General features: G+C 35.7%; 4 protein-coding genes and 1 long non-coding RNA gene across 9 annotated transcripts in view; 2 read left to right on the forward strand and 3 right to left on the reverse strand.

Annotated features, from left to right (window-relative positions):
- Nucleotides 1–36,532, forward strand: part of LOC136026361 (protein Asterix-like) — a 63,408-nt gene extending 26,876 nt beyond the window's left edge. The window contains exons 1-5 of one of the 2 annotated variants that reach the window (XM_065702894.1): nucleotides 746–943; nucleotides 15,268–15,332; nucleotides 16,214–16,322; nucleotides 24,230–24,327; nucleotides 36,303–36,532. In XM_065702894.1, the coding sequence (XP_065558966.1) occupies nucleotides 15,301–15,332; nucleotides 16,214–16,322; nucleotides 24,230–24,327; nucleotides 36,303–36,381 (318 nt within the window). In that variant the 5' untranslated portion in view covers nucleotides 746–943; nucleotides 15,268–15,300 and the 3' untranslated portion in view covers nucleotides 36,382–36,532. Of the gene's footprint in view, nucleotides 1–745; nucleotides 944–15,267; nucleotides 15,333–16,213; nucleotides 16,323–24,229; nucleotides 24,328–36,302 lie in introns of those variants that run through there. The other variant, XM_065702893.1, reaches the window with a different exon arrangement.
- On the reverse strand, nucleotides 35,341–47,605 carry LOC136026362 (uncharacterized). Its single transcript, XR_010617277.1, has 2 exons — nucleotides 47,459–47,605; nucleotides 35,341–36,874 (listed from the first exon to the last, which is right to left on the reverse strand). It is a non-coding gene; the product is annotated as an uncharacterized LOC136026362 (long non-coding RNA).
- A 10,714-nt stretch (nucleotides 47,606–58,319) lies between these two features.
- On the forward strand, nucleotides 58,320–120,499 carry LOC136026364 (WD repeat-containing protein 36-like). The gene is made up of 16 exons (XM_065702896.1): nucleotides 58,320–58,454; nucleotides 70,073–70,297; nucleotides 71,894–72,022; nucleotides 74,787–74,904; nucleotides 75,830–76,014; nucleotides 77,823–78,131; nucleotides 81,071–81,341; nucleotides 84,779–84,936; nucleotides 89,092–89,215; nucleotides 90,453–90,618; nucleotides 95,018–95,203; nucleotides 97,483–97,694; nucleotides 107,194–107,345; nucleotides 110,911–111,109; nucleotides 112,084–112,271; nucleotides 120,323–120,499. The coding sequence occupies exons 2-16, from the start codon at nucleotides 70,091–70,093 to the stop codon at nucleotides 120,470–120,472; spliced, it is 2,754 nt and encodes a 917-aa protein (XP_065558968.1). The 5' UTR covers nucleotides 58,320–58,454; nucleotides 70,073–70,090; the 3' UTR covers nucleotides 120,473–120,499.
- LOC136026366 (zinc finger protein 711-like) lies at nucleotides 120,423–204,601 on the reverse strand. 4 transcript variants are annotated; one of them, XM_065702897.1, is made up of 9 exons: nucleotides 204,498–204,601; nucleotides 188,731–188,915; nucleotides 187,259–187,409; nucleotides 183,415–184,512; nucleotides 181,645–181,791; nucleotides 178,703–178,864; nucleotides 166,291–166,477; nucleotides 139,508–139,792; nucleotides 120,423–123,159 (listed from the first exon to the last, which is right to left on the reverse strand). In XM_065702897.1, the coding sequence occupies exons 2-8, from the start codon at nucleotides 188,885–188,887 to the stop codon at nucleotides 139,559–139,561; spliced, it is 2,136 nt and encodes a 711-aa protein (XP_065558969.1). In that variant the 5' UTR covers nucleotides 188,888–188,915; nucleotides 204,498–204,601; the 3' UTR covers nucleotides 120,423–123,159; nucleotides 139,508–139,558. The 4 variants fall into 4 exon arrangements, with proteins under 4 accessions (XP_065558969.1, XP_065558971.1, XP_065558970.1 ...); XM_065702899.1 differs by having other exon boundaries at nucleotides 204,479–204,591; XM_065702898.1 differs by having other exon boundaries at nucleotides 123,005–123,144; nucleotides 204,498–204,591.
- On the reverse strand, nucleotides 149,556–153,932 carry LOC136026363 (uridine phosphorylase 2-like). Its single transcript, XM_065702895.1, has one exon. It carries the CDS (start codon nucleotides 152,517–152,519, stop codon nucleotides 151,545–151,547), a length of 975 nt encoding a protein of 324 aa, XP_065558967.1. The 5' UTR covers nucleotides 152,520–153,932; the 3' UTR covers nucleotides 149,556–151,544.
- Nucleotides 204,602–209,064: the final 4,463 nt, after the last annotated feature.

A 209,064-nucleotide genomic window follows, 5' to 3' on the forward strand; every position in this document is an offset into this window, starting at 1 on the left:
AATATGGCGCGTAACGACTTAAGCGCGCGGGGGGGCGCGAAGCGCCCCCACCAACTAGGTGTTGGGGTGGCGCGAAGCGTCACCCCAACAGCTAGTATAAATATATATTTTTAACTACGTAAAACATGCGAATATACAACATTCTTCGCTGTCCCATTGTCTGTGCATATAAATAGCATTTATATTTCCTGTGTCCCGGTCGTCATTTGTGTCCTAGTGTCCCAGTTTGTATTTTCTCTTTGAGTGTCCCGGTCGTCATTTATATTCCCTGTGTCCCAGTGTCCCGGTTGTCATTTGTGCCCCGGTCTGTAATTTCTATTCAAACAATCCCTGTGTCTCAGTCGTCAATTATATATCCCGCCTGTGCCCCCGGCGTCCCCGTTGTAGTTGTTTCCCTGCGTCCCGGTCGTGATTTGTGTCCGGGTGTCCCAGTCTGTAATTTTTCTTTGAGGTTCCTAGTCGTCATTTATATTCCCTCTGTGTCGGTCGTCATTTGTGTCCCGGTCTGTAATTTATCTTTGAGTGTTTTTTCTTTTTAGTTTTTTTAGTTTTTTACATTTTTTCAGTTTTTTTTTCTTCTTTATTTTTCAGCGTCACTATGAAGTACATATCGCCGAACCTTTGTTTCTTAACTTAAATCTGGTAGGCATTGATGACCTTATCCAAGTCAAAATCCCAAACCCAATCATCATCGCTATCATTTTCAGTTTTGATATGTTTTGACTCTCGCTTTCCAGGTGGATTTTCATCTAACTGCGTGGTGGTGCAGCCAATAGAGGAAGTTTAACTTTTCCTGAGGCGCAACACATTCCCATTGTTTCACCATTGAATTTCAAGGCCTTGCAATAGGGACAAATTTTAGACATTGTCCCGATTTGAACACATCTACTCAAGCTATAATCATCGACTGGGTTGTACCTGAATGCCAGGCGATAACTTTCAGGTTGCTCTGATTCCTCGGCACGCTTTCTTTTCTTACTTTCTCTATCAGCAGCAAGCCTGATTTCTTGCTGTTCTTGTGATTCCTCGGCACGCTTTCTTTTCTTACTTTCTCTATCAGCAGCAAGCCTGATTTCTTGCTGTTCTTGTAATTCCTCGGCACGCCTTCTTTTTTCACATTCTCTTTTAGCAGCAAGTCTGCTTCCGCGTTGCTCTGGTAGTTCCTCGGCATGCTTTCTGTTCTTTCTTTCTCTATCAGCCTCAAGCCTGTTTCCTTGCTGTTTTTTTTTATTCCTCGGCACGCCTTCTTTTTTCACTTTCTCTTTTAGCAGCAAGTCTGCTTTCGCGTTGCTCTGGTAGTTCCTCGGCACGCTTTCTTTTCTTACTTTCTCTATCAGCAGCAAGTTTTTTGGCATAGACTCTTTGAGCATCTTCATCAGTCATTGTAAACTTAAACATTAATAGATTTCTACGTGAACATATGTCATATAACTTGAATGACGTCACTGTCAAAGCAAAAATGACGACAACTAATTTCATGACGTCAGCCGACACATAACCATGACGTCACCTGACAACTAATTTCATGACGTCAGCCGACACAGAAACATGACGTCACCTGATCCACAGATCCACAGACAGACAACTTATTTTTATATATATGGCGCTCCGCGCCACCCCAACACCTAGTTGGTGGAGCGCTTCGCGCCCCCCCAAGCCCCCGCGTTCGCGTAAGTCGTTACGCGCCATTGTAGTTGTGTCCCTGTGTCCCACATGTGAATAGAGATAGATATAAATATATGTTTTTAACTACGTAAAACATGCGAATATACAACATTCTTCGCTGTCCCATTGTCTGTGTATATAAATAGATTGTCAGGTTTACTGACTCTTGAACATGCAACATATAATTGTCCATGGGAAAAACAATCCGTATTCAGATCTACACCTCATTATTCTAATGATGTGTCCCTGTGTCCCGGTCGTCATTTATATTCCCTGTGTCCCGGTCGTCATTTGTGTCCCGCTGTCCCAGTTTGTAATTTCTCCTTGAGGTTCCCGGTTGTCACTTATATTCCCTCTGTCTCGGTCGTCATTTGTGTCCCGGTCTGTAATTTCTCTTTGAGTGTTTTTTCTTTTTAGTTTTTTTTTAGTTTTTTACCTTTTTTCTTTTTTCAGTTTTCTTTTTCTTCTTTATTTTTCAGCGTCACTATGAAGTACATATCGACGAACCTTTGTTTTTTTTAACTTAAATCTGGTAGGCATTGATGACCTTATCCAAGTCAAAATCCCAAACCCAATCATCATCGCTATCATTTTCAGTTTTGATATGTTTTGACTCTCGCTGTCCAGGTGGATTTTCATTTAACTGAGCGGTTTTGCGTTCTTTAGCCGCAAGCCTGTTTTCTTGCTGTTCTTGTGATTCCCCGGCACGCTTTCTTTTCTTACTTTCTCTATCAGCTGCAAGCCTGTTTTCTTGCTGTTCTTGTGATTCCTCGGAACGCTTTCTTTTCTTACTTTCTCTATCAGCAGCAAGTTTTTTGGCATAAACTCTTTGAGCAGCTTCCTTGGCTGTTGCCATTGTATGTTCTTCAGTCATTTTACAATTAAACATTTTTCCATGAACAAATGTCTTAAATACCGTTAATGACGTCACCGTCATAGCAAAAATGACGACAACTAACTTGATGACGTCAGTCGACACAGAAACATGACGTCACCTGACAGACAGACACACAGACAGACGACTTATTTTTATATATACGCCCCCCCAAGCCCCCCCGCGCGCGTAAGTCGTTACGCGCCATATTAGTTACGCGCCATTGTAGTTGTGTCCCTGTGTCCCACCTGTGAATATAGATAGATTTATATATATGTTTCAAACTACGTAAAAATTGCGAATATACAACATTTTTGGCTTTCCCACTACTGGAAGCTTTCCGTTTCCAATTGCCAGCAATTGATCTGAAAATGTTTGACCAGAATCATCGTTTTGCAATCGGACACGCATATTTGTAGTTAATTTTAATATTTTTACGTGTGCCCATAAATTAGAATTTTTCAGGCAAGCATTCATTTCGTCTGCAGGAGTTAAACTACGTAAAAATTGCGAATATACAACATTCTTGGCTTTCCCATTGTCTGTGCATATACAAAGCCGTATGCACTAATAATGACGTCATATGCAAACGCTCTTTTTACAAACAAACAAACATGCATACACACAACTCGTTTTTATATAGATAGATAGATAGATGGATACAATACAAATTAACTGCGTAAAACTTGCGAATATACAACATTCTTCGCTGTCCAATTGTCGCTGCATATAAATAGATTGTCAGGTTTACCGACCCTCGAACATGCAACTTACAATTGTCCATGGGAAAAACAATCAGTATTAAGATCTATACCACATTTTTCTAATGATTGACCTTGAGCTTTGTTAATGGTGATTGCAAATGCTAATCGAATTGGGAATTGCAATCTTTTAAATTGAAAAGGCAGATCCGTTGGAATCATGGGAATGCGAGGAATAAGAACAGCCTTACCCTCAAAATGCCCTGTCAAGATTGTCGCCTTTATTAGGCTTTCCATTGTTTTTTTTACGGCAAGTCGCGTGCCATTGCAAAGCTTTGGTGGGTCGCCTATTTTTAGTTGTAGCACGTGTGGTGGAAACCCTGAAAGATATATGGAATTTAAAAATTCAGATGGATAATTAACCGCTTCATTTGGTTCCAAAACTGTGTCGACTGACTTGCAAAGGACTGCCTGGTCTCGAATCTTGGTCAAAACAATATTGTTGATTTCGTGGACGTCTATATTTTTGGGTGCGAGAATCGCTCTTTCACTTAGCCATTTATTATTTTTATAATTTTTTAGAATATTCGGAAATACTTTTTCAATCAATTCATTTTTGGACGTCACTAAACTACAGAAATCAGCAGGTAGTTGTATACGTCCTGAAATTGAGTCTATCGTATCATAAATGTCTTTTTGTTCCGACGTTAACTTGTAAATGTTATTTTGTACATACGACAATAGATCACTCGTACTGTAACTTTGTTCACGATCCAATTCTACACATGTCGAAACAGCAGCGATAGGGTTAGGTGAAGGCATTCCCAAATCCTGAAGAGGTTTGTTTGCCATACGTACGCACAAATCTTCTATAATAACTAAAAGCCATTTATTATTTTTATAATTTTTTAGAATATTCGGAAATACTTTTTCAATCAATTCATTTTTGGACGTCACTAAACTACAGAAATCAGCAGGTAGTTGTATACGTCCTGAAATTGAGTCTATCGTATCATAAATGTCTTTTTGTTCCGACGTTAACTTGTAAATGTTATTTTGTACATACGACAATAGATCACTCGTACTGTAACTTTGTTCACAATCCAATTCTACACATGTCGAAACAGCAGCGATACGGTTAGGTGAAGGCATTCCCAAATCCTGAAGAGGTTTGTTTGCCATACGTACGCACAAATCTTCTATAATAACTAAAGTGTCGTTATAAATTTCTGATGTAAAATCTAAAGTCATTTCTGACGTCTCTAACTGTTTTCGATGGAGTATATCTTCGGACATTTTTGACTTATATTTTTCCCATAACTCTGTAGGAGCTGATGGAGAGCAAGTGTACGAATTTGACTTGGGGTTGACGTTTCGCACGCGTCATTGATGCAGTTATCCCAGTGTTGGTCATTCTCCAATAAATTCAGAGCTTGGCATGCACTACGGTAAGTGTCATGTATAGTACCGTTTACAGTTCTCAAATACTCAAAGGATGTCGGACCGGGTACATTCACCAAAAGCAGGCGTAGAAAGAAGCATTCATGTTGATTGGGGTGAACGGTGTAGAGTCTTCCTATCGTGGTATCTTTGAAGATGGTAGGTTGGCCGTAAACCCACTGGTTATCTACTTCGATGGTGGTACCGTTGCCATTGTAGGTTTTTCAGTCATTTTACAATTAGAAATTTCTCTTTCAACGGTCTTCTTACAATTAAAAATTTGTCTTTGAACGATATTCTTAAATACCTGTGTCCTGGTCGTCATTTATATTCCCTGTGTCCCGGTCGTCATTTGTGTCCCGGTATCCCAGTCTGTAATTTCTCTTTTTTCTTTTTTCAGTTTTCTTTTTCTTCTTTATTTTTCAGCTTCACTATGAAATACATATCGCCGAACCTTTGTTTTTTTAACTAAAATCTGGTAGTCATTGATGACCTTATCCAAGTCAAAATCCCAAACCCAATCATCATCGCTATCATTTTCAGTTTTAATATGTTTTGACTCTCGCTGTCCTGGTGGATCTTCATCTAACTGCGCGGTTTTGCGTTCTTTAGCCTCAAGCCTGTTTCCTTGCTGTTCTTTTGATTCCTCGGCACGCTTTCTTTTCTGACTTTCTCTATCAGCAGCAAGTTTTTTGGCATAGACTCTTTGAGCATCTTCATCAGTCATTGTAAACTTAAACATTAATAGAATTCTACGCGAACATATGTCTTATATAACTTGAATGACGTCACCTTCAAAGCAAAAATGATGGCAACTAATTTCATGACGTCAGCTGAAACATGACGTCACCTGATCCACGATCCACAGATCCACAGACAACTTATTTTTATATATATAGATATATATATAGATAAGTTGTCTGTCTGTCTGTGGATCAGGTAACGTCATGTTTCTGTGTCGGCTGACGTCATAAAATTAGTTGTCGTCATTTTTGCTTTGACGGTGACGTCATTCAAGATATTTAAGACATATGTTCACGTAGAAATCTATTAATGTTTAAGTTTACAATGACTGATGAACTTACCATGGCAAAAGCCGATGAAGATGCTCAAAGAGTCTATGCCAAAAAACTTGCTGCTGATAGAGAAAGTCAGAAAAGAAAGCGTGCCGAGGAACTACCAGAGCAACGCGAAAGCAGACTTGCTGCTAAAAGAGAAAGTGAAAAAAGAAGGCGTGCCGAGGAATCAAAAGAACAGCAAGGAAACAGGCTTGAGGCTGATAGAGAAAGAAAGAACAGAAAGCGTGCCGAGGAAACAAAAGAATCGACGGCCAACCTACCATCTTCAAAGATACCACGATAGGAAGACTTTACACCGTTCACCCCAATCAACATGAATGCTTCTTTCTACGCCTGCTTTTGGTGATTGTACCCGGTCCGACATCCTTTGAGTATTTGAGGACTGTAAATGGTACTATACATGACACTTAACGTAGTGCATGCCAAGCTCTGAATTTATTGGAGAATGACCAACACTGGGATAACTGCATCAATGACGCGTGCGAAACGTCAACCCCAAGTCAAATTCCTGCATTGTTTGGCATCATTTTAACAACTTGCTCTCTATCAGCTCCTACAGAGTTATGGGAAAAATATAAGTCAAAAATGTCCGAAGATATACTCCATCGAAAACAGTTAGAGACGTCAGATATGACTTTTGATTTTACATCAGAAATTTATAACTACACTTTAGTTGTTATAGAAGATTTGTGCGTACGTATGGCAAACAAACCTCTTCAGGATTTGGGAATGCCTTCACCTAACCGTATCGCTGCTGTTTCGACATGTGTAGAATTGGATCGTGAACAAAGTTACAGTACGAGTGATCTATTGTCGTATGTACAAAATAACATTTCCAAGTTAACGTCGGAACAAAAAGACATTTATGATACGATAATGCATTGTGTCGATAACAACGTTGGAGAAATTTTCTTTTTGGATGCGCCAGGAGGTACTGGTAAAACGTTTGTGATAAAACTGATTCTGGCATCCATTCGATCAAAAAATGATATAGCGTTGGCAATTGCGTCGTCCGGAATAGCCGCAACATTGCTGCCTGGTGGAAGAACTGCTCATTCCGCTTTGAAATTGCCTCTGAACTTGCATTCTACAGAAACTCCCACGTGCAGTATTTCCAAATCATCTGGGATGGGTAAAGTATTGCAGCAATGCAAACTTATTATTTGGGATGAGTGCACAATGGCACACAAAAAATCGCTCGAGGCTCTGGATCAATGCTTGAAAGATTTGCGAGGGAAGTCAAAACCCTTTGGCAGCACATTAATATTGCTTGCGGGAGATTTCAGGCAAACATTACCTATAATACCTAGATCAACTCCTGCAGACGAAATGAATGCGTGCCTGAAAAATTCTAATTTATGGGTACACGTAAAAACGTGTACGTCGAGGGTCGGTAAACCTGACAATCTATTTATATGCAGCGACAATTGGACAGCGAAGAATGTTGTATATTCGCAAGTTTTACGCAGTTAATTTGTATTGTATCCATCTATCTATCTATCTATATAAAAACGAGTTGTGTGTATGCATGTTTGTTTGTTTGTAAAAAGAGCGTTTGCATATGACGTCATTATTAGTGCATACGGCTTTGTATATGCACAGACAATGGGAAAGCCAAGAATGTTGTATATTCGCAATTTTTACGTAGTTTAACTCCTGCAGACGAAATGAATGCTTGCCTGAAAAATTCTAATTTATGGGCACACGTAAAAATATTAAAATTAACTACAAATATGCGTGTCCGATTGCAAAACGATGACTCTGGTCAAACATTTTCAGATCAATTGCTGGCAATGGGAAACGGAAAGCTCCCAGTAGACTCAATTTCAGGACGTATACAACTACCTGCTGATTTCTGTAAATTAGTGACGTCCAAAAATGAATTGATTGAAAAAGTATTTCCGAATATTCTAAAAAATTATAAAAATAATAAATGGCTAAGTGAAAGAGCGATTCTCGCACCCAAAAATATAGACGTCCACGAAATCAACAATTTTGTTTTGACCAAGATTCGAGACCAGGCAGTCCTTTACAAGTCAGTCGACACAGTTTTGGAACCAAATGAAGCGGTTAATTATCCATCTGAATTTTTAAATTCCATAGATCCTTCAGGGTTTCCACCACACGTGCTACAACTAAAAATAGGCGTATCAATAATACTTTTAAGAAATATCAACCCACCAAAGCTTTGCAATGGCACGCGACTTGCCGTAAAAAAAACAATGGAAAACCTAATAGAGGCCACAATCTTGACAGGGCCTTATGAGGGTGAGGCTGTTCTTATTCCTCGCATTCCCATGATTCCAACGGATCTGCTTTTTCAATTTAAAAGATTGCAATTCCCAATTCGATTAGCATTTGCAACCACCATCAACAAAGCTCAAGAAAAATCACTAGAAAAATGCGGTATAGATCTTAATACAGATTGCTTTACCAATGTACAATTGTATGTTGCATCTTTGAGGGTCGGTAAACCTGACAATCTATTTATACGCACAGACAATGGGACAGCGAAGACTGTTGTATATTCACAAGTTTTACGTAGTTAATTTGTATTGTATCTATCTATCTATCTATCTATATAAAAACGAGTTGTGTGTATGCATGTTTGTTTGTTTGTAAAAAGAGCGTTTGCATATGACGTCATTATTAGTACATACGGCTTTGTATATGGACAGACAATGGGAAAGCCAAGAATGTTGTATATTCGCAATTTTTACGTAGTTTGAAACACATATATAAATCTATCTATATTCACAGGTGGGACACAGGGACACAACTACAATGGCGCGTAACTAATATGGCGCGTAACGACTTACGCGCGCGGGGGGGGGCTTTGGGGGGCGCGAAGCGCCCCACCAACTAGGTGTTGGGGTGGCGCGAAGCGCCACCCCAACAGCTAGTATATATATATATATATATATATATATATATATATATATATATATATATATATATATATATATATATAAATATATATATATATATATATATATATATATATATATATATATAAATATATATATATATATATATATATATATATATATATAAATATATATATATATATATATATATATATATATATATATATATATATATATATATATATATATATATATATATATATATATATATATATATATATATATATATATATATATATATATATATATATATATATATATATATATATATATATATATATATATATATATATATATGGAATAAATTCATATACAGAATAATTTCTGTTTGTTTTAAGTTTTAATCTTGCTCCTTACTTTCAGTAGAAAAAACTTGTTTCTTAAATTTAATTTCTGATTGTTTTTTAAATAATGCCAGGAAATCTGACCCCACCTCCATGGAGAAATCTCCTCACTATAGAAATGTCGTCTAGACAATTCAATCCCAGTGAAAATTTACCCTGGACAATTAGTCTTTACCAATTTCCATGTAAGATTTAGACAGAAAAGAGAAAGCAAGGCATAAAAGAATTTTGGCAAATTCCTGCTGTGTATAATTCCCGTGACAAGTTCACTTTCTAGAAATTTCCATCCCCATAAGAAATTCCCCTGTTGAAAAACCCCCAGCAGAAAATTTGTCCTTCCCCAGCCAAAAATGTATGCACACATTCCAATAACAAATACTATGAGTAAACAATGGGCAAATTTTTTAACTTAAAGACCTTTCTCCTGGGGCTGTGGTGGGGGGCCATATTATACCCAAAAGCATAGTTATTGTGTCTTTCAACTATGAATAGCAAAATGGCTATCTCAAAATTTTGATTGGATGATTTTGGAAAAAAGTGGCAAGGGAGGTGGCCTAGTTGCTCTCCAATTTTTTTAGTCACTTAGAAAGGGCACTAGAACTTTCAATTTCTGTTCAAATGAGCCCTCTTTTCATATCCTAGGACCAATGGGTTGATATGATTACCCCTGGGGAAAACAAAGAAACAACAAAAAAACAAAAAAAAAACAAATAAACATGCATCTGTGATTTTTCTTCTGGCAAAAAATACAAATTTCACATTTTTGCAGATAGGAGCTTAAAACCTAGATAGTTGGGTTTTCTTATATGCTGAATCTGGTGGTGTGATTTTCATTAACAGTACTTGACTTTTAAGCGGTGTTTCTCCTTTTTTTTGAAAACCAGGAAAACATTTTTAGGCTTGTAATCTTTGATGGGTAAGATTAAACCTAATGAAATTTATATATTTAAAATCAGCATAAAAAGCCAATTTTTTTAATATATCTATTGGTATCAAAATCTTTTTAATTTTTTTTTTTGAGTTTTGGTTACTATTGAGGTGGGTCAATTCTTACTTGCAGTTCATTACCATAGACTGTTTGAGCCGCAATTTTCTCAGATTTTTCTTTTTGTTGTTATTATGTATATGAGGGAGTTGCCCCCTCCTCAGTACCTTGCTCTTTATGCTAAAATGTTTATGAATTTGTAAAAAGCATTCTGAATAAATGGTCCTTGTGTGTCAGGAGTCATTCTTGAATAATTAGAAAATTAATTAATAAAAACCAGACAGTCAAACAGTCATCCCATCAAGCCTATGCCCACTGCTTAAAGTATGGATACTGAAAGCTGTTGAATGGTTAGACTCTTACTTTGGCGGTAATCAATTGCTAAGCATATACCAGTAATAGAGTCCTATTTCATTCCCATGTTTACTGCTTCAGGCACGGATGCCTTCAAGCCAAGGCTAGTTAGACCATTGCTCTAGCGGTAACCCATTGCTTTAAGCACATACTAACATTATATTCCTCTTTCATATAGGATTCCATTGAGACCATGTTTGCCGCTTAAAGCACGAATCCTTAAAGCCGTCAATGGTTAGACCATTGCTCAAGTGGTATATAACCATCCACTACACACATACCAACACTATAGCCATTTTTACATGGGGTTCCCATCAAGCCTATATCCACTGTATAGCATTCAAGCTTCTCTTGCTCTCTCTCAAACAATAGTATAAAGAGTGAGGTACTGAGAAGAGGGCAACCCCCTCATATATGCAAAAATTTCTGTTCATTTTAAGTTTTAATGTTATTCTTTACTTTCAGTTGGAAAACAACCTTTTTTATTTTTATTTAATAATAACCATAAGCCAAAAACTTAGAATATCTTTGGTTTATTATCACATAAAAATCATAGTTAAGAAGCTTCCTAAGGTAATATGAAATCCTAAGATGGGCCAAAAAATAATACAAACAAATTATTGTTATATTGGTCGTTATTTAAAAAAATTCTAACTTTAGCATAAAGAACAGTGTACAGTATACGAGGGGAAGAAACTCCCTCATAGATGTAATATCAGAGGGTTTGCCACCCGGTCAATACCTCATTCTTTTTGCTAAGGTTCAAATTTTGTTCCAATTTGTTAAGAATCCTGAATCCCAAAAGCCATTTAGTTATAATAAATAGCTCTTTTGAAATTGCTAAAAATACTTTAGCATAAAGAGCAAGATATTGACAAGGGGGCAAACCCCCTCATGTATGCAATAATGGGCAAAGTTCATAACTTGCAGCCCTTTCCCATGGACTACAGGGGATTAATTGTCCTCAAAGACATAATTATTAGATTTTTTGACTATGTTGAACAAAACAGATATCTCAAAATTTTCATGCTGTGACTTTGGAGAAAAAATTAGCATGAGAGGGAGCTTAGTTGCCCTCCAATCTTCTGGTCACTGAAAAAGGGCATTATAACTTGTAATTTCCACTCTAATGAGCCCTCTTGCAACATTCGAGGACCACTGGGTAATACACCCCTGAAAAAGCAAATAAAAACATATCCATAATCTTTCTTCTGGCAAAAAACACAAAATTCCAAAATTTTGTTTAAAGTGGGGCTCTCTGTCATGCTGAATCTGATGGTGCGATATTCATTAAGATTCTATGACTTTTAGGGGATGTTACCCCCTTTCTTGGAAAATAAGGCAAATTTTCTCAGGCTTTTAACTTTTGATGGTTAGGACTAAACTTGATGAAATGTATACATTTAAATTCATCATAAAAATGGGATTCTTTTGACATATCTATTTGCATCAAAATTACGTTTTGGAGAGTTTTGGTTGCTATTGAGCTTGTTTGCTCCTTACTTACAGTTTGTTACCACAAGCTGTTTGATAAAGTAGGAATGTCATGTTTTGGTGTTTTCTTTTAATTTATATTTCCTAGGACTATATCTAGGACCACCAAGTGGGATAAGTAGGCTGCAGTGTTAGACAATTGAGCATAATATTTAGAAAAAGCATAAAATAAGGCATATCTAATTGTACTGTTTTTAAGGCACTTGGTATTTACTAAGTGGCATATAAGCAATGACGAATTTGGTTTGGTTGGTCTGTTGGTCCTGGTTTTGCTAGTTAATTTAACAGTTAATTTGGAAAAATTAGAAAAAATGAGGTATTTTTAACTTATGAACAGGTGATCAGACCTTAATGAAATTTGATATATATAAGGATATTGTTTCTCATAGCTCTTATTTTAAATCCCAACAGGATCTGGTGACATTGGAAGAGTTGGAGAGGAAAACCTGGAATCTTGGAAAACACTTAGAGTGGAGAGATTGGGATGAAACTTGGTGGTAAAACTAAACACAAGTCCTAGATACGTGATTGACATAACTGGAACGGATCCGCTGTCTTTGGGGAAGTTGGGGCGGGGTAATTTGGAAAAATTAGAAAAATTGAGGTATTTTTAACTTACAAGCAAATCATCAGATCTTAATGAAATTTTGTATTTAGAAGGACCTCGTAACTCAGACCTCTTATTTTAAATCCCGACCGGATCCAGTGTCATTGGGGGGAGTAGGGGGGGGGGGGGTAGAAATCTCGGAAAACGCTTAGAGTGGAGAGATTGGAATGAAACTTGGTGGGAAGAATGAGCACAAGTCCTAGGTACATGATTGACACAACCATCCAGATCTGCTCTCTTTGGGGGGATTGGGGGGGGGGGGCAATTTGGTAATTTGGAAAAATTAGAAAAAATGAGGTATTTTTAACTTATGAATGGGTGATTGGATCCTAATAAAGTTTGATATATAGAAAGACCTTGCGTCTCAGAGCTCTTATTTTAAATCCTGACAGGATCCGGAGACATTGGGAGGAGTTGGAGGAAGAAACCAGAAATCTTGGAAAATGCTTAGAGTGGAGAGATTGTGATGATACTTTGTTGAAAGAATAAGCCCAAGTCCTAGATACATTATTGACATAACCAGACCGGATTGGATCTCTTTGGGGGAGTTGGGGGGAGGTTAATTTGGAAAAATGAGGTATTTTTAACTTACAAACAGGTTATCAGATCTTAATTAAATTCGATAGTTAGAAGGACCTTGTGTCTCAAAGCTCTTACTTTAAATACCGACCGGATCCGTTAGCGTTGGGGGGAGTTGGAGGGGGAAACTGGGAATCTTGGAAAAGAGTGTAGAGATTGGGATGAAACTTGGTGGGAAGAATAAGCACATGTCCCAGATACGTTGTTGACATAAGCAGAATAGATCTGCTCTCTTTGGGGAGTTAGGAGGATTTGCTAGTTTGGGCACTTCCAGATATGCTAGGACAATGAAAGTTGGCAGGCATATCAAGGACCATACTAGATTAAGTTAGAAATAGTCTCTTCCCTGATTCAGCCATCTGGGGGGGGGGGCAAGCAAACAAGATAGTTAAGAAGAATTTTATCCGTCAGTAAAAGAAATGATTGTTCTTTGTAAGTATGGCTTGTGGTCTAGGGGTATGATTCTTGCTTAGGGTGCAAGAGGTCACAGGTTGGAATCTTGGACCACCCCAATTTTTACATGAAGAAGATCCAAAACTAGATACATGATCAATATAGTGATTACTGGAATTTGACAGGCATATCAGGGACCAAACCAGTTTAAATTAAAAATAGTCGCTTCCCTGATTTGACCACCTGGGAGGGGGTGGAAAGTTGGTTAATTTGGAAAAATTAGAAAAGATGAGGTACTTTTAACTTACAAAAGGGCTATTGGATCTTAATGAAATGTTATATTTAGTAGGACCTTGTGTCTCAGAGCTCTTATTTTAAATCCTGATCGGATCCAGTGACACTGGGGGGAGTTGGAGGGGGAAACTGGAAATCTTGGAAAACGCTTAGAGTGGAGAGATCATAATGAAACTTGGTGGGAAGAAGCTCTTGGCTCTTGTCTCTTCTAACCTTGTCACAAGTGCCATATGAGCTCTTGGCTCTTGTTAATTTATCAGTATGTTTTCTTCAGACAAGCAAGCCAACTACCTGTTGGCTGTTCATTCCTTTGGATCTTGAAATATCTTCCAAGACTAAAACCTCTTCTTGGCTGCTGTCATTTTCAATAAAGAGTGATATCTTATGATTTTGGACTCTAAATGAGGGTTTGCGAGAGCCTCTCTCTTTCTTGGCTATTTGAAGCATAGCCTGCTTTTCAATCTTCTTTTTTCTCTTGAGTATCCATCTGTATTTTGTAGGTTCCATTTGGTCAACCTCTTGATGTGACCTTTCTAACACAAGCTTTTGTATATGGCCTTGTCATGACAGGTGAAACTGTCTGGATTTAATTGCAGGTGACTTGTGTGTATAGAGGCCACATCACCCTCTTCTGCTGAGTTTTTGAAAGTCATGTCTTCATCTCTTGGCTCAGGTGCAGGTTCACCTAATGGTCAGTCAGTTACAGCTGATGGCAAAAAGTTGTCATGGACAAAAATGTTGTCATTAAATATCATTATCTGTTGCTTGAATAACTGCAGTCATGTTTCAGAGGATGAATGAAAGGGCATAAACAATGCCAAGAAACTCAGGGATTTCATAGAGAGAAATTAGAATTAGCTTTTTTATAATGTCACTTGGCTGTACAGTGGAGACAAAGTGACAAAGAAATTCAATGAATACTGAAGCTGTAGTCCAACCACTATCTTTAATGCAAGCATCAGTGCCATGTGGAGCCCCTAGAATCATCTTTGCTGTTGTCTTTTTTCTTGGGAAGACCAGTATTGGTGAAGTTTCCAGATGCTGAAACAGAGGCTGTTTGATTGTGCATTTTATGTTTGATTGTATCCATAAAAGGGGTAAACCTCCCAAATTTTGTCGAAATGCCTCTTAATGGACGCAAAAAAAATTGCTGGTGTTGATTTTATTTAGAATGACCCAAGGTAAAGTGCTGGTCAGTTCCTTTCTTTTTTGGTTGTACCTTGTATGTTATTTTACTACTACTACTAACAACTCACTGCATCACTAAAGTGTCTGAGACCAACGCAGCTATATATGTGGCTCCTGCATCCCAATCTATTTAAAGCCTCTCTCTTAACACCCTACCAAGGGCTTCTAATTTTCCTTAAATCCTTTGTTAAAACCTCCTCTCACCCATTTTTGGGGTTTTACTGGTATTTGTATTCATTGCAATATTGGTTTGGAACATTCTTTTAAGTTATTTGTAGATTTTACTTGAAGCACTAATTACGTGTGCATTGTATGAGCTCTATATATTTATCTTATATTCTAGGTGTAGTATTCTTCATCAAATAAGGCAGCTAAGATGGACCCAAGAAGGAAAGAAAAAATACACAGGTAAAATTGTTGATAAACCTGTATTTTAGTCTACTATGACATAATCAAGGTCAGGCTAAGATCTTAAAGGCCCATACGATTAGAGTACTGCCAGTGAATTATCTCGGGGTGGGCAGGTACTAACGTGAGTTCAGCTTTTACTTTAATTTTAGTTTGAGGGTTTTTTATGCATTTTTTAGATTTTTTTTTCTGAAAAAACGGGTGGGTCATTCCCCTCCCCCCCCCCCTGATGGTACCCATGACCTACTGTAATGTCATTTTGGGACCTCAGATTTTTCTGAAATATTACAGTAGGTTTATACTAACCCTTATTTTGCATGTGGAAGTTCCAATAAAGGCCCATTGTTTCTAATGTGTGTACCAAAAAAGAGGCTGACATTGGAGCCATAATGGAATCATTGTGATTTTATGTAACTAAATCTCGTTAATTAAAGTAAAAGCCTTATTTTAAGCTAAAAGAATTATTCAGAGGTACAAGATTCTGGAGTGTTTTACTTATTTTCCTAACTGTTAACAAAACCATCAAACTTAGATTGTATTTGACCATCATTAACTAATCTGCTTTGGTGTACAGCCTGGGATAGGATGATGTTTCTTAATTGATAATAATAATTAAAATGTTTCCTTTACTTACAACGGTTAATTTAAATGACACAATGAGCTTACAAACCGACAATGTTGTACCTAATAGCCATAACTTTATAATTCGGAATTTCTTACAAGTTTCTTTTGAATCGGAAGTTGCTAAAGTAGACAAAGTTTACCCTCAGAATATGGGAAAAAAATTTTCAGAATAAACTAAAATAGTCTGAACAACCTGCTAAAGACATTCATGTGTGTTAATTTTTCAAAGATAACCCTTCAATATGTTGTTCTTTCAGGTATAAACCATTATCCCCTGCTGGTCAACCAGCTCCCAGTGAAGATTTAACTACAGATTATATGAATGTTATTGGAATGATCTTTAGTATGTGTGGACTGATGATGAGAGTAAGTTTTAGGATTCAGATTTGCTCATTCCTGTAATTTTTCTTGTTAGTTTGTAATTTTTAGTCCTTCAAAAACAAAACAATTCCTGTAAAGTTTTGGTTTTTGAAAGTAGTAATTATTTTATATACAACCTACGTTTTTTTAAAAGCTTGGTATTAGGTGGGGAATGTAAATCTGTTTCAAGTTTTAACTAAGACTCCTGTTGCCAAGGCATATAAAAATATTAATTTGACTACAACAGGAAAGGGGTCACAGCTGCAGGGTTGCACATGCAACTATGTTTTGAGATTTTAATGTTCGCTTTGGAATTAGAAAAATCTGGAAATAAGCTTTATGTTTGCACAGCAACAATGGTTGATGTCCTGTGATTATCGACAATTTTTTAACTTAATGGTTGAAATATTTCAAGACACCCTTAATACAAAAAAAATAAGACAACCCCTAAAATCTATATGACTTGCTTCTAGCATCAAGTACTCTAAATGCTTTGTGATTTGCCTCCGTTAATAATCCAGTGTCGTCTGTGTTGGAATTTTGAGATGTGGATTTGTGCTCCTTCTTTTTTTGTTTATGATGGATTTTCAATTCATAAATAAACTAATCAGTTACCCTAAATTCAGCTGGTGCCCTGGTTTGGATAGTGGCTCTTACTTTTTCCCAAATGTCAGGATAGTTACAAACATTGTTGTCCTCTTCTGGTAGATGTGCTGATGACAAAATTTGGGAACCCTGCTATTGACCATAGATGTTGAATCAGTCCTTGACTAAAAAATGTAACTTATTAATTATACTAATTGCTAATTAGTTACTTCAAAAAGGCAATAACTGCTACTTCTGACTAAGTTTGATTGATATCTGGCACTATCAGACTGTTAGGCAGTATCAGACTGATATCAGACTGTCTAGCAAGTTTTGTGGAAATCCAGCAGTCTCTTTTGATTGACAACTTCATTTTTACAGTTTAAGCCCCCTTGCCCATTCTCCAGTGAACTAGGATCATGCCCAGGTCCCAAAATGTCTGAAATTTGTCACTGGCTTTTACTTCACACAAGCTTCAGTTCAGACTGGACAATTTATTATTTAAGATATCATGATGACAAGAATTTGGCAATTCTCTCATTCCATAGAATTACTTAACTTAGACTTAGGTCCTCCCATGCTTGAGGGCGCATAAGGCAGCAACAGTGGTTCGCCACGACGACCTGTCCTGAGCCTTCGACCAAAGCTCCTCCATCGAAGACCTCACCAGCTTCGCCTCCTTCTCTAACATCCTGCCAACTGTCATTTTGGGTCTCCCTAAATTGCGGAGGCCGGGGGGTATCCAACACCATATGTCATGAGGTAGCCTTCCATCACCCATTCGCACCATGTGCCCCCAATACATCCATCGTCGCTTTCTAATGGTATCAAGGATGGGGGTATGATTTGTTATGGTATAAATCTCATCATTTCTTATTCTCTCAGTCCAATGTATATTCAAAATATATCTTAGGCAGTTATTATCGAATGCCCATAGTCGTTTTCCTAGTTGCGCAGTGATACTCCAAGTTTTACAACCATATGTAAGGACGGAGAGGACATTGCTATTATAAATTCTGAGTTTTAGCTTCTGGGAATATTTACTATTTCTCCAAACATTTCTGAGACAATTGAAGGCAGAGCCAGTCAATGCTATTCGGCACAAAATTTCTCTTTCAGGATTGGCATCTTGCGTAAGAATGCTGCCTAGATATTTGAACTCACTCACTACTTCAATTTCCTCATTGTTGACCAAAAGTCCCTCAGCTAAGTCAGGAATGACTGCATTTGACATTGATTTAGTCTTGTTAGCGTTTATGGAGAGTCCAACAGCATTTGCCACACGCTCAAGTTCATTTATATTGTGTTGTATATCTTCTGATTCGTGAGCGAAGAGTGCAATATCGTCCGCAAAAACACCATCATGGAGGGTTCTTAGTGGGTTTAATTGTAACCCCCACTGAAGGTACATCCACGAAGCACAAAATCTATGAATATGGCAAATAACAGTGGCGATAGAATGCAGCCCTGCCTTACACCCGACTGAACGGTAAACCAGTCCGTTAGGCCACCCTCGGTTTGTACTGCACACTTAATATCGAGGTAAAGCGCTTTAATTATATTTACAATTTTAATCGGGATCCCGTAATGTATTAAGATTTTCCAAATGGTCTCGCGGTGTATCGAGTCGAAGGCCTTGAGAAAGTCAATAAATACTACGAGTAATTGAACCTGCCATTCGTTAGATTCTTCGAGCAGGATTCTCAGGCTAAATATTAGGTCACAACACGATCTGTTTTGGCGGAATCCATGTTGTTCATCTCTCAGAACTTTCTCCACTTTACTTTGAATTCTACTGAGAATAATTTGGCACAAAACCTTGCTGCCTACTGATTGTAAAGCGATGCCTCTCCAATTATCACATTTAGTCTTTTGTCTTTTGACCCTCGGACCATATACTTGACAAAAGTTCAAACATGGCCACTGCTAGGGCGCTTCTACCACATTTCAACAGTTCAGGGGATACGCCATCGTTACCGGCTGCCTTTCCGTTTTTCAAAGTAATTAGAGCATCTTTTACTTCACTCAGCAAGAGAGGTCCGGAATATATTCCAAGATCAAACAGTGTTTCTTCAGGGATATTTAAAAAAAAGTCGTGGGAGGCACCTGGTTTAGTACCTCGGTGAAATGTTCCATCTAACGTCGGTTTATGTCATCCGTCTGGGTTAATAAGATGCCTTCTTTGTTTTCAACTTGGGTTGAAGAAGCCTTCGAAATACCCGCAAGCTCCTTCGTTATAGCGTACACAGTACGACTATCTCCTCGCCTGGCGGCTACTTCAGCCTGATCAGCCATAGTTTCGAGGAACACCCTCTTATCATTCCTTGTCCGTGTTTTGACTTGTTTATTGAGACGCTTATACTGCGCTTTTAAATCATCAAGATATTCTCTAGTGCATGTCCTATTATGCTCATGTCTATCTACGAGAATTTTGGCTTCTGCCCTTTGATCAATGATATCCCAGGTACTTTCAGATATCCACAGCTCTTTCTTCTTCCTACTATATCCCACAACTTCTTGTGCCACTTCTTTCAGGGACTCGACGATCTTTTCCCATTGATTATCAATTGACAACTCGTCCCTTAGCATGGAAAATTTATTTGACAAAGTAGATGTATACTTTTGTAATACATAAGGGTCCTGCAGCTTTCTTACATTAAACCTTTTTACTGACCGCTGGGGCTTTATGACAGTTTTCAGTTTCAGCTTAAACTTAGCAACAACAAGTTGATGGTCGGAATAGCAGTCGGCACCTCGAAAGGTCCTAACATCCTCTAAACAACGTCGCCTATGCTTGGCAATTAAAATATGGTCTATTTCATTTCTTGTTACACCATCAGGCGGGTTCCAAGTATATTTATGTATTTGTTTATGAGGGAACCATGATGCGCCGACGATGAGTTCATGAGTCGCACAAAAGTCAATTAAACGTACGCCATTATCATTGATTTCCCCCAGTCCATGCCTACCAAGGATAGCTGGGGCATAGGAGGCATCACTTCCAACTTTAGCGTTAAAGTCCCCACACAAAGTCACAATATCATGCCGATGCGCTTCAGCAACAACATTTGACAACACCCATAGAATTAGGTATAGAGGTCCCAAAGATATAACTAGGATACTTACTGTTACTTAGACTCCAGGCAAATTCTTGGTTTCCATGATACGTGTTCCAAATTTGTGTTTTAGATTTGACCCCCATTGTTGTTTCGTAAGTGGCTACTGTTTTAAAGTTGTTTTATGAATATATGACACTTGACCAATCCGTTGAAAGTCATGTAACTCAGTTCTGAAAAGTGGCAAATCCTTTAGCAACAATGTAAATTAACAACCTATTACTGTATCTTGTCTTTTTAGTGAATGTTTGAGCTTGTTTGTTTGCCACTTAGTGTAAGACACTGGGATTCTAATTCTTTTCAGTTTGGTTTTCTTAAAAGTTCTGTTTGCGTAATCTGTTTCATTTTATGCTAAGCAATTAATTGAAGTATGATTTAGAAAATCGTCAATTCCTGTTTATTTTAATAATTGATGTGATAACCAATTAAAAAAGAAAATTTCATTCCCACTGACTTGTGTATATATATATCAAGTGGAAGAATATGGTTTTTGAGAGTCAAGTATTTGAATGACAGTCGCTGCATATACATGTAAATGTCTTTGGCAACTTGCCTGTAAATTTTTAAGACTTCTTGTTTTTATGCTGATGGAGGTAGCAGCCATATTACTTATGCTGACGTCGCCCTCTTAATTAGTTGTTCACGATAGATCCTCAGTACCATCTTTGGTGTGGCAATAAGTTGTTCCAAATACGATATTATTATTGTTATTACACCATTGATACTGCCAAGCCATGTCAAAAAATAAATCGTTAACCGTTAAAAATTTGTATTTGTGACCATATATCTTGTTATTATTATTAATTGAAAAAAAACTTTTTACACAAAATATGTTTTTAAAAAAAAAGTAGAGCTCTACTAAGCCAAAATTGAGCGGAAATAAAGTCAAATAATCTTCCGAGCGTAAAACAACCACAAATCACTATCAATAAATAAATGAAACTCAAAACGGACAGAAATTACAATAAATAGCCGAGTCATACTCTTCACAAGCAGAAATTCAAATGAGTAGGGCTCATAACTCCCATGCCTTCTCAAGACCAGAACGTAATTTGCGCTTTAGTGGTAAAAACAAAATAAAAAAACAAATGACCATGGATTTTCGATTGTCGACTATGGATTGGGCAGCGCAATAGTGCTGCCTAAGTAAAGAGTGATGTGGGCACAATGTATTATTTAGCTCACCAAAAGGCAATATGTGAACACTACTTCTAATACTACTGGTACTGCTACGTTTACTACTACTACTTCTATTGTAAATACTTGTAAGGTTAAGAGCATTGAGCTGAAATTTCAAGAAGTATATGAGCAAACAGGTTATCAAACGGACATATCAGCAATGTCATAGCAATGGCTAATTGTATTAAGTTGAAACTTGTATGACTTGTTGAGAGGTATGTTTTACTGACCAAAAGGCAATATGGTAATACCGCTACTGCTAGTAGTACTACCACTATTCAATATTATTACTAGTAATATCAATACTACTACTGTGACTACTATTACAACTTTGCCTAAGGGTATGAAGGCGAAATTTTCAAAGACTTTTGAGGGGGAGGGTGAACTGAATCACAGCAGGCCGTCCGTATACTGGTTGTCAAAAGGGTGTAACAGCAATATCTTAGGAACAGTTCGGTGTGTGAAGCAGAAACTATCAGAGCTTGTTGTGAGGAATGTTGAACTAACCAAAAGAAAATATTTGCATCCCAATGCTACTGCTTCTACTCATACTACTAGTACTGTTACTATTATTAATAACTACTTCTATTACTACTGCTGCACTAAAGCTTGGACTACTACAATTAACTCTATTACTACTACTACTACTGCTACTGAAACTAAAGATATTAAAGCGACAAATTTGGGATATATAGAAACTGTATGGACTTAATTCAGAACACACTATGCCCACGCTGGTTGTCAAGCGGACGCATCAGAAACGCTTCAGTAACGATTGATGGTATTAAGTTGAAACTTTCAGCGTGTGCTGAAGAGGATGTTGAAGAAACCAAAGATGCTATCCGCATACTGCTACTAATGCTGCTACATCTATTGCTACTGCGCAAGCGAAAGGTATTAAGGTGATTTTTTAAAGGAATATTTAGGCGAATGTTGAACTAAATCAAAACAAGTCATGTGGACTTTCAAAAAGGTGTAATACTACTGTAATATTACGGCCAAGACCTCCGCTACAAATTCAAGTGAACAGTAATAAGGCAACTGAAAACGGATTTTTGTTTTTTATGAGGTTTCTATTTTATTTCGTTGGTTTCAATCTACGTTTTCATTAAATTTTCTGAAGTAATCCTGATTTTTTAGATTTTGCTAAACTAATTAGAATCACTTCCTTCCAACAGAATCTGCATCCAAGTAAATCTCTTGCTTAGTTGTTTGTAGAAAAATAAAGACCACAATCTTTTATTTTAGAGAAATATGCATTTTGTTACTTGCTGCTGAGCTAGCAATGGACATCCTGAATTCTAATTTAGGTTGACTTGGAGCTTTAGGAGCTTAGTAATCACTGCTGGAAATCTATTGCAGAACATTCTCTTTATTGTACGAAAAGTTTGGTTGTCTTTGGCTACAACAGACTGCATGTGTAAATTGAATTTGAACTTGTGATCAACCAAGACTCCCAGATCTTTTTTTGCTGTGACTGATTGTGAGTGGCTGTTTGGAAACATCATTGGAGTCCATAAAGTATTGGCTCTGAGGGCTATTAGCTCCAAAGTTTATGATTTTATATTTTTGGATATCAAATTCTATTTGCCAGGTTCTTGCCCACATTGCGAGTGCATTAAGATTGGCTTGGAAGTCTTTGGCACTTTGCGGGTGATAAATTGGAACAGTTATTTTGGCATCATCCACATGTAACCCAATATTATTCTTTTATGATTCAAGATGCATCATTTGTATAATGTCTTCATTTTCTCAATGTCTTCATTTTTTCCTTTTCTCCTTTTTTTCTTTTGCTATCCGAGTTTACTGTTTGCTTTTTTGCCTTTTCGTCTTTCTTTGTGGAACTATTTCAATGAAAAAAAAAAATTCCTATAAAATAGATAGCAACATTAATGTTTGATAATTAGTTGGGACGGCTAAATTGTAATTATAAGAAAATGTATTTGCTATTTGCCAGCTTTAAGGGGCCTCTTCCAAGCCACTCAGCGTGTCCCCAGGTGGCGATAGGGGAACGCCCTACAGATATGTAGGGTACCTCCATAAGAGACATGGACCAAAGGGGGAACTTTGTCACTAGGGGTCCATAATAGAACTAAGGCACCCTCGCCCAGGTCATAAATACAGCTGGAGGAGGAAGAAGGCCCCTCAAATGTACACTCAACAAGGCTCACCGGCTTTTCTATATGTCCCGTGAATTTCAAACCTTCTCCCAGTAATGGTTTAAATTATATTGTGACGCAGAACACCATTGCGGGAAGATCCTCTATAGGAGGACAACTGCGGCAGGGCGTAAGATCCAGATCTATGGATAATGGCCTCTGCAAAGGGCCGCCTCGACCGTTTCGGGGTATCCGCTAGACTGGGGACCTCGCGACCAACTGTGTTCCCATTTAAGGAGTGGCGAATTACACTCTTCACGAGGAAATTACAGCCTAGTAAACGACACAGCATTCGCACGGGATTTTGATTGATGGATAAATTTTCTGGGCTTGGTCTGTTTTGACGGGCATTTTTGGGCTGAAAAACCTCTTCCTAGCTCATTTATTTACTATGGGCTGCCATCCCCGTAGCAGCATAGTATTTGAAGGCATACCAATATATAATGAGTTAGAGGTAATAGGCTTGAGACTCTGTCAGGATTTCGACTTATGTTGATAGAAGAACATCGCCAAGTGCTGAAAACCATGTTTTGACCAAGATGGGCCAAGGATTGCACAAAGCCTCCATTCACACTGGAGGTCCCAGACACTTCTTGCTGTCCCGTTCTAAGACGTTATACAGAAATTGTACAAGACAATTTACAAGATTTATACACAAGACAATTTCCGTTTGTTTGGATTGTAATGTTGCTCTTTGCTTTTACTTGAAATATTGCTTTAAAAAAAAAAATCCAATTTCTGGTTATTTTTAAACTCAGAGGGTTTGTCTCCAGAACCGTTTATTCTTTGTTTACATCGTTCTTTATCGTTAGAATAATTACCTAATTTTGGGCACAAGACAAAATTAAAGACGAATATAGTTCTTTTTTTATAGCTAAAATGGTGTGCTTGGCTAGCTGTTTATTTTTCCTGTATCAGTTTTGCAAGCTCAAAGATAAATGATGACACAAAACAGATAATGAGTAGCTTCATGTAAGTATAAGATTAGTTAAATCTTCCTCTTTAATGTTATACGCCAGGCTATGGAATTGATAAATTGCTAATGTCGCTTTCGACTTGTGTAAGACTTTACTCCTTCTCCTTGAACTTTATAAGGTATGACTCAAACTCCTAACTTTTAGTTGGTAAAATTTAGCCATTGCTTTATAATACTATTTTATATGTACTACCGACCCTGACACCAAAGGCTTAATTCTAGTTGTTCCAATTACCAATGTTTAGTATAATTCAGCGGTTATAAAAGAAAATATTTAAGAAATAAATAAAGAAAATTACTAATAGGGCTTAAAAAGCAGGTTCAGTCGTTACCCGTGACTCTCTCAGTCTATTAGTAAAAAGTTTTAGATGTAGCGTTGACCGCCATTTTCTACAAGTGCATGAATTCAGCTCCTTCTTTAGAGTCTTCTCGTATTATGGCCCCTATTTTTCACCCGATGAGGTAGACAACCTGATCCAATTACCTCAACGTTGACTTGCGAAGTACTGAGTTTGATAGTGAGCTTTTTTTATGGTGCGTTTCAGTTGGGAACGATTTTCGTGGGAATATTTTTGCCTAAAAGTTTTTCTGTTGACTCTCCCAAAAGATGATTCGAAAGACATTTGAAAGCTTGTGATTGGACGAGGTAAAAGAATAGCGGCATATCAGATGTTTAAAAGTAACTTGTACCGCGAATTTAGGAGAAAGATAACTAAAGAGAAGAAGTAATATAATTAATAACGAATTCAAGGTATACTATAACTGCACTCGTTATCTTGACGCTAACCTCCTCCTCTCCTCTGCATGAAAAAAAATTATTGATTTAGATGGTTCTATTATAGTTCTTTTTGTATTAATCTAAAAAAAACTCTCCCGTAAAAGAAGATTTTCAAAGAAAAGTAAACAGCTACATTAACCTAAGACGACCAAAAATAATTTCAAACAGTACTTTAAGCGTAAAACGAAAATAAATCACCATCAATTAATAAATGAAACACAAAATGAATAGAAATTATTATAAATATTCAAGTAAACACTTAAAACGAACAGAAACTACCACAAAAAAGTACGGCCAACATAAAACACTTTCATAGAATAGGCTACATCAAATACTTTCTAAAGCTTTGTAATGAAAATACCGAGTAAAATAAGGGACAAATAATTTACTATATCTCTTGGTACTAAAAGTTGGGGTAAATCATTAATCGTTGACAATTCTTTTTTATTTCTCGAAGTATTGTTTTAGGTTCTCCAGTAGAGGGAGGGGGCCTCAAGGTAGGGTAATAAACCACGATAAGCTGGACAATTTAGTCCAAATCGATATGTCAAATCATGTCTACGGCTATCAAGAAATTTCAAGTTAAGTTGTTTCAATGCATCTTCGCATGTTGAGTAGTTGTGTCCAAGTCTAATTTTTATAGCTATTTACTATCTCAAGTCTGTCTTATTAATCTATCTTTAGCCCTGGATACCACACTGGACATGCTTGTTCAAGAGAAGGTCTAACATAACTGCAATATACAGACTTTAAAACCTCAGATGGCGTACCAAGTCTCTTCAGGTTGGAAAAAGAATGTGAAAGTGGGGCAACCTTTTTATTCAGATACTCAACTGTGAATTTCACCTTAAATCTTCTACCAAAAGTATTCCAAGTATTTTAACTGTCTTTTCGTCAATACTAAGGAATTGTAGAAAATGTGGCTGTCAACATGCAGGAAGGAAAAAGTCATATAAGAGCTATTAGTCTCACTGACCGTCAGTTTTACTTGTCTTACTTCAGCTTTTAGTTTCTTAAAGATTATCCTTAAGTCAATCTATTCTGTAGTCAGAGGGCTTAGTTTCAGTGCTAAGGTAGTGAAGTCGTCCGCAAATTTAGAATGTTCACGGGTTGTTGTAAACATACGATTAAAAACAGCAACAAATGAAATTGGGCCTAATTTAGTCACTTGTGGCGAACCACAAAAAAACATCTAAAAATTAGATGGCTCGTGATCAGGGAGTTGACATATAATGCCTCAATATATGCTCCATCTTTTTTTTTCTGATTTTGTAAGTATGATGTCCAATTTGCAACCCAATAATGAACAGTACTATGCCTAGGTCTAAATTTAAGTTGTTGGAAATCCATCTTTATGTTTTTAGCACCAAATTAACACTCGAAAATAAAACTTTCAAGCACTTTCGAAAAACCCGGAGTTTTCGAAATCAGTCTCAAAACATTAATATCTTTGGGGGCCTTACGCTTGGAAATTGAGGTGACATACAATTGTTTAAAAGTACTAGGGGCAGCATCGTCAATAAAACTTCGGTTAAAAAACTTCTGTTGAAGAAGTAGATGAAAGATAAGTACTCTTAATAATTAATTTAATCGACACCTCATTTGGGTAACTAGATTTACGGGAACCAAGTGTATTCAACTTATTAGCAACTAAACTGGTCTCTAGGATTGGGATGTCTGAAATTGAATCATTAAATGATAAAACCGTGCAAGTGGTAATTCTGCAAATGGATTAACATCACCAGTTGACAGCGGTTTACGATAAACATCTCTCACTTCAACTTTAGTCACTCCTTTACCAGTAATGTTCTGAACCGTCTCATGAAACTTCCACAAATTGGATTTGTATAGCTTACTTATTATTTTAATTCCGCATTATATACGCGAATATCTTGTTTTATGTACAATTGTGTTTCTTAATATTTTGAATTCTTCCTTAGGTCCAATCAAATGCAGTTCATTTTTCAATTTGATCAGAACCTGAAAATATCGGGTAATCCGGGGTTTCTCATTAGATTCCATGGATGCTTCTTTTGTGGGAGAACTCCATACTATTGTTCAATTAGTTGCTTACAGAATGAACTGGCCATTTTGTTGTCATTAGGCAATGGCAGGATATCCCGCCAGTGACGCACTAAGAGCCATTCCTTGTAGATATTTCTAAACTCTGGTGTGTAGATCCTGTAAATCACACTTCTGTTTATTGCTAGTTTAGAGTAAACTGGTCTGGTACCCAAATACCACCCAGATGGCCACTTGTACCAACTGGAACTACTATAACTGGGGTATTATAATATCCTGGACATTTGCTAAATATGGGATTCAACATGCGGTTACCTCTTGTTAGCATATTGAGGATCCACATCGTTAAAGTCACCGCACGTTTTAATACCGGCGTTAGGACACAAGCATTATTAGGATACATTGTCAATGCATTGCTGTAAGTAAGTTACAATGGCTCGACGAAGTGCCACTGGGTGGATAACTAACAGCCCATATTACCACTACAAAACTGTGTTTATTTAGTATATCATTAAAACTGAGGATTTACTTTTTATTAATTATCAGCGAATAATACCAGTACAACCACCATGTATTACTGTACTGCCATCAAGTATGATTCTTGGTTTGAAATAGGCATCATATCCATCAAATGCAACTAACTCCTCAGGTTCACGGACCACTTACATTTCCAAGCAGTGTCAACAATTTCATTCTGCAAAGAACAATTCTATCTCTCTTATTTTTTTTTCATAGGTGAGCGGGTATTCGAGTGTATTATTTTCGGAAATGAATAAGAACAAACGAAATACTTATACTGTTGTCTTGAATTCGCTAGCCAGAGCACTGAATCGGTTGCAAGTTGGGAAACGTGGAAAATATGGTTTGAGAGGTGGTCGAATCTTGGATCTCTCAAAAACCCAAACCTGCCTGTTGTTTGGACCTGGCGTATCTTATGGACACTAGTTAATTCATCTCAGTTTCTCCAGGGATTCAAGAGGATAGACTGGTAGGATGGGGGAGGAAGAGGCGACAACTACTTCGTTAAAATTCAGGCTCATCAGCAGGACTGGAGATAGTGGCCTAGCACCAACAGAGGTGCATATTTTCGCTTCCCGATTTTTGGACCTAGCAATACTGTCTTGGAACGGAGCTTTTTTCTTCTTCGGAAATTCAGGTTCATATTAGGGCAATAGTTTATGAAACTCAGGCCATTAAAAAACTTTTTACAGAAAGACCGGTGCAGTTGAGTACAACATTCCTCACGACATCTGCCATTAAAAAAATCCACGCAAACATAGCAAAACGTGCAGTTTTTCGTCTTTCTGCAACCACCACTTACGTGAAACCTGCAAACAAGCAGCTCAGGCTTAATCTCACGCGCAGATCACAGGTAAACTGACCTGAAGACTTCCGCATAGCAAGTACTATGTCAGTGTCAAGTCTGGCGCAGGCCGCATGCAGGCAGTATGTGCGAGTATGCCAGTCTTGTCGGCTCATCCCATGTAAGGCATCTCAGGTCAGGTAGGCTTGAGTCAGGACCTGACCAGTCGTTTCTTTCTAGCGGCATATAGTCTATGGCAGCCAAAACCCCTGATGCTGTGTCAGGAACGACTAATTTTGCCTTAAAGTCTTCACTAGAGAGGCTAGCGTTTGTTTTAACTTAATCATGTGTCTTCTCGTTGTTACTTCACTGTTTTGGATAGTTATTCTTCGACTTGAACAGAATGCAGGTTTTTGGATAATCTTTTTTTTGCACTAAATACATACACAAAGGATTTCTTTAATTCACTTAAATACTTAGCTTTCCCATAGCCAAAATAAGACCATTTACTGCATTTAATGTATTGCATGTCACCGGTTTTGCTAGTTATTTTCTTCAAGCAGATGCTGCAGTGTTCTAAATTCATAATAGATAGCTCTACTTTGCACAAAAAAGGCAATCATTTAAAAGACTTTTTATGGCAATCTTTGACAGAGTTTGAGAAATAAGGACTCAATAAATCACTTGCTTATATTTTCTCGCCTCAATTCCACCTTCATTCAACAAAGTACATATTTTTATCACAGGTAAAATCGAACGGTTTTCTGATAGTTCTGACTGCTAGGTAGTAGTTTTGAAGGTGCTCCTAACTAGGTGCCTTATGCCTTCTAACGACAAGAAAGTCATTTGCGCTTTACTGGAAAAAAATTTCAAGCTGTGTGTTTTTATTTTCCGTAAAATCAAAAAAAAAAAAAAGCAAAGCACCATAATTAACAAATATTAACATTAATATATATTGATATTCATTTCTGGAAATCTCAGTATTTTAACATATTTTGTTGTCAGTAAAGCGCAAATAACATTCAGGTCTTTAGAAGGTATAGAGGAGTTTAGTTCTTCTTCTGTTAGTGGTAGTTTCTGTTCATTTTAAGTTTAACTTGATTATTTAATGGTTTCTGATCCTTTGAGATTTCGTTTATTTATTGGCAGTGACTATTTGACTTTATTCCTGCTCGTCTAAGATTTAGTTTAGGACTTATCTTTTCTTTGAAAAAACTTCTTCAATGGAATCTTTTTTGTCAATTCCCTTTGGTTTTGGATTAACAGTTTTTTTTTTTTTATATTGGTTGATTAAAAGAATATTTGAAAAGTATTTTTCGGTTTTTTCCTTAAGAATCAAGTTTTTTGCTTGATATGTAGGCTACTTTATTTACAAAATTTTGCGACAAATTGTAATAATAGTTATACTATAGAACTTTAAATGGAAAGGTACGTGAAATATTATTCAAATAAATTGATTGCAAATCTGCATAATCTTAAAGTTTCTATAGGGCTGAGGCTATTCTGACTACCATCGTGTTACAGCCTTGAATATAGACGCGTATTAATCAACCATCCCCTTAAATACACCCTGAAAGTTCCAACAAAATTATTTTGGCCATTCCCGAGACATTGCATATTCACTTTTTTGACAACCTTGAATGTACTTAACGTCCTTTGATTTAGTTCAACATCCCCTTTAAGTACCGAAGGCGGCAAAAATGAAATTTAGTTTTCTAAATTGCTTAAGTGAAAACTTCATATCCATACATGTCTTGAAAAATTAGCAAAGCGTTAAGCGTAGGAACCCAGTCAACCCAAAAGACGTTTGATGCAGGTATGCAGTTTAAACATTAGCGGGTGCCAAGTTTTAAATATAAAGAACCTATGACCAGCCAGCAAAAATTGAGCGAAAAAAATATCATCATGGAGCTGAAGAAAGTTTAGCGTTCCCGATTGCTGTAGCAAAATGCAAACACTCTCATTAATTGGCAGTAAACTGGTTAAAAACTTGTAATTGAATGAGTAAAATTATGTATGAATGGAGCCTGAACACCTTGTTAGTAGACGGGAATTGAGAAGAATTGAATTATTATTGAATACCTAAGAATCTAAACTATGTATTAATATAGTTGTTGCTAAAGGTATTCAAATTTAGAAACTTCAAATTACTACTTAATTGACATACCTAAAACCTACTAGAATGTCTTAGAAAGAAAAATTTTCCTATTTTGTTGTGCTTACCAACTTATTCATATATCAGTAGAATCTTTATTTTCGTCTGATTCTGAATATATCATTTTTATTACTTAACTTTGTTGAAAGCACAAATATTATAAATTGGATAAACGGTACAAATTTCATGGAAAAATTTTTTGACATGAATCATATTCAGTGTCATAAAAGCAAATATCAAGAGACAAGAGATTACCTTGAGGATATTCACCCAGTTTGCGCCAATTGTGTAAACAGGAATCGATCGTGTGATTAATATCCTGGGTATCAAAGACTGTTGAATTTTTACAAGCAAAAAGCGTTGTCGAATTTACGAAACTAGTATCAGTTTGTTTCATAGTTCAACATGGCAACACTGTCCGCAAAAAGCTTGCGCAAAGGTTTTTACTTAGGTATTCTTGTAACAACCAAAAGAAAAATCACAGAAAATCCCAGTTTTCAGATATGAATAGTTCTACGATAGAACTTAGAGACAAACAATAGTTTTCTTGTCCTTTTGATTTCCTCATTTCGATGTCCTTGGTAGTTCGATTTATCCTGGAATATTTAACTGAATACCCTTAGCCATTTCTGAAGAATTGGAGATACGTTCTCGTGACCATGTGGATGCACTTAGCGTCTTTTGATTCAGTTCGAAATCCCCCTCAACGTGCCCTGGAAGTTTTAACTGAATAAACTTAGCTGTTCCTTAGATTTTGCGTATACACCTCTTTGACAACCTTGGATGTACATAGTGGGTTTTAATCTAGTTCAATAACGATATGCCCTGGAATTTCCAGCATAATACCTTTAGCTGTTTCTGGAATATTACACAGACGCCCTTTGGACAATCTGGATTGTCATAGTGTCTTGATTTAGTTTTACATACCCTTCAACTTTCCCGTAAAGTTCCAACTTAACACACTGTTCTGTTCCTGAGATATTACTTTTACGCTATACTGACCACCTGGATGCAATTCAGCTTTTTGGTTTACTTTAATAGGTGTACTAGCAGTCACAGTCGCAGTCACGAGTAGTCATGGTCAGAAGTCCCCAGTAGTTCAAATAGCCAGTAGTTGCGTGGCCCAGTCGAATGGCCACCAGTAATTGCAGTTGCAATTAGCTGCAGCCATGGTTGTAGTCCTAAGTAACCACAGTCGCAGCCGCAGTAGTAGTAATAGTGCTATACACAAAGTGTCTTTTGGTCCCATTCAACTTAGCCGTGATAGTTTCATATTAATATCCTAAGCTGTTCCTGAGACATTACTGATATGCCTTCTTTGCCATTGGATTTGTATAGTATGTTTTGGTTTAGCTCAACATTCCCCTCAACTGTCGTGAAAGTTTTACCTTGACACCCTTAGTTTTTTTGGAGGCCGATACCCCTTTAGGAAGGTATTAGGATGCCCCTCTTTTCTAACATCAAACCACATATAGAAGTAACTAGTTCCTTACCATAAACTATTGGATATCAATTCTTTACTGGAAAATATTCATTAGAGAACCATTGACACAGCTCTTGCTTATATTTTAGTCATATGACTAAAAGCGCTATCTCTGAAACAGTTGTTGCTGCACCAGAGGAATCAATTCCAACAAAACAAAGTACCAACATTGACCCTGATATCAAAGAAAAAAAAGAATCCAATAGAATCCAGGCCAAGATAAAAAATCTAAAGAAGCGACTTAGAATTGCTTTGAAAGAGCGCAATCACTGCAGAGAAGAATTAAGTAAGGCCATCGAGTTTGACCATTACGTGGCAGAGTGGTTTTGCCGCGCATGTGTCAAGCGCTTAATGATTGAGGAAAAGATAATGATTCAACACGGAAAAATGACTGAAGAAGATTCTCTGATTCCTCAGTTTCAACATATTCTCGAGGGAAAATCTTATCCAGCTTTCACAAAGAAAATCCAAAGGATTGGCGAATAACTGTAAAGGAGGATCATTGGATACGTTATCCTTGGGAAAAATAAGCACAAGTCGCACAACTTATAACGCTTGCTCCAAGGGCTATGGCGAGTCATGTAATCCCCAAAGACATATTTGGTGGGTCTTTCAACTATTTTGAACTGAATGGTTATCTCAAAATTTTGATCAGATGCGTTCCGATTTTAACCATCGAATAAGTTCTGTCCAAGCCTCATGTGAATCTATTTAAAAACCCACTCCACTACATGTTAGTTGAAGGCGAAAATTAATGAACGTTTTAGCACTAACTGTAGGGTTACTGGCTGCCAAAATAGCAAGGAATTCAAAGAAGTACTGTAAATTCTTGGACCTTTTTAATGCTGAGTTCTTCGTTAGACTAATGAGTGTGTTATATCTGCTTTCTACGAATCCGTGTGAGAATGTGTAACTAATTTGAAATAATTAGAACCAAATTAAATACTACTACTTACATAACTTATACAAAATGCTTTACATTACAAATTGAAACGATTTCATTACAAATTTACAAATTGAAACGATTGAAAGAGCCATTTCCGATTCTCCCTTTTGCTTTTTTTTCTATCCTGCTGCAGACAAATTGAGATTTTAGATTTTTTTTTTTTTTCTCTAGATTTTTATCAATTTTGTTTCACAAAAGTAATCTTAATTTAACTCATTACCTCAAAACACACCAAAGCTACACTTCAGTTTTAATTATTGAATAATTGTACCAACGCCCATGGGAGTATAAAGAAATAGCCACTCCACCAGCCGTTGAATGCTGATGGAAGTTAATAAACGTTTTGGCACTAATTTGAGGTTACTGGCAGTTAAAATAACAGAGTTAATAGCGCCACTGAGAAGAGAGAACAAACTTGCGTGACTAAAAATACATCCACGAACAATCTGTCCTTAGACTAAAAATCGAGCTCCTGAGCCTCGTAGTGCTAACTTGAGACCATCCCATTACACCTCTGTCTACTTCCTCTTATTGTTTGGATTGCTAAGGATATGTCTTTGCATAATCTCATCAGCGGAATCAAATTTCAGGCCCTGTAGCAGACTCCTGCGGCTAAGTTCAAACTCTGGGTCCCGTATTACCAAGCAGGGATCAATCCTACTGCAGCACTACAGAACTTTTACTACTGTCATGCGGGTTACAAAAAATATTCTTTGTTCAAAAAGCTGCTTGTTCTAACTGACCCTCCCAAATAAGAAAGTTTATTAGGGTTAATTCAATGGAATGACTTGTTGTTACAAGATTTTTTTTTTTTTGCTTCCAAGTTTGTTTGAGCTTTTGTCGATTTTAAATCAGAATTAGAGTTTGAATTCAGCCAAAATAGTCTCTAATGATTTGAATTATAGGTGGTAGAATCAAACATGAAAGTTATGTCTATGCCAAGGAATATGTTTTGTTATTGATTATATTTTGATAGACCCAGATAATTTTGTTTTGTTAGCTTATACTTTAGGTTTTTTAATATCCTTATTGTGTAGCGTTTCCTTTTTTTAAACATTTACAGTGAGCTTTGGACTTAAGTAAGCTATTCTATTTTACCAAAAAATCTTGTTATATATCCTTGAAAACTCAAAGATTAGCAGTAGTAAGTGAAAGCATGTTTATAATATAACAAAATTAAAAAGATGTTCCAGTGAAATCTTAAGTTGAAAAGGATAATCTACATGGAGTGTTAGCATGCATCCTAAGAACACGAGGGTTGGTTGGTGTAGTTATAGAAGAGATCCATGTAACAGTACCTGATATGGTGCATATATAAAATTATACTTTGTTGAAGATGTTGTCAATACGCCATGCAGGCTAGCATTATAACATTCAAAGGGATGTGGATATGGAAAACGATTCAACATTTTCTCTGTTCAAAAGATTTTGGTTTCAGAATTAACGATTGCTGAGCTCGTGAACTTGTTCCATTCTAGCAGCAGTCTTTCTATAATTTTCATTTATCTGGATAATTACTAGAAATCAGCAAAACATGCTCTCTATCTTGATCATATACTTTTCATATGTCATAGCATATTTTTTACTGTACCTTAGGTGAAATGCTAATTTGACTGGGTCATCCATTATAAGTTGGAGATAACAGTCTTGCTTTTTATCATTGAGTAGCTTCTGTTATTTTCAGTTCAATGTATAAAGAAAAGAGAAAAGGACGAAGGCAATAAAGAATCAATTAATGTGTTAGCAGAAGATTGCAGAAAATAAATTTAAATAACACTTGAACGAGTTTGGCTATGATTCTAAAATAACTTAGTAAGCAAGGTTTGTCCAGTGGTAAATGTGTGTGTTTTGCTGTGTCTCTTAATCTCATTTAGAAAAAAAAAATGTGTGGTTAATCCACTGTGACTTGATAAAGCAGGAGGGGTAGTAAATAAAGTTCAGCCAATAACAAGATTAAGAAGTAAATATTTGTACAATACATAAATGTCACGTAAAAACTGGTTTGCTCAATACATTTTTATAAAGGAGGCCTGTTGTGAAGTCAACATGTTCATATACCTTCGAGAATGTTCTTTTTTTATGCTGAATTTGTTGACCATGATCTTCACTGCACATTTTGATTTATGATTGGGAATTAATGGCCCTAATGATGGGGCGTAAATAAATATTAAGCCATGTTGCTTAAATGATATAAACACTACTTTGTTTAAGGCTAGGACAGTAAAATTGACTACCAAGCTGATTTATTGACAAATAATTTTGATTGTTTAGCGGTCACTGTAGAACAAGTCCATAAAGCAAAAAAGTAATTTAAACAGGGTGTACATTGGGAATAAATTTTAATTGTGAAAGAAATACTAATATACAAAATAAATTACAGTCTAGTAAGTATATGTCTCTGATAAACTTCAAAATTGTTTTTGTGTGCTCTCCCCAATAACGTTTGTTTAATTGAACATGTACAGGGTGGTGCTAAAAAATGTAAGCAGGCTGAAAGGATATGAATAACTCACTATATTTTGAAAGACTTAGGAGCATTGAGAAAGACTTAGGAGCACTAAAGTTTTCTCAAGGATTGACTAGTGAGTTGATTAGTTCTTTGGGCTCCTGGAGATGTAAAGATATTATATATCTTCTTTTTTTGTATCACTGTGTTTTGAAACAAGCTTAGTACCACTTTTTGGTATTTTAATGAATAAGACAAGATCAACTAAATGTACATAAAGGAAAGAAAATAGCTTCATCAGAGTTAACTGTAGTAATAACAAGGGTTTTAAAAGAACCAGTGATGGGAAAATGGAAGAATAATGGATTTTAAGCTAACTTTTTTAAAGATTCTATCCTTTTATTGTGGGGAATTTTTTCCTATGAGAGGGTCTTAGCTACAGGTAGGGGGACTCATTTCTTAGTTATAGTGTCTGAATCAATCAACTTAATAATTGTCAAATAATTGTGTCAACAGTTGGCTAAGTGATTGAATTTTTCAATATTACATTATGTTTTTTCAATTTGTATGGAAACTGTGTTGATAAATTTGACTCTTCCTCTGCAATAATTTCGTCTTCATTTATTGTCATTAGCTGACACAAACACACTGCTTTACTTTAAAAATTGTGCTTGTAACAGAAAGGAGCTTATATGACTTAATTCACACCATCCCAGTCCCTAGGGTTTAACCGAACACATTATTAGAAGTATAGAAGCGACTTTTACACAAATTCCAGACTTAGTTCTTGTGATCTTTATTTTTTCATTACAACTAAAATATGTTGATTTATTTTTAGGTTGTCTATATCTGCTGTAGTCATGTCTTATCTTCAAAACCCACAGCCAATGACCCCTCCTTGGGCGTCTACACAGTAGCAACAGAATAATAGTGCATGCATCCTTCGGGTTTTCAGTCCAGATTTCCATTTCTGTTTCACTGTTTTGTGCAGGTGTTTTGAACAAATTCCATTTATGTCTGAATAATAATACTTTGTCTGAATAAATCCATAAAGATTTTTATACTGAATCCGCCTAAGAGAATTAGTATTGGCGAGATAGCTGTTGTAAGACCAAACGCATCAGGGGACACATCTAATTTGATAATAAGCATGACATGAGATAATATCATCAGTACTAGAGTGACAGCTTTTGTTACTGTTCTTTGAATTCCTTGCAAATTTCTATCACACAGTCTTAAGCATGATATAATCACTTGGACTAGTAGATACATTTCAAACAATATAAAAGGAGAAAATACTGTAACCCATGAGACTTCCATCATTCTTTCCAATCGTATTGGCAAAAGAATTAGGAATAGCTGGATAATAAACCAGGTGAATATAGCTTTGTGGAGCAAGTTCATTTCAATCTGAAAAATGAAGAATATCAATATATATAAACAGAAAAATAACGCGCTAGTAGAAAGAAGACTTCTTTACTACAAAAAAAGTACTAAAGGCATCTGTTTTTAACAGTTTTCTTTTCTGCCCTACTAACTAGAAAATCTGGAGTAGAAATTTTCAAATTTGACTGCTGACAGAACAAGAATAAATTACATTAGGATCTGGCCACTACTTTTTACAGCTTAACTCTGTATTTAGATCTTGACAGCATGGGTAAGTGTAATTTGTGGGCAAATAGGTCTTGTATTTGACTTTGGGGAGGGGTGAAGGGAAATATATATATATATATATAATAAATATTTGGGTCCCCTGTCTATTCATTTTTTTAGCACTATAGGCCCTTGTTGAACTAGAGTCTATTCCTGGTGAAGCAGTGATGGAGACCAAAAAAGAACTATAGAGCCATGTTATCGCAATAGCATATCTTTGTTATCTCAGGTTAGCTTTTGGGTTCCAGGAGAAATTTTCAATGGGTGTGGGGGGCCAGGTGGACAATAAATTTTGACCTGAGGAGGGACAGAAGTAAATAAAAAGAAATCATGTATCAATTTATCAAAATGGTAAATCTGCTACATCTTGGGAGGAACTCAGGGCAATTGAGCAAAAACTGTTGGATTTTTGGCATTAGGAAAAAGAGCTTCACTCTTTGTGTTTAAAGGGAGGGTATGTAAGGGCCAACAAATGTGCATATGTGTGTTTGATCCACCTAAAGTATTGGCACTATTAGCCCCAGCGGAACTTTGAAAATTTTCACTGTGGAGCCAGAAGGTAAATCAATAGACTGTACATTCACCCAGGGTATCAAAATAACAAGTCTGTAATATCTTAGGAATGACTGGAAGGACTGACTTAAAAATTTCACGGAGTCTTTTTTGCAGGACGGGAGGAGATTTCGAACATTTTGCTCAGAGAAAAGGATAAGGGTGCCAGATAAGTTCGTCTTTTAAATATTCGTTATTTTCGAAAAAGAGGCCCTACGATTTTTCTTATTACCTTGAAACTTGAATCTATATGCTGTGTGGTAACGGAGAGGGAGGAGGGTGCTTTTGAACAGAAAAAAGTACTGGAAATAAGCCAAGGAATGTTTTCCTAATTAGCAAGGAGCTGTGATACTTCTGTTCATTCCAGCTACTTAACTTTGAATATTTAAAATTTTTGTGTTTATTATTTGATTAATGCCATTTAAAATACAAAAACTAAAATTATGAAACCAGTAAGTGGCTTTTGGGGCTGAAATTTTCTGCTAAATCTTCTATTTCTGGTTTTTACTTAGTATCAAATGAAAAATAAACAAAAATGATGAAAAACTAAATTTACATCTAAAATAAAGTAAATTCTGTATCAACCAATAAGTTATTCATTACTTTTCAACAAGAGACAAACTGTATATTGCCATTGCTGACTTAGCTTCAAGGCATTTCCAAGCAGGAATACCCACTTTGCGCTCCAAGAACTACCTTCCAAAAACTAATTAAAACCCTATTTAATCTTTGAATATGTATGTCATCAAAAATGATCTCACGAGTCAGCACTGATACGCGTGCCATAAGTTTGCTGTCACTGTTCTAGACCAAGCTCTAAACGATTTGGAATGCAAAAAAAGCCACAAATTGTGTTTTGACATTTGCTAAGAAATAACTTATGTAAGTTTCTTGTTCTGGTGGATCCCTATTCAGCAAACAAACTGGAAACTAATTATGGGTGCATTGCTTTGTAATGCAAAAAAATGAGCCCGAAATCAATTTTGTCTGATAAGCTTAGAAATAACAGGATATGTAGACAGGCCAGTTAAACCCAAAAATATCATCCAAGAAGTTAATGCGTTGATCTCCCTCCTTAAGCTTCTAAGTAAATTTGTATTTCCTTTGTCTGCCATCATCTCGAATATGCTTATCCAATTTGGCACCCTGGCATTTTCAGGGAAGAGCCAGGTAAAACTGAATCTATCCAAAAGGAAGTCCTCTGAATAATTTTCAAAGAATGTAAAGTCTCATACTCTATCCTTCCAAAAGAAGGAGGTCAGAAATGCTCGAGTACAGAAGAGTTATGTTGTGCCTCGTAAAAAAAGCAACAACAAACCCTCACATGAAACACATCTTTTTGAAAAGACACTCCCCACCACGATTATACCCTCCTTGGGCCGTTTCCTAGCCTGTTTCTACCTTGCCATCCATTCACAGGTATAACTCCAGATTTGAAAATATCTTTGCTCCTTAAATTATGGAGAAAATAAACAAAACATCCCGCTAGACTTGCTCTTTTTATTAATTTGTACAGTCTCTGCCCTTATTTTGTATATGCTCGCTATTTTCCTTCCTTTTTCAATGATTCGTTTAAATTTGTTCATATTTGTACATTTTGCCAAAAATAAAACAAATTAGAAAATTAAAAAAAAAAACAAAGGTTTGACTGTTCCATGTGTATGGGCTCACAGAGCTAGGAAGTAATTAGATGTAAGTAACAAATAATGACAGTGGTGTGCCAGGGTGACAAAACCCTAGAAAAGACAATTCAGAAATTCCTAGAAATGGAATTTTTGCATTCCTAGAAATACCCTTGTTTGCGTTCTAATTGCTTAGAAAAAGCAACTAAGTAATTGTGCAATACAAGAGTATTTGTTGTTAGTAATTTAACAACTCGTTTTACAGTAATTTTGTAATAAACAATTATTATTTACTTGGTAAAGATGCAGATTAGTTCCCCCTGTAGTAAGGGGTACACTGGGCTGGAGAGAATAAAGTTTTGCTTTTTATATCATTTAACTAGGAAGAAAGTAAATACATTAATCGATGCCTTTTATTATGCTCTTTCCAAATATAATAATTGTTTCTGAGGCAAATTTTATTTTGAGCCCTTAATAGGGCCCCAAAAGGTAGCTATAAACTAGGTGATTTTCCTTGTTATTGAAGCTGGGGTTATAAGTTTCCTGTTTAGGGTTTTCACCAACGTAATTGCAATAATGTACTTTTTGTTTAGTTGTGATAAGTTTTCAAAGAGTTTCATGCTTTTTGTTTTAATTCCTTCAAATTTGTTTTCAAAATAACATTTTACTATTTTAATTGACTGATGTAATTCCTGAATCAGGTACAAATTAAATTGAAAAAATACAATTTTTTCAACTGAAAGCAATGAGCAATATTAAAACTTAAAGCAAATAGAACTTATCAAGTATACAAGGGGGTTACCCACTCCTCAGTACCTTGCTGTTTGTGCTATTGTCACTTTTTGTTCCAATTATTTAAGAATGACTCCTGATACACAGGGAGCATCTAAATAGAATAGTAAGCATTTTACAAACTCAGAAGCAGTTGAGCATAAAGAGCAAGGTACTGAGGAGGGGCAACCCCTCCATATACATAATAATTTCTGTTTGTTTTAAGTTTTAATGTTGCTCCTTACTTACTTTTTTGTAAAACTTAATTTCTGATAGTTTTTTAATTAATGCTGGGAAACCCGGCTTCCCCTTCTCTGGAAAATTGGATCCTCCCATGTAAGCACCCCCACCAGAAAATCTTCCTCCCCCTCCCCCCTCCAAAATCTTCATACTTCACAATAGCCAATACCTGGCTATTGTTCCCCAGCTGCGTGTGTTCCCCAGCGAGAACCTCCAACAGGTACGACTCTAGTTTGGCATTTGTGAAGGGACACACATGCACGGAAAGGTGTAGCATAAATGGCAGACAGTAACAACGGCAATCAAAGGGATAAAATTAACCCTTGACTGGGCTGCCCACTTAATTTGGTCATGGCCAATTGTAGAAAAAAGCCAAGACAGATTGTTGAATTAAGTGGGCAGCCCAGTCAAGGGTTAATTTTATCCCTTTGATTGCCGTTGTTACTGTCTGCCATTTATGCTACACCTTTCCGTGCATGTGTGTCCCTTCACAAATGCCAAACTAGAGTCGTACCTGTTGGAGGTTCACTTGGCAAAGTTCAAAACTTGCAGCCCTTCCCTTGTGGGCTATGGGGGGTCAATTCATCCTCAAAGTCATAGTTATTAGATCTTTCAACCATGTTGAAGAAAATGGCTATCTCAAAATTTTGATCAGACAATTTTGGGTTAAAAGGGGGTGGGAGGGGGGTTAAATGCCCTCCAATATTTTTTGTCACTCAAAAACACTAAAACTTTTTTATTTCTGATCAAATGAGCCCTCTCCCAATCTTCTAGGATCGCTGGTTTGATCCCCTGGAGAAAACGAACAAATAAACATGCACCTCTGATCTTTGCTTCTGGCAAAAATCTTTAAATTCCACATTTTTGTATATAGAAGCTTGAAACCTATACAGTAGGGTTCACTGATATTCTGAATCGCATGGTGTGATTTTCATTAAGATCTCTTGATTTTTTAGGGATGTTAACCCCTCTTTCAAAAATCAGGCATTTTTTCTCAGGCTTGTAACTTTTGATGGGTATCATTAAACTTCATAAATTTTATTTATTTTGAACAAGCATCAAAATTCAATTTTCTTGGTGTATCTGTTATTATCAAGTTCTGTTTCTTACAGTTTCTGTTGCCATTGAGTTGCACAACTCCTTATTTACAGTTTGTTACCACAAACTGTTTGACAGCAATTTTTTCTCACTGGACAGTTTATTTAGAAATACATTTTAAAATTATTGATTACTAGCAGCTGTTTTGAACCCCTTTAAGGGCTGAAACAAGAATTTGCCTCAGTTTTATTACATTCAGAAAGAGCATAAAAGGGCATCAAGTGATGTATTTAATTTCTTCCTAGCTAAATTATATAAAAATCGAAAATTTTACCCAATAGAGTTCCAAAGAAACTGCCTGGTAGAACCAGGATGTAAGCAACTCACTTCTTACTGTTTATCCTGCCTATTGGTACAGAACCTCTGTCCCCTATACTTCAGGGGTAGCTAATCAGCATCTTTGCTGGGATTTGTTTCATAAATTTTCTGATTAACTCACTAATGAGATAGGCAAGAAATAGGGCAAATTTGTAGTTTACAACATAATTTAGCTAGGACAAAAGCAAATACATCACTTAATGCTTTTCTTATGTTCTTTCCAAATATTAAAATACCAAGACAAATTCTTTTTTGAGCCTTTAAAAGGGAAAAAGTGCCATTTGTAGTTGATTTACTAATGGTAATTATTATTTTCATTAGTCATTGAAATGCCATTATGAAAACAAATTTGCAGAATTCTTTAAATAGAGCAAGAACCCCTCAAAAATGACATCAGTTTCACCATCATGTCATTTGTGAGGGGTTTCAGGCTCATTTTAAAAATCCTTGCTAATTTGTTTTCATAATAACATTCTATTATTAAGACTAACAAAATTGATTATGGAAATTTTGTAATTTTCAACATATTTAGCTAGAATGAAAAGGAATACATCACTTAATTCATTTTTTATGCTCTTGTGTACTCAAATAATTGCTTCTGGGGGAAATTATATTTTGATTCCTTAAAGAGCTCAAAAAAGCATATAGTAACTAAAAGTTTAAAAGGTGTTTCTAAAAGTTACTGGTTTACAAAAAAATAACCATTTGTAGCTGATTTGAAAATGGTACTAATTATTTTCATTAGTTTTAATGCTAATATGTTATAGAAACAAATTTACAGAAATTTTTAAAGAGCCAGAAACTTCTGAAAATTATGCTAGTTTCATTGTGAAGTCATTTTGAGGGGAGTTTCAGGCTCTTTTTTACTTCCTGCAGATAGCTCTAATTTCCAAAGACTAGCAAACATAAAAATATAAGCAGATAAAAATGTTCCAAATAATTAAATCATTCCTAGTCATGTATAGATGTGAAACATAGATACTGAAAACCAAAGACAAAAAAGAACTTCTAGCTTTCAAGACGAGATGTCTCTGTTGCATTTCTAGAATCAAATACATTGATTGCATCACAAATATGGAAACACGCCAAAGGCTCTAACTGACTGAAAACATTCTCAGTATCATCAAGAAATAAACACTGCACTGATTTGGCCACATCAAGTGAATGGAAACAAGCTGCTTCTCAAAAAATGCACTTGAAGGATCTCTGCATGGCCTTCATCTACAAGAAAGACCACAAAAGCAATGGATAGATAGCTTGATTTTGACTAAGTCAAGTTAGCCCAATAATCACAAACCGCACCTGAAGAAAAAATGTACCAGGCCCTTATGCATGAGCTAGCAGGAGAAGCAGCCATAAAACATCCAGTGAAAATGGTTGGGACCTAAGTAAGTAAGTAATTGTAAATCAGCTACAAATGGCAACTTTTTCTCATTTGACAGTTTTTTTTAGAAACATGTTTTTAAACCTTTGGCTACTATGGATTAAAGCTGTGAAACTGAAAATACTTCTGTTTGCATTTCATTTAAACAGAAAATATATTTTGCAATTTTTCACTTTTATAATACAAAGAATTTTAAAGGTTATCAAAGGTCAGAGTTATCTAGAGGGAGGACAGGTAGGTACTTCAAAACACCTTCCTAAGACATACTTTGGTCTGTAAATCCACCCCTGAGATTTCTATTTTACTAACCTAGCCCCTTTCCAAGATGGCAAAAAGTAGCTTGTCTAAAATTTTACCCAAATGAATGCTCGACTGTAGGCTATTTGGATTCAGAATAAAAATCTGATTCTAAAGGTATGTCTATTTCTTAGCTATCTCATTAGTGAGTCAATTGGAAAATTTACCTTTTTTTAAGCTATTTTCTGCTTCCACTGGACAGTATCTTTACAACTCTTGACTGAATAGTATGAAGTAAGAAACAACTTATTTTGGTAAAGGTCTAGATTAGGAGCTATTGAGAAGAAACCATATTAATAAAACAATTCTTGCTACTAATGCAGAACATGTCTAGATGTAGCTAAAACATTTTGACTGCATCCTTGATATACTTACTAACACCCCCACCCTAATGTACAAATACATACAGTAGCCCAAATTGTATATTTTTCATGCATTCCACCAACTGTTACTCTATGGCTGAAAACAGAGAGATAGCCTACATTAAAAGAATACTACTACTACTACTAATAACTCACTGCAGCACCAAGCCATCTGAAGCCAACACAGCTACGCACGCTCCTCCTCCAACCTAATCTATTAAGGCCTCCCTCTTTACACCCTCCTGGGAAGTTCCCATTTCCTTTAAATCTTTGTTTATGACATCCTCCCAAACCAGACAAGGATGACCTGCTTTCTGTGTAGCCCCAGACAGTTGGCCAAAAAGAAAAATCTTTGGCAATCTGTCATCCTTCATCTGCAGAACTTGGCCTAGCCATCTCAACCTTTCTTTCATTATAGCCCTAGAAAGCGGAATTGAACCACATTTTTTGTACAACCTACTGTTTGAAATACGGTCAGTCAGCCAGGTACCCAGAACAATCCATAGGTAATTTCTCTGGAAAATATCTAGTAAATTTTCATCTGCTTTTTGGAGCACCCATGTTTCAGAGCCATATTTGACCACTGTCATCACTGTAGCTTCCAATATTCTAATCTTGATTTGCAGACTTATCTTTCTATTCTTCCAAACTTTTTTTAACTGTGAAAAAACACCCTGAGCCTTAGCTATTCTACTTTTAACATCTTCACTGCTCCCACCATCTTTGCTAATAATACTAACAACATAAGTGAAGCTGCCAACCTAATCAATCTTTTTGTTACCCAACGTCACCTTTTCATCTTCACTTATTCCTAGCCTTAGTGACTTAGTAATTTTCAAGCCTATTCTAGCACCCTGAACTCAGAATATCTCTAAAAATTCATTCATTTTGCTCACACTTTCATCTAATATGCTTAAATCATCAGCATAATCTAAGTCCAGGAGCATTTTTCCTCCCCATTTGATTCCATGGTCTCCAATTGCCTTTCCTGTGCTCCTTAAGACAAAGTCCATCAAAATGATCCATAGAAAGGGGGATAAAACACAACCCTGCTTAACTCCTGATTTAATACAAAACCAGTTGCTAACCTCATTTCCTACCTTACTGCAGCAGTATTATTCTTGTACATAGCACAAATCACTATAATGTATTTTTCTGGTATACCATATAAGGATAAAACCTTTGCTAATGCTCTTCTATCAACAGAATCAAAAGCTTACTCATAATCGATAAGACTGCGGACCAAAGGTGTTTGACAACAAGGAACTTCTCAATTATTAACTTAAGAGTGAAAACTTGGTTGACACATCCTCTACCTTTTTGAAACTGTACTGTTCTTCCCTTAAAACTTTGTCTACAGCATTTCTCTGTCTAAAAAGTATCATATTACTCAGTAATTTGCTACCTACAGAGACCAGATTAATGCCTTGATAATTACAACACTCACTCTTGTCACCCTTCTTATACAGTGGTTTAATTAAGGTTTTCCTAAAATCACTAGGTACTTCCCCTTTTCAAAAGTCATGTTCATAATCTTCAGTAGCTTATTCCTAACCTCAGAGCCACCATATTTAAGAAACTCATTTATCACACTAGCAGCACCTGAAGCCTTGTTATTTTTTAATCCTTTTAGTACTGTTGCTAACTCTTCCTCACTAAACAAATCTTCCTTCACAACCAAGGTATCACAAACTTTTTCATTTTCATCTATATCTTTTCCCACAACTGTATCTTGGTTTAGCACATTCTCAAAATGTTCCACCCATCTTTCTTTAACTTTTTCCTTATCACTAATTGTGGCCCCATTTCTATCTTTAACTGGAACTAGTCCAGACTAACTACTCTCTTTTAATTTATTAACATGCCAGTATAATATTTTACTATTAAGCTGTTCAAGTTCTTTATTATTCTTTAACTATACATATTCAAACTATTCACATAACATCCCTGGCAGGGAGACTGGCTCAAAAGCCAGCATCTTCCAGATCCTCAGCAATTTTATCCATGGCCTCCATTTCACATCACTTTAGTTCATATTTAAATGCTTTCTCCACTCTCTTTACATTCCTTTTGTTTTCATACAACCTATCAGTCAGATAATTCTTGTACAACCCCCTTCTACTCTCTATTAAACCTAAAGCTTTTCACTAATATTCCTAGTTGCAGTCTCAGCACTCTTCCCTAAGACACCATCAGCAACTTCACAAATTATTTTTCTAAAATTATTCCATCCATCTTCCACATTGTCAAATTTTAAACTCTCAAGTTTAGTATTCAACTGTTCCTGGAAATTTTTTCTCAAATTTTCATCCTGGAGTCTACCAACATTATAACTTTCCAGGAGGTAGTTACCATTTCAAAATTTCAGCTTTAAATTAACCTTAGACACTACTAGAAGGTGATCTTTACTTTTAACATCAATAACAGCACTCCTCTACACCCTAGTATCTTGTATTGATCCTGCTAGTCTTTGGTTTACAATAACATAATCAATAAGGTTTGCTGTCTTACCATCACAGGAATACCATGTCAACTTAGGGGCCATTTTGTGACCAAACACTGTATTGGTTATAACTAGGTTGTTATACCTATAAAATTGCAAAAGTCTATAGCCACTACTGTTTTCTTTTCCTATACCAAATTTACCTAGGCTAGGATACCACCTATCCCTATTTCTACCAACCTGGGCATAAAATCTCCTAGCAAAAACACCATATTTCTACCTGGTACCCTGTTATTCACTCCTGTAACTGTAAGTAAAATTCATCTGAGTCACTAGTATCTCTATCAGTTGGTTGAACAGGGGTATATACAGCTTTAACTGATACCCTGAACTTTTTAATCATAAAATGTGCAATTAGTATTCTATTATTAATACCTTCCCAGCCTAAACAAGACTTAGCAGCTTCCTTATTCATCATGAGCCCTACCCCCTGTCTATGTACCCCATCCTTCCTGCCCAAGTAAACAAATTCTATGTCACCTAATTTCATGCTTCCTACCTCTGGGATATGAGTTTCAGAAACTCCTAATAAATCCAGTTCAGACTATATGAATTTGTCAGTCAAAATGTCAATGCAATAGTCATTTTTTAATGTTGCAACATTCCAAGTTCCAATTTTCATGTCCTTTAAATCTTTGAAATTATTTTGGCCTTAGGAAAAGCAATGATCCTAGATATCAGTGCAAGATGGGGACCAACATATCTTCTCAATTCTACACTGAAGTACTTAAGCAGGCTTAGAACCAGACAGCAAGAAGTCCCTGGGATCTCTAGTAATTTGGAGGCTTTGTGCCATCCTGGGCCCATCTTGGTCACAACATGGTTTTCAGCACTTAGCAATGCTCTTCTATCAACAAGATCTAGGAATAGGTTTTTCAGCCCAAAAACGCCTAACAGAACAAACCAAGCCCAGAAAAATATCCAATAATCAGAATCCTGTGCAAGTGCTGTGTTTTTTACTAGGCTATAATTTCATCTAGGAGCGCCACTACTCAAGTGAGAAAAGTTGACCGCAAGTTTCCCAGTCTTGCAGGTACCGCAAAAGGGGTTAGACTAGAATGAAGTAAGAATCGTCTTCTTCTCAGTAGGCTAGCTCTTGCTCTAAACCTTTACTGTTATTCTTATGAGGGGAAAACTACCTATATATTTGCTTTTCCTTGAGATTTTAATGATTTACAATAAAAATTACCTCACTTTGAAATTATTAATTCTAAAAGGTAACACTTCTCAATTTTCCAGTCCACTACGAAAAAATTTGAAATCTCTGCTAAAATAAAAGCGAAAAATCCGTTCCCAAAGAGTGTGGGTAACTAAAATGTTATTAAGGGTATTATTTGCCTATACTATGTCCATATCCGATAATGTAGGCAATGACAAACAATAATTTTGTTTTCTATAGTCCTTGCAAATTCTCGATTTCGAGCTATGGTAATTCTTCTAACAAAATTATTGAAAATTACTGCTTTCGACGAGATTACTCAATAAGTAATCTGATTCCATTCCGACCCTTCTGAAGATTTTTGGGAGTTTTATACCTTTTTTTTTGTTATGAGAGTGATTTGGAATAATTAAACTGGAAAGATGTAAAATTAGTCTCTAAATAGTTCTAAACAAATAGGCTATCAAACAATTGATGGTTGATATTATTTCTGCCCTGTTTAGGCCAACACTATTGTTTTGTCAGAAAACTAAATGTATCAGTGCTTTCCTATAGAGTTATCTCTTATGTGCACTTGAATTTCTAAAAAAAATTCGAAGCGTCCTTTTAGTTTAATCTTAATTTGGAAGTGAATTTTGCATACTAAATTTCATTGTAAATTATCATCAAGACTACATCCATTTTTGGGTATTTTTCTCCTCCTCTTGTTTTCCAAATTTATGTCAGCTATCCTGTGCTAATAACCTTTTTGTGATAATAATGAGATGAATAATAAACTTTCACGCTTAGAATCAGCATAAAAAGTAAATTTACTGCCTTGACTTAAGTCCCATCCGGCTTTGGTGGTCGTCTCGGGGCCTCTCTCCTCACGAGCGAATGTATGTGTCGCCTATACTGCTCTCTGCTTTGTGCCATTCTGAGAGGACCAGGGAGGCTGTAGTCGGAGAAGTTCTCCTTCCAACGCTTCGGAGGACGACCACAAGGGTGAGAACCGTGGATGCGACCTTCGAAGGCAATTTTCGGTAGTTGGTCGTTGGACATACGCTGGAAGTGGCCAAGCCATATGAATTGTTGGACACGAACCCTGTCCAGGATGGTAGTGTTGTACTGCTTTTCGAGTAGGTCAGCATGTGAGACTTGATCTACGTTTGAGAAGTAAATTAATACATTAACAAAAAGTAAGTCAGTTAATGAATATTGTTATCATGATCCATCGTGTAGCCTTTGCTTCTCATGACAGAGATTGTTTTTTACCTATTCCACATACAGAAAAAGCCTTTAGCTTTTTATTAGTTGGAATGCAGTATTGAAGAAAACCCACAAAGATTCAGACAGAAGGCTCACCCGAGCACTGTAAAATAGCACTAAAACTATTTTTTCCGTTTGTTATATCATCTTTTGTCAAAAGATACGATATCATTTTATATATGAAAATGCGGTTTTGTAGATGTTTGTAAATGCAGGTGTAGATGTAGCAGCTATCTGTCAAGTGGGTCCTTAAAAATCTCTGTCCCACTAGCAGTGAAGGAGGAAAAGAAGAAAAAATAGAAAACATCAGAACTACCCGTACAAAAAGGGATTTTCCTCGTTGTTTGAGCCAAGAGGTTGTTCATTTATAAGGTTTTTAGCAATAACAATTCCAATGTCGTACTTTTTGTTTCGATTCGAAGCCGTTTTCGGGGCTGGAGGCTATTTTTTGTAATTCCCGTAAAACTATATTCGCAGCAAATTTGTATGCCGGATGTGCATTGGTTTTTCGTTCCATTTACATTGGCATGGGAAACCCGCTTAATTTACTTTACACGAATTATACTTTTACTTAGCTCACGTAACGTTGGTATTATCAGCAACTGTAAATTCAGCAACGTTTCATTTTTAAATAGAAGAAAAGAACATTGTACCACATTAATTAATAATTCAACACAATATTAAAGAAGTCAAGACAGTTAATAAACCCTCTAAGTCAATGGACCGGAAACTTGCTGTAACCCCAAAGTTATTATTTTTTTCAGTGTAAATATATTTTGTTTTAATGTTAATTCTTTAGTTACTCTATTGATAATGATGACTGACTATGTGATTGAAATATTTAGAGCTTTTGTATATATTTGTTTCACTGTTTAGTAAAAGAACTTATCCCTATTTGGAACTCTATTTGTTTAATTCACGTAACTTAGGCTGCTTAGGAAGTTAAGTATTTTTTAACTTAGTGATAATCACTTGATAAATTTATAGTAGTCTAGGCATGAAAATGGTATCAATTTAGAGCACTATCATTTATTTTATTAGAAATAGGCAATATATATTCATTCCAAAAAAGGAAAATAACAAGAACACTTTCCAAGTTAGACAAATTATCTAGAATTTTGCCGTAGCTATACTATATGATTCTACGATTGCGGCCATTTAATTTATCAATTTTTTCGTTTAATTACTACAACCTTAGGAATGGGTCTGTAGAATTGTTAAATTTCAAAAATATGTATATAAGTCCAAAATTTGAGCTGATCGGTTTAATAAGTAAGATAAAACACCTGTTACCGGCTGGCCTCCTTTTCTCTGGCACCTCATTGTATTTTTTTTAAACTATTATTAGTGGAAAACTATAGCAAGGTGTTAAAAATCTTTTCAGTAGTTCCTGGATTTCTAAAAGGATTTTCAGTGGTCACTGATAGGTGCTATAAAGAAACTATTGAGGCCTCATTCTATAACATATTGGGGTAAGGTTTTGCCAGTTCTTAGGACTTTTCAAGTTTTAGGATAGAAAAAATAACAAAACTTTCTATATGTCTCCTTGAGTTTTAATAGACTGTAGGTAAAACGAGTCTGTCTTTATTTAATGACAATACTGTATTTTTAGTTGTCAGTGATCGATATATTATTAAATTGTACTATTAACTAGTTGTTAGTATTTTTTTCAATTGTAAAAGGTGAAAGTTGTGACATTTCAGTTCAGTTTCACAGACTATTTTTGCAAAGAGGGGAATCAATTGACATAAATGTAGGGGTAGTAAGCAACATCGATTTTTCAAAATCTAGCAGTGAGACATTTCTTTCTTTCATTGACTTGCTTAAATAAAAACTAGATCTACGTTGGATGGGCAACGTGAGGTGTTGCGGCAACCTTCGTGCGGCGTCGCCGAGTAAAGGTTGAGAGAGCAACACTTTGGTTTTGTTTCCTTGCTTCGATTAAACGCTGAAGTTGTTAATCTGTAAGGATCTTAAAATAAATACTAGGTACACCAACTCGCAAAAGTTACAAACCCCTCATTGCAACTAGCAAAAGTTACAAACCCCTCATCACCGAAGATGATTGTAGCCTAACAGCCAATTATTACTTATAAGTCTCCAACATGTCTTACCACTAGAACCAAATTGGTCTTCCCATCAAATACACCGGAAACAAATATTAGGTACACTAACTAGCAAAAGTTACGAACCCCTCATTGCCAAAGATGATTATAAGCTAACAGCCGACTGTTGCTTAAAACTTCCCTGCTTGTCTCACAATTGGCATTTTCCTATATTTGGTTTCAGTGTGTGCCTTACTATCAATCAACCCCTTTAAACTTTCAAACTGATATATCTCATGATGGAATTTTTCTACAATAAAATGAATGGAATATTATTTGATCAGCTCATCAAGAGCTATCGACTGCCGTCGAAAAAAAAATTTATCTGTATTAGTTCAAAAGTTGACTTTTTCGCCGAGGCCATGTTTCTAACACCATCATTTAGAAAGGAGCAAAAGTTAAACTCTAATTTCTTTAGTAATAAGAGAACTTTTTAAAGTTTTAAGAGGCACATCTAATAGCATTTCTGTATCGGCCTATTTTTGGTTTCAGCGTGTACCTTACTACTGAAGTTGTCAACCCCTTTAAACTTTCAAACTGGTATATCTCATGAAGGAACTTTTCTATCAAAAAATAGATGACATATGCTTTGATAAGCTCATCAAGAGCTGTCGACTGCCGTCGAAAAAAAAAATCTATCTATCTTAGTTCAAAAGTTGACTTTTTTGCCGTAGGCCAAGTTTTTAACGTCATTACTTAAAAAGGAGCAAAGGATAAACTCTAATTTCTTCAGCATTGAGAGAACTTTTGAAGTTTAAGAGGCATACCTGATACCATTTCTCTACTTCAATCAAAAGTGCGAAAAACCGAATGATAAACTCAGCTGAAATCACGAACAGAAATGGGTAGAAACACAAGCAAAAAACATCCTTTTTGGCCCCAGGCAAGAGTTCTACAAAGCTCTCCAAAATGCAAATTCATATTCATTAATCCGGCCTAAGGTCCACACTTTCTGTAAATACTGCAGAGGTTAGGCCCTTACCACTTTCTAGGAATAAGCTTAAATCGGGGTGCTAGGAACAAAAAAAACAAAAAAAAAAAAACCGCGAAACCAAGTGTTGCTCTCGCAACACAATACAAAATCGTTTCTTAATCCTAAAAACTATTTTTGGAATCATAAGAATAGTGCTTGTGCTTTAATGTAAATAAAACTAAGTGAAATGCCATAATCTATGCTACCTAACCTACACTACCTAAGGCAATGTGCATCCGGTATTACTGTTAAGGCCAGTCGAGATAATTAGTCACCATTCTTAAATCAGTCGCAAATGGCTTTTTTCTCACTACATTATTTTTATCAAAAGGCATTTTTACAAAATTCACATACTGAACTAAGTGTAAAGATTAGCTTTCGTTATCTATAAGTAAATCTGTGTCTGTTTTCAGTTTTAATTATCATTGTCTAGAGAAAAACCTATTTTTGTCTGTTTTGATATCATATTGAGATTTATCCTAATTAAAAATAGAGTTTTCATCCACTGAAGCCTCTGGGATTCACGAAAGAGTTTCATCTTTCCATAATAATTACAAAAAAGAAACATTCCCTCTGAAAAATGTACATTTTGAGATTTCTTCGGGAAGAGAGGTCTCATGAACTGAAAAGGATTTTTCAGGTGACAGTGCCTAATTTTTTTAACGGAGGGGGGATTTACTGAACAAATTCAGCTTCTGGGGAATGACCTTACTCATTACGTATTTGGGTAGATAATTATATGAATTTTGATATTTAATCTCTTGCTAATTTTTTTATAATAAGAAAAGAATAAATTATATCTTTAGTATTAATTTTGCATAATTGTGCCCATTAAATTATTCCAGGTGGAGTATGTATTGTGGGATTCGAACACTCCGTCTTCCAAAAAAAGAAGCACTGACATACCCTCCCCGATAGTTGCTCTAGAACTATTCAAACCTGAATGACCGTCACATTGCACCATTTACTGTTTAAATAATAGCCACTAATTTATTTAACAGTTCATAGTAGCGAACTATATATACGGAGTGAATCGTACTAATAGTAACCAAACCTCTAAAAAGAGTTCTGGTAATATTACATTCAGCAAAGAAACTGGCTTTTTTATGGTGATTATAAGTACCTAAAATTCAAGAACTTTAAAGTTCTTGAATTGGTCACCAGCGGTGACCAGCCAGAGCTGCTATTTTCAAAATGTGAAATTTTGCATTTTCTTCAGAGCGGATAATAACGAATGTATGTTTTTTTTCAGATTATAATTGCACAATTAAACTTTTTATATATAATTATTCACAATTATATTTACTTCTTCATCTTTTCCTGTAATGGATGAAGACTAAATGTCTTGAAAATTCAATAGGGATGGAGGCAAGAGGGTATTTTTGGAGACTCTACACAAAGTCTATGGTTTTTTGCAATGAAAATCAGACCTTCTATTATTTTCATCTGACTAAACCTTGAGTCGTAGGAATTTTGACCATATAATCTTGTCTATCATTCATAGTAAGGAGATGGTTAGTGGAGTATTTCGGATAGCAAGAGAATTGATGAAAAATTTGATTTTCGTTTCGGATACAATTATCTTAACAATTTTAAATGATAATTCTTATCTTATCATGATAATTCTGCATTATAAATAATAATAACGAAAAGATAATCAGTAAAACTTTTTTTCACCAAAGAATTGAAATTTCTGAAGTTGAGTTATAAACATTTTGGGTTAAAATTCAGTTTGAACAATCAGAGTAGTGTGGCAATGTAGAAACACCGTGTTCAAGCTTTAAGATAAGCCATGGCTATTTGTGACAAAAACTATGACGAAAAATTGTCGTAACAAAGTGGAAAAAGAACCCAAGCCCTGTCCTGGACTTTCGTCGCAACTACCTTAGCAGCAGAAAGAATGGGCAAAAATCTGCCAGTAAATTTCATCCAATACGACCAAAATTTTATCAACCTGTCTCCTTTACTAGCGACTTTAAACGAATGTTTCATTCCTTTCTTTATCTACCATGCATTCATCTCCACGAAAACTTATTTTTTCAGTTGCGTTTTTCTCGAAAGTTTAAAAACTGTGGATACAAATTGCTTTCATGAGGTCAATGAATTTCAATTATACCCAGGGATGACACTGCTATGGTAATATCTATAAAAAAACATCCATGAAAATTTGGATTGTTAAGCCATGCCATGGATTTTGTCAATACTACAGATTTTCATGTATCTTTAACCCTTTGCTATGTTTTTTTTTTTCAAGAAAATATGGATTCTTGTCAGAAAGTAAAAAGTTAGCTCGGCCGAAAACAATTTTTGTTCTTTATTGTCACATTTTAGAATCCACAAGCGAATATGTCCATTAATCCTGGGCTAAAAAGCTTACTTTTTGTAATTTTTTTGGTAAAATTCTAGTTTAGTGACTTCTTGCTATCTCGGAAAGGGGCTAGGTTAGGAAATTGAAACTTTTGGGGATGGGTGTACAGGCTAAAGTATGTCCCGCGAAGGTATTTTAATGTACCCACCTCCACTCCTTCTCCCTCTAGAGGGTCCTGAAATTCGCCTACATGACAGGTCTGTACCTATTGAAATTTTGACAAAACATCATTTTACCTTAATTTTCAGTTACCAGTTGCTTTTAATCTGGCTTTAGTTCTGAAAATGCAATTCCTGTTGTTTGACTAGACTTCTGAGTCATATCAATGTTTTTTTTCAAAATTTAGGAAATGTATTTGCATATATTTGAAACCTCATAAATTGGGATTGAGCAAATTTGTGAAGCTGAAAACAATTTTGTTGTACTTCATTCAAGCAGAAGATGTATTTTGCAAGGTTTTACTTTTATAACACACATATTTTTAAAGTTCATCAAAGTTCAGGACCCTCTAGAGGGAGAGAGAGTAGAGGTAGGTACCATACCTTTCCAGGATATACTTTAGCCTGTAGACCCATTCCTGAAAGTTTCATTTTCCTAACCTAACCCCTTTCCGAGATAACACTAAATTAGAATTTTACTATTTTTTTTCATTATATCTGAGCTAAAAGAAACATGCAGCTCAAACCTGAACGAGCCAAAAAATCGAGTTTGAACTTCACGTCCTGCAAATTTAGGATTCTCAGTTTTCTGGATAGTTAAGTCATCCAAAAAAACAGATGACGGATACTTTTTTCTCAACCACTTTTCAGAGCTTCTGATTTCTAGAAGTACGTTCGCACCCTGAACTATGGCGTGGGCTCAATAGAGCGACCCGGCTCAATAGTAACCAAAACTCTAAAAAATGGAATTTTGATATCAATACCTACATCAAAAGAATTGCATTTTAATGCTGATTTTGAATATATAAGTTTCATCAAGTTTAGTCTTACCCATCAAAAGTTACGAGCCTGAGAAAATTTGTGTTATTTTAGAAAATAGGGGGAAACGCCCCCTAGAAGTCATAAAATCTTGACGAAAATCACACCATCAGATTCAGAGTATCAGAGAACCCTACTGTAGAAGTTTCAAGCTCCTATCTACAAAAATGTGGAATTTTGTATTTTTTGCCAGAAGGCAGATCACGGATGCGTGTTTATTTGTTTTTTGTTTTCTTGTTTTTTTGTTTGTTTTTTTTTCCCAGGGGTGATCGTATCGACCCAGTTGTCCTAGGATGTTGCAAGAGGGCTCATTCTAACGGAAATGAAAAGTTCTAGTGCCCTTTTTAAGTGACCAAAAACATTGGAGGGCACCTAGGCCCCCTCCCACGCTAATTATTTTCCCAAAGTCAACGGATCAAAATTCTGAGATAGCCATTTTATTCAGCGTAGTCGAAGAACCTTATAACTATGTCTTCGGGGACGACTTACTCCCCCACAGTCCCCGTGGGAGGGGCAACAAGTTAAAAACTTTGACCAGTGCTTACATATAGCAATGGTTATTGGGAAGTGTACATGCGTTTTCAGGAGGATTTTTTTGGTTGGGGGAGGGGTTGAGAAGAGGGGGATATGCTGGGGGAACTTTCCATCGATAATTTGTCATGGGGGAAGAAAATCTCCATGAAGGGAGCGCAGGATTTACTAGCATTATTTAAAAAAAAAATGAAAAAATAAATATGAAAAAGTTCTTTCAGCTGGAAGTAAGGAGCAGCATTAAAACTTAAAACGAACAGAAATTATTACCCATTTGAGGGGCTCACCTCCTCCTAATACCTCGCTCTTTACGCTAAAGTATTTTTAGTAATTTCAACTATTTATTCTACGGCTTTTGTGATTCTGGGGTCATTCTTAATGAATTGGGACAAAATTTAAGCTTTAGTGTAAAGAGCGAGGATCTGACAAGGGGGCGAGCCCCCTCATATATGTAATAAAAATATGAGAATACAAAAGTTCTTTACGTAAGCTAATTTATAAGTTACGCAAATCTTTTACTAATAAAAATATTCGTAAAAAATTAAAAATTCTAGTTGCCTTTTTAATTAACCAAAAAATCGGAGGGCAACTAGGCTTCCTCCCCAGCTCTTTTTTTCTCAAAATCATTTGATCAAAATTATGAGAAAGCCATTTAGCCAAAAAAAAAATGCAAATTTTATTTTAATTATTCCTCTGCGGAGAGCCAAAATCAAAACATGCATTGATTCAAAAACGTTCAGAAATTAAATAAAAAAAACAAGTTTTTTTAACTGAAAGTAAGGAGCGACATTAAAACTTAAAACGACCAGAAAGTACTTCGTATATGAAAGAGGCTGCTTCCTCATCAACGCCCCGCTCTTTACGCTAAAGTTTTTTACTGTTTTAAAAAGAAGAATTGAGAGAAAGAGTCAAACTTAAGCGTAAAGAGCGGGGCGTTGATGAGGAAGCAGCCTCTTTCATATACGAAGTAATTTCTGGTCGTTTTAAGTTTTAATGTCGCTCCTTACTTTCAGTTAAAAAAACTTTTTTTTTTATTTAATTGTATAGAGAAATGGACGAGGACCATGAATCAAATAAAGAGGTCTTAAAAACAAGTGATTAATGTCTGGAAAAAGGTAGCACACAAAGGTTTTCTGATGAATCTATTTCAGTAATCAGTTTCTTAATTTGCTGGAGTGCATTAACCTGATTCTTGCAGAGAATAGCAGCATTAAAAGTTTTGTCTCTTTTTTTACGCAACTCTTACCTTTGATACATAGATGGAGAATGATAGAAGTTCCAATTTTGTGTGCCTAGTTAATAGGCTCAGATCGGAAAGTTGATGGACGCTATCTGGTATTTAGATATTTTCCTACATTTCTGCAGACACGGATGCCTCTTCCAAATTATTCCAGTGCTGCTAAAATGGCAATTCCATTTGTTATAAGTAATAAAAATTCTCGAAATAAGTTATATTTGTAAACAGTTATAATAATGATAAGTGCACATCAGTCCGTACCATTGTCAACAAATTGGGCTGCGCCGGTTAATCGAGGACGAACGACTGCAGAAGAATAACAATTATTTTATTTCTCATTCATTATAAGCATACCACTAATAGTAAAATTTTGCGGTATGCCAAAGTAGTTGAATGCAAAAGCTACAAGAAGTTTTCATGGTTGCGATATTAATTACCTTTTTCTACCATTTTTCAATTATTTTATTTATTGATGGGTGTCAGGGAGTCTCTTGATAATTGAAATGTTGAAATTTCCGTGTTCGGAAATTCAAGCCCCAACTAGACTTTATATAGGTGGAGAATCTTTGTGTAAGGTATTTTTCAATTTTAATACGATTTCAATAGTTAAGTTCTGGATGATTTAATATCATAATAGAGTAAATTTTACTGTCCAAGGATCTTCAATAACCAAGCTGTTTTTGTTAAATTGTTTCTGAATTGCTTAAATGGTGTCAATTAATCCAGCAGAAGTTTTCGTAAAATATCATCAAAATGAATCTTAACCTTCCGAATTCTCTGGAATCTGGGCTTCCAGATTATGGATTATATAACTTATTACAGTTACTTACTTTTCTAGTGAGCCTTTCACTTCTTGATTTTCCATAACGTGGGCCTGTAGATTTTGAGAAGCTTAAAATTGGGAGGCAATTTTAAAATAAAGTCATTCACATTTGGCTTGGTCATAGTCAAATCAAGACTCTGAGTATCTATGCTCATGAGAAATGTTGTTTCTTGGAAACACTTTTACTGAAAACTTCTCCATTCGCACAAAATGTTCTTTCTAGAAGCAAGATTCAAATTCTACAAGATCAAGATTCTCCATCAGTCAATGTTTGTTCATTTTGAATCGGGGTATAAATCAATAAAACTTGGATTTTGACTAAGTGCTGTCGAATTATATTAAGTTCCAGAGCTTGATAGCCGATTGTAGGCACACTATAAAAAACTGCAATTATTACAAATCATCAGTCGAGAATAAATCCTTGCTGGTCGCTTTAGTTCAGTTTTCTATTTTAGAAAAGAAAAAGCTAACATATTGCTTTAATTCTTGTCTCAAGTAAATTGAAAGATACAATTTATAAGGTTATAGTTCAAATTAGTCCTACCAAGGACAGCCTCGAGCGGTAAGAAGAATAGCAAGATAATTTTTTTAATGGTGGTGAACTTGAACCTATCAACAGATTTTTTCTAAATATGGGCAACTCTGCCTGTGTATTAGCGCAGCCTTTAAAATCTTAAGTAGCCCACATCGTTTTTGACAAGATAAGCTCATTTGAAACTCTGCGAGTCTGCGGCGTTACTTATTGCAAGATTCGAGAAAAGATTAAATGGTAGGATTAAATATCTTTTTCTTAAAGTTTGAGTTCTTTTCTGTGTATGTAAGGAATTAGCAAAGTGTTTGTTCAGTAAATGTGAATTTGTTGTCACAAATCAAAATACTTAAACTGGGAGTTTCCAGCCCTAAGTAAATGCTAGTGAAGGTGTTAAGTGAAATGATGGGCTCAGAACCTCATGATAGAAATATTTTAACAAATGCAAACCTTGTTGTTTATGGTTTTCTTCAATATAGGCAGCCTGTGTATATTACTGCTCCATTATCAAAGACTAGAACCCAGAATCAGCCATCTCCAAGCAATTATCCACCATTCAATCCATTGCCTAACGTGTCCCCAATTAGTATGAATAACATATTACCAGAATCTTGGGCAAACAACCCAGAACTCTCCCCTCTACCACAAATGGAAGATTTGAGGGTAAAATTCTAGTTAATTGACTTCTTGCTATCTCAGAAAGGGTTCAGTTAGGAAAATGAAACTTTCAGGGATAGGTCTACAGGCTAAAGTATGTCCCGGGAAGGTATTTTAAAGTACCCACCTCCACTCCTCTCTCTAGAGGTCCCTGAAATTTGCCTACATGCCAGGTCTATACCTATTGAAATTTTGACAAAACAACATTTTACCTTAATTTTCAGTTACTAGTTGCTTTTTCTCTTACTTTAGTTGTGAAAATACAATTCCTGTTATTTGAGTAGAATTTGAGCCATATCAATGTTAATTTTTCAAAATTTAGGAAATGTATTTGTATATCTTTAGATTCTTTTCTTTGTCTTGTCTCATGCTAAGCTGGAAGAAACTAACAAAAAAACTGGTTCTACAATTCATTAATGAATGAACAACTTGAGGAAGCCAACCATGGGCCAACATACAAATTTTTCCACGATTTTTCCTACTCTGCTCTCTCTCCTTTGGTTTCCACAAAATTACTTTAGTCTCAAATTTCCAGGGGGGGGGGGGGCACCCCCTCTGCAGGTGCCCATGCATTAAGGGCTCAAAATGGAATTTCCACCAGATACAATAGCAAATATCTTGATGAATAGATTATTTAGATAGCTAATAAGCAAACTCACCTTTGCAATCAGAATATCCAAATATGACATTTTGTTTCTGTTGTGAATACAACTTTAACTTAACCTATCCTTTCTAAACTTATCCAAACATATTGCCCATATAATATATTTCCTATGCATTTTTTATTCATGATTTTGTCACCCTAAATTCAATTTATGGGTGAGCTGGTTTTAACAGGATTAATGCTAACACAGGCAAGCCATATCTAAAATAAGACAAAAAGGTATCATCTTTGAGGATCTGTAAAGGGCTTAATATTGAATTTGCAAGGGAAACAAAGTCATATTTTGATTCACGGTGAAATTCTGATTGAGGAGGTAAGTTTATCTCTTATGCTATCTGAATAATCTGATAATCAAGCTATTTACCAAAACAATTATTGAACTAGCCTATGAAAGAGCATGTAAGAAAAGACATCAAATGATACATTCATTTTCATCCTAACTCAATTATGTTGTAAATTTACCTATATATTTGCACATAAGCGTGATTGGAGGGGGGGAGGGGTAAAGTAAAGACAAATGCTTTTATGAATGATTAACTACAGCTAACCTGACCTAAGAAAGAAGGCTATTTTAGAATTTTTGAAAGTAGTATCCATGGTTTTAAAGTATTCCCTTCTGGAGAGTAGGAACACTAAACTAATACCAATTAAAGTATTCTTTAGAGCCCTTATTTGGCCTATAGATCCATTTCTGAAAGTTAAATGCACCTTGCCCAATACTTTTCCAAGATAGCAAAAGGAAACTAAACTATAAATATAGCACATTTACAAATTTAACTGACACAAATATAATAAGAATTGAATTTTGAACAGCCAATACCTAGGATTTCAAGCAATATTGTAAATTCAGTTCTACTTTAAAAACCACTTCCAGTTGTTGCTAAAAACAATGATAATGATGATAATGAAATTTAATCATCTTTCTCACTGGCATGACTTGAGAATCATGCAATTTATATGAACACTACTGAAATAAAAAGGTTAATTATAGGGGCTTGTCCCTCGAGATATTCTGTAAAATTTTATTGTTGCTGAAATCACAGTCATATTCTCATCAGTTGTTGATGAGCTGCCAGGAAGATCATGATAGTCTTTATGCTTATTTACATGCGAAAGATGACAAAGTTTCTTTCTATTAGGTAAAGAAACCAAAGGAGAGAGAGCAGAGTAGGAAAAATTTGTATGTTGGCCCATGGTTGGCTTTCTCAAGTTGTTCATTCATTAATGAATTGTAGAACCAGTTTTTTTGTTAGTTTCTTCCAGCTTAGCATGAGACAAGACAAAGAAAAGTGACCAAATATATGGAAAATATATAATTTGGGCTATGTATTTGCAAAATAGGAGGATGGGGCGTGAGTAAAGTATTTGGACTGTGTGAAGTTAGAAAACAATTCCTACTACATTAATATGCAGAATAATTGTACCTAACATATTAGGTATGCAGACCCGCTGTACTTTTGGATACTTATGGATTTTCTCCCAGAATGTACGTTATGTTTTTTTATGTTTCGTTATTACTTTTTTTTTTACCAGGAGTGACTGTATTGACCCAATTAATTCAATTAAATTAATAATCAATCTTACTCAGTAACGTTCAACAATTACAGTCGTTTTTGATAACACCTAACACTAGAAATTCCAATTTTATTTCTCAGTTTTCAATGCTTTACTTTGAAAATACTTTACTTTTATAATTACAGAGTCTGAAAGCATTAAATATATCAGTGTTTGATTAGCAATATTGTTAAAAAAATAGTCCATCCCACAATTTGGTGCACAATAGAACGGAACATTAGGAGTTTCTAGCTTATATTTCATAAGTAGGCTATGGTTTTTTATTATTTTTTTCATTACTTTACTTTTTCCACATATATGTACTTTTACTTTACTTGACATACTTTTTTCATGACCTTCCACAAAATATTTTTCTCTAAGCCTTTCAACCCATCAAAAACCAGACAGAGAACATTTAAATATTGACTTTTTTCCTTGAGGTGCAATGTGGTTAAACAAATAAAAAAAAAAACCATTTCAACTAAGAGTTGGGAGCCACTTATACTAGAATGATTCTCTATGTAAGGGGAACTGCCCCCCTCAACTCCTTGCTCATTAATATAAAGTTTTTTAATACTTTGAAAAACCTTCTCTTTCCAATTCAATGGCTCTTGTATTTCAGTAAATGTTCTCAAAAAATTTCGACAAGAAGTGCAACTTCAGAGCAAAGAGCACGGCGTTAAGAAGGAGACACCCCCCTTCATATGAAGAATGATTTCTGTTTCTTTTGGGTTTCAAAGCTGCTCCTTACTTTCAGTTGAAAAACTAGCTATTTATAATTTAATTTCTGATTATTTTCCAAATCATGCCCAAGTCTAACCAATATATAATGGGGGATGTTGGCCTCTTAAATGCTTGTTTTATTGCTTTTAAAATGGATACGGCAATAATTGTAAATTTGTGTTGGACAGAATTAGTAATTGTTGCGAAAAGATCACCTTGAGATTTTTTCCAATCCCTTGTAAAATTGGGCCTGAGGCTGATGTGGTTGTGGGGCGGGAGTAGAATGAGCAGAAGGACAAGAAATAGATGCAGATATTGGAAGGTGGTCTGATAGTTGGAAGTCAGTAATGACGTGAACAGGTGACACTTGAAGGTTTGCAGAAAAAACTGCATGGTCAAGGTTCGACATGTGACTTGAATGGTGTCTGTAAGTGTAACATGCAGAAGTAAATAAAGATTCTGATAGGTCATTGCAGTAATCTCTTGGGAGATAGACGTTCACAGTAACATACTCTTCTGCATGGACAGCAAGAAAAAATAATCACAGTAATCCAAAATACTTGACCGGCACAAGGTTCTAACAAGTCAGAAGGCCTTAATTATGACACGTCAAAAAAATATTCTTGCAAGCACAATACGTCACATTTCGAAAGGAAACCTTTTATGACAGGAAGTTTGACTAAAAGTCCACCATTAATATTCCACGAAAGTACAGCTTGCGCAGTAGTAGACTGATCCATATCATACCGTGGGCTTTGCTAGTTGACTGTTGTTATTGGGACACTTACACTGTAACAAGTATGGTAGGCAATTTCACATTCTAGACAGAACATTTGTTCCGAACACGGAGAGGCACTATTAGAGGCGTGATCGCATTGTAGCACTGGGAGGCCAGATGCCCAGTTTTATGACACAAGAAAAAATGCTTTGGGAGATATACAGATGCTTGTGCAGAAAGCTTTTTGTAGCCAACTTTCACAGACACTTTCAAGAAAGGATCCGGGTTTTGTTTCGACTCAGAGTAGACCTTGAACACTCGGGACTTTCTGCACTGTGAAACTTTCACGGGGTTTGGTACAAAATATTTGACTTAATTATCACAGTATTTGGCTGGTACGCCTTTCAGGACCTCTATAAACAGTGAGGGATTTCACACTCACCAAGATACCTGAGGTACTGTTCTTAGCATTCTCGGCAATTTTGTTCGCTGCACGCTTTGACTTAACAGCAAGTTTCCATTCTGAAGCCAATTTTTTAAGTTCAGTTATTTCACCTGAGGCCTCAGGGCAAAGTTTAACGACAAAGTCCTTACGAGGACTAGGTAAGGCCAGGTTTGAAGGACAGTTCTGTAGTACAACGGCAAACGCAGGAGATGGGGCACGGTTAGTTTTTACGTTGGTATCAATTTTAGATGGCCATACAGGGCCCAAATGTGTCGCATTCTCTAAAAGCCGTCAATTTTTCAAGAGAGTTCATTAACATTCGGGACTAAAGTAGCCGAAACCGCCTGCCCAATTGTTGGGGTTTGCGAAGGCGAGAAGATCACAGAAGTGGGAATAGGCAGATTATCCTTTGACGCCTGATTTAACTGTTTACATACGTCAAATATATTATCTTCATCCTTCGCATGTTCCACACATCGGCATTGAATATTCAGCTCCTTATACAAAAACTCTTTAGCACTGATAATAGTGCCATGATAAAAAAAAAAAAAAAAAAAAAAAAAACTCACAGCTTTCCCGATAATCAGATCAATTTTCGGACCATCAAGCATGGTTCTGGTGACAAGGTTCAGCAACGGATTTAAAATAATCTTCCTATTTTGATCAGTCATTGCGCAATCCAAATTTCATAGCCAGGGACTGTGCAGTATTCCAATCAAAATATATGTGTAGTAGGTCAATCTAATATGTAGGTCAAATAATATATTCCAAGTGCAAGATGAACTATTTTCAAGTTTAAGTCCGATTATGAAATTATTTCAATAAAAGACCACATGGAAGTACAATACTGTATTAACATTCTTACTGTATGAATGAGATTATATCCAAAAAGAGGTGTTTGCAGTATGAACTCTCAGTCAAGACTTATTATTTATTAAATAAAAATGAGCTTATTCCAAAGAAAATATATCCTTAAATATATTCCCATGCCCCCACCCACCACTGCTATTCTGGTGTCTGCCCCCTCCCCCTGAAAAAATTTCTGCAGGCGCTCTTGCCTTAATGGACCTCAAAAGGTAAAACAGTCCATAGTTGCAAGAAGCTTAAAAACATGTTGTAGGAATGGCAATTATTATTTTCCTTACTCTTAATAGCAAAATGTTACTAAGGAAAGAAATCTGTGAATTTTTGTAAGGAGAGCCTGGTACACCTCAAAATTGCATCACAGCAAAACTGACATCGTTTTGATGGGTTTCTACCTGTGTAAAATTTCTGCAAGTTTGTTTTAAAATGACATTTGATTATTATGACTAAGGAAAATAATAATTACTATTCCTGAATCAGCTACAAATGACTATTTTTTCTTTTAGTCAGTTTTTTCTAGAAATATATTTTTAAAATTTTGGGAACTGTGGGCTGTTTTGAGCCCTCTTAGCTACTGAAAAAAAAATGAATTTGGATTGACAGTATAATGTATAATTTACTCTTGAAAGTCGGAATAATTTTGGATTTATTAAAAAATATGAACATTTAACATGCATTTTATTTTGAGTACAATGTGAAGTATGTGCTGGTTTTTAGAAAGTATGGGCGTGTCAGCCCTGTTTATCTTAGTTTCTGCGAATTCTGATTTTGACTTGGTTATTTATTGTAATACCTGATGGTGATTTGTGGTAGTTTTATGCGTAGAAAATTATTTGACTGTACATTTCTCTGAAAAACTTCTTTTTTGGATTTTTCGTTTATTCATTTTTTTTGATGACTTGGTCTTTTTCACGTGAAGAAAATGATGTTTCAAATCCTTTTGTTTCCCCCTTAATAATACATATTTGTGCTTACTATTTATATATCGGACAAAATTTTTCAACAATTTTCAATAATATACACCCTTTTGAAAATCTGGACAAACGTAGCATCCTTTCATTTACTTCAAAACCTCCTAAGGTTTCCTTGAAAACTAAACTAATACTATACTAAATTCCCTTCCTAAAACATCGAATCTATGCTATTTTGACAACCTGGATGTACTTACACTCTTTATCTTTAGCTCTTTCTGGGATATTGCTAATATACCCCTGTAAAAACCCGTAAGTACATATTGTGTTTTGGTGACCGGCGTTTACCCCCCGGAAAATACTCCCCCCATGGAAAGTAAGGTTTTCCAAATTTGGGGATTTTTATTTGAGTTTTTTTCCATAAGGGAAAGGAATTTTGGGACTTGTGTATTTTACGCCGTGCACTCAAGTTTACTCTGTTTTAAAATCGAGAACAAACCGGTTTCTTTGTTAGTTTCTTTCAGCTTAGACTGAGACAAGACAAAGATTAGTGACCGAATGGATGTGAAGTATACAATTTGGGCTATATATTTGCACATGAGGGGGGGGGGAGTAAAGTATTTGGACAGTTTGAAGTTAGAAAACAATTCTTACTTCATAATATGCAGAGTAATTGTATGTAACGCATTTTGCATGCAGGGCCAGTATACTTTACGCCCCTCCCCCTTCCAATCCCGTAATGTGCAAATATATAGCCCAAATTTGTTTCTAAAGTAACGAAGAAATTGGTCTTTTCTCGATTTCTACACAGTGTAAATTTGAGTGAGTGGCGCATAATACACAAGTACCGGAATTTTTCATGGAGAGAGCCGGATTTTCCAGTATTGGTTAAAACCTATCAGAAATTAAATTAAAAAAAGCAAGTTTTTTCAACTGAAAATAGCCTAAGGAGCAACATCAAAACTTAAAACGAACAGAAATTATTACGTATATGAAAGGAGCTGCACATCCACAGGACCTTACTCTTTACGCTAAAGTTTTGACTTTTTGTCATAATTCTTTAAGAACGACTCCTGAAGTACAATGGCCGTTTAATTGAAATAATAAGCTTTGTATTAAAATTCTAAAAAAAAAATAGAGTAAAGAGTGAAGTCTTGAGGAGGAGGCAACCCCTTTCATATACGTAATAATTCCTGTTTGTTTTGAGTTTTGATTTTGCTTCTTACTTTCAGTTGAAAAACTTGTTTTTTTATTTAATTACTTACAGATAGTATTTATTAATGAGAAAATATGGAACGAGTTTTTTAAAGAAAGGTGAAGAGACGCACTAAACCAAATATGGGCAGAAATAAAGTCAAATAATCTTCAATATAAAACTATGGAGTCTAATAGAAAAAAAAGACATTACTATGTTTTTTCCTATGAAAAAGACTATTTCAGTAAAAAACGAACAGAAATTAATTAAAAAAAAACTTTTTCCACAAAACAAGTTTGTCAAAAAATAGTAGGGCTTCATTAAGTCAAAAATGAGTAGAAATAAATTCAAATAATTTTTCAAGCGAAAAACTACCACAAATCACGATTAATAAATGAATGAAACCCAGAACGAACAGAAATTACAATAAATACCACAAATCACGATTAATAAATACATGAAACCCAAAACGAACAGAGATTACAATAGATAACTTAGTCAAACTCAAAACGAGCAAAAAGTAAAAGAAGTAATGCTTATAATTCCATGCCTTCTCAAGACCAGAACAAAATTTGCACTTTACTAAAAAAAAAAAAAACGACTATCACAAATCACAATTAATAAATAAATGAAACCCAAAGCGAACAGAAATTACAATAGACAACCTAGTCAAACTCAAAACGAGCAAAAAGTAAAAAAATGTAGTGCTTATAACCCCGTGTCTTCTCAAGACCAGAACATAATTTGCACTTTACTAAAAAAAAACAAAAAAAAACAACTACCACAAATCACATTTATGATAAATAAATGAAACCCAAAACAAACAGAAATTGCAATAGATAACCTAGTCAAATACAAAACGAGCAAAAATTAAAAGGATTAGGGCTGATAACCCCCATGTCTTCTCAAGACCAGAACATAATTTGCACTTTACTAAAAAAAAAGACTATCACAAATCACCATTCATAAATAAATGAAACCCAAAGCGAACAGAAATTATAATAGATAACCTAGCCAAACTCAAAACGAGCAAAAAGTAAAAGAAGTAGTGCTTATAACGCCGTGTCTTCTCAAGACCAGAACGTAATTTGTACTTTACTAAAAAAAACAAAAAAAAACACTACCACAAATCAAATTCATGATAAATAAATGAAACCCAAGACAAACAGAAGTTGCAATAGATAACCTAGGTCAAACACAAAACGAGCAAAAATTAAAAGGATTAGGGCTGATAACCCCCATGTCTTCTCAAGACCAGAACATAATTTGCACTTTACTAAAAAAACAACTACCACAAATCACGATTATTAAATAAATGAAACCCAAAAACGAACAGAATTTACAATAGATAACCTAGTCAAACTCAAACGAGCAAAAATTAAAAGGAGTAGGGCTGATAACCGTCATGTCTTCTCAAGACCAGAACATAATTTGCACTTTACTAAAAAAAAAACGACTATCACAAATCACCATTAATAAATAAATGAAACCCAAAGCGAACAGAAATTACAATAGATAGCCTAGTCAAACTCAAAACGAGCAAAAAGTAAAAGAAGTAGTGCTTATAACTCCGTGTCTTCTCAAGACCAGAAAAAAATTTGCACTTTACTAAAAAAAAAAAAAAAAAAAAAGAAAATCACAAATCACCATTAATAAATAAATGGAACCCAAAGCGAACAGAAATTACAATAGATAACTTAGTCAAACTCAAAATGAGCAAAAAGTAAAAGAAGTAGTACTTATAACCCCGTGTCTTCTCGAGACCAGAACATAATTTGCACTTCACTAAAAAAAAAAAAAAAAACAAAAAACTACCACAAATCATATTTATGATAAATAAATGAAACCCAAAACAAACAGAAATTGCAATAGATAACCTAGTCAAACACAAAACGAACAAAATTAAAAGGATTATGGCTAATAACCCCCATGTCTTCTCAAGACCAGAACATAATTTGCACTTTACTAAAAAAGAAAAAAAAGGTATCACAAATCACCATTAATAAATAAATGAAACCCAAAGCGAACAGAAATTACAATAGATAACCTAGTCAAACTCAAAACGAGCAAAAAGTAAAAGAAGCAGTGTCTTCTCAAGACCAGAACATAATTTGCACTTTACTAAAAAAAAAAAAATAACTACCACAAATCACATTTATGATAAATAAATGAAACCCAAAACAAAAAGAAATTGCAATAGATAACCTAGGTCAAACACAAGACGAGCAAAAATTAAAAGGATTAGGGCTGATAACCCCCATGTCTTCTCAAGTCCAGAACATAATTTGCACTTTACTAAAAAAAACAACTACCACAAACCACGATTAATAAATAAATGAAACCCAAAACGAACAGAATTTACAATAGATAACCTAGTCAAACTCAAAACGAGCAAAAATTAAAAGGAGTAGGGCTGATACCCCCATATCTTCTCAATACCAGAATATAATTTGCACTTAACTAAAAAAAGTGAAAAATAAAAATAATACAACAAAATAAAATTAATTACGATTAATACATAAATGAAACTCAAAACGAACAGAAATTACAATAGATAACCTAGTCAAACTCAAAACGAGCCAAAATTAAAAGGAGTAGGGAGTTCTGGTCTTAAAAAAGCGTGGGGGTTGTCAGCCATGCTCATATTAATTTTTGCTCGTTTTGAGGTTGACTCGGTTATTTATTGTAATTTCTGTTCGTTTTGGATTTAATTTATTTATTGACGGGGATTTGTTATAGTTTAACGCTTTGAAAATTATTTTAATTTATCTCTATTCGTTTTGGCTTAATTGATCTCTTTGCCTTTCTCTGAGGGGATATTTTCCGCCGTGGGGGGGGGGGGGTTCTGGCGGGGTAAACGCCATCCACTGAACGAAATAGCTATCTCAAAATTTTGATTGAGGTAAACGACATCCACCGAACAAAATAGCTGTTTCAAAATTTTGGTTGGACGTTTCAGTCTAATCAAAAGTGATTAATGGGTGTTCGGCTGGATCATTGGGCCAAACCAATGGTCCTCATGTTTGACCATGCATGTTCGATCCACGGATTTGGCTTGTTTAGTCCCAGGGTAGATACATTTTATTTCGGTAGAAACCATAATACTTCTGTTTTAAATAATTCAATATTTGATATTAAAATATTTTCTACCCACTGAATATCTGTAAGCAAAAAAAAAAAAAATACAAAACTTAAAAAGGCACTTAAACTTCTACAATAAGGCTCTCTGATTGTTTTGTGGCTAGGGAGGGAGAGAGATGCTTCAAAGGGTGGATTTCAATGCCAAAACATCAAAGCTCTCACTGAGTTCAGATTAATTCATAGCTAGTTCTGAGGGAGAGTGGAGGTAGAAATTGATGCGTAATCCCCTGGGCCGTAATCTGGATTTTATTTGGTTGGATATTTTTTTTTGGGGGGGGGGCAACAAAAATGTGAAATTGATGTTTAACCCCTCTTGATTTCTGGGATATTTCTTGTCTACGCTACTATCATGAAACTTGGAGGGTGCTCATTGTATCAGAAATTGATATATTTTTTTTATTTTTATTTTTTTACAAGTCAAAAGTGATTGGAGATCAACAAGCCGTGGGGAGGGGCAGTAAAAAGCCGGCTCCACAGGTGATGAATCATCAAAATAAGCAGACAAATTTATTGTTTAGAGCAGCGCAGGGACTTGAGGGGTCAGCGGCCCCTTTATAAAAAGGATAATTTCTGATTGTTTTAATCTCGTTGATGCATTTGAAAAAAGGAATACATGCCAATTAATGTAGTGGAAAAAGGAAATAGAGAGGGATAAAAACCTTTTCAGACCATGATAACAGCAACTTAAAACATAGATATCAATTACTTCCACATTCTACCTCTTCAATCCTGTAATTGAGAAATCCCCCTACCACATCCTTCATTCCCCCTCCCCCGAAAAAAAACAACGACAAAAAACGGAATGATTTTTTATGGCACGCCTGTGAGTGACTCAATGTAAGTTTTTTTTTTAAGTTGTAATAGATAGTCTGTATAGATTTTTTGCATTTTGCATTCAATTTTAGGCTATTGCTATATGGAAGCTTGTTAAATTGGATTTTATGAAGTTCTAAACTTAACTTGTCGATCTCTGTTTCATATTGCAGGTATAAATCCATTCTAAAATGCCTGATGTTTTTGAGATTGAAGTTGAGCAAGAAGTTGAGAAAGGAGCTGAGCCCGATTCTAGTTTAGAAGCATCAAAAATATTTCATGGATATCGTTCTCTAGGTTTTGTCTGCAACCAAATACCTCTAGTTTCAAGGTATATGGAAAGAAGAAAGGAATGTTTTTTAACAACTGCTATAGGAGCTACAACCCACACATATGCTGTAGGTTCACCTTTGTTTGCTTTTTTTTACTATTTTATGACTTAGTAACTGAGGATTAGATTTTTCTGAAAACGTAATTGATTGCCAATTATAAAAAGAAAATGAGTTTTCGTGGGCAGTTAGCCCTGATTATTGGTTACTATCCATATAATACTAAAAATGTATCTTTTTTTTTCTTTTAGTTTTTAAGCATAAAACAAACTCATACAAAACATACCTAACTATCTCCAAGATTTATTTTTTAACTTTCAAAACGTATTGAAAATAGTAATGCAAAACAAACGAAAATATAGTTATGGAGAAATCTGAGGAAGGTAAACAGGAAGGGTATGGGAAAGCACAGGATGGTTGGCCCCCAACCCCTCATCGCACTTCCTGGCTGAAGGGCCAAAAAACGGAGATCAGCACCGCCAGTAGGGACTGTTAAGTCCAATGCCGTAGTTTTTACTTTTTTCTTACCTTATGTTCAAACTAATAAACGTTCAAATGGGGACAAGTCCATTTATTTAGATAGTGAAAACAGGTAGGCCTACACAAGTCTAAATATTTCGATCACTTATATTAAACTTTTTTAATTCTAATCTAATATTTCAATTTCTTTTAATTCTAATCTAATCTGCATTATATGTGATCGAAATATCTATTCTTTTGTATTTGTTTTCACTGTCTAAATAAACTTATCTTCATTGTAGCGTTTATTTGTTCATCATAGAAAGGCAGTGTGGTCTGGGAAAAGGATACCTAGTTTAAGGTATTGCGTCGAAAATGGTCTGTGTTCAGCACCAAGAGTAGAAAAAAAAGAACGGAAAACTTGTGACGCCCAGAAAAATGGAACAGAAAAAATGAACAGGGACGTAGAAAAGGTCTTCTGACATCCGGGAGAGACCTTCAACTTGTCATTTCCTCTTTTTTGGACACTTTCCCCCTAATTCTTAAACATACAATTAACAAACTTCGTTTTAAGGATGTATTTTATAGAAACAAAGGAGTGAAAGGAAAAGTATGGATAATCCTTATATCGCTCCAAGCTGCGATTTAAGGTAATTTAAGGTAAGTAACTCGTGTGTTTTATAAATTTGTCTATAAACATTTTATTGTAAACAACTGAATAGGTAATAAAGCATAATTAAAATACAATATTTTGAAAATTATTATAACACTACTATTATAACATCAGTGTCATAATCATTGTGATAATTATACGTGGTAAAGTGATCGATTAGTTAATAAAGGGTGTGTGTTAAAAAGATATAGTGACCTGTAAATACCTGTAGAAATAGACATATATGCTGTATGTTGTGCTTAAAAAGTGAAGTGACGAACAAGTGCTGTTCCAACGACCCAATGATTAAGCACAGAAAAAAGAAGGGAACTACATTGTGAAAACTAATTATCCCATAGCGCCTAAGAATATCTGTGAATGTACAGACGAGTGGAATTGCTGTATGTTTTTACCAAAATAATCATTGTCAAAATTTATTGTTTATGGATATGCAAATTTTGTGCTATATCAGGCAGCAGGTAGTGTAGATATATCACATTATAATGTATCAATGGTTTGCTCCAATTGTTTTCCTCTCTATTCCTACTTTTTAGAGTTCAAGGCTGCAACTTGTAAACGTTGGTGTCCCACATGATAGAGATATACAAGCACTAGCAGCTGACAAATTTCACACATACACGGCTGTTGGAAATCTAATTTATGCTTGGAAAAGAGGATCTGAGGTATTCTATTCTAAAAGATTAGAAACAGTCTCTAAAATTATCTTCATATTTCATTCTTATCGCAGTTTTTTTATTCTCTCTTCTTGGTTCTTTCTTTTTTTTTTTTTTATCTTAACTCTTTTAGTGCGTTCAAGCATTCCAAGATTACTTATCCGACAAGGCCGGTTACTTATCCTTAGTGTTTCAGAAGGTGTAAATGACGCCAGAGGCTTGTATGATTGCCACTTGAAACGGATCGGATTAGTTGTCGGATTACACTTGCTAACCCTGGTAAATGCTGGATTACTGATGATAAGTGGATGATAATGTTTACAAAATGGAAAAAATTTGTGAAACTATATGCGGAGAAAAAAAGGGACAGTAATTGTTAAATGGGGCATGCCTTCAGGTGTGTGTAGATAAGCTATGTTTGCAGTGGAGTACACATGACTGGTGTTGTTTTTCGCCTATTTACTTATACGTTTCAGTTAACAAGTTGCCGGATATTTGTTGTTTTGTTTTACGGATTACAACCTGGGAAGTTAATGTTAAGACGATAAGTCAGACAAGGGGTGCTCTGGTTTCAACTACTTCGCCATTTTACTTTACCACTCAGTCTTCTGGACAACAGAGAATTAAGATCCAAACAGAATATAAGGAACAGTGAAGATCCTATGTAACTTTCTGAATTTTTCGATCATAAGGAAAAAGAATAAAAACTTAATTCAGAATATTCAAGGGTATTCATCGTTAGTTTAATGTTACTATGAGTTAGCTTCCTAGATTCTTAGAAAATCCCTAGATCCTTAGAGGTAGCTTCCCTTAGATCCTTAAAAATCTTTTATTGGGGCTCATCTCTTCTACAATTAAATTTTAATGAAATAGTTTAAACACTAACATCGATATGCATCACTCCGTATGTTTGTAAAAATTAATTCTAAAAAAGGAATTGTACCAAAAATGAAATAAGCACTTGTCAAGTAACGTTTTCTTAACGTTTTTTGGAGTTTTCCAATTTTTTCTGTTTGAATTGACCGAGAACTGTTTGATATTTGGTTGTGCAAACGCATGCAACTATATATTTTTCGTTTATGTGAAAATCAAAGAGCGTAGAAAATTGTAGGTTCCAACTCGAATTGTAGGTTTACTCGATCTTTATACGTCTTTTCTTAGTAGATGGCAAAAACCTTATTGCACCTGTTATAGACTGAGAAAATTTTCATCTCGTCAAGCCATAGAGTCAGGTATTCCCTATTAACATGATTGCAAAGGAAGTTCGCGATTTTCTTGTTTATGGTATCTAGCACGAGTGTTTATTCGTTTTCCAAAAATCTTCTGACTTTCTTGTTCTTTGTTTTTGTAGAGGACCGTATGTTTTCCATAAACGATAAATCTAACTCTTCTCAGATTTCTTAACATGGATGTTGGAGGTAGTTTTTGAGGTATGGGGGATTCAAGAAGCCTCAAACGTACATTTTTGTGCTTTTTAAATCAATATTGAGTGGAAAATTTACCTGCTAACCTCCCTTAATTTTGAGAAATATATTTGGACCAGATTATGGTAATTTTGTCATCTTTAAGATAATGTACATAAATAAGCCCTTCTATTCTTGAAGTATTGTATTACAGACGATGAAATCAAATATAAAGGGCTGCAGCTCCCCTCAATTTCAAGATAACCCTGAATATGGTATTTGGAACAAGCAGAAATTAAATAGAAAATAATTTTTCTTTTTTCTAACGCATCAAAGAGATTAAATCAACCAGAAATTTATAAAGGGGCCGCTACTCCACAATCTCCTGCTCTGCTCTCAATGATAAATTTTCTCTTTTAATCTTAATGGTTCTCACCTGTGATCATGCATCTCAGGAGAAATTCGCCATTTCGTACTTTGTAGATAAAGTCTTTAAATCTTTTTTCTAGAGTTCTTATAAATGGTGAATATGACCGTCATTAATATTGTCTTTGCTTTTAAGGGTTATTACCCCTCCCCCGTATGAAATTACCCGTATTGTATAAAAAATATATTTGTTAATAAAGAAACTGGCAAATTTTATATATTTAAAATCAACATAAAGGTGATTGTGTTTGATGTATACGTTTGTATATAAATTTCGTTTTTAGAGTTTCGATTTCGATACATAAGGGTTGCTTTTTTTCTGCTCATTGTCAAAAACGATGAGATAAGATTGGGTGTACCTGACATATGCTTGTGGGGATAAATATTTTCCAAGGGAACTGAATAGCTGAACTCATGCAATTAGGCTTCTTGAAAAAAAAACAATCCCCCCCCCCCTATGTGTACTGGCAAGGTGGATGAGAACCATACTAACATTGTCTTATGCATGGCTCAAATTTTTAAACACAATATTTCTCATTGACTTTTCTATTTATTTCTAATGTTTGTCCTTAGTTAAACTAATCCAGGGAGGATATATGGGAGGAGTATGGGAAGATAGAAAGGGGTATTCTTTAGTACGTTGCCATTATGCAATTTATTTCTTCCAGCTGATTGTAGTGGCAGCCTTGACAGTGTCTTATATTTGTATTTTTCCTATTATTCTATTATTTCTATTTTCTATTTATTTCTAATGTTTGTCCTTAGTTAAACTAATCCAAAGGCTTTAAGTATGGGAGGATAGAAAGAGGTATTCTTTAGTACGTTGCCATCATGCAGTTTATTTATTCCAGCTGATTGTAGTGGCAGCCCTGACACTGTCTTATATTGTTTATTTACCCATTTACGTTGTATTGTTTCTTTTAAAGTCTCTTTTCTTTTTTCAGCTTCAGAAGACATATTCGGGTGAAGGTTCTGATATCAGATTGCTTTTACCATTTGGCTACCATTTGATATCTGTTGATGCTGACAATGCATTGAAAGTTTGGGACATAGATTCAACGAGTAAGAACCTTGCATCTTTGTATTAAATATCTTTTTCTTTAGGTGCGATTGAAATATGAATTTCAATCCTAACTTTGGTCCCTTGACAAATTTTGAGTTTTGTATCTCATACCATGAAAATCAGTCTCAGTAATAATTTTAAGGAATTTGGTTTTTAATGTCAAACTGTTGATGACTTGATTGTCCCCATTAGATTTTCATCCCTCCCCCTGCCTTAGTTTTGAAAAGTAGTTTTTTGGAATAGTTTTTTTATAAGGAAATACTCTGTTTTTGGTACTTTCAATGTAAAAAAGAAATTCCCCCCCCTACATATTGGAAAATATATCCCCCCTAAATTTTTTGAATATATGGTGAATATACGTGATAATGTATAACACGATAATTGTTTGATATGCTAACTTGTTGTATGTTGAAGTTTGTTTTCCTGAAAACACATGAAACTATAAATGAACTTTAAGAAACCTGACCTATGGGTAAAGAAAAAAAATGCATCTTGGCTAGCTAATTTCGAGTCTATCTGAGTTTGTCTCTCATTCCAAAATTTTAAGCTGATGAGTTTTAGTGGGAGAACTAGGCAGGTTAAAACTTATAGAGTCTTCATAAATTTCTAGATTAAGAGGATACCAAATGCTTGCCGAACTTAAATTAAACCAAGGGTTTAAATCAAAACCGTTAAACCAAGGGCATTTTCGTTAAAAGGGTGAAATGACTGAAGACTGTTAGTAGTTGGCGAAACCCACAAGGTATTGTGGAGGGTGTTAAGTCCCTAGCCCTTTTTTCTGTAAGGGGGTGGGTACCTGGCATCTTTGGGCGTATATGACTATTTTAAGTTACAGTATTGTCGTTGCAAAATTTTTATTATATTTTGTGTCAGTATTTCTCGATCAAAACGTGACTAACAACTAGTATAATTGTCTATTTCCAGAATTATTCCTAGAATTGTCATTTGGCTCCACTTTTAGAATAAGTGTTTTGTTACACCCTAAAACTTATGTAAATAAAGCTTTGCTTGGAAGTGAGAATGGTGCATTTCAACTCTGGAATCTTCGGACGGCTAAACAGATTCATACCTTCAATGGATGGGGAGAACCAGTTACAGTCTTAACTCAGGTAAGGTTTTTTTTTTAGGCATTCTAGGACTATGAAGGTTATATACGACTTTTCAGGTCATATGCATTCTCAAAGTATTTATTTAGACTTGTGATTTAGTCTTTTATGATCTTTGTTGAAAGATAATGTGTGATATATATTAATTACAGTTTCAATGATTAGTCTAAAAAGTAAAATTTGTACGGTGGAACGATGTTTAGTCAAGGGACGTTTGTACTAGTAGTATTTCCTTTTTCATTCCTTCATTTTACACTGATAGATTTATTTTATTAAAGAGAGCGTGCAAAATACAAGGTTAAAAATAAAAATTCACATAGAGAAGCTTAGAAAAAAGTTTTGGGGTGGTTTCACTTTCTAAGAATGAGGGTGGAGAGATATTTTGGAAGCTTGTAATTTGCTTAGTTACGAGGAGAGGGTGTCATAGATCAACCGAATTTAACAGCAGCAAAAGCTTTTCAATGAATTCCCAACTCGGTAGACTAGGTAGAAGGGAGGCTCTAAACTCTCTTTATCGAGGTACCAAGAGGAAGTGATAGTCGGAGTTTGATCCAGCGTGATATCAAGCTTGATAGATGCCTTTGTGGGGGGGGGGGTGAGAACCCGGCTTCTCTGGGGAATAATAAGGTGGAGGAGTCCCTGAACTCGTTTTAGAAGGAATGCTGACTGAAGAGAATGTGTGATCTCATGTAAACTTCCATAGTCAAGGTTCGATGTGATCTCTTTGGGGCAGGAGGAATAAGGTCGTTATTTCTTGTCATAAGCTTATACGCACCAAAAGGGGATGTAAGGGCTCATTAGACTAGTCCTAAAGAGAGGGGAATCTTACCACCACGGGGTCCCTAAAAGTGCCATTTTATGGAGTAATTGACAATATGATCTGCCCTTATAATGCACGTGTTCATGATTAACATTCCTAGAAAACTATTAATTTTGAAGCCATTACGACTAAATCTGCTTTGAAATTCGTTTAACCCCGTTTTCCTTATTCAAGACATAGCTAGTTCTAATCGATCAATCGCAACATTTACACAAATCAAACTCAACCAAAACTCTTGAATTTCCCTTACCTTTTACTTTAAAATATAAATAACCAGTTGATTTTCTTTTATATTTTCATGGTTTATTGCATAGTGACAAAATCAGTTACTCTATGAACAGTTGCGACATTTGATAGCTGTCTTCACCTAGAAGAGACTGCTGGAAAAGCTAAGCAAAACCATGAATACAAACTTAAACCAAAACGACAAAGTGAAACCAAAAACAACCGATTTCCCATGTAAATTAAACGTGATTTGTAGAACTATGTAATATAATAAAATCTTTTAATACAATGATCTTTGAATAGCTAAAATTAGATAATTTATAATATTTACAAAATTTAATGTATTTTTTTAATGATCCCAATCCCAATTAAAAAAAAATCGATGACTAATTAAGCCAGCATAAATCAAGCTGGTAACAAATATATTCAAAACAATGTCATAAATCTTTGCTGTGAAAAAATACTTCTTGTTCTGTAAAAATTAATCTGATATTAATATTGATTTGTCTACAAATTCTTGACTATTTTAAAATAATAGCAACATTCAAAAAAGGTGCTAGTATTGATGAATTGAATTGGGCCTAAAAGTATTAAATTATGTCGTTTAATTTTAAGATTGTTCTGAAAAGAAGGTGATTTAAGTATCCCATCAAATTTTGCATTGTACATTTTTGTAATCCCTACAGTGTTGTCTTCTTTATGAAACAACCTTCAAAATAAGTGTTTGTAGAATATGTTGTCGAAACATTTGTTTTTCCTCTTTTAGAGCCCGGCTGTTGATGTGGTTGGCATAGGGCTTGCTAACGGAGACATCTATATTCATAACATCAAATTTGATGAAACGATCATGAAATTCAGTCAAGATTGGGGCTATATCACGAGTCTCGCGTTCCGAACTGATGGCTCGTCAATAATGATCAGTGGTAGCACGGAAGGACATATGGCGATTTGGGATCTGGAAGAGAGAAAAATTGTTACTCAAGTGAGAGATGGACATCGAGGCCCTGTTACTGGTATGCAGTGCCTTCCTAACGAACCAATCATGGTTACATCATCGCCTGACAATGCTTTGAAGGTATGTTTTCATTTTTTTTCCAATAGAAAATTTAAATGAATTTAAAGTAGACATGGAAGTCATATGTATGGTTTCATTTAAGGTTTAAAAAACGCTTCAAAAATTTAAAACAAAAAATTAAACATAAGGGCTTTAGTGGGGTGTGGGGTAGGTGTAAGACTTAAAACTCTTCAATACCTGATGTTACTGAACCGACAATAACTCTGTGAATTCCCCCTCACTTTTTTAAAGTAAAATCAAATACACTCTAAATGTATTGTGGGTGTGTTGTTCCGTCTTACTATTTAAATATAGGTTCTTCTATTTTGAAGGAATAATGTGTATAACGCCTAAAAAATTAGTTTGAGTCTGTCACAGTTGCAGATCCAGGGAGGTGCCCCCCTGACGTAGTGGTGGATTCGTGGTTGGGACCGCTTGCTCTGGTGTGGGTTGGGATGAAAGTTTTTTTTTGTAATTGGTTTTTAATAGTTTAGTTTTTAATAAGCTATTGATTATTAAGACTGTTTCTTTTTGCAAACAAGTTTGAAACAAGATTTCAGTTACTTTGTGTGGTCTCTGTGAGATTTCACTAATGACGCATACTGCCAAAAAGTATTTAATTAAATTCAGGTTTATCAAGGAATCTGTTCGTATTACCACAAAAGCCAAGTGGAAGGCGAAAATCTTCATTTCGTAATATTAAGGACAGGAAATTCAAAATCCTGACTTGTTTAGGCTGTCGAAATGATATTTCAGGATTGGGCTGTCACAATGGGACTGAAAAGCAAAATATTTACTTTTTTTTACTGTCAAAAATTATTTTTCGAGTCTTGCTTTGGCACTGAGGTGAATAAATTGATATCATTACTTTTTTTGGCTCTCTGTTTTGATGTTTTGGGCTTGCTTTGTTTGCGAATCGGGGTGTTTTTTTTACAACATTGTGGTTTTGCAGGGGATTTGTATAGTAGAATTTGGCGAGGGGATTATAAGGGGATTTGTATAATAAGAAGAATTTAAGAATTAAATGGAATTTAAGTTTTGGATTTTGGTGAGCAAATGGTGGCCACTTTACTGCCTATCTTCGTCTAATTAAAGCTTTGCATTATATGACATATCACCTCCTCTGTTCATCCTAAAACATTAAAGTAAAGGCCAAACTCTTTAGAACTTCAATAAAGGCTCATATAAAAATATACTTGAAACTATGTATACGAGTCGAAGTATTTCTTCAAAGGTCGGAGTAATCATTTAAGAAGAATAGATTTTCGAAAAATTGTTTATAAGAGAAGACAAATAATTATGTGTTTTTTTTATCTAGCTTGTATAGATCGGTCTCTGAATTCTCAGTTTGAATCAGTGGAATGGCATCTAATTTTTTTTTCAAACACTTACCAATAAAATATTGATAAAATGTGGAAATTCACATAACTTCAGTTAACCACGGAAATGTAATGTAACTACAATCGTACTTCAGAATTTCTCACCTTCTCAATATCAACCAGTCATAAAATATTGTTGTGTGTTTTGTATAGGGATTGCATATATTTGTCCTTAAAATTTTCTAAACTGCTATATATTCTGCTGAGGATTTTTATACTTATTTTGATACATGCCATCCAATTATATTTCCGCGATTAGTTGTTTATATATCAAAGTTTTACAGGATAATTCTGTTACTTAATGCTAAATCTGAGTCAAGTTTCAAATTTTTGTGCTCAACAGAAATACCGAGATTTAAACTTTGAATTGTATATCTGAAAATCTCGATATAAAAAAAAATAATTAGAAATCTACCACAGCTTGAAACTCTGAAGCTTTAAATCGCCAATCTATATCTATCAAATACAAAATAACAAAAACATAATTATTTGTTTTTTAAAGAGTATTTCGGCTCATATACTTAGTTTGAAGCACATAACTGCATGCATCTTTATTGGAGTTAATATTTTTCTGACGATTTTGGTCTTTATTTAAATATTTTAAGATGAATAGAAGAGAAAACACTAACGAAAAGCTCTAAACTGACAGGACTCTAGACTGACAGAACTAGCCATTATAAACGTTCACCGAAATATTGAGGTAGACATCGACCGTGTAATAAACAGATATGGCAGAAGTGGAAATCACAGAAATAGACTTTTTCTTATAAAATTGTGAATTCTGTAATTTAAGCAAAGTCAATTTTTGAGATTTCTGTCAAAGTTGACTCTGTGTATTAAAACATTATTTTAAAAAAGAAACAGTGACTAGTTAATGCTTTATTGCCTTTGCTTATTACCCTCATTTTAAATGTCTTTTATCCATTTCTATCTCTTCGTTCTGTTTTTCTTGTTACACCCCTAAACAAATATACAAGTTGTATCTTTATCTAATCTCCTACTCTTCATTACTATCATAGTTACTAAGCGAAGCCACAAAGCTAGGCGACATGCTAAATGATTTGACCTCTACAAATTTTCACAACGAGTGCATGAACCCAAAATATGGTTCAAGACCATTTTTTTGTTTTTTATAATAAAAAGCTTAACTCGCTTCCTATAGTGGTCAGAAGTGCAAAGGCAAAAAATTATACAAAAACTTTATAGATGGCGAACATACCATTTTAATTTCAACAGACTTATTAGAACTTTAAACCTCACCAGATTTTAGATTAAATTTACGACCATTTCCACTAACTACCTACAACACATAATTGTTGAGATTCCCTTTAAATTGTAGGTATTTCTTTGTTCGCAAATTTATCGAAGCAACGTTTTATCCCTCTCCCCTATAGGAAATTCGGGATCCGCCACTAGTCTATCATTAAATAAAAGGGATCTTTCTAGTAAACTCTGGTTACATAGGGTAGATAAAGCTCAGATAATGACATTTAATTATTACTTATGAAACCAAAATTGGAGGCTTTAAGTATAATGAGAGACTGTCTGAGGTTTTTGATAGTGACGACTTTATTTTTTTAGATGTGGATTTTTGACGAAGCCGACGGAGGAGCGCGTCAGTTGAAGCTTCGAGAGGGCCACAGTAAACCTCCTACTTATATCAGATTCCACAAAACCTCTAATGAGATGATTTTGAGTGCTGGTCAAGATTCTACTTTACGGGCATTTTCAACTGTAGCAGATGTTCTAAATAGGAATCTGGGACAAGCATCTTGGAACAGAAAGAAGGCGAAAAGGGTGGGGATAAAACATGATCCCGGAAAGCTCCCTCCTATCACGAAGTTTGATTCGGGTTTGTATCCCTCCCATCTCTCTCTCTTCCTCTCCCTCTCTCTCTTTCTATTTATACTCTCTGTCAAATTTTTTCTACCTAATGTCATGTTTCCGATTCCTGGAATATTAGTTTCTGAAACTCCTTTTCAAAACATTTCAATTTTTCTGTCAAAATGTGAGTACAGTAGTTTTTTTTTTAACGTTGTAACTTTCCAAGTAGCAATTTTCATATTATCTAATTTTAAATCATTGAAATTTTTATGGCCTAAGGAAATGCACTGGTCCCAGAACTAGTGGAGGACGGGGACTAAAACATCTTCTCATGTCTACTAAATGCGCTTAAGCCGGCTTAGAACCGAATAGTATGGAGTCCCTGGGACTTCCAGAAGTGATAAAAGCTTTGTGCCATCCTGGGCCCTGCCTTAGTCACAGCATGGTTTTCCACACTTGGTGATACTTTTCTATCAACAAAAGTAGAAATCCTGCACTGGCAATCACAAGCCTGTTACCTCTGACTGATTATATATTCATGCGTACGAATATTATGCTGCTACAGGGAGATAGTCCTTTATAGATTACTCAGCTTGGAAGAGGTTTTTCGTAGCGAAGCAGCCCACCGAAATATATAAAACCTTGAAGAGTACTTAGAGGAACCTAATGGGTTTAGAAAGTACTTTACCAGACAGCGTTTACGGAAGGTAAGTTTGAACCGTAGACAGATTTAGAGACCTTCTTACATCACTGGGGAAAAATTTCTTTAACTTTCTTATAATTCCAGCATTCTGTCAAACTTTACTGCCTAACAGCTCTATTTAGGGTTTTTATTTCAAACATTCGTCTATTAAGACGCCAAGGAATTCCACAAACTTTAGTCGATCAATTGAAGTATCACCGAGTCTTAGTTCATTAACCCATGGAAAGTAATTGGGAATTCTTCCACAAACTAAAAATTGTAATTTGGTGTTATTTAGTATCATGTATTGGCCCTTGTCCATTTCTCAATTTGGCTCATACCCATAATGATCTTCTCTATGAGTTGTTGTCCATCTTTGCTGCCACTTTAAAATGCACATGATGTGCTGATAGTACTATAATTAATATGTAAAATTCTCTGACAGGAAAAGTCAGGTAAAACGACAAACCCCCAATTGCTTCCTACGGGACCGTTAATAAATACTAGAAGCAGCATTCGCCTGGGCACAGATTTGTATGAAAGACCATGTTACGCCTTCTTTGCACCCGATATGGCACTAACAACGGTCACAAATAAAGAGCGACTATAAGGGGAAAACCTTAGAAGGTCCAAATGGGTCCCTCGAAATGTTTTTTGTCAGGTTTTGTAAGCAAAATAACATAATCGGTCGAATCAAAGCCTTTCATAACACCAAAGAAAATTGAAGCCACTCTCCCACTGGCATCCAGAGCATCGTTTATGACCGTCAATGAAGATAACACAGTGTGGTCTGTACACATTCTTTTTTCGTGAATCTAAAATGAGGTGAATTTGGAAGTTACAATCGCCCCAGAAACTCAACCATTCTAGCATTGATCATCTTCTCAAGAACTAGGTAACATTGGAAGAAGAGAAATAAGTCTAAAATTATGTAGGGAATTCTTATTGCAACTTTCAAATAATGGTAGAAATTTAACAGACTTGAAGCAATCTTGATACCACATTTTATGTACTTTTAAAATAGGTACACCAGATGATCTGATGGAAAATATATGCTTTAAAAATTTCAGTGAAAAGTAATCACTATCTGTGGTATCATACCTGTCTTCCGGAGCTCCTGAATATTTACTAGATGCAAACAGGAAGACGCAGAAGTAAAGCCAGAGGCAAAACGGAACAAACGGCCCTTCGTCACAGCAAGGGGCTTCCGAACCGGTAGGATGTTTCTCATAGTTGCGAAAATAACAAAACATTATGTTGAGTGGATTGCCGAGTTGATTATTTCGCAAGTCTTTGAAGGATTTCTGTTTCTGCTTCTGGAAGTAATTTGTCAATTTGTTTATATTTTCTGTACCTCCCTTCAGTATATGTTCTCTAAGCTCCCTTCACTATCAGAAAAAACTGAACAATGGACTCTTCTTATACAACAAAGGGCTCCTAAACTGATAAAACTTTTGCAATAGTTGCGAAAGTAACAGAATATTGTGTTGAGTGGATTGCCGAGTTGATTAGTTTGCAAGTCTTCGAAAGATTTTTATTTCTGCTTCTGTAAGTAATATATCAATTTGTTCATATTTTCTGTACCTCCCTTCAGTATATGTTCTCTAAGCTCCCTTCACTATCAGATAAAACTGAACAATGGGCTCTTCTTATACAACAAAGGGCTCCTAAACTGATAATTTTTTTGCAATAGTTGCGAAAGTAACAGAATATTGTATTGAGTGGATTGCCGAGTTGATTATTTTGCAAGTCTTAGAAAGATTTTTATTTTTGCTTCTGTAAGTAATATATCAATTTGTTCATATTTTCTGTACCTCCCTTCAGTATATTCTCTAACCTCCCTTCAGTATCAGAAAAACAAACTGAACAAAGGGCTCTTCTTACACAGCAAAGGGCCCCTAAACTGATTAAATTTTTGCTATACTTGTGAAAGTAGTAGAATGTTGTGTCGAGTGGATTACCGAGTTGACTATATTGCATGTCTTCGTTGGGTTTCTATTTCAGCTTCTCGAGACAATTTGTGAATTTGCTTATATTTTCCGTACATCCCTTCGATATTCGTTCGTTATTATCATAGTCAGTGATCTTTCAGAATTATAAGCTTTAACGGATATGTTGATTTAATCTGACCGCTTTGATGTTTTAGAACTGCTCACACCAAGCTCACTATCTTCAAGAAATTTAGTCGATCCATTCATGTCATACTTACGGACCGATCATATTAATAGTACAAAATATATTATCAATAAACGATAACATAAAGGATGGTACAATAAAGGATGGTTTTGCCCTCCTACCCTCTCCAAATAAGTTATGTCACCTTGCCCCCTGCCCTCTAACAAAAAAGTCTTTAGAATTTTCAAATTGATCCTCTGGCGTGAGACAAAACAGGTTAAACTTACTAATTTGGAAATACCCATTTACAGGAGAGAAAAGATCCCCCTCCCTGTCCTGTAATTGAACTCTTTACTCGTCTGCTGTACGTAAAATAATCTTATGTTATTTTTTTGTTTCTCCACAAATGCAAATTTTACTCAAAAAGGAATTTATTTTATGTGTTTCATTTTTTATTGACGAGAAAAACCTATCTTCGAGCTCAAACCCATTACCCGGTGATTGAGAGTCTCATACTCTGCCATCTCCTTGCATTTTAGTTAGTTTTACATCTCTTGATGTATTAATGCATAGAAATGAAAAGGTTTTGTATAATCGTGTTTAGTCTGGAGTTACGGATTACATACACTTACCAACTGTACGATGTAAGATGAGATTTGATTTTACAGAGCCGACACGGCAAAAGGAATGGGACAGTATTGCTGCCTGTCATTCAGGGTTAAGTACAGTGAGTACTTGGCACTATGATTGCTCACGCATGGGAGACCACAAACTGAGACACCAGCGATTTAAACAAGATGCTACCCTGAAACATGCAATATCTACTGTAAGTTGGAGTTTTATTAGTCTTATTTTTTTTTTTACAAGGAATTATGTAACGAATCTGTATGCAATGTTTCCCCGGCTGTCAGGGGTAGCTTGTGGTCACTGACTATATTAGGATCTGAATATGCTTATTTCGGGTACGCCTCTCCTCCTACCAGTTCTGTTTAAACAAAAGATGCTTTATCTTCTTTCAATCGGCACTTGATTGGTCTCTAGTTTAGTAAGAAAATATGATTGAACCTGCATTTGATATCCCTTGAAATTAAAGCACACATTTTAATTGGATGTTTTTATCAAGCTTCACTCATCAGAATCAAAAACGTAATTTCTGCAGAAAATGAAGAATCATCTAACCTTTTCTAATCTAATCTAATCTAAGCTTTGGCCTCTAGCTGTATAAGAAAATCTATATAGGGTGTTTTCAAAACTCTGAGACTATAAAATGGTGTGAAATTGTGTTTTTGTTCTTGATTTTCAGTTTAAGCTCTAATTTGTTTTTTAGTGAAGGAAACTTTGATATGAATCACAAAAAGAGCTGAAAAGAGAACAATTATATGCAATATTTACAAAATAGGAGTACCCAAGATCCAAAGCAGTATGTTTGTCTTGTGTCCTTAGCGCATTGTTTCTCAACTGTAATCAGATGAAAAACAAGCAAAATATTTTTCCAACAGAAAGGAAGGAGCAGCATTAAACTTAAAAACGAACAAAAATTATTCTGTATATGAAAGTGGCTGCCCCTTCCTCAATCCCTCGATCTTTACACTAAACTTTGCCTTTCTGTCCCAACGCTTTAGGAAGGACTCCTTAAACAAAAGGGCCGTTTTAATAAAGGCATTTTTAAAGGAATAAAAAACTATAGTGAAACTAGCGAGGGATTAAGGCGGAGGCAGTCCCCCTCATATACGGAATAATATCTATTCGTTTTAATTTCTAAAGCTGTTCCTTTCAGTTTTGAAAAAATTAATTTCTCACGGATTTTTTCAAATCAGGCCAGGGAATCCCCCCCATATAAAACTTTGTCCTGAAAATTCCACCCAAATAATTTCCTCCTTATGGAAAATCCCCAACCCCGCGGAAAATTGCCCCCTCCCTCTCTCCCGAAGAATTTACGTATGTTTCCCAGTAACGGATGCTATATGTAAATTATGGGCAAATTGCATACATATATCTCTTACTCCAGGGGACCTGTGGGTCATGTCATCCGCAGAGGCATAGTTATTGGACCTTTCAACTATCCTGAACTAAATGATTATCTCAGAATTTTGATGAGATGTCATTGGGGGATGCTTGGGAGGTGGACTAATAGCTATCGAACGGTTTTGGTAACTTGAAAAGGGCGCTAGAACTTTTAATTTCCATTCGAGTGAACCCTTTCCCGGTCATCTAAGACTATTGGTTCAATGCGATCACCCCTGGAAAAAAAAATTAAACACGGATATGTGGTCTTTCTTCTGTAAAAAAAAAAAACAATAAAATCCACATTTTTGTACATAGGAGTTTGAAACGTCAACAGTTGTGCTCTATAATATGCAGAATTTCACGGTGTGATTTTCCTTAAGATTTCTTGATTGGGGGTTTGTTTCCCTCTTTTTCGAGAACCAGGGAAACTTTTGCAGGTTCGTACCTTTGATGGGTAACACTAAACTTACATAATTTTATATATTTGGAATTACCATAAAAAGTCAATTCTTTTTATGTAATAATTGTTATGAAGGCTCTTTTTTAAGAGTTTCCTTTTTAGAGTGAAGAAATGTGCAAGAATAATCGCGGTTCTGTGAATCCAGTAAAAGATGAACTAATTTCCTTAAGTTTCTGACCCCTCATCCTAAAAATTGAATGATTTCGAACACCTTTGGTCTTCCTTTGGACCAACTTTCTATGTTGCTAACAAAAAGGAGCAATGATCAGACATGGATTTACTTAGATGTAAGAAAACTATTAAACTTTAGGTAACATGTTTCAAGTCATTCTTCTGTGTCAGTCTCAGATGCAGGAAATGAAAATACCTGTTTAACCGAAATAACGAAAAGCTGCATTTTCAGAACCATGGGAGAATGGTTCTTTTGTAATCTGAGTTTTTCTATGTATTATTCTAAGAAAAAGTATTGCAATTGGGAGAGGAAATAGTCACACGTCATAAGCTGGAGCCTACTGGAGAACAGAGCTTCCTACTTTGAAACAATAATATGGATTGAAGAAAAACCGCTTGATGGAATAATTTTAGATACACGTAGTCCTACATAGACGATAAAACTCGATTTCAGCTCGCACTCTAGGCTCTGGCTCAAACACAAGCTAAAACAATCCTTTTAGGCACCTTGCAAGAACTATAAATGCCTTTCAAAAATTGAATAAAACATTCATCAATCCGCATGAAATACATACTTCTGTTAAAAACCGTGAAGGTTTATGAAATGGTTAAAAGGTGAAAACGGAAGTTTTGTTTCTATAACACAGCAATAGACCCTCTATAGTCTCTTGAATAGGGGTATGTAAAGATTTCAAATATAGTTTTTGTAGTGAAACTTGCAAGCAGGTTCTCTGAAATTAGCTAAGCTGTGTTAGGTCCCCTGTTTTACGTAAATCCAGCACACACTTTCCATTATGAGTCAAACCAAAAATCTTCGTCATCCCCTTTGTAATTCCAGTGGGCTTTCCCAGCAGGCAAAGCCTATATAATATAAACAATCCCAGCTGCCCAATTGCCTGCAAGCGTATGGACATTTTTTTTTTTTTTTGGGGGGGGGGGTACTCTATGCTTATCTGTCTTTAGTTCTGCCCTAGGATGGACGGATGATAGACTATAGCTCAAGCCTTTTCGTCATTTTCCCCAAGTTGATTTTAGTTTGATTTAGTTGATGCAAGTTGGATTTGATATGTAAAGAGATATAATACATCCATAATTGTCTGAGGTATGTTAAAAGACCAAATATCCCCATATGGACTTATAGAGATAAGCTAGTAAGATATAATACAGAGATAAGCTAACAAGAGATAATTACAATTATATTTCGCAGTAATATTGCCACCGTAAATTTGCATTACACCATAACATTATATTAGAACATTACAGCGTAATATTACAATGTATTTGATATAGAAAACCGCGGTTGGGTTAAGGTGCTTATTTGTCAATCGATAGTGTTTCTTGAATCTCCAGACACTATTATCACAGTTCAGATTATTTTGCGCGTATTTGGGTAAGTATTTGTTGTAGCCTTAACGAATAGCGTCTTAGAAAGTTACGACCAGGGACGTATACAACCCCAAGAGTATAACTTCCACAGATGCACACGTAAGAACAAACACTTATACAACCACGTATTAACTGAAACAATTTGCATATGAAGAATCGTTTACTTTTGGTGGTGTAACATAAACTGTAGGGTAGAATAATAGCCAGTCAAAGCACTATTTGACTGGCTATTATTCTAATGTGAATATAGCTCTCCGTCCAAAATTAATGTTATAAAATGTGAAAAAGCAAATTCACTATAATCAGACTGAATTACGAATATTTAGGATTTGCTTTCGAACTTCTAATTTTCAGGATAATATGCATGATTATGTAGTCATCCCTTGAATTTTTATCATAACTTGTTACCATTGATAGTTCGTAGTTTCCTTTTATGTTTGGTCCTTTATGTATTTCCTGTGCCTACCTTTCTCTTCTATCCTCTCATGTTTCAGGCTTTACCTGCGCCATCTCCCACTAAACGAATGCTATTGTGAGGGAGTGTTGACTTTCACTTTTAGCCTAGACATAGGTGTCTTGGCTTAATTTTTGTTCAATGGGTTAATTAAGAATATACCCTCTTAATAATAATGTTGTCAGCACTCGTGAAAAAAAAATGGTAAGAACCGTATAGTGCGTCTTGTCTCAGTTTTATGCGGTTAAGTAAAAGCTCCTTTCCTGTTTTCTCTTCAATTTTTGGTAAATTGTCGTTTTTTTGTTTGTCAATTTTTTTCGCAGATGACGCGCATTGGACATTCAGCCAAACTATGTGAACAATGAGTAGCATTATGGTTCTCTCATGAACAAATTTCTGTGTTACATACTTTCGTTTTATTTTGGCTACGGAAAGAATGTACCAAATTGCTTTTGTACTTCTAATTTCACAAGCGTCTAACTTACTTGATCTCTTCTTTTTAGAGCGTTTCCTTGAGTGCTTGTGGTAACTTTGTTTTTATTGGAACAGACTCCGGACATTTGGACAGATTTAATATACAGTCGGGCATACATAGGCTTACTTATTCTAAGTTAAAAGCTGATAGAGGTAAGCTTTCTATATTTCACTGTTTCTTTGTTCTTTTAATGGATTGTATGAGTTTTGAAGGTTTAAATCATTTTGAGATTCTTTCCCTTCTGACTGCTGGCAAAATAACCCTTCTACAGTTCTGCATATTTTATATTCAGCATTGATTAGTGTCCACTTGTCTCAAATATCATTCTACAGGAACTATAGTGGTCCGTAATGATCCTTTCGATTCTGTAAAAAAGAAGAAAATTTAGAAACAGATCTGTTCGTCTCATGATTGGTATATTCTTAGTATAGCTCTCCGTCCAAAATTAGGTTTCTCATACTTTTTTTCTTTCTTTTACATTCCTATTCTTTTACTACTACGTCTTGGATTTTTCAGATGCATATCAAAGTATATATTCACCCTGTTGTGGCTTTGAGCAAATCATATCGCTACCAAGCATGAACAGTGGGTGTCAATTCACGAAAATTTTGTGAGGGGCAATGACTTTTTTTGTGAAAATAAGAAAAACATGCATTTGTCCAAAACCTATGGGGGGGGGGTGGGGCCTCTTTTCCAATGAAGGTACCAATAAAAGGTATTTCTTAAAATCTAGCCCCCTGCCCTAATTGGTGTGACTAAACGTCAGGCATGTACTGTGAAGGTATTGTAATCTGGCGCGCGCATAGAAATCTCTTAGATGCAGTCCATGTTGAAGATGAAGAGAGGCTAATTCATCAGAACAGCAAGTAGGATAAAAAGCCTGAAATAAATATGCTTAGTTATTGATCCAATCAATTTTTTTTTACTTGCAACTTACATTACTACCTTAAAGAAATCTTGCATTATCTCCCTCGGGCGCTACGGCCTTAGCATATTACTATTATTTATTGAAAACCTGTTAGATAGAAACACTGCAAAAAACGAAGGAAAAGAGAAACAATAAAATAAAAAAAAGGAAAAAAATTACCACCCCTCCCCCCTTCGTAAAGCCCTGGGCAAACACATAAAGTTTTGGTTCTCTGTCTGAAAATAAAAGTTCATTCCATCTTCTATCAATCATTAAAGTTTTGCGTTCGTTCCATGTGGAGTTAGTGAATATGTATTTAGTTTCTAGTCAGTCTTCTTTTTGACATTTTATTGACATTTTTCATTTTATTGGTTGGGTCCTTGCTAAACTTGCAATATAATTTCTCTATATGCTGATAAGTTTGGTAATTACGTTGCAAAAATAACTCTGCAAGTCATTGTGGATAATTTTTGTTGTTTCAGCACACAATGGAGCTGTCGTTGGCGTTGAGGCAGATGGTGTAAATCACGTCGTCGTATCTGCTGGTACTGACGGGGATGTCTGTTTTTGGAGGTTTAAGAAGGGAGAGTTCTTAGGGTCAGTGACACTTAATGCTCTACCTACTGGATTGTTACTCCACCGGGAAAGGTGCTTTTTTCATTTTATTTCTAAAATACTTTTAATGGACTGCAAAAGAAGTTTCAGTATCTGTTTTGTAGTTGTAATTAGCGGTCATCTTCAAGAAAAAGCAGAAAATTATGAAACTGAATTGAAATTGGATTTTCGAGACTAAAAGATTATGCTAAAAAAACAGTTTTTGTATTGCAAAAAGTAAATAACCTGATGAAGAATAAATAATCAATATAGTTTTGAGGGAATTTGAAATTTTGTGGTCTAGCTCTATTGCTCTTTACTCAGAAACACCAGCTAAAATTAAAATTCATGTAATAGACTATCTACATATTTAACTGACTATGTCGGAAACTCTCAACCAATCACTAATCTTCAGCTCTGAAGAAAATTATGTGAAATTAGGCAATGGGTACTTGAAGCCAAGCAAGTATTTTTCATCACACAGTCAACAGGTTTCATAAAAGTGTTCGCGCCTCGGGGATCGAATTGAACTTCCAAGAGAAGGGTTTGTTTTCTTCTTCTTTTTTTTTGGGGGGGGGGGGAGGGAGTGAAGTTGGGTACAATTGAGTCAGGGGATAAAATATTTTTTCTTTGGTATTTATGCCACTGTTTTTATGGCACTTGGTATTAACCAAGTGACATATAGCAGTCGCCAATTCTGTCGGTCTGTCGGTCTGTCTGTTGGTCCCGGTTTTGCTACTTTAGGCACTTCCAGGTAAGCTAGGACGATGAAATTTCGCAAGCGTATCAGGGACCGGACCAGATTAAATTAGAAATAGTCGTTTTCCCGATTTGACCATCTGGGGGGAGTGGGGGCCCGGTTAATTCGCAAAAAAATAGAAAAAATGAAGTATTTTTAACTTATCAGCGGGTGATTGGATCTTAATGAAATTTGATGTTTGGAATGATATTGTGTCTCAAAGCTCTTATTTTAAATCCCGACCGGATCTGATGACATTGGGGGGAGTTGGAGGGGGAAAACCTAAAGTCCCGGTTTTGCTACTTTAGGCACTTCCAGGTAAGCTAGGACGATGAAATTTGGCAAGCGTATCAGGGACCGGACCAGATTAAATTAGAAATAGTCTTTTTCCCGATTTGACCATCTGGGGGGGGGGAGTAGGGGCCGGTTAATTCGGAAAAAATAGAAAAAATGGAGTATTTTTAACTTATGAGCGGGTGATTGGATCTTAATGAGATTTGATGTTTGGAATGATATTGTGTCTCAGAGCTCTTATTTTAAATCCCGACTGGGTCTGATGACATTGGGGGGAGTTGGAGGGGGAAAACCTAAAGTCCCGGTTTTGCTACTTTAGGCACTTCCAGGTAAGCTAGGACGATGAAATTTGGCAAGCGTATCAGGGACCGGACCAGATTAAATTAGAAATAGTCTTTTTCCCGATTTGACCATCTGGGGGGGGGGAGTAGGGGCCGGTTAATTCGGAAAAAATAGAAAAAATGGAGTATTTTTAACTTATGAGCGGGTGATTGGATCTTAATGAGATTTGATGTTTGGAATGATATTGTGTCTCAGAGCTCTTATTTTAAATCCCGACTGGGTCTGATGACATTGGGGGGAGTTGGAGGGGGGAAACCTAAAATCTTGGAAAACACTTAGAGTAGAGGGATCGGGATGAAACTTGATGGGAAAAATAAGTGCAAGTCCCAGATACATGATTGACATAATCGGAACTGATTTGCTCTCTTTGGGGTAGTTGGGGGGGGGGGGGAGTAATTCTTAAAAATTAGAAAAATGAGGTATTTTCAACTTACGAACGTGATCGGATCTCAATGAAATTTGATGTTTAGAAGGATATCGTGTCTTAGAGCTCTTATTTTAAATCCCGACCGGATCTGGTGATGGGGACGGGAGTTGGGAGGGGGAAACCTAAAACATGGAAAACACTTAGAGTGGAGGGATCGGGATGAAACATGGTGGGGAAAATAAACACAAGTCCTAGATAGATGATTGACATAAACGTAACGGATCCGCTCTCTTTTGGGTAGTTGGGGGGGGGGTATTTCTGAAAAAAATAAAAAAAATGAGATATTTTTAACTTACGAACGGGTGATCGGATCTCAATGAAATTTGATATTTAGAAGGATATCGTGGCTCAGAGCTCTTATTTTAAACCCCACCGGATCTGGTGACATTGGGGGGGGGGGATTTGGGAGGGAGAAACCTAAAAATTGGAAAACACTTAGAGTGGAGGGATCGGGATGAAACTTGGTGGGGAAAAAAACACGAGTCCTAGATACATGATTGACATAACCAGAACGGATCCGCTCTCTTTGGGGTAGTTGGGGGGGGGGGGGTTAATTCTGAAAAATTAGAAAAATTGAGGTATTTTTAACTTACGAACGGGTGATTGGATCTCCATGAAACTTGATTTTTAGAAGGATATCGTGTCTCAAAGCTCTTATTTTAAATCCTGACCGGATCTGGTGACATTGGGGGAAGTTTGGGGTGGGGAGACCTAAAATGATGGGAAACGCTTAGATTGGAGGGATTGGGATGAAACTTGGTTGGAAAAATAAGCAGAAGTCTTGCATACGTGATTTACAAAATTGGAACGGATCCGCTCAATTGCGGGGGGGGGGAATTCTGAAAAATAAGAAAAATGACGTATTTTTAACTTACGAAGGAGTGATCGGATCTTCATGAAACTTCATATTTAGAAGGACCTCGTAACTCCTATATTTTTCTTTTTCATGCCTGTCGTCAAATATTTTTTCTATCGTTGGTTAAACTATAATTTAGAACAAAACATTGCCTTTGGCCGCTGTTGACGCTGACCAAAAACTCATTTTTCTAGATGGCAGAGGAATTTGTTTGCCACTCATGCAATCCCTGAAAATTTCTTCAGAGAGAGACCGAGTCTTATACAGAGTTGCCACGTGCCGAATATTTTTCTGTAATCTGTAGCTTATGAGTTCATCCAAAGACAGTTTGACAGGTTAGCATGTGCTGTTAAAAATAGTCAATGTAGAAAAAAAGTAGTTTTTTACTCAATACCTTAAATTTTGCATGTTTATTTAGTCCTTCTTTCTCTGTTTAGTATCACACGCGTGAAACATTTCTGAAGACGGAAGTTTTCCGTTTCGTTGCACTTTTTGCAACGCAAAGAACAGACAATCTCTTTTCCCTGCTTTGTCTGCTTTCCCTTTGAAAGCAGTATGAGAAGCTTATCAGTAACTTTCTTTTAGTTCTTAATAGAAAAAAAGGGGAAAACATAAATAAATTATGCTGCCCTTTAGGTATCCATGTCCGTAAAGCGTGCTTAAATATTCAGATGTTTGGCTGTTTTAATAGTAGGTATCTTCTTAGGTTTTTATGAAAAGTTTTCTCTAGGGAATTCAACCAAATCCTGTTGCTCAAATATTAGTGAATGTAATACCTTCTATCTCGCCGGCACGCTCCCGATTTTAGTGTTAGTTCGTATTTTATATGAAAACTGCAAATGTTTGCTCTTTAAACCTTTTCATGTTTTGTAGAAAGATTCACTTTTAGTCTGTTAGTGAAAAAAGGAAAGGCAATCTGAATTTTAGCTAACTACCTAAACTTGACACAAAAGTTTGTGTCAAGTTTATAACCGAAGTAAATAATCCAAAGACACATGTAAGCACACTAAAAAGTGACAGTACTACACAAGAACCATAATAATATAGCTTTATGAAGGATACCCTTTCTTACATAGACTGGACAAATCACAATAACAAACGATCTTAAGGGCATCAGAATTCCCCTGATACTAAAATTACATAAATAAACACTGAAAGTAGTAATAGCTAGATGAACCATGAAACAATATAGGTAAAATAAAGAAAATTGAAAAAAGTATGTATAAATTCTGAGATATTGATAACATTTCAAGTTTTGCTGATCTCTTAATGGTTGAAGAAGTTGTACGTAACATTATGCTTCATAAGCTCAATGGGGATTCAGGATGTGTCTCATGTCAATATTCTTTTGTGTTACTCTGCTTGAATCACAAAGGACATTACAAATCTGATATTTTCAATTGGTTAAGTAACCTTATTCAACCATATATATCTGAAAAATTGAAAAACATTGGGAATTAAATTTTTTATGAAAATGGTATGCAGTTTTTAGTAGCAGTGGGTGCCAAATTAAAAAATAGAAAGGTAGGCAAAAATCAGCCGAAATTTCGCAGTAACCTAAAGAAAGTTCTGAGAAAATTGGTGTTTTCGGGTATGGAAAGACCTGAAATGCGCTTAGGGGACAGTTTTTCATTTTATTTTAGTGTCTTTGATGCTTGAAGGCATTTTGAGTTATAAATATCTTCGGACAAAATCAGTAAGCTTGGACTATGTCTTATGAACAGTTAAAACTAATTATTGCTGATTTACATTGATAGCTACTTTCTTAAAGCGCTTCGTTTCCTTTTTTTGCTAGTGGTCTCCTTGCTGTATCCAAAGAGAATGGGTACATAGATATAATTGAAATAGATACAAGAAAGATTGTCCGTCGTCTGAATAACAATGAGCTAGTAGTTGATATGACATTCAGTCCAGATTCCAGGTGGCTTGTTGTAGCTGGAGAAAAGAAGTCCATCAGAGTATGGGATTTAAAAAATGCAAGGTAAGATTTTTGCTTCCACAACGCTGCTGCTATAAATTTCTTTAGTGTTAAAGCCACCCAGGGCTGACATATTAGTGACTTCTCTTTTCTCTACTTTGGCCTCCTTTCAAGGATCCGCCAAAGATTTTTGGTCATTTTTTAAGTTTAGTTCTATATTCGCTTGTAATTTATAAATTCGATTTGCTGGAAGAAATCCTATAGGCCTTTTAGGCCCCAATATATCCTTTAGCTTAGTGTTTAGCCCCAAATTCTGGACTTTAGCCCCGGTGCTTCAAGAATTTTACAATGCTAAAATTCAAAGGTTGAATTTTATTACAGGTAATGGAAGTTGAATGGCAAACCTATACTATATATGTGTACCATTCTATACTATAAACCTATTCTATACTATATATTGGTTCGTGAAAGAGACGAAATATTAAGGGTAAATGCGGTTACGAAAAAAATTAAAACAAAGGACATATAAGGGTCTATCAATTTAAAATGCTAAGAGAGGTCAAGATTGAGGAAAGAATCCATATAAAGAAAATAGAGAGTGAGAGGTGAGATCGCATATTAAAGGTCTTTTTAATAACTTAGATCAGTTGTATTTGATTTTTTTTCCTTTTTAAGACGGGGGGGGGGGGGGGTACATACGAACTTTACGGAGAGCTAAGCGAGGAGTCCGGTATTTGACTAAATTGTGAAACCATTTTATACTAAGTTTTGGCTATATAAAAATTTTACAAAGTTCTACTTTTGCCAAATGAAGCAGATCCAGAGGGGTCTTTGCAAAATGGTGGTCAATTGCTTTGAAACTACCCAGTATCTTGAAAATAAGTAAATGAGGCTATGAACTAAAATAGCAAAAAAGTTACAATAAACACAAAAAGAATGGTATCAATTCGTTCTTATCCTGTGAATGGTCTGAGACGATTACCATATACAACATTTTGCGAACACTGTCTGAAATAACCATATAGATGTACCTTTTTCGCTCTTTACTAGACATGCGCTCTTCTGATAAGTGTCATCGACAATTGGAAAACTCTCCATCTCTTTGACAGATTGCTCGTTTGTTTTCAAACTTACAAATTGGTTTTCACTCTTTAGAACATTACTTATTATTTTTAATTTTTTTTAAACAAGATAATTATAATAATGTCCATAATAAAAATAATGATAATAATTAAAAAAGTAAAATGGTACGAAATTATACCAATTTAAAGCTTTACTTCCATAAATTTAACGCAGGAAGAATTTTACCATAAAAATGGAAAGTGTTCCAGATTTGTGTGCCTTGTAGCGAGGTTTTGTCGAAATAAAGGTGAGTGAGGTATTACATGTCAGAATAATTAAATTCTCCCCTTAATAGCTCGTTCGAGCATTCCAAGATGACCTATCGGGCAATTGGAATTACTCATCTTTAGTGTTTTATGTAATATAAATGACGTCGGAGGTTAGTAGGATTACTAAAACGGTCTGGATTAGTTGTTCGATACTTACACCTGCTAAACCTGGAAATAACTGGATTACTGTGGATAAGCGATGTCATATTATTATCAAATAAAAAAAAAATTATGTTTTAGAAAATGGAAAAATATGTAAAATTATATGCAAAGAACCACGTAAGCCTTGATTACAATGGAGCACTCGTCGTTGATATTGGCAATATAGGCAATCGCCTTATTGCCTATAGCGTTTCAGTTGACAAGCTGCCCGATAAGTATGTTGTTATTTTTTACGGAGTGCACCTAGTTAACTTAATATTAAGCGGACAAATTGGATAAGGGATTGATCGAACACACTAGAGTCTCCTCTGACAAAAAATTAAATCAAGCAAGTAAAAAAAAAATTGGTTTTTGTCATATGAAAAATTGGTTTGGATGTTTATCTCTTGCTTGAATAAACAGCGAAAGTGCTTGGAGATGTGCTATTCAAATATGAAAAAAGATTTTGAAAACTAAACTTGGGATGACAAGGCTTTAATCCTTTTGCTATATGTATTTGACTTCCCTACGGCTGGGCACTACTTTGGACGACTCAAGTTATAACAACTAGACAGTAATAACGTCACTAGCGATGCAAAGGCCATAGCCTCTGAGCGAAAGCGAGCTTCCCAAGTCTGGTCTCAAAAACCTACCAAGGATTTTAGGATTTTTGCTAGTTATAAAACAAACTTGTAGGGTCTGAAGCTCCAGCTTTGGTCACACTAAGGTCTAAAAAATTGTCAGTCAGTGTCTTTTCCTTTCTTCCATCATCAGACCATAGAGTGGAGCTCATGATTCTGTTATTTTCAGTCTGATTGATCATTTTTTGGTTACGAAGCCTTTGACTTCTATAACATTTTCTCCAAGCGGAGATTTCTTAGCGACATCTCATAAGGAACATCTTGGAATTTATCTGTGGTCAAACAAAACCCTGTTTTCGCACGTGTCTCTCCGTCCTTTAGAATGCAATTATAAACCAACATTTGCAGCACTTCCTGGCTCACGCTCTGAGGAACAACTAAGTAAGTCCACCATTCATGTTTATAAACTCTTATGTGTTAGTTTCGTCAGCTATTGAATTACATCACATAATAAATTTATTGCCTTTTCTTGTAGTTCACAGTCAGCTTCATTTGTAATTTTAAAATAGTATATATATTGCAGTCCAGAAACTAAATTGTGTTCAGATCGGTATGCTGCCCAACGGGTTTCTTGTGTCTAACAAATAAATTGCTATTTATTCGAAGTAAACCCGGCAAATAAATTTATTGATAGGAAAAAAAAACGTTTTTAAGAACAGAGTGTTTTTACTTTAAAGAAAAATATTATTATAAAGAAAATAAGAATTCGGATCTGTCATAATGTATAATTAACGTTGTCTGAAACTACCCAAAAGTCTGCTCTTGTCCATAAATTTTGAAGTTTTTTTTCCATCCTTGGATTACCATGCGCCGCCCTAGTACGTCAAGCCATTCTTGCAATATATTAACATTACTGTTTATTGTAATTCCTTATACAATATATGGTGCACACAGGGGAAAACAAAGAATGATAAAGAGAAAAGAAAACAAACTTACTTAACAGCAGATAAATAGAAACTGCTCTTAAATAAATAATAATTAATTGCAAGTTTTTTGCAACATGATCTAAATTTAGCTGGAAGTCCATTCAATCGTTGGAACGTGTTCTCCAAGTTTAGGGACTGTTAAATGTCTGAGAATTTGAAAACGTTTTCAGGAAATAAATGAACAGCCTATATATGTTTTCTCTCTTTGTGTAAATAAGTGTAACTAAAAAAACCATCCAAGACTGTTAAGCAGATTTTAGCAGTTTATAGGCACACAAATGCGCAAAATTCTCCAATCTTCAGTTATATAGAAATACCATGGATGTCCGTAGTTTCTTTGTTAAAGTCCAATGACATCAAAATAAAACATTATATACCCCCTGGACCCATCTAAACCACAATTTTCTAAGGTTTCTTTTCTTTTTTTTTCAAAATCATTAAGTTTTGGGGCAGTATTAAAATTTTGTCAGCGTTGCCACGTAGAACTGTGAAAATTAATAATCGGAACGAATTACTGGAATTTGACAATGGTTTTCTTCAATAAGCATTCAAACAATCCTAACCCGACAAAACATTCAAAGGAAAGGTACACCTTCTTAAGCTGGTTGGTGCCATTTGTTTTTAGCTTTTTTGCTGATTTTACATGAGTATATATATATATATATATATATATATATATATATATATATATATATATATATATATATATATATATATATATATATATATATATATATATATATATATATATATATAGTGCCTGCTACTACCAAAGCTGCCTAACCAAAAATGGAGATTTCTTTCATTAAAAGTTCATTTCCCGATTTTTCTTAATTTTGTTGGATATATAGGCCTATGGTTGTACAAATTGGCTCTTAACCTATTCCAGTAGGAATGCTGGAACACTACTATTCCAGTAGTAGCCTCTTCTTTCTCTCGCCTGGTGCTTCAACAATCTACAAATCATAAACGACAACAGTTCAATATCATTATTTTATTTACTTTTATTTTCCACTACATTCTTGTCTAAAGCCGGAGGCACAATAAAACAAGCCGGAATAAATATAAAATAAGCGGAATAAATACAAATGAAGCGGATAATATAAGCTGAATAAATATAAAATAAAACGGAGGCACAACAAAGCAAAACAAGCAAATATTCCTATGAATTATAATGTTTTATAATTAATATATAATGTTTTATATATTATGTTTTATCTTATAATGTTTTATGGTTGATTGTGCATGGCTATGCTGTTTGACCTATGTGATTGTATGGATGTGTAGGGTTAAGGCCTCATTCAAGTACTGATCTATATTAATTACTAATGTAGGAAAACAGTCTTCCTTTTCTCCTTCTGTCTTTTTTTTTTTTTGTGCTGTTGCATTGGTGATTTCTTTTTTCATATATAATAATAGTATTGAGATTGCTTGTGCAGGATCTTCACTCTTGTTGATAAGAGACCATCACCAAGTGTAAAAACATGTTGTGACCGATATGGTCCCGGGACTGTACAAAGCCTCCATTCATGTGGAGGTTCCAGTGATTTTTCGCTGTCTTGCTCAAACTCTGCTTAAGCACTTCATGTAGACTTGAGAAGATATATTAATCCCTGGCGTTCAGTGGTGTGACTCGTAGCTATTCCTGAGTTTGTAATGATTGCCACTGGGAATGTTGTAGTGTTAGACAACAACTATTATATTGACATTCTGACTAATGAAATCGGACGTTTTTAATTAGATACCCCTGTAGAACCTGCTTATGGAGATAGTAGTAACTCATATGAATTTTACTTGCTGCTCAAAGAACAAATAGACAAGATCCTTGACAGAAATATGGTAGTCTTATTAGGAGATTTTAATGCCCATGCTGGTTGAAATAGAGATAGATGGTATCTTAAAATTAGGTATATAAAAAGAAATAGTAACGGTTACAGATTGCTACAATTTTGTAGGTATAACAATCTAATTATAACCAATACAGCATTTGGTTGTAAAAAGGCCCATAAGTAAAGATGGTACTAACATGATGGTAAGACGGCCAACCTTCTTGATTATGTTATTGTAAATAGAAGACTGGTAGGATTCCTACAAGATACCAGGGTACATAGGAATGCTGTTACTGGTATTGAACACCTTCTAGTGTCTATGGTTGATTTGAAGCTGAAATTTAGGAAGGGTAACTACTTTCCGGGAAGTTGCAACATTGGTAGACTCCAGGATGAGAAATTGACAGGAACTTTCCAGGAGCAGTTTAATATTAAACTAGAGAGTCTAATATTTAACAATCGAATAATTTTAAGAAAATAGTTTATGAAGTAGCAGATGGTTTTTATGGCACTTGGTATTTAGCAAGTGACATATAGCGACCGCAATTTCTGTCGGTCTGTCCCGGTTTTGCTAGTTTGGGCACTTCCGGATAAGTTAAGACGACAAAATTTGGCAGGCGTATCTGGAATCAGACCGTATTAAATTGGAAATAGTCGTATCCCCGAATCGACCATCTGGAGGTGGTGGGGGGACGGTTAATTCGGAAAAATTAGAAAAATTGAGGTATTTTTAACTCACGAACGGGTAATTGGATCTTAATGAAATATGATATTTAGAAGGATATCATGTCTTAGAGCTCTTATTTTAAATCCCAGGGGAAACCTGAAATCTTGGAAAACGCTTAGAAAGGAGAAATCGGGATGAAACTTGGTGGGAAAAAATAAGCACAAGTCCTAGATACGTAATTGACATAACCGGAGTGGATCCGCTCTCTTTGGGGGAGTTAGGGGAGAGTTAATTCTGAAAACTTAGACAAAATGAGGTATTTTTAACTTACGAAGGAATGATTGGATCTTAATGAAATGTGATATTTAGAAGGACCTCGTAACTCAAATCTCTTATTTCAAATCCCGTCCGGATCAAGTGTCATTGGGGGGAGTGGGGGGGGGGGGGACCGGAAATCTTAGAAAACGCTTAGAGTGGAGAGATCGGGACGAAACTTGATGGGAAGAATAAGCACAGATCCTAAATACGTGATTGACATTACTGGACCGGATTCGGTCTCTTTGGAGGGGTATGGAGGGATTTCCAGTGCTTTGGTGGGTTGTGTGCTTCTGGACGTGCTAGGACGATGAAATTTGGGTAGACGTGTCAGGGACCGGCACAAATTCACTTCAAAACAGTCGTTTCCCAGATTCGATCATCTGGGGGGGAAGGCTGGAGAGAGGGGAAATCGTGAAAATTGAGGCATGTTTATCTGACGAATGGGTGATCGGATCTTAACGAAACTTGATATGTAGAAAGATCTCATATCTCAGCTGCTCTTTTTTTTAAATTCAGATCGGATCGATAACTCTAAAATTGATATAAAATCGATAACTCTAGCATCGAGTCTAATTTTAGGTTCCGACCTTGTCACAAGTGCCATATGAGCTCTTGGCTCTTCCGACCTCGTCACAAGTGCCATATGAGCTCTTGGCTCATATTTAGGGAGGAAATTTAGAAATGTTGCCAGGAGTATTAGTGAGAAGGCTTTAAGCCTAGTGGAGAAGAGGAGGGTCGTGTACAAGAAGTATTTGAATAACAAAACGTATGAAAATAATAGGATTGTAAGTAAAAAAGAAAAACATTAAAATATGTATTGAAGAAGTATAATGTGGAGGTCATGGGTAAAATTGCTGAAGATCTAGAAGATAAAGCCAGACGGCGTAATAGTAAAATATTTATTGTTGGGTTAAAAAATTGAGAGGGAATAGTCAGCCTGGACTTGTCCCAGATAAAAATAGGAATAGGTCCACAATTAGTGATAAGAAATGAGATAAAGAAAGGTGAGTGGAACATTTTGAGAATGTGTTAAGCCGTGATAACGTTTTAGTGAATGATGTGAAAAGAATGAGAAAGTTTTTGACACTGTGGAAGTGAAGGAAGATTTATTTTGCGAGGAAGAAATACTGACAGTGATGAAAGGATTAAAAAACTCAGATGCTGATAGTGTGGTAAATGAGTATTTTTTCTATGCATGGTGGTTTTGAAATTAGAGATGAATTTTTGAAGATTATGAATACGATTTTGAAAAAGGGAAAGTACCTAACGATTATAGGAAAACCTTAATTAAATCCCTCTGTATCAAAGGTGATAGAGTGAGTGTGATAATTGTAGAGGCAGTTTCTATAGGTAGCTAATTACTTATTATTGTGATACTTTTTAGATTTAGAGATGCTGTAGAAAAACTTTTAATAGAAGAACAGTGTGGTTTTAGGAAGGGGGAGGATGTGTCAACCAAATTTTCACTCTTAGATTAATGATTAAGAAGTGTCCGAGTGATCAGACTCCTTTAATTCTTAGTTTTATAGATTATACACAAGCAATTGAGTCAGCTTACAGAATAACTATAGCGAAGGTTCTTTCTTTCCATGGTATACCAGATAAACACTTAAAGTTATTAGTGCTATGCATGAGAACAACATTTCTGTGGTTAATGTACGAAATGAGATTTTTTAGTAGCGCGTTTAGTATTGAACCTGGAATTAAGCAGTGTTGCATTCTAAACCCATGCATTAATTAAAAAAAAAACTTTCCACACAACAAGTTTTTCAAAGTAAAGTAAAGAGCTCCATTAAACCAAAAATGAGCAAAAATAAAGTCAAATAATCATCCAAGGGTAAAACTACCTCAAATAACCATCAATAAATAAACGAAACCCAGAACGAACAGAAGTTACAATAAATAACCGAATCAAACTCAAAACGAGCAAAAATTAATATGAATAGTGGCGAAAATCATGCCTTCTTGAGACCAGAACATAGTTCTGCACTTAACAAAATACATTTATTTACTGAAAACAAAAGACATTTTAAATGTTTTCTCTTTTTTGACTTAAGGAATAAATATCAGTGTATGTATCTTAAACTGACAATCCACGGTCATATGTTTTTTTTTTAGTAAAATAAAAATTATGTTTTGCCTTGAGAAGGCATGTGATTGTTTTTTCCAATCGAATGAGCCCCTTTCAAAGTTTCTACGACAACTCCTTCTATACGAAGTACCCTGGTCTTAAACCAAAAGAAGGGAGGGAAGTAGCTACCCTCTGATCACGTTGAATCTTAAAAAGGGAACTAGAGCTTCTGATTAACAGTCCAATCAGCCCCCTACAAAGTTTATGTGACCACCCTTTCTATAAAAAAACCTTGTATGCCCCCAGGGCATATTTTACAACCCTTGCCCTGAAGGCTATGGGGGAGCTGTCATCCTCGAAGAAATAATTTCCAGACCTTTCAACTACGCTGAACAAAATGGATATCTCAAAATTCTGATTGGACGTGTTTGGGGAAATGATGGCTGGGGAGGGAGATTGGTTGCCTCCCAACCCCTTTTGACTATTAAAAGGGGCACTAGCCCTTCCAATCTCCAATCAAATGAGTCCAGTTTTTACGATACCTTCTCTACGAAGTGCCGTTGTCTAAAATAAAAAAAAAAATAATACAATTTGCCCACATCGCCTTTGTCTAGGCTTCGCTATTGCGCTGCCTTTGACGCGGATCATTCTGATGGATTTTGTCCTGATAAGCACGACAAAAGCTATTGGAGAGCATGGGATCAAATGGGAAAGTAAAACTCTCCTAGACCTAGATTATACTGGTGGTTTGTATGTCATAGTTGAAAATGTTAGCAAAATGAATGATTTTTTGGAAGTTTTGAGAGCTCAGTGTGCAAGAATAGGCTTGAAAATTTATGTAAGAAGAATAAGTCACTTAGACGAGGTTAAAAGTAAAGCTGAAAAGGTGATGTTGGATAACAAGAAAATTGGTCAAAGGGATAGTTTCACTTACCTAGGCAGTATTATTAATAAAAAAGGTGGGTAAAGTGAATATATTAAAAGTAGAATAGCCAAGGTTAGGGCTGTTTTTTCACAGATGAAAAAAGATTGGAAGAATAAGAAGATGCGTCTGCGAACCAAGATTAGAATATTGGCAGCTGCTGTGATGACAGTAGTCAATCATGGTTCTGAAACGTGGGCGCTCCTAAAGCCGGAGGTGGGTTTATTAGAATTTTTTTCAGAGGTATTGTCAGTGCATCGTTTTAGGTACCCGTCTGACTTGGGTACCTGTCTAAGAGAAAGGTTGAGAATGCTAGAATAAGTTCTGCAGATCAAGGATGACAGCTTGACAAAAATCATCCTTTTTGGCGAGTCATCGAGGGCCAAACGAAAAGCAGGTCGTCTCCGAATTGGTTAGGTGAAAGTCGTAAGGCGAGATTCAAGGGAACTTGTTGGGAGGGTGTATAGAGAGAGGTTTTAAACAAATCGGGATGGAGGTGGAGCGTTTGCTGCTGTGTTGGCCTCAAGAGGCTTGGGCTGCAGTAAATTGTCAGTAGTAGTAATAGCAGAATGTCTTTATACCCAGTATAAGGATTTCTGTCAGTCTTTGCAAAAATAGGAAGTATTACCTGACAGAAAGTGCGGAATGTTCAGAAATAATGTTATCCAAATACACTGATAATGACGTTTTTTTTGGTCGAGGAAGTTTGAGTGAAATTCTACTGCAACGCTCGATGGTGATTAATTTTAAAAAAAACTTTTCCCACAAAACAAGCTTTTCAAGAAAGTAAAGAGCTCCATCAATGAGCAGAAATAAAGTCAAATAATTTTCCAAACGTGAAACCACCGCAAATCATAATCAATAAATAAACGAAACTCAACACGAACAGAAATTACAATAAATAGCCAAGTCAAACTCGAAACGATTAGAAATTAGCATAAGTAGGGCTAATAACCCCCATGCCTTCTAAAGATCAGAACATAATTTACGCTTTACTGAAAAAAAAAAGACAATTGACCGTGGATTGTCAGTTTAAATGACATATTCTCATATTTATTCCTCAAAGTTTTGATTATCTTTTATTTATGAAAGTAAAAAAAAATTAAAACATTTGAAACGGTAGTATTGAAAACATACACACAGTACCTTCTGGCTAGTTCAAAATCCCCGACCAATTACCCTTAAAGTCTAACGTATTAATATAAGTTGTTCTTCAGATATTGCTTACTCACGTTTTTGAAAGTCCACATGCTCATAGTTTGTTTCGATTAGTTCAACATTCGCCTAAATATTCTTTAAAAATTTCACCTTAATACCCTTAGCTTGCGCAGTAGCAATAGCTGTAGCAGCATTAGTAGCAGTATGCTTATAGCACCTTTGGCTTCTTCAACATCCCCTTCAATACATGCTGAAAGTTTTAGCTTAATACCATCAACCGTTCATGAAGCATTTCTTATGCGTCCGCTTGGGGGCATAGTGTATTCCAAATTAGTTCCATACAGTGTTTATATGTCGCAAATTTATCACCTTAATATCCTTAGTTTTAATTGTAGTAGTAGTATGAATAAAATTAATTGTAGTTGCCTAAGCTTTAGTGGCAGCAGTAGTAATAGAAGTAGTTAGTAATAATAATAACAGTAGTAGTATTATTAGTAGAACCAGTAGCAATGGGATGCAAATATTTTCTTTTAGTTAGTTAAACATCCCTCACAACAAGCCCTGTTAGTTTTTACTTCACACACCAAACTGTGCCTAAGATATTGCTGTTACACTCTTGACAACCTGCATACAGAGGGCGTGTTGTGAGTTCACCTTCCACTCTCAAAATTCCTTGAAAATTTCACCTTCATACCCATAGGCATAATTGTAATAGTAGTCACAGTAGTAGTATTGATATTACTAGTAATAACTTTTATAGTGGTAGTATTACTAGCAGCTGTAGTATTAACATATTGCCTTTTGGTCAGTAGAACAACCCTTCATCAAGTCCTGGAAGTCTTAACTTAATACAATTAGCCATAGCTATGACATTGCTGATATGCCCTTATGATAACCTGTATCTTCATATGCTTCATGAAATTTTCATCTCAATGCTCTCAACCTTACAAGTAGTTGCAATAGATATAGTAATAATAGTAGTAGTGTGGACATATTACCTTTTGGTGAGATGATCTTTCCCTTTAAGCATTCTCTGAAAGCTCCAACTTAATACCCAAATCAATTCTTAAGATACGCTATTGTGACAAGTGTGCATGCACATAGCGTCTTTTGATTTAGTTCAATTTTTCCCTCAATGTTGTAAATGCAGTAGTGCCGTAATAGTAGTGGTGATAGTAGTAGTTCCTATGTTAGTTATTCCTGTGTTACACCCTTTTGACAATCCGTACACACACAACTTGCTTTGATTTAGCTCAACACTCCCCTCAACGTTCGCTGAAAGGCTCACCCGAATGTCCTTCGTCTTCTTGGGAAGTAAAGTTCAAACATGTATACCTTTCTCAATAACATGTACTATGTGTAGACAATGACCGCATTGCCTAGCTTATAGCCCTTGTCCTGAGGGCTGTGGGGAGGTTCAAATACCCAAAGACATAATTATTGGAGCTTTCAACAATGCTGAATAAAGTTATCTTAAAATCTTGATCAGATATGTTTTGGTGAATGATAGGCTTTGGGAGGCAGATTGTCCTCCATTAACTTTTGACTCTTAAAAGGGTACTAAAACTCCCAACTTCCAATCAAATGAGCTCCATCCGATTCAAAGTTTATACGACCACCTGTTCAATAAAAACCTTAAATGTCCCGGGGCATAACTTACAACCCTTGCCCATGGGCTCTGGGGGATTGTGTCCACCCTAAAGACATTGTTATATGATTTTTGGACTATTGGTAACAAAATGGCTATCTCACAAGTTCAATTGAATGCGTTTTGGGAAAAGTGGCTGTCAGGGAAGGGGGGGGGGTGGCTAGTTGATTTCCATCATGTTTGCCTCCTAACAGGGAACTAGAACTATACATTTCCAGTCAAATGAGCCTCTTCTAAAGTCCAGTTCGGGATTTTAAAAGAAGAATTTGTTTATTATCTTATTTGTTATACTAACTGAGGAGGTACAAGTCCATTGCATTGTAGCTATTCATATATTTTAGAGGCAGAAGATAAAGATATTGAAGATGAGCTAGGCATGGATGTTGAAACTGACGAATACAAATCACCTGAACAACTCAAAGAAGATTTAATCACGCTTTCCAACTTGCCGACTTCTAGATGGAAGCATCTTCTGCACATAGACGCTATAAGGGTGAGGCTTTATTTTTCCGTGTTACATTTAAGTTGCAAATGGTATGACTATGTTTTCTCGTGTTATGTTAAAGTTGCACATATTGTAATATTTGATGATTAAGCTCACCAAGTAGAAATTCTTATGAAATTTAAAGTTGTACTCATAAATAAAAAGAATGAATGTATCAACTTCTCCAACTTGTGCAATCTATACCAAGTTATACTCTCGTGAAGGCTCGAGCGTGAATTAAACTTCGGCTCTGTAGTTCTCGAGATATCAAATTTGCTCTGAAAATTTAATGTGCATGGTAAAGAACTTCAATTTGAAACTGGTGCCTACTTCCTTGTTTGTTTGGATGGATCTTTCCACTTGAAAGCTGAAACTCGGTTCAAAGAAATGAAATCTTGGAAGAAATACGTTAGGTAACTCTCTATCAATATAGAGGTAACTCTCTATATAGAGGCATTAATATTGAGGTAACTTTCTTTATCAATAAACCGCTTTGATGTAATTAACTGACGCTGTAGGCTTTGGCTCTAGGACACAAATCATCGTTTTTAGCTACAGGCATACATTACACGCAATTTTCCAAAATGTAATTCATCAGTTTATCCAGAGATTCTAATTTTCTGTTGTAACAGCAGAGGTTAGATCTTTACCACTTTCTTATAATAAAGTGAAATCAAGGGCTTCGTGTTGTGTCACTCCACAGGCCGTTAGTAACTAAAAAGACTAACTTCTGCGATTATGGAAACCTCCAATGATTATGGTGACAAGTCGTTGGTCTTTATAAATATTTTGTGTGTGTGTCCAAATTGGCGGATTACATAAAAGGATTGAAAATCGGGCCTTTGTTGTTGTAGCATCTGTTTTGTTAGTGAATCATTAGCATCAATTTTGCTCGCTTTAGTGACTATGGCGACTAAATTTGGGCCGTAGTGGTATCCATTTTATTTCAAAATTGTGGATTATATATATATATATATATATATATATATATATATATATATATATATATATATATATATATATATATATATATATATATATATATATATATATATATATATATATATATATATATATATATATATATATATATATATATATATATATATATATATATATAAATGAAAATCTAACCGAAACAGCAGATTTCAATTCCTTTGAAAGGTTTGTTGTTGTTTGATCATACAAGTTCGCTCGACCTCCTCTCCCAAAAAATATAATTGCCAAAAAGAGAAAAATATTTGGAAAGGTGTGGGTGTACAGATTTAAATTGGAAATATATCTATGGATTTTTCCACTCCTCTCCCCAAATATTTTTTGAATCACAATTTGTAAAATTTGTTGTTAGCCAATAATTGAGTTTAATTGAATTTCAAATATCCTCTGTTCATTGTTGAATTTTACTACAATTAAGAAGACACTTTTGTTTCTTTTGTTTGTGACATGAAGCGTTTCCAGAAATTACCAACAAGTCTATGGTATCTACAAGTTCCGCTTAAGGTAGTAGTATTGTAATGTTGAATGTCAAGGAGGCACACTCGTGCCTCTATAAAGAGGCGACACACGACAATGTTAAGCTATCCGATAACTCCTTCCCTGTTTTCCAGAAACCACGCATAGCCACTTACAATTCATTTACTTTTTTTTCCTAGACGCCTACAGGTCACATCCGACATCGGATCTGGGTGTACGAAGACTCATTCGATGCGGAATTCTCCGAGTAAGTGCCCATGAAAGTTTCGTAGGAAAATTTTAACCCCCCGAAAGTTTCGACCCTCCAACCCCCCCCCCCCCCACCCCTTTTAACGTTGTCCGATCGGGCTGAAATTCACAAGTTAAGGTCCCCTATGGCCCAGGAGCTTATCCGCGAAATTTCAGCTTGATCCGATAACTCCTTCCCTGTTTTCCAGAAACCACCCATTAGCTATTTAATTAACGGATTTCTCTCCATAAGAGCCCATGTTAATTTGAAATTTTTAAAAGCTATTGAGAAGTTATATTTACACACATGCAAGTTATTAGCTCAGTTGGTAGAGCGTGAGACTTTTAATCCTCGGGTCAAGGGTTCAACTCCCTTACGGGCGGTTTTTTTCACAACATCAAAAAAATTTTGATAACACCTGGACAGCTTATCATTTGAGAGATAACAGAATATTAGCTTCTTATGAGCAAAAGAAACATTTCGGTCATTCTATCTATTTTTTTTTCTATTTTATACAATGATTTAAAAGCGGGAGGGGGTTCCTCTCCTAATTCCTGTACGAGGAGTACAGGAATTATTAAATTACATCCACCATGGATTGTAGAAAAACGTACAGAATTAATATGAAAAAAAATTAAACCTGTACAAAAGAGTCTTTAAAAGCGGGGGGTTTGCCTCTCCTAATAGTCTTCTTATAGTCCTAATTTTTTTCTATTTTATACAATGATTTAAAAGCGGGGGGGGCGGCAGCCACCCAAGTTCCTCTCCTAATTCCTGTGCGAGGAGTACAGGAATTATTAAATTACATCCACCATGGATTGTAGAAAAACGTACAGAAATAATATGAAAAAAACTTCGTTTTCTTAAAGAGTTAAAGAGGCTGCGTCCCAAAGTCGAACCTTAAAACGTACAGGAATTAGAAGAGGCAGTTGGGGGGCTGCCGCCCCCCAAACCCCCAGCTTTTAAAGACTCTTTTGTACAGGTTTTTTGTGTTTTTGCTAACCCCCCGCTCTTGGCTTCGGAAAAGCCCTCTTTTAATTAACAAAAAATTGAAATGAATGAATAATGGAATAACTTCGAAAAATGTTAAACACAAGAGGACAGGAGAACCATTGCGCCGAAACTAGTAAATACTAACAATGAAGTCCCCCCACAAAAAAAACCTGTACAAAAGAGTCTTTAAAAGCTGGGGGTTTGGGGGGCGGCAGCCCCCCAACTGCCTCTTCTAATTCCTGTACGTTTTAAGGTTCGACTTTGGGACACAGCCTCTTTATCTCTTTAAGAAAACGAAGTTTTTTTCATATTATTACTTAATAGCGCAGTTAAAAATGCGCACAGGTGTTTTTTTCGGGGATTGGGGGGAGGTGTAGTTTCTAATTTCAGACATATTCCTTGAAAAAGAGAGTGTTTTATTTTTAATTTTTGCATCAATATCTAAATTTTTTAGAATGTATTGTATTTTCTCCAAAGTTCCCAACAGGAGCTGTGATGTTCCGGAAGAATTTCGAAAAATATGTGCCTGTTCACATTTATTATAGACATTTAGTTCAAAAGAAAAGCATGATTGAAACTCTGAGAGACGAAAAAAAAACGCTATATGGTTTGGCTTGTAATTTGCAATAAATTCAGGTCTTTAACCTTCTGACAGTGCGAGACAAGAATGTAGATAGAGAAAATGTGGGAAAATATCTAAATTGTATAGCCTAAAAAGCAGATTTGAAACAAAATGAAACTTCCTAGAACAAGTAAGTGGTGCACAATTAAAATCAATCATGTCAGACTTGCAATGAGTATCTTTAGAGGGCATTTATTGTAGAAAGAAAGCAAACAAGACTTAGGTGTCTGTTGATTTAATTTATTTCTGATTTACAGAAGCTTCATAAGCCTAAGGTGTCAGCTAAACCTAAAGACGCACCATTCTTCCTTCCAACAACATCTGGGTTGAATCCAACATTCATTCTGCCCGAAAACAAAAAAGAGGACGAAGAGTCTCGGCTCCTGCAGCTTGGAGCTCTACAGTCAATGAATCCGCTGGCTAAACGGCTGCTCGAAGCAGCATCTGAGAATGATTGTGAGTGTCTATTTCTTTTTTTTTTATTAACATTTTAAATAGGTGAATATTGGCCGCCCAAAATATTGGTATAAAAATAAACTTGTACATGAAAAGGTTTATACATTATTTTAGATTTTTTAAGGTGAAGTTGTGGCATTGTGAATTTGTGGTGAAGTAGTGCCAATCAATTAATCAGGGTTTGGAAACTGCCTCGTGGAAGCTGATCTTTTTGACATCTCAATCTTTCCCATTGGCCTCATTCTGGGTCTATTCATGCCTGAAGACTCTGATTCTCAAAGATTTTACTTTGGTTATTTAAGAATTATGAAGTGAATGCCACATTTTCGTCAGTATTGCCACAAGGAACTATGAAAATAAGTAAGGAGGACTAATTACTTATTTGACAACGCTTTTTACTCATAAAAAAGTAAAAAATTAACAGTCTGAAATCAGTGGTGATTTCCAGATAACTTCACCGTCAGAGGAAATCTCTACCTTATGCTTTCTTATGGTTTTACCATATTTTTGTGATGATTATTCATCCGCGTTATTATTTTTCTTTTAATATAGCATCTCCTACTCCAAAAACTGCTTAGTTACGATTTGAGTTCTTTTTCATTAAAATATAATATCTGTTTTTTTTTTATAACTTTTTGTAAGTTTTCACGGAACTAATTCAAAAATCAGATTCTATTTTCACTATCCTTTGTACTTAAATCTTTGACACCAAAATAAGGTTCAATTAATGTTTTAATTCAATTTTTAGCAATACATTGGAATTTTTCTTTCAAAGCCCTTGATGATGCTGATGGGATTCGAGACAAATTTAGTTTTGATTTTTAAAAGGTTTTTGTAATCTCTCTTGATTTTCTGCATGTCAGACTAGCAGTAACTGGTTTATTTGTCTATTGTTTAAATTTATACTTTTTTATAGTCGTTTTTTAAGGATTCGTCATTAGTAAAGTCATTTCAAATGGCTTTTCTTTTTTCAGTATTGGACTGCATACAATTCTTAAAGACATTGGGTCCTTCTGCAATTGATTTGGAAATTCGTTCACTTGCTCCTGATCTGGGTGGTTCTGATGAGATTATGCTGAAATTTTTAAGTGGCATTGAGTTTGCCATGAAGAAACGAACAGATTTCGACGTAGTGCAAGCATATTTATCCCTCTTTCTCAAGGTGAGTTCATCTGCAATTCATCTGTTCTTGCTTTCGTATGGGTAATAATGTGAAATCTAAAGTGATAGAGATATTTGTTTTAATTGTCGCTGTCTTTGGCGACCGTGTTAGACATTCCCTTTGGCACCGTTGCCAGATTTTCTTGGATTACACTAGCCGAAATTATAAAAATCACTAGCTTGTAATATGGAAGAGAATCCAAATAACACTATATACCTTTGTCTCGCTCTTTCAGTCGAATTTTTCCTGATTTTTTTTTTTTTCTACAACTTCATTTCTGTCAGACATGGCCAACCATCTTCTACCATGTAAAAAATAATAAAAATAAGCTGAACTGAATGGTGCATGCACGAACACGGTTGAATCGACCTAGAACTATCAAAAAACTATTTATATAAACTTTGACATTCATAGGCAATAATACCGTACGAGGATACGTTCAATCCTACACACATACAGTCCCAAAAATACTAACCGTTATTAGTGACTATTTATCCAGTAAATACTAACGATTATTAAGTATCGTTTTGTTGCACATCGGATATTGAGTTGTATCATAATGAATCTTATGCTGGGGAGTAGGGGGCTACATAAAGTGCATTTTTATATCTAAGTTTTTAAAATTTCCACGAGGGATTATTTAGATAAATCTGGATAAGGAATTTCAACTTCTGGCCTTCCCTCATTTTTGAGGAATATATTTGGGCTAAGCATGCAATATGGGTGTTGAGAAGAGGTGGGACAACTCATATCTTATAGCAGCAACATTATAAAAAAGTAGAGAAAACAGCATTAGAGTTTAAGAGACCCTACCGGTGGTGTTGATCTCCGCTTCATGGCTGTTAAGCCAGGAAGTACAATGGGGGGGGGATAAACATCCTGTGCTTTCATACACCCTTCCTGTTTACCTTACCCAGATTCCTTACCGATGGTGCTGATCTCCATTTCATGGTCCTTAAGCCAGGAAGTGCAATGGGGGAGGCAGTTATCCTGTGCTTTCACGCACCCTTCTTGTTTACCTTACCCAGATTCCTCCAGGTACCCATTTACAGGGGTCGCCCGCAGTCACTAAAGCCTTAGAAATTTTTCATTAAAATTGTCGCTAAAGTCAATTTTTTTTTGTCGTTTCAAAATTCGATTTAGTTACTGCTTATTTCAGTGAGCTAGAAAGGTAATGCAGAAACATATTGTACAACAGGCTGTTACCTGTTGGAAATTAGTAATATAACGAGTAATTATTAATATTCATATGTGAAAAAAAAAAGTTCGAAAGCAACATCTTTAAATATTTACAGACTAATTTTCCATAAGTTGTGTGCATTTATTTTTTTTTATAAAAAAGTTTTTTATCGTGTCCTTAACGCCTATCAGTTGGACTGGTGGATCTGGGGGTGGGGTGACCGCTCTCCCTCCTGTTGGACCTTGCACCTTTCAAATCAATCACAACAACCCTTATAGTTAAGTCTCGACTTTTTTTGTTGTTGAAATGTCCAATTTGTCAAATCATAAGTCCAATTTGTTTTTCCTCCATTTTATTTAATCTATTCAATGAACTGGAATCGCTGTAAAAACCGTTGCCAAGTCAAGTTAATAAAATTAAGTGTGTCCTAAAATCATATGAATACAACTATAGGATAAAATTATATGGGTTCAAACTAGTTGCAAGTTTGTCTTCCCTCGCCCCAATTAAGCCAACCAGAGCTTCAAATCCTGGCTTAGAAGGAGGGCCTTTGCCCTCCTAGGCAAAGGTGAGAAAGTGAATAAGCTGAGAAAGTTTGCCTCTTCATGGCATAATAAAATGTTCACTTTTTTTAAGATTATTTGTTTTCTGAAATTTGCGTTGAAAAAGTGAATATAGTGCCCTTCGCGACATAAAACAAATAAAACATAAAACAAATAATGTTTTAAACTTTATATTGACCCCAAAATTCTTCATTCAGAAAATGGACGAAAGATACACTGCCTTTTCGAAAGTTTTTAATTTTTCGCCATCAACCCCTCCCCCCGCAATTTTACCCTCCAGGTCCGTCAGTGTTCATTTGTTTTGGAAAACTGGCTTTTAAGAAAGAATTTTATGGACGAAGAGAATTTGTTATAATGTAGAATAAATTGTATACTTATTTCAAAAGTGACTTTTGAGATGGGCGAGGGGCTGAAAACCTGGATTTCCAAGTCTTTAGCCATGGATAATTAGTTGTACTATTTTTGAATTGGACCCTTTTTGAGGGATTTCAGGCTCTTTTCGAAAATCCTGAAAGCTTTTTTTCGTAATTCCTAAACACTAGTTCTGTTGTATGTGGCTAACAGTTACCACTCTTGAATCGTATTTTATTCTGAATTCCTTTCGGATTTTACTCAAGATCAAATAAAAAAAAAACAGGTTTTTTTTTAACTGCAAGTGAGGAGCGACATTAAAACTTAAAACGAACAGAAATTGTTCCGTATATGAAAGGGCTTGTCCCTTTCTCAAGGCCTCGCTCTTTAAGCTAAAGTTTGACTCTTATCACAACTCTACTTTTAAACAATAAAAAACTTTAGCGTAAAGAGCGAGGCGTTGAGGAGGGGACAAGCCCTTTCATATAAGGAAGAATTTCTGTCGCTCCTTACTTGCAGTTGAAAAAACTTGTTTTTTTTTATTTAATTTCTGAACGTTTTGAATTAATGCATGTTTTGATTTTGGCTCGCCGCACATGAATAATTAAAACGAAATTTGCACATTAATTTTTTTTTTACTAAATAGCTTTCTCATACTTTTGACAGGACGATTTTTATAAGACAAAGTGGTGGGGGAGGAGGCCTAGTTACCCTCCAATTTTTGGTTACTAAAAAATGCAACTACATTTTTGTATGTTTTTTGCGAACATTTTTGTTAGTAATAAATATACGTAACTTACGTAATCAACTTCTATATTTGTGTAATTTTATTACCTACATGAGGGGATTCGCCCCCTCGTCAATACCTCGCTCTTTACATTATAGCTTGAATTTTGTCCCAATTCTTTTAGAAAGACCCCTGAATCACAAAGGCCGTAGAATGAACAGTTGAAATTTCTAAAAATACTTTAACGTAAAGAGCAAGGTATTGTGGAGGAGACGAATCCCCTTATATACGGAATATTTTCTGTTCGTTTTAAGTTTTAATGCTGCTCATTACTTCCAGTTGAAAAAAAATTATTTATTTTCTCATTGTTTTTTTTCAATAATGCTAGAAAATCCTGCGCCCTCTTCATGGAAATTCTCTTCCCTCATGATAAATTCCTCCATGGAAAGATCTTCCCACGTAACCTCCCCCCCTGGCCCATCCCCACCCCAATACAAAAAAGTCCCACAAAAACAATGGTCAAAGTCTGTAACTTGCAGCCCCTCCCCCTGGGACTGTGGGGGATGAAGTCGTCCCCAAAGACATAGTTATTAGGTTTTTACTAAGCTGCAGAATCGCTATCTCAAAATTTTGATCTGGTGACTTTGGGAAAAATGTGCGAGGGAGGGGGCCTAGCTGCCTTCCAATTTTTTGGTCATTTAAAAAGAGCACTAGAACTTTCAATTTCCGTTATGATGAGCCCTCTCGCGACATTCTAGGACCACTGGGTCGATACAATCACCCCTGGGGGAAAAAACATAAAAAAAAACAAGAAAACGCATCCGTGTCTTCTGGCAAAAATTACAAAATTCCACATTTTTATATTAGGATTTTACCCTCCACATCCCCAGTCAAACTGGAAGACTCTCCTGGAGGCAAAATATAAGAAAAAAAGTAGTGACTAGGACCTGTGCTGTCCTCGTACCTCTGTTCTGAATGCATCTGAATAGTCACGAAAAAAAATAGCGACTAGAACCTGTGCTCTCCTCGTACCTCTGTTCTGAATGCCTCTGAATAGTCACTTTTCTTGTGCATCTTGACTTAGAGCTGGGTCGCCTCTGGATGAGCTTACAGAGTTACACCAATGACCCCTGTCCCAAACTAAATAACGAGGACTCGAACCCTGTCCTCCTAACATAGTTCTTGTTGACATGTTGTAAAATAGTTATTGACATGATACATAAGTTTTTCGATATCGAAGCTATGTTTATCTCTACTACCTTCAGTGAAGATATAAGAGTTTGTTATTAAGTTACTTATCGACAGAAGTTTGTTCTGTTTATAAATTTATAGCAGTTGTTTCGAAATATTTATATTATGCCTTAATTTTAAAATGAGACATTAATATCATATATAATAATAACTCTATATGTGTTTATAAATGTAATTGTTATTATATTTTTTGAATATAGTTATGAATTCCAGTAAAACTTAAGTCCGTGGAGCCGATGAAAGCGGGAAGTAGATTATTTTCCATTTTTTTGAATGTATACAAGATTTTGTATTTGGCTTTGGTTAACATTACACACATGAATTTTCCATAAAACAATCTTAGTCCCAGTAAATGTCTCTTTTAAGTCTTCTTGAATAGAAATTCTCTGCTTGGCGAAAATGTGAGAGTTTTATCTATCCAAAAAAAAGAAAAAAAGAAGAAGAAGAAGCTGAAAAGGAAATTCTCCGCTGGGTTACGTGGACTTTTCTTAATTGGCTGTTACGCGGAACATTTCTTAATCTCCTCGTCTAAAAGTAACACAGAAGCACCACTGTGTCTTGGCTAATGCAAATTTTGTAATTTTTTATTTTGCTGGAGCGTTTGCATTAGGGAAAATTGCAAAATTGATTTTTAGGTTTCGCTTTGGCTACTCCCAAACCTTGCTAATATTTTTTGGCTGGCACGGAAAACGAAGATATTAAACTATAATTCTATTATGTTGCACTTTGCGATTTTTCGTTTTGACAGTTATGGCAAGGAACAGATCCTATAATTGCTTCTCCATCTATTCAAGCAAATCTTAAAGATATTACTACTTGGCCTGATACTTGGATGGTTAGCTTTTATGCTGTAAAAAAAGGAGTTGCCTACCCCTCGATCGGAGGACCTGTACCGTCATCCGATTTCATCTTGAAAAATAGAATCGTACAGAGAATTCATTCTTCAGGAATATATTTCTCAAGCGATCCTCCTTCAATTGCCATATTTGATCGATTTAATCTATCTGCATTAGAAAGACTGGAGTTGGCAATAGATGACCGATTGGTACTGATGTTCCCAAAACTCACTTGATACCTTTCCAAATGATCCAGTATAGAGTTAATGGGGTGGGATATAATGCTGCGAAATACCAACTGCTGCTTTTAAGGACATAGTTTGATATGGTGTCAATATATGTCTTTTTTACAAGGATATCCTATCAATTCCTTCTGAGAAGTTGCCTCTCTTTATGCCACCGCTTGGGCAGGCAATAAGACAAAAGCTTAGGAACACAGGTCGCTCTGACTTCCTACAAAGGAAAACGTGGAATTACCTTGCTGCATGTTTCCAACCTTCTTCTTTAAGGATCAATATGTTCACAGTCATGTCCTATTTCCTTCAAATGAAAATTGAACAGTTGCAGAAGTCTTTTTTTTAACTGGGTAAAAGACTAGCGGCATATCGGTCATTCATGACACCAATACGTCATGACATGTGTTTTAACACAAAAACTAGGTAATGTTATCTTAAATTCTCTATTTTGGGGATAGAGAGTTAGGCAAGTTTTTTCAAAGAAGTCAAAGGAAAAACAGGTAGATCTTGGAATACCAAAATAACATTTAACGCAACATTGAGCTAAATTTTTACAGTTGAATATGAATCAAACCAAATATCACCACCAACAATCAACATCATCCAACCATAAAAAATTCTTGCGTATATTTCATTTTGTTATCGTTTATTTTATTGGAAAATAATTGTTGGAGCAAAAATTTGCTGTTTTTACTAGAGTTTACTTGACTACCTAGGAAATACACTAAATTTATTTACTTCGTTTATGCCATTATCGCAGCGCGATAGTGCTGCCAAGTAATGAGCGATGTGGGCACAGTGTTTTTTTTTCTTTTGTTTTTCTGAAGACCTTTTGAAAATTTGTCTTTGAAAAACCATGGCACTTCGTATCAAATGAATTGTCATAGAAACTTCGAAAAGGGCTCATTCAGTTGAAAGGGCTACTGCCCTTTTTAATAGTTATAAGTGATTGGAGGGCGACTAACCCCCTCCCACGTCCACCATTTCCCCAAACACATCCAGTCAAAATTTTGAGACAGTCATTTTGTTCAACGTAATGGAAGGTCCAGAAATTATGTCTTTAAGGATGACCCCCCCCCCATATTCCTCAGGGCATGTGCTATAATTATGCCCAGGGAGCATATAAGGTACATATAAAAAGGTGATCGTAAATACTGCGGAATGGATTCATTTGATTGAAAATCAGATGTTCTAGTGCCATTTTTAAGATTCAGAATGATCAGAGGGTGGATACCCCCCCCACTCCTTGTATTTTTTCGAAATGCATCTGATAGAAATTTTGATATAGCCATTTGTTGTCGTTGAAACTTCAAAAAGAGCTCGTTCAATTCGAAATTGAAAGGGCCTGTGCCTTTTTTAATAGTCGAAAGTTATTGGAGGGCAACTAATTTCCCTCCCACTCCCACCATTTCCCTAAACACATCAAATAAAAATTTTGTGATAGCCATTTTGTTCAACTTAATTGAAAGGTCCGGAAATTGTGTCTTTCAGGATGACAATCCCCCCCCCCTCACAGCTCTCAGGGTAAGAGTTGTAAGTTATGCCATGGGGGCATATGAGGTATATATAGAAAGGGTGATCGTATAAACTTCGGAGGGAGCTCATTGGTTTCGTAATCAGAATGCCCTTTTTAAGATTCAGAGTAATTGGAAGGTGGATACCCTTCACCCTCCCGCACCTCGTATTTTCCTGAAATGCATCTGATAGAAATTTTGAGATGACCGTTTGTAGTCGTAGAAACTTCGAAAACAGCTCATTCGATTAAAAATTGAAAGGACCTTTTTAATATTCAAAAGTGATTGGAGGACAACTAACCCCCCTTCTAAGCCCACCATTTTCCCAAACACATCCAATCAAAGTTTTGAGATAGCCATTTTGTTCAACGTAATTGAAAGGGACCAGAAATTATATCTGAGGATGACACCCCCCCCCCACAGCCCTGAGGGCAAGGTAAGGTATGCCCCTCGGGGCATATCTTTAAAAACTCCCATATGTTATCAAGACCAGATCAAGACTCAAAACAAAACACGTTTGAAATGTTTTCACCTTTCTTACTTTTATAAATGAAAAATAATCAAAACTTCAAGGAAGAAATGCAAGTATGTCAATTAAACTGACAATCTACGGTCTTTGGTTTGTTTGTTTTCAGTAAAGTGGAAATTGTTTTCTGTTCTAAAGAAGGCATAGGGGTAATCAGACCTAGTCATGTTATTTTTTACTTGTTTTGAGTTTGACTCGGCTATTTATTTTAATTTCTGTTCCTTTTGTGTTTCATTTATTGATAGTGATTTGTGATAGTTTTATGCTCAGAAGATTATTTGACTTTATTTTTATTCATTCTTAGCTTAATGGAGCTCTTTACTTTTCTTTGAAAAACTTGTCTTGTAGAAAGTTTTTTAAATGAATCATAAATAAGAAGATGGTAAATTAGACTCAAAATCCTAAACAAAAAAAAGAGAATTATCTGGCATCTTGCGTCACCCTGGCCTATACCATATCCGTACAACAGTAAACAAGTCATAGCCTTCATTTCTTATCTGGTGCAGAATTTTGCAAATGTTCAGAATTTGAATTTATACATGTGTTTAACGCCTAAGTTGTCTCTTAGAAGAGTCATCGAGTTAGAGCGCACCTACAGGTAAAATGAAAAGTACTTCCTGGGAAATAATTTCGTTTTTGGATTCTTCATTTACTAGTTGAACTTCTCATGTCGATTTTGAAGCTTTTATTCCTATATTTTTCATAGAAAAGCCGTTACAATCAACACTATCCAACATTACCAATGAAGTAGTTTTGAAAACTACCATTGGATAGTGTTTTAATTTTTACGTTGGGACATAGGCCCTTACGTATCTTACTGCGTGTAATCTCTTACTACACATAATCTTTAGCTAAGTATATTTCCAGGTCCATGGTTCAGCAATATCAGAGAATTCCGATCTGGTTGAAAAAGTCAAGTCTTTACTCGAGCAACAGTCTTTAGATTGGATAAAGCTTCAAAAAGAAATCAATTATAGCCTTTGTTTATTATCTTTTATGAAACATTCAGTTTTATAGGAAAAGAAATAAATAATGACACACTAACTATCTAAATTAAGCAATACACTCAAAGAAGTTAACAGCTACAGGAGTCTAAAAGGCTACGCGTTGCATCTTTTTTCAAGGTGATTTTCTCTTTCAACATGCTTTAAATTTAAAGTTTGTTGACAAATCTCCTTTCTTCCGGCATTAATCGTTAGCCTGGCGCTCCACATATTGAAAAACAATTTTTCCGGACTGGAGAAGGTCCAACAAACAACTGGCAGTTAATTTCAGCCAAAAAAAGCATTTTTTCATTTCGTCCTCTCCTAAAACATGTTATTTAAGCATAACATTAGGTCGTGTAACAAACAACCCCCTGGTTTACCACTATTACTATTATTTAGTCACATCAGAAAGAAACACAATATCATTATTTGTCATCCCAAGGAGTAATCGAATTTTTTTTTGGAATATAAATTAAAACGCTCCTAAAAGTCCTCTAGGGGGGGGGGAGGGTTCCGCACCCTATGATACCATGTTGAGATGTATTTCTATTTTAAAGAAGGTAAATGAAACTAGCAATGATCATGTTACGTCCCGCAACATACTTATTTTTGTAATTATTTTGTGGTGCTTTTGACATGAAAATTATTTTAACCAGTTTCTTAGTTTAGCATGAACTTTCATCCCGAGGTTTTCAGAAACCACCAAGGACATAAGACAAAAAAAAAAATCAATTTCAAAGGAACAGGAAGACAGTTACGAGGCTTACTGTTACAAAAATAGAATTTTTTTTTTTTTATATAGGTTATGCAATAATATTATTTTTGGTTTCGCATTTAAACTCCTAATTCGTTTTCTTCCACCATACCGCGGAAAGTGAAGCAATGTATAGGTGCACAACAATATATCCCCGATCCCTCACCAATGGGGAAACGAAGATTGTTCTGAAACGAGTAAAAACGATTGAGCCATCAAAGTGAAAGTTGGCTTTATTTGGATAAAACCAGATTATCGAAAATTTCCCAGCTTCGTAGCGGAAAATCCAGATTTATCTGTGGACTTTTGTACCTTCAGTTATTATTTCTAATTTATAAGTCTATTTGGGCTAAGAAACATAAACTTTGAGCATAAAAAATTATAAAAATAATGCATACGCCCTTTAATTACAGACAGATATGAAACAGAAAATAAAAGCACGAAGAGTTGAGGCTAATATTATAGTGAAAATACAAGACTTCACAACATCAAAACAGAAGACAACTATAAATTGACTTCATTGTAATAAATAACATGCGTGCACGTTGTCGAAAACTTCAAGAGGAAGGAGGATAAGACTCGCACAAAAAGGAAGAAATTGACTCCTTCATAGAGGCGCGAATTTAGGACCAATCCAAATATTTTACATCCTGTTCAGGGCTGTATCCAGATTTTTGGCCTCTTCACCCCTGTTTAAGACTTGGTCCTAATCTTATAAATTCAGCAGCAAACCAAGCTTTTCTTTTGTATTGCATTTTCTTAATAGGCGAAAGATAAATAAAAAGGATAAAGATCCTCCTGAGCCATTCCTGGCGCAAAGGGCGTAGATTCGACGTTTTAGTTGCTGTGCATTTTTACAGGGACAAGTAGCAAGCTTATTGCCCAACCTTGCTGCAGCGGGGATCGAAGCCTGGTGCTCCGTAGTGCCAAGCAGAGCATCAATCCACTATGCTACAACAGCTTAAAAATATAGCCGAAGTCTAATTAGGAATCGAACCTGAGAGCTTCATTCTCTAGTCGGGCAGAATCTCTTAAAGAGTAACTACTCCGACTTGAATGATAAATAATCTAGATAACTTGACTCTAGGTAATCTATCAAGGGATTCCTATATATTGTAGATTCTAGAATATTTGCACCTTGAATAATTATTCGGTTTTCAAATCCAGAAAATAAATTTGCGCACTTTCAGTAGGATCTTCAGTAAATTCTAATTTGCAATCAAAAATCTTCAAACAGTGGAAGGGTGGCTTTTTACGATTTAAAAAAAAAAACAAAAAAAAAACACCACTTAGTTTTTGCTTTTTAGCTGAAATTTATGATTCATCTTCTTGTGCAGTTGCCTTATTCTCAAAGACGCTGTCAAAAATAGAAAGTTGCAGAGATATGGTTTCGCAAGTGTAAACAATATCAACTATTCCTGGTGCTTGTCACTCAAAACATTAACTGAAAAACGTTCATATTTTGAAATCTGTAAATTATTGAATATTGCCTACGAACGATTGGTGCACCACTCTATGCCAATTAATAAATATTAAAATTGCGCTACATTTGACAAATCACACTACTAATGAATTAACCCTATTTTCTTTGAATCCAAGTCATACTCATTTTTTGAGAAGAAACAAACCCATCTTATCCTGTACAGATGAACACGCACTAAATTTATGGTAAAGTTGAATCAAGTAGAACATTGAAAGTTCGGTGACTATATCTTTCACAGCTTCATTAGGCATTAATCACTCTAGAAACTACACACTTTTTTATTGGTCACCATCAGCACATCAGAAAAGTTGCAGTATATTGAAACGGCTTATGACATCATTTCAGATTCATCCATCCTGTTTCGTAATCTTCGGAAAATTGTACATACCAAATAACATATTGCACACGATCAAATGTAAAGACGAAACAATATCGGATTTGATATTAATGTCTCAGCTCTTCCAAACTCAAAAAAAATTTACTGCAAAAAAAGGTATGTTTTAAACAATAGCAGTGTTAGGTTATTGCATTATATAAAAAACTGAATTTTGTTTTGAGTTGAAATGAATCAAGGAGACGTCTTGAGGCATTCGAACTTTACCATTTGATACAATGGCGCTATTGAAAATTTATAATCTATACAAACCATAATCCCGAAAATTAATTACATATTTTTATGCTGAAAGGCTCTGAAATTTAAAATCCCCAATTTATTTTCATTTTGTTGAACAGAAAACTTTTTATCTATTTGACAGGTTTCAGTAAAGGCAAGGACAAAGGATACGGCACAAGACTCTAAAGTCCAAACCAGTGGGGCTAATCTCTCTTTTTGACCCTTCGACCAGGAAATGCAATAGGGATTTAGGGACAAGCCATCCTGAGCTTCCGCACTCCCTTCCTGCTCACTTTCCTCAGATCTCTCCAGGTACCCATATAATCAACTCTGACTGAACTTACATAGTTACGCCACTGACTCCCGTTCCAAACCAAATAACCAGCGATACAAGGAATCGAACGCCTGTACTCACGGACAAAGGACTTCAAGTCTAGCGTGCTAACAACTAAGCTAGTAGAGCACAGAAAAAGCAATGCAAAATTTTTGAGGGGGAGAGGAGGCAGAGTTATTACAAACAATCGTGTGTAGGTAGTCTTACCTGTTATATCATCAAAAATTGAGACTTCCGTGTAATTTTTGATTACTCATATGTATTAGAGAGGAGAGAGAGAGACGAGAGAGAGAGAGAGAGAGAGAGAGAGAGAGAGAGAGAGAGAGAGAGAGAGAGAGAGAGAGAGAGAGAGAGAGAGAGAGAGAGAGGTCTATTTAAACAACAATCGCAGCTCAAACGACTAATTTGGTGTTGAAATACAAAAAATGTTATTTTGCACTATTATATATTGACGTAAAAAAAGGACGAAAGTGTTATGGTAGCGGTTTGTCCGAGCACTTACGTATTAGCCAGAAAGATATTAAATGATGTGCATCCTAGTTTACCCCTACCTCTTCCTCCTAATCAAAATTCTGGATTCAGTTTAACTTATAATTTTATTCCTAAGAATATACATTTTTCTAAGAAAAATTGTCTCTTTAGCCAAATACTATCACTAACCCGATACAAGCGCTTGAAATGTTGTACCATTTCCATTAATGATAATAAAACAATAAAAAATATGAGCTTTCACGCAAACACCAGCAATTTTGCGTCTTGGCCCCATTTAGGGTGAATAGAAACAGTTCCACCAATAAAGAAGAATAAGGAACAAAATATGATTCACATCGAAACTAATATGAATTGTCACCAACAACACACAGAAAAATTTAATATGGACTCACTCAAGAGGTTTCCTCGTGGGGATTCTCAAGATAATTTTTATATTTCATATATAAAGATTAAATATCATCTTTTCTCCTTCTATTTATCAGAAAAACAAGAAAACAGGCAAGAATACGCATTAATCAAACAGTTTGTGGTAACGAACTGTAGTTAGGGGCTACCCGGCTCAATAGTAACCGAAACTAAAAAGAATGTAGTTTTTATACCAATAGCTACATCAAAAGAATCGAATTTTAATGCTGATTTTAAATATATAAGTTTCATCAAGTTTGGTCTTACCCATCAAAAGTTACGAGGCTGAGAAAATTTGCCTTATTTTAGAAAATAGGGGAAAACGACCCCTAAATAGAATCTTAACGAAAATCATACCTTCAGATTCAGCCTAGGCCTCCTCCTACGCTAATTGTTTTCCCAAAGTCGCCGGATCAAAATTCTGAGATAGCCATTTTATTCAGCTTTGTCGAAAACCTTATAACTATGTCTTTGGGGACGACTTACTCCCCCACGGCCCCGTGGGAGGGGCTACAAGTTACAAACTTCGACCAGTACTTACATATAGTAATGGTTATTTGGAAGTGCAGGGGATTTTTAGGTTGGGGGGTTGAGAAGAGGGAGGTATGTTAGGGGAACGTTCCTTGGAGGAATTTGTCATGGGGGAAGAAATTTTCATAATGGGAGCGCAGGATTTTCAAGCATTATTAAAAAAAACAATGAAAAAATAAATATGAAAAAGTTTTTTCAACTTAAAGTAAGGAGAAGCATTAAAACTTAAAACGAACAGAAATTATTACGCATATGATGGGCTCACCTCCTCCTAATACCCCGCTCTTTACTCTAAAGTATTTTCAGTAATTTCAACTATTTATCCTACGGTTTTTGTGATTCAGGGGTCATTCTTAAGAAATTGGGACAAAATTTAAGCTTTATTGTAAAGAGCGAGGTATGACGAGGGGGTGAACCCCCTCATATACGTAATAAAAACATGAGAATACAGAAGTTCGTTACGTAAACTAATTTGTAAGTTATGTATATCTTTTACTAATAAAAACATTCGTAAAAAATAATAAGTTCTAGTTGTCTTTTTAAGTAACCAAAAAATCGGAGGGCAACTAGGCCTCCTCCTCCACTCCTTTTTTCTCAAAATCATTCAATCAAAACTATGAGAAAGCCATTTAGCCAAAAAAATAAATATGCGAATTTCGTTTTAATTATTCATCTGCGGAGAGCCAAAATCATAACATGCATTGATTCAAAAACGTTCAGAATTTAAATAAAAAAACAAGTTTTTTAACGGAAAGTAAGGAGCGGCAATAATACTTAAAACGAACAGAAATTACTTCGTATATGAAAGGGGCTGCTTCCTCATCAACGCCCCGCTCTTTTGGCTAAAATTTTTTACTGTTTTAATAAAGTAAAATTGAGAGAAAGAGTCAAACTTTAGCGTAAAGAGCGGGGCGTTGATGAGGAAACAGTCCCTTTCATATATGAAGCAATTTCTGTTCGTTTTTAGTTTTAATGCCGCTCCTTACTTTCCGTTAAAATAACCTGTTTTGTTTTATTTAATTCTTTATTATGACGGATTTTCCAGGTTATTACTGCAAAGCCAACTTTAAATCGTACACGCTGAATACATTGTCTTCTCATACGTAAGCAAATGTACTAGACCTTTGTACCACAAGGTTTTAGCACTTTGAGTGTTTTTTTCTTTTTCCTTAGATGTTGTATGACATTATCCAATTGGCCTGGAAGCATCTCATATCTTAAGTAAATATACCGTTTGGATTCATCTCGGCTTTGAAAAAAAAAAAATGAATTTTACGAATATACAAGAAGACTAGGTTATATAATGGCTTACATAACAGTGGGGTCACAAAAACGGATCGCAAAAATGAAACCCGTGACCTTCTAATCTTAAGCTTGAAAATGTTGAAATAGGATCCTTGAATGCAAGCTTAATATTGATTAAGATAAATTACCAGTAAAAGCGGACTAGAATCACATCAACATTCACTTAAAGTGGTGTTGTTGTTTTTTTAGAAAACTATTGAAAATTTTGGTATATTTCACAGTTTTGAATTACTATCAAACAGTTCGTGGTAACGAACTGTAGTAAGGAGTGACCCGGCTCAATAGTAAACGAAACTCTAAAAAACGGATGCTAAAATTTTTGATTTTCGAATTTTGATGCTAAAATATACATCAAAAGAATCAGATTTTCATGCTGATTTTAAATATATAAGTTTCATCAAATTTAGTCTTTGTCATCAAAAGTTATGAGCCTCTTATTTTAGAAAATAGGGGGAAACACCCCCTAAAAGTTACAGAATCTTAACGAAAATCACACCATCGCATTCGGCGTATCAGAGAACCCTGTAGCAAAATTTTCAAGGTCCTATCTACAAAAATGTGGAATTTCGTATTTTTTGCCAGAAGACAAATCACGGGTGCGTGTTTATTTGTTTGTTTGTTTTTTGTTGTTTTTTTTTCTTTTCCCCAGGGGTCATCGTATCGACCAAGTGGTCCTAGAATGTCGCAAGAGGGCTCATTCTAACGGAAATGAAAAGTTCTAGTGTCCTTTTTAAGTGACCAAAAAAATGGAGGGCACCTAGGCCCCCTCCGACGCTAATTTTTTCTCCAAAGTCAACAGATCAATTTTTTGAGATAACCATTTTGTTCCGCATAGTCAAAAACCGTAATAACTATGTCTTTGGGAATGATTTACTCCTCCACAGTCCCTGGGGGAGGGGCTGCAAGTTACAAACTTCGACCAGTGTTTACATATAATAATGGTTATTGGGAAGTGTACAGTCGTTTTCAGGGGATTTTTTTTTTTGGTTTTGGGAGTTGGGTTGAGGGGAGGGGGCTATGTGGGAGGATCTTTTCTTGGAGAAATATGTCATGGGGGAACAGAAATTTAATGAAAAGGGCGCAGGATTTTCTAAAATTACTATATAAAAAACGATGAAAAAATAAACATGGAAAAGTTTTTTCAATTGGAAGTAAAGAGTAGCATTGAAACTTCAAACGAACAGAGATTATTACGCATATGAGGGATCTCTAAAAATACTTTAGCATGAAGAGCGAGGTATTTAGGAGGAGATAAATATCTCGCTCTTTATGCTATAGTATTTTTAGTAATTTCAACTATTTATTCTACGGCCTTTCTGATTCAGGGGTCATTCTCAAAGAATTGGGACAAAACTTACGATTTAGTGTAAAGAACGAGGTATTAACGAGGGTACAAACCCCCTCATATACATAATAAAAATTAAAGAATATAAAAGTTTGTTACGTAAATTAATTCTTAAGTTACGTATATTTTTTACTAATAAAAAAATCGTTAAAAATTAAAATTTATAATTGCCTTTTTATGTAGCCGAAAAATTGCATGGCAACTAGGCTTCCTTCCCCATCCCTTATTTCTCAAAATCGTCTGATCAAAACTAAGAGAAAGCCATTTAGCCAAAAAAGGAATTAATATGCAAATTTCATTTTAATAATTTATGTGTGGAGAGCCAAAATCAAACATGCATTAATTCAAAAACGTTCAGAAATTACATAAAAAAACTAGTTTTTTTTAACTGAAAGTAAGGAGCGACATTAAAACTTAAAACGAACAGAAATTACTCCGTATATGAAATGGGTTGTCCCCTCCGCAATCCCTCGCTCTTTACGCTAAAGTTTGACTCTTTGCCACAATTCTGCTTTTTAAAACAATTAAAAGCTTTAGCGTAAAGAGCGAGGGATTGCGTTAACATCCTATAAAAAAAAGAAACAAATTACTCACATATAGGCCTACAGTGTAAGAAACCTCTTCTTTGTAAACTCAAAAAGGATATTGTTTCCAAAAAATATTAATGTTCCTCAGTCCTCCCAATATCCTCGAATATTTAGGGGTTCCTCTCAATTTCTCCAAAACAAAAATTTGGTTCTCCAAAATCTCCCCGGAAATTAAGAAATCGAAATTTTATTACCGATCACGCGTTAACAAATGTTAATTTTTGGGGAGATTTTCGTTGAAGGTATTGGGGGAGGGATTCAAAAATTCAGGGATAGGGAAAGTACTACTTCCACCCCATTATGGAACTAATAAACTTCTATCTTGAATAATATACCAAAGATCTGTTTCTGAGTTGTAAAGCTTGTGTTTTATTCAGTGCGTATAATTATTTATAATCTCGTGTTTTATTCAGTGTGAATAGTTATTTATAATAACAACTTTGCTAATAATTTTTTGCTTCTAATTTTCTTTTCTTTTGCACTAACAAAGGATAAAAATTCAGATACTTCCTGTACTGAAGTCGGACATACAATTCAGACTCTTTAACTTTCTTTGGGATTTCTTTCCCTTTGGGTACTTCTGGCAACGAATTTTTGATTACTTTCCTTTTTGTTAAATTTTTGTTTTCGCGATTGAAAAAAAAAAGAAAAAAAAAATATTTGAATGAATGATGGAAGCTTTCTTGTGCATTTTGTATGCTCCAAAATATATTTGAATGGCTCAGGGAAGTTTTCTTGCGCAGTTTTGCATGCTTCAAAATATTATCGATTTTTAGCGCCAACAACGAGAAATCATCAAAGAAAACTGCATAAAATATATTTGAGCGGCTCAGGGAAATTTTCCTGTGCAGTTTTGCATACTTCAAAATATTATCGATTTTTAGCAACGACAATGAGAAATCAACAAAGAACACTGCATAAAATATATTAGAGTGGCTCAGGGAAATTTTCCTGTGCAGTTTTGCATACTTCAAAATATTATCGATTTTTAGCACCGACAATGAGAAATCAACAAAGAAAACTGCATAAAATATATTAGAGTGGCTCAGGGAAGTTTTCCTGTGCAGTTTTGCATACTTGAAAATATTATCGATTTTTAGCACCGACAATGAGAAATCAACAAAGAAAACTGCATAAAATATATTAGAGTGGCTCAGGGAAATTTTCCTGTGCAGTTTTGCATACTTCAAAATATTATCGATTTTTAGCACCGACAATGAGAAATCAACAAAGAAAACTGCATAAAATATATTAGAGTGGCTCAGGGAAGTTTTCCTGTGCAGTTTTGCATACTTGAAAATATTATCGATTTTTAGCACCGACAATGAGAAATTAACAAAGAAAACTGCATAAAATATATTAGAGTGGCTCAGGGAAGTTTTCCTGTGCAGTTTTGCATACTTCAAAATATTACCGATTTTTAGCACCGACAACGAGAAATCAACAAAGAAAACTGCATAAAATATATTAGAGTGGCTCAGGGAAGTTTTCCTGTGCAGTTTTGCATACTTCAAAATATTATCGATTTTTAGCACCGACAATGAGAAATCAACAAAGAACACTGCATAAAATATATTAGAGTGGCTCAGGGAAATTTTCCTGTGCAGTTTTGCATACTTCAAAATATTATCGATTTTTAGCACCGACAATGAGAAATCAACAAAGAAAACTGCATAAAATATATTAGAGTGGCTCAGGGAAGTTTTCCTGTGCAGTTTTGCATACTTGAAAATATTATCGATTTTTAGCACCGACAATGAGAAATCAACAAAGAAAACTGCATAAAATATATTAGAGTGGCTCAGGGAAATTTTCCTGTGCAGTTTTGCATACTTCAAAATATTATCGATTTTTAGCACCGACAATGAGAAATCAACAAAGAAAACTGCATAAAATATATTAGAGTGGCTCAGGGAAGTTTTCCTGTACAGTTTTGCATACTTGAAAATATTATCGATTTTTAGCACCGACAATGAGAAATTAACAAAGAAAACTGCATAAAATATATTAGAGTGGCTCAGGGAAGTTTTCCTGTGCAGTTTTGCATACTTCAAAATATTATCGATTTTTAGCACCGACAACGAGAAATCAACAAAGAAAACTGCATAAAATATATTAGAGTGGCTCAGGGAAGTTTTCCTGTGCAGTTTTGCATACTTCAAAATACTATCGATTTTTAGCGCCAACAACGAGAAATCATCAAAGAAAACTGCATAAAATATATTTGAGCGGCTCAGGGAAGTTTTCCTGTGCAGTTTTGCATACTTCAAAATATTATCGATTTTTAGCACCGACAATGAGAAATCAACAAAGAAAACTGCATAAAATATATTAGAGTGGCTCAGGGAAGTTTTCCTGTGCAGTTTTGCATACTTCAAAATATTATCGATTTTTAGCGCCAACAACGAGAAATCATCAAAGAAAACTGCATAAAATATATTTGAGCGGCTCAGGGAAATTTTCCTGTGCAGTTTTGCATACTTCAAAATATTATCGATTTTTAGCACCGACAATGAGAAATCAAAGAAAACTGCATAAAATATATTAGAGTGGCTCAGGGAAGTTTTCCTGTGCAGTTTTGCATACTTGAAAATATTATCGATTTTTAGCACCGACAATGAGAAATTAACAAAGAAAACTGCATAAAATATATTAGAGTGGCTCAGGGAAGTTTTCCTGTGCAGTTTTGCATACTTCAAAATATTATCGATTTTTAGCGCCGACAATGAGAAATCAACAAAGAAAACTGCATAAAATATATTAGAGTGGCTCAGGGAAGTTTTCCTGTGCAGTTTTGCATACTTCAAAATATTATCGATTTTTAGCGCCAACAACGAGAAATCATCAAAGAAAACTGCATAAAATATATTTGAGCGGCTCAGGGAAATTTTCCTGTGCAGTTTTGCATACTTCAAAATATTATCGATTTTTAGCACCGACAATGAGAAATCAACAAAGAAAACTGCATAAAATATATTAGAGTGGCTCAGGGAAGTTTTCCTGTGCAGTTTTGCATACTTGAAAATATTATCGATTTTTAGCACCGACAATGAGAAATCAACAAAGAAAACTGCATAAAATATATTAGAGTGGCTCAGGGAAATTTTCCTGTGCAGTTTTGCATACTTAAAATATTATCGATTTTTAGCACCGACAATGAGAAATCAACAAAGAAAACTGCATAAAATATATTAGAGTGGCTCAGGGAAGTTTTCCTGTGCAGTTTTGCATACTTGAAAATATCATCGATTTTTAGCACCGACAATGAGAAATTAACAAAGAAAACTGCATAAAATATATTAGAGTGGCTCAGGGAAGTTTTCCTGTGCAGTTTTGCATACTTCAAAATATTATCGATTTTTAGCACCGACAATGAGAAATCAACAAAGAAAACTGCATAAAATATATTAGAGTGGCTCAGGGAAGTTTTCCTGTGCAGTTTTGCATACTTCAAAATATTATCGATTTTTAGCACCGACAATGAGAAATCAACAAAGAAAACTGCATAAAATATATTAGAGTGGCTCAGGGAAATTTTCCTGTGCAGTTTTGCATACTTCAAAATATTATCGATTTTTAGCACCGACAATGAGAAATCAACAAAGAAAACTGCATAAAATATATTAGAGTGGCTCAGGGAAGTTTTCCTGTGCAGTTTTGCATACTTGAAAATATTATCGATTTTTAGCACCGACAATGAGAAATTAACAAAGAAAACTGCATAAAATATATTAGAGTGGCTCAGGGAAGTTTTCCTGTGCAGTTTTGCATACTTCAAAATATTATCGATTTTTAGCGCCGACAACGAGAAATCATCAAAGAAAACTGCACAAAATATATAAGAGTGGCGCAAGGAAGTTTTCCTGTGCAGTTTTGCATACTTCAAAATATTATCGATTTTTAGCGCCGACAGTGAGAAATCAACAAAGAAAACTGCATAAAATATATTTGAAAGGCTCAGGGAAATTTTCCTGTGCAGTTTTGCATACTTCAAAATATTATCGATTTTTAGCACCGACAATGAGAAATCAACAAAGAAAACTGCATAAAATATATTAGAGTGGCTCAGGGAAGTTTTCCTGTGCAATTTTGCATACTTCAAAATATTATCGATTTTTAGCGCCGACAACGAGAAATCATCAAAGAAAACTGCATAAAATATATTAGAGTGGCGCAGGGAAGTTTTCCTGTGCAGTTTTGCATATTTCAAAATTTTATCGATTTTTAGCGCCGACAATGAGAAATCAACAAAGAAAACTGCATAAAATATATTTGAACAGCTCAGGGAAATTTTCCTGTGCAGTTTTGCATACTTCAAAATATTATCGATTTTTAGCACCGACAATGAAAAAATTAACAAAGAAAACTGCATAAAATATATTAGAGTGGCTCAGGGAAGTTTTCCTGTGCAGTTTTGCATACTTCAAAATATTATCGATTTTTAGCGCCGACAATGAGAAATCAACAAAGAAAACTGCATAAAATATATTAGAGTGGCTCAGGGAAGTTTTCCTGTGCAGTTTTGCATACTTCAAAATATTATCGATTTTTAGAGCCGACAATGAGAAATCAACAAAGAAAACTGCATAAAATATATTAGAGTGGCTCAGGGAAGTTTTCCCGTGCAGTTTTGCATACTTCAAATATTATCGATTTTTAGCGCCGACAACGAGAAATCATCAAAGAAAACTGCATCAAATATATTAGAGTGGCTCAGGGAAGTTTTCCTGTGCAGTTTTGCATATTTCAAAATGTTATCGATTTTTAGCGCCGACAATGAGAAATCAACAAAGAAAACTGCATAAAATATATTTGAACAGCTCAGGGAAATTTTCCTGTGCAGTTTTGCATACTTCAAAATATTATCGATTTTTAGCACCGACAATGAAAAAATTAACAAAGAAAACTGCATAAAATATATTAGAGTGGCTCAGGGAAGCTTTCCTGTGCAGTTTTGCATACTTCAAAATATTATCGATTTTTAGCGCCGACAATGAGAAATCAACAAAGAAAACTGCATAAAATATATTAGAGTGGCTCAGGGAAGTTTTCCTGTGCAGTTTTGCATACTTCAAAATATTATCGATTTTTAGTGCCGACAATGAGAAATCAACAAAGAAAACTGCATAAAATATATTTGAAAGGCTCAGGCAAAATTTTCCTTTGCAGTTTTGCATACTTCAAAATATTATCGATTTTTAGCACCGACAATGAGAAATCAAAAAAGAAAACTGCATAAAATATATTAGAGTGGCTCAGGGAAGTTTTCCTGTGCAATTTTGCATACTTCAAAATATTATCGATTTTTAGCGCCGACAACGAGAAATCATCAAAGAAAACTGCATAAAATATATTTGAGCGGCTCAGGGAAATTTTCCTGTGCAGTTTTACATACTTCAAAATATTATCGATTTTTAGCACCGACAATGAGAAATCAACAAAGAAAACTGCATAAAATATATTAGAGTGGCTCAGGGAAGTTTTCCCGTGCAGTTTTGCATACTTCAAAATATTATCGATTTTTAGCGCCGACAACGAGAAATCATCAAAGAAAACTGCATAAAATATATTAGAGTGGCGCAGGGAAGTTTTCCTGTGCAGTTTTGCATATTTCAAAATGTTATCGATTTTTAGCGCCGACAATGAGAAATCAACAAAAAAAACTGCATAAAATATATTTGAACAGCTCAGGGAAATTTTCCTGTGCAGTTTCGCATACTTCAAAATATTATCGATTTTTAGCACCGACAATGAAAAAATTAACAAAGAAAACTGCATAAAATATAAAATATATTAGAGTGGCGCAGGGAAGTTTTCCTGTGCAGTTTTGCATACTTCAAAATATTATCGATTTTTGGCACCGACAATGAGAAATCAACAAAGAAAACTGCACAAAATATATTAGAGTGGCTCAGGGAAGTTTTCCTGTGCAGTTTTCCATACTTCAAAATATTATCGATTTTTAGCGACGACAACGAGAAATCATCAAAGAAAACTGCATAAAATATATTAGAGTGGCGCAGGGAAGTTTTCCTGTGCAGTTTTGCATACTTCAAAATATTATCGATTTTTAGCGCCGACAATGAGAAATCAACAAAGAAAACTGCCTAAAATATATTTAAGTGGCTCAAGAAAGTGTTTTTTTTGCGCAGTTTTGTATGCTTCAAAATATAATCGATTTTCAGCGCCAACATCAACAAAGAAAACTGCACAAAATATATTTGAATGGCTCAGGGAAGTTTTTTGCGCAGTTTTGTATACTTCAAAATATAATCGATTTTCAGCGCCAACATCAACAAAGAAAACTGCACAAAATATATTTGAATGGCTCAGGGAAGTTTTTTGCGCAGTCTTGTAAGCTTCAAAATATAATCGATTTTCAGCGCCAACATCAACAAAGAAAACTGCACAAAATATATTTGAATGGCTCAGGGAAGTTTTTTGCGCAGTCTTGTAAGCTTCAAAATATAATCGATGTTCAGCGCCAACATCAACAAAGAAAACTGCACAAAATATATTTGAATGGCTCAGGGAAGTTTTTTGCGCAGTCTTGTAAGCTTCAAAATATAATCGGTGTTCAGCGCCAACATCAACAAAGAAAACTGCACAAAATATATTTGAATGGCTCAGGGAGGTTTTTTGCGCAGTCTTGTAAGCTTCAAAATATAATCGATTTTCAGCGCCAACATCAACAAAGAAAACTGCACAAAATTTACTTGAATGGATCAGGGAAGTTTTTTGCGCAGTCTTGTAAGCTTCAAAATATAGTCGAAGTTCAGCGCCAACATCAACAAAGAAAACTGCACAAAATATATTTGAATGGATCAGGGAAGTTTTTTGCGCAGTCTTGTAAGCTTCAAAATATAATCGATGTTCAGCGCCAACATCAACAAAGAAAACTGCAAAAAATATATTTGAATGGATCAGGGAAGTTTTTTGCGCAGTCTTGTAAGCTTCAAAATATAATCGATGTTCAGCGCCAACATCAACAAAGAAAACTGCACAAAATATATTTGAATGGATCAGGGAATTTTTTGCGCAGTCTTGTAAGCTTCAAAATGTAATCGATTTTCAGCGCCAACATCAACAAAGAAAACTGCACAAAACATATTTGAATGGATCAGGGAAGTTTTTTGCGCAGTTTTGTATGCTTCAAAATATAATCGATGTTCAGCGCCAACATCAGCAAAGAAAACTGCACAAAATATATTTGAATGGCTCAGGGAAGTTTTTTGCGCAGTGTTGTAAGCTTCAAAATATAATCGATGTTCAGCGCCAACATCAACAAAGAAAACTGCACAAAATATATTTGAATGGCTCAGGGAAGTTTTTTGCGCAGTCTTGTAAGCTTCAAAATATAATCGATGTTCAGCGCCAACATCAACAAAGAAAACTGCACAAAATATATTTGAATGGCTCAGGGAAGTTTTTGGCGCAGTCTTGTAAGCTTCAAAATATAATCGATGTTCAGCGCCAACATCAACAAAGAAAACTGCACAAAATATATTTGAATGGATCAGGGAAGTTTTTTGCACAATTTTGTATACTTCAAAATATAATCGATGTTCAGCGCCAGCATCAACAAAGAAAACTGCACAAAATATATTTCAATGGCTCAGGGAAGTTTTTTGCGCAGTCTTGTAAGCTTCAAAATATAATCGATGCTCAGCGCCAACATCAACAAAGAAAACTGCACAAAATATATTTGAATGGATCAGGGAAGTTTTTTGCTGTAAGCTTCAAAATATAATCGATTTTCAGCGCCAACATCAACAAAGAAAACTGTACAAAATATATTTGAATGGCTCAGGGAAGTTTTTTGCGCAGTCTTGTAAGCTTCAAAATATAATCGATTTTCAGCACCAATATCCACAAAGAAAACTGCACAAAATATATTTGAATGGATCAGGGAAGTTTTTTGCGCAGTCTTGTAAGCTTCAAAATATAATCGATGTTCAGCGCCAACATCAACAAAGAAACTGCACAAAATATATTTGAATGGCTCAGGGAAGTTTTTTGCGCAGTCTTGTAAGCTTCAAAATATAATCGATGTTCAGCGCCAACATCAACAAAGAAAACTGTACAAAATATATTTGAATGGATCAGGGAAGTTTTTTGCGCAGTCTTGTAAGCTTCAAAATATAATCGATGTTCAGCGCCAACATCAACAAAGAAAACTGCACAAAATATATTTGAATGGATCAGGGAAGTTTTTTGCGCAGTCTTGTAAGCTTCAAAATATAATCGATGTTCAGCGCCAACATCAACCAAGAAAACTGCACAAAATATATTTGAATGGATCAGGGAAGTTTTTTGCTGTAAGCTTCAAAATATAATCGATTTTCAGCGCCAACATCAACAAAGAAACTGCACAAAATATATTTGAATGGATCAGGGAAGTTTTTTGCGCAGTCTTGTAAGCTTCAAAATATAATCGATTTTCAGCGCCAACATCAACAAAGAAAACTGCACAAAATATATTTGAATGGATCAGGGAAGTTTTTTGCGCAGTCTTGTAAGCTTCAAAATATAATCGATGTTCAGCGCCAACATCAACAAAGAAAACTGCACAAATACATTTGAATGGATCAGGGAAGTTTTCTTGTGCAGTTTTTTTAGGTTTGCTTCAAATATTATCAATTTTCAGTGGCGACATCAACAAAGAAAACTGCACAAAATATATTTGATTCGCTCAGAGAAGTTTTCTTGCTCAGTCTTGTATGCTTCAAAATATAATCTGTTTTTAGCACCGACATAAACAAAGATAACAGCACAAAATATATTTGAAAAACTCAGGGAAGTTTCCTTGTGCAGTCTTATATGCTTCAAAATATAATCTATTTTCAGTGCCGACATCGACAAAGAAAAACTGCACAAAATATATTTGAAAAACTTAGGGAAGTTTTCTTGTGCAGTCTTATATGCTTCAAAATATAATCTATTTTCAGCGCCGACATCGACAAAGGAAACTGCAAAAAATATATTTGAAAAACTCAGGGAAGTTTACTTGTGCAGTCTTATATGCTTCAAAATATAATCTATTTTCAGCGCCGACATCGACAAAGAAAAACTGCACAAAATATATTTGAAAAACTTAGGGAAGTTTCCTTGTGCAGTCTTATATGCTTCAAAATATAATCTATTTTCAGTGCCGACATCGACAAAGAAAACTGCACAAAATATATTTGAATGGCTCAGGGAAGTTTTCTTGCGCAGTTTGTATACTCGAAAATATAATTTATTTTTAGCGCCGACAATGACGACAACTGCACAGAATATTTGAACGGCTTAGGGAATTTTTCTTGTGCAATTTATGTGCCCAAAAATAAAATCGATTTTTAGCGCCGACCATGAGAATTCAACAAAGAAAACTGCACAAAATATATTTGATTGACTTAGAGAAGTTTTCTTGTGTAGTTTGTATGCTCAAAAAAAATATCGATTTTTACCGCCGATAATGAAACTTCAACAAAGAAAACTGCACAAAATCGTTACATGGAAACACTGAGCTGTACAAAAGAAATAAGATTACATTTCCGAACATAGCACCCAATTTACCAAAAACCGTTCGACCCCTTACTTTTTTTATTCCAATAGATGTTGTTTTTCAAAACACAAGATTCGGAGGTAAAACCACTCAGACCATGAATAGTCCACAAAACCTTGTTGTATGCCTTGTCATTTACCAAAAAATTATTACCATTTCGTACATAGTTATCATGCGCTAAGCATTACGCAACATTACTGACATTTCCCACACACAATGTTGCTGCTATTGACTCAAAGAACATTGATGGTGATCTATCCACAGTTCATTACAACGTAAATGCTAGTTTCAGCTTATCAGGTTTTCAGCTTATATTTACTCATTCTGAAAAAATGAAATCTTAAAACTTTTTGCTACATCACTTGTAATGAGTCAAACCCGAACCACTTCCTGAGTGATCGAACACACATTCAAACACTTTATTTATCAGCAATTTCTCTCTTTTTAAGAAACCACGATATATTACAAAAAAGACACATGAAAAAATTCATAATTGCATTTTTGATTAATTCTGTATAAAACTCGAGCACAAATCGTTTTTTTCGTTGCTTTTGAAACAAATGTGGGCTATATATTTTCAAATTAGGGGGGTCTAGCGATGTAATGTATAGCGGGTCTGCATGCAAAATATGTTAGATACAATTATTCTGCATATTATGAATTAAGAACTGTTTTCTGACTTCAAACAGTCCGAATACTTCACCACCACCCCCTTATGTGCAAATATATAGTCCAAATTATATATTTCTCATCAATTCTGTCACTTCTCTTGGTCTTATCTCACGCTAAGTTGAAAAAACTAACGAAGAACCGATTTGTTTTCGAGCTTTACACAGCATAAACTTGAGTGAAAGGCGCATAATACACAAGAACTAAATTTCCTTCCCTCAATGGCAAAAAAAAGCTCAAATAAAATTTTCGACTTTGAAAAGTCTTATTTTCTACGAAGGGTAATTTCCTCAGGGGGGTATTTTACTCAGGGGGAGGGGGTATTTTACTCAGGGGGAGGGGGTGTTTTCCGGGGGGGGGTAAACGCCTAGAACCCTAAAAAACAGAGTATTGGTAACAATCGGAACATCAAAAGAATTCAATTTTGATGATTATTCGAAATACATTAAAGTCATTAAATTTAATGTTACCAATGAAAAGTTAAGAGCCTGAGAAAATTTGCACGATTTTAGAAAAAGGGGGAAACACCACAAAAAAATTAAGTGGTCTTAATAAAAATCACACCATCAGATTCAGCATATCATTGAACCTTACTGTAGTTTCAAGGTCCTACATAAAAAATGTGGAATTTTATGTTTTTTCCACAGGCAAGACCAAGGATGTGCCTTTTTTCCAAGATGATCGTATCGAACCAGTTATCCAAGAATATCGGCAGAGGACTCATTTAAACGGAAATCCAAAGTTCTACTGCCCTATTTAAGTGACCAAAAATATTGGTGGGCAGCTAACCCCCCTCCCAAACCATTTTTTGACCAAAATCATCGGATAAAAATTTTGAGATAGCCAGTTTATTCAGCATAGTAATAAGATCACATAGATATATCTTTGGTAACTTGAGCCCCTCCCCCATAGGCCCTCGGTGGAAGGGGTACAAGCTGTTGATTAACACACAACTTATAACAATATAAATACTAACACCAGTCAGCAAGGTAAAAACTCACTCTAAAATCGTTGAATCTTGAATTCCTTTTTCTTAGTCAGTTATGATGACTTTAATCCTCTTCACTATCTGTATGCTCGAGATCTGACTGCAAAGTGAAAGTGATTTTGGCTCTTTGCCCACTGTCTGGAATAATCTCTCCATTCTTCACTCTTTCTCTCATTTCAGTTACAGTCATATCGTGTCGAGCTCGAGTATGACCACACAATGCAGCAATTGAAGTATGCGGCTTGCTACACAACAAACATACGTAGGGCTTATCACCTAAATGTATGTTCATATGTTGCTAAAATATAAAGAAACAATTTTAAGAGAAACTATTTATAATTTCTTTCTTTCAAACCAAAGAAAATATCGAACACAATGGAAGCAAGTTTTGGGAATATGATTTTAAAAGTACAGGCGGCATCGGCAGTGTTGCACCAATACAAGAAATATGCTAATTGGAATTAAACTTAATTTGAGTATAAATTTGAAAATTTTGATTCAAATTTATGGTATATGTATCTTTGAATAGAATGTGAAATAATTATGATAGTCTTTTCCTTTTTATCTTGAACTATATTTCTGGATTATAAATAAATCTAGATTAATCTAGAATAAATCTAGGTTAATGCCAAATTTGCTTCTCACTCAATCGGACTATCTGTCTTGGCTTTTTCTACAATTAGCCATGGCTTGATGCCCACAACTGTTCGATTTTAATTCAAAATCAACGGACTCAGTCGAGGCCTTCGGCCTATAAATGGTCTATAGAATATAGGGCAGTTATCAAGAACGTACACACATATGTTTATGACATTTTGTCTGTTCGTGGGTGGTTTCAATATGGCAAAAGAAAAACTACTGCGTCATTGAAATTAATTCTGATGTGCGCTTGAATGGTATTTAAAATTATGCTGAAGTTTTAAAAGTATTTAGCCTTAAAACAAGGCACCTCCTAGAAAACACTCATCGCTATTTTTTTGCTTACATCTATTTACTTCTTTTTTACAGCTTCGATTACTCCATTTATTGATTTGTTTTCTTAAAATTATAAGTATTTCTGAGGTGAAAGTCTGTAGTTAGAAAATGACTAAGAAAATACCAATATCTTATAAAATATAATTCGGTATTGTCATCTACAATAATAGTTCAGGACTAATAGCTCAAAAAAGGGTCGAACCCGGACAAAATTGCAATATCATAAACGAAAATGTTACCAAAATGATAAAAAAAAATCTGCATAACATGCTAGAAGTCCCCATAAATCAGAATGTGGCGAGTGCCCAAAAAACAGAGGAAAATGCGAGGGATAATGGGGAAAATGTCGAACATGCCCAGAAAATAGTTTAAAGTGATTTTTCTGGGGTTTTCACATACGCTGATTACGAAATTGACATCTAAAATTCAGTATAGAAAAGAAGTACTACGGAAAACTGGAGAACAGGGGAAAGAGGGAACAAAAGAGAAGAATACAGGGTAGGGGTAGAAAGCGGTTTGAAAGATATTTTCTGGAGTATTCCTATCTGGTGATTACAAAATTGAGAAATAACAAGATATAAAAAATCGATTAACATAAAACGGGGAAATGGGGGAGGAGGGAGGGGAAAAAGGGAAATATACAGGGTAGGGTAGAAAGCATGTGGAAATGTGTTTTCTGGGGGTTTTCTATCTGCTGATTATAAAATTGACATCTAAAAACAAAGTTTGATAACAAATACAGGAGATCTATAGAGGTTCGGCTACTCCATAGGTTCGGAAAAGGCAAAAAAAACTCGAGAATGAAATACGGAAAGATACTGAAATTACACTATTCCGTATTCCTCGCCGTTATCAACAAGCGTGTGGGTTTGTCAACATAATCCTGTTCTAATTCGACATTCAGTAAGAGAAGCAAGGTAGACTAGTCACCGCGGAGTTCCTGACGGAATGACACCTAACGGATCCAATAGTCCCCAGTCTGTGTGGATGGTTACATATGTGACATGGTAGCAGGATAAATCAAGGTACGACAAGATTTTTTTGTTAAGTCAAGCATAGTTTTGCGTATCGGCAACTCTCCTTTCAGTACTAAGCCAATTTTGATTCATTATTTTCCCTGGGTGCCCGAATTCATGGTTAAAATTTGCGTTTTGTCAAGATTAAGCAAGAGCGACATCTAGTTTTTCAGCTTGTTTTCAAAGACGGTGTTTCAAGATGGCGCACCACTTCGAAGGTTCAGAATTCATTTAGATAGTTATGTTCGCCGTGCGAATGACAAACCGTGAATTGGTCCAATAAGAGAGGCATCCGCATACTTTACCGCTTACCCAAGCCAAATTAATCGAACACTTGGAAAACTATAGGTTCTATCACTATATTAGCTCTATGACTATATACCTTGGTTCTAAATGCCCTAGAAATGATGCATGGACGGATAATAGATAGACAAATCTATTAACAAATGAACTAACCTCCTTTTTATACAATTCTAACAAAGTGGGAATTCATGCCAGGTTTTTCTCCTTTCTCAATTGGACTATCTGTCTTACCTTTTTCTACAATTAGCCATGACTTGATGCTCACAACTATTCCATTTTAATTGAATAATGGTGCTGATGAAAGACAAAGATATTTGGTAACCCTGCTGCTGTATCAGAAGTGGAAAATTTTCATGTCACGGAGAGCTGAGATTCAAGGTATCTGTCCTATTTTTACCGAAACTAAGCTGCTTTTCTCTTCCAGTGCAAGATGAGTGGCTCCAACAGACTCTGCATTCTTTGTCAGCAGGACATTTCAAGCGATGATGAAACATCCGTTGTTCTGACTGCAAAAGGAGCACTATCGGTGAGCACAGAAGGCAAAGACAGAGGCGACCAGATTGCTGCAGAACCAGGTCGGATTGTTCATAAAGCATGCCGAAAAGATTATTGCCGCCAAAGTATCATTTATTCCTTGAAATGGACAAGTGAAGAATCTATCCCAACGAGACTCTGAGAAAACTGAGTTCTCAAGATTTCTTTAACGTGCAGGTCTGTTGCATTATTTGCAACTCTGAAGTGGGGTTCGAGAAGTCGATAAGACAGGGGGCCAACGGCAAGTGTGCGAAAGCATCCACGACAGAACTTAGACACTCAGTGTTGCGGGCATGCGAAAGTAGAGGCAAAGACAATTGGGCGACGACTGTTCTCGGAAGGATGAATTGCATTATTCCTGACCTCAATGCTGCAGATGCAGTTTACCGTAAATCATGCTATGTGAGCTTTAAGACAAACAAAAGCATGCCAAAACGGTACAAAGAGGAGAAAGAAAACGATTCAGCCAAGGCGGGAAGACCAGCTGAAACAAAGAAGCGAGAAGCTTCTGAAAAGTTTCTAGAGCACTTTAAAAGCATAACACTTTAAAAGTATATTTTACACTCAGTGATGTCGCAGAAAAGATAAAATTTTTACTTGGAGTCGGTGAAGCTTACAGTGTGATGCACATCCAACGTCTTTTGCTTGAAAGCTACGGGGATGGTGTGCTTATCACGGATTTTCCTGGGAAAGCTAGCATTGTGACATTCAGAGAGAAGGCTCATTTCATTCTGAACGAGCATCGTCCTAAGGACCAATCTAAGGACGTAGGGATCATGAACATGACAAAAACGGTTGCTAGAATAATCAAAACTGAAGCTAAAAGCCTTTATGAGAAGAGTATCCAGATTTCAAGTCTCTTTACAATATCGAAACGAGCTTTCCAAGTCCTTGCGTCTTCTTCTTTACGAATTAATACCAGGGGAAAACGAGATTATTGCAGTGGCAGTTCTTGGTCGAGCAATAGTACAAGTCTGTTTACCTTTAACAGTCCTCGCACCTCTTCCAGTGTTTGTAGCGGTTCAGCTCCACCACCACTTCGGATCACGGTTTCTAATAGACAACGTCCGTAAGCTAGGCCTCTGTTCATCCTACAAAGAAATGCTCAGATTTGGACGAAACGCAGCTGTAAGTCACGGGACTGGTCTTTTCACGCTTAGCGCTGGCAGTTTCTTGCAGTTTGCAGCAGATTACGTAGACTTTGATGTCTGCACGATCGACGGTAAAGACACATTTCACGGAATGGGGATAATTGCAATAGTGGTCCCAAAACGAAAACGACAATGCCCAGTATTCCTGGAATGGAAATTAATGCAGACACCCTAAAAGACATCGCAGGCATGACCTTCCACTTCTACAATCGAAGGAACAAAGAGGGCGCTGGCATGGCGTATAAAACCCTCCAGAGCTGTACAGCCTCTGAAAGTAACTTGGACCTCTTTTGGCACAGCGGCTGGCTGATTAGAAGCCAAAAACCTGGTTGGAGTGGCCTTATGCAGGCAGTGCACGTCGGAGAACATGACCTACGATCCTCAGTTCTGTTTTTACCTATGATAGACTACAAACCTACTGATCCGTCGTGTATTTACTTCACACTCATATTCATCAGTGACCAAGCGCGAAGACTCGGTGTAACTCCCGTTGTCACGTTTGACCAACCCGTCTTCTGGAAAGCGACAAAGATTGTTCATGACGAGCCTCCAGCAAGTCTCCTGAAGAAAATTGCAACAATGCTTGGAGAGGTCATACACGAATGAGCTTCTTAGGGGCCATAGGCTATATAATGGAAGGGTCGGGCCTGAAAGAGATGTTAGAACTTGTGTACGGGGAGAATACAGTGAAACATATTTTCAGCGGCAAAGCAGTTGCAAGAGCAGTAAGAGCTCACGAGCTAGTCGACGCATAACTGAATATTTCACTTTTGTGCATGGCATATTCGATTCCGTGTGGCGAGAGACCTTCCGACCACGAAGATGTACGAGTATCCAGCGTGTATGACGATTTGGTGGATGAAAAGATTTCTGTGGAAGAAGCGGTTAACCACGAAGCCCTTCAGGCGGTTTTGCTACGCCTTGAAGCGTTTCTGAAATCTCGAAGCGTTTCTGAAAATCGTTTCTGAAATCCAGCAGAACTGCGAAGCAATTCACGCAGCATTCCGAAATGGTTTCAACCTTTCGGAAGTTTTTAAAAGCAGAAAGGACTGGAGACTGGGATTTCTACTTATCCTCTCTTTCTGATATGCTCCCATACCTCGCACCTACGGGGAATAATCTATATGCCAAGTCAGTTCGTCTTTTTCTTCAGATGATGCAGGAGCTTGAAACATCGAATCCACAGCTCTTCGGATAGTTTGCAAGCGGCAGGTTTAGTGCCCGACGAAGTGATCGTTTTTGGGCTGGATTGGCTCTACACCTCGTCATCGAGAAACTGCCGATGAAGAGCTTAAAAACAGATGAAGGGCTGACAAGAGGGAAAGGGATGACTGAGCTTCAGAGAATCATATGGACAGTGTCTATGCCAGTGCTCGCTTCAGTGAATGATCTAATGCAGAAACTGACGGGCCTAGAGTACAGTTCTAGTGAACACCACGTTACTGCAAACGCAGCACGAATAAAGAGATACTAAGGATCAACAGACGTTTCTTGAATTCCTTCTAGAGAACTCTCCTTTCACTAGTTCCACAGACCTTGGAAGTAGAGGTTCCGGGCTGATAGCCCAAAAAGGCGCCAATGCAGAGGATGCTAAAGCTGTAGGTGAGCTGATATTTCTGAAAATGACATGGCAGAAACTCTACGTTACGCCCGCTAGTTATCCGCCCGCTTTGTTTGAGAATCCTGGCATAATGGGTCAGCCAGACAAACCTGCACTAGCGAAAGCAATATGGAAAGAAGCGAAAACGGACTCGATTCACTACCTGCCAGTGTCAAATCGTGTCACTGTAGTTGACGGAGGTTGGCTGCTTCAGCAAGTACCTTGGAAGATTGGTGATACTTATGATTCAATCTGTGACAGCTATGTTAGTTTCGTTACTCGACACTGTACCTCCTCTACTGCTGTCTTCGATGGATACAGTGCTGGTCCAACAACGAAAGATGCTACGTACAACCGACGGTGTAAGGGAAGCCAGAATCAAGTGATCGACTTCTGTTTAGGGATGAAGCTCCAGAAAAAGAAAAAAGAGTTTTTGAGCAACTCTTAGAACAAACAGCGAATTATAAGCTACATCGGGGAAAAACGGAGAACCAAAGGATTTGAAGTCGTCCATGCAAAGGACGATGCTGACTATCTAATCGTGAAGACTGCCGTAACGAAAGCAAACAACTCTGAAACAATTGTTCTTGGCAACGACATTGAGCTTCTGATTCTTCTCTTGTGTCACCTCCCGTCTAACGCGAAAACACTTTACTTTGAATCGTCAACGAACACAAAAGAAGCGATCGAAGTGCCTAAACGAAGTGCAAAAAAAATGGGAGAAGTATCCAGGCTGCTTCTGGTAGGGCACGCACTCTTGGGATGTGACACAACCTCACGAGTTTTCAGACTTGGAAAGCAAGCTGTGTTACCTCTTTTGAAGAAGAGCGAAGTGTTTAGAAAAAAAATGCGAAGTGCTTCTGGATGAATCATCGTCCTAAGATGAAATTGTGAAAGCGAGTGAATATCTTCTCTTCAGCTTGTATAAAGCACGACCAAGCGAGGATCTCACTAAGCCGTGACATAAAATTTTCTTGGAAAAAGTTTCTTCGTCTAATACTATGGTATTTGTTAAGCCGGAAAGGCTTTCGCCAGCCGAAGCTGCTGCAGCTTAATTCCACTTCCAGCGAATGCACCTCCAGGTATCCCGTTGGAAAGGGGAACCAGCTGACCTAAACCTGGCTGACTGGGGTTGGGTCCTCAGAGACCATAAATATACCTATGATGACCTGTGATGACGGATTTGTTGCCCTCACCTCAGACTCTTTTGAGTGTCGTGAGATAAAACTATAAGACAGGCTGCGAGAACTCGCGATGCAGATACAAGAAAAATGGATTAGCGTGTACGTTCGTGTGCAGAGAATGTAAGGGTATCAACTGTTTGAACCGGGACAACGATTGTCGAAGACGAGGAGCTCGACTAGTGATATCAATCCTGTGTTTTTCAAGTCAACTATACTGCCTTAAAAAGTGCAGATTTTACCTATAGTTACTAAAGTTCTTTTTTTAGTTTTTTTATTCAACGATATTGCCTTCGAAAGTGCAAATTTTACCAATAATAGCTGAAGTTTTATACTGAGATCACTGCCAAGCGGTTGTTTTATATATGTTTAGCAATTCAAATGGTTGTAAGAAATGTCTGTGATTCGAGAAAGTAAAAGTTTGATACTTAAGCGAGTTATTTTGTCCATAGGCCTACTTATTAGCCATTAGCAGCGGCTCAGGAGTCAGACCTCCCTTCCCCTTTTCCGTCATTTCCTCCAGCTTTGTTCTGTTTTCATGGTTCTCATTTTCTTTACTTCATTTTAGGTGTCAGTTTCGTGATCAGCAGATAGGAAAACCCTAGAAAACGCATTTTAAACTGATTTCTACCCCTGACTTCAATTGTCCCTTTTCTTCCCCTCTATCTCCCTTTTCCCCCGTTATAATGAGGTTCACGTTATTTAATTCATTTTAGATGTCAGTTTCGGGATCAGCAGATAAAAAGACCCCAGAAAACATTTCAGAGTGCTTTCTACCCCTACCCTGTATATTTAAATTTTTTTCCCTCTTATCCCTGTTCCCCCCGTTTTCCGTAGTACTTTTATTCTATACTGAATTTTAGATGTCAGTTTCGTGATCAGCGTATGACAAAGCACTAGAAAATTCACTTTGAACTATTTTCTGGGCATGTTCGGCAGTTTTCCCAATTTCCCACGCATTTCCCCCTGTTTTTCGGGTACTCGCCCCCCCCCCCCTCCACTCGGATTTATGGGGACTTTCAGTATGTTGTACAGAATTTTTTCTGATTATTTTGGTACCATTTTCGTTTATATTGCAATTTTTCCCGATTCAAACCCAAAAAGTCTTCGACTATAATTACATAGGAAAGCAATACTTGGTAATAGCTCAAATAAAGAGAGGCTACACGAATACATGGCTTTGAGGAAAACTTTAGATATTTGTATCAGTCGTAAAAATATAGAACACAGTTTGTTTAAAGTGTTGATGTTCGAAGGACATCATGGAGATTTTGTGAAACGCCTTGCTGTCTGTTTTCGCAGAGAAACAGGAGAAGATATTTGCGGTTTAACTAATGAATGGCTCGTTAAACTTTGCAATAGAATCACGTTTTGGGTTATTCAAGTTTGCAGACCAACTTGGAAGTGAGCTTTGTATCAATATAAACTGCAAGGCCAAGACTAACCACTTGCATTGGCTACGTTTTTTGGGAAGAGTAATTGTCTTGTCTGTGATACATGACTGCCCATGTTTTCCAGCTTTCACCAAGATATTTTATAAACAGTTCACGAGGCAAGAAATCAAATGGAGTGATCTTGAATATAACAAACAATTCCTAAGAAACTTTTACTTTATTATGGAAAAATGATGTTGATGATCTTGGATTACAATTTACTGTAGATGAAGCTATAGATGGGTATTGCAAAGAAGTGGGGTTATTTGAAGAGGGACGGTTTATCAACGTAACTAATGATAATAAGAATGTTTACTGTGACAGTATGTTTTCTTGGAAGGCAGGTACAAGCTTCATTGAAGAAATAAATGGTATAATTGGCGGTTTTAACGACATAATACCCTACGAGTTGCTGAGCAATTCAACAGCTAGGCAGCTGAAAGACAGTCTAGTTGGGCTTCAAAATATTGATGTTAAGGACTGGAAGGACTGTACGACTTATTCAGATTACAAAACTGATGATAAGATCATTACTTTATTTTGGGAGTTTGTAGTTTCATTCGCTGAAAATGATAAAAGACAGATTTTAAAACTTTGGACAGGATTGAGAATCTTCCTGTTGGAGGATTCAGGAGTTTTTGGGTGGCTCATTATCCTGGGCAGTTGGAAATAAGTCGCTTGGAAGAAGATAGCTTACCCGGTAGCCATGCGTGTTCTCTAAGTCTATAGCTGCCGCCATATAAGATTCGCTACGAATGAAACAAAGGACTTTGGCAAACGGTAAGATGAAAATATAGTTCTCTAGCTCAAGAGACATTAGTCCTTCATCACAACGAAGATTTTAGTTTCGAAACTTTCACGTTTCGATATGCAAACTTTCATGGATCCCTTTCCAGGGGATTTTTACCGTTTGGAGACGAATCACTGATTATCGTTTGAAAGGGATTTTCCTTGTTGCTCAAGATGGGGGGACTCTCATTTTTCTAAGTAGGATCTGGGCTATGGAGATCCAACAATGCAGTTTTCATTTCAATCTGACATCACTTTTGTGGAGTTTGAGGATATCTTTCGAAATTCCAACAAATTTGTCATAGCAATAAACTTTTACTATTGGGATTAGTCGAAATAATAGTTACCATTCCTGAAGAACTAGAAAGTATTAAAAGAATAAAAAAATAATAAGGTCCCAGGTGCTGAGAGTTGGCTAAATGAGTTTTTTTTAGACAGTAGTTGTATAGTTAGAGATAATTACTGAAGATTATGAACATGATTTTTGAAAAAAGGAAAAAATCTAGCGATTTTAGGAAAACTTTAATGAAACCCCTCTATAAGAAAGGTGATGAGAGTAAGTGTGGTAATTTTAGAGGCAATGGCATGGTTTCCTTAACAAGCAGATTACTTAGTATCCATGTAAAGTCTTAGAGATTCTTAAAGGTACTTCTTATTCAAACTCTACGGACTTTGTGTTTGAGCAGTCGTAATTAAAGAATTGTGACAAAAAGTCTGCGTAAAGACTGACGGTTGAATAAGGAGGGGCTCTCTCTTATATTGAATACATTCTGTCCATTTTCAGTTAAAAGTTTTCTTATAAAGGACAACCTATAATAGAGTGCTTTTTGTTTCGAGTGGATTCAATTCTTAGGAATTATGAGCTATTTTGGTTTTTACTATTGGACGTGATAGTCTCTTACTACGTTGCTAGCAACCACCGCAACTGTGATTGCAGCAACCCTTGAAAGCATGATGTGCTTGATGAAATTACTTTAGCTTATAGTTACCGCAGTACAGTGGCAATGTGACATTCCATGAAACATCAAGAATTTGATTTCAAACCTATCTATGGTAAGTATAAAGTTAGATAAACCAAGTAAAAGGTAAACAAAAACTATACTTTGACTTGTCATTTCCATAAATATAATAAAACACAGAAAAAACCTATGGCTCTTCAGTGGTTCCACTTCGCGAAAATGTACGAAGAGGGAGACCAAGGATTACTTAAACACTGAATATAATAAACGTTTTTGAAAGATTTTTTTTATTAAAATATCAAGACAGGTATCTTTAAAAAATTGAAGATATTTAATTAGGTTGATCTACTCCTCCTCCAATTATAAATCCTTGCAACCTTTCTTCAGAAGAGCACTTAAGATTTTCTTTTCACTATTTCTTACTTGATTTGTTGCCGCTTTAACATCCTTAAACTTGTGCATACCTAAACATATTTGTATGTTCAGGCATATTTCAATGTTATATGGATTTAATTAGCTCCTGATGCCATTTTTGTGTTATTATTTGGAAATATGAGCAATTTTAATGAAACAGTTCATGGCAAAAAAATTATAAGTAAGAAAAGGCTCGGGTCAATTGTAACCCAAGCTCTAAAAACTGAAATTTTGATAACAGCAGACACATAAAAAGAACTAGATTTTTGTGCTGATTCCAATATCTATATGTATAAAATTAGATTTAAAAAATAAATTTGTTCATTGGTGCACACCAAAGGTAAGGAGCCTGAGAAATCTTTCCTTGATTTTGAATAAGGTTAAAGATAGCCGAAACGTCATGTGAAAATATGAATGTTAATATACCAACAGTTACAGCACATTTTAGAACCCAATAGTTACTTACAAAACTGGGAAATTTTATAAGGAATTTTCTATTTTTTTCCAATAAAAAGATCACATATGCATGTTTATTTATGTTTACTGTATATCAGGATGCTGCAGTAGTAGCAACCAAGTAAGAGACGATGACGTCCCATATTATGAAGCAAAAAAGTCCATAGCTCTTAAAAATTGTGTCAGATCAAAGTGAAAAGTGCAAGTTTAGAACCTTCTTGCTCAATGGCTCTACGAAAAGAATTACAGTCCCTTGGCTTCAACGATAAGGAAAATCTGTTGACTTTAAAAAAATGGAAGTGGCTGTAACTACAATATTTTGCATGAATAACATTTTTTCAGCCTTGTTCTTCTCCCAAGATTGCTGGGCACTGGAACATCATAGAGAGTTGTTTAATAGTTAATTTTGAAAAATGTCGTCTTTTCGTAATACAAAATAAAATATTTAAAATAGAATCGCTATTTTAAAAAAACTACATTTTCATGTGCAAGTTGATGAATGTCGTCATAACTGTAGGCTAGAGACATATAAGTAAAAGTGGGGCTTAGGCAATCCAAGAAACTAGTATTAAGCAAAATTATTATAAAAGGCACTTCGATATATTAATTTTTAACATTATAAGAGGTACGTAAATATAACTTTATAAAATGTAGCAGTTTAAGACATAATCTCATTTTTTAATTTTACATAAAGGATCAATATAGCTCATCATAAATGGTGTCAGTTAAGAGGATCCCATATAGAAGTCATTAATAAAAGTTTTGCTTAGACTTTAAACTGATAAATTTGTAAAAACTACCCGCGGTATGAAATAAACCTGTGTTTACATAAAGCATCAGTTTAGTTCATTGTATTTAAAATAATATCACCTTTTTTTTACAAAAACTATATTTTCGCATACAAGATGGTGATATAGATAAGGTTTACTTATAGAACTTAACACTATTACATTCAAATCGCGGTTGTAACGATAGCTGCAACCTAGAAACTCTATAGATGATGTCGAATCGACAAACAAAGTACAAATGAGTATTAACAATACTGATTTTGATTATAGTTACCATTCCTTAATTAGCAAGAAAAGACACTATTTTAGAAGAGGTTAGAGCATATCAACATGTCTTAAAAAGTTTCCCCGTACACCAAACACTATAGACCCCTAAAGAGCAAAATAATCAAACATTTTTCCCTCTCAGCATCCAGCATTCGTAGTCATAGACAATAAAAGTGTACCTTCTCTACGAGGATAAATTAAGCTGATTTTTTATATACCTTGACACTAACTTTTGAGGTCTGGCTTGCCATTCATCTCGTTCTTCTCTCGTAGAGTTTATTTGATCACCATTTAGTCTGTTCAGCAAGGTTACACAAACGATGGCCGCTCGAATACCAGCATGGTGAGTTAGTGCACCAAAAATAACTGCCTCCATTTCAATATTTCTAACTCCATTCTTATGAAGCTTGGTCAAATATGCAATCTTATCTGCCTCACTATATTCACAGAAAGCCCCGTCTAGTCTTCCTTGTCCTTCGTAAAAGTCATCTGCACACATTGTCTTTCCTATGGTTGTGTCCCATGGGTCTTCAGGTAAAGTAAGATTCTTTAAGTCCATCGCTAGGTTGGAGTCTAGTTTTGCTGGGCGACTCATTTTCTTGCCAAGCACAGGAAGGTCAAAATTAGGCTCACCGTATCCGTTCAAAGCTTCACTAGTTATCACAATGTTTCCACCCTCAATGCCAATTCCTCCACAGGTTCCTATCCGGAAGAAAACTGGATCCTTTACTTGTGCATGATACATCAGCTTAATCATCTCATGAAGCAAAATGCCGATAGATGGGACACCCATTCCATGGCTCACTGAAAGTACAGGTCCAACTTTGAACATTGAGTATCTGTGCCCTAGCTTCGAAATATCTTCTAGAGTAGTACCGTATGGCGGAATATATCCTATCTCATTCTTGATGAAATGCGCAAACTCTTTCATACGAGCTGGCGTACCCCCCATGCAAACAAACTTAATATCACCAAATAATGCTTGTAGATCCTGATACTCAGTACCTAAATGAATGTGGTATAACGTATCACATGGCATCCGCTCAAGATGAGGGTTCTTCACGTGAATCAACTCCTTTTTCCTAGCCTCTGTACCTCCATGAAACTGTGATTTACACTTTTTATTACAAGGATTTGAAATATTACTTTGTAGCACCATTATTTACTGCTTAAGCAGTCTTTAAAGGATCATGTTAAAGGCTATACATTAACAGTACTATTCATTATTCTGTAATAAATGACATTAAATTCAAAATGAAAAGCCCATAAAACTCAAATCAAGTCAGGTAATCTGAATTTATTTTGCACTTCTTCAATTTTACAGAAATAAAAAAATCATGTGGGAGTTATATAGCATCAATTTATATTTTACTGTCCTATATGCGTAGATAATGATATTTTTAGCGTAAAGAGCGCGGGGTCGAAGTGATATCCCCTAACATACAAGATAGTTTATGTTCGTTTTCAGTTTTAATACCGCTCATTACTTTCATTTGAGATACTTTTTTTTAATTTTATTTCTGTCGATTTCACTACCACACCCAAGCCTACTCTAATTGTAAGGGAGGCTACTGGCCTTCAAAACGGATTCTTTAAATCAAGCTAATGAAGTAATGTCACGCGTTATTTCCGTAATTCTTGAGAACTACATTCAATTCGTCTGAAGCACCTCTCGTAAAAAGTTAATGGAGTTGAAATACTCTCCTGGGGCTTAGGTACCTTCCTCCCAAAAGAGCAATGATTGCTCGACATCTTAGTAAAAAGTGCACAGGTATACGATAAATTATAGATGTTAGTGTTATTGGATTAGCTGTCCCTTTGGCAAGAAACTAACCGAACACATGAACACGTATCAGTTATAATTATTTGCGAAAAAAAAATGCAAAACTTCCTAATCAAGTAGATAGATACTTATAAACCTCTGTCGCAGTGTTCTCTGATATGTAGAAGTCGACAGTGTAGTTTTTGTGAAGGTCACTCCCCTTTCCAAGTTTCCAAAAAAAAATTTTTTGTATAGTTTTTTTTTGTATCCAAAAACTTGTTTTCTTGTATAGGTATTGTACATGTTACACATCATGCATGTCTTATGTCTTTCACAAATCTACCATCACCAGAAAAACCTGATTCTTTTGATATACACTGGGAATTGTTATCCTTATTGTAATCCATAAATGATCAAGAAGTCGACGGTGTAGTTTTTGTGAAGATCACTCCCCTTTCCAAAGTTTTTTTGTTCCCTTTTTTTAACATTAGGAACAACTTTCAGTTGGTGGATTTAAACTTGTTTTCTTGTATAGGTATTGTACATGTTACACACCATGCATGTCTTATGTCTTTCATATGTCTACCATCACCAGAAAAAGCTGATTCTTTTGATATACCCTGGGAATTGTTATCCTTATTGTAATCCATATATGATCAAGTTCAAGTATTTGTATGGCACTTGGTATTTACCAAGTGACATATAGCGATCGCAAATTCTGTCGGTCTGTCTGTCTGTCCCGGTTTTGCTAATTTGGGCACTTCCAGATAAGCTGGGACGATAAAATTTGGCAGGCGTATCAGGGAATAGACCAAATTAAATTAGAAATAGTCATTTACCCGATTTAACCATCTGGGGGGGGGGGAGTGGGGGGACGGTTAATTCAGAAAAATTAAAAAAATAAGATATTTTTAACTTACGAACAGGTGATCGGATCTTAATGAAATTTGATATTTATAAGGATACCGTGTCTCAGAGCTCTTATTTTAATCCCAATCGGATCCTATGACATTTGGGGGAGTTGGAGGGGGAAACCTGAAATCTTGGAAAACGCTTAGAGTGGAGGGATCGGGATGAAACTTGGTGGTAAAAATAAGCACAAGTCCTAGATACGTGATTGACATAACCGGAACGGATCTGCTCTCTTTGGAGGAGTTGGGGGGGGGTGTGTTAATTCTGAAAAATTAGAAAAAATGTGGTATTTTTAACTTACGAAGGAGTAATCGGGTCTTAATTAAATTTCATATTTAGAAGGATTTCGTAACTTAGATCTCTTGTTTTAAATCCCGACCGGATCCCGTGTAATTCAGAGGAGTTTGGTGGGTGACCAAACATCTTGGAAAACACTTAGAGTGGAGAGATCAGGGTGAAACTTGGTGGGAATAATAAGCACAAGTCCCAGATACGTGACTGACATAACCGGACCAGATCCACTCTCTTTGGGAGATTGGGGGGGGGGGGGGTAATTCGGAAAAATTAGAAAAAATGAGGTATTTGTAACTTACGAACGGGTGATCAGATCTTAATAAAATTTGATATTTAAAAGAATCTTGTGCTTCAGAGCTCTTATTTTAAATCCTGAACAGATCCAGTGACATTGGGGGAGTTGAAGGGAGATACCGGAAATCTTGGAAAACATGGAAACTGAGGTATCTTTATCTTACGAGTGGGTGATTGGATCTTATTGAAACTTGATATATAGAAAGAACTTATGTCTTAAATGCTCCATTTTATACCTTGAAGCAGGTTTTTATACCTTAAGGGGTTGTGTCATACCTTAAAGCATATTCAAAAGACCTTTCGACTACCTTGAACAAAATGGCTATGTTAAAATTTTGATAAAATGTCATTTGAGGATACAGGGAGGGATGTAGGAAAAAGAAAAAGGGTGAAAGGGTGACTGACTGACTTTCAGTTGTTACTTTTAACTCTTTATGATATAGCTCTCTACACCTCTCAATTTACAATCTAATGAGCCTTTCAGAAATTTCTATAAATACATCTTGAATGTGAAGTAGCTCTGGGGGGGTTGGGTTGTATACCATCTTTTGTGTTTTGTATGTGTATACCTTCTCTACAGCCACGATACCGATTAAACTTACATAATTCCCATTTATAGTCCGGGTTAGACATGTAATAGCCAATAGCTCCTAAGAATAGAGTCAGAAACTTCTGAAAGGCTCACTAGATTGTATATTGATTACAAACAGAAAAAAGCCTATGGCCTTTTCTTCTTTGGAATAGTAAGAGACAAACCTAAAGAATCAGGCAGCTAACTATGTTCAGTGTATACAATGGTTTGTTCTTCGAATGCTTGTCTTTTAATATAAAGTCCCAAATTATAGTGAACTATATCGACTATATCAACTATCGAACTATATCAATTTTTTATTTTTACTCTTTATGATGACTCTAGACCTCTCAATTTACAATCTAATGAGCCTTTCAAAAGTTTCTATGAATACATCTTGCATATGAAGTAGCTCTGGAGGAGGGGGGTCTTGATTATATACCATCTCTACAGTCATGATACTGAATAAATTTACATAAGTCCCATTTACAATCCCGGTTGGAAATGTAATAGCCTATAGCTCATAAAAATAGAGTCAGAAACTTATGAAAGGCTCATTAGATTGTAAACTGACCACAAACAGAAAAAAGCCTACGGTTCTTTCTTCTTTGGGACAGTAAGAGACAAACCTAAAGAATCAGGCAGCTAACTAAGTTCAGTGTATACAGTGCTTTGTTTTTCGAATGCTTGTCTTTTAATATAAAATCCAAACTATAATGAACTGTATCGATTGTAATAGTGTATAATATACATATCGACTGCAATATAATATATCGACTGTAATAGCATATAATATAAACAGCTACTACAATGTCATGAAAACATGCCGTTTTTAATGAAAAAAATTATTCTATTTAAAAATAATAATATTACAAAAGGCACTAGATATTGCAATTTCCTTTAAAATGAGTCATTAAACAGCTCTCTACGATGTTTCAGTACTAAGCTATCTGCGGCGAATAAGAACCAGAAGAAAAAAGCTGCGGTTTATGCAGAATATCGTGGTTACTGCCACTTTTCTTGATTCTCAAGCCAATATATTTCCCTTGCTATTTACGCCGAGGGACGATTAGTTTCCTACATAGGGTTTTGAACAAGGCCGTTCTTACAGTGTATTTTTTGTTTTGATCTGATCCTTTTTTTTAAATAAAAAAATAAAAAAAAATAAAAAGAAAGAAAACCTAAAAAGAAAAAACTAAAAAAAGAGAAAAAAATTAAAAAAGATAAAAAACTAACAAGAAAAAAAGCTAAAAAACTAAAAAAGCTACAAAACTAAAAAAAGAAAAACTAAAAAAAAAAATTAAAACATGTTTTTTTTTTGTATGTTTGAGGGTTTGCATATGACGTCTGAAAAATAAAGAAGAAAATGAAAGAAAACAAGAAAAAATAAAAAAGAAAAAAAAGAATAAAGTAAAAAAAGAAAAACTAAAAAGGAAAGAAAAACTAAAAAAAGGAAAAAACCTAAAAAGAAAAAAAAAGAAAAAACTAAACAAAAGAAAAAAGGTATAAAAGTAAAAAGAAAAAAGCTAAAAAAAACTAAAAAAGCTAAAAAGTAAAAAAAAGAAAAACTAAAAAAGAAAAAAAGCTAAAAAACTAAAAAAATAAAAACCTAAGAAGAAAAAAACTAAAAAAAAAAAAAAATTAAAAAAGGTAAAAAACTAAAAAGAAAAAAGCTAAAAAAAACTAAAAAAGCTACAAAACTAAAAAAAGAAAAAACTAAAAAAGAAAAAAATTAAAGCATGTTTGTCATTTTGTATGTTTGAGGGTTTGCATATGACGTCTGAAAAATAAAGAAGAAAATGAAAGAAAAAAACAAAAAAGAAAAAAAGAAAAAAAGAAAAAAATTAAAAATTAAAAACTTAAAAAGAAAACAATTAAAAAAAGACAAATTAAAAAAAAAGAAAAAAGAAAAAACCAAAAAACAAAAAAATAAAAAAATAAAACAAAATAAAAAGGTAAAAAACTAAAAGAAAAAAGCCAAAAAAAGTAAAAAGCTACAAAACTAAAAAAAAGAAAAACTAAAAAAGAAAAAATTAAAAAAAAGAAAAAACTAAAAAAAAAGAAAAACTAAAAAAGAAAAAAATAAAAAAAAAGAAAAACTAAAAAAAAAGAAAAAAGAAAAAACTGAAAAAGAAAAAACTTAAAAAAAGAAGAAAAAACTAAAAAAGAAAAAAAACTAAGAAAAAAAAACTAACAAAGAAAAAACTAAAAAAGAAACTATATCTGTATATATAAAAATAAGTTGTATGCATGCATGTTTGTTTGTTTGTGGGTTTGCATATGATATCATTATAAGTATATAAGGCTTTGTATATGACGTCATTATAAGATGACACTACAGACCGGGACACCGGGACACAAATGAGGACCAGGACACCGAGACACACGGAATATAAATGACGACCGGGATACTCAAAGAGAAATTACAGACCGGGATACCGGGACACAAATGACGACCGGGACACAGGGAATAAAAATGACGACCAGGACGCTCAAAGAGAAATTACAGACTGGGACACCGGGACACAAATGACGACCGGAACACAGGGAATATAAATGACGACCGGGACACAGGGACGACTACAACGGGGACGCCAGGGGCACAGGGGGGATATATAAATGACGACGGAGACACAAAGAATGTTCGATTAGCAATCACCATCAACAAAGCTCAAGGGCAATCATTAGAAAAATGCGGTATAGGTCTGAATACGGATTGTTTTTCCCATGGACAATTATATGTTGCATGTTCAAGAGTCGGTAAATCTGACAATCTATTTATACGCACAGACAATGGGACAGCGAAGAATCCTGTATATTCGCAAGTTTTACGTAGTTAAAAACACATATATATAGATATATATCTATCTATATTCACAGATGGGACACAGGGACACAACTACAATGGCGCGTAACTAATATGGCGCGTAACGACTTAAGTGCGGGGTGGGGGGCGGAGCGCCCCCACCAACTAGGGGTTGGTGTGGCGCGAAGCTTCACACCAACAGCTAGTAATTATATATAGACTTTTTTTCATTCCACTTGTCACGCGGGTGATGATCCGATGAATCCATGATTCCTGATAGAAAAATAAAGTTTTTCGTAAAACTTGATAATATTTTAATTTTTATTTTAATTACCAACATGCACTAGATGTGACAATTTCCTTAAAATGAGCCATAAAACAGCTCTCTAAGATGTTCCAGTGCCAAGCTATCTGTGGAAAAAAAAAGAAGAAATATGCCCTCGATGCAGAATATCGTGGTTGCAGCCACTTGATTTTCAAACCAAAATATTTTCCTTGTTGTTTAAGCTAAGGGACAATTAATTTCCTATATGAGGGTATTGGACAAGGCGGTTGTAATAGTGTTTTTTTTATGTGACTCTAGTCTTAGGAGTTATGGGCTAATTTGGTTTTTTAATATGGACATGATCATCTTTTACTAGGTTGCAAGCTACCGCTGAAACCCGGATAATGCTATGGGATATGTTCGTCTTTTACTCGGTTGCAGTTACTACCACAACCACGGTGTGTTAAACCAATATGCTGAAGATGTTTAAATTTTATAAGCCTCATTTCTTAAGTCGGACGATTTCGATCAATTTGATTTTATCTACATCAAAGACTGTGTCTACCTGTCTAATAACAATACATTTTTAGTTACTATCGGCCGTGGTTCGTCTTTTAGTAGATTGCAGCTACGACTGAAAGCATGATGTGCTTGGTGAAATTTTTTTTAAAGACAGTTGCCATAGTACAGTTGAAATGAGACATTCCATGCAACTTTAATGATTTGAGATCAAGGTCAAACCTATCTACGGTAACGATTAAGTTAGGTAAAACAAGCAAAAGGTCAAAAATACACTTTATCTGTCATTTCCATAAATTTTCATATAATGGAGACATTCCATTAAATAATAAGGATTTGAGTTCAAACCTATCTGCGGTAACTATTAGATTAAGTAGAACAAGTGAAAGGTAAAAAATATGTATTTTTATCTGTCATATACATAAATATAATAAAAAACAAAAACAAGCCTATGGCTCCTTCAGTGGTTCCAACTAATGAAAATGTATGACAGGAGAGAGCAAGGATTGCTGTTAAACTGAAGATGATAAATATTTTCGGATATGAAAGTATTTTTAATTCAAATTCTAAGACAGGTATCTCAAAAATTGAAGAGGGTTAATTAGGTTGACCTACCTCTCCACCAATTTTGCATCCTTGCAACCTTTTCTTTACAAAAGTGCTTAAGATTTTCTTTTCACTATTTCTTACTTGATTTGTTGCCGCTTTCACATCCTTAAACTTGTGCATATCCTAAGCATATTTGTATGTTCAGGCCAAAAAATTACAAGTAAGAAAAGGCTCGGGTCAATTGTAACCCAAGCTCCAAAAACTGGAATTTTGATAAGAGCAGACACATAAAAAGAACTGGATTTTTGTGCTGATTCCAAATATCTATATGTATAAAATTAGATTTAAAAAATAAATTTGTTCATTGGTGCAAAGCAAAGGTAAGGAGCCTGAGAAATCTTTCCTTGATTTTGAATAAGGTTAAAGACAGCCCAAACGTCATGTGAAAATATGAATGTTAATACACCTATAGTTACAGCATATTTTAGAACCCAATAGTTACCCACAAAGCTGGGAAATTTTATCGGGAATGTTTTATTTTTTGCCAGTAAAAAGATCACATTTGCATGTTTATTTATGTTTATTGTATATCAGGTTGCTGCAGCAGTGGCAACCAAGTAAGAGACGATCCCATATTATGAAGCAAAAAAGTCCATAGCTCCTAAAAACGGTGTCAGATCAAAGTGAAAAGTGCAACTTTAGAACCGTCTTGCTCAATGGCTCTACAAAAAGAATTGCAGTCCCTTGGCTTCAACGATAAGGAAAATCTGTTGACTTTAAAAAAATGGAAGTGGCTGTTACTACAATATGTTGCATTAATAACATTTTTTCAGCCTTTTTCTTCTCCCAAGATTGCTGGGCACTGGAACATCATAGAGAGTTGTTTAACAGTTAATTTTGAAAAATGTCGCCTTTTTGTAATAAAAAATAAAATATTTAAAATAGAATCACTATTTTTACAAAAAAAACTACGTTTTCATGTGCAAGTTGATCAATGTTGTCATAATCGTAGGCTAGAGATATATATAAGTAAAAGTGGGGCTTAGGCAATCTAAGAAACTAGTATTAAGCAAAATTATTATAACAGACACTTCGATATATTAATTTTTAACATTATAAGAGGTACGTAGATATAACTTTATAAATTGTAGCAGTTTTGGGGTTTTAAGACATAATCTCATTTTTTAATTTTACATAAAGGATCAATCTAGCTCATCATAAATGGTGTCAGTCAAGAGGATCTCATATAGTAGTCATTAATAAAAGTTTTGCTTAGACTTTAAACTGATAGATTTGTAAAAACTACCCGCGGTAGGAATTAAACCTATGTTTACATAAAACATCAGTTTAGTTCATTGTATTTAAAATAATATCACCTTTTTTTTACAAAAACTATATTTTCGCATACAAGATGGTGATATAGATAAGGTTTACTTATAGAACTTAACACTATTACATTCAAATCGCGGTTGTAACGATAGCTGCAACCTAGAAACTCTATAGATGGTGTCGAATCGACAAACAAAGTACAAATGAGTATTAACAATACTGATTTTGATTATAGTTACCATTCCTTAATTAGCAAGAAAAGACACTATTTTAGAAGAGGTTAGAGCATATCAACATGTCTTAAAAAGTTTCCCCGTACACCAAACACTATAGACCCCTAAAGAGCAAAATAATCAAACATTTTTCCCTCTCAGCATCCAGCATTCGTAGTCATAGACAATAAAAGTGTACCTTCTCTACGAGGATAAATTAAGCTGATTTTTTATATACCTTGACACTAATTTTTGAGGTCTGGCTTGCCATTCATCTCGTTCTTCTTTTGTTGAGTTTATTTGATCACCATTTAGTCTGTTCAGCAAGGTTACACAAACGATGGCCGCTCGAATACCAGCATGGTGAGTTAGTGCACCAAAAATAACTGCCTCCATTTCAATATTTCTAACTCCATTCTTATGAAGCTTGGTCAAATATGCAATCTTATCTGCCTCACTATATTCACAGAAAGCCCCGTCTAGTCTTCCTTGTCCTTCGTAAAAGTCATCTGCACACATTGTCTTTCCTATGGTTGTGTCCCATGGGTCTTCAGGTAAAGTAAGATTCTTCAAGTCCATCGCTAGGTTGGAGTCTAGTTTTGCTGGGCGACTCATTTTCTTGCCAAGCACAGGAAGGTCAAAATTAGGCTCACCGTATCCGTTCAAAGCTTCACTAGTTATCACAATGTTTCCACCCTCAATGCCAATTCCTCCACAGGTTCCTATCCGGAAGAACACTGGATCCTTTACTTGTGCATGATACATCAGCTTAATCATCTCATGAAGCAAAATGCCGATAGATGGGACACCCATTCCATGGCTCACTGAAAGTACAGGTCCAACTTTGAACATTGAGTATCTGTGCCCTAACTTCGAAATATCTTCTAGAGTAGTACCGTATGGCGGAATATATCCTATCTCATTCTTGATGAAATGCGCAAACTCTTTCATACGAGCTGGCGTACCCCCCATACAAACAAACTTAATATCACCAAATAGTGCTTGTAGATCCTGATACTCAGTACCTAAATGAATGTGGTATAACGTATCACATGGCATCCGCTCAAGATGAGGGTTCTTCACGTGAATCAACTCCTTTTTCCTAGCCTCTGTATCTCCATGAAACTGTGATTCACACTTTTTATTACAAGAATTTGAAATATTACTTTGTTGCACCATTATTTGATGCTTAAGCAGTCTTTAAAGGATCATGTTAAAGGCGATTCATTAACAGTACTATTCATTATTCTGCAATAAATGACATTAAATTCAAAATGAAAAGCCCATAAAACTCAAATCAAGTCAGGTAATCTGAATTTATTTTGCACTTCTTCAATTTTACAGAAACTGAAAAAAATCATGTGGGGGAAATATAGCATCAATTTATATTTTACTGTCCTATATGCGTAGATAATGATATTTTTAGCGTAAAGAGCGCGGGGTCGAAGTGATATCCCCTAACATACAAGATAGTTTATATTCGTTTTCAGTTTTAATGCCGCTCATTACTTTGATTTGAAATACTTTTTTAAATTTTACTTCTGTCGATTTCACTACCACACCCAGGCCTACTCTAATTGTAAGGGAGGCTACTGGCCTTCTTTAAATCAAGCCAATGAAGTAATAATAGGCGTTATTTCCGTAATTCTTAAGAACTACATTCAATTCGTCTGAAGCACCTCTCATAAAAAGTTAATGGAGCTGAAATACTCTCCTGTGGCTTAGGTACCTTCCTCCCAAAAGAGCAACGATTGCTCGACAACCTAGTAGAAAGTGCACAGGTATACGATAAATTATAGATGTTAGTGTTATTGGATTAGCTGTCCCTTAGGCAAGAAACTAACCGAACAAATGAACACGTATCAGTTATAATTATTTGCGAAAAAAATGCAAAACTTCCTAATCAAGTAGATAGATACTTATAAACCTCTGTCGCAGTGTTCTCTGATATGTAGAAGTCGACGGTGTAGTTTTTGTGAAGGTCACTCCCCTTTCCAAGATTCCAAAAAAAGTTTTTTTTGTATAGTTTTTTTTTGTATCCAAAAACTTGTTTTCTTGTATAGGTATTGTACATGTTTCACATCATGCATGTCTTATGTCTTTCACATGTCTACCATCACCAGAAAAAGCTGATTCTTTTGATATACACTGGGAATTGTTATCCTTATTGTAATCCATGTATGATCAAGTTCAAGTATTTTTATGGCACTTGGTATTTACCAAGTGACATAACGCGATCGCAAATTCTGTCGGTCTGTCTGTCGGTCAGTCGGTCTGTCTGTCCGTCCTGGTTTTGCTAATTTGGGCACTTCCAGATAAGCTGGGACGACGAAATTTGGCAGGCATATCAGAGAATAGAACAAATTGAATTAGAAATAGTCATTTACCCGATTTGACCATCTGGGGGAGGGAAAGTGGGGGACGGTTAATTCAGAAAAATTAAAAAAATAAGATATTTTTAACTTACGAACGGGTGATCGGATCTTAATGAAATTTGATATTTAGAAAGATACCGTGTCTCAGAGCTCTTATTTTAATCCAGATCGGATCCGATGACATTGGGGGGAGTTGGAGGGGGAAACCTAAAATCTTTGAAAACGCTTAGAGTGGAGGGATCGGGATGAAACTTGGTGGTAAAAATAAGCACAAATCCTAGATACGTGATTGACATAACCGGAACGGATCTGCTCTCTTTGGAGGATTTGGGGGGGGGGGGTGTTAATTCTGAAAAATTAGAAAAAATTAGGTATTTTTAACTTACGAAGGAGTGACCGGGTCTTAATTAAATTTCATATTTAGAAGGATCTCGTAACTTAGATCTCTCATTTTAAATCCCGACCGAATCCCGTGTAATTCAGAGGAGTTCGGGGGGGGGGAACCAAAAATCTTGGAAAAGACTTAGAGTGGAGGAACAGGGTGAAACTTGGTGGGAAGAATAAGCACAAGTCCCAGATACGTGATTGACATAACCGGACCAGATCCACTCTCTTTGGGAGATTGGGGGAGGGGGCTAATTCGGAAAAATTAGAAAAAATGAGGTATTTGTAACTTACGAACGTGTGATAGGATCTTAATATAATTTGATATCTAAAAGGATTTTGTGCTTCAAAGCTCTTATTTCAAATCCTGAATAGATCTGGTGACATTGGGGGGGGGGGGGGCTGGAGGACATACCGGAAATCTTGGAAAACGTGGAAATTGAGGTATATTTATCTTACGAGTGGGTGATTAGATCTTATTGAAACTTGATATATAGAAAGATCGTATGTCTTAAATGCTCCATTTTATAATTTGAAGCAAGTTTTTATACCTTAAGGGGTTATGTCATACCTTAAAGCATATTCAAATGACCTTTCGTTAATAACATGATCTAAATAATGACGAAGACTACACTGCCTTTCCATGATACAAATACAGATTAAAGAGAATAATGAGTACTTTTTTTCCCGAGACAGTGAACGAACAAAACCTAGTTGAATATTTCGGCCCTATATCTAAGGGCCGTCTTCAGCAAAGATAATAATAAACAATAACACACTTACAATAAAAGTTCTTGGTTAAAAATCCACTTTTTAAAATAGCCTAGGCATCATTACTTCTTAACGAAAAGTTCAGCCAAGACTTAAGCCAAGAGTCCCAACTCCAAAGGCCTCGTTATATGGTAGTTAGACTATCTTGAATAAAATAATTATCTCAGAATTTCTATTAGGCGCATTTCAGGATAATAATATGTGTTTGGGGGAGGGGAGCGGTAGCTACCCTCCGATCATTTTGACCCTTAAAAATGTCACAAGAGCTTCTGATTACCAATCCGATGATCCCCTCCAAAATTTATGTGACACCGCTTTCCTTAGGAAGCTTATATACCCCAGGGCATAACTTACAACCCCTGCCCTGAGGGCTGGGGGGGATTTTAATCATCAAAGACATAATTTTCGGAACTTTCAACTACTTTGAACAAAATGGCTATGTCACAATTTTGATTGGAAATGTTTTATGAAATACCGGGCGTGGTGGGGGAGGGGGTTTGCCCTCCGATCACTTTCAACTGACAACAAATGCACTAGTCCTCAATTTACAATCAAATAAGCCCTTTTTTGAAATTTCCACGACGACGCTTTCTATAAAAGACCTTATATGCCCCAAGGGAAAAACTTACAACCCTTGTCCTGAGGGCTGTGGGGGGTTGTCATATTCGAAGACATAATTTCGAGACTTTTAAACTACCCTGAACAAAATGGCTATATCAAAAATTTACCGGAAGTGTTTGGAGAAATAAAGGGCGAAGGGGGGGATTCACCCTCCGATTACTTTCTATTATCGAAAGTGGTACTAGCTCACTCAATTTCCGATCGAATGAGCCCTTCTTGATGTTTCTACGACAACACTTACTATACAAACCTTATATGCCCCCAGGCTAAAACTTACAACCCTTGCCCTGAGGACTGGGGGAGGGGGATTTGTCATTCTCAAAGACATAAGTTCCGAAAATTCACCTACACTGAACAAAATGGCAATCTCAAAATTTTGATTTGAAGTATTTTATAAAATGATGGGCGTAGAGTATGATGCCCTCTTACTAATGCTATTTGCTAAAACATTAAAAAAAAATGTACTCTGTTTTTTTCTTAAACAATCGAAAAAAGGTTATTTTATTTTTGTAAATGTTGATTCTCTTTTATTTGTCTTAAGCCTTTCATCATTTCCGATGATGAATTTCCTCACTCAATTTCCGATCGAATGAGCCCTTCTTGATGTTTCTACGACAACACTTACTATACAAACCTTATATGCCCCCAGGCTAAAACTTACAACCCTTGCCCTGAGGACTGGGGGAGGGGGATTTGTCATTCTCAAAGACATAAGTTCCGAAAATTCACCTACACTGAACAAAATGGCAATCTCAAAATTTTGATTTGAAGTATTTTATAAAATGATGGGCGTAGAGTATGATGCCCTCTTACTAATGCTATTTGCTAAAACATTAAAAAAAAATGTACTCTGTTTTTTTCTTAAACAATCGAAAAAAGGTTATTTTATTTTTGTAAATGTTGATTCTCTTTTATTTGTCTTAAGCCTTTCATCATATTTTATGCCAAAGTTCAAATTTACTTTAGGCCTACAATCGAACGACTTTCTACTTAAACAGGTTTTGTTTTCACTTCGTCAGGTATTCAAGTTGTTTTTACTTTATTAAGTTTTGGTGTTATTCTTTTTAAATTTAGCAAAAAGGAAAAAGTTATAAACAGGTTCTCAAAATTAGCCGGAATAAAATAAATTCAACCTGTATAGTATTTACTCAAGTTTGAAAATTTCTCAGTAGCCAAAAAAAAATTAAAATGTATCGTCAATTAGCCCATTCAGATATAAACAAATCTCTTCAATAAATAGCTTCAACATAAAGAAAAATGCCCTACTTTCAGTGGAAATATCCTTGGGAATGTTGCATCACAATAATCGCATTTATAAGTCTTGCCACCAATTTCATGGACTTCTTTGAGATGACGACCCATTTGGTGACGCTTCAACGTTTTACCACATATCTCACAAATACGAGTTTCATTGCCACAACAATGTCGACGCATATGCGTGAAAGAAGTGAGCCTGCAAAAAAAAAAAAAAAAAAAACTGCAACGAGAAAGCCGTCAAAAAAGTAGTGATTATCGATGATAATAGCTTAGACAAAGTTATGTAGTCAGCAGCCTGAGAAATGTACACAATATACTATATTTAACAATGCACGTAGTTTTACCAGTCATGACAACGAGTGGAACAATTTTTACAGAACTTTTATACCGATAGACATTGAAATCAGATTATCTCAGACATTTACATAGTGGTAGTGGTGGCCACCTTCTTGTGGTGCCCTTGAGTGTACCAGGCTATTAGTGGACGCTGGGAGAGGACGTCCTGGTCTCGGGGTGTGTGGGCTGGGACTGGTACCTCCCGTAAAGTTATGATGTTGGTAGACTCCAGGACGAAAATTTGAAAAAAAATTTCCAGGAGCAATTAAATACTGAACTTGAGAGTTTAAAATTTGACAGTGTGGAAGATGGATGGGATAAGTTTAGAAAAACAATTTGTGAAGTTGATGATGGTGTCTTAGGGAAGAGGGCTAAGACTGCAACTAGGAATATTAGTGAAACAGCTTTATGTTTAATAGAGAGTAGAAGGGGTTTTTACAAGAAGTATCTGAGTGATAGGTCGTATGAAAACAAAAGGAATGTAAAGAAAGTGGAGAAAGCATTAAAATATGAACTAAGGAGATGTGAAGCGGAGGCCATGGATAAAATTGTTGAGGATCTGGAAGATGCGGCTAGACGACATAATAGTAAAATATTATACTGGCATGTAAATAAATTGAACAGGAGTAGTCAATCCGGACTAGTCCCAGTTAAAGATAGAAATGGGGCCACAACTAGTGATAAGGAAAAGGTTAAAGAAAGATGGGTGGAACATTTTGAGAATGTGCTAAACCGCGATCAGTTGCAGGGAAAGATATAGAAGAAAATGAAAAAGTTTGTGATACCTTGGATGTGAAGGAAGATTTGTTTAGTGAGGAAGAATTAGCGACAGTACTAAAAGGATTAAAAAATAATAAGACTCCAGGTGCTGATAGTATGATAAATGAATTTCTTAAATATGGTAGCTCTTAGGTTAGGAACAAGCTACTAAAGATTATGAACATGATTTTTGAAAAAGGGGGAGTACCTAATGATTTTAGGAAAACCTTAATTAAACCACTGTATAAGAAAGGTGACAAGAGTGAGTGTCGTAGCTATCGAGGTATTAGTCTGGTCTCTGTAGGTAGCAAATTACTGAGTAATATGATACTTTTTAAACTGAGAGAAGCTGTAGACAAAGTTTTAAGGGAAGAACAGTGCGGTTTTAGAAAAGGTAGAGGATGTGTCGACCAAGTTTTCACTCTTATGTTAATAATTGAGAAGTCCCTTCGTTGTCAAATACCTTTGATCCTCAGTTTTATCGATTATGAGCAAGCTTTCGATTCTGTTGATAGAAGAGCGTTAGTAAAGGTCTTATCCTTATATGGTATACCAGAAAAATACATTAAAGTGATTTGTGCTATGTACGAGAATAATACTGCTGCGGTAAAGGTAGGAAATGAGGTTAGCAACTGGTTTTGTATTAAATCAGGAGTTAAGCAGGGTTGTGTTCTATCCCCCTTTATATCGATCATTTTGATGGACTTCGTCGTAAGGAGCACAGGAAAGGCAATTGGAGACTACGGAATCAAATGGGGAGGAAAAACGCTCCTGGCCTTAGATTATGCTGATGATTTGAGCATATTAGATGAAAGTGTGAGCAAAATGAATGAATTTTTAGAGGTTTTGCGAGTTCAGGGTGCCACAATAGGCTTGAAAATTAATGTGAAGAAGAGAAAGTCACTAAGGCTAGGAATAAGTGAAGATGAAAAGATGACGTTGGGTAACGAAAAGATTGATCAGGTTGGCAGCTTCACTTACCTTGGTAGTATTATTAGTAAAAACGGTGGGAGCAGTGAAGATGTTAAAAGTAGAATAGCTGAGGCTCAGGGTGTTTTTTCACAGTTAAAAAAAGTTTGGAAGAATAGAAAGATAAGTCTGCAAACCAAGATTAGAATATTGGAAGCTACAGTGATGACAGTGGTCAAATATGGCTCTGAAGCATGGGCGCTCCGAAAAGCAGATGAAAATTTACTAGATGTTTTCCAGAGAAATTGCCTACGGATTATTCTGTGTATTCGACTGACTGACCGTATTTCAAACAGTAGGTTGTACGAAAAATGCGGTTCAATCCCGCTTTCTAGGGCTATAATGAAAGAAAGGTTGAGATGGCTAGGCCATGTTCTGTAGATGAAGGATGACGGATTGCCGAAGATTGTCCTTTTTGGCCAACAGTCTGGGGCTACACGGAAAGCAGGTCGTCCTTGTTTGGGTTGGGAGGATGTCGTAAATAAAGATTTAAAGGAAATGGGAACTTCCTAGGAGGGTGTAAAGAGGGAGGCTTTGAATAGATTAGGTTGGAGGAGGAGCGTGCGTAGCTGTGTTGGCCTCAGGCGGCTTGGTGCTGCAGTGAGTTATTAGTAGTAGTAGGATATGAGCGATCTTCCATCATTCTCTGTCCGAGTAAGATTCAAAATAGATATACCCCAACGACAAAAAAATCTTAGAGATATAAGGAAAAAAACTGCCACATCTTTAGCGAAGTTTTAGCCAAATAACTTGCCATTCTGCCTCCCAAACCCAGAATAACCGAAGAGGATCTAGATCAGGAGGCAGAAAGACTCACAGAAGGCATGAATAGTGCATTTAAACTAGCAACCCCTCCAATATTTGTCGAAAAGAGAGACCAAGCCAATAACTGGTGGAATTATGAATTACATCAAAGAGGAAAACTGACCCCAAGCCTGAAAGGCGCTGTTATACGAACGAATAATCCCGAAGACTGGGACGCACAATCGGAAGGTTTAAAACTCCTGAAAAAGGAGATAAGGAGAGCAAAGAGAACCATGGAGGGTTCTAACCATGGAGGGTACAAAGAGGACCATGGAGGGCTTTCTGCGAAACCATAGAGTGAGATGAAGATAGTAATAGGCTAAAGAAGACACTAAAAAAGATTACCGGACACACTTGAGAAGTGTGGAGAGAATAGATGGTACTCTCACTGCAGACCCGGAAGAAACCCTGAACCGCATGCTCGAAATACATGTTCCACATTGTAATGAAGGACTGAGTCAGAAAGGTTGTGGATGATTTCCAACCTTATTTAGCCCCTGGAGCTGATAGGATATACCCTATAATGCTCCACAAAAGGATGGGAGGAAATACACACTGGTATTGCAAAGAGAAGCCTCGCTTTGGGACATGTCTCCCGTGCATGGCTCAAGGCCAGGGACGTTTTCACACCTAAGCCAGGGAAAGAGGACTACTCAAACCTCAGGACTTACAGGGTGATTATGTTAACCTCCTTTCAATTGAAAGTGATGGAACGATTGATACAAAGGTTTTTGATAAGTAATCCGGTGACCAAGAACACAATATCAAAAAAGCAAATGGGATCTAAGACTGGAGGCTCTACAGACGCTATGGTTCACGAATTGGTGTGGCAGGTAGAGCAAGCATTAAAATGTGGAGAATACGCCTTAGGCATATTCCTTGACATAGAGGGATCATTTGATAATGCTACTTTTGAATCCACAGAAATGGCCATGAAGGAATCAAAATTAGATAGATATAGAATATAGAGAAATAGAATTCCCAAACGCTCAGGAATCGACAGAAAGTCTTTGAGCTAAAGGGAATAAAAAATCGAAGATTGTTCAGAAAGGATGCCGTAAAGAGGGGGGGGGGGGGTAATCTTCCAATATATGTGGAACCTGGTCATAAACAGCCTGGTGAATTTATTAAAACAGCAATTCGGATATGAGGATGACCTGCTATCCTTACTGAGAGGAAAATGTCTAAGGACACTGTTAGAATTGGGACAGCACATGCAGAGCAAAATCCAAATATGGGGACAGAATCATAAATCATACGGTTAGTACCTGAAAAAAGTGAAGTAGTAGTATTCAAAACAAACAGGGAATGACAAGTTCCCTTTGCTGTAATAATATGTGATCCCCCATTATACTTGAAAAGAAAGGTGAAATACCTAGGGGATAAAATCAATCCCCAACTGAGATGGAAAGCTCACTGTCTTGAAAAGGCATGGAAAGCCACAGCTTCCCTAATTCAATGTCAACAAATGGTGGGAAAGGACTGGGGCTTGATTCCCAATAAAATTATGTATTTATATAAGATGGTAATTAGATCGATTCTGTCATATAGTGGTGTTGGTCAATTCAACTCTAATTGCGATCCACTTAACCCCCTTAACAATGGTGCAAGTGCTAGCATGCCTAATGATTACATCAGCATATTATGAAACCGCTAGGGCATCCATGGAGCTTATATTGGGACCACTGTCCCTACAACATTTTCTAGAGGAAAAAGCAGTAAAAAGTACTTTCAGACAGCAGATGAACAGTCAATGGACCCAAAAACAGCAAATATGAAATGAGAAAAGTAAAGAACATGTTGGCATCTGTAGCTCATTGCTTCTTCAGTGCAAGATGCTGCTGATAATACTTTTCCGACAATAAAACAGAGAGGCAATTCCAAATGTCATGAAGGAATACTCCTGATGTGAACAAGGAGGTAATCAGTAACCACCTGGGAAAAATTGCTACAGTGTTTCAGGCTGAAATGTTCGGAGTAGAACGGCCAGCTGAAAGACTAGAAATACAGGAAAAGATATATGTATTTAAACTCAGAATTTAAAGAGCCGCGAAAGAAGAGAATTGGAATGCTACGAAGCCCTGAATAGATTGGCACCCAAAACAAATAAAATTACCCTGACGTAGGTACCAGCATACTCTGGAATAGAGGGTAACGAGATGACAGATGAAGCTGCTAAGGCTGGGACATCACAGAGATTTTACGGTCACGAACCCTTCATCCAAGTTTCTCAGAGTTGCTGGAAGGCGGCAGTGAGGAGTTGGAGCAATCAGAGAGCGGAAAAAAATCGACATAGGATGGCTGGATGCAAGGAAACGAATGAATAACTCCCGAAGTTCAACCCCACCATGACTAAACATTTTTTACGACTGAAAATGTTACAGGAACCATAACAGGAATTGGAAATTTCGGAAGACATTTTTCCTGAATAGGGAGGGCGAATCAGCATTGTGCCAGAATTGCAAGATGGCCAATGTGGAAACAAGAAGGCATGTGATAGAAGAATTTTCAGCTATGATTAGACACCGTCTTGAAACATTGTTATAGACAAGCTGAAAGACATTGTAAGGGAAGGAGATGCCCGACAACTGGCAAGACATATGATATGGATGGGGAGGCCGAGCCCATAATAAGTCCCCCAACCATAAATGGATCATAGGTTTTGGGGTGTAGAATCAATGGGCCTTGAAGGCCAGAGCCCCGACCCACTGATGGTGGGTCCAATCGTCCTAACAATAGTAACAATAAGACATACCCACAGAAAATACACTTTTCCTTTTTTCAAAATACAGTTTGCCATTGAGGATTAAAACAGATTTCCGAGCCACCTTCTAGAACAATACAGAATTTATTGAAATTGGTAGATATAAGAAATTCGCAATCTTAAGTTTGCCAAAAACTTAGACTACGATAATCTACTAGGCAGCTTGTAGATAATTGTTGAAAGGAATAACATCAAAAACAGAATTTCTACAGTCGTTTTCAAGGGATAGTTCCCTAAAATTATCCCTTTTATTTTAGTATTATTCGTCCAATGAGCATAGTCCTTAGTCACATCAATGTGAAAGAGGATCAAACCTCATCATAGCGGCTTTCTAAGAAGAAAAATAGAATGGCTAAAAAATAAACCTGTTTTGTTTCACAACTAATACGATAGTACCAACAAAGATCCCATCAAAAACAGAAGGTTTCACTCAAAAGTTGCGAGCATTTGAAACAACGGCTATATGAATCTAAGAAATGATTATTGAACAAAAAACAAATGGCATCAACCAGGCCGACCTGCCAACCGCTCTAAGCCACAAAAAGGTGGCAAAAATTTCATGAAGCAGACTCGTTCAAAGACTAGAAAACTTGGACAAAGAATCCATAAAGACGAAGAACCAAGCTCTTTGGTTAGTAGACAAAATTGACAACAGAATGAAACATCTAGTGCTATGGAAATGTTTATAGCCTACTTCAAAGTTTCTATGGTTATCTCCCTGAGTTCAAGTTCATGGGTTTTTGGACTGGTTAGTTACAAAGCTAATTTTGTAATGAAAGATAAAGATGAAGATTCTCCATAGCAAGTAAGATAAGATAAGACAATATTTATTTGCAAAAGACTATCACAAGCTCTATAGAGCCGAATTCGCTTTATATGTCAGTAAAAGCTAAGAAAAAAAAATTCTAAACAGTACATTAAGTCAAACACTTAAAATTAAAAGGAATTAAAAAAGCAAAATCATCAAAGATAAAGGGCAAATCAGTAAACTTAACAATTAAATTACAAAAACATTGCAGTAAATAAAAAAAAAGAGTAAAAACGGCAATAGAGGAAAAGGGGAATTTGGCAATTACATAATCACGAATTATTATTAAGGTGTTCCAGAATAAAGGGTACATAACTTTTGCGAAACCTTTCTGTAACAGCATGGATCGGAGAGTAAGTTTGGATTGCTAAGGAGGCTGACCGGGGGAGTCGGAGTCTAATGGGATTGTGAAAATCAGGGAGTAAGTCCTCAGTACGGGGATTGGAAATGACTGATTTAGCGAAAAGCAGGCAAATTTTTTCGCTCCTTTCCTTTAAGGTGGCAATGCGCGCAGCTTTAAGGAGGAAGGAGTATGTAATTTCGCCTTCTTTGTAAATGATCCTGAGCGAACGCTTTTGGACCGACTCGATTTTGTCACTAAGTTCATTTGAAAGTTGCGAATGCCGAACCGGACATGCATATTCCAATAACGGCCTGATAAAAGATAAGTAAACACGGAGGGAATGTATCTTAGGACAATTAAATTTGTTTAGTAGCTTAAAAATGGATAGTGAAACATTTGCTTGTTTAACAATGTTGGAAACATGTGTGTCCCACTTCAGATCATTAGAAATTGTGAGACTAAGAAGCTTAACATTTTCCACCAGCATTTCGCTTGGGATCGGATCGCAAAAAGCAGGAGTAGATTTCAAGAAGTTGATTTTCATTATCTGTGATTTAGTGGGATTTACTGTCATATTTAGATTCTTGGATTCATCCGAACATTGGGTTAGGATTTCAACGGGGTCACTTTTAATATTCCTATGACATACTTCAAGGATCGACAAGTCATCAACATATTTCCATCTTTGGGGGAATTCCTTGCCAATTTCATTAATCATGACAAGAAATAATAGTGGTCCCAATAAGGTTCCTTGAGGTATTCCACAGTACCTAGGGAGGGGGTTAGAGAAGGCATTTTTGTATTTTACAACTTGTGATCTGTCTGAAAGGAACGATATAATAATATTCACTAAGAGTGGGTCAATTTCAAAGTTATCATGTAGTAAAAGAATTAGGATAGTGTGGTCAACTAAGTCAAACGCTTTTTGGAAATCCACTAAAACCAGGTTTAGCCAAACATTTGGTTTCTCTAGTTCACTTAGGATCGTGTGAATCAAGTGTACAAGGTAATGGGTGGTGGAGGTTTTTCTTAAATTACCAAACTGTAGGATGTCAATGCGTGGTATAGTTTTAATTTTAAGCCAGTCACAAAGGAACCCTTCGTAAAGCTTAGAAAAAACTGGAGTGAGTTTAATAGGACGCATGTTGGTTATAGTCAGACTGGAAGATTGCTTTGGGATGGGTGTTATAAAACCTAGTTTCCAGCAACTTGGGAATTTACCAGAGTTTGTAATTTGGTTAAAAATATCAGATAAAGGTCCAGCAATTGTGTCTGAAAAGGCTTTAATCAAGTCAATTGGGATGTCTAATGGTCAAGTACTTGATTTTTTGAGCTTTTGGATTTTATTTATAACATCAGAGGGAGAAATTTGGGGGAAAGAGGTGGAGGGAGGAATAGTTTGAACTGAGCCAGTGAAAGGGGGGAGACTTTGTATTATGGACGCAAGATGCAGGTTCAAATCGTTGGCTATCTTGTAAGGGGGCTCAGGGAGATGAAAATTAACTTCAACAGGGTTTTTCCGCAAATCTCTTTAATTTTCCTGTACCATTGTTTGGGTTTGTTAGAATACAAATCCTTAACCTTACTATTGTAATACCCAGAAGCTGCCTTTCTCAATTTTCTCTTCAGGAACTTTCTTAGGTCATTAGCCTGCGTGATATGTCCTTGCTTGAACAAATTGATTTTTTTCCTTATTAGTTTTTTAAAAGTCGCAGTAATGTAAGGTTTATCGGTAGAGCATATTTTAATTTTTTTTTTACCGGAAAATGGGCTTCATAATTACTCCTCAATAAATTTTGGAGGGACAAAGCCTTGAAGTCGATATCATTTGTTTGGTACACAGGGGACCAATTTTCACTAGTGATCCAAGAGCCAAAATTGTAGAGTCCTGAGTCAATTAGAGGTCTAAAGACGGTTTCAGTAATAGTAAAGAAATGTTTAACTGTAGCTAATGGAGATAGGAGTAGGCTAAAGTAGTAACTACCTCCGAGAGGGGGGAGAATGGTGACGGGTCTGTAGAAATTTGACATATTGGTGCATATTAAATCAAGAGTAGAATTGCCTTTGGTAGTAGGGACTTTTACAATTTGTTTTAGACTAAAAGTATTACATGTAGACTCAAGTTTTAATTCATTTGCATCACCTAAGAGGAAAATTCCAGCATTTGAGTATTTAGATAGTACATAGTCGGCACTGCCATGCAAATTTTCAATAAAATTAATTTTTTCAGCCGCTCTCTGCCCAGGAGAGTAGTAAAAAGAACACAGGACAATCAAATTGAAAAGACGTGGTAAGACTTTAGGTCGAACACAAACCCACAAAATTTCATCAAAGGAAGTAAGACAAGGAACTAATATTTCTGAAGGATAAAAATCATTACGGACAAAGAAAAGAATTCCACACCCTTTCTTACCCAGAGGGTGGGTTTCGGGTCTGAGTTTAATAAACTGGGTGAAATTATTCATTTTTAACATGTGTGTATTTTGAGCGTGTACTTCAGTAATAGCGATTATGTCTGATCTATTTATTTTAGAAAAGGAGTCTAATTCATTAAGTTTTTCAAAATTAAGACTTTCAGCGTTACTTAACAAAAGTGTGGGAAATTTAAAACGACCTGCAAAGGTACCATTTTTACACTTAACTTTATTTGAATTACAAATGGGTACAGGGGGCGTGGTGGGATTCTTTGCGGGGGCCAGATTAATGTAGTCAGAACAGGGGACCAAGGGAGCACATTTGACTTTTATGGGATGACTATTAGGGTCAACATCGAAAGATGAATTATTAGAGTAAGAAAAGGATTTGTCTTGGGGATTTGGGGGTGGGGGGACGGGTAATGATATGGATGAAGCACGAGGAGAACAACTAGGATTCATTATAAGACAATTAAAAAGTCTCAGACCTGAGTCACGTTGACAGGGTAGGCACGAGGGATAAAACGAATGGGCTGGGGGTGGGGTTTCGTAAGGTGCTGGGAAAGGGGGCCTGGTTGGGAATAGTGATTAATGTCCGTCAAGAAATTGCTGGTTTGTGGCAGAGTAGGGAGGGTATAGGGCAGCATACTGTGAGGGGGGAGGAAATAGGAGTTCTGTATGCGGGGAGGGGGAGGAGGTAGCAAAGGATAAGGGAGGAGAGTTCGGGATCGGGAAGGGTTTGTCGATTTTTGAGCTGTGCCTGATGAACTTTGATGAGAAATTTTTGCTTGAGTGCGGTGCACTAAAAAAGGACGGCGGAAGGGAGATGAGTAGCTCTTACAATTTTTATCTTTGGACAGGAACACTGGAACAGGGCCCCAGGGACGAGAATTAACATCATCTACTTTTGGTGCATGGACAAAACTACAATATTTGTTACAATGCATGGTGGGAAAAGGTGGAGGAAAAGTGTGTATGGGAGGGGGAGGGAAACTAAAAGGGGTAACTAAAGTAGGGGTATTCAGGGAGGGGGGCTTGTTTTCCGAAAAAACCCTCTTGTTTTCCGAAAGTCAGGAGTGACATGAGCGAAAACACATTCTCTGTTGCTAAAAGTTAAGACACTACACAAATCTACGTGGTCAAAACTGCAATCATTTTTGTTGCAACATTTTGATCAGAAATTTAAGCATTTATGCAAAAACCGACACTTTTTCTTTAGTCTGCAATACCCTCGTTCAAAGAACCGGCAAAGCATGTTGTATTTACGAGTTCTTACGTCACTTTTCTCTGCGAGCATCGGAGGGGGTGCATTTGCACTAGTTGATGACGTGTCACCAGGATTCATTTCGTCTGACAAGATCGCACAGTCGTGGGCTAGGCTTGGGCTAGATGTTGTTTTGCACTTTATTATCAATGGGTGCATTTCGGTTACCAACAGCTATATCTTTGTCCGTTTGCGTTGACTGGGTAACTTGGTCACGGGAGATTTGCGAAGGGTCACAAGGGCGGGTTTCGATAGCCACCGAGAGTTCTTGTTTCAGCTGGGCTATAAGAAAGTCTTTAACCTCCAAATGGCCTGTCAACACTTTAATTTGATTGTTCTTTTCCTCCATTTCTGACAGAAACGTTGAGTGCCTTGTCCGGATTTCTAGATTTTCTGCTTGACATGCCAATAAACTTGCATCAAGGGTCTTAATTTTCTCACTTAGACGGGTTGTTTCGGATTCATAGTTGGGAATGTCTACACTTACCACAGACGGCTTAGTCCCTTTCGGTATATCAGAGTTAGTTTTAGGTCCCGTAATAATTTGCGGTGAAGAGGTGCCGATTCCGCTTCCTCTTACAGGTCTCTTCGCACTAGGCTTTTGTGGGGGTTGAGGTGCTTGCGACTTCGGAGTCACGGGTATTTTTAGACACTCCATGCATAACCATTCGCTGGAATGGTCCTTTAGTCCGATTTGGGCGCATTTATTAACGCCCGCGTGGTACCAACGGCCGCATCCTGACACGCATTGGATAGAATTTGTGGTTACCAGCAGTCGGCACTCGGGACAATAGTTTTTTTTGGTTTCGACATATCACAATAGTTGCTTTGGGACTCGAGTCAAGCAGTGCCAACACTAGACAGGGAGAGTCAAGCAGTGGCAACACTGAAGGAAAGAAAGAATTACTCAATTTTAGTTTAAGTAAGGCACATAAGCAATCTTTAATGCAATTGAAAGTGATGTGGCATTGGGCGTCGACAAGCTATTGTCGACAGTTCAGTTACTGGACCTTTATTAGAGGGACCAGTAGCAAGTCTGCACTTAACCTTGCGGTAGTTAGTATCAAACCCAAAATTGCCGAGTAGAGCATCAACTCACTGTGCTGCAACAGGTTATATTGCAATACAGAAGTCTCAAATCGAATAATGGTAAGCACTAATTAGAAAATGTTAGTTTAATTTTCCCAAATTGTCATTAAAAGGTTTTTGATTTTCCTAAACAGATCTGCTGATACAATTTTAAGTCTTGTAGTGACGCAGTGAGATTGACCTTTGGTTGGTAATGCGGGACCCAGAAATCAAACCTTGCTGCAGCAACGCACTGCAAGGCCGACACATGGTCCTTAGTGGTCAAATAGTGTCCTTAATCCGGTTAATCCGATTACTACTACAGCAACTGAAATATAATCGTACCACAACAATGTACAACATCCCAGAGGAGAACATTTACCAGGCACAGAAGTCCTTCTATCTTTCCCCTCTCCCCACCAGAGGACAACACTCCTTCACTCCAAAATCCTGCACTACTAGGTGAGACACTACAGTAAAGACAAGGTAATTGGTTTTGTTGTCGCTGTACTCTACTGCTTTTTATTGTATTATTGTTAATTTCTTTTTCTTGTAACTTTGTGTAGTAAACTTAAAATGATCGTTATTATGTTCAACTGTTGGGTTTTGGAGAAACCCGAAAGATTTAATTTGTTTGTGTTTTGAAGTTCATTTAAGAGGTTCGCTACAGTTATTTTATCCAGAACATGGTTTTTAACAGTTCTCTTTGTGCATTGTGTTAGACGGCTGGAGCAAACATGGCAAAAACCAAGGATAAGGACTTGGTTAAACAATGCTTGACTCTGACTTCCACTTAAGCCATTAGACTACATTCAACCTGAAGTCCAACTTCACATTGCAATCTACGCAAACGAATCAGCTTAAGCAATAGGTGTGCATAAATAAAACTAACCTTTCTCCGCATTTTTGGCAGTCAAATGGTACAAAATGGGCAGACTTTTTGTGAAAGCGAAGTTTGGAGTGAGACTGAAAATTCATGCCACACATTTCACACTGTCCAGGATTCGAGTGGGACCAAACCAAGTGTCGCCGAAAATGAAAGCGGTCTTTCTTGCTACAAAAAATAGGTCAATATTCAAATCAAAAGATGAAATAACGCAGAGAGAAGAATATTTGAGCTGACTTTTCATTGTTCTCTAAATGACCAATCGTTTGTCTAAAAGGTGATCGATTGCCTTGAAGACTCATAGTACTGTTGCGAAAGCTGCATTTAGGCAAACGGTGTTATATATTCTTGTAAGAGCATTTTGCACCGTCACGTATAAAACGGTTGCGTGTAAAACTATTGCGCAAAATTATACTACTGACTATATTGTGTATAATAGGAAATAATCGGTTCAGGTACCCGTTGAATGTTGTCAGTCTATTGTCGTCATAGTTAAGGATCAGTACTTGGCTGAGAGTTACCGATCTAACTAATCATACACGTAGATTATTCTCTTACTATTGCGAATGTGCTGACAACAAACTCTAGCATGTTAGCCAATTTTGAGGAGGCTGAACTCAAAAACATAGCCATATGAGCTGTGACGAAGCCTATTTGACCATGTCCATAAAACAAGAAGTGGAGAAACGTTTTTGAAATAAGAGCCATTACTGATATTGCTTGAATGGACAAATCAAGAATTTTTTGGCATTCAATTATGTACTTGAACATGGAAGAATGTTCTTGGGTACATTTATGAGTAGACTTGGTCAAATTGGTTTCTAAGAAAACATTCAGTATTCAAGGATAACTGGGATTTTTTTGGCTTTTTAGGTATTAATCTTAATTTCTATGAAATATCCTTAAACTGTATAAGGTTAAGTCAGTCAAGTTCGTTTATTTTAAACCTAAATAACGCGAAGGAAATTGGGTCAGGGTTGCTTTTAAAAAATTAGACATTTGGTGAGCCAAATAAAAATATTTCGATAATGTTTTAATTTAAAGTATATTAGATAAAGGTATTATATAAATAAAGATATTTTCTAAATAAGAAAATTTTAAGAATTTTGGCACTTTTAATATCCATTTCGGCTCCAAATCAATAACTACCATTCTTATATACTCTTACCTCTGAATAAAGCACGTTTCGATTTTGGGAGGTTGAGCAAAAGAGTTTTGAAAACTTATAAGAGTGGAAACTGGGGCTAGTGTTGACAAAAAAACTGCCAACACAATCTAATGTTTGGCGAAGCCATTTGCCCTATGCTAATTTTTACTTCATAAACTGAAAAAATACCAAGAAATAATAAACACTAGATGCCATTGGTGGGTTTTTTTTGTCACCACTCTTGTAAGTTGCCCACACTCTTTGGGTTGAGCCAAGGCTAAAATACTAAATAAAAAAAAATATATAGACTAAAGAATAATAAAAGAAATAAGGATTTAAGAGGAATCACATAATACAATTATTAAACTGGATAAAGGAATCACAGCTTATTAGTGTATTGAATATCATATGGCCTTCAACTCTAAACATTATACATCCATTGATTTTTTTTTCATTGATCACTCATTATTCAAAGAATATTGTCTCCGGAAAATCATTATATGTTGCGTAGTCTAGACCCTGCCCTACCCGCTGATAGCTTCTTTATTCACATATATTCGAGGCATATCATCGAATTTTTATGAAAATTGCTAAAAATATATTCTCAATACATAATATTTAATGCTAGACATTAAATGTATGAAATTGTGTTTATAAAGGTAAAGGTAAAGGATACGGCATTAGACTTTACAGTCCCTACCGGCGGTGCTAATCTCCGTTTCTTGGCCCTTCAGCCAGGAAGTGCAATGGGGGGTTGGGGGCCAGCCATCCTGTGCTTTCACACACCCTTCCTGTTTACCTTCCCCAGATTTCTCCAGGTACCCATTTAGAGCTGGGTCGACTCTGGCTAAGCTTACAGAGTCACGCCACTGACCCCCGTCCCAACTGAAGAATTGGGTACACTGGGATTCGAACCCGCGTCCTCTCAGACAAAGGATCCCGAATCCAGCGCACCAACCAACTCGGCCAGGACGGCTTCAGACATCAGAAGAAGGAATATTTTATTCAGTTCTTGATGATCAGTAGTGAACTAGAAGACGCCATTGTTGTAGCCCCTGATCGTTAATACTGAAGGTAAAGCTGCCTCTCTTTCCACACATTTGGCAACCAGCAGTGTCATTAAATTAAGCAAGTTTCGTAAGATCTTATTACTTCCACAAAGAAAAATATAGAAAGGGGCATAATATTTTATACAAGACAGTGAATAAAAAAAAAAGACAGTAAAACAAAATCCGAATGTATCAGCATCATATCCAAAAGCCTTTACCGACGAGGAAAAATATATAATATAAATACAAAACTAGCTTAAACAAAGCTTATAAAAACGAAAAGAAAGCACAAACACTAAGCCAAAAATAAAGAGGAAAACAAAAAGAAACTCACATTTAATGAAATCCGATCACATAACAATACGAGATACAGGCCAAAATGTCTGCTGTACACTATTGTAAAGTATATTTCTGAATTCATCTTCTGAATGAGACATTTTTGTATAGAGTTTTTGTGTTTCCTTTGTTTTTTATGCTTCGTTTAAGCTTTTTTTTCTTTTTCCTTTTTTATAGTCCCCCCCCCTCCTTGATAAATGCTTTCGGATGTGAAGCCGAAATATAAATTTTTCTTTTAATTAAAAGTTTATGTGTTGGTTCATCAAAATTTTATATTCGTTTTCTGTATTTCTTTAATTTCGTAAACGTAATTTGTAATTGTGATTTTGTAAATTCTGGCAAAAAATATTTCTACGTTTCTGCTGTTTGTCTTTGGAGCTAAGCAAGCTAAACAAAAAAGACAAAGGGAAACTCACAAAAGTTTTTCTTGTAGCTCACAGAGACGACATGTATAGCGCGCCTTCTCATGCTCTTCTAAATCATCTGTGAATCTTTCAGCTGGAAGATGGAGATCCCTATGTTGTTCAAAAGTGCGGATCATTGGTATGTCACAAATAACGCACCTAGAAAAAGAAAAAACACGTATTCTAACTTAAATAAATAGCCAAATAATTGTTTTAAATTGTAGAATCCTACTTGTTTATCGTCGCCATGAAAATAGGAATTCAAATTTTCAAGTTCATAGATTAACTAGTTTAGCATATTTTTCAGTATAAATGATTCAGTCTACACATATACACACAATTGATTGTAAATATATAGATTTAAAAGAGGCTCTTTTGCCAATGCTGTTTATACTGTATGCAAATGTATATGTGTCTATAAGTTCTTGATTTGACAACCAAAACAAACAGAAAAGTTACAATTTAGAGAAATAAATTCGGAACTCGCAAAAATAAATTAAACCCCAAAAATTTTCCAGGAAAAAATAATTCTGGGAAACTCGACTTTAAATCAATGGATCGGATACTAAAACTGACAGTCTAAAGCTGATAGCCGAGTGAAGTGACACTTACGTAGTTAGCTTGAAACCCATCTAATTTCCTATACGTGTAAACACATCTTGATATACTCAAACTTCATAAACATATCTTTTGTGTCCAACTTAAACAAGTCTTCAAATCACAATTCTGGATTCAACAAAGATAAAAAAATTAATGGCCTTTCATAATCTTTAGTAGCTTTTTTGTGTGAAATTAATGGAAAAATGTGTTTACCGCCCTATCTTTTACATACTCCTACGATATCAAAGACAGAGATAAAACAAATGAAAGACAATTTCATTTGTGATGAATTGCCAATAGCACTGTTTTCTTCATACTCAGGAGCAAAAATCGTAAAAAAAAAACAACAAACGAGTAAATCTAAAGCAGTTTCCTAAAATGAATCATTTGCAAAAACATGGCTAGAGAAAAGGATAGATTTGCCTCCTTGTTTTGGTGAGCCTTCAAAATAACGACAACAAAGAAGACTAGTTAAATCATTCATCATTAATGTAGTTAAATCATAAAAACTAGTTAAAGACATAGTTAACTAGTTAAATCATCATAATTTTTAAGTAAATAAATCAACTGCTAGTGAACAAACTGACAAAATTATAATTTAAAGAGAAATCGATTTCTAGAGATTAACTTCTAAGTAGTAACAAAATTGCCTACTCTTAACGACCTATCACTGGTTTTGGGAACCTTTTTCTTTGTACATTTTTTTGCTTTGCAATCTCTAGTATTTTAGCTACATTTATCTTTTCCTTCATAGAAAGAATCGTTTGGGATTTTTATTCTTTAAACTAAATTTACTTTTCTTATTTTAATACTTAGTATTCAAAATCATTCCAAGGGGGGGAATTAAAATTGCCCAGCAAAACCTTTCGGCAAGCTCAGAAACAATTGAATGATTTCAAACAAACAAAACAAATAGACAAACATTTTTAGCAAGTTCACATTTTTAATGATATTTTCTCTGATCGAATTTTTTATAATTTGTCAAGAGTTTTTTTCCCTCAAGTCAATAGTAATTTTAAAAAAGGATTTGAGATACTTAGGGTATCCTCTCCTATAACGGATGTAGGAACAAAAGGCAAATTGAAAATTGATTTTTTTTCTTTTTTTTTTTTCATTTTTCAGGCTAAATGATCGCCATACTCCAAAGACGTTTATTTAAAAAAAATAAATAAATAAACTTACGTATCATCATAAAAGTGGCACCTTACATGACCATAAAATTCTTCTTCAGTTCTGATTTGCTCACAGAACATACAGTAAAATACATCTGGACCTGGCTTGCACTGTCGAATATGATCTAAATAATTTTCTTTCCCCTCAATTCCTATCTCACAGCTTAAACAACGATACATACACATAGGATTTTCCAACAGATCCTTGACCGCGTCAAAGATGTCCGCCAGTTTATTTCTCAAGAACAGACCTTTCAGTCGGTCAAACTCCTCATTTCTATCATCCCAGGATGGCAACAGAGTCTTCACATTCTCAATCCGCTTTTGCAGAAGACTATCGGGAAGAGATGGCGGAGGCCGCCGCTGCGTTTTCATCAATTCCATTCTCGCTTTATCTTTGGCTCTTCTACGCAGTCGTTTCAGCTGGTCTTTTTCATTAGCCTGACGAAAGTATTCTTCAAAATCATCATCGCTACCCTCATCGTCATCATCCATCACATCTGAGTTGGACTGTGGATCGGGTTCAAATGTGCTCTTGCTAAAAACGTCAGACAAACCATTCATTGTGGATCTGACCTCTGCTTGGGAACTTTCGTCCAGCAAAATAGTGGGTTCAAAACAGGAACCGGTGTCTTCCATCTTTACGTCTCCAAATGCTAAAGGATCACCTGGATCATCCTTACACAAGACGTTAATATAATCATTTACGAATGGCTCTGAGGACATATCATTGGATTGGGGTACCTCCCTCTTATAGAATGGCTGAAGTAGGGGCGTCAAACACATTGAATCGAAATCATCCCAGTCATTTGATTCAAAAATATTAAATTTTAAATCAGTGTGATTATCTTTCTTCTGCAAATACACAAGCACGTTGTGAAGAATTCCACGCATGGCTCTTGCATTTGCTCTAAAGTCTCCTTTGATCTCAACGAAAGGTTTACCCTCAAACTCAAAAGAAGCACTGAATGATGGCTTAAATTTATTCTCAGAAACATACACAGAGGCTTCATTGTAACCATTTGTCTCAACCATTGGACTTCCTGAACTCGATACAGAAAAATCGCCATTGTCGTTTTCCATTTCTGCAGCTGAACTGTTTCGTTTTCTGAAAAAAGAAAAAGCACTTATGACCGGGGTCGAATCTTGCTTCGTCAACCAGATTTCACGTCATCGGATAAATAATCAGTTTAAAAATAAGTTTGTCCTCCAGGTAAAATACTGTTTAAAATAAGTAAACTCGCATCTATGCAACTATAAGTAATACTGGCACCGCGTTTCACATACTATTCAAAGGAAAATATTTCGTTTTTTATTCAGTTCCCATGTGGAGCAAAGAATTTCGTATTCAATCAGACACGTCATCCAGATTCATATTTTAACACCGCTTGGCAATTTTTCGTTTACAAAACTTACTGCTTTATTGTTTAGAATACGGACTTTGTAGAACACTCATATCTGAATCTTATACAGAAAAAAGCTGAATTGTTTAAAGTTTATAACTGTAGTTAAACATAATTCCGCTTATTAAGAAGAAAAAAGAAGGAAAGAATAAACAAAGAATAAACAAAGCATCACTGTATGTTTTTTGTATTATTTTAAAGGGAAAACAGACAATAAGTTTCTAAACAAAGTGTGAAACAGCGGCTAGAAATATAAAAACATTAGAGAAATTCTAGCTATGGAATTAGAACAAGTTCCGAAAGGTGTAACATAGAGATGATCTTGATTCTGTGTTTTAACCAAAAAGAAATAGTAAGGGAACAGGTAGGCAACGACATGAAAGAACATTAGCATAGATTACATAGAAGAACAATAGAATACACTATTTTTACGGCTATTTGTTATTTTTCAATCCTCTATGTTAGCTACAAATATATGCTATAAATAAGTTCACTAAATTAAAAAAAAAGTTTTCTTCACCAGGCGATTCGGTTTAAGGCATCCCTTTTCCCTAGATTCTAAAAAACCACAATTTCTAGAAACTTTTACCACAATTCCTACTGTTCCAAGATACCAAGGACTTTTATATCGATTTTTTTATTTCTTAGTCTCTTGACGCACTTTTCCCATAAGATTATTAGAGATTTGTGTTGCAAAACGATTTCAATAATCCTGATATATTTTTATCCGACAAGTATGACACGCACATTTGCAAAAAAAAATCCTTTGAGACATTTTAGCAAAACTATTGGTAATAAACCAACCAGAAAGAAACCTCGTTCGATCTCAGACAACAAAAAGGTAGCGTCAAAACAGTGTTGCTCAACATGCTTCAATCGTACAAAGTTCCTTTACGACATCCTCAACGAAATTGCAGCTAACGCTGCAACCATGAGAGCAAGAAGTTTCTTTACGATATTCCACAGCCAAAAAGTTGTTCTGGTGTGAATCAATTTAGGTTGAGACTAGATTGCCATCTTTAGTCATTCATCACTCGTCTAAAAATACGTTTGGCTATAGATTTATACTTTTAATGTGGTCTTCAATCACAGATGCAGGTATTTTATCGCCGGCTCTACTCTTGTTAAACAGATTTATTCTTTAGAGCTATTCTTGAGGTAAGGATACTTCTTAAAACTTTTAAGTTTTTTTTTATTCTTGGGTTTAGGAAGAACTACGGTTGTGGGAGCAGAGGGAAAACAAAAGAGCCTTGAGAAGAAAAGAAAATAAGTGAACAGTCCTGACGTAGAGCCACTCTCACTATGAGTCTAACACGTCGTTTCAATGAAGCAGGCACAACAGACAGTGCTTTGAAACAGAATCAGTCATAAAACACAAGTGCTGAAGTAGTGATAATATTATTTCTTTTTCTTTTGAATAATACAAATTCAAAGTTTAGATATGAGCAATTGCAGACCGTGATCACACAAAACGTTGTACTTGAGGCAACTAGAGCACTAGAGCACATAAGGCAATAAAAATAATCATTAACTACTGTTAATTCCTTCCATCATTTTCTTTTAAGTCACTAAAAATAAAAATTTGCTTTGTTAAAATAAAAATCAAAGGAACTTCCCAAACTTGTGGCTATGCAAGCATTTAACACAACTCCGTTTCCCAGGGATTTAATAAGAGACATCTTAAGATGGCTAGGAAAAGTTCTGCAGAAGAAGGATGACCTATTGCCAAAGATAGCCCTTTTTGGGCAACTAATCTAGGGTCCAATGAGAAACAGGTCATCCCCAAATGGGTTGGGAAGAGAAGCAAGGATTTAATAGAAATTGGAATTTTTCACGAGTGTATAAAGAGGGAGGCTTTGAACAGATTGGAATGGAGAAGGAACGTTCGTAGCTGTGTTGGCCTCAGGCGATTTTGTGCTGCAGTGAGCTGTTAGTAGTAGTAATAATAACAACAACGAAAACAAGAAACATCATGAAAACGATACTTTTAAGTCTCCAATGACAAATACATTACAAAGCAAAAGAAAACGTTTAGTTCCCTTCAGACAAAACTAGAAACAGCAAAAAAGGTGTAGAGTATTGATGCTAAAGAAAATACACATTTAGAAATAATTTTCTTAAAAAATACAATGGCTTAGTAACTAATTCAAGGGAAAAGCGATAAGTAATGATAATAACATCACTCCGAGCACAACAGGATAGGAAGGTATTGTTTAAAAACAAGAGTCGTAAAAATATATACAAAAAGTAAGCAATGGTAAGGAGAAGAAACTGGCAACAGAAGGAAAATTCACACTAAATACATGCTAAACTGTTTTGGGGTAATAAAATCTGGAACATTTTGTTTTATTTATTCATTACTGTTATCTCACAACAGAGTTTATCAAATTTTATTTTGATAATCGTCCTATAAGGGCAATCCAAGACAGAATATCTGTAAAATCAATATACCTCCTGTGAACAATGTATTCATCCAAAAACTTAAGTCTTCTACAAATAACACAACCACATCCATTGGCTTTGCTTCTACTCCCAGAGCTTGCTATCTTCTTCTTCCTCACATAATGATCTCTCATGTGCTTCCACAGCTTGTTCACCCAATCTATTTAAAAGATAGTTTTAAGCTGTAACCATGTTGCAAGACTAGAGGAAAACTTATTTTAATGTCAATCTTAAATAATCAATATCACTGCAAAAAAAGAAGCAAAAATGTTGAATTTCTTGCATATGGATCAATTACATTGTCAAATGGAACATACTACAAAATTGCTAAAGAAGCACTGGCCAAAGTGTCAGCAAATTAAAAATAAAACTCATCTAGTGTCAGTAAATAAAAAAAAAATTAAGGGGGAATTTTGTAACGAGTCATGAACAACACTATGGGAGGAGCCTGATGAGTCACTTTAGCACCATCACTGGCCAGTGGCAACAGGGCTTGTCCTATATCTTGTGATGATTACATATTAGTCAATTTAAATCTTAGCTTCAGTGGGGTTGCTTGGTAAGCATACCTTCAAAACAGATTGAGATTGAATGGAATTAAAAATGATAGTATCGTATTGGCAAAAAATTATTTATTTAATGAATTGTTTGTAATTATTATTAAATTTGTAATATTTTTGCCTTGGGCTCATGACACCAAGTAATTTTATTGTGTGTGAGATATCCATTTAAGTAATTTTATGGTACATAGTTTCACCCTCCAACTCCTCCTACGGCACATTTCTTGTTGTTTTTATTTTTGTTAGTAGCTCAACTCTATACAAAGTGCACCCAACACATCTTCCAGACAAAGCTACTAACAGTAACCAGCTACCTGGCTTCACAGCTACACACAAAGGAAAAATTGCAGCCCCAACGACCTTATTTCTAAGATCCCTCCTCTATCAAAAATTTAATAAATCCACGCCTAAAATTCAATGTTAATAAGTTTACTTTGACTGGGAATTTCCTCAAATATTCTTTTGTAGCATTTTGTCTGTTTTGTACTCACTTCAACCAACAAGCAAGGATAAAAACATTTCTGGCAGGATCTTCTTCAACTAGCACTGTTAGGTACAAAGTGTTTACAAGTTTTGGTCTGTCTTTACATTCCTAGCCAAAATTCTAATTATTACTATTACTACACTAGTGTCTCACTGCCTGTTAAGACTTTGCCACTTAAGACTGTTGGGAAAATAGATATCAAAGGATCAATCTTCATAATATATACTAATTACGGCATTTGATATTAATAAATAAATAAAATGAAAAGTGAGACCAAATATTTGTTTGATACCCTTTTAAAATTCAGTTAGAGCATTTCCATGAGGAGAGGGATAGGATCCTAAGAACCAGTAAACGCTCTTACTCCTGTGGTACTGTCCAGGGAGCAACAGCATTCATGCAGCCAGGAATGATATGGTTTAAGAAAAAATACTTGCCAGCTTGTCCTTCCATATTCAATTCCTTTGCTATCACTTCCCATGCCTTTGCTTTTTTCCAAGAAGGTTCAGAGTAACTTAGAGAATTTCGATCCCATAACGTTGGCCATTTTATGACTAAAGATATTAGTCTATCTTTCAGCACTGGAGATGCCATTTTTATTCACGTTTTGAAGTTATACACACTAAAATAAATAAAAAAATTACCCACAAAGGTATAAAGGAAGTTATACAAAGTGAACAAAACATGAAACTTAAAGCAAGTGCACTTTTTAATAAAGAGAAAATAAAAGTTTCTTTATAAGTTGAAATAAATTTCAACTGCTTGTTTTTTTATGATAAGTGCACTTGAAGTTTCTGCATAATTTTTATTCCAATTCCCAATATGTTAGGACACTTTAAATATACTGAATCAGAAATATAATGGAAGCATTTCCTGACTCCCAAGCCATACAACTGACGGAGCATATAAGTTGGAAGAGGTACCCTCCCCCTGCAATAATTTTGGTGGGCGTCCATGCTTGATTCAGTGGTTTAACTGCACCGTAGGATCTTTTTACAGTCTGAGAATGTTGTTAAGTAAGTGAATGAAACTTTTCGGAATAAATATTCTGCTCAAATTAATGCATTGGAAATGTTTTTCAAATACCTAGGCCTACCTCCACAACTTCAAATGCTTGAGCAATTATTAACCCTCTATGAAGGCTAATCCTGAGACAAAAAAAAATTGAAGAAAAATTGTGGTAGAATTGGATTTGCCATTCAAAACTTTTCCTAAATAAAATCTTATTACCGTAAAAATTGCATCCTCTCCCCTCTGCCCCTCTTAATGAGACAAAGTTAAGCTATAGATTAATTACAAATCCAGGGAATAGCTGATTAAAATAGAAGCAACCCCAAAATATTATTCATAAAAAATTGTATATTATAGCCAAAAGCAAAAATCTGGTTATTATTTACGGATTGTTTTCTTGTAAGGTTTTATATTATTTTCATAGTTTTTTCAAACAAACGGTTGATCTTTTTTTCTTGCTCTGCTACCTGATATCCGTGTTTGAAGATTGATCAAACAGTTTGTGGTAATTAACCGTAAGTAACTCGACCCAACAGGAATTAAAACTCTAAAAAAGAGCAACTACAAAGCAAAAAAGAGCTCTTCTGAAATATCTCTTCTCACAAGATGTATGTATCTTTTCTCATCTGCAAGAAGAGACGTATCTCTTCTCATGCTGCTGCTTTTAATAACTTGTTCAAACTAAAAACTCACTGAGTTTTAATGTTGCTATGTGAAAATTTACTTTCAAGTTGTTGTTATTCTTTGTCTTTGTGGGCAGGTTTTCACTTACTGCACTTCTCTTCCACTGAAAGCGAATATTTGTCCAAATCTCACACAAATAACCAAATCCTCTTAAAACTGTTTATTCGTCAGGTGAAAGAATCTTCAAAGGGTCAGTAGCTATCAAGGTATACATACAGTTAAAGCAGGCAATGGGAAAGCTGGAGCATGAAGATTAGTAGCCTAAAACAGCCACACCACAATGTAGCAGTAATTCTTTGTTTATTTTGGGGATTAGATTAGGGGCAGAACTAATATTACAGCTTTGTAATGCATGTGACTGTCAGGCTGCCAATTAATATTAGTCTCCCAGAAAATCAGATGGTGATTTTTATTACATTTACTTTTAATTACATTTGTTACTTTTCTACAAATGTTAGGCATAAAAATATTTTTTGCTCAAAACAAAGCTTTCAAAATACAAGTTGTGCTTCTAAAGTGTTGGCAGCTTTTGGGATTCTGCTACTGACAGCTTTGGAATTTTTTGCACGCCTGGCTTCAATGTTGATAGCCTCCCTAATGAGCTTTCTGAACTTTCCTTTTTTTATGATAACAGAAGAAGTGGATGTTGCAGCAATTACAGAAGTTTCACCTAATTGTTCTAGTTACAGAAGTTTGGTCTGGCTCAAATGGGTTAAATTTTCAGGCGTTTTCATATCAGTTCATATCAAACCTGGTGAAAATCAAGATATCCAGAGCACCTAAAATACCGAGTCTGAAGAGATTTGACGAAACTCCCGTGTGCCCCTTCCAGGATAGCCCGCCCGTTCTTAAGCCCGAACGTCCTTTAGCTAAAAGTAAGTTGCCAAATATACTTGTGTGTAACGCTATATCTTTGAACAACAAAACTGATGCACTTGAAGTTATTGCCAGGCAGAATAACGCCTCAATAATAATAATAAGCGAATGTTGGGACACTTCTGACGAATCGGCGCGCATCAAAGGTTACGCAAGCTACTTTAATACGCGTCACGATCGTGGCTTGAATCGTCGAGGAGGAGGCGTTGGACTTTATGTTCGTAATGACCTATCCTCAAGGCTGTTAAGTGAGCCTTTTGACTCCGACCACGAAATATTATGGACCGAATGCAAACCTGCAGGTTTATCAAAAAGATTTTCATGTTTAATTGTTGCTTCGGTCTATTATCCTGAAAGTGCTAAAAACAGGAAAGACTTGATTGAACACATTCAGTTTTTCGTAGACAAATTGCGCCGCAAGCATGTCTCTCCTGGCTTTGTTATTGCCGGAGACTTCAATCAAACTAATAGGCAATGGGTTTCAAATATTTTAGATTTGCGACAAGCCGTTACAATACCTACCCATCAAAGTGGCAGCATACTGGACTTGATTTTTACCAACTTGACAGACTTTTATTACGCACCGAGATCCCTAGGACCCCTTCTGAATTCTGATCACTTTATCATCTTCTGGGAAGCCAGTTCGGCAATTCCGAAGCCAAAACGAGTCAAGTATACGGTGCGACCACTTACTGAGGACTCGATATCTACATTTGGTCGCTGGATCGGTAATTATCAGTTTGAGGACATTTCCTCTGAACAGGATATTAATATTAAAGTCAATAAGCTGAATACTCTGCTTCAGGAGCAATTTCAGACTTGTTTTCCCGTAAAAGTCATTACTGTGAGTGACACTGATAAACCGTGGATAACCAATGATCTAAAGAATTTAATAAAAACCCGTTGTCGCCTTCATATCGCTGGTGATACCGTAGCTTCAGCCAAGTTGCGTAATCATATTGTTAAACTAAACAAGCGTGCCAAGAGGCAGTATGTGAGGGATAAAATTACTCCCTTACTCACAATAGACCCCCACAAATGGCATTCCTCAGTAAAAAGACTTACCGGTAAGACAACACTCAGAGATCTAAGGCTCCTCAAAGAGGACGGTACCTTAACCTCAGCTAATGAAGTCAATTCTTTTTTTGCTGACATTTGTACCTCATTTCCATCAATCACCAAATCAGAAATTGATACTATCATTGCTGGTGCAGAGATTGAGGACGTATGTGAGGTCTCTGAATTCACTGTTTATAAGGAACTCCTAAGACTGAAAGCGAACTGTGCGTCCTACCCAGGTGAGCTTCCAGTAAAGCTGTTACGTGAATTCGCCATTTTTCTTGCTAAGCCACTCTCTTCTATAATCAACCAATGTTTCCTTCAGCAAGTATTCCCTAGTGCTTGGAAAAGAGCATATGTCCGCGTTATTCCAAAAGTAAGGTGTCCAAAATCTTGTGATCAACTCCGGCCTATATCAATAACTCCGAACCTTTCTAAAGTTGCAGAAACGTTTATTTACAGCAAACTTATGTCACAGGTCTCTGCACATCTAGACCCGTATCAGTATGGATGCTTAAGAGGCAGCAGCACAACTGTTTATTTAGTACGGATGTACCATCTCATTGTCGACTGGCTCGACCGAGGAAGTGCTATAGTCGACCTTCTCCTCGTAGACTACCGAAAGGCTTTTGATCTTATTCGCCATTCCGTTGCTATCACAAATCTACGCACCATGGGTGCGCAAAAACATATTCTCCCTTTAGTGATCAATTTTTTACAAGCCCGCTATCAGTGCGTTTACAGTCTTTTCCCAGGAGATACCGACTCCGAATGGGTCGAGCTTACATGCGGAGCCCCACAAGGTACTAAGCTCGCTAGTCTACTGTTTTTGGCAGTGATAAATTTCATCCTTTCCGGCTATGAAGAAAGATTTAAGTATGTAGACGACTTGTCAGTCCTACTGAAGTACATTGTTGAGAAGTCTGAGGCTGTCCCCCAATTCTGTAACGAAATAATCAAAAACTTCAAAGATGAATGTACTGCGAACAGCCTCCAAATCAACGAAGGAAAGACTAAAATCCTTCGCTTTAATCTCCTGAAGAGAGACTTTGTGTGCCCTCCTCCTCCTTATCCTAGTGAATCTTCGGCAGTAGTGCTTGGTGTCAAGTTTAGCATCGACTGCTCTTTCAGCCTCCATGTTGATACAATTATCAAAAAGGCAAATAGTGCGATGCGGACACTTATACTAATGCGTCGATTTGGTTTTTCAGTGACACAACTAAGGATAGCCTATCTTACTTACATTCGACCAATTTTAGAGTATGCATGTCCCGTATGGGGCCCACAAGTCAATAACACTATTTACCTAAGTGACCAGCTTGAGTCAATACAAAAAAGAGCAGTCAAAGTAATATTGTGCGATGCTTTTACCGAATATAAGTTAGCATTATCCACTTTACAAATTCCCTCTCTTCAAGAGCGTCGTCTCAGTTTGATCCTTGAATTTGGCCAATATCTTCTCAGAAGTGATAAATACAGATCGATACTACCACCAGTTTTAGTGAAACATCGAAGTACTAGGTTGAAGAAATTTGACAGATTAGCAGCACCTCCTTCACGCACAAATCGTTTTTCCAACTCATTCATCCCTTTCTTTGTATCTAAGTATAACAATTGTTGATTTTAAACTATTTGCCTTCTGATTTTCTTTTTTTTTGTCGTTTGATTTAATCCTTTTTTCTTTTTTGTAAGCACAAGCGCCATTTAGTTTTATGACTACGAAAGATTGTGCAAATAAAACCTATTCTATTCTATTCTAGTTCCCTAATTCAAGTGGGTCAATTCCCTCTTCCCCTCTTTGCAGGTACTGTAATTAAAAAAAAAATGAAACAATTGACCATTGCCTATTTGAATGTAATATGATTACATCTGCACAGTATATGCTGCAATGTAAACTGTTAAAGTGCTTCAAACACCACAAAATCTCACTATCAGCTAAGAGTCTATCTGACTATACCTGCACAGAGAGCTCAGAACACAATGTTTATCCTCTTATATTACAAATCCTAAAATCAAGATTTACTTAAAGAAATCTGAGCAGATTCAAGATAAATAAGAAGCAACCAATTCAGTAGTTCTGTTCATCTCACAGAGTGAATCAAAAGGAAAAGGGCTGAATTGTCTCAACTGTAAAGCCCTTGCTTGCTGAAACAGAAGAAGAACACCTAAAAACACTTTGACAGACTTATCACCTGATGAAATCAATGGTTATCAACTCTGTTCTAACCCAAATTCTTTACTTTGCCACACAGGAATAGGCTTATACATAAGAGATAGACAAAAGGTTAGTCTCATTCATTCTAATTCTCTGACTACAGATAAGATTGAGTCTGTTTGGATAAAAACAATCAAACAATCCCAATTGTGGTGGGTGGTGTTTATAGAAGCCCCAGTGTTCTCTGTGTTTTGGACTTGGAACCTGAGCTGCTATGTTATGACATATGATGTCCAAGTTCGCCACCTGTGATCTTGTCCTTCTGGGGGACTTTAACCTTCCTGAAATCCAATGGATTGATGGATCTGGTTTTTGTACTAGATATTCTTCTTTTTTGTCTGCCCTCTCCAACAATTCCTTCCATCAAACAATGTCACAACCAACTCATTTCAGGGAAGGTCGTCTCCAACACGCTTGATCTGGTTATTCTCAGTAATCCTGACCTTCTAATTAAGAATGTCATAACCACACCTGTTGACAGTAGTGACCAAGTTGTAATTATTTCAGAGTTATGCCTGCCTGCCAAACAACCTCCTTCTAAGCAGGAAAAATAGGTCAACTATAAACTAGTCTCTGAAAGACTTGCCAATGTCAACTGGAAACAGCTTATTACTGATGACATTGATGAGAGTTGATCATAGGCAGTGCAATAGCACTGTCCAAGTAAAGAGCAATGTTGGCACAATATATTTTTTATTCATTTTTTGTTTTGCTTTATTTCTTTTAGACCAGGGCACTTCGTATCCAAGGAGTTGTTGTAAAAACTTCAAAAAGAGCTCATTTGATTGGAAATTGAAAGGACTACTGCCCTATTTAATGTCAAGTGATTGAAGGGCAGCAAACCCCCCTTCTACATCCACCATTTCCCAAAACACATCCAATCAAAATTTTGAGGTAGCCATTTTATCCAACATAGTTAAAAAGTCCAGAAATTATGTATTTAAGGACGACAACCCCCCTACAGCCCTCAGGGCAAGAGTTGTAAGTTATGCCCTGGGGGCATAAAAGGTTTATATAAAAAGTTGATTGTATAAACTTCAGAGGGACTCATTGAATTAATAATCAGAAGTTCTAGTGCCCTTTTTAAGATTCAGAGTGATGGGAGGATGGATACTCCCCCCCAGACCTCATATTTTCCTGAAATACATCTGATAGAAATTCTGAGATGGCTATTTGTTGTCAGAGAAACTTCAAAAAAGGCTCATTCTATTCCAAATTGAAAGGGCTAGTGCCCTTTTTGATAGTTGAAAGTTATTGGAGGGCAACTGACCCTCCTCTCATGCCCACCTTTTTCCCAAACACATACAATCAAAATTTTGAGGTCGCTATTTTTTAGGTTAATTGAAAGGTACAAAAATTATGTCTTTGAAGATGACAACCCCCCTGACTTCTCAGGACAATGGTTGTAAGTTATGCCCTGGGGGCAGATAAGGTATATATAGAAAGGGTGAATGTATGAACTTTGGAGGCGGCTTATTGAATTGGTAATCAGATGTTCTAGTGCCCTTTGCAAGATTCAGAGTGATTAGAGGGTGGATCCCCCCACACACCTTGTATTTTCCCAAAATGCATCTGATAAAGAGGATCAAAATTTTGAGATAGTCATTTTATTCAACATAATTGAAAGGTCAAAAAATTATGTCTTTGAGGATGATAGCCACAGCCCTAAAGGCAAGGTTTATGAGTTATAAAATAGTGATGTAGGCACAATATATAATTTTTTTTTTTAGACCAGGGCATCTCTGTATTGAAGGAGTTGTCATAGAAACTTCAAATAGGGTTGATTTGGCTGGAAATTCAAAGGGCTAGTGCTCTTTTTAACTAGTCAAAAGTGATTGGATGACAACACCCTCCCCCTTCCACGCCCACCATTTCCTCAACGCATCCAGTCAAAATTTTGAGACAGCCATTTTGTTCAACAAAGTAGAAAGATCCAGCAACTACGTATTTGGGGATATTGTGTGCTTCGATCCCCCACAATTATGCAATTGGCCCATTATGCTTTAAAACTAAACGTTGCTTTAAACCAAATCAAAAGGCATTGTATTTTTGGTTGCCAATAAGACACTTATGCAACATATTGAGAACAACTAGGGGTACTAAACTGAAATTTTTGGGGCTACTACAGTGAAGGCACTGATGATTTGACAGTGCAGTTTCGGAACCACTGTTGGAATTTTCCTTCAAAATAGGGTAACTCTGCTAAGTGACTTGGGACATCATCTCCTGAAGCTGTCACTGCGTTTTGAGAGCAACACTTTGGTTCTGCTTTTTTTTTCTCTCCTTTTTTTCTTCTTTTTTTTCTAGCACCCCAATTTCAGCTTATTCCTAGAAAGGGGTAAGGGTCTAACCTCTGCAATTTTTACAGAAAGTGTGGACCATAGGCTGGATTGATGAATATGACTGCATGTTGGAAAGCTTTGTAGAACTCTTGCCTGGGGCCAAAAATCTGTTGTTTCTAACCATTTCTGTTTGGGATTTCAGCTGAGTTTATCATTTGGTTTTTTGCACTTGGGATTGCAGTAGAGAAATGGTATCAGATATGCCTCTTAAGCTTTAAAAGTTCTCCCATAGCTATAGAAATTAGAGTTTATCCTTTGCTCCTTTCTAAGCGAAGATGTTAGAAACTTGGCCTACAGCAAAAAAGTTAACTTTTGAACTAAGAATGATAGATTTTTTTCGACGGCAGTCGATAGCTTTTGATGAGCTGATCAAAGTATATGTCATCCATTTTTTGGTAGAAAAATTCCTTCATGAGATATATAAGTGTGAAAGTTGAAAGGGTTGACAATTTCAGTAGTAAGGTACACACTGAAACCAAAAATAGGCCAATTCAGAAATGATATCAGATGTGCCTCTTAAACTTTAAAAGTTCTCTCATTGCTAAAGAAATTAGAGTTTATCCTTTGCTCCTTTCTAAGTGATGATGTTAGAAACTTGGCCTACAGCAAAAAAGTTAAGTTTTGAACTAAGACAGATACATTTTTTTTCGATGGCAGTCGATAGCTCTTGATGAGCTGATCAAAGTGTATCTAATCCATTTTTTGGTAGAAAAATTCCTTCATGAGATATACCAGTTTGAGAGTTCAAAGGGGTTGACAACTTCAGTAGTAAGGGACATACTGAAACCAAAAATAGGCTGATACCAATTGTGAGACATATAGAGGAGTTTTAAGCAACAGTTGGTTGATAGCTCCTTTGCAATGAGGGGTTTGCAACTTCTGTTAGTTGGTGTACCTATTATTTATTTCTGGTGTATTTGATGGTAAGACCAATTTGGTTCCAGTGGTAAGACATGTAGGGGACATGTAAGTAATAATTGGCTGTTAGGCTACAATCATCTTCAGCAATGAGGGGTTTGCAACTTTTGCTAGTTGTAATGAGGGGTTTGCAACTTTTGCAAGTTGGTGTGCCTAGTATTTATTTTAAGATCCTCACAGATTAACAACTTCAGTGTTTAATCAAAGTGAGGAAACAAAACCAAAGCGTTGCTCTCACAACACTTTACTTGGTGAAAGCCAAACAAAGGTTGTTGCAACACCTCATGTTGCCCATGCAACATAGATCTAGTTATATTTTGATATTACAAAACGTGGACACTATATCCAAAACGTCCATATAAGAAAAGAATATTAAACTTAATCAGTTTCCTGTTTTCAACACAAAATGAGCTCCTGACAATATTTTAGCTATGCAATGTTCAAACTGTCATTACTTGGTTATTTTCTTTTTGCAAAAAAAAAGTTGAGATCAGTACCAATGCATCAAGACACATCTGATCTTCTCTAAAATGTAGCCACATTGGCTCTTTCTTGATAAAATTAAGTTAAAATGGCAGCTAATATTATATTGACAAAAACTATGTTCCAGGTGTCAAAAATTCTTGTCTGATGTAGTTCAATGCCAGACTGACTAAAATATTCCTTCAGCCAATTTCAAATGTAGATAGTGGCTTTTATTATGATATTCATTTCTTTGAAGAATATCTTGTAGCAGCCTTGTCAAAATTTTCAGCAGACAGCAACAGGCCCTATTAAAATATAGGTGACTTTGTTGAAACTTCACTGAAAATGTAAAACAGATAGGAAACCACTGGTGTTGAAATTCCAGGGTCCTCTGACAAAAACAGAGTTTTTGAATTTACATGTACTTTCCCTACAATGAGATATTTTGATGATTATTATTTCTAATAATATTTTACATTAAAAAAAAAACATTTAAAAAAGTTTTTTTTGAAATAGTAGTGTTGCTGATGCTAGATGCTAGATTTTTCCATCATCTGAGGAACTGCCACTTGGCCTCATACTATGTTCATATTTTTAAGCATTTGACTTGGTTGATCACAACACCCTAATTCATTTATCACTGACTAAGTTTGAAGTAGACCCTCTCTTAATAAATTTTATATATGTTTTCATTCAAACAGATCACAAGCTGTAAAATACAAATTATTTTCTCTAAACCCCTTCTTCATTAGCATGGAATTCCTCAAGGAACCTTGCTAGGGCCACTCTTATATGTAGTATTGATCAATGAAATTGGTAAGATTCCCTCAAAGGTGTTAATATGTTGATAACCTGCTGAACCTTGAAGTATGTCATAGAACTATCAAAAATGGCCCCATCAAAATCCTACCCATGTTTTGGACAAAGCTAAGAATTTAAATATGAAAGTGAATTCCACTAAGTTAAATATAATGACAGTAAACTTCTTAAGACTCTTGGAATTCACTCCTGTTTTCTTAGACCCTATCCCATCCAAAATGCTATTGAAACATGTTAAATTCCTTGATGTTATAAACTTCTAATAATTTTAAGTAGGACATGCATATTACAAGAATTATGGACTTTACAGAGAAAGGATAATAAAACTAAAATTTTTAAAGTGAGTTAAAATGGTAGACTAACTTTGAAATGGCCAGATATTGACAACACTTTCACTGTGAACAGCAAAGAAATCTTGGCTGGACCATTAAAGCTGAGAGGAAGTGGGCCATTCCAGATAGCATTGATAGAGAGACAGATATCACACTATCATATCATATATTATATTATAGAGATCTAGGTCACACAATTACACTCTGTATGCTTATCCAATTTTGTCCCTATATGTGAGGCAATTTTTTCGGTTTTTGCTTCCACTATCTGAATAGTGCTTTATACATACACATGAAAAAATTGGAAGAGAAACAAAGAAATAAACTTAAAAGAATAGGCATTCTGAATGCACCAGGATCCACCCACAGGTATTCTCCAAGTATTTGACAAAACAGTCAAATTGGGCTCCAAATTATGTCAAAACAGGGAACTTTTTTGTTCTATCAAATTGGTAGATGGAAATGTTCCAATTTAAGAAAATTGGAGTTTTGTACCCTTTCCTGATAAAACTTCAAACTTCTAATAAAACAGTTAAATTTGTAGATGTTTTTCCTACATACTGAAACTCTTTTCAAACCAAAATCCTCTGAATTAAGTCTTCCAGAGCATAAAAAGTGTTTTCTTTTTCTTACAAAAACTGTTGAACAATCAGTACCTTTACCCTACTATTACTACTCCTGCTCTTACAATACAAATAAATACAAAGGGTGGAGTGTAATTAGGTTGTCAAAGAGCATAGATAGAATATTTTGGGATGATATTAAGTTTTGTTTTTTATGTCAACCTCAGAAATTTTAAAATTAAATTGAAAAATACTGTATGTTTCAGAATAAAAAATGTTGAAAACTTTTCCCACCATACAAATAACAACCCCAACTATGGATTCTTGCAGAAATTAAATAAAAAAACAAGTTTTTAACTGAATGTAAGGAGTAATATTAAAACTTAAAACAACAGAAATTATAGTCTATATGAAAGGAACTGTCCCCTCCTCAACACCCTGCCCTTTATGCTAAAGTTTGACTCTTTCTCACAGCTATACTTTTTAAAACAATAAAACGCGTTAGCATAAAGATTAGGGTGTTGAGGTTGGACAGCCCCTTTCATATATGGAATATTTTCTGTTTGTTTTAATTTTTAATGCTGCTCCTTACTTTCAGTTAAAAAAAACTTGTTTTTTTTAAATTAATTTCTAGACATTTTTGAATTAATGCACATTTTGATTTTGGCTCACTGCACATGAATAATAAAAAAAAAACTGGCATATCAATTTTTTAGGCAAAATGGCTTTCACACAGTTTTGATCAGAAGATTTTGATTTTTTTTAAAAACAGGTGGAGGATGAGGCCTAGTTCCCTCCAATTTTTGGTACCTTAAAAGGGCAACTAGAACATATTATTTTTTTATGACTATTTTTATTAGTAATAAATACAAATAACTTACAAATTAACTTACATAACAAACTTCTATATTTGTATATTTTTATTATGTATATGAGGGGAATTCCCCCTGCATCAAAACCTTGCTTGTTACACTAAAACTTGAGTTTTTTCTCATTTTTTTTTAATAATGCAAGAAAATCCTGTGCCCCTGTGATGGAAATTCTCTTCCCTCATAATAAAATCCTCCATGGAAAGATCCTCACACAATAGAATTCTCTTATATGCTGAACCTGATGGTGTGATTTTTGTTAAGATTCTATGACTTTTAGGGGGTAGATCCCCCTATTTTCTAAAATAAGGCAAATTTTCTCAGGCTCATCACTTTTGACAGGTAAGACTAAAGAAACTTATATATTTAAAATCAGCATAAATATGATTCTTTTGATGTAACTATTGGTATAAAAATTCTGTTTTTTGAGTTTTGGTTACTATTGAGCAAGATTGCTCCTTACTACAGTTTGTTACCACAAACTGTTTGAAAAAACTGAAAAGATATAAACTCTTCTTTACATGAAAAAGACTATGTCAATAAAAAAACAAACAGAAATTAATTTAAAAAACTTTTTCTACAGAAACAAGTTTTTCAAAGAAAAGTAAAGAGCTCCATTCAGCCAAAAATGATCAGAAATAAAGTCAGAATCTTTCAAGTGTAAAACTACCACAAATCACTATCAATAAATAAATGACACCTAAAATGAACAAAAATTACAATAAATAGCTGAGTCAAACTAAAAAAAGCATAAAATAACATGCATAGGGTGAATAGCCCCCCATGCCTTCTCAAGACCAGAACATAATTTGTACTTTACTTAAAATCTTTAATAATATAGGAAATATCTGTTCTTTTGAAATCACTGTATTTGAGGTTCCATTACTATATCATACATTATCTAGCATTTTTTAAACATAAAGTTCTTAGTGGTCTCTTGCATTTGAACATTACTCTCTACCTTGCTTCACTTCTTATTTCTGAAAAGATTGATCAGGTCGGGAGCTTCAGTTACCTTGGTAGTATTATTAGTAAAGATGGTGGGAGCAGTGAAGATGTTAAAAGTAGAATAGCTAAAGCTCAGGGTGTTTTTTCACAGTTAAAAAAAGTTTGGAAGAATAGAAAGATAAGCCTACAAACCAAGATTAGAATATTGGAAGCTACAGTGATGACAGTGGTCAAATATGGCTCTGAAGCATGGGCAATCCAAAAAGCACATGAAAATTTACTAGATGTTTTTCCAGAGAAATTGCCTACGGATTGTTCTGGGTACCCGGCTGACTGACTGTATTTCAAATAGTAGGTTGTACAAAAAGTGTGGTTCAATCCTGCTTTCTGGGGCTATAATGAAAGAAAGGTTGAGATGGCTAGGCCATGTTCTACAGATGAAGGATGACAGATTACCAAAGATTGTCCTTTTTGGCCAACTGTCTGGGGCTACATGGAAAGCAGGTCATCCTTGTCTGGGTTGGGAGGATGTCATAAATAAAGATTTAAAGGAAATGGGAACTTCCTGGGAGGGTGTAAAGAGGGAGGCTTTAAATAGATTAGGTTGGAGGAGGAGCGTGCATAGCTGTGTTGGCCTCAGGCAGCTTGGTGCTACAGTGAGTTATTAGTAGTAGTAGTAGCTTAATTCAAGGTGACAGGGTTACTGATTGGACTAGATACAGCAGCTTAATATTATTTTTATAATATTTAACAGAAGTCATACAACATTTATCTGCTTGTCACTATTCATTGTTTTTAAGGGGATTGAGAGGCTTATCATTTTAAATGTAAATGGACCAGAACATAGGATTTTGGCTAAAGTTTACTAGAGTTCAATACTTATGAATTATTCAGTCCTTTTATACTCTTAAGAGTGAGGAGGGGAGCTCAGTTAACTAGGCCTGTCAATGCTTGCATTTTTTAATACCCAAGTTTTGCATTTTGAACAAATTTCTAGTCTTTATGTAATGTGGATAGTCTTGCCCAAATCATACAGTTTGCCTTCTGTAAATTATTTCTCATCACTAGTACACCATCTGATAATCAACCCTATTGTCACTAACTGGCATACATTGGATTCATATATATTGCTAGCAAGTGTAATTTAAGGTAATCAGAGCTTGCCTTGATAAACCTTATTATGTTACATAATAGCTAACAGCTGTAGTGTTTGATTAATGGTCATAATATGTTATGATAAGATACCAGTTGCATGTCTGTTAGCCAGTTGCTATTGTAAAAGACAGTGGGTATCCAAAGAAGAAAACAGGCCTATATAAAAGTAGGGTAAATGTTTAGTTTAGAGCACTTAGAAATGCTAATTCTAGAAGTGCATCTGTTTCTGGTTGAACCTCCTCCTCCATGGGGCAAACTAAAAATGATAAAGTGGGCAGGGTTTTGAAGCTGAGGGAAATGTTGGGGTTGTAGAATATAAATGAAATTATATTTTAAATACTATTTCTAGTCATCACTGGTAATTTCTGTATAGTAGGAAGTCAAAAGATAATCAAAAAACTTACATATCCACTTTCACTTTCAAGTTCAAACTAGCCAGTGAACTGGTGAATCAGAGCAATTAGTTAAATATTATGTTTATGCTCTGTTGATTAAAGGAAATGCCTTCTGATGCAATAGAGATTATAAGCTGCAGTTTTTCAGTTCAAGATTTAGTTTGTTTCAAAAGATTCTTTGGCTATGAGAAGGCCTTGGTGAAATGAATTTGGTTGAATAATGATTCTTGCAAGTTGATATTACCTATAGAGCAAAGCTAATTAGTCCTTGAGCCCTGCAGGCAGCAGGGCAAAGTATGTATTCTTATTGGTTGAATTGTTAGTTCATATTTATGACCTACTTTTGTTTACTCTTTCAGGCTTTAGGCTGAATAATTATTCAATAAATATAGAATACAGACCTCTCCCCACTTCCTGCAGGGCTGATGGACTAATTTGATTTACTCTATAGGTAATGTTACCTCAGTATTCAACAAAATTTATTTGAGAATTAGCATTTCTAAGTGCTCTAAACTAAACTTTACCAAAGGGAACTTGTGGTGACCCTCATTAGCTTTTCTGGAAACAAGCAAATAGCAGGCTACTGAAATATGCAGAAAATCCATTTGACAAAGATGATATGACCTACTGTAAGATTCAAAACAATACATAGATAACTTCAAAGACCACACTGCCTTTCCATGACAAAAGCAAAACAGTTCAAAATAGGGATGAAACCTTTTTATTGACAGTGAAAAGATATAAAATTTAACTGGATATTTTGAACACATAGGTTATACAGTGTTCATCATCAGCAGTAAAACTAAAAGACATGAATAAAACCAAACAAAATTTATACCTAATAAACTAATTACATATAGTTTATTGCTCTTATTTTTTTAAGTGCAACAGCGGAAGCAAATCTCTTTGACCTTTTAGGTTAGTTTTATTTATGTCTTTTAGTTTCACTGCTGATGATGAACACTGTATAGGGTAAGACAACCAGTACTGGGACACTTTAATCACTCTGCCTATTCTGGGACACTTTAATCACTCTGCCTATTCTGGGACAGAATCTTTGGTTGGATTGCAATATGTCCAATACTGGGACAAAAGACAATAGGTTTTTTAGAAGCAACCCAGAAAAAATGTAGGCTATAGATTAGGTGTCCAGGATTAGTCTTTTGTCCCAGCATTGGATATGTTGTAATTCAATCAAAGATTCTGTCCCAGAATAGGCAGAGTGATCAAAGTGTCCCAGTACTGGTTGTCTTACCCTAGCCTATGTGTTTAAAATATCCAGTTAAATTTTATATATGTTCACTGTCAATAAAAAGCTTTCATCCCTATTTTGAAATGTTTTACTTTCAAAACAATACAGATATATATTATCAGGACCATCTATGAGGGAGGGAGTGTGGCGTCAGAAAAATGACCATGATATTTAGTAGACTATGAACGTGGGCTAGGATAAAAGAGAAAAAGGGTGTCAGGAGTAGGGCTACTTTTGGTTCTATAGCATGTTTCTTAAAAAAGTCAACAAACGAAATGATACCAAAACTTAAGCCATTTACCAAATATGCCTCAGGTCCAAGACTAGTTCAGGATTCTGGCAAATGTTCAAATCGAACAAAATCGAATTTTTGTTCTTTAATTTCTTCAAAAAACGTAAAAGCAAACTGACGCTTTATTTTTTGACATAGATGCCAGTGAAGATGGGTAAAACATTTTTTTAACTAAAACATGCTAAAGAATGAAGAACTGTTATTAGACAGTTTAAAAAGCATTTACTACAAAAATTATTCGCATTGTTGAAAAATATTGAAAAATCTTAAAATTTGGTTTAATTAATTTTCCACAGGATCAAACAGTTCGTGGTAACGAACTGTAGCAAGGAGCGACCCGGCACATTAGTAACCAAACTCTAAAAAATGGAATTTTGATACCAATAGCTACATCAAAAGAATCGCATTTTAATGCTGATTTTTAATATATAAGCTTCATCAAGTCTAATCTTACCCATCAAAAGTTACGAACCTGAGAAAATTTGCCTTATTTTAGAAAATAGGGGAAAACAACCCCTAGAAGTCATAGAATCTTAACGAAAATCACACCACCAGATTCAGCGTATCAGAGAACCCTATTGTAGAAGTTTCAAGCTCCTATCTACAAAAATGTGGAATTTTGTATTTTTTGCCAGAAGGCAGATCACGGATGCGTGTTAATTTTTTTTTTTTTCCAGGGGTAATCGTATCGACCCAGTGGTCCTAGAATCTTGCAAGAGGGCTCATTCTAACGGAAATGAAAAGTTATAATGCCCTTTTTAAGTGACCAAAAAAATTGGAGGGAACCTAGGCCCCCTACCACGCTAATTATTTTCCCAAAGTCAACAAATCAAAATTCTGAGATAGCCATTTTATTCAGCGTAGTCAAAAAACCTTATAACTATGTCTCTGGGGACGATTTACTCCCTCACAGTCCCCGTGGTAGGGGCCACAAGTTAAAAACTTTAAGCAGTGCTTACATATAGCAATGGTTATTTGGAAGTGTTCAGACGTTTTCTGGGGGATTCTTAGGTCAGGGGGAGGTTGAGAAGGTGGGGATATGTTGGGGGAACTTTCCTTGGAGGAATTTGTCATGGGGGAGAAAAGTTTCATGAAGGGAGCACAGGATTTTCTCGGATTATTTAAAAAAAATGAAAAAATAAATATGAAAAAGTTTTTTCAACTGAAAGTAAGGAGAAGCATTAAAACTTAAAACGAACAGAAATTATTACGCATATGATGGGCTCACCTTTTCCTAATACCTCGCTCTTTACGCTAAAGCATTTTTAGTAATTTCAACTATTTATTCTATGGCTTTTGTGATTCAGGGGTTATTCTTAAGAAATTGGGACAAGAGTTTAAGCTTTAGTGTAAAGAGCGAGGTACTGACGAGGGGGTGAACCCCTTCATATTCGTAATAAAAACATGAGAATACAGAAGTTCGTTACGTAAGCTTATATGTAAGTTACGTATATCTTTTATTAATAAAAACATTGATATAAAACTAAAAGTTCTAGTTGCCTTTTTAAGTAACCAAAAAATCGAAGGGCAACTAGGCCTCCTCCCCCTCTCCTTTCTTCTCATAATCATTAGATCAAAACCACGAGAAAGCCAATTAGCCAAAAATAAATATGCAAATTTTGTTTTAATTACTCATCTGCGGTAAGCCAAAATTAAAACATGCATTGATTCAAAAACGTTCAGAAATTAAATAAAAAAAAACAAGTTTTTTAACGGAAAGTAAGGAGCGACATTAAAACAAAACGGACAGAAATTACTTCGTATATGAAAGGGACTGCTTCCTCATCAACGCCCCGCTCTTTACGCTAAAATTTTTTACTATTTTAAAGTAGTTTTAAACTAAAAAAAAGGAAAATACTTGTCATAATCTTACATAATTAAATTTCCAGAAATCTGTTATATGGGCTGAGTGTTATTTATGCTCCTAACAAGTTCCAATTAGCAAACACTCCCTTTAGCAAAAAATGGGTGTTAAAACTTTAAAAAATGCGATTTTTGAAGATATTCTCTTTTGGCTAGTCAAATAGAAGAAATTGAAGCCGAAGAAATGTTTTAGGAAAAAATGTAAAACTTCGAAAAAATGCAATTCTGGTTACTTTGTTAGCTATTTACTAATTGCTGAGATGATGTCTTAAGCTATTTTCGTAATGATTATTTTCATAATTATTTCCTTTTCGTGTGTTTAGTTCTTTTTTGTGTCTGTTATTTTTAAAAACAACCCTTTTTTTTTCCTTAATTTTTTTTCGTTGAGAAAGGCTCCCGGACGTGGGGCCGAAATATTCCGAATTTTTTTAGTTTTGTTTTTACTTTTTGTTCACTGCTTTTTTGAAATTAAGACCTTTTTTTGGCTTAATTTTTCGTAAATCGAAAAGCAGTGTGGCATAAGAAATTATTTACTGACTGTATATCACTAATTTTTATGTTTCAGCAGTGACATTAACAAATCACTAATCTTATGGAATAAGAAATGGACACTGACGTTTATGAAAATGAAATTTCATATTTAGAAGGACCTCGAAAATCAGATCTCTTATTTTTTGTCCCGACCGGGTCCGTTGTCATTAGGTGGGGGGGGGGACCGAAAATCTTGGAAAACGCTTAAAGTAGAGAGATCACGACGAAACTTGGTGGAAAGAATAAGCGCAAGTCCAAGATAGGTGACTGACATAACCGGACCAGATCCGATCACTTTGGTGGAGTTGAGGGGGGGGGGAGTAATTCGGAAAAATTAGAAAAAAATGAGTTATTTGTAACTTACGAACGGGTGATCAGATCTTAATAAAATTTGATATCTAGAAGGATCCTGTGCTTTAAAACTCTCATTTAAATCCCGACCAGATCCGGTAACATTGAAGGGAGTTGGAGGGGGAAGCCGGAATTCTTGGAAAACGTGAAATCGAGGTATCTTACGAATGGGTAATCGGATCTCAATGAAACTTGATATATAGAAGAATCTTATGTCCCAGATGCTCCATTTTCAGCTGGAATCGGATCCGGAGACAGAGGGTTGGAGGGGGGAAACAGAAATCTTGAAAACCGGAAATCTTGGAAAACGCTTAGAGGGGAGATATTCGGATGAAACTTGATGGGAAGAATAAGCACAAGTTATAGATACGAGATTGACATAATTGGTACGGATCCGTTCTCTTTGGGGAAGCTGGGGGTTGTTAATGTGAAAAAGTTAGAAAAACTAAGGTATTTTTAACTTAAGAACGGGTGACTGGATCTTAATGAAATTTGATATTTAGAAGGAAATTATGTCTCAGAGCTCTTGTTTCAAATCCAGACCAGATCTGTTGACATTGGGGGGAGCTGGAGGGGAAAACCAAAAATCTTGGAAAATACTTATAAATGTCGTAGATACGTGACTGACGTAACCGGACTGGATCTGCTCTCTTTGGGGGAGTTAGATGTTGGGGTTCAGTGCTTTGGCGAGTTTGGTGCTTCTGGACGTGCTAAGACGATGAAAATTGGTAGGTGTGTCAGGGAGCTGTACAAATTGACTTAATAAAGTAGTTTTCCCCAATTCGAACATCTGGGGGGCTGAAGGGAGAGGAAAAATTAGAAAAATTGAGGTATTTTTAACCTGCGAGTGGGTGATCGGATCTTAATGAATTTTGATATTTAGAAGGACCTCGTGACTCAGAGCTCTTATTTTAAATCCCGACCGGTATTAAGCCTTTGATTTTCCTTTTAAAGCAATCTATTGATTCTTAAAATTTTGCTAGAGCTCATACCATATGAGCTCTTAGCTTTTCCGACCTCGTCACAAGTGCCATCTTAGCTCTTGTTTTACTTGTATTTACTTTTTTTTATACTCCCATTGTGGTGAGCATTTACAATAAATATAAAGATGGAAACGGTTTTAAATGGCCGCCAAAAAACTTCAAAGTCGTCCATAAATTATATTGTCGTAGGCCTACGCTTGGGATTTGGACACAGTGTGAGAAAGATAAAGAAAAGTATTAAAAGAAGCTGGAGTGGGTAAAAATGAGGAGCAGTACAGACTATTTGTATTATCGTAAAGATATTGTTAAAGAAACACAAACAAAGTTGGTCTTCGAACAAAGATTTAGGACACTAGACCGACTGACATTGTCGGGTTTTTAATAGGAAATGTTAAAAATCAAAAATTTGTTAGTCGTTATAGGCCAGGACTTTTTTTCTTTTTGTAGCAACAGATTATTTTTGTAGTCTCACTATTATCTTTCTTCTTTCATTTTCTTCACAATTTTTTTTTCTCCATCAATTCACAAAAATACAGGGGGTAATTGATTTAGAAAAGAGATTTAAAAAAAAACAAATACCAAAAGACAGACATTTTTCAAAATCTGGTGGGGGGGAGAGGTGCTTAGGAGCATTAGCCAATTCTCTCCTTGAATCCTGGAAGCGAAACTCTTTCAATCATAGCAATATATGGCAAAATAACGTTGCAATCTTAAAGGACACAGGATCAGAAGCAGTGGCACCATTTCTCATTTCATTAACAATTTTAACTGCTTCCTGATCACTGGTTTGCCTTAGCAATAAATTAGTATCGTCAATTAAGGCAGCAAGTGACGCTAGTAGTTGGTTT

This window comes from Artemia franciscana, chromosome 4, assembly GCF_032884065.1.
Source record: "Artemia franciscana chromosome 4, ASM3288406v1, whole genome shotgun sequence".
Taxonomy (NCBI): Eukaryota; Metazoa; Arthropoda; class Branchiopoda; order Anostraca; family Artemiidae; genus Artemia; species Artemia franciscana.

Coding starts and splice junctions, on each gene's coding strand:
- LOC136026363 (XM_065702895.1), bottom strand. CDS start 152,519: ATGGTGCTACAAAGTAATATTTCAAATCCTTGTAATAAAAAGTGTAAA.
- LOC136026366 (XM_065702897.1), bottom strand. CDS start 188,887: ATGGCATCTCCAGTGCTGAAAGATAGACTAATATCTTTAGTCATAAAA. Junction 187,410..188,730: donor GAATATGGAAGGACAAGCTG/GCAAGTATTTTT, acceptor TCTTTTAAATAG/ATTGGGTGAACAAGCTGTGG. Junction 184,513..187,258: donor GAATACATTGTTCACAGGAG/GTATATTGATTT, acceptor TTCTTTTTTCAG/AAAACGAAACAGTTCAGCTG.
- LOC136026364 (XM_065702896.1), top strand. CDS start 70,091: ATGCCTGATGTTTTTGAGATTGAAGTTGAGCAAGAAGTTGAGAAAGGA. Junction 72,023..74,786: donor CTTGGAAAAGAGGATCTGAG/GTATTCTATTCT, acceptor TTCTTTTTTCAG/CTTCAGAAGACATATTCGGG. Junction 112,272..120,322: donor ATTTATCCCTCTTTCTCAAG/GTGAGTTCATCT, acceptor GTATATTTCCAG/GTCCATGGTTCAGCAATATC.